At 40.9% G+C, this 254763-nt stretch overlaps 1 protein-coding gene across 1 annotated transcript; it reads left to right on the forward strand.

The window, feature by feature from the left end:
* The first annotated feature begins 36298 nt into the window (after window positions 1-36298).
* MYO10 (myosin X) lies at window positions 36299-243097 on the forward strand. The gene is made up of 41 exons (XM_063451846.1): window positions 36299-36678; window positions 95944-96042; window positions 126547-126705; window positions 147720-147907; window positions 150673-150807; window positions 153289-153413; window positions 154958-154971; window positions 155080-155164; window positions 155973-156076; window positions 158943-159072; window positions 159348-159466; window positions 160346-160492; window positions 161412-161512; window positions 162138-162204; window positions 162572-162664; window positions 163464-163532; window positions 163733-163815; window positions 165007-165115; window positions 165371-165451; window positions 192233-192357; window positions 193401-193515; window positions 196169-196275; window positions 198415-198723; window positions 199133-199172; window positions 200340-201236; window positions 204637-204760; window positions 207406-207649; window positions 215323-215418; window positions 219115-219208; window positions 222534-222589; window positions 224044-224186; window positions 227354-227548; window positions 228090-228247; window positions 228517-228640; window positions 236365-236662; window positions 237010-237217; window positions 238462-238598; window positions 239565-239685; window positions 240211-240663; window positions 240861-241052; window positions 242844-243097. The coding sequence occupies exons 1-41, from the start codon at window positions 36658-36660 to the stop codon at window positions 242952-242954; spliced, it is 6276 nt and encodes a 2091-aa protein (XP_063307916.1). The 5' UTR covers window positions 36299-36657; the 3' UTR covers window positions 242955-243097.
* The last annotated feature ends 11666 nt before the right edge of the window (window positions 243098-254763 follow it).

Raw genomic sequence — 254763 nt, forward strand, 5'->3', positions numbered from 1 at the left:
ATGTGTCTTTCTGGTTTTTTTTTTAGCAAATCATAAAACATTACAAGAATTTTTAAAACCTTTTTTTAATGCTCTGGGGAAATCCATTAATTTTGTAATAGCTTTATGATCAATCATTTATCTATTTCTTTAGGACATGTTATCTGTTTAGGTGAACCTGTAATAACTTTCACTTTCCAGGATACCAACTTAATGTAGTTGTTTTGGTGAGTATAACCAGTCCCTGCAGGCATTTTGCAGTAAACAATGTCTTTTCAGAGAAAATGCAATGTTTACATTACTGCCTGACATTCAGTGTCTTCACCCACTGCACAGAGACACTAAACTTTCCTCATTGAGATGCATTGATTCAATGCATTTCTATGAGGAGATGCTGATTGGTCAAGGCTGTGTTTGACTTGTGCTGGTTCTGCCCTTGATCTGCCTCCTTGACAAGCTCAACCAATCAAATGCTTTCCTATGGGAAAGCATTGTGATTGGCTGTGATCACTACTTCTGATGATGTCAAGGAGCCGGAGGCCAAGGAGGCAGATCAGGGGCAGAACAGCAGACGGTAATAAAGGTAAAATGTTACTATATTTAGGGTGGCAAGAGGGTCAGGGGGTGTTAGACGGTGTTAGACGGTGTTATTAACACTATAGCGTCAGGAATACATGTTTGTATTCCTGGAGATACAGAACCCTCTGCCAGGAGATACTGAAATTTCCTCATACAAATGCATTGATGAGGAGATTCTAAATGGCCAGGGCAGCATTTGGATTTGCCTCTGGCCCACCTCCTTGGCTGGGATTATCAGAATTGACAATCTCAGCCAATCCAGTGCTTTCCTTTTTTAAAACATTGCAATTGTTCATTTACAAATTATATATTTGGAAACTGTTAAAAAATAAAATTACATTTAGAAAATAAAATTAAAATTACATTTAGAAATAACTTATCGTGTAACCTGGTCCCTCCATCTTAGATCTGTGTTAGGCATTGTTATCAGCTCTGCCTTTTTCAATTGACAGTCAACATATGGATGGAACTCAGAGAAGAGGAGAAATAATACAATATTTCTATTTATCCTCTTCATTTGAAGTTTGCCTTGGATTTGCCTTCTCTGAACTGTATTATGATTTAATTTTGAAAACCTTTAAAAGAAAACCAAGCATTTGATGAAAAATGTTAAGCCGGCAATATCATGGCCGCATCAATTTTTTTTTAACCCCTCTCCTCTACATTTGATTGTCCCCCTAATCTCTCAACCATCCTCAAATTCCCTAAGGTCTCTAATATTACCTTTTTGATTGCTTTATTTCTTCTATGGATCTATGTCCTAGGCGCTGCCATCTTTGTGTTCTTGGATGACACATACCGCAGGGCCTTCATTTGCCCTAACTGGCTTGCGCTGTTAAATTCCTCTGCATGCAAGGCAGAGCTTGACCATCAACCTGAAGAGAAACCATGCTTGCAAGCTCCACCGAGGAACTTTAAAAACACCAAATATCTCAAAACTAATAGCCCATGCAGCCCTCTAACATTGCCAGCTGAACTCCACAACACCTCCTGAGGCAATACACCCTGTTCCAAATTATTATGCAAATTCTATTTAAATGTCACCAAGATTAAATATTTTGTTTTTCAGTTTAACTCATGGATGGCATTGTGTCTCAGGGCTCTTTTGATCACTGAAAACAATCTCGGACACCAGTGATAATTATATTGCCAGGTGAGCCCAATTTAAGGAAAAACTACTAAAGGACAGTGTTCCACATTATTAAGCAGAGCACCATTTTCATGCAATATGGGGAAGAAAAAGGATCTCTCTGCTGCCGAAAAGAGTGAAATAGTTCAATGCCTTGGACAATGTATGAAACAGATATTTCACGAAAACTTAAGCGTGATCATCGCACTATTAAGAGATTTGTGGCTGATTCAGAGCACAGATGGGTTTGTGCAGATAAATGCACATTGAGGAAGATTCCTGCCAGATCTATGCATCGGATCAAGAGAGCAGCTGCTAAAATACCATTACATAGCAGCAAACAGATATTTGAAGCTGCTGGTGCCTCTGGAGTCCCATCAAGGTGTAGAGTCCTCCAAAGTCTTGCAACTGTGCATAAACCTTCTATTCGGCCACCACTAACCAATGCTCACAAGCAGAAACTTACTGTGCGTAATAATTTAGAACCGTGCATTGTTATCATTATGAGGTTTGTTCAATAAAATTTGAATTGTACTCTTAATAGTTGATAACATGAGAATTATGCTGACTGTTATTTACATAAATGATTTAGGTAAATGAGAAAAATATAATTTGCATAATAATTTGGAACAGGGTGTAGATGTCATTCTTTCTTGCACCCAACCAGCCTAAACAGAGGCGAAAAAACGGGGTCTACCCCATGCTGATGCTCCCATGGCTGGAGACACTCTTTAGTAGCACTGCGGCACAGAGAGTGGGAGACGACTTTTCCCGTATGACACCTCCCACAACAGCCCACATGTCAGCTATGGGCCGCCGCTCACGGAAAATGCATACAGTGGCAGACAGCAGAGACATCGGGGCCATGTTTCAAAGGCCGACACAGCCCAAACCCGCTCCCGCAGAAGACCCGCACTCCACAACTCACACTCACCCATTCGAGCTACCAGGGCCTGTGATCCCAATGGACGCCCAAGCAGCACAACCACTGCTGCCTGAAGCTCTACCGACTCAACACCAATGACCAGGCATGTCGTGAAAGTCTTTCTGACAGATTTCCCAAACATTTGACAGCGGAACTCGCACCTATCAAAACTGACATGAAAGCCATCACAGAATGAATGCAGGCCTCTGAAAAGGATATTACTGGCATACAGACTCACCTATCCACCATCTATGACTCGGTGCAGCAAGTATGGTCCCACTAAAGAGCTATGTCCACCCAGATAACAGCAATGGAAGAACTTTAACGTTGCCCAAATATAAAAATAAGGGGGCATCCCCGCGGCAATATCAAGGGATGAATTACCACACCGCTTCAGCTAAAAAAATGACTATTGATAAGATATATCTCCTACCTGGCTCCGCTAAGGCGCCGTCTAACATGGCCCGAGACTTCATATTCAGATACCTAATGGTCCAAGACAAAATCCAGGTCATGTCTGCACTTAAAGATAAAATACCTTTGGCCTTCGAGGAAGCTTCCCTAATGTTCTACCAGGAAAGATATCCTCCTCTGGTGTAAATCCTATGGGCCGGTGACAAGCCACTCCGAACAGCAGGCATAACCTACAGGTGGAGGACGAACGGATCCTTGGTTGCGAACCGAAATGGAATGCAACACACGCTTGGATAATGTTTTTAGTTAGGCTAGAGGGGTATACCATGGGGGATCTAGCACAGGTTCTCTTTTATTGGATTGGGAGTTTCTTTTTTTACAACAGGGAACAGCCACTGGCTGTTCTCTGTTTAGTATACATGCCCATATTCACTGCACAGCGAGTAGGGTCAGGAAGAAGATTCTAGCCTTTATTTACTAAAACTAAGTTTTTTTTTTAACCAATTTTAGTCTCTAGCTTTTTAGTAGATAGCTCCCTCTAACTTGTGGGAATCCCACAAGGTACCAATTTAGGGGCTATCGATAAACGGATGCAAGATGCAACTGTAGCATGTATCCAAATTTCATTTTCACAATGAAATTCCAAACCGAAAATAATGAACGAATGAACAAACTGTTCATTTTGCCAGCGCCCTAGTCTACATGACAGGACGTTCGGAAATGGCTGAAGGAGGCAGCGCAAGAAAAAATAGCACAGTCGGTAAAAAAAAGTGGACAAACATTTTTTTAGATTGATAAATGAGAAAAGGAAAGTAAAACAAGGATTAGTTAGATAAAAACAAAAGGAAGGTAGGTATGTAGAAGAGGATAAAGGTCTAGCTGACTGCCTCAATGAATATTTTTGTTCAGTATTTACAGATAAAAATTAAGGAAAGGGGCCTAAGTTAGGAAAAATGATAAATGAGTCATTTGTTACATGTGAGTTTACAGAGGAAGAGGTTCTATTTTCAACTGTCAAAAGTAAAGACAAATAAGTCAATGGGACCTGATGGAATACACCCAAAGTTATTAAAGGAGCTTAGTGGTTTACTGTCACGTATTCATCTGCACAGAAAAATGTGATTAATGGGGGGGGCGGGGCCGGGCCGCCGAGCTGAGCGGCCGCAAGAGAGCTCAGCTCCCGCACAATATGGCCCAATAGACCCATTCCTCGGCTAATTTGGGATGAAAAAACTCACCACCTGAGGCCTGCGACCCACACGAGCTACCGGAGCCGAGGAGAGGCTTGCCGCGAGGGTTTTAGTCCCTCGGAGGAGAGACCCCTGCTACACCAGGCGGGGGCCTACCTGGCAGTGAGTGGAGCGGACGGCCGCCACTCCACTATCCTGCCCAACGGAGCCCGCACGGAACGCCGGCAGACCCTGTCCCGATCCCCCCCCCCTGGACCGGGGGGGTGATCCCGGTCCTAGCCACAAAGCCATACCTGGAAGCTTCGCCCGATCACCGAGCACTGCAGGCCCAGGGCCCAGCCCAAGATGGCGGAGATTGAGAGAGCGGGAGACAGACAGCAGTGTCCACTGCAGCATACAGGCACCTTGTGGCCTGGCACACGCGACACACCGAGCAATGTATACCCTGCAGAGGCACCCAGGACCAGAAACACACTGGGAGCAAGGCGTTGGTAACCCGGCTTGTACTGAAGCAGGCCTGCAACCCAGCAAAATGCCAAGAGACACTCACCCTGAGACGCAATGCAATGCCCCGACGGCTCGAGGCATGAGAAACCAGCGCAACAGGCAGCCACATCGCCGCACAACACAGGAGCCCTGAGCCCACACACACTGGAAGAGGGCCACATTATTGCAGTGTATGGCTCGCCAACCTGGGCAGAAAAGAGCCACCCAGCCATGACCTGCTTACCGAGAAGCACTCCTTAAGATGGCCACTGCACGCAAGCCATGTGCGCTACCTGCCAGCATAAAGGAGCTGATCGAGGAGACCATCTGACCATCAGCACAGCTTACCTTAGAGCTGACCACACGGAGACCGGCAGCAGTGAAAATGAAGAGAACGGGAACAAAACGGAGGAGCAAGTAACCTCTCCTACCTGCACAAGCCTGCCCATAGATGAAGAGAAGGCAGTTAACTCCAGATATTCAGGGCTTGGGACACATTAACTTGCTGCTCCACCATAAGCAATAATTCTGCTAGCCTAGTTTCTCCCTCTACTCGATTTATTGTGGGGGTGCAACCCAGTGGCTATTTTCTTATATTTCTTATATTTTATTCCATCCTGCATCCTATCTAACCGTATAATGCATTCATTGTCATGTTAAGCGACTGACAATAGCACTAAAGCGACTGATAACTGTAGTAAAGCGACTGATAACGGTAGTAAAGCGACTGATCACAGTATTGATGCAACTGATCACAGTACTGATGCGACTGATCACAGTAGTAAAGCGACTGACAATAGTAGTAAAGCGACTGAAAATTGAAAATAAACACTGACCAAGTTTTATTACAATGTAAATCCACTTTTAAAATACGTACTTAAGCTAAAAATAACAAACTCGTGACTTATCCTCTTGTACTTAAAAATATAAAATTGTGCTCTGTTCCTATATACCCCATTGTTACCTATGTTCTGAACCATGCAAGTGAACTGCCGTTGGGGCATCACATGCCTGTATGTTATCTTAAAATGCACTGCAAAAATAAAAAATTAAAACAAAAAACAAAAAAAAACATCTATACAGTTCACAGCTAAAAAAAAAAAAAAAATGTGATTAATGAAATTTACTGTCCTGACAGGAAAAGTTGTGCCGAGCATCAATCAATCCACAGGAGGGTTTGTGCTGAGCAGCAATCATACAAAGAGGGACCTGGTAACTGCCTTTGGGGTCATGCCAAACTAATCTTATTTTTTTGATTGGGTATCTAAAATAATAGATTAGGGTGGTGCCGTAGACATTGCTTACCTAGATTTCAGTAAGGCTGACACTGTTGCACATAGAAGGCTTATCAATAAACTGCAATATTTACTGCAATCTTTACTGCAATTAGCCAGAGACTAATGAAAGTATTTAGAAAATTGGGCAGACTAGATGGGCCGAATGGTTCTTATCTGACGTCACATTCGATGTTTCTATGAGAATACAGAGGAGTGGTGAGTAATTTGGGAAAACGTTCAGCTTACTTAACGCCGTAACAGCTTAAGCCCCCAGGAGCCTGCAACTACTCACCTCCGCCGCGATCCTCTTCGGGAGGACTGCCTACCAGCCCAGGCAGCCCTCCCCTGGCAAAGCTGGCCCCCGGGAGCCATGTGATCGCTCTCAAATACACTACGTATAACGACACACACACACACACACACTTAATTTATTTTAAACATGTTTATTTTTATTTTTTTTATACTTCACACCAGCAGGGGGACTGTCTGACATTTCCACAGCCAGCTATAGGGGGCCATGTGTTCGCAGCGATCACATGGCCCCCTATAGCTGGCTGTGGAAATGTCAGACAGTCGCTGGGGCGTGGCCTGGGCTCGGAACGAGATGGCAGCACAGTGAGTGAGCTCCGACCCGCTGACGTAAAACACAGCCTTTAATCCGACCCCATCAGCACACATGGGACGCAACCGACGAACCGACACCCCCCAGACCCCGAGGGGCTCCCAATCCGGGCACACTCACGGCCCGATGGATGGATTTCTCCAAAACTCGGCCGACATGTGCGAGGAGGCGAGCGGATCCAAGATGGCGCCGACGGAGCCGTCCTCCAGGGAACCTCGTGGCACTACTACACTGGAGCAGATCGGTGAGGAAATCAGATCCATGGCTGCTGCTATGGTCACGAAGGCTGACCTCCTAGTGCACACCACGTCCATCCAGGATGCACTACGGGCTGAAATAGCAGGTGTCCGGGCAGAGGTAAACGCACACGCAGGCCAAATACAAAGCCTAGAGCAATCCCGAGACACACAGGCCACGAGACTGCAGGCGACTGATATGGCCCTAGCACGCCAAGGGGAGCTGTTATTACACATGAGGCGGACAATGGAGGACCTAGACAATAGGGGAAGGAGATGTAATATTAGGGTCCGCGGGGTCCCTGAACCGGAAGGTGAGGAAAACCCTGAAACTACCCTTAACGACCTCTTTCACATGATCCTGGGAGAGGGCGCTCCGCTCACATTCAGATACGAACGAGCGCACAGAGCAATACGTCCCAAGTTAGCGGACGGCACCCCAAGAGACATTATATGCTGCCTCAGCTCCTTTCGGGACAAAGATGCCATCATGCAGGCGGCCAGACCCCACCGTGCCTGGGACTACAAGGGCGCGCAAGTTTCCCTTTTTAATGACCTCTCGCCCATCACCTTAGAGGCCAGGCGAGCACTGAAGCCTATCACAGCAGCCCTGCAGGAACGCAACATCCAATACAAGTGGGGATACCCCTTTGCCCTCCTGGCCCGACACCGGAATGGCTGGGCCTCAATCCGTTGGCCCGAAGAGATCCCGAGATTCCTGGAGGAAATGAACTTGCCGCATATCCCTACCCCTGACTGGGTCCTGGGCCCGCTAGGAGGGAGACCTCAACAACACAGGGCTCATAGGAGACGAGACAGAGAACCACCGCAAGGCCCAGCACAACGCAGGCGCAACAACCCGGAGGCGCCGGAGTAAGAGGTATACACACTACCCTCTGGATCTATCCCCCTGACTCTCACTCCTACCTGGGGACCCTTCACGCGCCTTAACCTTCACGACACCTACCTAGACCGCTTGCACCTTTCTACTGCTGAACCTGGGGACTTATCTGACCTGGCAACGAGGAGGTACCAATTGGGTTTTTTCTTCTCTTTGTGATCCGGGCCCTGAATACCCGTTTGCCTAACGTTAAGTATCAGTCAAGAACTTGGGAGGGGGGATAATGGGGGGCACACACTCTACGACACGGACAACGTCCAGCGGGTTCATTTGTTCACTACGATACAACGAGACACTTGAACTGGTCTCATGGGGAACACAATTACCCTAGGGTATGTCAATGCCCGCACACTGCAACCCACCCTTTTTGTCTGGGACACATACGCTCTCCCTGACTGCAGCCCTGGACTTTCCACTCCACAACATCACCTATTCAGATGCTCAACGTGGACATACGGTACGGGGCAATGCCCCTACATACAGGACACTGGATATACTCGGTCCCGTTTACGTATTTATTTGATACCCCACCTATATGGCCACAGGGCCCGTATGACACTCAGGGACCAGACTACACCCGTAGCCCTACACATTGCCCCTCCATACGTTACAACAGACACTCACCGGATAGGTCACAATACTCCACCACACGTTATTCTCATTTTACCACATAGGGGCGGGGGGGGGGATGGTACACGTCATGCCCCACGCTGGCTAGTGGACAACCAATCTACCACACACAGGGATGGGAGGGTCACGCTCTGCCACCTCCACTGGCATAGGTATGAGTACATGTCGTGGATAACCATACAGGTAATTGAGGCTGAGACGTAGAATGAACACACTCGAGCCATGTTTCGGGGACACATGCTGCCCCCCAGCAACTTAGAAAGGGTTAGTCGAGAAGCATATTGATGTTATTATATCTGTTATCGCTAAGTCTGAGTGCACACCATTGCAATACTCACATCACCCCTTGCATATATGTCTACTAAATGTGGTGCAAATGCTTAACCATTGTTTTCCTTTGCTCAGTTGCCGTGGGAGCTACCCCCGGGTTGGGAGGGGCGGGGGGATGGGCCCCATCTGGGGCAGGTTGGGTGGGCTCTGGCCATGGGTCCCTGGGTTTTCAGGTTACCCTATTTATGCGCAGCTATACTGCCATGTGTGACGTCTCATGTATAGTTCCCGAACCACGCTCTATCATTTCCACTAAAGTAGACAGGAATGCATGCACTAGATAGCTGTATAGAATAATATAGCCGGGAAGTAGATGAGACGCACCCTAACCATGCCTTAGAGGCTCGTGCCACCCCCCAGTCACCTAGAGTGGATTAGCTAGGAATTATGTTGATATCGATCTACGTGTTCTCACCATAGCTATGTGTATATAATTGTACCGATCGCATTATTCCCTGCATATATATATGTTAAATGTGCCGTAAATGCCTAACCATTATTTCCTTTTGTTTAGCTACCGTGAGGGCTCACCCCGGGTCGGGGGAGGCGGGGGGACGGGACCCCTTCCTTTCATGGGTTATTCTGTTACCCTATTTATATGTATTTATGTTTCCATGTTTAGTATTCCATGTATAGATTAAAGCACCAGGCTGTGTGGCCGGCGGAGAGGAGTTGTTTGAAATAACACAGTTACCACACACTTTTGATTCTGGTCCATCACGGACCGAGGTAGGACCACTGACCCCCACTACGAGCCGTGCATAGCTCTGGACGAGGGAGCCTCCCGCTGACTCACCCCCTGGTCTGGTACCTGGGTGATCTCGGGCATCCCCTCTCGTCGCACGGTTACTCCCTCCTACTCTCGGAGGAGGACTGAGGTGAACACCTCTCTTACCCCACCTCTCGGGGTCACCTCTACTTGGGGACTTACTTAACTCCCCCCATTTTTTTAACATACTCACCCTCTACTTTCTATACTCTGTACTTTCACTTTGGCATCTCTGTGTCGCCTTCTCCTTGGCTCTAGGGGCGCATCCCCCGCACTGGGCGGCTCGCTTCACTCGTTGTCTTACCCACCCTGACCTCATTAGACGCAGACGACGTATTTCGCCCCACATCCCTACTCGCATACCGACTCAGAGCACCATTTCCCACGGTCCGAGTTCCCTACATAACCGAGACTTACACACCGTTTAACCTACTACCCCCACAATAGCCTGGCCGCCAGGGACCAGCTTGATAGTGTACGGAGACCTCTGATTAACTGGTATGGGAACTAGGGCAGAAGCCTCCGCGTGCCTTGGCCCAAACAACGACAGGACAAGGGCGTACCTTAGTGCTCCGCTTCGTGTGGTGACCCTCAACTGTCGAGGCCTTAACGTACCTGAACGCCGCACTCACCTACTTCGGGAATTGAGGAAACAACGGATCTCCATAGCAATGCTCCAGGAAACTCACTTCCTTGAAGGATCTGCACCTAAACTTCGAAATCGGCAATACCCCGACAATTTCTTCAACAACCACCCCACGGCCCGTAAAGCAGGAGTTGCCATTATTCTTGCAGCCGACCTAGACTTTCAAGAACTAGACAAAGTAACCGACAAATTGGGGAGGTTTATCTTCCTAAAAGGCACGATAGCAGACAGAATTTACACTCTGGCTTCTATATACGTGCCCAACAGGAATCAAGCGCGTTTTCTACGTAGAACACTGAGCAAACTGAGCGAATTCTCGGAAGGCACGCTGGTTGTGGGGGGCGATCTTAACACCCCACTGGACCCTCAACTGGACACGTCGACGGGACATAGTTCCTTACCGACATCTAGCATTCGTGCGATCCATAAGTCAATGAGTGACTTGGGACTGGTAGACTGTTGGAGGGCACTCAATCCAGATGTCAAGGACTACACCCACTACTCTGCGCTCCACAGTCGCTATGCGCGGATAGATTACATCCTGCTTTAGCAGGAAGGGCTACCACGACTGAGGTCGGCCGAGATAGGCCCCGCCACATGGTCAGACCACGGCCCGGTTACGGTGGAGCTGGACTCCCCGCTATTCAAGCCGGCACGGTGGACCTGGCGTCTGAATGACACCTTACTTCAGGACCCAGCGGTGGAAAATGAGATCAAACAAGCCCTTGACCTTTACTTCCAGGAAAACGACATGACAGATACCTCTCCAATCACACTTTGGGAGGCACACAAGAGTACCATACGTGGCATCCTTATAAAAATAGCTTCCCGTCGACGCAAGGCGACCATGCAGGAAATGACAAATGTATATAAAACCATCTCGAAGCTAGAACTTCAACATAAGCAAACCCCACTAGCCTCGATCCAACAGGACCTGACGGATGCCCGACGCCACCTGAAGGAACTCCTTACAAAACGATACCACCGCTCGCTACAACATTCCAAGAATTTCTTCTATATTCACGCAAACAAAGGCGGCAAATACCTCGCCCGCATCCTGAAAGGAGACACCCCCCGCACACGGATACATAAAATCCGCTTGCAATCCGGAAAACTGTCCCAATTCCCCGAAGACATAGCCAACGAATTCCGACGTTACTATGGCGCCCTCTACAACATCCCGGGCCCTGACAACACAATACTGGGAAACCAACCCTCCACGCTCATTCAAGACTACCTACTCGATAACGTAGACAAACGAGTGTCCCCAGAAGCGGCGGATATACTAGACGTACCAATTAGCGCCGAAGAAATGGCCGCAGCCCTGAAGTCCACCAAAACAGGCAAAGCACCAGGCCCTGACGGATTCTCTGTGGGGTATTACAAGCTCTTCTCCTCAATCCTCCTACCCCGGCTGACTACTGCTGTTAACACCGTTACGGATGGGAGACGCTTTGGAGCGGAATCTCTGGCTGCCACTATCACGGCCCTCCTCAAACCGGGAAAAGACCCAGAGCAATGTGGCAGCTATCGACCCATATCCCTGCTGAATGTGGATACAAAACTGCTTACAAAGATCCTGGCCACTAGACTGCAGCGGGTACTACCGAGCCTGGTCCACGCAGACCAGACGGGATTTATACCAGGGAGGGAGGCACGAGATAGTACGCTGCGCCTATTCTCCATCCAGCACAGGGCTCGGGAGACGCGGGATAAAATCCTACTTCTTTCCACGGACGCCGAAAAGGCTTTCGACCGTGTCAACTGGTCATACATGATGGAAACCCTGCGGGCCTTGGGACTGGGACACAATATGCTAGCGTGGATCTCAGCCATATACGATAAACCACATGCTGCCGTCCGAGTGAATGGGGCCCTAACTCCCAGCTTCGAAATTCGGAACGGGACTAGACAAGGATGCCCTTTGTCACCACTTTTATTTGCACTGACCCTGGAACCACTGCTACATGCGATCCGCCACCACCCGGACATCTCGGGATACACCTGGATGGGGACAGAACATAAGGTGGCCGCATATGCGGATGACCTCCTTTTTTTTATCTCCCACCCACGAGTCACGCTGCCCTGCCTACTCCTGGAGTTCGAAAAATTTGGAAAGATTTCGGGTTTCAAACTTAACCTCTCCAAATGTGAAGTGCTCAACCTCACTTTTCGACCGGAAGAATACGAGGAACTGGGAACTACCTTCCCATTTCGTTGGTGCACGGAGAGGATGAAATATCTTGGTATATGGATCACCACGAACCCCCAGGAGCTTTATCGCCACAATTTTGCCACTATCCTGCGAAGGGTTATCTCAGATTTAGATAAATGGACGTACCCGCACATCACCTGGCACGGAAGAGTCGCAGTGCTAAAAATGAATGTTCTCCTGCGACTTCTCTACTTGTTCCAGACAATACCCCTGACGCCACCGAATAATTTCTTTTCCACCTTAAAATCCGCAATTATCCGGTACGTCTGGAGGGGGGAGAGATCTAGAATACGATGCGACACTCTCTGCCTACCTAGACTTAGAGGTGGCCTGGCACTCCCGGATTTCAAACGCTATCATCAAGCCACCACCCTACAACGAATTCTGGAGTGGCATGTAGCTGACTCCCCGAAGCAATGGGTTACCCTGAACAATGGGGAATCACCTGCCGCACTTAAAGCAGCAGTATGGCAAGGGGGAACAAGCTGTCGCATGGGAGAAGGACTAGAGACTCCGACGACACAAACCTTGAAGGCGTGGGACTCGATGCGCAAAACTACGCACGTATCCCCGATTCCTAGTCCCCTTCTCCCAATTGTTCCCAACCCAAACCTTGCTGGTGGCATCCCAGCCAAGGCCTGGATATTCCTGGAAGAACAAGACTACGTCCCAATTAGAACGGTCCTCCATGGGGGCACTGTTCGGCCCCTCCGCGCATTACTGGCCGATAGACCTGATTCACCAATGGTATCTCTCCGCTATTTACAACTGACACACTATTATAGGTCTCTCCCGCACAAGGAACGCCTTCACAGAGATCTTACGTGGTTTGAAGAACTATGCCACCGGGGAGACACGCTTAACAAGGCGGTATCACTACTCTACCAACACCTGCTGGTAGGAAGCACCACGACGAACACCACGTTCAGGAGACTATGGGAACAACAACTGGAGAACCCGATCTCGCAACCACAGTGGGACACGGCACTCCTCTGGCAGTACAAGAGCTCCTCCAGCTCCCGTTATCAGGAAGTCAACTATAAGTTAATATCCATGTGGTATAGGACACCAGTAACATTACACAGGATATTCCCGACGACATCCCCCACATGCTGGAGATGTCAAGAGGAGAGGGGCACGATCGTGCACATCTGGTGGGACTGCCAACTCATCACTCCATATTGGAACAGTATCAAATCTGAAATCAAAACAATGCTGGGAGACGACACGGAATGGTCCAGGGAACTGGCCCTCCTACATATCACCACTCGGTCTATTTCTGGCTATAAGAAGTCCATCCTACGTCACCTACTGAACGCAGCCAAAGCCCTCATACCTGCGTACTGGAAGCGGACCGAGGTCCCCACGGTTGAGGATTGGTTAAACAGGGTCGGAGACATACAATTGGCGGAAGCACTACAGGCATCCCTTACGGGTAGGGGAACCAGGCACGTGGAACGGTGGCAGCCGTGGTTCGCATACCAAGCTACTAGACGATAGACCTCCAGTAAAAGGGGGAAGACTGTGACCCAAACGACAATTACTACTCCACGCCACTGACTTTATGGGTGGCAAGACACTCACAGCAATAAGGGCAACGCACTGGACTGACAGAATCGACACTGTCCCGACGACCTGATACACACGCACACACCCCACGGGGCTTGAACCACGATACCCACTTAAAAAGTCCCTCACTTTTACCGAGTCTGCGACATCGGCGGGGGCGCGGGCTGCGCTCCGTGGAGCTGGGGAGGGGGCCCACTACGATGGCCACCCTAATTCACCCTATCTCTACCTTTCTACTTTCCTATTGTATGATACATAACCGTACTGAAATAATTGACAACAAAGTAATGTAACAGGAACACTGGATAGCAACATCACTTTGGACACCTTGAGCCGAGAGACACGGGTACTCGCTCAAAGGCTGACCGGCTATAATAACCCGACCAAGAACGTAGACGTGCACACTCATCTACCCATTTAATACTCCCTCTGACACATTTACAACGTCTCATCATTATCTCCGACCTGCCGCCCAGCCTGGTTTTGACACGATGCACAGTGTTGCTTTGTACTCAATAAAGTATATGTGGGTCCAGGTGCTTGACACCCCTCGATTAGCATACTCAGAAACCTAATTAAACCCTACTAGGCTCTTGCCTACAGTTATATGTAAACCTGAACAGTTATATTGTAAGTCAACTCATATAAATGCAATGTTACTTTTGATATAAACAATCTTGAACTACACTTACTCGGCCACACCGAAGTGTAATTATATTTTTTGTGGGCCTGCGAGCCGATCCTTTATGTACTCTTTCTCTTCTCCTATCACAAATAAACAGATTTTCAAAAAAAAAAAAGAAATGTCAGACAGTCCCCCTGCTGGTGGGAAGTATAAAAAAAAAATAAACATGTTTAAAATAAATTAAATGTGTATATATGTATATATAAAATATATATTATATATATATATACACATCTTATATATATGTAACGTCATACGTAGTGTATTTTAATATTAATATAAGTACATTTATTAGTATTAAAATACACTTAGAATGACGTTACATATATGATATATATATCTATATATATTTTATATTTATGTATACACTTATAATTACAATAATAAATAAATAAAATAATAAAATAAATACATAAAATATTTGTAAAAAAAATGTAAATAAATGATCAAAGAGCGATCACATGGCCCCCTATAGCTGGCTGTGGAAATGTCAGACAGTCCCCCTGGTGGAAAGTATAAAATAAAAATAAACATGTTTAAAATAAATTAAATGTGTATATATATATATATATATATATATATATATATATATATATATATACACTCACACACACACACATATACATATATATATACATATATATATATATATATTATATACATATAATATATATATACATCTTATATATATGTAACGTCATACGTAGTGTATTTTAATAATACAAGTACATATATTAGTATTAAAACACACTGACAATGACGTTACATATATGATATATATATATCTTATATATATATGATACATCTATATATTTTATATGTATATATACACTTATAATTACAATAATAAATAAAGTAATAAAATAAATAAAATATTTGTAAACAAATTTAAATAAAATATATGTACCCATGTAATTTCATTCTAACTGTATTTTGTTATTAATATATATATATATATATATATAGGTAACAAAATACACTTAGAATGACATTCTATATCTATCTATAAAATACAAATAACCGCAAATATATATATATATATATACATAAATATATATAATTACATAAATAACTACATAAATGTACACGTAGACTTTAAATACATGTATATGTATATATATTAAAATTCTACGTGTATATTTAAGTAATATTTAACATATTATGTGATTTAATTATTTAAAATTTGATTGACATGCCTGACAACCCAGGCAAAATGTGCAGAGAATTTGAATTGCAAGCACTATATTTAACCCTGTAACTTTCCAAGACACCATAAAACCTGTACATGGAGGGTACCGTTTTACTTGGGAGACTTTGCTGAACACAAATATTAGTGTTTCAAAATGGTAACTTGTAATACAACAATTATATTTTTAGTTAAAGTGATGTTTTTTGCATTTTTCACACACGAACAGCACTTTTACTGATGATATTATTGTTGCAATATGTTTTAATGTTTTAAAACACTTATTTTTGTGTTCAGTGAAGTCTCCCAAGTATAACAGTACCCCCCATATACAGTTTTTAGGGTGTTTTGGAAAGCTAGAGAGTCAAATATAAGGCTTGCATTTCATTTTTTTCACATTGAAATTTGTCAGATTGGTTATGTTGCCTTTGAGACCATATGGTAGCCCAGGAATAAGAATTACCCCCATGATGGCATACCATTTGCAAAAGTAGACAATCCAAGGTATTGCAAATGGGGTATTGTCAGTCATTTTTAATAGCCACTTAGTCACAAACACTGGCCAAATGTTTGTTTTTTGCTTTTTTCACACAAAAACAAATATGAATGCTAACCTTGGCCACTGTTTGTGACTAAGTGGCTACTACAAAAGACTCGACATACCCCACTTGCAATACCTTGGGTAGTCTACTTTTGCAAATGGTATGGCATCATGGGGGTAAATCTTATTCCTGTTCTACCACACGGTCTCAAAGGTAACATACTAATCTGGCAAATTTCAATGTGAAAAAACTGAAAAATTGAATGTGCTGTATTTGACCTTTTTACTTTTCAAAACACCGTAAAACCTGTTAATGGGGGCTACTGTTGTACTCAGACTTTGCTGAATCCAAATATGTGCTTTTTTTGCAGTAAAAGCTAACAGTATTATGACATTTACAGCTAAAATGTGAGGCGGAACAACAAATGTAAAAAATCTTTTTACATTTCTCACAGTTTTTTTTATTTTATTCATAATAAATTATGTTTCATATATAAATATTTGATATGAAATGAAAGCCCTGTTTCTCCTGAACAAACTGATATATAATAAGTGTGGGTGCATATAATATGAAAGAGGTGAATTACAGTTGAACAGACATGTAGCGCAAATTTAAGTTTTTGTTTACATTTTGTTTTGATCAGAACGTGTACTGTTGACTCCGTCCTGAAGGGGTTAAGCTCCTCCTTATGAATAAGTAAGTCAGGCATAGGAAAAATACACAAGACAAAGTAATCCAAGAGTAGAAAAGAGGAAGAAAAGAGGAAGAAATTAGGAAAATCTATTTCGCTTCTGGTAATAATGAACCTCAGTTATTATTTGAAATCTGGGGCTTTCCTCAGTCAGCTGGTTTCAGAAATATTGGCCCCAGCACCCATTCCCCCATGTGTCTCAACTCCCCCTCCTCCCAGCTCTCCATGTATCTCATTCCCCCAAAGTCCCTCCATGTGCGCATCCCCCCACCCCAGTCCCTCCATAAGTCTCATTCTCACAGCCCCCCATGTGTTTCAATCCCCCAGCCCCCAATGTATCATATTTCCTCTCCTCCCTGCACCATGTGTCTTACCCGCCAGTGTTACTTTTTTTTTGAAATTCTTTATTTTTGTTGTGCAAGGTATTACAACAGGCTTACTTAGCCATGATAGCATTCGTAAGCGGCAGCATACAATGATCTAAACATGGCATAGGAATGTACGGCACAAATTTTAAGTTTTGTTAAGATAAAACGTGGACAGTAGATTGACATAACGGTTAACTTATGGGTTTTCCTGTCTGACATGCACTCTTTTTAAAAAGGGGAATACGTCAAGAGTTGTCCGTTGCTAGAGTTAAGGTAGGTAAGTACTAGCTAGGGAGGCTATACACATTAAGCTTCGATATAGTAGTACGGTTTGCGAGCGTGAACATGCAAGGGTTAAATAATAAAAATTAAAATGAGTCGAGACAATATGGCATAAACTTAGCGGGCGTGTACAAGCTAATGCCCGAGTACCCCCTGTCGTTTAGCATAGCGATAAGATAGCTTGGTAACGTTATTATAGGGATACAACTGCTAGTAAAAATTATTCCGTTATTCACGATTCACAAAAGCCTACTCAGTTGAAGCTATCTGCACATGCATAGGCAATTATAGGCAAGAATGAAAATAAAAATAAATCAAGTAGAACTATATACAAAATCAAAAGCTGAACTAGTGCTATAGATCTGTGTGAAGGAAAAGCAATGAAGTGTCATTAGTGGCCTGTAAGGCCTAGCAGTCCCTTGGGAGCTCTCAGGTGGTGGCTACATTCTGTGCAGCGCGGATGGTTCCACCCGGGACGAAGGGCTTGGAGGTAGCCGGGTTCCATCTGTGTGGCTTGTTGGTTGTGTGGTGTCGCTGCATGGCATCCGCCGGTAAGCCCAAGGCAGGGAGGTGGTTTTCCGCCTCCTGTAGGTCCGCTATGAGGTATGTGGCGTCTCCGTGGCACACTTGCAGTTTGTGCGGTGAGCGCCATCTATATTTGATATCCCGTTCGCGGAGCAAGGCAGTAAAAGGCTTCAAAGTAGAGCGCCAGGCCATAGTCCCCTTAGAGAAGTCTGAGTAAAATGTTAATGACTTGTCCTCGAAGCTAAGCGGTGCGGTACCCCTGCTTGCGGCCATTACTGTTTCTTTGTCTTGTCGCTTCTGGAATCTCATTATCAGATCCCTGGTTGCTGCTGGTGGGGCCATTGGTGGTTTAGGGAGCCTAAACACGCCGTCAAGGCCTATTCCTTTGGCCTGTTTTGGCGGCAGAATCGTATTTAATAGGCGCCGCACAAGGTGAGGAAGCTCAGAGTCCGGGACTGAGTCGACTATGCCCCTAACCTTAAGATTCTGGGCGCGTCGTGAGTCCTCCATAGCAGCCATGGCTTGCTCCATTTTCACGTGTTTCTGTTGGAGTAGGTTCACCTCCTGTCGGAGTGCGGCCACTTGCCCAGTATGCGTGTTGGCGGTTTGCTCCGCGGTTTCCATGCGGTCCGTGAGGCCTTTTATGTCCCTCCTCATGCCTGCCACGTCCTCCTGGATATTCTGGCGAAGTTCTGCCAGCAGCTCCCTCATTTCGGCTTTTGTGACCGGGGCCGAGTCAAGCGACGTGGCAGGCTTCGGATCGGGCTTCTCCGATGCTTGTGTCAAGGGCTGATATAGCTCCTCCGGCTCAGAGAGTAATTCGTCTGAGTCCTCGATGCCCTCCATGTAGGCGGCCATGTCAGGTTCGTGTGCGCCATGCGCTCGCCGCCACAGGTCTCCTATGCTGGTGCCCGGTCTGGGTAGGTCGGGCTTGGGCTTCTTACTTTTCCTGCCCATGTCTGCTTCTTACGTGGGTAGTTAGCGTGGCTTTTTGGGGGTGATTTGTTCAATATTTCGGGCCTTTAAAGTTGATTTCTCCGGGAGCTCTTTGAGGATGCGACCTGTCGGTTCAGTAGCTGGCTCCGCCCCCAATCAGTGTTACTTTTGGTGGCACATTTCTATTTAGTTTTAATCATAGTCTTTTGACTAAAAAACTATTTTAGTTTATGTTGTATTTTAGTCATCTGAATTGTTTTAGTTTTAGTCTAGTTTTAGCCTAGTTTTAGTCGAATACATCTCCAAAATTCTAACTGTAAAAGTCAGGTCTCTTATATGGCACTGTAACTTTGCAACAGTGCCAAAAGCCAGGGCCGGTGCTTTCATAAGGCGGCACAGGAGGCTGCCTTAGGGCGCAAAAATCCAAATCTCTGGCACCTGGCCAGAGATTTGGATTTTTCATTATTTCTGGCAGTACACTGTTTTGGAGTCCATTAGGCACTACTTTAGTGAAGGATACAACTGGCAGCTACCCTAAGCCCACAGCAGCTGCCCCTCACAACTCACACACTGCCGGTGTTTTGAAGAGAAGCGCTGCTACTCCTGAGGCACACTATGGAACCCTGAATGCTGCAGGACCTCCCTGAGGCATTGTAACGCCCTGCTGCTATCTGCAAAGCTCCGCCCTCTTGCTCTAAATCTGCCCTCCCTTAACATGACATGTTAGTATGTTTCCAAATGTCATCAGACCGCAAGGGAGTGGGGAACAAGCTTCCACTCTGAAGGCTGGCGGCTACAGGTAGGAGCTGCCACAACACACATACTACATGGTACATACAGTGAGGAGTGCTATAGGGCAGACAGGATTTCTGGGTCTGTAAATGTAAGTGGGTATCTCGGTCTGTGAATCTGATGGTGTATCTGGGTCTGTGAAAGTGAGTGGGTATCTGGGTCTGTGAATGTGAGTGGATTTCTGGGCCTGTGAATGTGAGTGCATATCTGGGTCTGTGAATGTGAGTGGGTTTCTGGGTCCGTGAATTTGAGTGGGTATCTGGGTCTGTGAATGTGAGTGCGTATCTTGGTCTGTGAATTTGAGTGCGTATCTAGGCCTGTGAATGTGAGGGGGTATCTGGGTCTGTGGAAGTGAGTGGGTATCTAGGCCTGTGAATGTGAGTAAGTATCTGGGCCTGTGAAAGTGAGTGGGTTTCTGGGGCTGTGAAAGTGAGTGGGTTTCTGGGTCTGTGAATGTGAGTGGGTATCTGGGTCTGTGAATGTTAATGAGTATCAAGGCCTGTGAAAGTGAGTGGGTATCAAGGCCTGTGAAAGTGAGTGGGTATCAAGGCCTGTGAAAGTGAGTGGGTATCTGGATCTGTGAAAGTGAGTGGGTATCTGGATCTGTGAAAGTGAGTGGGTATCTGGATCTGTGAAAGTGAGTGGGTATCTGGGTGTGAGAAAGTGAGTGGGTATCTGGGTCTGTGAAAGTAGTCGGTACCTGAGCCTGTTATAGTAAGTGGATATCTGAGCCTATGATTTTGAGTAGGTATCTGGGTCTGTGAATGTGAGTGTGTATCTGGGTCTGTGAAAGTGAGTGTGTTGTCTGTGTGTGTCAGAGTATAAATGTCTGACTGAGTGTGCATGTCCTGCATGCATAATTGAGGATTATGTTAGCGTTAGTGTACTTATAATCTTAATTTTAATAATGACAGGAGGCGAGTATTTTGCATTACTCTCTTTACTAAACTCCAGAGCAGTAAAGAAAGTGAAAACATTTAACCAATCAAAATGCAATAGGGAGTATACTATCCCAGTAAATAGGCTCCTTCTCCTCATTCGGCAACATCGGAATGGGGAAGTAGATCAGTAGCTCAGTAAATAAAATCTGTAAAGAAACATCAAACATCGGTGGTTTCCAAAGGGAACGATGAAACTTCTTGACATGAGCGGTAAACGTCTCATAAGAATCATGGTCTTTATGTGATGAACCGTAATCCTAGGGATATGCTGCAGATGCTCCACATTCTTACGAAACTAAACTGAAAGGAGAATATGAGAAGGTTAGGCACCGGTCTTAAAACTGTTTGTAGCAATGACAGTGATCCATCGGAGATCATTGAAATAATATAATTTACGTACTAAGTACTAACCTTACAGTAGTTTAACTGACCGATGATAACAGTGGAGACAATATACCAACATATCGGCTCAGGAAGAGTGAAATCGAAAATAATGGAGAAGAAAGTGTAGACATATAAATACAGTAGTTCCCCTCCTCCCCGGGTGGGAAGGGTGAGAAAATACTCGCCTCCTGTTATTATTCAAATTAAGATTATAAGTACACTAACGCTAGCATAATCTTCAATTTTACCACATGACAGGAGGCTTCCTATTTTGCATTTGTATTTGCTTACCGAGTGGGACCCGAAGGTAGCGTCCATGCCTGCTAGTGATAGGATCCAGCGAACCCATCTAGCTAGGGTGGTCGTCGTGATGGGAACGTGCGGTCTAACATGACACTAGGAGTTGACCAGATCGAATCGGTAATGTAATTTCCACATACCGCCATAGAGTAGAAACGACGCAGAGTTGTGGATCGGTGGGGAAAAAGGGGTAGAACACCGATGTAGAGTTCGTCTTCGTGTGACGTGATACCCGGAACGTTACTCCTTCTGGGGAGACTGAGAACGCATCTATGTCAAACGCCCGAATGTCCGATACCCTACGGAAGGAGACCAGGCAGAGCAAAACCGTGAGTTTTGCTGAGAGTTGTCGGAGAGAGAGCCTGTCGTTAGGTGGCCAGTCTCTCAGGAATCGGAGGACTACTTCGACGTCCCAGAGTCGTGAGTATCTGGGGCCTGGAGGACGTTGTAATTGGATGCCTCTTAGGAGTCGACATACCAGCGGGTCTTTACCTACCGGGATCCCTATTATGGGGACGTGGGCCGCTGAGATAGCCAAACAAATTACGTTAAGTGATCTATACGATCGACCTGATGAGAACAGGTGGGATAGGAAGTTCAAAATGACTGGAATAGAGGCCGCAAATGGATAGAGGTTCCGTTCCATACACCAAGTGGACCAGGAATTCCAAGCAGATAGGTAGCATCTTCTGGTTCATGGAGCCCATGAGTCCCATAGCAGTTCCTTAGCAGCCTGCGATAGTTCGACGACTTGCCAGGCACCCCTGAAAGTGTCCAAGCCACCAGAGTGAGACGATTGTCCAAGATGAGTGGGTGAGGGTTGCATTTCAGATCTGTAAGAATGTATTGATGATGAGGTAGTAGAAGAGGATCGTTGTATGATAGGACTAGGAGGTCCGGGAACCATGGTTGTCCTCTCCATAGCGGAGTGATGAGCACTAGAGAGGTTTGCTGACTTCTCAAGTAGTGTATGGTCCTCGCTATCATGGCAAAGGGAGGGAAGGCGTAGGCTCCCATGTTCGGCCATGGTTGTGTTCTACTGCTTTGCTCTCCGGGTCCAGGAGCCAGCTGAAGTATAGTGTTGTTTGTCTGTTGTTGCGGGTTGCAAACAGATCCAGGTGAAATAGACCTCGACGTTCCGCCATGTGGTCGAAGATTTGTGGATCCAGCTTCCAGTCACTGGTGTTCCACCAGTGGCGTGAGAACCAGTCTGCCGTGAGGTTCGTCTCCCCTGGGAGGTATTCCGCTGTGAGGGAGATATTGCGGGGTAGGCAGAAATCGAAGATCTTTCATTATTTCTGACAGGAGACGGGAGTGGGCTCCGCCCAGGCGGTTGATATAGCGGACTGTGGAGATGTTGTCCATCCTAAGGAGGATGCAGTAGTCCGACTTGTCCTTTGCTAGGCCGCGGATAGCAAATGACCCCGCTAGGAGCTGTTGAGGTTCTGGGAGGTCCAGACGCCTCCTGTCGATGTATTTTCGCTTGTCGCGCTCCATCCCCAGAGGCAGGCGTCTGATTCCAATATCATGTTGGGTGTCTTTCCGAAGATGGCTCGGCCGTTCCATGCTTCCATGCTGTCTACCCACCATCTGAGCTCGTCTCTGACTTCCTCTGTCATTGGGACCGGCTGATCGTATGAGGGGTTTTCCCTGAGGAAGGAAGCTTTGAGGCGCTGCATCGCCCTGTAATGGAGTGGACCGGGGAATATTGCTTGTATGGAAGCAGAGAGAAGTCCCACTATTCGAGCGAGGGCGCGGAGTGGAATGGTGCGGCAACGGATGGCCCTGCGTAATTCCTTGCGGATGGCCGAGATTTTTTATGTCAGCAACCGCAGAGTGCTGGAGGTGGAATCTATCTCGAATCCCAGGAATTATACTGTCTGTGATGGGGAGATAGACGATTTTTGAGTCACTATAAGTTCACTATAAAGCCCAGGGATGACAGGAGACCTGTGGTATGGCGTGTGTGTCATACCAGTCTGGACTTGTCGGAGCAGAACAGCAGGAGGTCGTCCAGGTATATAATGCAGCGAATTCCTTGCGCTTGAAGATGAGCGACCACGGGCTTCAGTAGTTTGGTGAAGCACTATGGCGCCGAGCTGAGGCCGAAGGGGAGGCACGTGAATTGCCAAGGAAGGCCTTGCCAGTGGAACCTTAGGAATTGTCGGCAGGATTGGTGGACGGGTACTGATAGGTATGCGTCCTTGAGGTTTAGTCTTGTGAACCAATCCTTGTCTTGTAATAGGTCCCGTAGAAGATGTATGCCCTCCATCTTGAAGTGTCTGTATGTGACGTATTCGTTGAGACGCCTTAGGTTTATGACGGGGCGGAAGTCTCCCATTTTCTTCTTTATTAAGAAGATGTTGCTGAAGAAACATTGAGGGTCGGAGGTGGGTTCGGTCGCGCCTTTCGAGTACAGGATTTGCAGTTCGTTGTTGATGAGGAAGGTATCTTCTGTTGAGCAGTTGATGGGACGTGGTAGTTCCTTCTGTCGTGGTTGGTCTACGAAGTCGATGATGTAGCCCTGTATCGTCCGTAGGATCCATGCGTCCGTGGAGATGGAGGTCCATTCCTGGAAGAAAAGAGATATGCGACCTGCTGTACACATTGGAAGAGAAAATTGAGTGAAGCGGTTGCTTACCTGTGGAGAAGCGTGCTCTGCCTCGGGTGCGTGGTCCGCGACCTCTGTCTGCGCCTCGAGTGTAAGAGGATGGTCGGTATCCCACCTCTGGGTAGAAAGGTTGGGGTCTTGTAGTGCGGGGGCCTGAGGGCCAGAAGCGGCTGGCAGCACGGCCCCTTTGGCGGCCAGCCCATCCAAAAACACGCCTAGAGGGGTTTTGTCTAAAGAATCTCCGCACTGTGGTCTGAGCCTTGTTTAAAGATGTGAAGACGTTTACATGTCTGCTCATATCTTTGAGGAAAGGATCTCCAAATAGTTTGCCCTGTGCCAAAGGACCTAGTTCTTTGGTGCCCAACTCCACCAACTTTCCGTTGATGCGGAGAAGTGCTGCTTTATGTCGCTCGGATGATAAGGCGACATTGTCATGACCCACAAAGCAGAAGCATCTTTGTGACCACTCCCGTACATCATGAGCCCATTCGCGCACCATAGTGGCGTCGAATTGATCGGCTTTAGCCAGGGCATCGTCGGCCAAATACATTATTCTGGACAGTGGTCCCACTGAATCTAGAAGTTCATCTTGTACCCCTCTAAACCCTTTCTCTACTCCTTTGCATGGGTCACGGCCACCTTGTGACATAAAAGTGATTGAATTCACCTGATTGAATTCTGGTGTTTCCACAACGTGGTCAGGTAGAAAGGGTCGTGGGCATTCTGACCGCAAACGGTTGCGAACTGTCTTGTCCATGGATTTACGTATCAAGAGGTGCATGAACCTAGCTAGGTGGTCGGGTGGTGTCCAGTCGCCTGAGCGTGGATGTCATATTTTTCTCGGGTCGAATAGTTTTTGGCCCAGCGGGTCGAAGATGGTGTCTTCGTCTTCCTGCAGTGGTTCCGCGGTATCTGGTTTTTGGGGTTCTCCCATGAACGTGTTCTGCAGGAAAAAGGATTGGGATCCGGAGTCCGAGCCCCAAGCGTCCTCATTAGAGTCCGACTTGTCCGCTTGCCATTCGTCTAAGATGGCCATGGGTTTAGAGTGAGTCTCTTCTTCCTCAGAAGAATATTTGTGTTGCGGGTTCGGGGCGGTGGCTGTTGAGGGTTTGGTACGTTTAGCGGGGTTTTTGCCTTTGTTTGGGTTTTGATTACCCTTTTCTCCTTTCCAATGGCGTTTGCCAGTGTGGGCTTCTTGGCTCTCATGCGATTCTGGGGCATCAGAATCTGAATCATGGCGGGATAGGTGGGTTTTTGATGGTTTCCTCTTGTCAGAACCAGAGGCCATCTTTCAGAGAGAACTTTCTCCATGGAGGCGGCTATGGCCTCATTTACCATATTTTGGAGATCTGCTGGATTTTGAGAGGTCTCCATAATGCCTGAATATGTGTTTGGCACAGGGTGTAGTTGATAGAGGTCAGTAGGCTGTATTGTAGTCAGTATCTGACTGTATGAATATTGTTATGCAGACCCCAGCAGGGTGCAATAATGTGCAATTGTTGTACCAAGTACAAATAACCCCAGCAGGGTTAGCAGATATATATGGTACCCCAGCTGGGTATTAGTACTGGTAGGATAATTCCGAGGACCCCAGCAGGGTTTTATGAGGTATAATAAAAATGGTTGAATATGAACAAAATAACCCCAGCAGGGTTTGTAAATAAGTGGTACCCCAGCAGTGCATAGGTAGTGGTGTGCAGAATTCAATGTACCCCAACAGGGTCTATGAATTATAATAAAATGCAGTATAAACACCCCAGCAGGGTATATAGTGCAAATGGCACTAGTAGTGTTAAATAGCCCCAGCAGGGCAGAAGAAAAAAACACTTGTTGGGATTTGCAATATTCTGGGCCTCACCCAGGATTATAGAGGTGGCCACAAGGTGACCTCCTTAGCAGCACAGTATAGGGGCAGCACCCCAGTCAGGCACAGGTTAATCACCGTATGTGCCTTTATACAGCTTAGCCAAACTGACCTCTGTAACAGACTTGGATATAAAAGGGTTCTTCTGTGCAGTATATTTTCGGTTTTGCTGTCCTGAGGATAATTTGCGGCACTCGCGGTGTTATCCAAGATGGCGGCCGCAATCTTGCGAGGCACAGGATTTAAGATGGCCGCCGCGTGAGTAGAGCCGCGGCTGAAGCCGGGCCGCGGCAAAATTAGGTGAGAGGGAGCCGTCGAGTGACGGTGAGGCAGGGAAGGGGGAAAGAACCTGCAGATAGACTCGGGATGGCCCGAGGGCGGAAACAAAGTGGGAAATAGTAAAAAATAGTGAAAAGAAGTAGCCGAGACTAGGGAGAACGTTAACCCTAGCAGCCCCAGTAAAACAGAGGTATGCAGTGTAGCAAAGGCACAGAAGGAAATATTGAGAACAATTTACAGAATAAACAGAAATCTCATAAATATATATAGTTAAGATAATAAAATAAACGTTCATATAAGGTATAATCAACCCTTGAGTGTGTCTCCTGCAACCCCTCTTATGTATTCCTTACTTCAGTCACAAAAATATACAGACACACAGTCATAAAAGGCACACAATCAAACAAACACAGTCATACAATCTACACATACAGGTACACAGTCATACAAACACAGACATACATTCATATAGACACAGGCACACAGAGAAATACAGACACAGACATAAAGAAACATAGAGATAGGCATATAGAGACATACATACACAGTGATTCAGAGACATTCATACGCAGACATTCGTAAAGAGACATACAGAAAATGCATACAATGACATACATACAAAAAACCCTGCACACAGATACCATGTAAATGTTCCGGCCATCCACAGTGGTGGATGCTCTGTGTCAGTCGGACATCGCTGGACCAACCAGTAAAGTCTTCAAAAGGAATAAACACAAGCAACACTCCAATAGTAAGGATGGTATATTTATTCATAAGTGAACCACCCCATAGAAAGTGCGACGATTCGGCTCAGCAGAGCCTTAATCATGCAATAATTAATCATGCAATAAGGCTCTGCTGAGACGAAATGTTGCACTTTCTATGGGGTGGATTACCTATCAATAAATATACCATCCTTACTATTGGAGTGTTGCCTGCATTTATTCCTTTTGAATACATACACAGACAGTCATACAGAGTATCAGAAGTAAAGGGTTAAATAAAACTTATTTTTTTCTTTTTTTTTTAAACAGTTAAATTCTGGAACACCTCTCAAATCAATAGTGAGGGAAGAGAGAGCCGGGATACACAACATTGGTTGTGACATTGTATCAGGATCATGGTGACAGCCTGTCACCATGATCACGTGATTCCGATCACAACCGATACGCTGCTGGGGAACTGCCTGTGTTGCTAGGCAGTTCATGCGATCAGATCCGGCGATATAAGTATAACTAGGTGGGGCTTGCACCGGCCCAGATGTTAGGACATGTCATAATGCCCTAACGTTGTTAAAGCCCATGCCATTCAGGAAATAATGACACGTCCTAATAGCGGCATTAGGTTAAGACAGTACCCAGACTAGATGCCCCTCCATGCCAGGCTCCCCTTTCAAAACCAATATTTACTAAAAGACAATAAATGATACTAAAAACAATTAAATTATACATAAAAGCACTTAATGTGCCTTCGTGTTACTTATGCCCAGAGAATGAATCAGAGTTCTGCCATTTCAAAGAGTTTAATGTGTAATGCAAGGAGAGGGTGTAATCTGCTGGAGGTGTAGATTACACCCTCTCCTTGGATGCAACCTTCAGCATGCCAAGAGCTCAAGGGGTCATGCCCTTCTTGGCCATTAGGGATTATGGTCCCCTCCCTCCCGGACTGGCCCACTGGGATACCAGGAAATTTCCCAGTGGGACAGTATACCTTCAGGGTCGGTGCAACCATAAGGCAGCAGACGTTGACCTATGGCGCACGGGCTGGGGGGCTTAATCGCTGGGTGGCCAGCAGGATGAGAGTGCAGAACACAGCCAGTCCTGCCAGTCACACCATGTGGCGTTTCCAAGTGGATCAAGGTAGAGCATCTTCTGTATCATCTACCAGGTCTGACAGGATGCTGCTCGCTGGAAGCAGCAAACAGCTTCCTGTCAGACCGGAGAGAATATACAGATGATCCTCTACCGCATTCCGCCCTGCCACACTACAAGATGGAGTTTGGCAGACACACACAAAGGGGGTGGGATTGGGGCTGGGGGTGATAGGACAGAAGTGCTGGGCGGGGTGGGACAGTGGGGTGGGGGAAAGAATGAGACACAAAGGGAGCAAGAAACACACAGAGACAAACAGGTTGGGGCTAAGAGAAAAAAAAGGGGGCTTGTGGGAGAAAGTTAATAGGGTTTTTCTTGCGATATATACATTTTGCTAGCAATCTTGCTAGCGCAATTTACAAATAGAAGTTGTAATTTATGTGATTCTGAGAGTAAAAGCTATATTTGTACACACATATCAATTACATTTTTTTTATGTATAATACACTCAGAAATTTCATTAATAAATAACATCTATGTAATGAGGACTTAGTGGCCCTGTTTTGTTGTTGGGGGCAGATAGAAGTTGTAATTGATTTGATTCTGACAGTAATACACACACATGCATGTTTATAAATTTGTGTGTTAGTAATATTGATTAAACACGCATGCACACTGGCTAAATGCCATTTTTTGTTTGTTTTGAAGCCACACAGGTGCTTTTTTTTCACGTTGAAGTAATAGTTTTCAATTTTAAGTTATCTTTTTTTTTTTTTTTTTTCCATTGAACACTGGTAATTTATTTGGTTTATATTTTATGCCAATTTTTTTTTTTTTTTAATTCTTTATTTTTGCATGTGTATATAGGTTACAGACAAGCGTGCAGGGCCACGACAGCAACTGCAGGCATAATCATAGCATTTCAATGAGTGGCATGTTGGTACAGCACATTTTTTTTTATTTTTTTTTGCATGAACAACAAGATTACCGGCATATTTTTGTTTAAACGTTAGAGTGATGCTGGGTAGTTTTAAGTTTAGATATAGTACAAGATTGTGTCTGCGGGTTGTAAACAGGCTTGTGTAGCCACCCCAGGAAATACAGGCTAGTAATACATATCAGGCATTTGAAAGGCATCAGCTAACAGCACCATATTTCGTAGAGTCAGCATAGTTTCAAGAGAAAACAAGCAGTATAGGGGTGTGTGGCGGAACCCACCTCACCACTGGACATTGGAGGGGCCTGGCGGCCTGCCTCTTACCCGCTGACTATGGCCCCTGGAAAACTGGTACATTTAAAGATTTATATTTGGGCTTGTTATACTGTATATTGCTGCTACTGGCCCTTTTAACATCATCTATGGACACATTGGGACTTTTGGGACTACTGTCCCTTTAAGACTGTGAAGCATATTCGAGTGTACTGCCTGTAATATTATATATGTATTTATATATGTGTTAAGTTTATCCTGGGTGATTTGTATGCAGCATTCATCTGATTGTTCGGTAGAATCACTCCATTCAGTATATTGAGTGAAACTACCGAACAACCAGACCACCCAGGAATGAGTGTGCCTCCAATTACCGTTTGCAACAATGTTGCAAACGGGTAATTGGCAATCAGTGCAGTGTGGTCTGTGTCCTCTGGGTGGCCGCCATTCGGGAGCCGAACACGTGGCGGCGGCCATCTTAAACTACCGAACAGCGGTGTTTTGCAGTCGAGCGTCTGGAACTAAAATCGGACGCTCGACTAGGCAAACACCGCTGAGACCTCCAGACTTCCAGGATTTCGTGGGGAAACTACCGAACGGCCCGCCGTTCGGTAGAAAGAAACGTACGAACTAGGGGATTCATACGAATCCCCCTTAGTCTCTATAACACAGGCAATTCGTCTGTTTCATTCACTTGTTTGTGACCAACCGCAGGGCCAAAATGCATGGAACTGTTTTCGGATACTTTACCCATGCGGTCGGTCAAAACTTTGCCTGCTCATAACTCCCGAACCCCTGGTCCGATCTGGGTGATTTTTGAGTATGTTGCTCACCCAGATCAGGGCTATCAGGGGATACCTGTTTTAGGGGTGTATCATATGTATTTGGGGTACATCCAGGAATTGGGGAAAAGTGTGTACTGTATCATTGGTTTAACTGTTAATCTAAGGGGAGGAAATGTGTGGGAGGTACATCCCTGTGATTGGTTAATTTCATCCTCCCCCTGGGAGTGTCCTGTATGTACTTGTTTGTAATAAAAGCCAGACTGGGTGTCCCAGTCCAGAGTTCCTGTTTTACCCTCAAAGTGATGTGTCGTCTCATTATTGGGGGAAGGATTTATTGCATGCTGTTCCAGTTGACTGCTAGGAGTACAAGCCTATTCGTATGGTTCCTATTCAATGGTCTACAGCATTCATATGCTTGGGAGAATTTAAAGGTTTCTCGGATTCGGTGATTGTGGTGTCTGCCAGAGTGCTTGGAGTCCTCAGGAAGCACTAGGAGCATCCATTAACGGAGGTACCAAGTCGGGGTGCCAGGTGATCCGTTACATTGGTGGCAAGCGGTGGGATGGCGTCCTGGTGTGAGAGGAACAACACCCTGGAGACACAGGAATTATTATGGAGTGGCATAGAACCAGCGAGTCCCTGGACAGTGCTCCAGGTGGAAGAGGAGTTTAACCGGAGGTTACAGAACCTCTTAGCACCACTGGTAAAGCCAATAGTAGAGGCAACCAGGTTGGACTGCAGTGAGAGCGCACGACAAGAGATGTGGGAAGAAACCCTAGAGGGTGTCCAGCGTTGGCGAGGGGAGCGTCTTCCCAGCAAGGAGCAGCGGTTACAAGGTAGAGTGGCCCTACGGATACCTATGCTGGGAGAACAGGCTCAGGAGGAATGGGTGATGCAACTTGATTCACTGGCATGGAGAGAACTGGGTCTCGAGGACGCATACCAAGCGCTACGTTGGTACGCAGTTCAGCGGGTGCCTGGAATGGCCAAATTTGGCAAACCGGAGGGCGAGGATTATAATGGCCCTGGCTTATTATGGGGGACATTTGCAGAACCAGAATTTGGGAGTGCGGCAGAGTCACGGCTTTGGGACATATTTGACTACAGAGAAGCCGTGCTGGATCTCCCTATGGCCGAGGACCTAAGGCCAGACTTGACTGAACTGGCTGTCCAGGAATGGGAGCTGGAGCAGGATTACCAACACCTGTTCAGCGCCAGTCAGTTACCATATACCCCACAAGTACCACCAGAGCAGTGGGAGATCGAACAGAATTATGCGGACTTATATGATCCAGTGACACCGCCTGTCTCTAACCTGATGGGGCTTCTGGACTGTACACCATTGGGAGCGGTGAGTTTTGTTCCCCCTCCCCAACAACTAAGCCCGCCAGTAGGAGACCTGCATTTAGTACCTCCTACTGCCCAACCAGCCCCAGAAATGGGGGACCTTATCGACTGGTCCTGGGAAGACCCACAGATGGCAGGTGGAGATGGGACCGTGGTCTCTCTGCCGGCCCTACAGGGAGGCTGGGCAGTTGGCCCAGATCCCCAGCGGCAGTGTGTATTACAGGGGGCTGAAGGTGCCATCCTTGCTCCCCAGCGGCAGCCTAACACACCAAGGGGAGACAGTAAGCCCCACACCAGCACAGATGGGACCGTGGTCTCTGTGCCCAAGCTACAGGGAGCTGAAGGAGATGTCCTTGCTCCCCAGCGGCAGTCTACGGTTCAGGGAGAGGGGTTTGTTGTTTCCTCTCCCCAGCGGCAGCACAGCTCACCAAGGGGAGACAGTAAGCCCCTCACCAGCACAGATGGGACCGTGGTCTCTGTGCCCAAGTTACAGGGAGCTGAAGGAGCCGTCCTTGCTCCCCAGCGGCAGTCTACGGTTCAGGGAGAGGAGTTTGTCATTCCCTCTCCCCAGCGGCAGCACAGCTCACCAAGGGGAGACAGTAAGCCCCACAACCATGCAGATGGGACCGTAGTCTCTGCACCTACACCACTGGGGATAGGGACAGTCGGTCCTGGTCCCCAACAGCCAGACAAAATATCGGAAGGGGAGACAGTCGTTTTTCCCCAACAACAGCTGTGTTCAACCAGGGGAGAGGACACCCTGGTTACTTTTTCCTCAAGCCTTGGACCTATAACTGGACACAAGTGGCAGGGGGCCATCTGGACAACTACCCCATGTGAGGACAGCCAGCCGACTATCAGAGCCCCAGACCGACTGGAGGTCTGGAGTCTGGATAGTCTAAATGGGAAAGGGGAGAAATGTGGCGGAACCCACCTCGCCACTGGACATTGGAGGGGCCTGGCGGCCTGCCTCTTACCCGCTGACTATGGCCCCTGGAAAACTGGTACATTTAACAGCATCTATGGACACATTGGGACTTTTGGGACTACTGTCCCTTTAAGACTGTGAAGCATATTCGAGTGTACTGCCTGTAATATTATATATGTATTTATATATGTGTTAAGTTTATCCTGGGTGATTTGTATGCAGCATTCATTGTTCGGTAGAATCACTCCATTCAGTATATTGAGTGAAACTACCGAACAACCAGACCACCCAGGAATGAGTGTGCCTCCAATTACCGTTTGCAACAATGTTGCAAACGGGTAATTGGCATTCAGTGCAGTGTGGTCTGTGTCCTCTGGGTGGCCGCCATTCGGGAGCCGAACACGTGGCGGCGGCCATCTTAAACTACCGAACAGCGGTGTTTTGCCGTCGAGCGTCTGGAACTAAAATCGGACACTCGACTAGGCAAACACCGCTGAGACCTCCAGACTTCCAGGATTTCGTGGGGAAACTACCGAACGGCCCGCCGTTCGGTAGAAAGAAACGTACGAACTAGGGGATTCATACGAATCCCCCTTAGTCTCTATAACACAGGCAATTCGTCTGTTTCATTCACTTGTTTGTGACCGACCGCAGGGCCAAAATGCATGGAACTGTTTTCGGATACTTTACCCATGCGGTCGGTCAAAACTTTGCCTGCTCATAACTCCCGAACCCCTGGTCCGATCTGGGTGATTTTTGAGTATGTTGCTCACCCAGATCAGGGCTATCAGGGGATACCTGTTTTAGGGGTGTATCATATGTATTTGGGGTACATCCAGGAATTGGGGAAAAGTGTGTACTGTATCATTGGTTTAACTGTTAATCTAAGGGGAGGAAATGTGTGGGAGGTACATCCCTGTGATTGGTTAATTTCATCCTCCCCATGGGAGTGTCCTGTATGTACTTGTTTGTAATAAAAGCCAGACTGGGTGTCCCAGTCCAGAGTTCCTGTTTTACCCTCAAAGTGATGTGTCGTCTCATTATTGGGGGAAGGATTTATTGCATGCTGTTCCAGTTGACTGCTAGGAGTACAAGCCTATTCGTATGGTTCCTATTCAATGGTCTACAGCATTCATATGCTTGGGAGAATTTAAAGGTTTCTCGGATTCGGTGATTGTGGTGTCTGCCAGAGTGCTTGGAGTCCTCAGGAAGCACTAGGAGCATCCATTAACGGAGGTACCAAGTCGGGGTGCCAGGTGATCCGTTACAGGGTGTCTAAAGCGTGAAACAGTTAGTTAATAGTTTTGACAAGGATAAACCAAGCTAGGAACGTTTTTAAGGGCTTTTGAAAATATAGGCAGCCTAAATAGTGACCGCTAGAACGAGCCCATAAGATCACCGCGTGGTTGTAAGGTACTGCAGTGTTACATTGCTCCCCTCCCCCCACTCAATTTCGCTAGACAGCAGAAGCACACAATTGAGCTAGCAGAAGCAGTTAAGCAACAGCTGATAAGACTAAAAAGTATGCAGCTCAGCCATGCATCATTGGTAGTGGTGGGGTGGTCTGTCCTGGGCGTCAGCCTTGTGTGTCAGCATAGACAGATGGTAAAAGTTAATTGAAGATAGTCCCCTCTGCCGCCACTACAGGTAGCTGGTGCGTGGGAGTTCCGCTTGTTGTCAGTCGCTAGGCAGGGTGTTTGCTGTGTATCTACCGCCTGTGAAAGTCCCTTCCGTAGTAGGGGTCCAGGCGGATGCCCTTCTGCTTCTCCTCCCGTCAGTAAGTCCCATGGTGCATGAGCGGTTGCAGGCGGCTGATGCGTTGCGGTAGTGCCCGCAGATGGGTGGCTGAGGGTGGTATCTGTGGGTTGTTGGCTGTCCCCTATAGGTTCTGCTGATGCATAGTAGTTGCCCATCAGTGCTCCGGTCTTGGCGCCGTCGCATGCGGCCTCCGCCATCTTGGATGTGGTATCCGGCGGCCTTGCTGCCGTGCCGACACAGCCAGCGGTGGTCAGGCCCCTAGGGTGGGGACCGGGATCACCCCCCCGGTCCATAGGGGGGGGAACGGGGCCAGGTCCCGCCGGATTCGTGTCCCATGAGGGGTGCTGTGTTGCGGGATAGTGGGGCAGCGGCCGTCTGCCCCACTCACCGCCGGAGAAGGCCTCAGGCAGTTCGGCGAGAGTGTCTCCTCCAGGGGACTGTAGCTCGTAGAGCCAGCCTCTCCCTGGATCCAGCCGACCCTCTGTGTTGGGCTTTGTTGCTGTGGGTCTGCAGTTCGGATTTAATCATTATTTTTATCGTTTTTTTTTTTCGTTTTTAGTGCGGTCTTGCAGGAGCTCTGCGTGCCTGCGACCATCCAGCTCGGCGGGCAGGCCCCGCCCCCCTTAAGTTATCTTTTCTACCTCTGTATCTGTACACTATGCTGGTATGACGCATTATTAGTCAGGTATATGACTTTTTTTCCAGGGCTGGTTTTAGTTCCCAGGCCGACCCTGGCAGTAGGTTGGCTGTATTATTACTACTAGACACACAATCACACTAAGACAACTCCTCATACAATCACACTAATCAAACGCTCTCACACAATCACATTCAGCCAGCCCCACACACAAGGTCGAATTAACATAGGGGCTGATGGAGTTGCAGCTCCAGGCCCATGCCCATGGAATAGGCCCATTGGTTTTAAAAAAAAAAAAATATATATATATATATATATATTTTTTTTTTTACTACTCTTCACATGCTCTTGCACAGAACAAAACTTCTGTGGACTGGCTGACAATAACGCTGACTTCATGCACTATGGAAATACGCCTGCTGCTTCAGTCTCTCTAACACTGTGACATGTTCTCTACACTCACTAAATACATGTTTTCTCTGTCCCAGATTGTTTACAAGGAGCTTTTGCCTGATAGTAAGAAGGTAAGGAGAGGAGTGGGCAAGTGAGTGCTAGGGGACAGTCCTTAGAAAGCGTGGAGCGAGTACATCATTAGACGTATTTATGCATTCATGCCAGGATGGCCTTCCAATTTTTTGAGCATACAGGCACTCTTTTTGGGCATGTTTGTCCCTTTGGGTGGTTCCGGTTACGTGGTTCGCGTCACAATGGCCCACCCTTTTACCCCACCCACTGACGTCCTGCTTCATCGGACACTGCTGTTAGGGGGTATGGATTTACTTGAAAGATGAAAGAGAGAGATTTGCACAGAGTATGTGTTTTCTTAATGCTACATCCTGTGAGTTTCCCTCCAGCACCACCTCCACCAGATATGTGACACTTGGAAGGTATAAGTTTTTTAGTGTTTTCTGGATAAGATTCTGTAATTAGGTCCATCATAACTGTCAGCACCAGGCCCAATGGGCTTTTAATCTGGCCCTGCCCCCACACACTATCACACTCAGCCAAGCACCACACATAATCACGCTCAGCCTACCTTTGAACAATCACACACAACCACCACAAAGTTTCACTCAGGTGTACTACTTCACATGGATCGAGAAGGGGAGACAGTGGGCTCCCAGGAACTAGTTACACCACTGATCCGTGCAACGGGCATTATAAAGCATATTTGTTTTTATCCAGTGCCCTGTGTTTGCCACAGAAGTGCTTTAGAACGAGGCTTTGCTATAGTCATATTCTTTTTAGAACCTACACCTGTCCTAGATTAATAATAATTGAAGATACTGACAAACATTATTAAGAGACCGCTGTTGAGTGGGGACCCTTCCTCCAATATCCAGGTTTACCCTTCAAGAAATGAATGTGTGCCTTTGCACCTCTGACACCAACGTGTGCACCTTGAAAGGCAGAAGGCTGGTTCAGAAAAGGCAGGCAGGCAGGCTATGATAGGCAGTGAGCTCCCTCCAGGGGGAGGGATTTTAGGATCCTGGGACTGTAGAGGGGCAGGCTTCCTGCAGCAGGACTCGCTCAGTGTGTGCTCTGCAGTGCAGGACAGTCAGCACAGTTTCGTGTGCTCACCCTGCTACCACTTACAGCGTGAACCACAAGAGCTTGCAATCAACAAAGTGAGGACGAGCCACGGTTTGCCAACTTTATTTCTGTTTTGTTTACACCAGGATATTTTTTGTTTTTGGCAGTCTTCGTATTCCTTCTATTTCTTATGAGCAGGAAAAGCATGTGCCAGCAGTTGTCCCACAACTAACCAGATGTAAGGATACCCTGTAAAACAAAGGCTCTGGGTGGACTTGGAAGAAATGGATTAAGTGCACATCTATATAGTCACTCTTGGCACATGTGTTTGTAGACTAGACTCCTGAACCTGGAATTCTGTAACAATGGATAATTTCTTTACTGAGGTGAGTGAGAGCTATTGTTTTGATTTTGTCTCTGTATAAATATACAGCTTTAGCAGCTAGCTACTGCACATGGACAGTGTATTCCATAATGTATCTGTGTTACCTGATGCCCGAGGCAGATGTTGGGAGAAGTGGAGCCTCGGGGGGGGGGGGGGTTGATAAAATGAAGGAGAGATGTGATCTCTGGATGAATGAAGTGCCATTGGAGACTAAACCTTTGAAGTTTGTTTGATCACTATATGTACATACACTCATTTACTTCAGCCACTCCAACCTAAGATCAATTTACAAATCATTGTAAGGTATAAAACAAGTGGCATTAACAACTGTTGCCCTGGACATTTTCCTGACTTTTAGGGAGTTTCCTATAAAGTTTAGCCTTTGACTTTCCTATTTTGGTTTATTTTCCCCCTGTGAAACAGGAAAATGACAGTCACGGATGACATATAAACCGGTACATTAGAAACAGACACTTGTTGCTTTCGTGTGTCCACAGAATGTTTCCACTTTTAATGTAAATGCCTATTTTTGCTGTCTTCACCTTTCTAGATTGTATGTTGTTTGCCTTAACACTAAAAATAGGTATTTTAGGTAAGTGAATTTCATCCACAGTTCGTATAGCGTTTAAGTCAGTGGGTAAACGTATACAGTACAATAAAACACGAGCCTTGCTATGCTTGAAAACTAGAGGTCTGGTATTTCCTTTGAGCAACTTTTGGGCTTCCTGTGAGGGGCACCTTGATGGATGAAGGCTGTGTGTGAAATTCATTTGGAAACTATAGGCAAAGTTGAGACGTATGCTTAGGGAAGAATTGGCTGATTGGGAAGTCAGCATACTGTAATTTATAACCTCAATGTTTTACTGTGCCTTTCACCTGTACCAACCTGAAAAGGCTGTTTTGTAATTTAATATTAATTCCAAAAATATAGCGTGCAGCTTGGAGGAAATGGAACACAATGGACCAAGAGCTGGCTAAGTTTTGCTAACCAGTCAAGGTTATTCAAAAAAGGGAATTATTGGTTCAACGTGAATTTCGAAAAATTAGGCCTGAATAATAGCCAAATTGGAAACAGACTCTCAAAGGGTTTTTTGCGATAGTGAGAACTGAACGTGAATTTCAACGTTAAGCTCAAGAACAAATTCTCAGCTATACTTCCACAGTTGAGCTATTCTAGCCTTAAATTTGAGATTCAGTTTGAATACTAAATGGTTTCAGTTCACCTATTTTGTGAAAAAAATTCAAAACTCACTTAGAATTCCCAACAATTCACACTTTAGTGAATATAATTTTTTTCTCAAGAAAAAGACACTTGTGAAAAATGTACATTGCAGGGTTGCTCCTACATTTACACAGATACTACATGCTTAATGAGGACATATATTATCACTATCACAGAATATAATAATGCGGTATTGCTAGATAATGGTGGAATGGCCCACTTTTGTATAGATAACATTGCTTTCTACCTCTTTGTTTGAAGTAGGTGGAGATTACAATTAATACGTTTTAAGAGCTTTGCTCATAAACTGTCAGTCAATATATTGGTTAAGAGGTTAATCAAAGAGTGTCTCTTAAACTCAAGCTGGACTTATTTACTCTTGTCTGTCTCAGCATTTGATGTTGGATATCTTTATTATTAACTTCAGTTGAGCAAAACCTGACAGATATACCATTGGAAACTAAACCACTGTAGTCACACCATTGAAGCAAATTATGATTTCAAAGTGGGCGCAAGGGCAAAGTTTCAGAGTGAAAAAAGTTTGAATTGTTTCCCAGGAATTATGCAGGTAGACATTATGAGTCATTGGTCAACTTGTATTTGAGCTCATACTGTTATTTACACCGTGTGGGAAAATAGCAAATTCCAAGTGGATTAATAACTGAAAGCCAAATTAGTCGATGGTAAAATTGCTAAATTTAAGGTAGGGCGAATAAACTGGAAAATTCCATAGAATTTATATGTTCATCAATGTTTTACTAAAGTTAATCTTGCCTCTCCTCCTTGATACACCACTATTAGTTGTGTGGTAAATAACAACAACAAAAATCTCAGACCTAGTGGATTACAGACCTGCAGGGAGTTTACGATCTCCCAGGACTATGCATATCCTTTGTGTACAGGGACAGGATATGGAGAAATACCAGCCAGAGTTTAGAGTGGCAGGCGACAAATACTAGCTGGGAATCAGCACATGCCTCCTTAGTAATGGGTATTAGATTGCTTACATTGCAAGCAAAAAGCAATCAAACAAAAATATACAAAGTCTCTGTGTTCTCTGCAATGTGGGCAGTGCAACCATATGGCATCTATTAAATGTGACTTTGATTTCAGTTAAGCACTTGATTTGGATTCACATTGCTGTATCCAAACCCTTTGCATAATATCCATTTTTTCGCTATGTTGAAAAAGTATCCCATGGTCATGCAAACATTCTTTAGTTAGCAGATTAGAAGATATTCTTGTTCTAAGATCCAAGGGCAATAACCCCCCCTCCCAAGAAGAAAAACGATCAATTTGGCAAAATGATTGTTTTCCAATTTTGTTCCAAAACATTTCTTTCTTGGAATTGTCAGTGGAAACAAAGCAGTAGCTTTGAATGAAGAATTACAGAGACATTGCTTTATTATATTCTGAGCGAAAGTGAATGCACAGAGTTCGTTCACCTACAAAATGCAGTTTTATGGACCTATGACAATCAGAGCAAAATTATGTTGTAGGAATGCCTTTCTGAGCACCAGGAATTGCTAGCTCTTAAAGCTCCAGGCAAGATATAACTTCGTATAACCGGCTAAACATCCTGGTAATCTTTGCCCATAACAGGTAAACTGCTAGAGGGTAAAACAAAAATGTTAAACAGCACCCACCTAGCTGTTCACGGACTACAGATCCTATAACTCTGTTGTTAACATTATAAGTATATTTGTTTTGTACTCTAATTGATTACATATTGGTTGGATACCTTGGTTTTCCTGACACGGACAAGTCACGTTTCTTTCATGGTAGAGCAACTTAACTTAGTAGAGATAGATAACTCATGGATTTAATCTGCAGCCCCCCAAAACTTATAATTTTTGTAAACACATAAGAGCATTAAGCAAGTTATTTATTTTTAAACTTTGTATTTGGATAAAACATAGTTGTTATGGTTGGAGCATTGCTCTCTCGTCATACAAATAAACCTCTCTTACACCCTGCTGCTTGCCATTTCTTAAAGTATAAACTCTAATTTTGTATTACAAATTTGAATACAAAAGGGGGACTAAGAGGAAAGTCTGCTTGTTTGTCCAATGTAGTTACTATGTAGATGTGACTTGGTTGCTAACCTGCCAAGACACAGGGTCAAAGACCTTGAAGTTTGCTTGCCTGGTTCCTACTCTGGTTACTTGTGTGTGCTCAATTTTAACTTTACATGAGTTATGTAGGCTGCTGATGACTTTAGGTGACACAATTAGTCTCTGTGACTCTGTCCTCTCTTGGTTTTCCTTCTATCTCTCCCAACGCTCATTCAGTGTCTCCTTTTCCAAGGATACCTCTTCCCCTCGTCCTGTCTCGGTTGGAGTTCCCCAAGGCTCTGTCCTTCGTCCCCTTCTATTTTCTCTTTATACTGCCTCTCTGGGAAAACGTATTGCCTCTTTTGCATTCCACTACCACTTGTACGCTGATGACACTCAGTTATACCTCTCCTCCCCAGACCTCTCCCCTGCCGTCCTGCAATGTGTCACTGCTTGCCTTTCTTCCATGTCTGACTGGATGTCGTCACGCTTTCTCAAACTTAACCTCTCTAAAACTGAACTCCTTGTCTTTCCTCCTCCTAATACTGATCCTCCTCTCTCGCTCTCCCTTCAAGTCAGTGATATCCATCCCTGCAAGCGCGCTGTCTTGGCGTCATACTTGACTCTGGTCTCACCTTTGAGTCTCACATCCAGTTTGTTGCCAAGTCCTGCAGGTTCCAACTCAAAAGCATAGCCCGCATCCGCCCCTTTCTTACGCAAGATGCTACCAAGGAGCTTGTCCATGCTCTAGTAATTTCCCGCATGGATTACTGTAACCCTCTCCTGATTGGTCTCCCCAAAAGCCGTATTGCCCCGCCACAGTCTGTAATGAATGCTGCAGCTAGACTGATTTACCTCTCTAGTCGGTCCTCTCACACCTCGCCCCTCTGCCAGTCCTTACATTGGCTCCCTGTATCCTATAGGAGTCAATTCAAAGTACTAACCCATACATTTAAAACACTGAACAATTCCAACCCCTCTTATATCTCTTCACTGATCCATAGGCATGCCCCTCCTCGTACCCTCCGCTCTGCCCGTGTCAGGGTACCTGTGGTCTCTACCTCCGAAAGAGGTAGAGACTTAGCTGTTCCTCCATCCAGACGGTCTGATGGCTCCCTTCCCCGCGGTCTATCCGGTCATGCTAGGCCGGCCGCGAGGGAGTGACTGCCTTTTACAGCATCTAGGCAGGAAGTAGTCATCAGGACACTCCCCCGGAACGATCTGTCAGTCAATTGCTGCAGGACCAATCAGGACGCCTCTACGGTGTGGTTACTGCTCTGAACAGGGTATTTAACAGAGCTTCTTTCATTAGCTCATTGCCCTGTCGTGGTTCTAGCTTGTTCTAGTCACTCAGTGCTTGTGTATTCTATTATCCCTTTTGGTTTTGACCCGGCTTGTTTACCTTACTCTGCTTATCTCTGTTACCCTTGATTCGGCTTGTCTCTCGCTTACCTGTCTTCTGTTACCCTCGACCTCGGCTTGTCTTTGACCATTCTATACTGTACTACTTACGTTAGTCCGGCCATTCTAAGGTCCGGTATACGTATCTGGCTACTGTTTGTACTCTGCGTGTTGGATCCCTGTCCCGATCCTGACATTACGACAGGGCCAATGGATCCTGCAAGTACAAACAGTCAGCTGGCTGCTCCTGATCCTAGGTTTGAAGCCATGGATCACAGAATGGATCAGATGGCGCTTGCGCTACAGGCTCTATTAGCTTGTGCCAATAACCCACCAGAGGAGATACGTAATACCCCTGTTTCTCCTGTCGGTTCAGGTCTAGAGGTAGCCACAGTGGGTGCTTCTTCTCACATTACCCCCCCAGTACGCTATGGTGGGGCTCCTGAGAAGTGTCGTGGTTTTTTAAACCAAATTAGTATCCACTTTGAATTGCAACCTCGCTCTTATCCTACAGATAGGGCAAAAGTAGGATTTATTATCACCCTACTCATTGAGAAAGCTCTGAGATGGGCCAACCCACTATGGGAGAACGATAACCCATTAGTTTATAACTATAACGCATTTGTAGCTGCTTTTAGAAGAACATTTGACCCTCCAGGTAGAAAGGTTAATGCAGCCAGATTACTGTTGCGCCTGAGACAGGAGAACCGAACACTGGTGGATTATGCACTAGAGTTCAGGTCTCTGGCGGCAGAAATCAAGTGGAATGAGCAGGCGTATATGGATGTATTTTTGAATGGCCTATCTGATGTAATCCTTGATGAGGTTGCTACCAGAGAACTCCCTGAGAATTTAGAGGATTTAATTTCGTTCATCTCTCGTATAGATGAACGTCTAAGAGAGAGACAGAACACTCGAGAGAGGAACCAGAGACCTTCTTTTAGGTTAGCTCCCGCTTTTCCAAGTCCTGACTCCACGATATCTTTGCTTACTGAACCTATGCAGATAGGGTATACCCGCCTCTCTGAGGAGGAAAGACAGCACAGGAGAAGAGAGGGTTTGTGTATGTATTGTGGAGCCAAGGGTCATTTACTCTCGAACTGTTCTAACCGCCCGGGAAACGCTCGCACCTAAGTCTCTCTAGAGGACAGGCCTTGGGTGTTTCTATTTTGTCCTCTACTCCTAATTATAAAGATCACAGGCTTCTGCTACCAGTTTCCTTAACTTGGGGGAAGGAAGTAGTAAGGGCTATGGCATTGATAGATTCCGGTGCTGCTGAGAATTTTATCGACCAAGCCTTTGCTAGTAAGAACAATTTCCCATCCCAGCTAAGGGAGACACCTTTGGCCGTTGAGGCCATAGATGGTAGACCACTACTAGACCCTGTTATCTTTCGTGAGACCATACCCATTGATTTAAATGTGGGTATCCTACACATGGAGAATTTATCTCTTATGCTCATTTCGTCTCCTTCCGTTCCCATAGTTCTGGGGTACCCATGGTTGAAAAAACATAACCCTATTATCGATTGGGAGTTAGGAGAGATACTCTCGTGGGGCCAGGGCTGCCAGGATCGGTGTTTGTGCAAGGTTTCTCCATTAGCTAATATTAACATACCGGAGAATCCTACTCAGTCCACAGAAAGACAAATACCAGACCTTTACCTAGACTTAAGGGCAGTGTTTGACAAGAAGAATGCCGATTCTTTGCCTCCACACAGGTCATTTGACTGTAAGATTAAGCTTCTACCCGGCACTATGCCTCCGAGGGGCCATGTATATCCTTTGTCTGTTCAGGAAAACTCGGTTCTAGAGGAGTATATTCGGGAGAATTTAGAAAAGGGATTCATCAGGAGGTCTTCTTCTCCGGCCGGGGCTGGGTTCTTTTTCATTAAGAAGAAGGATGGCACGCTGAGACCTTGTATCGATTACCGAGGCTTGAATAAAATAACTGTCAGAAATGCCTATCCTATCCCATTGATTACCGAGTTATTTGATCGTCTTAAGGGCTCCAAAATCTTCACCAAGTTAGATCTCAGAGGGGCTTACAATTTGGTGAGAATCCAGCAAGGTCACGAGTGGATGACGGCATTCAATACCCGGTATGGCCATTACGAATACACTGTTATGCCATTTGGACTATGCAATGCTCCTGCAGTATTTCAAGATTTGATTAATGAGGTACTTAGGGAGTTTCAGCACGATTGTGTTATTGTTTACCTGGACGACATACTAATACACTCTAAGTAGATTGAGACTCACCATAGACAGGTCAGAAAGGTATTACACAAGCTGCTGCAACATGGTCTATATTGCAAATTGGAGAAGTGCAGTTTTGATCAGTCTCAGGTAGACTTTCTTGGATACGTGATTTCTGGGGAAGGTTTTAAAATGGATCCTGTAAAACTCCAATCTATTTTAGACTGGCCCTTGCCCAAAGGACTCAAGGCTATCCAAAGGTTTATTGGTTTTTCCAACTACTATAGGCGCTTCATTAAAGGATACTCCTCTATCATTGCGCCTATTACCAATATGACCAAACAAGGGGCTGATACTAAGTTCTGGTCTAAGGAAGCTCTTGGTGCTTTCAAGACTCTCAAGGAACTTTTTGCCTCGGCTCCCATTCTAGTCCATCCTGATACGACTCTGCCTTTCTTGCTCGAGGTCGATGCCTCTGAGACAGCAGTTGGGGCTGTTCTGTCTCAAAGGTTAGGGGTGGATAAACCGTTACACCCTTGTGGTTTCTTCTCTAAGAAATTTTCTGGGCCTGAGAGCAGATATGACATCGGGGAAAGGGAACTGTTAGCAGTCATTAAAGCCTTAAAGGAGTGGAGACATTTGTTGGAGGGGACCCTACACCCTATTACGATTTTGACGGACCACAAAAACTTGTCCTATATTGGGGAGGCTAAGCGCTTATCCTCTAGACAAGCTCGTTGGTCCTTATTCCTGACTCACTTCAATTATGTACTGACTTACAGACCTGGTTCTAAAAACTCTAAAGCCGATGCATTATCTCGCCAATATGAACCTTCTACTGTACCTGAACCAGTTCTTTCTTCTATAGTTCCGAAATGCAATATCATTGCTAATACGAATCTCAGGATTCATTCTCCATTACTGGCCAAGATCATTAAGTTGCAACATCTAGCACCTAAACAGACTCCTGCGGGCCGTCATTTCGTTCCTCCTGCTCTTCAACTGGAACTTTTACAGTGTTTACATAATAGCAAGATGGCGGGACATCCTGGTATTCGCAAAACTTACGCGTTGATCTCTAAGGACTTCTGGTGGCCTGCTTTACGGAGGGATATTGAGGAGTTCATCGCTGCATGTGAAGTTTGTACTAAAACCAAACAACCCCATACGCTTCCATGTGGATTCCTGCACCCCTTGGAGGTTCCAGAAAAACCATGGTCCTGTTTGGCCATGGACTTTATTGTCGATCTACCTATCTCTAAAAGACAGACTGTTATCCTCACCGTGGTTGACAGGTTTACTAAGATGGCACACTTCATTCCCCTGCCTAAACTCCCGTCTTCTCCCGAATTGGCAGAGATATTCGCTAAGGAGATTTTTCGCCTACATGGGATACCCTCTCAAATTGTATCGGACAGAGGCTCCCAATTTGTTTCCCGCTTTTGGAGGTCCTTCTGCTCTCAACTTGGTATTAAATTAAACTTTTCTTCTGCCTATCATCCTCAGTCTAACGGAGCTGCTGAACGTACCAACCAGAAAATTGAACAATATTTACGATGCTTTGTTTCTGAACACCAGGATGATTGGGTCGGTTTGATTCCTTGGGCGGAGTTTGCACACAACAATCTCGTTTGCGATTCTACTCATTCAAGCCCCTTCTTCATGAATTATGGTTTTCATCCGTCTATTCTTCCTTCGGATTCTCCTTCCCAGGGGGTGCCGTCGGTTGATGTTCATGTTGCCAATTTGAGGAAGTTGTGGGATCAAACTCGACAAATTCTTGTGCACAACTCTATGTTGGTCAAGAAACACGCTGATAAACGTAGAAGGGCGGCTCCGGTCTTTGTTCCAGGTGATAGGGTATGGCTGAGCACGAGGAACATCCGTTTAAAAGTGCCCTCCATGAAGTTCGCTCCTCGTTATATTGGACCCTACAGGGTGCTGACCCGTATCAATCCAGTTGCGTATCGTTTAGCTCTTCCTAATACCTTACGCATTCCGAACTCGTTTCACGTTTCATTGCTGAAACCACTCATATGTAACAGATTTTCCTCCACAATAGCCCCTCCTCGCTCCGTTCAGGTGGAGGGTCAGGAGGAGTATGAGGTTAACTCTATTATTGATTCTCGAATCTCCCGGGGGAGAGTACAATATCTGGTTGATTGGAAGGGATATGGTCCTGAGGAGAGGAGTTGGGTACCTCAGGAGGATGTTCATGCTCCCCGTCTCCGCAGGGCGTATCACTCTCGCTTCCCATCTCGTCCCGGTTCATTCCGCCCGGTGGGCGTATCTGAGAGGGGGGGTACTGTCAGGGTACCTGTGGTCTCTACCTCCGAAAGAGGTAGAGACTTAGCTGTTCCTCCATCCAGACGGTCTGATGGCTCCCTTCCCCGCGGTCTATCCGGTCATGCTAGGCCGGCCGCGAGGGAGTGACTGCCTTTTACAGCATCTAGGCAGGAAGTAGTCATCAGGACACTCCCCCGGAACGATCTGTCAGTCAATTGCTGCAGGACCAATCAGGACGCCTCTACGGTGTGGTTACTGCTCTGAACAGGGTATTTAACAGAGCTTCTTTCATTAGCTCATTGCCCTGTCGTGGTTCTAGCTTGTTCTAGTCACTCAGTGCTTGTGTATTCTATTATCCCTTTTGGTTTTGACCCGGCTTGTTTACCTTACTCTGCTTATCTCTGTTACCCTTGATTCGGCTTGTCTCTCGCTTACCTGTCTTCTGTTACCCTCGACCTCGGCTTGTCTTTGACCATTCTATACTGTACTACTTACGTTAGTCCGGCCATTCTAAGGTCCGGTATACGTATCTGGCTACTGTTTGTACTCTGCGTGTTGGATCCCTGTCCCGATCCTGACAGCCCGTGACCACTTCCTTCGCACCCGTACGGCAAACTCGCGCTTGCAGGACCTCTCGCGGGCGGCTCCTCTCCTATGGAATAGCTTGCCTACTGCCATCAGACTCTCCCCTAGTCTTCAATCATTTAAGAAGGGCCTTAAAACCCATCTCTTCAGGAAAGCTTATGGCCTCCCAGAGTAATCTCTACCTTACATACCTGTCTCTTGCTCTCTCCTATGGGACAGTGCTTTGCTCTCTCCTCCAGCTCTGCTTCACTCCTACTTGATATTTCCTGTCTTAATGTTTCTAATACCCCACCTCCTATAGTCTGTAAGCTCGTTTGAGCAGGGTCCTCTTCAACCTATTGTTCCTGTAAGTTTTCTTGTAATTGTCCTATTTATTGTTACATCCCCCCTCTCAAAATATTGTAAAGCGCTACGGAATCTGTTGACGCTATATAAATGGCAATAATAATAATAATAATAGCTGTCATTTCATTCATTGCTGTATTGTGGCAAGCTTTTTCGCAGTTTTTTAGACGCTCGAGTTTGTTGGATAACCTGTAATTCGAGGCTTAGGATAGGTTAACAGTAACAATGGGCTGCAAGTCAGCTGTAACTCTAGAAATAATATGATATTATCTCACAATGATTGACATTCCTCTCAGACATCCCCCTATACTATACTACAACGTTTTTCATCTAACAGTGAAAAGTGGTGAATTAACATATAAATGGCAACATTATAACCAAACAGAGCAAATGTCCTAATATTTTCAACCTGATTATGTCTAAGTTTTCAAATTTGGTTTAGTGGATAAATGCCCAGATTCAGGGTTTTTCATGGGGGATTGTTTACCTTAAAGGTTCATTTTACTAGGTAACTTGTTGATCTGTAGCAGGGAGACAAGGGGCAGCAGGGATTGTGAGGGGGACATCAGGTAGCAAGGAGACATGGGGCAGCGGAGTGTGTGATGGGAACATGGGACAGCAGGGGATGTGAGGGGGATATAAGGGGCAAAAGTATAAATAATATTATAACGTGCGGCAACACTCTGATTTACTAGATGAAGGCACCCTCCTTATAACTTTGGGCTGGCCAATGAGGAAAATCTCCCCACGGGCCACAGAGCACCCTCTTTGGGCCTGCGCTCAGGTAGCGCTAGCTCTACTGTGGGCGATCTAGGAAATAATTCTATCCACACTGTTGGCTTCGGCCCATGCACAGAGGTGCTGGCACTCGGCCACACTACAAGAAATGACCGACAGGAGAGGAGGGCTGTGCGCTTCCCTCCTGCTGGTCACCTGGACATTTGCACCCACTAGGCCCGTGTGCTCCAAGGTGGCTGCCTGCGCCACCTTATGGTAGCGCTGGCCCTGCTTAGGATAACTCTTGCTCACTAGATTGCTGGGGCTTCAATCCACTCCTCAGCTGGATAATTAGCAAAACACTTTCTTTGTAATAGTTACTGGAACAGTAGTTGCAGTAGTTGCACAGAGTATCTCTGCAGATCAGGAAAACTCTTTGGTACAGGGTGATCCTCCACAGAGTGCCTGTAGTCACCTTTCATTCTGAGAGCACATCTACAGACATGTGCAGCTCAGGCCTAGCTCAGTCCCCAGAGCCCCCTCTTGTTCCCCTTAGCCTCTGCTCCCACCTTCCTCATTGGCTGTATACAGTGTCTATCAGGTTACAGGAATGGAGGGCAAGGTGGTCACAGCACACAAACTGTAGAATTTGTAGCCTGGTTACATATGTATATATTTTTTGCAAAAACTGAGGCTTTTTAAAAAAAAAAAAAGAAGAAGAAACACACCAAATAACTAACTTTCAGTTAGCTATATGAATGTGTCGTTTCACCAAAATGACAATTCCTTTTTGTTATGTTAAGTAATATACATACACTGATCAGCCACAACATTAAAACTACTGACCGGTAAAGTGAAAAACATTCATTATATTGTTACAATGGCACCTGTTAAGGAGAGGGATATATTAGGCAGCAAGTGAACAGTCAGTTCTCGAATTTCATGTGTTGAAAGCAGGAAAAATGGGGAAGCAAAAAGATCTGAGTGACTTTGGCAAGGGCAAATTTGTTATGGCTAGATGACTGGGTAAGAGGATCTCCAAAATGGCAATTCTTGTGGGGCATTCCTGGTATGCAGTTTACCAAAAGTGGTGTAAGGAAGGACAACCAGTGAGCCGGCATCAGGATTATGGGCGCCCAAGGATCATTAATGGAAATGGGGAGCAAAGGCTAGCCCTTCTGATTCGATCACACAGAAGAGCTACTGTAGCTCAAATTGTTGAAAAACTTAATGCTGTTCATGATACAGAACACAGTGTATTGCAGATTGCTTCTTATGGGGCTACGTAGCGGCAGACTGGTCAGCGTTCCTATAATGGCCACTGTCCACTGTCGATAGCACCTTCAATGGGGACGTGAGCATCAGAACTGGACCATGGAGCAATGGAAGAAGGTTTCCTGGTTTAATGAATCATATTTTCTTTTAGACCAGGTGGGGGGCCGGGTGTATGTGCGTCGTCTACCAAGGGAAGAGATGGCAACAGGGTGCACTATGGGAAGAAGGCAGGCCGGTGGATGTTCTGCTGGAAAACCTTGGGTTCTTGCATTCATGTGGTTGTTAGTTTGACACATACCACCTACATAGAAAATGTTGCATGCAAATAGTGTTTCCTGTGTTAGTGTTTAGCAGTGACCTCTTTCAGCAAGATAATGCACCCTGTCACACTGCAGAAATTGTTCAGGAATATATTAAGGAATATGACAAAGGGTTCAAGGTGTTGCCTTTGCCTACAAATTTCCCAGATCTCAATCCAACTGAGCCTCTGTAGGATGTGCTGGAACAACAAATTTGATCCATGGATGCTCAATCTGGCAACTTGCAAGACTTGCTCAATCTGGCAACTGGCAACTTGCAAGTTTTGGCAGCATGAGAGGGAACTACACACTCTTAGGCAGGTGGTTTTAATGTTGTGGCTGATCAGAGTGCATTCAGATATATAAAACTATATCCTTACACTGACAAAACAAAATGCAATTTAAAATTATATGACTCCAAAACAGACTTTAAAAAAAAAAAAAAAAGTTTTTTTTAAAGAGATCTTCAAGTATATCTGTCATCAAACATGTATTCCTGACCCTATAGTGTTAAAACCACCATCAAGCTCCCCTGAGCCCCTCATGCCTCCATAAATATAGCAAAATCTTACTGTATTCAAGCCTGAAGCTGTAGATCTGCGTGCTGTTTGCCTCAGAAAAACAAGCTGTCTGCTGACATCATCAGAAGTGGTGGCCTGATCCAATCAAATCATCAAAGAGATGAATTGAATCAATGAATTTATATGAGGAAAGTTCAGTGTCTGCATGCAGAGGGAGGAAATACCCAAAGTACAGCGCTACGGAATGTGATGGCGCTATATAAATAATAAAATAATAATAATGTTGGGATGCATTTTAGGCAGCCATGACACAGGAAGGATCTCTAACAGTCATCTCTAAGAGTGACCAGTGAAGTTATCACTAGGCTGTAATGTAAACACTGCATTTTATCTGAAAAGTCAGTGTTTACAGCAAAAAGCCTGAAGGTAATGGTTCTACTCACCAGAACAAATTAAATAAGCTGTAGTTCTTCTGGTGACTATAGTGTCCCTTTAAATAAATTGCTAGAGTATTTAAAGGTGACTTTCTGTGTTTTTACAACAGTTCATTCAGAATAGCTACAAAGAGTACAAAAAAGAATGTCCCTTGGTATCATATGTGAACTAGCAGCCTTCTGCTACTCCTAGCATACGATGCTATCTTGAATAGGGAAAAGACAATTTCCAGATAAGGAAAATTGTCTCTTCCCTATGCTAGCTACTTCTCCAGAACATATGGATAATTGCATAGACACTTTGCTCCCAAAACAACTTCAAGTCAAATAAAGTATTTAGCGATATAGCTGCAGCCTCTATGTCCTGTTTGACCTTAAAGTTTGTTAAATTGTTTAATGGTTTAACATCACTGTTTGGTCCACAGACACCATCTTCACTGCGTCCCCTCTCCTGTGCTTGGCTGCCGTACAATATTGGAATTGTTGCTTTGGGATAAGGGATAACTGTGAATAGATGCCTTGTGAAGCAATGTGTCTATAGTGTTTGTTTACTTGTTATTTTGTTATATTTAAAATAAACTATATGTGTGTGTTAATGCGTGTGTAAATGTATTTTACAGTGCGCAAAAATAAGAAAGAAAGGTAGAAATGATTGTGTGACTATTAACAAAGTATCTTTCATACAAAGAGACTCTATGCTAGACAGAGTTTCCATTTAGATAAATGGAATATGCTTACATGTTCAATGTTTACCTATGTAATGTGTTGCTTTGCGGAAAATACATCCTTGCTCGCTATTTGCTCAGTATCTAGGTAGACAGGTGTTTGCAGTCTCAGCGGTTTTATGTGCATTGTAACCAAAGCTCCTGCTCTTTGGAAGTTATAATTCCTTCCATTATACAGCCCTGATCTTTTCTTTTTCAAATGTGTTTTAAGTGCTCTTTTAAGATCAAAAAGCACCTTTTTTTTTAGATGAACCATTATAAAGGCAGAAACCTTTATTTATTTCTTTAACAAGTTAACTTGAAAGGATATAAGGGTACTGCTAATAATTAACTCTAAACAGGTATATTGGGCAGTAAAGCGTTCAGGTCCTATTATATCTGCTAAATGATGACTTGTCGGTGCTTGCTACAATGTGACATCATTAGCAGCTAATGTTTATTAGCCGATTTAAATGTATAAAGCTTTACTGAGCAAACCAGAAATTCAGGATGCAGGCGGTGATGAAAATATTGAGGTAGCAGTAATTTTACTGCAGTTCTTGCTCTGATCCCTTGCATGCAGTTTAGTGATGCCGGGGATCTGGAATATGATGTCACTCCGGCTCTGGCACCACTAAACCGCATGAGGGAGCTGAGCAAGAAAAGCAGGAAGATTAGAGAGTAGCCCAACTGGACTAGCGAAATGATCCACTCCAACTCTCCCAAAGGTAAGGAGGTTGGGTGGACTTAAAATAAAATTAAATTTAAAAAAATCATTTGTGAGTGTAAGAAAATGTGTGTGTGTTTCTGTCAGTGAGTGTGTGTATGTCTGCTAGTGTTGGATCGTCCCTGTTTGAAGGGTCTAAGTTTTTTTTTCTCTTATTCAGTAGGACTTGAGTATTGTATTGTAGACCTTTTAACTTTGTCTCTTGACACCTCTACTAGTTTACTATATCAGTAAGTAAGTTTGCAATAATTCTTCTTCATCATTCTTTAAAACCGGAGAATCTGTCCCCGTACTAAGAAAGCACTGTTAGGATTAATATATTGTTAGGATTAATATATTGCACACCTAAGTGTGCATCACATTGTGTTGTAACGCAAACAAAAGTAGAATTTTTCACCTTTTCACCCTATCTTACCCTGAATGCATTAGTGAAAAAGATTATCATATATACCGTATTTATTCGAGTATAACGCGCATTTTTTTTAACCGATTTTTAATTTAAAATTAAGGGTGCGCGTTATACTCGAATAAATATACCTCCCAGGACCGCCGGGCTCATTACAAGCCCGGCGGTCCTGGGGGGGCGGGCAGCAGGCGTTTACTCACCTCCGTGCAGCTCCTCCAGCTTCCCAGTGTAAATCTCGCGAGACCCGCGGCCAGCTCTGACGCTCTGACGTCGTCAGAGCTGGCCGCGGGTCTCGCGAGATTTACACTGGGAAGCTGGAGGAGCTGTACGGAGGTGAGTAAACACTTGCTGCCCACCCCCCCAGGACCGCCGGGCTTGTAATGAGCCCGGCGGTCGGTATTATCGAGCACCCACTCGAATATTTATTCGAGTATAACAAGCACCCTAATTTTAGATTAAAAATCGGTATAAAATTTTATACCGATTTTTAATCGAAAATTAGGGGTGCGCGTTATACACGTGTGCGCGTTATACTCGAATAAATACGGTAGCTATAAGTAAGCCTAGGTAAAATAAGCAATCACTCAACAAGTCTCTAATGCGTCTACTCTGAACACATATATGTGTGTTTTTTGTTTTTTTTTTGTATTCTTCTCTGGTTGTTTTAGATATAAAAGTGTCTATGTAAAAATAGTCAACCATTATTTTGTTAAATTTGAAGACCCAGTAGAAATGAAAAATCTGAGTTACTTGCATGTTTAAAATGTACCTTTCATGGTACACACAAAATTATTTAATTAAATAGAACATTAAATTCCACCTGTGTGAAGTGCTAGGAAAATTACTAGTAGATGTATAGGGTGGGAGTAAAAACTATTTTAAAGGCACTATAGCCAGTCACCTGAACAACTATGGTTTTATGTAGTTATTCTCGTGTGTATAGTCAGTCCCTGCAGGCCTTTTCATGTAAATACTGCCTGTTCAGAGAAAGGACAGTGTTTATATTGCTGTCTAGGGACACCTCTACTGGCAGTCACTCAGACGGTGCTTCCTGGGTCAGTGCTGCTTAATGTGCAGCACTGATGTTCAGCGTCTTCATGCTTTTGCAAGGAGACGCTGAACGCTCCCCATAGAGATTCATTGAGTCAATGCATCTCTATGAGGAGATACTAATTGGTGCAGCAAGGCGTTTTGCCGTGCATGTGCAATAGCCTCCCAATGCTTTCCTATGGGAAAGCATTGGAGTGGCTGAGATAGTCAATTTTGATGGCCTCAGCCAAGGAGGCGACAAGACCCACGCAGCGCTGGAATAAAGGTAAACCTTTTTAATGGGGCCAACGCCGGCCATGTGTTTTTACATTATCATGTCAGGAATACACGTTTGTATTTCTGACACCATAGTGTACCTTTAAAGTAGTTATTTTCCTCATTTATGAATCTCTTCTTTAGCATAGACCTCTGTTGACTAACAAAGGGCAGGAGATGATGGATGTGTAATAAAGCCAGGATGTGAGCATTGATGAGGATGTTTTTCCAAATCTAATTAAATTGGAATGCATTCTGGACCAGTGGTGAGTGTCAGCTCTGTATTTACATAGGGGCCGATGGAGCTGCAGCTCCTGGCCCATGCCCATTGATTAAAAAAGAAAAAATATATATTCCCCCCCCCCCCCTCCCTACTCTACACATGCTCTTGCTTAAGTATGAAAAATTGAGAGGGATCTAGGGGACAAAACTTGTGTGGACTGGCTGTCAATTAAATTAGTTAAGTTATAGCGGACTTTGCACACTATGCAAATGCTCTTGCTGCTTCAACCTCTCTAGGTCTGTGGCACGTTAGTAGAGGAGGGGACCAGTGAGTGCTAGTGCACAGTCCTTGGGAAGCATAGAGCGAGTGTATCATTAGATGCATTTATGTCAAGCTCAGAGTGCGGTCTGCGCAGTATGCCCTTGGTTGGTCATCCTGCATGATTGGCAGGCAGCCTGACGTGCATTCATGTCATGCTGACCTTCTAATTCTTCGGGCAGACAGGCCCCCTCTTTGTGCATGTTCTGTCCTTTGGGCAGTTCTGGATACGTGATTCGCGTCAGTGGCCCGCCCTTTTACCCTTCCCTTCAACATCCTGCTTCACCAGACACTGCTGTTAGGGGGTATGGGTTTACTTGAATGATGAAAGCGAGAGATTAGCATAGGGTATGCGTTTTCAGATAGCTATATCCTGTGAGTTTCCCTCCAGCACCATCTCCACCAGATAGATGACGCTTGGGAGGTATAACTGTTTTAGTGTTTTCTGTCGATAAGATACTGTACTTAGGTCCATCATAATTTTCAGCACCAGGCGCAATGGGCTCTTAATCTGGCCCTGGTGGGTGTCACAGCAATATAACACCCACAGTGCTGAGAACATGATTCAGAACTAGGGGCAAGTAATATTGATATCTACAATATCTCTATGATATAAGTATAATTTATGTATTTGCCATTTTCAAAGTTTTTTTCTCTCTGTGAGACTCAAATGGCGTTACAAAATTATAAGGCAGACATAAAAGTTAAAGCTTCTGATCAGTAATACATTTTTCTCACCTTTAATATAGACACGTTTGTTTTATCTTCTACCGCTTTAAAACTCTTCTGTAATGAAGTCTTGATGGATTTTAACATGATAAAAAACACCATATTATTATTATTATTATTTTATTATTTATAGAGCGCCAGCAAATTCCGTAGCGCTGTACAATGGGTGGACTAACAGACAGGTAATTGTAACCAGACAAATGGACGCACAGGAACAGAGGGGTTGAAGACCCTGCTCAATGAGCTTACATGCTAGAGGGAGTGGGGTATAGTGACATAACGGGTATAAGTAGGGGTAATGAAATAGGTTAATAGAAAAGTATTCACTAAGAACTTAGTAGGTTATTTTTGACAGTTGCAGGAGAGAAGTCATGGAGTGGAGGGGGGATAAAAATCTGCTAACAGTTTAAATGATATGCTTTCCTGAAGAAGTGTAATTTCAAAGATTTTTTGAAGGAGTGGAGACTGGGTGAAAGTCTAATGGAGAAGGCAAGTGAGTTCCACAGAAAAGGTGCAGCCCTGGAGAAGGCTTGGAGGCGAGCATCAGATGTGGGAGTACGGACAGAGGATAGGCGTAGGTGAGCATCCTGTCAGATGCAATATGGTATCATGGAAGTCTATGATACCTCTCTAAAGTGTATTCTGTCTGTGACAGCAGAACGTTTAGCTATACAGGATGATGTAGATAGCAGTAAAAATTAAAACACAAGTGCTTATTTAATATAGCGAATCAAGAAGAAATTAAAATATACAAGTTAGAAAACAATTGAACTATACATATTGAATAGGTATTTGTTGCAGTAAAAAAAAAAGTGTAATTTCCTTTTAATGACACCTTAGTTATCATGTTACACAATTACTGACAGATGGTGTGCACAGTGAAAAAATACAGTGGATTATGACATCACTAGGAGCTTAGTCAAGCTAAAATCAGTTGGAGGTGACATGCTATTGTGCATGAAGACAATATACTTGTCAATTGTAGCTTTTTGAGCCACTGAGTCATTTTCATCACAATGAAATACACGTGTTATGTTATTATTTCTTTGAATATCCTGGCAGAAGTTTATTATATTTGTCAATTACTATTTAATCTCTTCTAACACAAACTACCATAAATATGATGGCTACATGTACATTATCACTTTGTTTAAATCAATCAAATAATGACTGATATAATTTCATAAAGAGAATTAAAAAGGCCTTGATCGTACTTAACCTGTGAAACTCAGTTATAAAATAGTAGAAAATACTTATAAAGTTTAATTGTCTTTATTGTAATTAAAGAGACACTCTTTAAAGCACCATAACAATTGCAGCTTATTTTAGAGGTCATAGTGCTATTATACTGTGTGTGAAGTCCCTACGGTTTTTACCAAAACACTTTGGCATAAATTGGGGATCCTAATCCTAAACTTGTTACCTCAGCAGCTGCCATAATAAGGCATTTTACTTCATCATAATCCTTTCAAATATATGCATGATTCTGCTGGGAACTCTGGGTTGTAGCACAATGTATCCAATACCTGTAGCACTTCTAAGACTCTTGACTAAAAGACGAAAACGTGATTCTGTTTATCAGAAGGTGCTGCAGCATTTCAATATGGATAAACCCTGCTATACCACAGGCTCTCAGCATATATTTGCATTGCATGAACACAACTTCCATATATTTGGATATATAATAAGGAAGTATAATTTCTCATTGCAGGCTTCAAAATGGTGTGCCAAAAACTAAACCCATAACCCATTTCCCCCAACTGTCCCTATTAAGGAGGGACAGTCACTAATTTGAGTACTTATCCCTCTGTCCCTCCTTTATACCCTAATTTCCCTGTCCCTATTTTCTAGGAGCTCCATGTTGTTTGTGTGTCTGGGTGTGTAACAGAGCTCCACGGCAATAATACTCACAGTAATGTGACTTTAAACTACAGTAGATGTGTTTTATAAAATCAGTCTGTGTAACTGATATATTGTTCTTCCTCTAAATTACATTTTAGTTTTAAAAATTGTGTTTAGTAATTGACCTAAAAGTTCTCCAACCAGTAACACCACTAAAATAAAACTGACCCTCTTTGTCCTTTTGAAATGTTGGGAGGTATGAAGTTAGTAGCAACAATTGCACTATTAATGCGCTACAATAAATATTATTATTATAATTATTATTATTATTAACGCCAATTTATTCTGCAATGCTTTACAATATTATAAACGGGGGGACATTTAACAATAAATGAGACAATCACAAAATGTTACAGGAACAATAGGTGGATGAGGACCCTGCTCAAACAAATTTCCAACTAGAGTATATGTTATGGTGTCCCCTTAACACCAAAATATGCATTGCTGGACTTTTAGGTATATGTACGCAGACGTGGGTGTTTTTACAAAAATAGTAATAATGCTAAATCTTAGCATCAAATGTGGGTGACTTTGTAAAGAGTCAACTACATTTGTAAGCACTGTTTACAAGTTTATTTTTTTTCAAAATAGATCTTACTAGAGGGTATAACTAAATAAATAACTTTTTCCTTTGCAATTTTAAAGTGACTCTTTTGACCTGGAATCTTTATGAAAAGCTCCTTTTGATTGTGTTGGAATTTCTTTGAAATTGCAATACAATGAAAAGATATACATTAAGCAAATAGCAACACATTTGTCACACATAATTGTGAATCTTTGTCAATCTTCAGCAAACTGCAGATTTTCCACCACCATTTCACATCAGATTTGAGAACAGACATCATTATGCATGATACTTGGTAGATGCCTCCGGCACCTTATTATCCATGCGCAAGGTTTTCTGTGGAAGATTCAGTGTTCTGTCTGCATCCTCCACAGACCCATCTTGCATGAGCGAGAATATGATAGTTATGACAGCTCCTGGCAAATAAAGTCTTTAGTAGCCAAAGAAGTATGGTGGAACGAAGATGAGGGTGCAAGGAAGGGACAGTTTAAGGTAATTATATCTCCCTATCTGCTCCACCTTTAGCCACCTCCACCAAGCTGACATATCACCATGTGCAAAGATCCCACATGGGACTGTGCCATGTTAGGACTTGGAAAGTCACAGCTTTAATTAAATTGCAGCAAGCCAGACAGGATTATTTACTAAAGCGAGAATTCAACGTGAATTTCCAATTTAAGATCAACATTTACGAACTGGAAACATTCTCTTAGTCAGCTATGCTTTCTGTTCAGCTCAGGCCTTAAATATGAAATTCACATTAAATTCTCACTTTAGTGAGTAACCCTGAGATCATTTTCTACTTTGCTTAAAAAGATTAAAAAGTCATGAATATAGTTTGTCATATTTTGAATGCATATCTATTGTACATTACTAAGGACATTGTTCTTACTTTTTTTGTATATAGTTTTTAAGCTTTTCAAACTAGATTCAAACTAATTGTGAATATCAACATTCTCTTGTGAGTGTTTATTTACCCCTCACCCACTGCCCCTCACCCTCTGTATTTTTGTAATATAAACCCTGCAGAGCCTAGAAATAGATAAACATCTACAGACAAGGACTTTCCAATTACCTCCAATTACTTTTGAAGGATGATGTCAATTACGTCTCAGTAAGAAAGAAAGAATGGCCATAAGTTGCTTTTATTCTTAAAATGTAATTTAAGTTCAATAGAAAAAATATATATACATTTATAAGACAACAGCCCATCGTGCTTACACTTATGAATAACAATAATATTTGTGTCTACGAAAATTGAATGAGAAATATCTTGAAAAAAGAACAAGTGTTTTTTCTTTGTCTATGATGAATTTTTTTAGGTGAACACGTTTATGACATTAATAAAATTATCTGACTGCCTGTTTAGACAGACTGGTATCACAACTGATTTCTTCTGTTATATCTAGAAGCCCATTATTATGTTTTAAAACGGGAAGTCTGGCTCAGTACATCTTTAGTAAGTAGCTGTACGGAAGTTTCATCCTTCTAATGGATTCAAAACAAACAACCATTTTTTTTTTTTAACAAAATGTGTTTTCCTTTTTTAGAGGATCTGTCATAGTTTATCTAAATGCAGGATCTACCTTAATTTCCTAAATGTGTTTAATAGGGCTGACCAAACCTTAAAAGGGCATTTAAAAACAGAAACATAATGGAAATTAATATAGGTTTATATTATTAATAGGAAACAAGCAGGGCCGGTACAAGGATGGCAAACAAAAATGTACTGCCCCCCCCCAGTGCCCCCCTCACCCCCATATGTTCTGCCCGTCATGTGACATCACAATGCCCCAACCATATGATCTCCATATGGGCCAACGCCAGTTCTGCACACAGTGTCTTTTATCTGAAAAGGCAATGTGTTTACAATGAAAAGCCTGCAGGGACAGGCTGTAGACACCAAAACCACTAAGCTGTAGTGGTTCTGGTGACTATAGTGGCCCCTTAATATGAGGTAAATTAGAGATTAGTGCCACTAATAATATACTGGATTGCCTAGTTACCACCAGATGAGGACAAGAGGATGATGATGGGCTCAGGCTGCAGTCTGGCTCCACTGATCTGGTGTAGAAGAGGCTCTCTGAAGACTTTGTAACAGTGCTCACAAAAATCAACGAACAAAAAGCAGCTCCATTTTTGGGGTGCCTTACACAGCTCAAGGTCTGGGCCCTGAGGACCTGACTCTGAGTATGCCTACAAGGCCCGCCCATAAGTCCACCTACACGGCCCACCCATGAGTTCGCTCACAGTAAGTGGAGTGTATGTGTGTAGAGGATGTGTTATTGTAGAGGATGTAATGTATGTGTGTTCTTATAGAATAGAATAGTGTGTGTTCTTTAAGTATAGAATGTAGTGTATAGGGATAACAATTTGTGTAAGGGATGAAGCGTGTGTATAGGGGATGCAGTGTGTGTTTGTGTGTAAGGAATGCATTGTGTGTTTCTGGGTGTGTAAGTGATGCATTGTGTGAATCTGTGTTTGTATGTGTAAGGAATGCAAGGTGTGTATCTGTGTATGTAATGTAATGCAGTGTGTGTGTGCGTAAGGGATGCATTGTGTGTTTCGGTGTGTCTGTGTGTGAGTAGGGATGCATTGTGTATGTGTGTAGTGTGAAATAGAGTATTTGTGGGGTAGGATAGTTGCTGTGAGGGGAGCAGTTCTTTATTTTATTTTTTTATAGTGCTCTCCCCTCCTGTCAATTAGTGATCTCCCCTCCTGTCCTTCAGGGCTCTTCCTGTCCCTTAGTGCTATCCCCTCCCCTCCTGTCCCTTAGTGCTCTCCCCTCTCATTCTGTCCCTTAGTGCTCTCCCTTTCCCTCCTGTCCCTTAGTGATATCCCCTCCAGTCTATTAGGGCTCTCCCCACCCGTCCCTCAGAGCTCCCCCCTCCTGTCCCTTAGTGCTCTCACCTCCCCTCCTGTCCTTAGGGGTGATGTCACCTGTTCCTTAGTGAGCTCTCCTACCCATCTGTCCCTAAGTGCTCTCTCCTCCCCTTCCCTCTCCCTCAGTGTTCCACTCCCCTCCCTGTCCCTTAGTGGTCTTCCCCCTATTAGTGCTCATCTCCACTCCCCCCTCTTCCCCCTTAGTGGTCCTCTCTCCCCCACCTCCCCTTTGTGGTCCTCTCTCTCCCACCCCCTTTTAGTGGTCCTCCATCTCCCCCAACCCCTTAGTGGTCCTCCCTCACCCCTAGTCTTTGTGTTCCTCCCTCTTCTTTCCCTTCCCCCCACAGTGGTCCTCTCCCCCCTCTCAGTGATCCTCCCTCTCCTCCTCTCCCCCCTTAGTGGTCCTCCCTCTCCTCCTCTCCCCTCCCCCCGCCATTCTTAGTGCTCCTCCCGATCCTCCTCTCCCCCCCTCCTTTGTGGTCCTCCCTCTCCCCCCTTAGTGTTATCCCCTCTCCCTGTTGTGCCTCCTATCTAGCGCTGTAGCGTGGTCAGGCGGTGTTGAATGCGGTACCAAAGCTTCTGTTTCCTAAACCCGGCCGGACTGACAGAAGGTGCTCACTGTACTGCGGTCCGCGCCGCCTGGCCACACTACATTGAGTGACTGTCAGGAAAGAGCGCTGTACTCTTCCCTCCTGTCGGGTTACCCAAATCTGGTGCCCCCCCCCCCCCCCCCCCCCGGGCCGGTGCGTCCTAGACGACTGCCTAAGTCGCCTATAGGATGCGCTAGGCCCTGGAAACAAGGTATCTCTAGTCTATGATATTATTTTTTAGTATCGAGCAACCTTTTGTCTGCCTTGATTGGTTGATTTTAATAAGAGTAGAAATCCAGCTGCAGATACGTAAACTAAAATGTACCTTTTGTCGATTAGGAGAATGCTGTTTTTATAAGTTTAAACATACTGAACATAGACTGAACATAGACCCTATAAAGTACAGGTCCTAACAGGATAGCTAATATTATTATAGTCGTGTATTGGTACAGCATAAGCAAATTCAGCTAGTAAAGAGAAGACAAACTGATTTATGTTGTGCACCTAAAAAATTTCAAGTAAAAAATTGGACAGCTTTGTGTTAATACTTATCATGTATAAGAGATGTTGCATTTCCTTATTCCTTCATCTTAGTAAATGCTATTACAGTAACTTGTCTCATTAGAGCAGCAGGGGATAGTAAAAAGTTTACTTACGTCCGCCATACTTACATGTTTTGGAAGCTTCACCGTCACATGATTCCTTTGATACGCACACGTGTGTGTTCGGGCTTCTAACAGAGATATTCCCTATGTTCTAGAGCAGGGGTCCTCAAACTCCGCCCCCCCCAGATGTTGCTGAACTACAACTCCCATGATTCTTTGAATTACATAGATAGCCAGAGAATCATGGGAGTTGTAGTTCAGCAACATCTGGGGGCCGGAGTTTGAGGAGCTCTGTTCTAGAGTAAGCTAATTTACATGCTTTGCCTGGTATGCAAGTTAAATTAATAAAGAAAGGAAATCAGTTAAAAACAAAAAACAAAATAAACTTTTAATATCACCAATAGCTAACTTTTTAGTTAGTTATTTGGTGTATTAAATGTGAGGAAGTGATAGTTCCTCTTTAAGTTAGCGTGACCTGTAGTTCATCACATTTGTAGAATACTTACATGCCTCCTTTTGGAGGAATACCAAGGCTGAACCAGTAAGTGCATGTTTATTTGTTATTGGAGTTCATTAATTCAACTTGGCTCGAGAGCGGAGGTGCTGAGTCCCAGCTCCTGAGACTATTCAACCTTTTTTGGGGAAATACCCACGAAACTCGGCACATTCAACTCCAGGTCAGCTCTTACCAAACTGGGGACACCCAGGCGAACACCCCGATACCACAAACGAGCATATCGAGAGCCGGGTGCCCCGTTCCAGCCACTGAGGCCTGCTCCGGCTGACGCCGCACGGCATCAACATGCGGCCTACTCACACGGGCAGCGCGGGAGAGCCGGGCGCTCTCCTGTCACCTTTATTCCCGAATGACCTTCCGCAGAGCCCATGTTCCCCCCCCCCCTGGACCGGTGGGGGTCATCCCGGTCCACATCACACGGGGTCACAGGCTCCTACAAGCTCAGGCGACAGCAAGTTACCCGCAATCAGCGATCAAATTGGCGGCCGCCGACCAAGCGCCTGGGCTTTCACTCACCCAGTTACCACTAGTGGAGCCTGCAAACGGGATCCCCCGGGAGGATGGTATAGCAGCAGCCTTTGACCACTTCTGGGCACAACTATGGGCCACGCTGGCACAGACCAAGGCAGCCCAAACAGCCTCCCGACAGCCCAACATCCCCCCTACTCGCAGACCGGCGCTAAAGAGCCCTGGACCATCAAATGGGGAGATGCGAGCAAGGGCTCTACCCCGACTCATGTACCGTAGTCTGCACATGAGATGCAACCTGCCCAGAGCCCGACACAAGCGGAGACCCCACACGCAGGGCCTACGGTTAATCAAGCTACATACACACACCGGGGGAGCCCATGCACGGCATACAGCCAGCAGAGCCAAGATGGACACTCAGCACACTAGCTGCTCACATGCCAGCAAAACCGTTCCAAGACCCCAGAAGGTCTTTGAACCCGTAGCGGGGAAAAAAGCAGAGATGCCAGCCCACAGACCACCACGAGGAGAAGAGAAGCCGTCACACCGCCGACAACACGCACCCGCTATACGAAGTACCCATGGAAGACCGGGAAGCGGAGCCCCACTAGCCCCCTTACCTAACAGCGGTGCTGGTGTCTTGCTGGGCCGAAACTGCGGAGTTGGCTGACATTTTGACCGTGGACTCTGGGACTGCGCCTTACTAGGCTGAGGCTCAAGGCTTATCTACCGCTGCCCGTTTAAACCTGTAGCTACAGCAACCCGCAACTAGTGTAGACCTAGCCTGTTGAAAAGCATAAATAACACTGTTTGTTTATATTGATCTTATTTCGTTTCCTTATGCCAACCCTGGCTTGTATTGCTCAGCTTGTATGTAATTAATAAGGGTAGGATCTACTTAGCTACTCGGTTAAAGCGACTTACCCCAACCAGTAATACGACCTCAAGCTAAATTGTTTTACTTTTTTTTTTTGGGGGGGGGGGGGGGTTTGTTTGTTTTTTTTCTTTTATCTTGCTAAGCCATCATTTCCCCTGCTGGGAATTGGATAAAGAAGGACTCACACAACAGGAACGCACAGGGGACACTGTTTGGTACCTCTGCCGCAATAAACCCTGGCTGGTCCATTCTGCAACTCTTTAAACCGTGCTAGCTGTTTAACACTGAACTCTACTTCTTGGTACTGCTCAAACGCTTATAATCACTGCATATATCATTGATAACTGCATGTTATAATATTAATGCCTTATGAGTTTTTCATTAGCCTACTACTGGCCAACTTCGTGCCAAATAGCCTATATGTCTGACAGCTTACAGGTTGCCATGACCCCCGAGTTCAACCAAGTCATATCAGCAAGTTCTTATTTGTTTGTTTTCCTTGTATTTTTGTTTAGTTTAATCGTAGGTAGCCATGCATGCCCTATTAACGCTCCACGCTCACTCATACTCAGGGGCGGACTGACCGGTCGGGCACTTCGGACATGGTCCGAGGGCCCGGCCGGGAGGGGGGCCCGCCATCAGGGGGCCCGGCCGCCCCTTTAAATGCTGCAGCCGCCTGAGCGCTCTCTTAAGAGCGCTCAGGCGGATGCAGCTTCTCACCTCTCCTCCCCGTAGCGTGGCCGAGCTGCTCTGCGTCCGCGGTGCCGGCCGGAGTTATAGGAAGGTGCACACACACTGAGTGTGCACCTTCCTGTCAGTCCGGCCGGGTACAGGAAACAGAAACTCCTGTTCCGCGCGGAACAGGAGTTTCTATTTCCTGTACCCGGCCGGACTGACAGGAAGGTGCACACTCAGTGTGTGTGCACCTTCCTATCAATCCGGTCGGCACCGCGGACGCAGAGCCTCTCGGCCACGCTACGGGGAGGGGGTAAAAAGAGAGAGGGAGGGAGGGAGGGGAGGAGGGGGGGGGGAGTTAAAAGAGAGAGGGGGAGGGGGGGTTAAAAGAGAGGGGGAGGGGGGGTTAAAAGAGAGGGGGAGGGGGGGTTAAAAGAGAGAGGGAGGGGGGTTAAAAGAGAGAGGGAGGGGGGTTAAAAGAGAGAGGGAGGGGGGGTTAAAAGAGAGAGGGAGGGGGGGTAAAAAGAGAGAGGGAGGGGGGGTAAAAAGAGAGAGGGAGGGGGGGTAAAAAGAGAGAGGGAGGGGGGTAAAAAGAGAGAGGGGGGGGTTGTTAAAAGAGATGGGTTAAAAGAGAGAGGGAGGGGGGTTTAAAAGAGGGAGGGGGTTAAAAGAGGGAGGGGGGGTTAAAAGAGAGAGGAGGGGTTAAAAGAGAGAGGGAGGGGAGGTTAACAGAGAGAGGGGAGGTTAAAAGAGAGAGGGGGGTTAAAAGAGAGAGGGAGGGGGTAAAAAGAGAGAGGGAGGGGGGTAAAAAGAGAGAGGGAGGGGGGTAAAAAGAGAGAGGGAGGGGGGTAAGAAGAGAGAGGGAGGGGGTAAGAAGAGGGAGGGGGGGTAAGAAGAGGGAGGGGGTAAGAAGAGAGAGAGGGGGTAAGAAGGGAGGGGGAGTAAAAGAGGAAGGGGGGAGTAAGAAGAGGGGGAGGGGAGAGTAAGAAGAGGGGGGAGGGGGTAAGAAGAGGGGAGATTAAGAAGAGAGGGGGGGAGTAAAGGGGGTAAGAAGAGGGGAGGGGGGAGTAAGAAGAGGAGGAGGGGGGTAAGAAGAGGGGGGAGGGGGGTAAGAAGAGGGGGGAGTAAGAAGAGGGAGGAGTAAGAAGAGGTGGGAGTAAGAAGAGGGGGAGGGGGAGTAAGAAGATGGGGAGAGTAAGAAGGGGGAGTAAGGAGAGGGGGAGGGGGGAGTAAGAAGAGGGGAGAGTAAGAATGGGGGTAAGAAGAGAGTGGGAGTAAGAAGGGGGTAAGAAGAGGGGGAGGGGGGGTAAGAAGAGGGGGAGGGGGAGTAAGAGGAGGGCAATTGCCCCCTCCCCTGTCCGCAGGCACCGTGCGGGCAGCCGGCTGGGGAGGGTGGAAGAGAGGACCCGGGAGCTCGGCCTGCAGCTCCTCTGGGTCCTTCTTGCGCGAGCACAGATCGTTGCCGCGGTTACCACGGCAACGTTACGGCTCTTGCAAGAGTAAACTCTAGCCCTGGAGCTACGGGCTAGAGTTCACTCTCAACACTGTGACCACCAGGTATTCCTGGTGGTCGCAGTGGTGAGAGTGAACTTTAGCCCCATAAACACACTGCCCCCACACCATACACATTCACACACTGCCCCCCATACACACACACTGCCCCCACACACACCATACACACACACTGCCCCCACACACACCATACACATTTACACACATTGCCCCACACACCCTACACATTCACACACTACACCCCCTCACACACACTGAACCTTTCACACAGACTGCACCCCTTACACATTGCACCACTGCTCCTATACCCTACTACAGCCTCATATCCCAGCAGACCCCAGGTAAGTTGTCAAACTGTTCTTAAACGGTTTGACTACTTACTCTGGGAGGGGGCCCGGCCCTCCTGGCACCATAACGACTACACAGAGTAGTAGTGGTTATTGTGCATGGATTATTTCTTTAAATAATCTACGAGTGCCCCAGTAGCCAGCAAGCCAGCCAACCCACAGGCCAGCCAGCCCACAGGCTGGCCAGTAGACAGCCAGCCAGTCTACAGGCCACCAGTTAGGCTTAAAGCCAGCAACCCCACAGCCTGCCAACCGCAGCCAGCAAGCCACAGCCTGCCAGCCAGCAAGCCACAGCCTGCCAGCCGCAGCCAGCAAGCCCACAGCCTGCCAGCCGCAGCCAGCAAGCCCACAGCCTGCCGGCAGTAGCCAGTAAGCCCACAGCCTGCCAGCAAGCCCACAGCCTGCCAGCCGCAGCCAGTAAGCCACAGCCTTCCAGCAAGCCCACAGCCTGCCAGCCGCAGCCAGCAAGCCCACAGCCTGCCGGCAGTAGCCAGCAAGCCCACAGCCTTCCAGCAAGCCCACAGACTGCCAGCCAGCAACAGTAATTAAGGTAAGAGGAGCCAACTTGGCCTAGGTATCAGCTATGTTGTGTTGCTATATTGTGAATAGGAACCAGAGTGTTGGAGAGACCCCCCTCCAGGCCCCATTAGACTCCATTGTAGTCTCTAATGGGACCTGGAGGAAATTCTTTCTAACACACTCTCTAAAGGACACTGAGATAGCCTCTGCTAGAATGCTCCCCCCCTCCATGGCCCATTAGCCCTCAATTGTAGTCTCTACTGGGGCCTGGAGGCGACTGTTTCCAGCAGGGACACTGAGATGGCCTCTGTTAGAAAGACCCCCTTCCAAGCCTGTTAGACTCCATTGTAGTCTCTAATAGGGCCTGGAGGGGATTCTTTCTAACACACTCTCTAAAGGACACTGAGATAGCCTCTGCTAGAAAGACCCCCCTCCATGGCCCATTAGCCCTCAATTGTAGTCTCTACTGGGGCCTTGAAGGGATTATTGCACTTTTGTTCCTTGTGTCTAAAGATTGTGTAGGGTGTGGCTGGAGGCGGTGCATGGAGGCGGGACATGGGTGGCGCTTGCTGCGGAGTATGGGTGGGGCCTGTAAGGGGGCCCTTGATTTATTTTGCCCGGGGGCCCTGAGGGTTCTCAGTCCGCCCCTGCTCATACTGTAACTACAACACATAGAACAGGCATGGAAAGCATGTAAATCAGCAACTCATGCGGAGTCACAAGTCTGTTATCACACAGGCCTCACCTAAACTACCACAACTTCTATTTTAGCTAAACCTCGGATTTCTCATCCCACAAAAATGACAGTTTGTGACTCCATATTAGTGCCTCATATGCTATAACGTTTACCTGGCACATAAGATTAACTCCAGATAAAATTTAACATGTTCATAGATTCACTTTAACTTACCTGTGTAATCCTTCTTAGATAAGCTGTTGATACTGGTGAAACTATTGTTACTCTTAATAATGTTACCCAAGCATAATCTACATAATCTAACTGACGTAGCTCATTTATCAGTAACTTTATCAAATGCATGTTTAGCGTAGAATATGTAAAACGACTACTAATTTTACAAAGCTTGTAAGCGTACAGTTAATCGATAAGCTTGTTATAAACCTTAACGAACACTCGACATGTACTAGACTAAAACCTAAACGTTGTTCATTTGTTGTGCTCTTCAAACTCTCTAAGCAAAGTTCATCATTACAGTTTATCTCCTTACCTTTAAAAAAAAATTGTGTGCAAGATCTCATGTCTACCCCTATGTTCGAATTGTACCTAACGAGCTAGAGGATTGCCTTTGGGGTACCTCATTAGCAATTGTTATCATTGTGCGCACTTCAAAAATAAAGAATTTAAAAAAAAAAAAAAATTCAACTTGGCTCTAGCTCCTCTCTCAGTGTTGATCACTTCTAGCTTACACACAGATCACAGCTTGTGGTAAGTATGAATGGGTCTGGAGTCATTGAATAGAAGAATAGGCTGCTTTAGTAGTTAATTGTAACCAGCATGGCACATGTTCTCTCATTATAAAATGTGCAAAACGTCCTCTCATTGGAAAAGGTGCTTCACCCAGGAGACGATTTAACCTGATTTTCCCTGAGGATCAACAAGTCTAGTCCCTATTGTAAAAAGGTCGTGGTTTAGCTTTATCATTTGCATTGACACTTAGTAATCCCTTATTAAATGGCCCTTGACCGCCTAGGATGCTTTATACATCAGCACAGGGTAATATGGATGGGGCTTAGCGCTTGGCTTTTTTTTTCATTTTACTTTTTTGTGTTTAATGAAGAAGTAATTGTCACTAACCAAGGCAATATGTTTTTAAAACAAATTTCAGCTGTGTAGAATGACCACCTTTTCTTTCTGGAATTAAAAATAAATGGGGAAATATAATTAGTTAAACTAGTCTTTGTTATATTGTTAACACATTATGTGGCCATTTGAGACTCTGCCAAGACCCCAGTAAGAGTTAAGATTAGATAAACAGCTGTCTATAATTACATAAATGAATTAATAAACAAATAAGGGAAAACACAATTAAACTGGACTCTGTGGTATTGTTAACACATTATGTGGGCATCTGAGAATCTGCAACTACCCCAGTAAACTTGGATAAATGCCTATTAAAGGGAGTCTTGACGTTTAAGAAAAGCTTTTGCACTGTGCTTGTGAGCAGTCAAAAAAGTACCATTCCCTAGTCCTAGTGCAATGCCCTACTGGGGTAAGGAAGGAACCCATAGAGAACATATCTTTGACCGCATCATAATGAGGCAATGTTATGGACTTGACGGCATGCGTCTTAGAAAACACTATACATACAAGGGTATGCATATATCTTTGCTTTCTATAGCTATCAATCTAAACAATGTTATTCCAATACCATAATATAATATAATATTGTGTATTAATTTATTGCATACACTATTTAAAACATTACACAGTTCACATCTGTTGATTAGTAACATCAGCTTGTAGATGATATATTTGATTCAGTAAAAACTAAATCTCAATTATACTCGCTTAGAAAAAGCCATTGTAGTGTTGAAACAGCTTCTCCATCTTGCATTTAGAATTATTCCAAGGACCATTTAGTCCAGTTGGTACAGGTGTCAACAAACTATAATTCAATATACATTCCTGTACTTGTGCTATGTGTAAATATATTTTACTCCCATTTAAGCTGGAGCACAGTTTTTACATGCTAAGCTTTATTGTCTTAAATTATTTGTGGCATGTATATGTGCTGCGTCAATGAGCTACATGACACTGCTATGCCTTTAGTAGTGTGAAACATAAATACATGCTTTTTATGTTGGTTTCATTGTAATGATTTTTCTCACGAAAGAATCTATATTCAGATTCCATTTCTATGTCTGTTCTTGTCTTTAAAAATGAAAGAAAAACCTGCCTGTGAGATTTAACCTGATAACTCTGAAAATTTGCTTGCAGGCATCATAACAAAACATTGAACCTGTTATCTCCATTTCATAGGCTGATGGGAAAATGTAAAAATAATCTGCAGTTTAAGCTTTATCCAGGATTGAGCTAGTATTATAGCTATAAAATGTGATTTAATAACTTTCTTTTTATATTAGCTATAAGACATTTATACTAATTTACTTTTCTCCACAGTATTAGGGTTTCATATTTTTGTTTGCTGTTTTATAATACTGAATTGTTTTAAGATTTTTTTTTTTTTTTATATGGTATAGTAGGATAGAAATGGATGAAGTGGAAAGTGGTTAAATGTATAGTTTTAAAGGGACACTATAGTCACCAGAACAACTACAGCTTATTGAATTTGTTCTGGTGAGTAGAATCATTACCGTCAGGCTTTTTGCTGTAAACACGGTCTTTTCAGAGAAAATGCAGTGTTTACATTACAGCCTAGTGATAACTTCACTGGCCACTCCTCAGATAGATGTTAGAGATCCTTCCTGGGTCATGGCTGCCTAAAATGCATCCAAACATTCAGTGTCTCCTCCCTCTGCATGCAGACACTTAACTTTCCTCATAGAGATTCATTGATTTAATTCATCTCTATGAGGAGATGCTGATTGGCCAGGGCTGTGTTTGAATCATGCTGGCTCTGCCCCTGATCTGCCTCCTTGTCAGTCTCAGCCAATCCTAAGGGAAAGCACTGTGATTGGATCAGGCTACCACTTCTGATGATGTCATTAGACTGTTTTTCTGAGTGTTACAGCATGCAGAGTTACAGCTTCAGGCTTGAATACAGTAAGAGTTTTACTATATTTATGGAGGCATGAGGGGCCCAGGGGGGCTAGATGGTAGTTTTAACACTATAGGGTTAGGAATACATGTTTGTGTTCCTGACCCTATAGTTATCCTTTAAGCAGAGTCCTAAAAGGATGCATTTATTTGGCTTTTAGTTTAGCTTTTCATATTACCTATTGTTAAGGTAGATAAGAAAAGAGTCTAGTTTAGTTTATTGGAACACATAGCCGGAATGCATATTACGCTTTACCATCTGATATTTCATGGATGGCTTCGGAACATAGCTTTGCTTAGAATATTGTGGAGGGTTGGGCCATTTGATGTAAAGCTATGGTCACGCAGATTGTAGAGCTGACTACTAACCAGTTGGTACAGGAAGGCTAGGTCTTAGGCCAGCCAATCTGTATGCTGAGTAAAAAACTGTTGTAATTGACCAAAATGCAGAAAAAAAATCCCCAGCAACATTGAATATGATATGTAATGGACATCCTTTCTCTCCATTTATCAAGAGCGATGGTTGACAGGTCATTGTACATTTGCAGTGTGAGACTTTCAGTCCCCGGGAGAGGTGTAAAAGTGATTTAACATAAGTGATTGAGGTACTGTGCAAACCCCTGTGCATACAATTGTGAAGACCCTCATAAATGAAGTGAAAGACAATGGGTTCTATTTGAACACATTAAACATTATCTCCTAGGATGTTATGATTAAAGACCATGCCAGTTTCCTTGAGCTTTATTTAATCGGTGTGGACACATAAAAATGCAGTTTCTAGTATGTTGCCTGTATCTGTATACTCCAGAGTTCTCCTTTCCATTAAAATCCAAGAGATCTTTAAAACGGTACTGTCATTCCGAACTTACCTTTCCCCAGTCGCTTCCTCTTCTCTCCCTCTCTCTCCCTCTTCTGACGAATGAATGGACAAAATTCCCATCCTTATTTTGGACAATAGCAAATGCCCAAATGTTTAACAGGGCATGCGCAAGAATTTCACAGTGCTATCTAGTGTGGGAAGATGACGTATCCCACAGGGACTTCAGATGGCAGCGCCCAGGACCTAGGTCCAGGCATAAAATAAAGATGAAAAAATAGGTAAATTAGGGGACCTATGGGCATTTGGGGGTGACTAGGGGGGCAATTAGATGTAGTGGAGTAGGGAGGGGGCATAAAAAACAAACCGGATGTGGCCATGGCAGTGAGGCTTTAAGTTTCGGGAAATCTCTGTATGTACCCCGTACATCTTCCACCAGCAGATTAGTTTCTTGTCCTGTTTTGTTGAGCTGGAAACCAGCTGGCCTGTGGAAAGTTGAAGGTATACTTAGATGGAGTTTTTTGGTTGTTCCGTTGGGTAGAGCTCTGAAGCCTGAAGGATTGGATGTAAAAACCCAAGGGCAGAGTACAGAATATTTGATAGAGTCCTAACCTCAACATCTGAGGAAAGGGATTTAGGGGTGATTATTTCTGATGACTTAAAGGTAGGCAGACAATGTAATAGAGCAGCAGGAAATGCTAGACGAATGCTTGGTTGTATAGGGAGAGGTATTAGCAGTAGAACGAGGGAAGTGCTCATGCTATTGTACAGAACACTGGTGAGACCTCACTTGGAGTATTGTACGCAGTACTGGAGACCGTATCTCCAGAAGAATATTGATACTTTATAGAGAGTTCAGAGAAGGGCTACTAAACTGGTTCATGGATTGCAGGATAAAACTTACAAGGAAAGGTTAAAGGATCTTAACATGTATAGCTTGGAGGAAAGACGAGACAGGGGGGATATGATAGAAACATTTAAATACATGAAGGGAATCAACGCAGTAAAGAAGGAGACCATATTTAAAAGAAGAAAAAATACCACAACAAGAGGACATAGTCTTAAATTAGAGGGGCAAAGGTTTAAAAATATTATCAGGAAGTAATACTTTACTGAAAGGGTAGTGGATGCATGGAATAACCTTCCAGCTGAAGTGGTAGAGGTTAAGACAGTAAAGGAGTTTAAGCATGCGTGGTATAGGAATAAGGCTATCCTAACTATAAGATAAGGCCAGGGACTAATGAAAGTATTTAAAAAAAATTGGGCATGCTAGATGGGCCGAATGGCTCTTATCTGCCGTCACATTCTATGTTTCTATGATTGTAGTGCAGATAAACCTCATGCCTTCTATTCTGTTGCTACACTAGTTTACATAAAAAATAAAGAAGCCAGAAAGGACTGGTGTTTATACAGCCATCATGTTGATGCACTAGTTATGACCATCCCCGCATACACCTGTAGCGCACTTAAGTTAATAATGTCATAATTGCTATAAAATATACACTTGTTGTGCAGAATGGCCATATCCTATCAAATTCTTATCGATTAGGACAGTGTTTCTCAACCTTTTGTGGAGAAGTACCCCTGCAGTTCTAAAAATTCCAAGTATAACTGCCTCAAGAAAGTAATTTCTACTGATTTAAATTCCAAATTAAGTATGTGGACATCATAATGGAGAACAAGCCTGATTAAAGTATGTAGAATATGTTTACAATAAATATGATATAAGGTAAATATTATGTATGTAAGGAAAAGTGTATGAGCTATTACACAGAAGTATAAAAATAACAAAATGAAAATATAATACACATATAATAGTTACACCCAGAGGACACTGACAGAAACATACAGATGGCACTGATACATACACACAGAGAACACTGATACACACACATTTACACACACTCACTGACAGACATACTCTCACTAATTTGACACACAATGACAGACACACACACAATTCACTGGCAGACACACACAGTTACACACAGAGGACAGTGATACACACACTTACACACAGAGGCCACTGACACACTCAGTAACAGATACAGGATGCTGACACACATTTACACAGAGAGGGCACTGACACAAACTCATTACACACATAGTAAATATACATGCATACATTTAAACAAAGGAAACTGGCACACATACAAACACACTCACTGGCAAACATGCTCTCACTGATTTGACACACACATTCACTACAAGAAACAATTTACCCCGCACTCAGGTACCACTTGGTAATCCGACAGACACACTTACTGACAGACGCACACCCACTGACAGACACACACATGCACTGATTTGACTTACACTGAGAGACACATTTACTGACAGACACGCACACTCACTGACAGACATACTCACTGACAGACACACGCACTGATTTGACACTCACTGACAGACACATCCAAATTCTCTCACACACACTCACAATTTCTTATTAGTTTTTTATTATTTTTATTTGTACATCCAGCCTCCCTACATTTTGGAGAGCTGGAGTGGATATCCTTTCCCTGGTGTCCAGTGTGGGGCTCGTGACCTGCTCCCTCACACGCTGTTTAATGATGCCGGGGCTGGAGTGATGTGATAGCTCCTTGCATCACCGGAGGGTACACGACTGAGCAGAACTGGAAGACCACTATGATTAGAGCTACCTCCCCCCCCTTCTTTCCTAGCTGGCTGCCTGTTGCGGGACCATGGATTGAGAAACTTGGAGCTGGGAGACCTGTTGCAGTAACAGGAGAAATTTAAACATTTATAATATAATATGGAAGCTCATGACTAGTATTTTTATCACTTATTTACAGAAGAGAAAGCTGTCACCGAATGCCCTACTTGTATCATGATGTGAAACCAGAAGGGCATAATAAATGACTGTAAAATAATAGAACTAAAATAACAGCATAAAAAAAGTAAAATCTCCTGTAATAAATCAATGTCTGTGGCATACTGTAATGCAGCGTAAATGATTAATTTCCACTATTATTAAAAAATGGGCTTCTTTTCACCACTTTACTGCCGATGTAAGAAAAAATTGCTGTTTTTGTTGGATATTCTGCTCCTTGCGTAATCCTCTGATTAAAATGTATTTTCCCTGCTAGTAAAAAGGTGACAAAGTTGCTATTAATTATCCGTTAAGAGACGTTTCAGAAACTTTTTATAGGTTACCCCATTTTGAAATTCTCCAGGCAAAGGAAAGCAGTACTGCTGGGAGGAGTATGAGACATGCAGTCAAACCTGCGCCAATGTGTTTCCTGACTACACAGACGTCCAGTAGTATAGACATTGCTATATTCTTACATTAATAAAGAAAAACAGAGAGTTCTATAAAGAATATATGGCCTTATTTCCTCTTCAAGTCCTAGACTAACACAATCTTTAATTCTGGCAGTTCTGTCTGTCAGAAGATCGTTTATAAGAGCAGCACGGTGTAACAAAAACATTCATTGTCTAGACAATTCTATCGGGAAGCTGGGAATTAACTGTTACAAATCTTTGAAGCACTTTTGGCAGCCCAATACTGATTTGGGAGCAAATTCCTCATGTGTGACTGACTTAGTGCACACTAGCAATAAATCGAGTAAATTCATCTTGGACACTCTAGTGGGAGTTGACTGTAGTGTCAATTTTTAATTACTGTGTGAGCTATGGTCATTCCTGATGTTCAAAAAGATGGTAGCAAATCTCTATATAATCAATACATTACATAAAAAATATATATAAGAATTTGTTTTACATTAGTTTTTGTTTTTAGTTGTGTTTCTCCATTATTTCAAAGAGGAAATTACACATTAGTAACATCCCCTGGATGTTGGGGAAAAAGTAACATCCCCACGACGTACTTGGAAACCAGAGTAATATTAATGTACCTTTCCCGGTTAAATACTTTGTTGTTATTATTATTTGAGGCGATGACTGTTCCGTTTTACATCACCTGATTAAATTCTGGTGTGATGAAAAAGTGAGTATAAAATAAAATTACTTCTAAAGCACTACCTGTTGTTGGTGCTTCCATCTTCAAAAAGTGCGTCAGACATTTGCTCACTGTGGTATCCCCTTAATGATGGTACAAAGGTTCATTCCTTGATACCCTTCAAATAATTTAAATTAAAAAAATCAATATATACAATACATAAACATGTAGCTAAAAATATTGATAACCTTCCACTTTTTTTTAGAAAAAGTTTACATTTATCTCTAAGTAAGAACTGACAAAAGTATTTAGTGTCCACCATTATTTATTTCAAATGTAATAGAACAGAAACTTTGCCTTTGATTTATGACTTCACATATTATTTTAACCAGTAAAACAAATGAGAATGGCATGGACAAAATATTAGTACTCTTAACCTTACATTTTGTAGCACAGCCTTTGGAGACAACAATTACAATTAAGCACTTGAGCAATTAAGATTTTGGCCCACTTTTTTTTTTTTTTTTTTTTTTTTAATTCTTTATTTTTGATGTGCATAGCAGAATTCACAGAGTAATCAAGACATTGCATAGTAAGACATGAGTGAATATTAACAAGATTACATTATGCCTGTCTGAGGTACTGCACAATTTTTTTATAATTATGATAGGAGATAGCAGGGTATGGTGCCTAGCAAGGAGGGATTATAATGAAAGTGAAAATGAATGTGGCACGGTGCATGGAAATGGTGACTAGTAGCTATAAACTTGTTCTATGTACTAGTGGGGGTTGCAGCGGAAGGTAACCTCAGCAGCATACAAGGCATGAGGGGATCAGTCTATTATTGCCACTAGTGGGATTTAATTAGGCTACAGCACACATTGTATGTAATTAAGTTTACAGGCTACAACAAAGCAAAAGTAGTAGCACAAGTGTCGCTGTAGAGGTTGCGTTTAGCTCACTCAGCCGATGCCTTCAGGAGGTGAGGCACAGTCCCTGGGTAATTGGGTGCCAGCAGACTTGAGCAGGTTGCTCCACCGATCCCTAGCTGCATTCTGCGTGCCTCTGGGTGCCGCCGTGGTGCAGGTATAATTGCAGGTGCGAGTGGGGGTGTCCCTCCAGCCCCAGGCTGTTGTATAGGTCGGTATTTCTGTGCCACTCACCCGGTGGCTTTGAGAGTCTGAGTGTCTTCCCCGTGTGGGGGTACCGGAGGGCCTGGTGTTCTGCGTCTGCTTGTGGTGCGTGCGCCTCCGTTTGCGTTGGTGCTGCCTGTGGGTCTGCACCCTCTTGGCCTTCAGCCTGGGAGGGCCCTGGAGATTTCTCCACTCCCCACCAGGTCCCGACCGCGGCTGTAGGTATTGCTGCGACGTGTGACTCTTTTGATAGTGTGGTCTGGGAGCGTGGAGCCGGTCCCCGTCGGACCTTCTTGCAGTGTAGTATCGGTGGGAGGGGAGGGCATGTTTGCGTTGGCGCCCTGCTCGAGCGGGTAGGAGTGCTGGGTGGCTGTGCGGCTGCCGGTTCGTGTGATGGGAGTAGGTGAGCGTTGCTTGCTTTGTGGTAGTGGGTGGCTGTTGTGGAGCACTTTGTTGCAGTATACCCGCTAGCTTCATCCAGAAGGTCTCAAAGTGGTAGTTGATTCGTGTGACAATATCTTGTGGGGAGTCGCTGGGGTGGTCGGCACATGTTGTGTCCGCCATCTTAGAGAGGCCTCCATTCGCTGGCGTTGGCAGTATTCCATCTCTCCTCAAGCTTGGGGTCGCCCCCCTAGGGTGGACCGGGATCACCCCCGCCGGTCCAAGGGGGGGGTAGCAGGGCTGGCTTGTACTATGAGCAGCTTCAGGGTGCCTCCAGGTCTGGGGAGCGGCCGCCTCCCCCGCCCGTTGAACACCAGGCCGCAATGTCAGTTGGGTCTTCAGCGGGCCCCAATCGGGCTGCACAGGATCCCATCGAGTGCCCTCTATCATGGGTGACAGGAGGGTGTCTGGCAATGCCGTGTGTCGCGACTGGGTGAGACGATTTTCGCTTAGTTTGTCAGGATTAAGCAGGAGCTCGTGTAAGACACGTCTCCCCGCCATGATGGTCAGGCCCCGCCCCCCTGGCCCACTTTTTTTTAAACAAACTATTCCAGTTCTTTTAAGTTTGATGGGTGCCTTTTACCAACTGCGACTTTCAGCTCTTTCGACTTAAGAATTGTCTAATGTTTTTTGTTATCCATTCTTGGGTACTCTTTGAGGTCATTATCCTGCTGGAGGAAACCGTGACCTGCAACTGAGACACAGTATTTTTCTGATGTTGGGCAGTATGCTCTTTATTAAAGTGCCTTAATAGTCTTTTGATTTCATCACCCCCTGCACAGATTGCAGACACTCAGCATCCCCAAAATATCACTGAACCTCTTCTATGTTTCACAGTAGGAATGATTTTTTTTTTTTTTCAAGGATATTTTTTCTTCTGTAAACATAGTGCTGTGAATTTTTAAAAGTTCTACTTTTGTTTTGTCTGTCCAAAGAACAATCACTCAGAAGGACTGTGACCTGTCAACATGCATTTCGGCAAACTTCAGTTGGAGTTCAGGGCAAATGAATGGTGCTTTACTTGTTTAAAATGCTATGTTACCAATAATTTCAGCCACACACACATATATATATATCTATATATATATATACACAGTTGCAAGGAAGTACTAAGGTGTAATGCCACTCAAATCAAAGGACCCTGCCATCCAAAACACATGTAGCAATACACATACTTAGGACTTAGCTATAGGTTGGGCTACTGCATATATATATACAGTTGCAAGAAAAAGTATGTGAACCCTTTGGAATGATATGGATTTCTGCACAAATTGGTCATAAAATGTGATCTGATCATCATCTAAGTCACAACAATAGACAATCACAGTCTGCTTAAACTAATAACACGCAAAGAATGAAATGTTGCCATGTTTTTATTGAACACACCATGTAAACATTCACAGTGCAGGTGGAAAAAGTATGTGAACCTCTAGACTAATGACATCACCAAGAGCTAATTGGAGTGAGATGTCAGCCAACTGGAGTTCAATCAATGAGATGAGATTGGAGGTGTTGGTTACAGCTGCCCTGCCCTATAAAAAACACACACCAGTTCTGGGTTTGCTTTTCACAAGAAGCATTGCCTGATGTGAATGATGCCTCGCACAAAAGAGCTCTCAGAAGACCTACGATTTGAATTGTTGACTTGCATAAAGCTGGAAAGGGTTATAACAGTATCTCCAAAAGCCTTGCTGTTCATCAGTCCACGGTAAGACAAATTGTCTATAAATGGAGAAAGTTCAGCACTGCTGCTACTCTCCCTATAAATGGCCATCCTGTAAAGATGACTGCAAGAGCACAGCGCACACTGCTCAATGAGGTGAAGAAGAATCCTAGAGTGGCAGCTAAAGACTTACAAAAGTCACTGGCAAATGCTAACATCCCTGTTAGCGAATCTACAATACGTAAAACAAGAATGGATTTCATGGGATGATTCCACAGAGGAAGCCTCTGCTGTCCAAACAAAACATTGCTGCACGTTTACAGTTTGCACAAGAGCACCTGGATGTTCCACAGCAGTACTGGCAAAATATTCTGTGGACAGATGAAACCAAAGTTGAGTTGTTTGGAAGAAACACACAACACTATGTGTGGCGAAAAAGAGGCACAGCATACCAACATCAAAACCTCTTCCCAACTGTGAAGTATGGTGGTGGGGGTATCATGGTTTTGGGCTGCTTTGTTGCGTCAGGGCCAGGACGGATTGCTATCATCGAAGGAAAAATGAATTCCCAAGTTTATCAAGACATTTTGCAGGAGAACTTAAGGTCATCTGTCTACCAGCTGAAGCTCAACAGAAGATGGATGTTGCAACAGGACAATGACCCAAAGCATAGAAGTAAATCAACAACAGAATGGCTTAAACAGAAGAAAATACGCCTTCTGAAGTGGCCCAGTCAGAGTCCAGACCTCCACCCGATTGAGATGCTGTGGCATGACCTCAAGAAAGCGATTAACACCAGACATCCCAAGAATATTGCTGAACTGAAACAGTTCTGTAAAGAGGAATGGTCAAGAATTACTCCTGACCGTTGTGCACGTCTGATCTGCAACTACAGGAAACGTTTGGTTGAAGTTATTGCTGCCAAAGGAGGTTCAACCAGTTATTAAATCCAAGGGTTCACATACTTTTTCCACCTGCACTGTGAATGTTTACATGGTGTGTTCAATAAAAACACGGCAACATTTCATTCTTTGTGTGTTATTAGTTTAAGCAGACTGTGATTGTCAGTGGTTGTGACTTAGATGATGATCAGATCACATTTTATGACCAATTTGTGCAGAAATCCATGACATTCCAAAGGGTTCACATACTTTTTCTTGCAACTGTATATATATATGCAGTAGCCCAACCTATAGCTAAATATTAAGTATGTGTATTGCTACATGTGTTTTGGATGGAAGGGTCCTTTGATTTGAGTGGCATTACACCTTAGTACTTCCTACCCATTCCCCTTACGTTATTTATCACATGTAGCAAATGCCCTACTTCTAAACACAAAGACAATGTGTTGTGGTGTGGTAAAAGAAAAATGTGATTAATTTTAGGGTACTGAAGTTCAATAGCACACATTATTGACTAGCGTCAGGTATACATGTCTTGAATGTGTAAATGTAATTGCGCATTAGCATGTTGCTGTATGTTTGATGGTATGTCTGTTTGAATATTATTATTTGGTTTCAATATTGCATTGATGTGTGTCTGAAATCAGACTTCTATGCTTTGGCCAACTGTAAATGCACAGTTGTCAAAACTGAAACCCTGCAGTAAAGTTGAATGGTGCCTGGAGGCTCCCATCTTCACTCTTACCTTCAGGTGTTAAACTATTCTCAAAGTGATTTTTTGAGAGAGTATGGCTATCTGGGTAATAACCTTTCCACCATTATGACACACATTTTTCAAAAGTAGGCAACCTAAACACCAAATGGCGTACTTTGACATGCTGTGTCTAACCACTTTATTACAAATGCAGGCCCTATTCACTATACTATACTATACTTTACTTTTATTTGTGTTTTTCCACAAACATGAATTCCATCTTCATCTCCATGTCTCACGAACAGAGGCGGCTCTCTAATTAGGCGGTTTAGGCGGCCGCCTAAGGCCTCGCGCTGGCTGGGGCCTCGCGGCCGCCTAAACCGCCTGTGGGCAGAGTGTGTCAGGTCCTCGGTCAGTGACCGAGGACCTGACACCAGGAGGGGGCCCGGCGGCTTGCCCGGTATGCCGCCGGGTGCGAGGCCCCTCCTGGCTGCCCGGCCAGCCACCGCAGACACTGGTCTGCAGCTCCGCAGTGAGCAGAGCTGCAGACCATGTGTCTCGCGAGAACCGGCCAATCAGAGCGTTGCCGCGGGTTACCACGGCAACGCTCTGATTCACTCGCGAGATTACATGGTCTGCAGCTCAGCGGAGCTGCAGACCGGAAGCAGTGGCCACCGGACCACCAGGGAGCCCACTGGACCACCAGGGAAATTAAGGTAGGTTCAGCCTCACCCTGCCCCCAGCCTCACTACCCCCACACCACCCTCAGCCTCACCCCCCACCACCCTCAGCCCCACTACCCCCCACACCACCCTCAGCCTCACCCCCCCACCTCCCTCAGCCCCACTACCCCCCACACCACCCTCAGCCTCACCCCCCACCACCCTCAGCCCCACTACCCCCACACCACCCTCAGCCTCACCCCCACCTCCCTCAGCCTCACTACCCCCACACCACCCTCAGCCTCACCCCCACCTCCCTCAGCCTCACTACCCCCCACACCCCCCTCAGCCTCACCCCCCACCACCCTCAGCCCCACTACCCCCCACACCACCCTCAGCCTCACCCCCCACCACCCTCAGCCCCACTACCCCCACACCACCCTCAGCCTCACCCCCACCTCCCTCAGCCCCACTACCCCCACACCACCCTCAGCCTCACCCCCCACCACCCTCAGCCCCACTACCCCCACACCACCCTCAGCCTCACCCCCACCTCCCTCAGCCTCACTACCCCCCACAGCCTCACTACGCCCCCCCCTACCCTCAGCCTCAATACCCCTCACACCACCCTCAGCCTCACTACCCCCCACCACCCTCACTACCCCCCCCACCACCCTCAGCATCACCACCCCCCACACCACCCTCAGCCTCACCACCCCCACACCACGCTCAGCATCACCACCCCCCACCCTTAGCCTCACCCCACCACCACCCTCAACATCACCCCCACCACCCTCAACATCACCCCCACCACCCTCTGCCTCACCACCACCCTCAGCCTCACCGCCCCCCCACCCTCAACATCACCCCCACCCCCTCAGCCTCACCACCCCCCTCAGCCTCACCACCCCACCACCCTCAGCATCACCCCCACCACTCTCAGCACCACCCCCAGCATCACCCCCACCACCCTCAGCACCACCCCCAGCATCACCCCCACCACCCTCAGCCTCACCACCACCCTCAGCCTCACCACCCTCATCCTCACCACCACCCCCACCACCCTCACCACCCCCACCACCCTCAGCCTCACCACCCCACCACCCTCAGCCTCACCACCCCACCACCCTCTGCCTCACCATCCCCCACCACCCTCTGCCTCACCATCCCCCACCACCCTCAGCATCTACCCCCTCACCATCTACCCCCCCCTCACCATCTACCCCCCCTCACCATCTACCCCCCTCACCATCTACCCCCCTCACCATCTACCCCCCCTCACCATCTACCCCCCTCACCATCTACCCCCTCACCATCTACCCCCCCTCACCATCTACCCCCCCTCACCATCAACTCCCCCTCCTTCTCACATTACCCCCCCTTCTCACATTACCATCACCCCTCTCACATCACCCCCCACACCATCACCTCCCTGTCACCCTCACCCGCCTCTCCTTCTCACCATCACCCCCCCATACACACAACACACTTCAAGCAGCTACCCCATACACATAGGGTCTCAGACAAAAATATACATTCACACACAAGGATACTCTGTCAGACACTCTCAGGCACATACACTGACACTTTTTTGTTAGTGGGGCCTCATGTTTGAGTTTCGCCTAAGGCCTCATAAAGTCTAGAGCCGCCTCTGCTCACGAATATAACAGTACCCCCATGTACCAGTTTTCACATTTTTGGGGGGAAGTCACAGGACCAAATATATTAGATGCCCATTTCAAAGTTGTAAATTTGACAAAGTTGGGCCTATGTCACCTTTGAGAAAGTTAGTTGTTGTTTTTTTTTTCTCACACTTTGCTAACACTGTAGTATAGTTTAGGCAATTTCTCTCTCATCTCAGATCAAATCAAAGTGAGGAGAAGAGAGTGGCAGAGACAATATCTCAGGCAATGTTACAAATCAATTGTTACTGTGATGATTACGTGCTACAGATCGCTGCTATTTGAAGCAGGGGACTCCCCGAGTTGCTAAACAGGTCCCCCAAGCGTGATCTGCTACAGTGGTGTATCCTGGTTTTGTGCTGCCCTAGGCAGGACAAAACTCAGGCGCCCCCCTCTCGCCCGCGCCACCCCCATCCAACCCTTCCCCCCACCCGCACCCTTCCCCCGCCCCGCCTTCTAAATACACACACACACATTCACTTACAGATACGCATACACTAGCTAACAGAAACACACACTCGCTAACAGAAACACACACACACTTACAGACACACTCACACTCACTAACAGACACACACTCACTAGCAGATACACACACACTCACACTAACAGACACACACACTCACACTAACAGACACACACTAACAGACATACATACACACACTAACAGACATACACACTAACAGACATACATACACACACACACTAACAGACACACACACACTAACAGACATACACAGACACACTAACAGACATTCACACACACACACACACACACTAACAGACATACACAGACACACTAACAGACATACACAGACACACTAACAGACATTCACACACACACACTAACAGACATTCACACACACACACACACACTTACAGACATTCACACACACTAACAGACATACACACACACACTAACAGACACACACACACACACACACTAACAGACACACACACTGACACACACACACTGACATACACAGACACACACACACACACTAACAGACATACACACACTAACAGACAGACACAGACACACTAACAGACAGACACACACACACTAACAGACAGACACACACACACTAACAGACAGACAGACACACACACACACACTAACAGACATACACAGACACACTAACAGACATTCACACACACACACACTAACAGACATACACACACACACACTAACAGACATTCACACACACACACTAACAGACATACACACACACACACACACACTAACAGACATTCACACACACACATACTCACTCACTCACATATTTAACACATTATTTTTTTTTAAATTTACCCCCCCCCCCCAGCCTCCTTACCTTTGGGAATGCTGGGGGGGGTCCTATTTCTCCCTGGTGGTCCAGTGGCTGCTGGGCAGTGCTGGCGGGCGGTCTGCTGGGCAGTGCTGGCGGGCGGCCGGCGAGGGAGCACTTCCTCTGAGCTGTCGGCTCAGCTCCCTCGCGCGCCGCACAGTGAGGCTGGGAGGCGGAGCCTGACTTCCCCCCAAATATTTTTGGGGGGAAGTCACAGGACCAAATATATTAGATGCCCATTTCAAAGTTGTAAATTTGACAAAGTTGGGCCTATGTCACCTTTGAGAAAGTTAGTTGTTGTTTTTTTTTTCTCACACTTTGCTAACACTGTAGTATAGTTTAGGCAATTTCTCTCTCATCTCAGATCAAATCAAAGTGAGGAGAAGAGAGTGGCAGAGACAATATCTCAGGCAATGTTACAAATCAATTGTTACTGTGATGATTACGTGCTACAGATCGCTGCTATTTGAAGCAGGGGACTCCCCGAGTTGCTAAACAGGTCCCCCAAGCGTGATCTGCTACAGTGGTGTATCCTGGTTTTGTGCTGCCCTAGGCAGGACAAAACTCAGGCGCCCCCCTCTCGCCCGCGCCACCCCCATCCAACCCTTCCCCCCACCCGCACCCTTCCCCCGCCCCGCCTTCTAAATACACACACACACATTCACTTACAGATACGCATACACTAGCTAACAGAAACACACACTCGCTAACAGAAACACACACACACTTACAGACACACTCACACTCACTAACAGACACACACTCACTAGCAGATACACACACACTCACACTAACAGACACACACACTCACACTAACAGACACACACTAACAGACATACATACACACACTAACAGACATACACACTAACAGACATACATACACACACACACTAACAGACACACACACACTAACAGACATACACAGACACACTAACAGACATTCACACGCACACACACACACTAACAGACATACACAGACACACTAACAGACATACACAGACACACTAACAGACATTCACACACACACACTAACAGACATTCACACACACACACACACACTTACAGACATTCACACACACACTAACAGACATACACACACACACTAACAGACACACACACACACACACACTAACAGACACACACACTGACATACACACACACTGACATACACAGACACACACACACACACACTAACAGACATACACACACTAACAGACAGACACAGACACACTAACAGACAGACACACACACACTAACAGACAGACACACACACACTAACAGACAGACAGACACACACACACACACTAACAGACATACACAGACACACTAACAGACATTCACACACACACACTAACAGACATACACACACACACACTAACAGACATTCACACACACACACTAACAGACATACACACACACACACACACACACTAACAGACATTCACACACACACATACTCACTCACTCACATATTTAACACATTATTTTTTTTTAAATTTACCCCCCCCCCCCAGCCTCCTTACCTTTGGGAATGCTGGGGGGGGTCCTATTTCTCCCTGGTGGTCCAGTGGCTGCTGGGCAGTGCTGGCGGGCGGTCTGCTGGGCAGTGCTGGCGGGCGGCCGGCGAGGGAGCACTTCCTCTGAGCTGTCGGCTCAGCTCCCTCGCGCGCCGCACAGTGAGGCTGGGAGGCGGAGCCGGAATATGACATCATATTCCGGCTCCCAGCCTCACTCTGCGGCGCACGAGGGAGCTGAGCAGACAGCTCAGAGGAAGTGCTCCCTCGCCGGCTGCCCGCCCACCAGCACTGCCCAGCAGTTCGCCCACCCAGACGGCATGTCAGTTAGCCGTAAGGCTAACAAGGCATTTGCCCTGGGCGTTTGGGGGCGGCTTTTTTTGCCGCCCCCTGGAAAATGCCGCCCAAGGCAAATGCCTTGTTTGCCTCGCGGCTAATACGCCCCTGATCTGCTAAATGGGAAAAGGCGGACTGGCAGGAGAGCTAAATTGTTAGGGTGTGCTAGGCTACCTTAATGCATTTAAGCCCGCCTCCTGGAGGAAGTATAGCACACCATAAAGGTGTTAATAGAGTAAAAGGTTTTACAGATTTTTACCCTCATAGCTCATTAGAATTATCATTTTCGTAATACTGCCATCTCTCTATATAGGAATGACCTTACAGAGAGGCTAATGTTAAAGGGTCACTTCTCTGGGATTTGCACCATTGACTAAAATATTGAAAATGACCTATAACTTGTATAATATTTAGCAAATGACAGTTATCCAGTTCAGACAAAACAAAGAAATAGAAATATTGTTTCATTTCTCCTCTTCTCAGTTTAGTTTTTCTATGTTGACTGTCAGGTGGAAGGTATGGAGCTTATTACAATGATTGACAGGGAGCTAAGGCGTTTGATGCGCGGTTTAAGGATAATGAGTTCTATGTTTAATTTTCTTTTTCACACATCAAATACATATTTGTTGCTCTTTTAGGCCAGAGATGGGCAAAATGTAACTCACTTCTCTAAAGCAATTTATAGCATGCTCTTTCATTGAAGATTTTTATAAAACAGCATCCATTACTATAAAATGTTTCTAAGACATGCATTGCTGGGAAATATGGTATTGAGTTGTCTATTCATCTCAGCACTTATAGACCACATAAACAGAGTGTAAGGGCCCATTATGACTAATTTCAAACAAAAAAGGAAATAAAAGAATCATGGAATATTGAGGTTTTGTTGATTATGCGTAAATAATAAAGTTAGAAAGTTGAAAAAAAAACAAAAACATGTGGAGCCTGAAATCTGAATCCAGGATAATAGAAAGACCCAGTATCAAGTAGTGTCTGAAGTTGAACTTAGTAAAGAAAGGTGGGACAGAGGGTTCATACATGCCACAAGTGTGCTGGATCTTATGTCTGTCTACCAGATGTTGTATCAGGGAACACAACACGTGAATATTGACTTCCAGTACAAAACAATGCCTGTAACATTTTACTATCTTGGCAGCGGACCATGGAGCCTGCTTGTTACATCGAAACTATACCTATGAAAACAGAATGAGCTAAAATGCTGAGGGCAGAAAAGTAATATTAGCAAGTTGGCTCATTATGAAGGGGGAGGGAAGGTTTTGTCTGTCTGGAAACAGTAACTGCTGGTTGTTAAAAATATAACTCTTACTCATTAGGAAGTCTGGGTGGGCATTGTGTGAGGTGAATGGGATTTTAATTTGCCACACGGTCAAGAGTGCTGTGTTGCTGGCGTTTGCATCACAACAATAAGAAGCATAAAATGAATCCTTTATTCTGGGAAGCTTTGGTAGCGCCCCCAAAAGAGTCACAGAATTTAGAACTATACTGAGTGTTTATTCATGCAATATGCAAGATGACAGTGATAAATGAAAAAACCTCCATGAAAACAAAACTCTTCTTCTATCCCTTTCCGTTGTGTGTTTATGTGTATTTGTGTGTGCATATTTCTGTGCTTGCGTGTGTGCATATACGCATGTAATAATGTATCACTTTAAAGAATCTGACACTTAGATACAATACTGGGGTAACAGATTGGTTGCTGTTTGTACTACACTCCCATGTGGTGCTTTGGTTGGAGCAACGGGGTACTCCATCCAATACCACGATAAGTTCATGTCTGTTGTGTTTTATAAAGAAGTGTTGTCATTGCAGTCAAGTATTACTTGGTTTGTACAATTTGAAATTTAGTGGCACTCCAACCATAAGGGTTAGGGAGAACGGCCACAACCTTTCTCTTGAAAGGTTAACTCTATGGGGAAAATGTTTAAAGGTGAGATATAACTAATTGAAGGCTATGCTTATGAAAGAAGTCTGTTTCATACCTGCCTTCCTCTAAAATAACTGGCTTTCGCCTGTCTGCCTCTAGTTGTAAATCTGCTGTTTTTGAAGGATCCAAGACCTGCTAGAATGTATGAGCAGAAAAAGGACATCAATAGACTTGAATGATCTTGTTTTACTGAGTAAGAAAGAAGGGCACAGAGATTAGAAACACACAAAGACCAAGGGGAACTCAAGAAAGTAACAGAATGAGAGATCACATTGGGGAAAAGGCCATGTAGTAAGGGAATAAAGGCACCCATTGTAGCTCAAAGGATAAAATGGGGTAGAATCATAGAGAAATAACAAAATAGAGCTGGCTATCTGAGATTGAGACTTTTTTGCAGGACTTTTCTATGTGTTCAGGACTTGCTAATGCCAGACGGGAGACCCCATGACTGTAATGTAAAATAACTTTATTGATAGGTCTTTGAAAGAAAGTCTGAGTGTTTGAAGTCTGTACATCTGACAGTAATTAGGAAATGGGTTATGATAATTGTGTTTTCTGTCTGATAATCTTTTTAATTTGGTTACAGACCATAACAGGACAGTCTGGAGCATTTTTAAGCCTTCTTAGAGGACTGGCCGTAGCACATTTAGCTTATTATGAAATGAAGGACTTTTTCAGTGGTGGGGTCAACTCACTAATGGGACACCTTGCACATTTGCCAACCCTTTTATGTTTGATGCCCATCATTCCTCTTGTCCTTTATCACTCTCCACTTATAGCCATTACTCTACTTCCATTGATGTCAAAACAACCACTTGTATCATGTACTTAACTTCCTGACAAATCCAATGCAGTGCATTTTTTACAGTAATTACATTTTAGATGTATCACACTCCTCTTGTCTGCAGATCTGTACTGATTCATGTTATCACCAAACAAATGCATCCTTGTTCTGTAAAATGTTGTGACACAGCATGAGTATGAGAGCTTTACTCATCTGACTTCATGAATCTTAGCCTAAGGGTGTCAGATGAAACTTATTGCGAAGTAATAGAGATACTTGTGATGAAATGAGATGGAGTGTGTCAAGAATTTCTCTTACACATGTACACATTCTGATGAAACCTGAATCATTCTCCAGGACAGGACATGTCAAAAAAAGTCAGGCGCCGGCAGTGCTTCTCTATGGAACATCTCCCAGCCTTCACAATTGCTGGAGGGTGATAGGTTACACAATCACTGAAACAAGGAAGAAAATGTGAAGAAAGTGATGAACCATACAATAAACATGCAAATAGTGATTACACATATCAAGACATGATATATAAGAGCATGCTAGCTTTTCTTTATCTTCTAACATATGATCATCAGCTGTCTTGCTAAATACCAAAGAAAAAAAACAAAACTCATTACAGTAGCACTAGGAACAAGTGACCTCTTAACAGCCACTTTGCCAAGTACTTCTGATGATTAGCTGAGATGCACGCTATTGCTGATCAGAAATATGACAGATATTCACCAAGTCATGTGCCATGCATATGTATACACCATCAAGACCATGATTTCTATTTTAACCCATTTACAGCCAATGCCATCACAATATGATCCATAAAAGACTATGCCAGTATGAAATGTTCTGAGTATTTTAGTAGCTGTATAGAGTTCTGCTGTCATTAAATTATTCTAAAAGATCTTTACAGGTTATATGCTTATTATGGTTTGAAGGTTAACAATCGCCTTTGTCAGCGAAGAACAAATTCAAATACTTTTGTTTATATTCATGCATGCAGTTCTAGAAACAGGAGTACTGCTTTCATACAACGTATGAGTCAGTAACTGTCTCTGCTTGCATTCTACAACGGGTAGCCCTTTTCCCTATTTGTTCCTTGGTTTTTGTAATCTTTTAAATAGCAACCTTTACACTCTGGCTGAGCTCTTCGTCTGATTGGCTCCTACTCCAGTTAGTGGGCAATGCTTGAAGAAGGGATTTGTTTGAAATTGTTCCAGCGTGTACATTCACTTTACTTGAGTGAAAGTAGCCACGCAATCCTCTATTGAAATTGCACTGTCATGGTTTGTTTATTTAAGTTCAAACAGACCTGGTTACTCTTATGATTTCAAAAATAAGCACTCTCTTGTAGATTAAATCTTATTTTAGTAAAATAAAAGAGTATATTTAAATGAGTTGTTTTGTTTATACATAGCTTATAAATACTCATCCGATGTAAAAGAGTCCAATGGTGGTCTTAATTTAATTTATATATAAGGTTATTGAACCTTGCTTTTATCCCTTTTATTACTTATATCCATTGCTTTTGTATTGGTAATGTCTGAGGCTGACAGAGGTATTGACCATCATTTGAAGTGAAACTATACTTTAATTAAGGTTTGCAAAAAGCACTGCAGCTTTTTAAGACCAGCTTTTAGATCTGTCAATCAGGCACATGAAATATACATTTTTAAGTGCCTGATGTAAATTTTGTCCAAGCTCAAGGAACAGTGTTTGCACACTGCACACATAACTTGGACTGAGCTCTCTCTCCTTCTTCAGGAGAGAGACCCGAGCTGTGCACTCCGGCTCTGCTGAGAGCTGCATTAACAAGGAACCAAGCTATGTTTAAACTGATAGCAGACTTTTTTGGAAAAGGTCTGTCTGTAGTTACCACTGTCTAGAAGTGTCAGTCCCCCAGCTAATACCAGTGATGGCTTGCAGGGCATTTGCCCTGTCTGTTGAGTGGGGTCCTCCTTAGATCTCAATGCTGTACTCTTGCACATGCCAGAGGAAGATGGCAGTGCTCACGAAGGACAGCTTCAGGTAAGTAAATCTTACCTTTACCTGTCCCTCCCTCCCCCAGGCACCAGACCCCCAGTCGCGATATCATTGTCAAGGGTCTTTGCAAATTCTGCAAAGTTCCCTGGCGGTGACAGTGCCGCTTTAATTGAGTTTATTTCGAGATTTAGAGCTTGCTGTGGATTATGGGAATTGTAGTGCAACCACAACTAGAGGGTGGAACTTGGAAATTACAGATTTTAAACTAGTCTCCAAAACTTAAATTAGCACACTCTTTCAATGAAGAATATGTAGATATATCCTAATAAATTTGTCATTACTGTTACTGATCTTTTTGGTTTGTTTTAATTTAAACTCATTTTACTATGTATAACGGATATGATAAGATATCTATTTGCTAATGTCATTGCAGTACAGGTCTGAGAGTTGTGGATAAATATCAGGATATGCCATATGGACAAAGGGCTACAGAGCCATAAAAAAAATCCTTAACAGATAAGTAAAATGAATCTGTATCGAGTTGCTAATCATGGCTGCACTGTATGGCAAAAGGAGGAGTTTGTCAGTTTCATTTCCTGTGTCAGAGAAAGTACCCTTCTCCATGACACATAAAATGGAGCTGACTTAAACTCCTCCTTGGGTCAAATATGGTCAAATGTAGGAAAAATACATAAGACAAAGTTGTCCCTACTTTATTTCTTATCTAGTTTTCTTTAAAACATAAGATAAAGAAAAGAAACACAGATTCTGAGAGAGAAAGAGACAAGAGATGAGGAAACAATAGGAGAAAGATAAGTTCGGTCAGTGCCGGTTTAACCCCAACTGGGAAATTTCCCCATCATTATACCACTAAACTCCCAGTTAAAATTGTTTACCCCTGCTGCTTCTTATTCCGTGATTTGATACGTAGGCTACTTTTATCTCTGTATACCTCACTCCTTTCTGTACAATGTTCTCGAGTACCTTTCCTCTCAATATTTGTTGATTGTACATATGAAAACTTGATATGAAGAATTGAAAAAAAAATTAATAATTACTCAACAGAACGGACCAGCAGTAAATACATAAAAAAAATCTATACATTCATAATCAGAAAATGAAAGGCTCCAATGATCATAAAACTTTCTGAAAAGCTGAAGTTTAGATTATACCATCTATAGTATAATGTACTGCTCTTTATTTTATTATTCACAGCAGTTTGGAACATTCTTGTGGTTTAGTACATTCCCCTGTGCATGATGCAGAGTGAGCGCACTTGGAAGCCTAATATGGGCCGGAAGAAAATCATTCACATTATTTAATTTCAAATGTTGAACAATTTCACTTGATCACACTCTTTTCAGACAGTCAATGAAGTGACACTTAACTAACAGCAATATAGTATTTATATTCTTTATTTAGACAGTATATGGCATGTAAGACAGCGTTTCTGCTATTCTTCTGTGTTATGTACGTGCCAGCCGGCCTGTGACATACTTCTGATTGTGTGACTTCACCTTTTACCGGTCTTGATGTTTTCATTCAAATCAAGCAATAGTTTTAGAGATCCAGGTTTTTGAAAGTGTGTTATCTAAAGTCACATGTCTGTTGCCCTGGCCTTATCTCTACTTATTCACACCTGTCTCAGTAATCACTGGCCTGTAACAGCTTGCATGGCTGCAATGTTTGTAATGATTAATAGAGCTGTAATGGTATAACAAAGGAATTACAAACCCTACTATAAAAGAAATCCCTTTGTACCCTTTGTAATTTTAATTGGTTGCTGTTTGTGCTTTTTGTATTAAAGCGGTATTAGATAATATGTGAGTATTTATAGGTATTGTTTGCTTGTAACCCTTTCAAGTTAGTTCTTCATATTGTGTGGATTTGCATGTGTGTGCGCGTGTGACCGTACTTGCTCTCAGGTTTTTGTTGTTAAACTGCGTTTTTGTTGTGTTTGTAGTCAGTAGTTTGTATTTACGTTTTGCAAAAAGGTGTGTAAACCTTGTAGGTCACTACATTTGTTTTCAGCCATCTTCGCTAATGATAATGAGTTTTGCTCCCCCCTCAACCCCACAGGAGTATTTTTTGTTACCTGCTGAATTTAATTTGAACAAAGGGATACACAGCTGCCAGCTTCCAGTCCTTCCCCCACAGGCAACAAGTATCAGATATTGAATTGTGACATTGTTAGTTGCACCTGTCATCCGAAGGGTGTAGATAACAAACTCTGCTTAGGTAGGTGTACTAATATAATCAACTACAATACTGCTGTTTGCTGGCACCTGCAATCTTTAAACCCATATTTTAAACAATTGAAACTTGTTTCCAATTATGCTGCTCAGTGTTGGTGACCAGCTGTTGATCACTAAAGTGGCTGCCCCTAACCTTACCACGTATCCACTGTTTACCAAACGCAGTATCAAGTCACCTTAGAAAGACATGTACATGACAATTGCTTGTTTAAAGGGACACTATAGTCACCAGAACAACTAGAGCTTATTGTATTTGTTCCGGTGAGTGTAATCATTCCCTTCAGGCTTTTTGCAGTAAACACGGTCTTTTCAAAGAAAATGCAGTGTTTACATTACAGCCTAGGGATACCTCCACTGGCCACTCCTCAGATGGTTAATTGAGGTACTTACTGGGACAGTACTGCACACTGTGCAGTACTGCCATTCAGTGTCTCCACCCTCTGCATGGAGACACTGAACCTTCCTCATAGAGATGCATTGATTCAATGCATCTCTATGAGGAGATACTGATTGGCCAGGGCTGTGTTTGATTTGTGCTGGCTCTGCCCCTGATATGCCTCCTTGACAAGCTCAGCCAATCCTATGTGGAAGAATTGTGATTGTCTCACAGAGTTACTTCTGGCAGCCAAACAGGCAGATCAGGGGGAGCGGCAGCAGCTGCAGACTTGAATACAAATACGATTTTACTGTATTTAGGAAGGCAGGAGGTGTCAGGGGGTGCTAGATGGTGCTTTTAACACTATAGGGTCAGGAATATATGTTAATAAAAGCTTACAGCAGATATTCACTAGGAACGCTGAAAATAAGCAGTTGTGCTTTTAATTTCTCCTCACTTCACTATTTGGTTATTAAGTTGGTATACATGTTTATTTTATACATCATGCTAGTGAAATCATTAGCAGATTAATAGAACGATACACGTACCTAAAGCATGCTGCTATGCATAGATATAATAGATGTTGACAATTCCACAATGCTTAGATGCACTCCACAATTCTACAACATTTAGTATGCAAGTTAGTTAGAGGCAACTGTCCACATTTGTAATTTCTGCATCTATAGCTTTAGCATACACACAGCAAACAAAAAAACAACAACAACCACGGACTAGATATGCAGTGCTTCCAACTGTCCACTTACAATGGTACCGATTACAGATAAACAAATTGTCAATATGACACCGGATCACAAATCTTCTGTATTCCTTATGATTTATTGTGCCAGCATCCGTCTTAAAGAAACACTACAAACAACATAAAAGCATTTACTCTAGCATTATCACACTGGTTTATAGTGATTTCTCATTAATTTATTCCATGCTCAATAACTATTTCATTATTCCTATATTTGAATAAAATGACAGGATTGAAGAGTTTGTACCTCTTGCAGCTTAATTGTTCTGCTTTACTTGTAACCCTGCCTTATAATATAGAATAATAAAACAATAATAATATAAGTCTTGCACCTCTCCCTGCATATTTTTTTTTTAACTTCAGCTATTTGAAAAACAATGAGTACACAACTGGTCAGACGGTGGGATGTGAACGCATCTTTTGCAAATAGTGTATTTGTTGAATGGTTTGCACCCAGCATCAAATTAAATTATAAACTATATTGGTGAGAACCAAAACTAGATTTAGTGCATAGTGATTTCCTAAAACTGCATATTTCTTTGTAAGGAGAAAACGAATTGTGGCAACAAGGACAGTGTTGCCAGATACATCCATGTTTGTCACATTGACATTCAATGATTAATTAACTTGTATTCATAAACTACAAAGGTGCATTGTTTATTGGAACTTGATTCCAGAATATAGTGGGCAGTGTGTCTCTGTTGCTTCTTGATGTAAAGAACAGGGCAAAAAGGATTACTTTTCAAGTACTAGAGATGGTATAATCTAAACCATCATTGTACAGCTGAAATGGAAGCCTGTTAAAAGCTTCGCAGCTAGGCAGTCTGATAACGCTAGCTTAGAGCAAACACAAGCGTGTCTGTAAGGAAAGCAGTTGGTAGACTGGAAAGGAGTCTGCCAAATTTATTAGGAAAGCAGCTGTCCACTAATAACTGAATTGGCCTGGACCACGAGGCAGCTGCAAGTGTCAGTTTTATCTTTGCAGCTACTGCTCTGTCCTTTACACATTCTTTTATTTTACAATCAAGATCTCTTTGGTTCCAAGGATATGAGTCAGTCTGTGTATACACGTGCATGTTTCAGAGCCTTTTATTATGACTTGTTTAGCTTTCACGTTACATTTTGAACCAAGTGATCTCATTGCATTGATTAGTTTTTCACTGAGTAACAAGTAGATGCATAGTATTAGAAACCGGTAATAAGTTAGAGCGTGACAGGTATGCATCAAGAACCTATTGTGGCATCACTTGCTTAGGCTTATCTGACAGGGAATAAGTTTGTGAAATGGATGTTTCCTGATAGATTAAGATTAATGTACTGCTAGACCAAAAGTGCTAAAGAGAAAAGGTGCAATCAAAAATGGTGGCCTCCAGTGGCCACTGCTAGAGGTGCTTCCTTGGCCAGTGCTGCACAGTGAGACGTTCAGCATCTCTACCCTCTACATGGAGACACAGAACTTTCCTCATAGGGATGCATTGAATCAATGCATCTCTATGAGAAGATGCTAATTGGCTAGGGTGGTGTTTAGCCCTGCACCCGCATCTCTATGCATTAAATGCATCTCTATGGTGAAAGTTTAGTGTCTCCATGCAGAGGGTGGAGACACTGAACTGCCCCAGGAAGCACCTCTAGTAACCATCTGAGGAATGGCCATTGGAGGAAAAGCATTGGATTGGCTGAGATAATCAATTCTGATTATGTCAGCCCAAGAGGCAGATTGGGGTCAGGGCCAGCACCAATAGTCCCATTGAGAGCTAGGGGTAAGGTAAGTGTCAAGAAAGGGAGCGAGGAATACTAGGTTCAGGAATACATACATATAGTGTTCCTTTAAGGTCAAAATAGCAGAACTAGAAAAATTCAGTAATCCTTTCACTTAGATTATACTGAATTCTCACTGCTGATAGCACCAAGAGAGTACTTACCTGCCAACACCCTATGTATTGTTGCTGATCGGTATTGAGGGGAAATAACAGCATTCCATTGCTACAGTTCTAGGAAATGTTTTATGTGATTGATAGGTTTTAAGTTATTTTTAAAGATTAATGGCAATTCTACGATTTGTTTTCTCCCTGCTTGTTTCAATTCTGTAACAATATGAGGATAGACTGAGTGCAAATCTCTATGAAGAAAGCAGAGCATGTTTATAGGATTGTTTTTGTCAGTAGGAGTATGAGATTGTCAATAAATATAGGGAGGCCATTTTGGAATTTGGACACTTTGTTTGCTCAGAGAAACCAAGACTCTGGTTTCCTGAGAACACAAATAGAATAGTATGCTTGCCTGTGATGTAGTAATTATTGCTTGCCTTGTAATGGATACCACATTTTACTAAAGTAATGACCCTTGCTGCATCTGACATGTTTAAATAGTTATTATAGGGTAGTACTGGCAATTGAAAAAAAGAATCAGAGCTTCATATGATGTATTCCCATCATAAAATACCAAACGTGTTGCCAGTCAGCGTGCTTTTTCCAATAGAATGCAACATTTCTTATGGTACATAATGTATTTATTAAAACATATCATATGTAATTGCTTGTATAGTAGATCTGCATCTAACAAAAATGTTTAATAGCAAGATGTATAAGAAAAATACTACTTATTCTATCTTCCTGTGATTATTTTTTCATGTTTTTTTATGGTTTAACAGACATATTGCTCATTTCCTTTTCCCTGTACAGTGGAATGTTGGGAGTTTATACTCTGTGATTGAAGCTTTACTAATACAATACAATTACAAATGGAGATGTGGCACACAGACCCACTCCCATGCCCACATATGTGTTCCACATGGAGGCTTATGTATGAATAGTTGATTTAAAATATATAAATATAATGAAATGCAACATTTTCCCCTAAAATGTGCAGTTCCCTTTTTTTGTTAATAAATCCGATGAGGTTGAGGTTGAGAGAGCATTTAGAGCCATCTTGGCTGAAGGTACCCTGTGCCCCCTTTAATTTCAAATAAAACTTGTTTTTTACTATTAAGAGTGGTTATCCTAAGCATTGTGAACATTCTAAATGTATGCTTGAATTGTGCTTACATACCCATGTAATGTCAAACTGAGCAACTAAACTGTTTCCTTATATCTAATGTTAAACCATAAATTGTTTTTCTGTCTTACAGGGGACACTTGTCTGGTTAAGAGAAAATGGCCAGCACTACCCGAGTTTTGTTCAGTCCTGTGCTGGGGGAGTGGTTGTATTTAAAACATACTACAATGAGGTAAGTGTAATCTGAGAGTGCTATTGTGTGTTAATACATTTTCTAAATATCAAATCACTGAAGTGGTTATGGTGGTTGGAGTAACCATAAGGTGACTGTATTAGAAATCTTCGTTTGAGTGTTTCTTCCTTGCTTTCTGTGTTCTGCTTATATTTTCCTGTGCTGGAATGTCTTTACGCCACATCTGTGCACATCACACAGCCTTGTGACAGGTGGGGGGGGGGGGGGGGAATTCTCTGAGGACACAAGCACATTACTGCACTCACTGAGCCTCCGCTGATGTGTGTTGCAGAGAGATACGTCTGTGTCTCCAAGAAGGGATGCTCCCCTATCGTTTACGTCGATTGCTGTCATTTCTATCTATTTAGATATGTATTAATACATAGGCATTACTAGAATAATGTAAACTCCAGTTAAATATAAATAAAGCCTTTAAAGGCTATAACACAAAGAGAAAATGCACTTACATTTGTACTTTATTTCTTTGTTAGTATAGGTGCAGGTGTCTTTTTTTGCATTCATTTTTTCAAGTTATACCAAAATTGATTTTCCATACATTCGGTAACAATAATGCTTTAGATACTTTTTTAAGTCATCAAACAAGACTGGGAGAGAGCGATCACTAGTGGAACGATTGTATTATATATATTTAAACAAGTATGGTTGTATTATGGTGACATGTCCATTTTTTTTATTACCCTTGTAAAGGCATTCGTTCTAGTTGCAATATGACATTGATGACATTGTTAACCAAAATATTGATCAATATAATATTAATAATAGAGAATATAAAACTGAAACAAAATCTGGCACTTTTTATTCTACTTTTACAATAATTGGTTATTTTATAGACTGACTCCAAAGCTTCATGAAATGATTTTCAAGAATAGAGAACTCTTATCATTTATAAAATGGGAAAAATCTGCAACCCTAAGTTGATTAATTTACTAAACCGTGATTAGGTGCAATTCTTGAAAAATGTACGTCTGTGACTGCAACTCTTTCTCCTCGCGGTTTACCTGTAATGGGTAGAATCAGTTTTAATAAATAAGAAAGTATTATGAGATGACTATGATGTAAATTACTCATTATAATATTTAGATCTAGTTGGTGAAGAAAGATGGTACCATCATGTTTTTATTTTTCATCAAGTTATTGGTGACAACAGGTCAGTTGATTTATTGCCTAGGAAATCTTTTCATAGTCTGCAAGGCAGATAAATTGCTTGATCTGCAAACTTAGAAGAAAAGTCTAAAGAGTTCAGTAGGAAAAAAATACCTATCAACAAGTCTGTCATGTCTCAAATTAGCAGCCTCATGTGTTACTCGCTTTGTAATGAGATAGTAGACTGGGCATGCATTCACATTTCCTGAATGGATAGCAGTTAGTTAAATGCTTTATCGTTGAACTAAAAAAAAGTAATTTTTTTCTGCCGTAGTTGCAATACAGATGTTCTAACTCAAGGGCTATTTAAAGCATGCAACAAAATAGTTTTTCCTGATTTTGGATCACAATGCAATTTTTCATTCTGTAATTTGATGTCAGCCAAGCCTTGCAGATTACTTCCTTCTTTTAACCCCTTAAGGACCAAACTTCTGGAATAAAAGGGAATCATGACATGTCACACATGTCATGTGTCCTTAACGGAATTCCTGCAAATAGTCTAAAAACAGCGAATACAGAGACATACAAAATACTACTGTTTTTTTATGACATCGTGATGAACAACTCCAATGCAATGTTTACATTACATGGTTAAACACACCTCCATACTTCACACTGACAGCAACTAGAGGCGCTTCCTGCTGCAGTAACTGAGTAAAACTCGGTCACTTGACTGCAGGCTGCATCATTAATTAAATGCTTTCCTGTAGGGAAATTTGACGCGTGTATGTTGCTCACCACACATGCGTATTAGGTCCCCAATTTTCTTCGATGAGGAGCATTGGATTGGACATCAGCAGAGGAGGCTATGCCTCCTCCATGACACCAGAGGAAGAGGAAGTAGCGTCAAGGAAGACACAATTCTGGAAATAGCTAACTAAAAAGATTTTTTAAACCCCCCTTTTATGCTTAATGGGGGGGGGGGGGAGTCTATAAACTTCGGGACAGGAGCACTAAAGAAGGTTTGTATTCCCTGCTTTAGGGTTCCTTTAACAAATTACCCACAAGTCTGGTTAACAAAATTTCACCCAGTTTAAGAATAAAAGTTAGACATCAATGATAGTTGTCCAATAGAGATGAATTTGTACATGTTTTACAGCTCTTTTTAAAATTTGTGTTAAGGAAAGCTTTTTCTATTACAAGAATAACAAATTATCTCATCCCTGATTTAATTTTTGAAAAAAAAGCATATTAAAATTTTGAATAAGGTCTAATTTTTGTTTCTCTGCTTACTTAACTATACAAATATTTATTAATGTGTGTATTTAGGTATACACCTTGATATACATGCATGTACAGCATACGTTTTACTTTAACTGTAATGATATCTTGATGGACTATGTAATTCAATGCACTGCGACTCACAGACATAATTCCTGCGGCCCACTTGGATAGATTTCCTTTTGAGAACAAAACCACTGTAAACCTTAAGAATGTTCATACTTCTTATAGCATAACTCGCTACCTATACTTCAAAACATTCTGGCTGTTTTTCAGAACTCTCTGGCAGTACTCCATAACTTTCTGTCAATGCTCCAGAACTCGCTGGTTATTCTCCAGAACTCTCCAGCTATCCTACTAAGTTCCTTGTCTATGCTTCAGAACTCTGGGTTATTTTTTCCGAACTCTGGCTATTCTACCGAATTCTTTGGCTACGCTACAGCTTCAGAGCACCAGAGATTCCTAAAAATAAAAGCTATAGGTTAGTGGGAAATATCATGCTGGCCCATCAAAGTAGAGTGGAGCATTACTATGTGTGTCTTTGCAAACTAGATGATGGGGATAATAATACTAATATTATCTTCTATATAAAATACAGTTACATAATGCCTTCATCTTTTTGAAGACATTTCCCTTTAAGTTCATATTACATCTGGAACCTGAACATAATGCAAATACCCTGAACAGAAGTATGCTTCTTTTTTATTCCCATGAATATTTACCAATAATTCAACGTTCAAAGATGCTGAATAGAATGAATGAATTTCTTATAAGAAAGAATGTCCTGCATTCTGTTGTTTCTTCTTGACCCACTTATTGAGAACATCGGCTCACTACTGTGTAGTATTGTGCATAGTAACAGAAAGTCACAATTCTTTTTGGACAAACTGTGTTATAAATACCATTAAAAAGCAACATATGAGTTTATTTACAGTGGGTATGTCAGCTGTTTGAAGGCATCCTAAAGTCACCCAGACCACTTCATCTCATGAACCATCCCTGGTGTTTTTGTTATCTAAAACATTTCCATTTAGTAGATATTATTGCCATTTATATAGCGCAAAAAAAATCCTGTAGCACTTAACAATATAATAGGAGGGGGAGATTTAACAATAAATGAGACGATTACAAAACTTACGGGAACATTATGAAGAAGAGTACCCTGCTCAAACGAGCTTCCAGTCTGGAGGAGATAGGGTATAAAACACAGCAGGACATATGACAATGCTTAGAATGCAGGGTTAAACACATATAGTGACTATCTTCCAGACAGCTAGTAGAGCTGCTCCCACACTCATAATCGAGTTTCACTCAGTTATCTGACGTCTGATGTCCTCGTGTAATACATGAGGTCATTGAACATTATAAAACACTGATCATAATGAACACTGGATTCAATGTTTCTCAATGAGAAGCTTTTGATTGGATGCACATGCAGCACATGCACTTTTCATCCCTGCTAGATGATGTTGGGTGAGCAACAAATTAATATATATATATATATATATATATTTTTTTTTTTTTCCTTTTCCTTTACATTTATTTTATTAAGCAAATTACATTGTAATCTAGTTAAGACAAGGCAGAGCTTGGGCAAACATTGCACATTAAGAGGATAAATAGAAACTTTTTTTCTTTTCTCCTCTTTTCAGTATGTTTTCTCTATACTGACTGCCAGATGCAAAGTATATGACAAAATATTAAAAATCCTGCAGAGTGAGTGTTTTACTACCTTTATCTCCAGTTTATTCAGTAAAAAAAAGAATTGATTACACACTGTCCGAAGCAGCAGGTATGTATTCACTTTTTGATTTAAAGTTTTATTTAAAATTTTTAACTAATATGATGCTTAATGTAGGAGAAAATGCACAATATATCTTGGATGTACATTATTTCAGTAACTTTATGGACTAGCTGTTGCTTTTTTTTATTAGACACTTGTTTAACATATCAAACAGTCAATGCTTTAAAGAACCACACAAAGTTACTAAAGCATTTTATTATACCGAAATTGTAAAAAACAAACAAAAAAAAAAACCCTCATCATGTTAAGATTTACTATGCTCTGGATGTTGAGCATGTGTTGAAAGCCCGTGTCAATGGAGCCAAAGGCAGATGTTTAATCGCAAGTGTATAGAGATATATACCCCTGTGACAAAACATTACAGCATATGCTTCCCAAGGCTGCCCTTTCACTAGACACTTCTGTTTGTCAAAAACAATGATAGCAGAGGGCTTTGTTTGTATTGTAGTTTCAAGGATAACATTTTAGCTGACTATAAGAAGCTATCATCTGTTTTGTAGAAATCTTTCAGAGTAGGATAAGGTAGGGTTCTTTGTTTAGTAACTGTACTATTTCACAAAACAACGGTGCATATTTTAAAAATTACTCAACACATTATTTAATAGGTTTAATAATTAATATAACCATGCCTGGATTGGATATTGCTAATCTTGTGGCGAATATACATGCAGTAATTGGAGAGCTACAGCCTTAAAGGGAAACTCCAGTGCCAGGAAAGGGTCAGTTTTCCTGGCCCTGGAGGGTCCCTTTCCCTCCCACCCCCCAATCCCCGGTTACTGAAGGGGTGAAAACTCCTTCAGTCACTTACCTGAGGCAGCGACGATGTCCCTCGCCGCTGTCTCCTCCTCCGCGACGCTCCTCCTGTCCATTGTGTCGGCCGGTGGGCGAGACTGATCCCGCTCACCGGCCGAGGAGACCTAATGCGCATTACGTCTCCCCATAGGAAAGCATTGAAAAATCATTTCAATGCTTTCCTATGGGGTTTTGAGCGAAGCTGGAGGTCCTCCTGTGGTTTCCTGTGCTATGGACCAGGAAGTGACCTCTAGTGGCTGTCTAGTAGACAGCCACTAGAGGTGGAGTTAACCCTGCAAGGTAATTATTGCAGTTTATGAAAAACTGCAATAAATACACTTGCAGGGTTAAGAGTAGTGGGAGTTTGCACCCAGACCACTCCAATGAGCAGAAGTGGTCTGGGTGCCTGGAGTGTCCCTTTAAACATTAATTAATGCTTTGAGCAATGCAATCGAAAGAGTCCGACTTTGCAAGGTGGCAAATGGAGCTCATTTAAAATATGTCATCTTCCGTACCTAGTCAAGCAGATCTCCATACGTTAACATTGGTTGTATGCAATATTATTGAAATTGGTTAATTAATAATAAAAAAAAGTTATTGACTCATCAAACCCTACTCTGAATTTTGGCCCAGCCTCTTAATGACATATATGTATTTATTTGCATTATCTTATCACAGAGAGTGAGTAAGCAACTTCTGGCCTTCCAGCTGCTGGGGCCAGGACTGCTGAATTCTGAATTACATTTTAAATTTAACACCTTAAGGACACAGCTTCAGAAATAAAAGGTCGTCATGTGTCCTTAAGGGCTACTAATTAACCAGCTGACTGAGTATCATGGGAAATATAGTATACTATATATAGTAAGAAAACATCTGAGGTGCAAAGATTAGGCATGGCTGACTAACTAGTGGGAAAGAATAGATTGCTTTTCATATTATAATAAATAAATGTGCACGTGGAAACTCATATCCCATAACAATGGTACAATGAGAGTATGAAGGTATTATGACCATTAAATGCAAGTTACATTAAGGTACATATGGTTGATTTATGTAGATGCAGCATGGCCAAACTCAAACCTCCTCATACAGATCAGAAAGTGCCTGCAAAGCCATTTGACCTTTGAACTAGCCCCCAGCTAGTGTAAATCTCATTTTATGTTTAGTTGCATAATGTGCATACAGGACAATACACAATCTTTCTGATAAGAGATACAAAGCATTGTTTGAGGGCCATAAGGCAGGCATTGGCATGTGTGTAGTAACATTTTAAAAGACATAGAAGTGCTGTTGTGCTTTGTCAACTTCTCTCTGCAGAAAGCCGACCCAGAGCTCAATGAACTACACATGTCAAATATAGTCAAGATTCCAACAGAAAAAAAAAGTTACAAGGTCATAGAAGACTGGATCTTTTGTGTGTCTGCTTTGTGTTTTGCGTCTACTGGCTAATGACTGACTTCTGATTTTATGGAATTCTCAGCCCTTGGTTTGCACTCCCAATGATAGGAAACAGGGAATATATTCAGCATTTATGAGGAAACCTTATCATATTCTTGTAGAGTTAAGAATAGATACAGAAATTTAAGGAATGTCAGAAATATTTAAGGACTGCAAAAATAAGTAATTAAGTAAAAGACAATAAAATTAACACATGGAACACATGTTTCTGTTAATCTTCCAGTTCCCCTGTTGATTCTATTTAAATCGTAAATTAATCCACCTTGAGGGATATTCATTCCTACAGGGCTGTAAAAAGATACAAAATAGAAATATCTCTTATTGTCGTGACACATTAGCTTCTAGATGATGCACAAATCCTTTAGTGTGCAGTGCAAAGGAAAGAATAAAACACAGAAGAGGAATGTGCCTCTGGCCCTTGCTGGGTTCAGCTTCTATAGAAAGGTCATGGTATGTGGAGATGCTCAGCCATTTTTACTGAGCACCATGAGGTCGAAACATGATTTTTTTATGTCAGCTGATCTTCAGCAGTAAATAAAGTGCAATTTGAAACATAATGATCTTGGGATTTTTAACATGTGTTTTTTTTTCTTCTTATTGGTAGCATGCTTACGAATCTACAATGTTGTATAAATATTATGTCAACACTTACATAAACACATATTATTGGTTAGAGACTTTATTTTATTTGTCAATTACTGTTGTATTCTGTCTTTTATTTTTCAAAAGTGTTATGGAAGAAATTGGTGATATTTAAATGTTAATAATAATTATATTCAATTTCTGGAATATGAAGATTCTCACACTGTACCATATAATGCATGATGTCAATCAAAAGATTCGATTTGCTATATCATATTGATGGAGCAGATTTAAAAAATTGTCTCTAATCAAAATTATGCTGCTAAAATTGGATTCTCTCCATTCATCTCAATTAAGTTGTTTTGGTGCCTGAAAGTCCTGGGCCATAGGTGACACTCTCATCCTACCATTGTTTCCCATTGATCAAACTGCATGAGAAGGGTATGTACTCCTTAAGGTAATATGGCACAAAGGACCTCTAGGCAACATAATAACTTAATTGAATTAAATTTGTTATGGTGCCCACAGTGTTCCTTTAAAAGATTATGCCAAGCAGCATAACCACTACAGCCCATTTAGCAACAATTTGCCCCCTACCCGGATCCTTTTTAGGCTCAGATGCCCCCTGGTGGTCCAGTGAAATGCTTCTACTGCAGTTGGCATTCATTGGCTGAAAGCATCAACTGCTCCTCTCAGCAAATGGCTGACATTCTGTGTAACAAAACTTGCACAGAATTTACATTAGCCAACCCAGAACAGTAGTTCCAAGCTGGCTGAAAACACATCTATGATACTGCCAGAGGTGGAGTCTCTGCACATACAGACTTCAGGCACCATGACCACTTCAAATCACTGAAGTGATCATAGTACATGGAGTAACCCTTTCATGAATAAACTGGGTTCCAGAGTTCCTGGTTAGCTACAGCTCTCAATTTGCCATGATGGAAGTAGCTGCTTGCAGTGTACCACTGATCCAGGAACACTTGACGGTCTGTAATTGTGTGAGTGGTCAAGGTCGATCTGAATTTCTCGGATGCCCCTGTCAGCTTGTTGCCACTTACATGGGTTTCTAAATAGTCTCTGTCTGCAGCCAACAGTCAAAGTATAAAACACTAATTGCTGCAATTAATTATAATATCAGAAGTGAACGCTTATGGCAACATTGACTCATTCTTCCAATAAGAGCCATTTAGGACGCTGAAGCAGTGACCATTTAAAGTCATGCTGGGTCATACCTTAACGCAAATATTAGGGATTAGATTCCTTCTTCTGAAATCAGTCTTTGGATCCCAGTTTATACATTGTATTAAATGGTTGTGGGTTTTTTTTTCTGGGGAGGGAGGGGGGCGGGATGGGTTAAGTGAAAGTATTAACAGTATCCGATTCTTCCTAAATGGAATCTGCAAATAAAATGCATACACGGAAAGTTGTAAAGATATAAAATATATATATTGTAATTGTGCTCAAACGTACAGTGATACTAAATGTTGATAGTACTAATCTCACAATTTGTCGCAGTAAACACTGGAATTCCATTTTTACAGTTCCTATTTACCCTACATCTGAATGTCTGCCATATCTGCCTTCAACAAGACTATGTACTTGAATTGATTTTTTTTATTGAGTTGAAGATATTTTAAAAAATCAGGTGTTTAGATCGGCACTTCTTGTCTGGCAGCTTTAAAATGCACTGGTTAATTAATACTACCCCTTCCCCCTCCATTTGGTTACAGAGTCTAAAAAGGAATGAAGAACATTGTTCCAGGGGCAACCTTTGGCACTCCAAATGTTATGGACTAAATCTCCCATGATGCCATAGCGAATGCTGAAATGTGTGTTGTTGTTTTTTTGTGCTCAAGAGTTTTCCCTTGAGTCCACATCCATATTACACACCTTAATTACAAAGCAAAACAAATGTATTGAATATAAGTTAGAAGATTACAATGGAAGACTCCGCAACTTCCACTGTTTGTTTATGTTTAATTCCCTGCACAGAATTCCCAGGATAATGGCCATTTCTTACTGATCTGGCATGTTAGCATGAGAAAGGATACACATTCCTATTTGGGTTATCAGTGTTATCATGGTGGGATAGTCAATAGGGATGGCTATGTGCTGGGATGTTTTGTAGATTGATCAGATAAACTTAATGAAATTAATTTAAGAAAGGGATGGGCTTGATTGTACAGAGTGTTTAATATGCCTTTGATTAATTTCTAGTTTAAAAATAAGAATATCTGTTTGTAACTAGAAATAAACAAACAACTGACCTCAAGTGAATCCCCGTGGAGCCATGGGAAGAATCTTTTTAAAGGAACACTAAAGCCTTAGAAATACAAACGATATAGAGTCACTGTCCCTAACTCTCCAAAGGTCCTTGCCATTTGCCGTAAAAAATTTTTTTTTTTTTAAATATCAAAGTTTTACTTGCCTTTTTCCACTGCTGTGGGTCTCTCAGGGCTGTTCAACTCCATGCCTCATACAGGATCATTAGGGACATAATGCACATTCAAGCTTCCCCATAGCAATGTGTTAATGCTTTCTTATGGGGTTTCCACATCACATTACCAAGTTTTACTCAGTCAGTGAAGCAAAAGTGTCTCTAGTGGAGGACTTTCTTTTCCCAAACAGTCTAATTTTATCACGCAAATATTTCACCTGATATGGAACGAGTCATCTAAACTTATTTGAGGGGAATGTGTAGGTCACCCCCATAGAGAAAGCTGTTAAATATTCTTTTAACCCCTTAAGGACCAAACTTCTGGAATAAAAGGGAATCATGACATGTCACACTTAGGGGATAACTAAACTGTTTGCTTTTTGGAACCCTGGCAGCAGAGCTTAGCTCAGGAGAGCTAACAGTAGCTCCCAGGAGGAGCTTCCAGCTCACTACTGAAAGGGAACAGGCAGGGAGCCATGCCCGGAGAACCCCGCAGTTTCTTGCAGTTTTTCTTTAATATATACCTTTTCATTCTACTTGAATGTAAACTATTATGGTTATTGCAAAACCATTTGGGATAATAGAGGAAACTATCTGAAAAGATCCCATGCCACAAATGTCACAGCTTGTAATTAAGAATCAGTTCTTTAAGAAACAGAGAAATACAAATTGTTTCTCAGGAAGATAATAAGTTGCTAACTAGGTTTATGTACACAAAACAAAAACATCTGTGTCTTTTTCTGTGATAAGCAGATGTTGTACATAGGTTTATATTCTCATTCCCTTTTTTGTTGGAGACTAAACTGGAGTATGCTCAGAAGCCCTTGGTATGTTAGAAAACCAAGACTGTGTTTGGATTGTCTGCGGAATTAGTTGTTGATAAAGTGTTATCACAGTACACCAATCAGTCATGAGAATGTTTAGTAGGCCATGAATAATGAGAATCAAAATGCAATTTCTTATGCAAAGAGTTATCAGTCAGATGAGTAACAAACAAGGTGGATGGGGAAATCTACATTTCCCTCAGACCCAAAAGTAATAAATATATTCTTATCAGGTTGGGCTCTGTTATTTAGTAATACAACAGGTGATTACATTTGGTAAGAGGGGTCTGGTTTGGGAAGTGTACAAAAACGCTCCTGTGTTTCTGCAGTTAGAGTACAGCTCCTACATCAGAGCCTCCCCATCATCTAGCTATACCAATACATTGTCTACAAACCATTGAAAATAGCTGCACCAGATTTATTAAAATAACTTACTTTTATTGTATTTTCCCAGTTATATCCCATGGCTGCTTTGTTTGTCCTCCACACAAAGAACATTATGTGCTTCCTTGATATAAATAAGGTATATGTCGTCACAACAGTGACATAGACTGTATTGAAATGTAATTGTAAAAATGCTCCCCAAAAAAGCAACATTTTGTGATTGATTTTTCTAAATAAATAATGCCTAAAGTGCTATTGCATTTGCCAAAGTAGTATAATGGTTTTTCATTATTCCTATCTGTAAATTCGTATTGGAATCTAAAGCAGGGCTTTGCAATTAGTTTCTGAAAGGCCATTTACTTAAAAGTGTTGTATAATATTAGGAATTAACGTAAAATAAGGAAGTAGAGTTTTATTTGCAATTTCGGAATTTCCTGCTCAATTTTTTTTTTTGTATTTGGAAAACGCTAGCTATTACCTAGCATTGTGATAATGTGCCACCTGACTTTTCACAATGTGGTGATTTAAATTATAAATTACCTATTGGGGTGTTCGTATAGCTATAAATCAATCAATCAATCACTAAGTAGAAAGATAACAGGCAAGAGTAGTGCTGCATGGTTACAGTTATTGTTACAACTAATGTTTTGTTTGTTCCATGTTTAATTGCCACAAGGAAGGGCAAACTACCTGTCAATACGTTTTGCCCTCTTTTAGTAAGAAAACTGTACGTCACGTGATGCGAATGCATTGATTCAGCACTTTCCTATTGAAAGCGTGAATGCACGCAGGGCACTCGCCAGATATGTGCATGAGGTCCCCAGTGCTTCTCTATGAGAAGCATTGGATTGGTCTATTGCAAGTGAGATCATACTGTCTCCATGCTATCGCAGGAAATGGGGATATAAGCAGGAAAAAGATAAGTAAAAAGCACAATTTTATTATTTTTAGGTGACAGAGATCGAACAAGGGACAGGGATCTAACAAGGAATAGGGCATCTAACAAAGGGACAGGGACACAAGGTTTGTATTCACAACGCTTTAGTGTTTCTTTAATAAATGCATTTGTACTCCTTCATCTGGGGACACAAATAAAAATGTCCCCAGCGAACGAATCAGTACATATGCGCTGGTGTTGAGCAAAGTATACAATCATCTCAAACTCTCATAAGATATTTTTGGCTCGAGTGAACTAAACACCATAAACTAAAACATCTCTTTTTTAATTATCAGCTTGTGTTGATCATTCAACTACATTTCCATCTTTCACTTTGTATTTCACACCATGAATGTGTCCCCTTGGGAATTTTTTTTTCATCCTTATTTTCCAGATTTTTTACAATATTTCCAGCTAAATTTTATAAACTGACACTATGCACTGCAAGTCATTTACATTGAAGTCTGCTTGCCTTTAAAGCAACACTGTAATTTTAGAACATGATTTTGGCAGGGTTTGTTTGGAAAGAAAACAAAATGGGTTGAAATTCCCTCAAACCAGCTAGTATTTACACAGTTCTATAAATGAAATTTAAATTGATGCCATTTTTGAGCCCAGAATTGACCACGGTAATTAGTTTGGAGCCTGCTATTATAAATTCCCCAACGTAAGGCAATTCTCAGTTGAGTTGTGCTAAGCAATGTGTATGCAGATAATAGAGGGCCAGTACTTGTACAAATACATCCATGGTAAAATTCCTACTGCTCCATGCTACAATTCTGTAGTTATTTAAAGGGTTACTTCAACCACCACCATGACCACTTCAGTGATTGCAAGTGATTGTGGTGGTAGAAGTATGTAAGTGTAGTGTTTCTCCTTAAAACACTGCACTTACTGAGATATTTGTAATTGTGTCCTGGGGGCTAGTTGCAATCCAGCACACGTGACATTGGCAGCTCAGAACTCTTCCGGGCTGTTGGGCTCCCCATGTCAGTTTTGTGCATATTTTGCATGCACACTGGTGACAGCCATGATCATCTTCTTCATTGCAGGTAGACAACCTTACCTGAGCCTCCACTTCACACACAATATACATCACTTTCTCCATCAACCAGACATTTAAATTTTATTCATTCAACCCCCAACCCCCAAACCAAGACTTTTCTTCTCTCTGTATTTCCCCACTCTGATTGAATTAAATTCTATTATCACACCTACCTTTTTTGCCATCTCGGGTGCCTAAAATCCCTGGTTGCATAGTGCAGGAGCAGAGACCTCAATAGTGCTTTACTTATGTGGCCCTATGCCCACACAGTACAGAAATATGTGGTATTTTAGCTCAATATTGTTGTAGAGACCTACCAAGGGCATGTTGTTGTTCGGGATTCAAATTATAATTATAATTCAAACCTGCTTGCTGGCCAGACCCCTGTCCAGGCCCATGCCCACCCAATATCAGACATAACAAGGTTGGTAGCTGTGCTCTTACAAAGCATCAGGAATGAGTTCACTTTAGACCTTTGCACTAACCCAGGACTTATCTTTGTTGTAAATTTTCACTGGGCGAGATAGTATATGGAGAAATAACAATTCTTTCATATCCTTTAACGAACACTATAGGCTCAGGAACACAAACATGTATTCCTGACCCTATAGTGTTATAACCACCATTTAGGTGACTTTCCCTCCTTTAGCCCCCTGAAAAGGTAATACAACTTGGCTTATTTTCAGCTCTGCGCCTTCGATCCGCCTAACTTGATGACATAATTTAACAATGCTTTCCTATTAGGAATGAGGTGGGACGGAAGTGGGGCCAAACGCCGGCTCAGCCAATCAGCACCTCCTCATAGAGCCACATTGCTTGCTGTTCACTGTATTAGGACCTGGGAACACAGTGTTTGAAACGATCAAAAAGACTAAAAACGTCTAAACAGCTGATACATCAAAATCCTTTATCTGTGATCGCTACCAACATTCAAACTATACACCAACATTTTTGACTTACAATTGAACCTCAGATCTCAGTATATTTACATTAACATTGTGAATTAGAACATTATTTAACTTCAAAGGTGTAAATGTGGAGAGTAAGGCAGCTTGGCAGAGCTGCCTATCTAACAGCAGGAGCACAGGCAAAATAGATTAAAGCCAAGGGAAGTAAAGTGGCTGGTACTGTCATCTTGGTAGATATGTCTTTGGCTTGGCTTTATGTGGAAGTCGCTTTGTGCAAATCACAGGGTAAAAGTGAATTGCCGTGCTCATTACTAGGTCAGAATAAACTTGATTCTGTTCCAAATATAGTCATACAGAATTCTTATGAAATAAAGACATACGATTGCACACAGGAAGCAAATTGGGTGTATTTGATTTGTAGAAAAACATAAATAATTTTTTTTTGAAGGGCATGCATGTGGCAAATGTACTGTAGCTAAATGACATCATGAATAGAGGTATTACTGCAAGCATTGCAGGTATGTTAAAGTTTACCTGTGGAAATATCATAATCAGATAGGTACGTATTTCATTTATATTTTCTGTTGGTTAATTTAGCAGCAGATGTATAGCATAAAATATACTTACCTGAAAATCTCTTCACCATTTGCATAGCTGGCAATCCTGCAATTGGAAGTACTTTCCGGGGACATAACCCACATTTAAAAATCTGTCAGCAGGCTCCATAATGAAAAAGGGGAGGGGACTGGACCACAGGCTTCAGCAAAGCTCTGTGCATGTCTGTTTGAGGGGCAGATTGGGCCTTTGGGGTTCAGTAACAGTAAGGCCTGCCCCTTGACGGTTCACTGTGCAACTTGTCCTTTTTCCTGCCGAAATCCATGGGCAGGTTATATTGGCAGGTATGCATTTACTTTAAAACAAAACCTTTTTTTTATAGAGGCTGTGTTTGCGGGAGTAGGTGCTAGGGCTGCATAAACAAAGTGATTTAGAATTTAAATTATAGAGAATCAAGCAAAGAGACTGCAGGGGCATAATCTTTACACCAAACAATACACCAAAGTTATTTTAATGCTCCCTTTAACTGCAAAAATGAATTTAAAATACATTGTAATCCATAAAACCGCTATCCATGTGGCAGTTTTGAAATGCAGCTATTCTAGCCCATACCTTTTAACATTTCAAATTGACGAAAAGGGATGCTTTAATTTTAAGGGTGTGAGTAGTGGTGTATTCAGGGGTAGGGCTGTTCTGAGACATTTTAGATGACTTACTAATAAAAATGTATGCAACTAAAATGTAATTTAGAACAAGAACCTTGTCTTGTAGTTTAGGGACACATTACTGTGAGTATTACTGCTGTGGAGCTCTGTTATACATCGTCTGTCCTCAACAAAACTTAAAGGGACACTCCAGGGAGGGGGCACTGCAGGATTCTGCAGTGCTAGGAAAAGGGGTTTGTTTTCCAGGCACTGGAGAGTCCCTTTAATAGACCACACTGATTATATGTTGCTTTGTTCACATATACACAGCTGATATAATGCATAATGAAAGATTGCTATCAAATTTATTTATTGCACAATTCTCCTTGTTGAAAGGTAGACACAGACTGGCTCATTCATATTACTAGTTTCTAATCTAGCTACTTAAAAAGTATCATGCTGAAGCAATCAGCAAATTGACATTTTCCATCTAGGGTGGAGTGTAGTTATGGTAATTTAGTGATTATGGTTACTCAAGAATTTTCTTGGAGGGGGTTGGGAGTCTTTTTTTTGTCTTGTTTGTTTTCTAGCTCTAGATTAATTTGTTTGTAGTATGGTGTGTTTTTTTTCCAAGTAGCCGTTTGAGATACACTGTCAAAAGAACTAAGCTCTGTTTGTTAAAGGACACACCATGCACGAACATTTGTTTTTGACTTGAATAATTTGGTATAATTATTCAAAATACTGATATTTTGCAGCAGTCTGTATCTTAATAAAGAACCACCGCTTCTCTTATTTTTTTATTATTGTATTTAACAATATAATACTGTTAAGAAATACGTGTTATTACATACAGCTTTAGCAACTATAATCAGCCATTATAGAGACAGCATAGAAAAGGGAGGAGAAACAGAAAGATTGTTTTTCTTTCTCCCCTCTCCAATAAAATATGTGCCTTGTTTGTGCCAGGGCTAGCACGGATTGTGATGTAATTTGCTAAATATTTAATGAACATTTAAACAAAAGTAAATATTGTGGATAACAGTTGATTGAAGTAAATGTTACAAAATTCAAATTATTAAAAGATGTAATTATGGTTTGAAAGACGTGGTACCATGTGGTTACAATGGACACGTAATTTCACATATCTACAGTGAAAGTCTCGAAACCTTTCCACATAGTTTTGCAATAGTTTCCTTTTATTATTTATCATGATTCACACTTTGCTTACATTAGTATGAAACACAATATGTGTTCTTCCAAAGGGATAACCAACAGGTAACTCTCCAGTTGTAACTGAACTACAGCTCCTTTGATGCCCAGCCAATAATGCATATTTTAGGGATAAATTAGGTTGAATGCAGGCTTCAAAACGCTCTTTTTTTATATTCATGCTTACTTGTGCTTGTTTTTTCTTTAAACATCACCAAATGTGTCCATTAAATTGATTTTTATTATTCTGGCCCTATGTGTGTTTGAGTTTAGGCAAGTCTAGAATGAAAGCGCTACGGAACCTGTTGGCGCTATATAAATGGCAATAATAATAATGACATTTCAGGACTTGCATGATAGCAAGGAATTTGCTTCTCCTCTGTCCTGCAATAGTTAAAATGCAGGACAGAAGAACGGTATTCCTTGGCATATTGGGAAATCCCTGCTAAACAAATGGAGATGTGTGTTTGTTTTGGAATAAAAAGAAGCATAGAACATTAATGGTGTGTGTTAAATCCATGACTGGCAGATGTGAAGGAACTAAAGCTGTGTTGCTTGAAAAAATTAAATAAATAAAAGGTGAGTCCCAAGCCTTTTTAAGTCTCCATTTATTTGGCCAGTCTGGCTGAATGCAGCACAGTCAAAAGTGTGTTTGCAGCATGGCTTTGTTCTTGGAAACCTGAATTTAATGAACTCTAGCAGGAGTTGGCAAGCTTCTGCACTCTACATCTTCCATAACACTCCTACAGTGATAATGCTGGCAAAGCATCGGGGGAGATGTAGTCCACAACATCTGCATGCCTCCCATGTGAATCTATTTAGGATGGACAGTCCCTATTTCAGTCCTAAATCCATCTGTCTCTCAATTGTGTATCTTAAAGGAACACTAATATATATGTATTCCTGACACAATAGTGGTAAAATATGTCCCGCCTCTGTGGCTGAGTTAATCATATTTTACGTTCTCAGCTAATCCAATACTTTCCCACTCTGGCCAATCAGCATCTCCTCATAGAGATCTATTGAATCAATGCATGTCAATGGGGAGTGTTTGCATGTCAATGGGGAGTGTTCATCATCTCTATGCAGAATGTGGAGATGCTGAACCCCAGTGCTGCACATTGTGTAGCACTGACCCATGAAGCACCTCTAGTGGCGGTTTGAGTGACTGCCACTGGAGGTGTTACTAGGCAGTAATGGAAAAAACAGTGTTCACATTAAAAGGCCTGCAGAGACAGCAGTATAATCCAGAACAACTACATTAAGTTAGCTATAGTGTCCCTTTAATCTCTCTCTTTTCTAGTAACTCCATATTGTTGGTATGTCAGAGGGTATTACAGAGCTACATAGCAATAGTCCTCATTGTAATGTGTCTTTAAACAATAATAAATGTGTATAGCTATCTATGCTAGTGTTTTTCTTTATTTTATTTTTACATTATACAATGCAAATCATTTACCTTCATTAATCTAATCTGTGTTTTATCTTTATGTTGTCATTTAAACATGTGTAGCCTAATATATAATACTAATCTGATGGATGCATCTCCTTCTCTCATTATGAATGTTATACTTCTGCATGTACTACTACATTTACCATCATCTAATATCCTGCTATCCTGTCAACATACGTGAATGTATCACTGCACAAAAAAGTGTTTAGAAATCAGTCTTTATAAATAAGATACATTGTTCTTGTTTTAAATTACATTTGTGGTCCATAAATTGTTATTAGTAGTAGTCACCTGGCCACAGCCCTTGTCACAACCCTAAAATTAAAGTGTCCCTGTTTGTCAATTTAAAAAATTGGTATGCATCTGGAGTGCCGATTGTTGCTTACCTCTGCAGTACAGGTTCTGAAAGAACCCAGATACATGACCTGCATACTATATCTAAAATGAAAAAAGGGAATATAACTTTACTGCTTAGCAATAATGCATATTTTGTAATTCTATTGAGCATTAAAATTAACCATTTTATTTTCAAGTAAAAACTTTTTTTTAAAAAAAACTTAGTTTCAGTCCATATAATATATATATATATATATATATATATATATATATATATATATATATATTGTCTGGACAAGCACCGAGCGTTATATCAGTTTTTTGAGTGGATTGCAAGATTTGTTACTATATATATATATAAAGCTGAAATCCCCTGCACTCACGCTTTAACCGTTGTCCTGTTATTTCTGACCCTGAGGAAAGTCCCGAATGGGACTGAAACGTTGGTCACTACTTTTTAACTTAATTAAATAAATTTGCATTTTTTAAGACCGGTGAGCAGCCATCCCTTTCTGGATATTATATAATATATATTTATTTATATATATATATATATATATATATATATATATATATATATATATATATATATATATATATAATAGTGTATTTCTTCTGCATTCTGCTTTTTATTTTATACTTTGAGTGCCATGTTAATGAGACGTGCTTTGCTGAATGCATGCAATGTGCAGTACTCACAGTGTTAATAGTTGTGCATTGTTTTCATTAGTGGCCGGTATTTTGTAGACAGAGCCAGACATTGTTGAGTATAAACAGCATTGTGTGCTCAATGTAAGATTTTAAAAATAGTACTTCCCTTCCTAACAGATTAGTTTCTCAATTTTTTTTAATCTTCTATAAGTCTTAGAACACACTTATTAACATCTATGTTTTGTCCGTTTCCTCCTCGCTCCTTCTCGGGTCTTTAATGATTTACCCTTCCCCAAGTAGGGCAAACCTCTTCCATGACGCCAACACGCCAGCTTCGTTCTAGCGTGCCGACATCTGAGCGGTGTAATGTCAGGTCACTCTTCCTATACTCCCTAACTGGCGATTGTAGCGCCAGCTAGGGAATTACCGTACTGACCACAGCCAATGCGCTGTTGTTGCTATAGGTGGAGGGCAGAGATACAGAGATCACTTCTGCTCTCACTGTCTTTCAGTTCCTCAGCATTGAGTGTCTGCCAAGGAATTGAGAGAATTTAAATAGATTCTTCTCCAAAGCTAAACATTTGCTAGCAAAAATGCCAGCAAAATGTATAGGTGGAATTTTAAGCTAAAATTTGTTATATGATGACCGGATCCCTTTAAGATTTTCTACCAAAATGTTGGCTAAACAGGCATGTTATTTTGTGTTTTAAGTGAATTAATATAAAATAATAAATGTTCAAGGACATTAGCAAAGTCTAATTATAATATAAGAATTAGGAAAGTCCCCTTATTTTACTTTCTCCTGAAAGACAAAATACAGTTTGTCTCTCTAACCTTTAATCTTTTCATTTCCTTGCTCTATTATCCCATAATTAGTATAATTAGCATACACACCATAAAACATTATTCGGTTCATTATATGTTATGACATGCAACATATGAAGCAGAAAACAGAGTTATTGAGATTCCACTGTTCACATAGATCACACACAGCATTATTTAATTACCAAAAATATCTGGAGTGAAGTTAGCGACTTATCACTTAAAGGCTGATGACGGTTAAATGAGCTCTTCAAACACAATAACAGCTTGCCACAGTGGTTATGGTGCCATAAGTGCCCTTATTATAAGTAGTAAACGGTTTTGAGTTCTTACCTGTTCAAGCGTTCAAGAACTGTTTCAACTACAAGGTGGGAAGGGGATGCCAGGGCACTCCTGGCATCATAGCTGCTACTGCTTTCTGTAGTGGTTATGGTGCTTGGAGTGTTCCTTTATTAGTATTCAGATGCTACTGGTGTGTGTAAAAATAGATCCTCTCAAATAACATTTCCAAAGTTCCCTCAATGTTTTGTAGAGAATTCAAATATAGGACTGGTTTTAGGTTTTCCTATGTCTCTGTAATGAAAGAGTCATTAGTGATTTTTGATGGTTTTGTTTTTTTTATGTACATGTGCAGCCTAGTTGTCCATGTGTTGCACAGGATGTGTTAGTTGATCCCTAGTTGTCGCTCAGAATAACTGTACAATCCGTTCTTGTCTGACACACCCTTTATAGAAGCCAAACCTCCTGTGATGTAATTATCATGGGTGCTTGGAGATATGACGAAACCTGATTTTGAAGATAGCCATGCTTTAGTACAGGTGGTGCCATCAGAGCTTAGTAAAAATTAAGTGCATATATTTGTATTGTAATTGCTACAGAGTGTATACATCTTTCATTATAGAAAACAATTACAACACTCTTAATTTAGTAGTACTGTAATTTGGGAACTGTATACAATGAATAAGGAAATGGCACATATTAGGCCACAAATAATTGAATAAAAAAATGGTTACATGTGATATTGGTGTAAATTCTGCAGTTCCCTTGCATATCTCCACAAAAAACAAATTCTTTTGTTAGAGGTATACAGAATTTATGAAGATTGGAAGATTGTCAAAAGTGATAGTTCCTAACCTAGAAGCTGTCTCAGAACAAAAGGAAATATAGATTGTAGCACTTGCTGTGACTGTCAAGGTTAGTCACAACTGGTCTTAAAAGCACCATCAGGAGTCAAATTATTCAATGTACTTTAATAAAATGCTGTGACGTTTTCAGTGCAGACAAAAAAAGAGGAGATAAAAGCTGTGTGGCACTTGTTAAGGATGCAATGCTGTTCTGTTCAAAATTGAGTCACTGCTAAAGAGCTTTGCTATAAATCTAGCAGATTGTTTGGCTTTAACCATTATCTAGCTGCAGATTTGAAAGCAATCAGTGCACTCGGAGGTCACTGAGAAAAGATTGAGAAATAACATGAAAGGAAAGTTGTTTTTTCGTCATTCTTTCATTACAGCATGAATGGAATAAAAAGTCTAAAACTTCCAATGGGCAATCATTTTTTATTTTGTAGTGAATCTAAGCCAGCCAGATTCCCTTCATTTAACATAACTGTTGCATGGAATATTTCCTTGCAAGCTAGCATGATCCCTTGTTTTACTGAATGTAAAATGAACACTTGTGTGTATTCAGAATTGTGCATTCAGAATGGCCGCTCACTATGTTCACTGTTAAAGGGACGCTATAGGCATCTATATCACTTCATCTCAATGAAGTGGTGTAGTTGGCATATTTTGCAACTTTTAACCCCTGCAAGTGAAGACATATGTGAGGAAGGCTGAACTTGATGGACGCAAGTCTCTTTTCAGCTATGTAACTATGTAACCAGGGCCGGCTTTAGGGGTGTGCGAGCTGTGCGGGCGCACAGGGCGCCATGGAGCAGGGGGCGCCCTGCGGCCGCACAGCTCACACATGGCCGGGATAGAAAAAAAAATTGCGGCGTGGGCGGGGCTTAGCGTGCGGGGCTTAGCGTGTGCCGAGGGCGGAGCTAAAATGCCGTCTAACTGCTGCAGGGGAAGCAGGAAGGAGTCCCTGCTTCCCCCAACAACCAGAATCTAGGAGCTGCACTGCCTGTCTGCCTCCACAAGGAACAGAGGTAACTATGTGATTGTCTGCTTGTGTGTGTGTGTGTTTGTGTGTCTGTGTGTTTGACTGTCTGCCTGTGTGACTGCGTGTGTGTGACTGTGTGTCTGTGTGTGTGACTGTCTGTGTGTGTCTCTGTCTGTGTGTGTGTGACTGTCTCTGTGTGTGTGACTGTCTGCCTGTGTATGTGTGTGACTGTCTGCCTGTGTGTGGGGGGGACTGTCTGCCTGTGTGTGTGTGACTGTCTGCCTGTGTGTGTGTGTGTGTGACTGTCTGCCTGTGTGTGTGTGTGTGTGTGTGTGACTGTCTGCCTGTGTGTGGCTGTGTGTGTGTGTGTGTGTGTGTGTGACTCTGTGTGTGTGTGTGAGACTGTCTGTGTGTGTGTGTGTGTGACTGTCTGTGTGTGTGTGTGACTGTCTGTGTGTGTGTGTGTGTGTGTGTGTGACTGTCTGTGTGTGTGTGACTGTCTGTGTGTGTGTGTGTGTGTGTGTGTGACTGTCTGCCTGTGTGTGTGTGGCTGTGTGTGTGACTGTCTGTGTGTGTGTGTGTGACTCTGTGTGTGTGTGTGAGACTGTCTGTGTGTGTGTGTGTGTGTGTGTGTGACTGTGTGTGTGACTGTCTGTGTGTGTGTGTGTGTGACTGTCTGTGTGTGTGACTGTCTGCCTGTGTGTGTGTGGGGGACTGTCTGCCTGTGTGTGTGTGACTGTCTGCCTGTGTGTGTGTGTGTGTGTGTGTGTGTGACTGTCTGCCTGTGTGTGTGTGTGTGTGTGTGTGTGTGTGACTGTCTGCCTGTGTGTGGCTGTGTGTGTGACTGTCTGTGTGTGTGTGTGTGACTCTGTGTGTGTGTGTGTGAGACTGTCTGTGTGTGTGTGTGTGTGTGACTGTCTGTGTGTGTGTGTGTGTGACTGTCTGTGTGTGTGTGACTGTCTGTGTCTGTGACTGTCTGCCTGTGTGTGTGTGTGTGTGTGGCTGCCTTTGTGCGTGTGTGTGTGTCACTGTCTGTGTGTGTGACTGTCTGTGTGTGTGTGTGTCTGTTTGCCTGTGTGTGTGTGTGGCTGTCTGCCTGTGTGTGTGTGTGGCTGTCTGTGTGTGACTGGCTGCCTGCCTGTGTGTGTTTGTGTGTGTGTGGCTGTCTGCCTGTGTGTGTGTGTGTGTGTGTGTGACTGACTGGGCAGACTAGATGGGCCGAATGGTTCTTATCTGCCGTCACATTCTATGTCTGTGTGTGTGTGTGTTTGTGTGTGGCTGTCTGTGTGTGACTGCCTGCGTGTGTTTGTGTGTGGGGGAAGGGGGAGGGGGGGAAGGAGGAGGGAACGGGAAGGGGGAGCGCTGTGAAGATTTCTCGCACAGGGCGCCCAAAGGCCTAAGGCCGGCCCTGGATGTAACATTGATGTTCTGCAGGAACTGCAAAGATCTCATTGCAGGATTTAAATGCCTCTAGTGGCCGTGACTCGGACAGACATGTAGGCACTCTTGCAGAAATAGCAGAGTAAAACTTGGCTATTTCAGTCAGATGGTTGCTTTTGGAAAATACTTACTATGGCATTTTGGCTGGTTATACATTATTAGAATTCATTCTTACAGATTGAAAGCCACATACAAAGTTAGAAATGTGTGTTCACAATATATAACCTTAAAATTCCCAACAACGCTTGTCCATTTACTACTACCTCATTCTAAACAAAACCATAAGGGTGAACATTTACAGATAGCATCAAGGGGTGGACAAAGTTAAAAGAGTGAAGTACATTAAAAGGTACTTCAATGTTTACTTAAGCATATGGGCTCTCTGATGTACAAAGTGAAAAAGAGGAGCTTGCAAAATTGCAGGGTCAAAGGGGAAGGAACTTGATCAGGCGTTGGAAAAGCAGGTGTCACATCCATCCCAACCTTGTGGATGCTGAGAGCTTCAACGGAACATATCACACAACTATAATACATGCACTAATCATAGTGGGTTGTTTGTCTTCTGCACACCCACATCATAATGTGTGGCTATATAATCAAAGCATAAAACTCCGCAAATCACTCAAATGTATATTAAAAATTAAGAGATTTTTTTTCTGTTTATTTTTATAATTCCACCTCAATCGTATTTGATAAAGTTTAAACTTGCATAAAATATCAGGCATAAGTTTTACTGGCAGCAGAGCCCATACTCCCAACACCTAATTATACCATAAAACAAAACAATGCCATGAAAATCCATAGTTCTATGTTTTCTTTATTGGTTTCTATCCTGTCTTACTATATGTCATTGATCTTGATATATTTTATATCCAGAAGTGTTTCTTTTTTATGAAACATCAAACTGTCCACCAGTTTCTCGTAGGCATACATAACAGAGCTTGCCATGCAGTGCACGCGAACTGCTCTGTAATCTGCATGGAGATACAATTAATCAGAGAAAAAAGTGGGACACCAGCCTGTTGTGTTTGTCAGCTGTGTAACTCCAGTGACATTTGTATTGTATAGCCACAGTGGTATTCTTTCAATTGCATATAAAGATGGAGTAACTGGAGTCTCATTTAATTGTATTAAATTCAGCACAGTAAAAAATAAATAAAAATTATACATGATTTACATGTATTGAATAAAGGAACTCTTTCTATTAAAGACCGTGAGTGCAGCGATTATTTATGTTTTTTCTTGGATACAAAAGCCCCAAGGTTAGGCACCCGGTACTTTAAATAATATTTTAGCCTGAGTGCAAGGACATTCTGTTTTTTGTTTGTAAAAATATAAATATATATTAACTGCTAGCTAATATGCAGAACCTACTATTAAAGGAACACTACAGTGTTAGGAATATAGAGCTGAGACATGTTTATAATGGGAGAGCTTAAAGTAAAAACAAAAATGTCAAAACTGCTCTAAAGACAAACATTTCTTAAAAAGGAAACCCCATCATACATCCTTAGGATTCACCTTTGACATTAGAAAAAATACCAAATATCTTCCATTAATGAAACAAAGAACCAGGGTAGAATATTTCTGACACAAGGAATTGGTTGATCCTTGCTTTAACCTCCTGTCCGATCAAGGTAATTTTCCCCCGAGGGGTTTAAATGATCTTGAGCCAGTCTTTACCCTAAAAATAAAATCTAAGTTCAAAGGGACGAGTCTTTGATTTATTTATTTTTGCAAGAAATGCCTGAAAAATGTGGTGTTGCAACTAGACCCTTGACCTTCAGAACTTGGCATTAGCCAAACATCTGCTGTTAATATGCCACCTTTACTCTGTAGCTTATCACTCTCCAATGATATGGAATCATTCCCTTAGCCAGAGCTGTGCTCCCTGGTGTAAGAATTTCACCAAGAAACCTTAATCCAGATTGCTTTATACCGTTTAACATCACCAAAGCTCATTTTGTAAACAGTTTTTTTTGTCAATCTTTATTTTATTGAGGCAAGTGATTATGGTGGTACAGAATAAAGAGAGGGAGACATGTAAGGGTCATACAGGTTGTACATATCACGGTAAATTGCAATATCTCCGCAGATTAACGGCCTCATTTTATATTTTATAAACAAGCTTAACTGAAAGAGTGTATAGTAAAGTAAAAAGGTCAAGATGATGGACATTCAGTGTGTTAAACATGGCGTAATAACATATGTTTTTAGCAGTAACAGGCGAGTGATTGTCGTATTATAACATAAATTTTTAAACAAAGACGTATTAAAAGTTACCTGCACATTTTTATCATTTATGGAAAACACGTTTAAACATGTCGATAAGGATCTAAGTAGTATATGTTCCCAGCTTAGTTCAGTAGATTTTCTGCGCTTATTTCTAAACTATAAAAACGTCAAGATGAGTATCTATATTTGTAGATTGTCATACACATTACTTTAACTCGCTAAGCAAACTGTAGTTAAAATAAGAGCAAACAAACAGGTGAGAGCACCCAATGGCCAACAGCTGTGGACTAAACACCCCATTACATACCAGGCTGCACAATGTCACAGCAGATTAGATAGCGCTTCTGAGTGACCAAGGTCACATTACTTGGAGAGGTGGTTGCCATCTGGTCGGGTCTGACTGTAATTCAGGACTTTAACTGTATACTTAAGCAGTGTACCTCTATAAGATTAAAAAAAAAAAAAAAAAACTGAGTGCTTTAGAATTATTTATGGTCATTATAGACCTGCATATTTAGCAGTAGCATATTTAGGGGGCAGCGTTGGTTTAGAATAAGCATTTATGCAGTATGTATAAAATCAATAATGCTCAACTAAGCTAATGTGAAAACAATAACATAACAGTGTTAACTTGCAGTCATCTTTCTTGGCGTTGGGAGGGTTGTCAGAGTCAGGTCCGCGGTATGTTCATCCGACACCGTGTATGTGCTTCAGGAGAAAGTCAGTGAGGTGTCTCAGTATGGTGTCTCCGTTCTTCCCCTGGTTGTTCTGCGCCCGGTGCCAGTCCTCGTGATGGGCTCCCCCGCCTGGTGTGTGTGTGCGGACGCTTGCTGCACTTAACCGGTGGTGGTGCACGTCGTTGCAGACGGTGTGGGTCCATTTATTTGGGAAAGTCTGCTGCTGGCCCAGTGGATTTGTTGCCTCCGGGTGGCCTTCTGGCTGGCTATGTCTGCAGCTCTCGCCCTGGCTTGTGTGGAAGCAATTGCCGGCGTCCGTGGGGCTTGGCGTCGATTCCTGCCGTATGAAGTGCCGGCGTTGACCCCTAATCGCCCCTCTGGGGGCCCGAGGAGGATTCCAGCTCATACTTCTTCTTGTCTTCGGGCGGATCCATGCCGCTGCTTCCCTCCTCGCCCGCCTGAATGCCTGTCCCTGGGTGTGGAGCTTTGTGCAGAGGTGAGCAATAAGTCTGTCGCAGAACTCTGCTATGTTCCCGGGAGGCTGGTATAGTGAGCGCTTCGTCCCAGACTGCCTGGTTGCCGCCATCTTGTTTGGGCCTCGTGGGTCCCGTTTAGTAGTAGCTTGGTCTCGCAAAGGGGTTGTCGTCCCCAAAGCGGGCCGGGATAACCCCCGCCGGTCCAAAGGGGGGGGTAGCAGGGCTGTGCTCTGTCCGCGCTTGTATGCGGGCTGTCGGCCGCCTCCTCCATGCTCCAGACCCCGCTTAGGCCGCGTGGCCGGTATGGACTTTCCCGTGGCGGATTGGTACCGGACTGGTACCATTCTGCTCCTCGTGTGGCACTGGTTCAATACCTGGGTAGCTTGTGTCGTGGATCGTTTTAAATCAGGCAGATTGTGCATTTTAGTGCCCTCTGATACAGGAGCCCTCAGAAGACACGTCCGGCCATCTTGGCTGTCAGGCCCCGCCCCCCTGTAAACAGTTTTTACTATATTTGCATATATGTGTTATTAAACAGTTTTCGTCTCAGCAGATAGTTAAAGGGACACTATAGTCACCTGAACAACTTTAGCTTAATGAAGCAGTTTTGGTACCTATGTAACTATGTAACTATGTAACTATGTAACATGCCCCTGCAGCCTCACTGCTCAATCCTCTGCCATTTAGGAGTTAAATCCCTTTCTTTATGAACCCTAGTCACACCTCCCATGTGACTTGCACAGCCTTCCATAAACACTTCCTGTAAAGAGAGCCCTATTTAGACTTTCTTTATTTCAAGTTCTGTTTAATTTAGATTTTCTTATCCCCTGCAATGTTAATAGCTTGCTAGACCCTGCAAGAGCCTCCTGTATGTGATTAAAGTTCAATTTAGAGATTGAGATACAATTATTTAAGGTAAATTACATCTGTTTGAAAGTGAAACCAGTTTTTTTTTCATGCAGGCTCTGTCAATCATAGCCAGGGGAGGTGTGGCTAGGGCTGCATAAACAGAAACAAAGTAATTTAACTCCTAAATGACAGTGAATTGAGCAGTGAAATTGCAGGGGAATGATCTATACACTAAAACTGCTTTATTTAGCTAAAGTAATTTAGGTGACTATAGTGTTCCTTTAACATAGTGAGCCTGTATATAACATCAGGCTTCATTATGTAGATACAATCATCAGTTGAATCTTCTTCCCATTAGCTAAAAATCATGTAGGATTTTTTGCAAAAAGAATATTATAATGCACACTAATCGAAACCCCAATGTTGGTAGGTAACAGAAGTGCCAACCAACATGTACACCTTATAGCCTTAAAGCCAATGTAATGAAAACCTTTCAAAGCATAATAATGACACCCTTTGGCACTCTGTATTTGGAGTGAATGGTTTTTAGTCTGACTTTCAATCAAACTTGTCATTTGGAGTTCTATGTGATGTTTATCTCTTCAGCATTCTACAACATCGCTGTGGATCTTTGTGAATGGACTGACCTTCAGATATGTTACAATAATGACAATCAAACTGAAATTGCCATAGTGTTATAGGGACATGTTCACATGAAAACCAATAACCAAACCCCAAATCCTAACCCAATAAAGTACAGAAGTAAGAATATTTTTGGCTAAGGGCACAGTCCGCAGCCTTATTTAAAGTTAAACTTAAAGTGCCAGGATATTCAATTGGTTCGTCCAACTGCTGCCCCTTAGCAGCCGGCAGCCCCAACATTTAAACAGTAATTTGGACCAGACATATCTCCTCAAGGAGGAGCTTATTCAATCAGCTCCACTCTGGAATGACACCCCCAGAAGTGAGGCAACAACAAGAACAGAAAAAAGACACACAAGGCAAACCATAAAACCATATAAAATAGAAGTATGAAGGGCGGGGCAGGAGGGACTTTGTGTGGAGCTCAAATCAAGTCTGCTGCCCAGATGCAAGAGGATCCCTTGCTCCCATGTATGCACAAATTATAGCACGCTTAACCCATGTCATCCAATCCCGGTCATTTGTATTCATAAACTAGAGAAGTAAAACTAAAACCGAGGTCCCCCAACCATGTCCAGCAGTCATGAACCTCATTCGAGTGGGTAAATTGAATACTGTATCTGTAGTGTAGTGACCTCCAGCAATAATCTTCACGAACCCTCCAGCTGGTGAAGGTAACTATTTATGATAAATATACATTTTGTGCACATTTATTACCCAGCTTTATTTCAATGTGCACAAGTCTTTCACAAGGATTTAAATGGAAGATGGATCTGGCTGTCCAGTGTCTCAAGCCACATGAATCTATGGCAAAATAAATTAATATATTATATATATATAATATAAGACAGTACATGTTTTATAAATTTATTCTAAATCCCAGCCTAGAATAAACCTGTTCCCAAGTCAGAATTTCTTTACTCCGCTAACAATATTAAACATAAGACCAAGTGTTACGTGGGGGTCTGTTTTTCATCAGTAAAAATAGTCTACACAAAAGAGATTTTCTGTACAGACATATAAGGAGGTCTGCTAGGTAACTTACAGGAAAATTTGGACAAATAACTGTGGAATGTGTGTCAGAGGTCGCATTTATTACTAGATCCGGAATCCACACAATGCAGGCTGTGAATATCAGATCTGCAGTCACAGTGGAACAGATGAGTTAGTTTTACTAATATAGCAGTTACATATACCATAAAAGACATAAAGTGCAGAAGAACGCATACTTTGCTGCTAGTATCTGCATCAGAATGTCCATATGATTTCTCAAATATTTAATGGAATAACTCTTTTCTCATGTGTGTTTCATATACAAATCTAGCAATTCTTGGAAATAATCTTTGCACTATGTGCAACTAAATATTTTGTATATTAAGGGAGGCAATTAATAATGTTCCTAGACTGTTGGAAAATACTCCCGAGTTCTCTGCAGGATGTTGCATTCCACAACTTGTAATGTGAACCTGGGACCTCTCACCCCCATAAGGCCAAGGTTTTGGGATTTAGTATAGGTATACTGGGTATGTATTATCCGGACTTAATATAGTAATACTTGCAATATACAATGCCCCAGATTTAACCTTCTGATTGCTGGACTGGTCTTAGAGAAATTCAGTGTATGTAGTCTTTTATCAGGCCTGCTTTCCATCGTGTTCCAGTGTGTCCAGTTTGTAAATAAATTTTAGGCCCCATGGTAGATCTATCCTGCACGATGGTCTTATTAAAATAAATTGCGACAGGTTATATCACCTGTGGCGACATATGCATGATGGCAAGGAGATTGTCATTTAGCGGTTATCTTTGAGAAGGTAGTAGGCAGGCTAGGAGCTTCCAGGCATAATTAGAATGTTTAAGAGCAGATTTTGGATGATAGTCCTGTGACTGTGGATAGAGGGCCAGCTGGGAATTGGCTGTCAGTGTGGCGTTACATAGAATGTGGGAAAGCAATTAAATATCCACGGCTCACCTCAGAAGTGTATGGGACCCTTGTAGAAGATCTGTACTGCTGTGTCTGGACCCCCAGCCTTTGTTTTTTCATTAATCTGTCATTGTTGTTGTAGTATTTTACGCTAATAGAGTGTCAAAGTCATCCTTGTTGGTAATGGTGGATGTTTTGGATTTGGATAAGGTTGATCAGGTTATAAACGACTGACTGGCTAAATAATAAAAAAGAAAGCACAATAAGGTTATGAATTATGATTCTTTATCTTACTATTAAAGTTATGAATAATGATTTGGTATGCCCTTCTTCTGAAAATATACACCCTGGCCTTTGCCCAATCTTAAAAGAATTTTGTGTGGTGCAAGATAAACAAACCTGTGAAGTGAATGCCATCATTGAATCTGCACATTATCTCCTCCTTCAAGGGAATCTGAAATCTGAGACCACCCTCGAGAAGGCAGTGCTACTTTCAGTACACAAACTTCAGAGTTAGAGACAGGGTCTGACTGCCATGCTGGGAAGGATGAGCTCCTCCACAGTCGATTCAGTTCTCCTAATGTTAAGCATATTTACAACTTTATGACCCACTCAGAGTCTCTGGTTTTTGGGTGGCATCTTCCTCCTGTGCAGAGTACAACCGCAAGGCCTCAGCTCTCCAGATCCCTAGCAAGTCAGGGATTAACCCCGCAACACTGTCCTCTGTCCAGTAGTACTTTCCTACAGCACTGCCATCAAACACTCTCTTATGTATTATTGTATAATGTTTTACTCCCAAAATAATGTATCATCGTAATTCCCTTTTCTCCTATATGGAAACATTGATGAGATGTTTATATATGTTTATAAATTTAGCTAAATTATTGAGATTATATTTAGTTAATAATATATATTTTTTTGTAATTTAGGTATTCACTTATAAACAAAGTACAATTACGCGTCAAAAGGTGACTACTATGCATCCAACAAGTGCCAATGGAGTAGAAGACATGGCAGCCCTGTGTGATCTTCATGAAGGGTCTATAATGTATAATCTCTTCCAGCGATATCAACAGGACAAAATATATGTAAGTTTCATGTAATGTCAGTCTGTTCTTTGTGTTCAGGCATGTATTTATTTTTCAGAGAGTTGGATGTTGGTAATGTGTAGTAACTGCATTAGAGAATTAATTAGAGGCAGGAATGTGAGCGCAAATTAAAAGAAATATAAATGGAGAGGCAACATATAAGCAATGTGAATGGCTAGAATAAAAGGTATAATGATGACTAACAGTATATGTAGCTGGAGTTGATGCAAAGCTGTTAACATGCACTGACCTTAGATTCAAACTAATCTCTCCGCTCTATAAGACTGACAGAACCACTGTGATAATAAGGATTCATCGGAAATAAAGTGAGAGCAAGTTAGTAGATATGTCAAGCTTCACTTCAGTATTGGCCCACAAATGCATGAAACCAGTTTGGTATGATTTGGCAGGTGTTTCGTTTACTTACTATACAAGTGTAAAGGTTCTGTTTGTATAAACATTCTATGTTCCTAACACGTATGCATGAGTGTGCATGATAAGGTCTTATTAGCCCATCGCTATGGATATGTAGATGTTTCTTAAGGGCATGCAAGTCTGGAATACATTTTTAGCATTAGGAAAAAATAAAAATAAAGTAGCTTTGAACTGGATTTCTCCAGTGAAAATGTGTTTATCTAACGATTAAAATAACACAATTGTAAAAATAAATAAAGCTTTGATTGTTTCACAAGCTGCCCAGACTTCCTGATGTAAAGAAGCATTTGGGTTCAGTGCACCTCCAGGGCCAGACGATACATGATAGAGTCCTCTACATAAAAATACCACAGATCGGACATGTGCCGCCCCACTAGTATTTGTCAGATGATAATAATTGATAACAATTGTGATTTTGCTTGCAGGGTACAGGGATGTAGGGTGTCTGGGTGTGCAAGCAAAAAGACAGGTTATGCCCCAGAAATGGTTATGGTTTACCTGGAAGTGGGCAAGAATACCAATGCCATCCCACTTATCTCCTGCTGTGACAAGCGGCGTTTATGGCAAGCACCTAGTTTGCTTATGGAAAATCTTGACATGTGAACCCTGTTCAAACAATTCGGTTTTCAAAGCATTGTTTTTAATAAGTTTGTGTTTTTTATAAGATTAAAATAACATTACTGCATCAGGAGAGGGCAATGCTGATTAAAGTAACATTATAGTTGCAATCATGTCTGGTATCATTGTTTTCCTTTTTTTGTTGCATGTTTTTTGTGAGTTTACAAGCCATTTGTAGAAATACATTTATTCTAATTTCTGTTGCCACTGCACAGTTTGTGTTCACCTTTCCTTACACGGTGTTTGAGGACAAGGTGTCAAATCTAAAGAACAGCACGCAGATCCTACCTCCTACTTGCGGAAGTTATTTAGTGTAAGAAATCCAGTCTTGATGTCACAGTTGATTTGTCTGAAAACACATTCTCCACCGAAACACCGGACAAAGAAAACATTACATTTGTACCTTAAATAGAACCTCAGTCCCTACTGTCACCATGGCTGGTAGGACAATAATTTAATGATTTTTTCATTCAGTACTCATATGGAAAGTGTGGTTTCAAATTCTCTGACATCAGTTCTGGATAACTGTTACACAGTGTTACTCCAAAGCGCTTTAGACAGAAATATATTTTTTCTTAAAAGGATTGATGATGTTATCCCCATTGCTTCTAGGTATTTGTAGAACAGTGTCTGCACTTTCTTTCTTTTTTATTCTTTAGACAAATAAGATTGCACATTGTACAGTACACATTGTGTAACAGCAATTCACATCAAATCTTATTAGTTTGACCTTGTTATTTACTTTCATTTTTTTTTCTTTTGCCTATTTCTACTTGTAATGTTCTGAAACATTTCTGAATTTCCATTATTCCTATTTCATTTTCTTGAGAACAAAAGCGGTATCTTGGACTTGCAAACCAGTGTTTGATATCCAGTGGGAATAATCTGAGTAGAAATGAAAGGAAAACCGCATTGCCATGTATTTACAAAGGAATTTGTTACAATCCTATGCTCTCTGAAAGTTACACAACTGAAATGTGACCAGTTTAGGACTTTAATTGTGTTTTAGATTACTCTTTAACTATTTTTGGTCTGTACTATGTGGTGCAAATCGCCCTATGCCTAGTATCCAGAAGTGATTGCAAAGTGTAGATTTGAGTAGAAATTGGCATTTCTTATAAACTAACTTAGTTACACACTCCTGGCTGTCAGACAGCTGGTCCTTTTACTGCCTGGTTTGGTTAACTCAGTGAAGCTAAACCCAAAAGGGTAGGCAGTTGCTCAGAGCAACATGTTCTCAATGAGTTGCATTGGGAAGTCTGTGATTGGACAGCCACAGAAAGTCTGGACTTGGCTAGAAGGGGAGGAATTGATAATGCTTCAGAAAAGAAATCTGCAGATTTTTGCAAGCTGTTTTTAGATATACCACCAACTAATACCAATTAATAAGATGCATAATTAAATGTTAACATGTTTTCATTGGAGGTATATATAATCGTAGTAGTGAATACAAAAATAACTGGGGTAGTGGACTGTCCCTTTAAAATAACCATTAGACTTCCATATAAAGTATTGTCCCTTTGCATGTGAGTTAGTAATTCCTAATTAGCTTTTTTGCATGATTTCATTTCATTCTTGATTCTACATATGATACTCTGTGCAGCTGTAGACTGGTGTTTAGCACCATTAAAAGGAATCTTGCTCAAAAGACAGTACTAGTGCATTAGGACTGGCTTTTATTTGGTATCAATCCTGAGGTTTCCTGTTCATAATGGATTGCATTCCACACATTTCTATAAAGTGTGGGAAGGTTGGATCAGTTACACAAAGTCTTTCAATGCTGGGGGAGACTAAATCCAACCATAAAACCACTGAACAAAAACTAAAATTACATTTTCATAGATTGTTATCTTTATGGTATTGCATACAAACGGAGATCTAATTTAATAAAAAATTTAAAAGAACACTATTTGTTTTCAGAAAGAATTGCAATACTTACTAACTATAATGTGTTGGCATTACTACTAGAAAATATTAGGATTTATCCATTATACTGCGTTTGTTTGCAGATCAGAGCTTGAAATATAGGCAAACATATTAACGCTTGAAGATTAGTTGTCTTGGAGAATATACTTGCTAATATTGAGAGTTGTGATATCAGGGCAGGACAGAGGGAGCAAAGCAAAAGGACAAACATGCACATTTAGGACTGATACTAGGTCAGGAGTGTCCATGCACAGAATGCTGCTGAATTCTTTTCACATATAAACAAATTAGTTGTATCTTTATTTAAGGTCATTCATTGGCATGTTCTTGTTGCACTTTATGGGGCCATGGGTCCCAAATAGGGTCTGTCCGTCTTGGTGGTATGCAAACATGTTCTGTCCAGGATTTATCTATGTCAGTGACTCTGTCTTGCATACACACAGACAGGGGTTTAGCCGTGACAATCAGCTATTCTGGCCCAATTGCTTGAATTCCATGGAGATACATGTCAGCTGCCTTTGTTCAGAGATTTAAAAAATATATTTACATAGCATCACAATTCAACTGACATCTAACTGCAGTCATGAAAACGCTGTACTACTACATTAATTTCCATATTTTATCATTTAATGATGTTGATTAATTTTTCTATTTAAAGGGACACTGAGCACACACAGTCCACTTTATCTCAATGGAGTGATCTGGGGGAAGTGCTGTGTACCCTTCACTGTGCAAGGGAAAACATTGCATTTTCAGAGAAACTGAAATGTTTACATTGCCGGGTTAAGACAATCTCTATTGGTTGTTTTCACTGAGTTTAACATACTTCCTGCATTTTCACTGAGTTTAACTTTCTGAAACAGTGTTGGATGTCCTCACACTCTGCATGAGGACATCCAGCGTCTTCAAAATCCCCATCGTAAAACATTGACTCAGTGCTGTCCTATGGGAAAGGTCTAATGCGCTTGCGGTGCTTACCTTGCATATGCATATGCTGTGATGTCGCTGGAGGAGGAGATTGATCCAGCATTGGGGTCCCTTTAAAAATGTTAGTCAATAGCGTTTTTGTATTCCTGACACTATAGTATTCCTTTAAGTTATTAAATCAATCATGTGAACTTTCAGATAGTGTACTTCAGAATGTGATCTACTCATAACATCATGGACAAGTTATTCTGTGTCCATTTAGAAGTGCCTAAGAGGACGAATGATTATCCCAATCTAAATGTGTGCCCTAGAAAGAAAAAATTGGTATGTGTATGCAGAGATACATTATTTGTATAGAATACTGATATTCACTGATGTTACACATTGAATTGTAGTTACTCTTCTCAGCAGGACAGAAGGCCATGTGCTATTAGAAGACAATCAATGAAATGACACAATGGGCCACTGTAAAGAGGAATGCATGCATTGTAATTGGCTGATAAAAAAAAACATTGATCAGATGACTTCTGTCTTCCTCAGGCAAGGACATAAAAATCCATGCTCAATTGTATCCCAATATTAAACTAAATTTAATCTGCACAGTCTGGAATATGGAAAATGTGTATGTGACATTGAGTTTTATTTGCATTCAATAAGGAAAGTAATTGAATAACTCTAGTTCACATTTGCATAGAACAAAACCTATTCTCTAGCAATTAACTCCACAAAAGTATTTCCAGGTCATTTGAAAGGAAGAATGTATAGATTTGTCCCTATGGGGTGTCCTAGAGACAACATTTTTTTTTTTTCAGTGAACGTCCCTTCAAAATGCGTTGAACACACCCAATCAATAATTACAGGAAGAACTGAAAAAAAAATCTCCTTATAACAAAATGTACAGAACATTGCACTAATATCGATTGCTTTGAAAATGCAGTTTCTTACTCATGGAAAAGATATATAATGTATGCTGATATGATGCATTTTAGCATGGTAGTGACTGGCTTCTTCAAAGCAGCACTGTCTTCCTCCACCACTGTCACTCCCACTCCCCGTCCCCACCTCCGAAAAATGAGTAAATACTTTTTTCACTGTATTGCAATTTTACTAAAAATTCCATCACAGTCAAGAGATATATAGAGACAAAGCAGGGACTACTTTGTCTCTGTATTTTTCCTACACCTGACTTTCTTAGACTCTGGGCAGAGCTACAGTGTATATCCCGATAGCCAGTTAGCGCTGCAAGGAATTGGCTATGTCTACGGAGGAGACCTCAATGCTGTTGCGAAAGAGTATAGCAGCGATGTTAGCTCCAGGAGCTGAAGAGGACTGGCTTGAAAAGGAAGATGGCCACACCCACGAGGCACCGTTTCAGGCAAGTTAATCTTATCTTTACCACCCTGGACCATGACTCAGCTGCCAATCTTGGAAGCATGGCAGGACCAAGAAAAGCGGCAAACCACCACAAAATGGTTTACTCCCTTACCGGAGAAGGGTGCCAGGGTTCTCCAGTTGCAGTTGAAAAAGAAATGCTGGGTCATATATGTATACTTCTTGATAGTATAGTAGACACATAACACTGTTATTTTTCATTCTTAACCCTTGGTACTGTTAACTATTCGACCATGGGACCCTAGGGAAATGTCTCTTGTTGAAGACTCAAACCAGTAAAAATTAGTGTTCTGAACCCGATATCCAACCCGCTAGTGACAGGCCGTGCTGACAGCCTAAGCACTTTAGAACAGAAGGGACTAATAAATAAACTGCCTTTATTTTACTTCATCTTTGGTCAAACAGCATATTATAATAAACGTCCTCTTTACGATAGGGGCATTATTTGTAGGCACAGTTTCAACCATTTTGAAGACTACAATCTCTAATACAGTTACCGTATATACTCGAGTATGTGTCCTTAAGGGGTTAAAGAGGGAGCAATGCAAACATTCCCTGTTTTGTTTACCGTATATACTCGAGAATAAGTCGACCCGAAAATGTCGAGACCCCTAATTTTACCCCCAAAAACTGGGAAAACGTATTGACTCGAGTATAAGACTAGGGTGGGAAATGCAGCAGCTACTGGTAAATTTCTAAATAAAATTAGATCCCCCCAAAATTATATTAATTGAATATTTATTTACAGTGTGTGTATATAATGAATGCAGTGTGTGTATGAATGCAGTGTGTGTGTGTATGAATGCAGTGTGTGTATATGAGTGAAGTGTGTGTGTGTATGAGTGCAGTGTGTGTGTGTATGAATGCAGTGTGTGTGTGTATGAATGCAGTGTGTGTTTGTGTATGTGATGCAGAGCCTTGGTGGGGGGGTGGGCATTTTTATTATTTTTTTGTCCATAACATTATTATTATTATTTTTATATTTTTTTTATATTATTTTATTATTTTTTTACATTATTATTATTTTAATATTTTTTTATATATATATAATTTTAATTTTAATTTATATTTTTTTCGTCCCCCCTCCCTGCTTAATACATGGCCAGGGAGGGGGGCTCTCACTCCCTGGTGGTCCAGTGGTGTGCACTGTGTAGGAGGGGGCTGCAGAGAGCGTTTACTTACCTTTCCTGCAGCTCCTGTCAGCTCCCTTCTCTCACCTCCGGTCCGGTCAGCTCTCTCTGCAAGTCTCGCGAGAGCCGCGGGGTCAGTGCCGCGCGGAGCTCTGACCCCGCGTCTCTCGCGAGATTTGCAGAGGGAGCTGACCGGACTGGAGGTGAGAGAAGGGAGCTGACAGGAGCTGCAGGAAAGGTAAGTAAACGCTCTCTGCAGCCCCCAACAGCCCCTTGTCGGTATTATGGCAACAGCCACTCACTCGAGTATAAGACGAGTGGGTGTTTTTCAGCACAAAAAATTTGCTGAAAAACTCATCTTATACTCAAGTATATACGGTAAGTTGGTATTGTGCTGCTTTCTTTATCTCCCTTTTATTTTTGGAACTGAGTAACAACGTGGGAGGCTTAAGTGTTATACTCATATAATTATTTATTACTACTCACCAAAGTTATGGTATCTGCCCGGAGAGTGTGTCTTGGATACTTTGTATTAACCTCTTGAAATTTTCCACTCAGCCAACAGTTCTGCTTTGTTTTCATTTTTCTTTGGTATCCAAGCTTGACCTTGTGTGGGTAGATGTGTCCCACTTATATAACGTTTATATGTAATAACACTGCTTTAACTTGGTATCATTTTATAAATGTATTTTATGTACATGTTAAGTTCATGTATGATTCCTTAGTAAACATTCTTGGACAATTCTTTGTACTTATAGGTCAATTGGTTTTTTTTTTACTAAAAGCCTTAATAGTCTGATTTTCCTAAAGGTGCTTTAGTATTGTCCTTGGCACATGCAGATATTAGACAAGTAAAATGTTAATGATTAGCTAACAGTCTAGAGGTCAAAGATCAAGGAGACAGGAAATGGAACACCAATGCAATGAAAAATTGTAGTGAAAAGAGAAATTTCACTGGGCTGCATATTATCAAATTAGATACTTTGGACCCTACCCACATTATACTAGCACTGTTGACTCTACCCATGCCAAACCATGAGCCCAACATATCCAAATCCACAAAAAGAGGAATGGAAATTATGCATACTATCACTGACTATCATTAATTGAGATCATTAGTGTGACAGAATAAATCTATTATTCATATGAGCTGCCACTTCAAAATATTATCAATCAATGTAATGTATTTAGTTGATGCATGAAATGGTTACCTAGTAGAGGTACCATTATAGTCATATGAGATGGACTGTGTCTGGGAAGCAGTAGGTTAAATATTATTAGTGTAGGGAAGATACCCTGAAATGGTATCACTATAGGGTCAGGAACACAAACATGTATTCCTGACCCCATAGTGTTAACACCACCATCTAGCCCCCTGGGCCTCTCAAGCCTCTATAAAGATAGCAAAATCTTACTGTATTCAAGCCAGAAACTGTAGATCTGCATGCTGTTTGCCTCAGAAAAAAACAGCTGTCTGCTGACATCATCAGAAGTGGTGGCCAGATCCAATCACAATGCTTCCCTATAGGATTGGCTGAGACTGACAAAGAGGCAGATCAGGGGCAGAGCCAACATGATTCAAACACAGCCCTGGCCAATCAGCATCTCCTCATAGAGATGAATTAAATCAACGAATCTCTGTGAGGAAAGTTCAGTGTCTGCCCTTTATCACAGGGACTTTTCAGATAAGCTGTCAGAGAAAGCTTGAGATACACCATACCAGTACCATTGTATGGTGTAGGTTCATTAAAGGAGCATTCTCTTAAAGTTTTGTAAATAATTCAGATGCTATTTAGCGGTGGCATTATGTATTTATGTTTGAGCTCAGAGCTTGGATTAATTGACTGGATTCACCAAGATGATCGGACCTGGTTACAAAGAGATCAGAAACACCTGTACTTAAATATATGGCATGCATTTTCAGCCATATTTCTGATTAAATAAATAACCTCTCATAAAAGTGGGATTTCTGCATCCCCTTGTCCTTCCTCAGAAAGTTTATCTTAGAACTTGAGATGAGCAAAAAGCCATCTTGGAAGCCAATTCAAATTAGTAATGTATTTCAATTTTCCTTACCAAAAGCGCTCTTGGGATAAAAATACTAGTATTTCACTAGTACTGTGGTTATTATGGTTTTCTGTTAATTTTCACATTTTTATCTGTTTCTTGGTGTATAGAATTTTTTTTGTTACACATTTTGTATTTGTCTATTTGGCGGTGGCTATTTTTTGTTCATAATAAATATCCCTTTAGTATAAGAGTCACGTTAGCGAATAGACTTACATAGTAGTACTCTGGTTTCATAGATCATCTTGGTAAACCGTGTTTTATGGGTTTTTAATCTAATTTGTTGGTGGGCAATGTAAGATTCCTCTTTTATAATTTGTGTATATAGGTGTGGATTGTGTTAAGGTTGAACGTTTATCATTATTTTAGGTCTAGTGCAGACAAAGAGTGATTTTTTTTTAACCCTTTCACTCACTAAAGCAAGTTACATGCCTACCTGGGATTGCTGGTGTTTTATTGTTTTATGTGTAAAAAATCATTTTAATAACTTATAGAACATTTCAGAACTATTTTATACATTTTAAAGTTGCATCCAGTTAAATACAGCCAAACTATTTGTAAGGGTTATCATGATTTATTCATGTTGAATTGCTATTAACTACTTCACTGCCACTGAATTGACATGGACTTAATTTGTTAAGAGCACCAGTGCAGAAGGGGATAAAGATAAGTTAATTATCATATTGGCTGCAGAGGGGCTTGGTGCTTTGGGTGCTGTGGAGACCTCAGAGTGCATGTATTATAGTGTCCCTTTCGACTGGTATATCTAATTTGTGCTCACATGGGCCTGATTTTTATATAGCCTGATATTCAAAACACATGTCTAGTTAAAATTAAATAAGTGCTTAGAAAGGAAAAAAAAGAACACGTCTTTTAGAATAAATGTTTTTTTCTCTGCTAAAACTAAACAAATATTAAGTAGTCTAATAATACTAACAAAGGCAGCATTCATTGTTTGCCATATATATAAATGTGACATCTAAATTAAACCCTACATAATGTGACTCATATTAACATTTTAACTTGGCAATACCAATGATTTCTAATACATTTTGATATACCTTTTATTTCTCTTTGGCATGCATTACCAAACAAGTTGAGCAAAACTAGAATTGAAAAAAATATAAATACCTGACATACATGAGCTAGAAACCTTTGTTGTACATGGTAGACATCAAGGCTGTGTTTGTAAGGAGTATGGTGATATGCTACCACTAGCAACCGAAGGCAGCTCTACCTAATGTAACATCTGACAGCCATTATCTGTGTCATTCCCTCTGTCATCATTAAAGATTTTCACATTGACTACCTCCGTGGTCTCTAATCTTATCTCCATGGCCGTCATAGAACTTGGCAGGGATCTGATTCCTCTACCCATCAAGATGGTAATAATTTAGACCTTATCTTCACCACCCTTTCTACGAAACTTCGCTAATACGCCTCTTCCTCTCTCTCATCACCACTTTCTAAGCTGCAATCTTATCTGCCCCCAAACCACGCTCACTTGCCACACGTGGGCTCTGCATAAACCAAATATCCTTTGATTTGCAGTAGCTTTTGTTTGACATCCAATCTCTCCTGACACTCATCTCAACTACAACTATATGTCCTCCTATGGCAATTACCAATTACAACTCTAGTACTCTACCCATTGAAGTACACTAGATAAGGTATGCCCAATCACTGCCCACCCTGTCTGTCAAGTTAATAGTAACCTTGGCATATCAAATCCACCTGATACCTCCAAAAATGGTTAAAGTTGCCAGAACATTACTGGAGGAAGTCTAGTAGTACAGATGACTACCTGTACTATGAGTTTATGCTGCGTTCCTACAGCTGTGCCCACTCTTTTGCTAAACAAACATACTAAATCTTCCATATATTCACCTTCTCACATATCCCCAAACGCCTAATGTGCCTAATGACGCTTTGCCCTGCCTCCTCCTCTACACTTCGTATCTTCGCTCCTGTTTGTGAAGAGGAACTTAATATGCTTCTCCTTTTATCCTGTCCTACCACGTGTTCCCTTGATCCCATTCCCTTGCACCCTACTCGAGTGCCCCATAGCAGTTTCTTTAGAAGGGAAGGTAGATATTAATATACAACATTGTATAGCTTACACGATACAACAATGAGTAAGGTGAAGACTATATATAAACTGGGCACAGGGTCTGTGAAGTGAGATCGGTGAGCTACTAAAAGCATGATGCTTACTTGGTTAATTAAATGAATGATAAACAGAAAAAAGCATTTGATAGAATGACGAAAAGGGCCAGTGGCTGCCCTTATCTAGTCCTAATGGTAAGAGTTCGGAGTGAGGTTGAGAAGAGTTCATTTCTTGTATAAACAAAAAGTCTGAGATGAAGAAAGCTTGATGATTAGAATAGATGTAGCTGATGCACATTTCTGCCTCAGCTTATTCTAAAATAAATGCCAGTGTATGTAGGAAGGCAGTGTTAACATGGCAAAAAGACAAGAGTGAGGCGAGGAGATAAATGCCTTTATTATGGTCTGCGAATATGTAACACCAACATAAAATGGGTTGCAGTAATCAAGGTAAGAAATAGATGAAATAGTATCTCTATTAACTTTTTATGTTGTTTGTTTGCAACCATTTTTAAAAGTGATGAATCTGAGCTGTATTTTGAAGTGAAACAGACAGGATTTTGAGTTTGTCACCTTTGAAACCCTTACAATGACAAACTCAACTTTTTTAGCCCCTTATTTTCCCTGGAGGTGGAGGATCAGGTACTGTCATTAATCCAGAGAACCTCGTATTGGGGTAACAAACCTTTTTACTAGTATAAAACTGTTAATATTCCATATTTAGATATATGCATATTACTATGTTACTATGTAGCCTTAATACAAGTGGATAAATCATGTTTGTGCATGTTTTTGTTTTCAAAACTACAATTCTGACAATATGTTGTAATGGCTATGTTAGCTATGAGTTTGCCTTCCTATTTGCGTTATCAAAATATAAATTGACTTTCCATTCTGTGTCAGCCTCTTGATGTCTGGAGTTGGCCTCAACTGAGCTATCAGTCAACTTATATTAAATAAGATGTGAGACAATGGAAGAGGTATTAAGCACTATAAAATTATTTACATTTGTATTCATGCCTCGACTACTTGTTTCAATCAGGAAATATTAGAAGAAGAAAAAAAGGAAAACCCCCAACAATATATAACCTGAATTAGGAACAATTATAATAATTATAATCAAATGACAGATTTGCTTTAAGGCAAACATAAACATGTTTTCACAGTTATTTCAGAATGTATGTGTTTGGCACATATACAATGTACTTTGTTCTTTAACAGTTTTCTTCTTATCTTCTTATCTGAATTAATTACACCAAATGTTTTATGAAAATGTGGTCCCTGGGATCAGATAGGTGCACCTTATTTGAACTTTCCATTCCACTAAAATACTACATCCAAACAGCCTGCAGGCCAATTTCTAATTAATTGCACTGTGTCTGTTGTCAGTAAATCACTTTTGATCACAGGCGTTGTGCACTGTGGGATCAGTCAAACTCAATTTTGATTAGAAATGTTCCAACCCCTTCCTTTCAGTTAACATTTATTGCTTTTTGATTTGAAATAACCTGCCCAGAGTGATGTACTAAACTCTAAAATCCTTTCATGTAAGTCCTATGGAGAAAAAAGAGGTTACATGCAATTTTATGCATTTTAAAACCCATTGTATATAATTGTTTGATTGAGTACTTAGAAATATGCATCTAAGTTGGATTTAAATATGTTATCCTTAAAGACATCATTAGAAATTGAAACATTAAATTCTATTGTCACTTGTATTATTCCATGCGTGCTTTGAAAGAATATGATTCGGGTTGTTATTTTCACGCATCAAAGGGGTAATTTTAATTTTTACTATCTACAAAAGAGATGTTCATATGTAAGCCAGTGCATGTTTTCTGTGGCCAAAGACTACCTTCAAACCCTTTTTGCTTTGACCATAAGACTGTATGAATCTTACAGATCAATTTCTCATTATAAGAAAGTGTTGATAACACACCTTAATTAAATGGTGCCTTTAGGTGTAAGAAAAGTGTAATTAGCAGAAATATAGCACAGTTGTACTAAATGGTGTCCATGATTTTTTTTCATTTATTGACACAGTCACAGGTGTCTTCAAACATTTTTTGTATTTCATCTGATTCTTTAACATGCAGCCCAGATGTATGTACATTCACCAATAAATGACAACATACCAAGCTTTCTGCGAAACATTTTTTAAATGATTGTAAGCACGTTTGCTTATTTTTCAACTACGGTACTGTTCCAATAGGTTGTATGTATTTGTAAATTAAATGCTTGTTTTGTCTACCTATTGTACAATGCTGCGGAATATGTTGGCGCTATATAAATAATTGTAAATCTTTTAGAGGGCACTCTAAGCATCATAACCACTACAGCGTACAGTCCCCTGGTCCTTTGTCTAATTTGTGTAAACAGAATTACTACCCAATATTTAAAATTCCGTTAAAGTCTTCTCAAGCATGACTGTGATTAGTTGTGGAATGCAAACGTATATGTATATGCAGCTCTTGACCTTAAGCTAGGTATCGGGTACCAATGTCTTACCACCTGAATGGTTGCATTCATCCAGATGTTTATCCTGCTGTTCTAAAAATAGGTTGCTCTGAGTCATTCTGGAACATCTGTTTGGGAGCTGATCTCAACCACAGTAAGCTTATTATTCTATCTTAAGCAGCAAAGTTTATAATGATGACTTGTGAGTTCTTAAAAACAAATAAACAGAAAAACTGGACTTGCATCAATAGCAGTCAGCAACTCACACACAGTCCAAGACAGCAGGAGGAATCTAAGGCCTTTCTTGTTGACTTGACAGGTCACAAAACCACTAGGTAAACGTTGGAAACGGTTTCCAGAAATGGTGTGAAAGCTGACCATGTTCAGTCCTTTCTCATTCATCAAAGAAAAGAAAACCTTGTTGCGATTAAAGGACTTTTATAGAATATGGCAATAATAAAATGATGGTGTTGACCAAGACTATGTAGAAAGTTCATATTTTACTTTTCCTTTACTGGGTGATTCTCATTGACTGCAAAATTACTTTATTTCACTTCCCAAAAGTCTAATAGTGCATTTACAAAAATGTAAACCTTGCATTTAAAAAAAAACGTAGACAGAAAGGTCAGATATTGATGTAAAATGTAAAGCCAGAGGAACATAGAGACTGATTTTGTTATTGCAACTAAAGCCTGCAGGTGTCAAATGAAGGCACATATGACATATGACATTGTCAACAACTCATATAAGTCTCTGCCAGTCTATAGTTGTCAGAGAATCACTACACTGTAAGCTCCATAGTTACTACAGCTCATTGTAGTGGTTATGATGCCAAGACTATGTGAGCACTGTCACCTGGTTTGTGTTTTTGAGCAGTTTGAAGAAAAAAACGCATACACAAAAAAAGAAAACCAAGCTCTCTCAGAACCTAAAGTAAACCTTTGCACTACTTCGCATGCCTTGAACGTTGACTACAATTATGAGTCCTGAGGAAGGAAGTACACTTAGCATTATTTGAGTTGCAGCAGAGGAGCCTGGCCATAAATGTTGAAAGAGCCCTGTTTAACAAAATAACATGGGTGGCTGTGATTGACTGAGAGTATCAGCTGGTCACTTTCAGCCTATCGTAGGGCCCATTGCTAGTATGAATTTATTATGCTAAAAGGATGTGTGTAACCTCTGCCTTAGACAAACCTCCAGTAGGAAGACTTTGGATGGCCACATTTTAAACTTCTTGTAAGTATTTTAACATAATGGAGGGAAAGTGTCAGGGCATGCCAGACACTATAACCAATTCAGTAAGGTAAAATGGTTATAGTGCCTACAGTACATTTTAAGTAAGTTGTAACTCAGCAAACACTTTAGTGTGGAAATTAATGCTCCCAATGCCCCAGATTCCTTCCGCACTAGGGAGTATTGGAGCTACAACTAGATATTCATAAAAAAGCAAGGTAATAATCTACAAATATTCAAGCTAGAAACAAATGTTTGTCAATACAGCTTTTCCTAGTATTTTGTAAATTGGTCACCCTAAACCTACTCACCTTAGTTCTCTGCCTATATGTGATACCCGACACATCCCGCCTGTTTTAGTTTTGGTTAGACAGATGTGATTTGTAAATGAATACTTGCTGTTCCCCATCATCTGTGTGTCTCTACAAATGCCATTGCAAGTGACATGATATGGTTCACAAAACCAGCCACCCAAATAGGGGCACTTTGACTGAAGTTGATGCTGAGATCCTTGTATATATGTGTGCATGAATTCTTGGAAACTGCAGAGCACATTAACATCTTTTTTACACAATTCTGTATTGGGAAAGACAAGGCAAACAGTGCAATGGTGTCAGAATGTGACCTTAGTCGTACAGTATAATTTAAGGAGAAAATTGGATGAAGTCCAGTACAAATTAGTAAGAGACAGGAAGAATTACTGATTCCATTTACCACATGCCCTAAAACTCAGTTTAGGAGCTAAAACAAGGGTATTAATTATCTTGTCTCTTGTTTATGATGGATCAGCATTTACATTCCAGAAGTACAGCCTGTTCACTTTCCTGACTTGTGTTTTGTGTGCGTCCTAACAGACAAGAATGAATAGATCCAGCTGCTGTATTAAGCTGTTTACTACCCTATCCATTACAATGAAAACTGCATTTTCTCTTAAACCAGTAAAGTTTTGTATCTGGATGTCCTTAGCAAAATTGCTGATGAGTGTTTATTATTTTTATAAGTTAGCAAGAAGTCTACACACTTCAAGCAGGGGCATAACGAGGGGGAATTCAGTTAAATCCATTGAAAAACCATGGACTTCAACATACCTGTAGGTTTCCATGAAAGCTGTCAGTGTGCAGCTGAGCTTACCTTCCAATGGTCACCCACGCATGCAGAGCTCAGGTGGTTAATCTGCCTGCACATATATAGAACCGGTCTGTATGTGCAGTCTTTTTTTATGTTACTGAAGAGGACTTTGAGTTTACGATCTTGCTTAAAATGGAATTTGAGAGTACTGTCTAGACTGGAAAAGGTGAGCTTGAGGTCTGATTATCAGTAGGATACATAGAAATTCATCTAGAGGAGTTTGGGGAGCAAACGTGTGGTGTAATCACAGTCCCATCTGGACTCACCTAGATGTGATCATTTTATTTAATCTTCTTTCATTTTTTGTCCAATTTTCACCTATGTTTTGTCCTTAAACCATTTTAATTGACGTGTTCACGAGTTAACCAAGAGTAAATAAAAAAAATCCATCATATCTCACCGTCCACCTAAAGGAACATGTTGTAAAACGAACCCATGGAAGAAAAACAAGTGGCGGGTTCTAGCTTTATTCTATGTGAGAAGGAAAGTAGTATTTTAGTTGAAATGTAATTACTGCAACGTGGGCTAACAGGAAACAGATTTCTGGATCTGTTTTTCCATTCAAGAGTTGCTCCTTAGGAAAATACAATTTATCTGAAATTCAAAACAGTGGCCTAGAACATGAAGGATAGCATTACGGCTTGTGCTGTTTACTCTCTTTATACTCAAAGGGATGGAACTAGGAAATATATGCATCATGTGAATATAATAACAAGTCAGAAACATAATAAGCACTAAAGAGCCATACAATGTGTTGGTAAATTAAGTATTATGTGAGGTAACAATAGTGTAGTATAGAGCAGCTTATAGTGAAGGAGTTTGAGCAGAGGGTCTTTCTCCTTCACTCCCTCCCCCCACTTATATGCAGTTTGTCAAATGGTTCAGGCTCAGGTAACTTATGGAAGGCACAAGGCAAACTTATATTTGGGCACTCTACCTGCCGTCAACAGCATGTGACGATGTAAATAAAGTTTGCTGTAAAATAAACTAGTTCAAACTTTATTGTTAAACACATCACAAAACACATTTCACCTAGTCAACATCATCAATTAAATAATTAAAGTGATGTGCTCAGTAACAGAAATGTTAACCTGTATTTCGTGGTCTATTTATTTCACATATGTCCTTGCTACAGCTTTCTGTGTCATGTAGATCTCAAAGACAGGGAGAGTAATACATTGCTATCCCCTTAAATCAAGAATTATTACACAGTGTAACTGGGTGAGTACTGCTGCTGTGGTATAAAACAGATCTGGTATCTGGCAGAATTCTAAGGATCTTTATGAAATACATGAAATGGATGAATACACATTTATTTACATGTATTTGCTAGTGTACTGAATCATATGTGCTATCAGATGCTATATTGTTATCCACCTATTTATTTACAGAGATATGATGGGATCACTGTCACATCAATGGCACACTGGCTATAAATATAAAAGCCTGCTACAACGAAAAATAGTTATTATGATCCTCTATTATTTGCATTTGCCAAATTAAGAGATGAATTATACACAGCAGGGACCAGATTATTTTGTGGAATTTGTCCCCTCTGGATTGTGTGGCCTTTGGTAAGTGCTTATTTGCACGAGGTTAGTCTTCTCTGACTGCTCTTGGAAATGTAGAGATTAAATCGTATTTTATATAAAGATTATAGCTTATGTCTCTATAGCTCTAAAGTAGAGTTACAAAACAACAACTGTGCCAGTCAGTGGGCTTCTGTTTGCTATCCCAGAATGCAATGAGCGCAAACGTTCTTGGTACTTTACGGAGCTGTATACAGTGCACATGCAGGAGGTTTTTGTTCAAATAATATAAGTAGAAACATATAAATATCTGTATTTAATATTTTATGAACTTTCATATCTTCGTAAGTTAATATCAACTTGTTCTTCACAAATGTATGGAATACAAGGTCCCCCTCAGTTGATTACATTGTAGATACTTTCTGCTTTTTGTTGAAGTTCGTATCTGTGTCTCCCACAATTTCTTGAGCTTGTTGAGATCACTATACTACTTATTGAACTAGAATATCTGCTATAAACTATAGTATTAAACAATATACAGATTGCATTTTAAAAATCATTGGGCCATATTTATCAGCCCAAAGCCAAGGCGATTATAGCTTTAAATGCTAAACACTCCATTCTATGGTTTCCATGAGTGATTGATCATTATTTAGCACTATGCCCCAGAATAGCACCTGTTTTTATTAAGGCCCAGCATATCATTTGATGGGTTTTACAATAGTTCTATTTTATGCCAATGCAAATGGTCTGCATCCATCTGTAAATTTATTTTTAATGATACTATATCTTTTCTAAATGCCCAGTCTTATGTTATACCTTTCCCACCAAAATCATATTTCCTCCAATCTTTCTCTTCTTTCCACACTCCATTTTTAGAAATCACAGTTCCCCTTTCACTCAGTTCTCCTTCATGTTAAAGGAGCGGGCAACTGTCTCTATTAACACGTAAGAATTCATAGCATTATTGGCAGCAAATTGGCCCTCCTTCCTAGTAAAACCTTACATTTTCAGGTTTTATAGCCAACCAATAGGGGGCACATTTCCAATGTAAAGTGCCCTATTTGGCATTGTAGAGAAGGTGCCACCTCTCAGTTTGCTATAAAACCTGAAAATTAAAGGTTTTATTGACCTTGAATCCTTCCTCCGATGTCACTGGGGCCACACACGATCAAATCACAGGCTTCTCATAGAAAAGCAAGTACTTGTGTGCACTCGAAGCTGGCGAGGGGAGGGAAGGTTTTTTTAAAGAATGGGAGGCGGAAGGAAGCACAGAATGGGAGGTAGGGTGGGAGGGCAGATCTGTCTTTCCCCTTGAAGGAGCTCTGCCTGCACGGTGAAGATTTTACTGTGTGTCGGCAGCATGCAGTGTACGCTGACAACAGATGTTCTGGGCTGCCAATTTTTCATGTGCTGGAGGTGCAACTTCATTAGAATCACTACATATACTGATTCCTACCACAAGACTATTTCAAATCACTGAAGTAGTTATGGTGATTGGAGTAACGCTTTAAACTATAAGAAAAAACGTTTTTACACAGCAAATACACTTACAGACATACAATGGACATTAGTGTGTAGTCTAAGTAAAAAGTATGAGTATAAGGCAGTTTTGTATAGTTTGGATTCTGTGTCCACATACATTTTATGTAGTGTAAGATATGTTTCCTCACAAAGGAAGTGTTTTGTAAATGTTTGCAAGTCAGCCATTATAAGCAACCAATTGTGTAATAGGTACTCAGAGAAAGACAACAGCTTAGTAACTTTCCCTATGGGTAGTGCCCACTCTGGAGTGTTTCAAATACGTCTTAACTCTCCTCTGTCTTTACAGAGGAAATATATTAGCATATTAGATTAGTCCACACTGCAGACAGCCTAGAACTGAAGCTAAAGGTATGAGAGACACAGCACCCTCACACAACACTTCTTGATCCTACGACATAAGGAGAGAGATCTACTGTGCACTAATTGAAGACTTTTCACTATGTCTATTTTACGATTTTGACGGATCTCACCAAATGAAATTCTGACACAAGAATAGTTAAAAATAATCACATGGTCTGGGATGAAATTCCAAGTCTGAAGTATGAAGCCATGGAAAATGATGTGTTTGTGGTTTGGTCTGAATAAAAACTGTTTCAGAAATAGAAAGAATGAATATTTGAAGTTCCTATTGAGCATTTGCATCAAAGGAAGTAACTCAATGAACTCAGGCAAAGGGATTGAAGGAAACCAAGCAGAAATGGGAATTATTTAGTCTTCCACAGAGTAGGCAAAAGCACAGTGCCTTCACATAATGATGGCAAATGTTATTTCTTGCGTGTGTTTTGTTCCTCCTACTCTGTGATGATGTTGGCACATTCAGACGTTCAATGACTTTTTATATCTCAGTACAGATGCGAAAATGTCAAGCTGCCAGTCTGACATATGTTTCAGCCCAGTCGATGGTCAGGAAATTCCTTTGATGTGCTTTAAGTAACCAAATGTTATTGTAACAGAGGTTCAGGGCTATGCTTTGGAGCACTGCGAGGACTATTTATAAACATTACTTTCAACTCAGCCTGAATATAAGATCTAGTACTTTTTACGTTTTTTAATTCTCAAGCAATTGACCAAACCTAACTCTCGGTACAGCAGGGATGTCCAACCTTGAACCCTCTACTGACCGTATTCCCCCAAATTCTCCACTGTAGGATGGTAGAGAATAAGGGGCCCTTTGATTAAACACTACTTGAATAGCCATGCTTGTGTGATACCTAACTTTCGCCCTTTGTAATGGGAGTGAATAGTCTGAAATTTAAATGGTGGTTTGCCCATAGGCTGGGAAATGGAGTGTTTGTAGTATAGGTGTTATATTCTATCATAAGGGTTTCGAGTGTGTATGCTACCTTTGAATAGACATTTTATTAAAAATACAATGATCATAGAAATTTAAATCACATATTACTTAAAGGACCGCTATAGGCATCCAGACCACTTCAGCTCAATGAAGTGGTCTGGATGCCAGGTTCCCCTAGTTTTAACCCTGCAGCTGAAAACATAGAAGTTTCAGAGAAACTGCTATGTTTACATTGAGGGTTAATCCAGCCTCTAGTGGCTGTCTCCCTGACAGCCACTAGAAGCCGCTTCCGTGATTCTCAGTGTGAAAATCGCATTGAACTCACGCTGGACGTCTATAGGAAAGCATTAAGAGGGAGCCCGGCGCTGGATTAAACAAGTTTGTTTTCCTGGCACTATAGTGTTCCTTTATAGGTACACTATAGGATCAGGAACATAGACATGTATTCCTGACCCTATAGTGTTAAAACCACCATTTATGGATCCCCCCACCCCCTTACCACCTTAGAAAGGATTAATACTTACCTTTTTATCTGCGCCTTTTTACGATCCGTCTTTTTGGCTGACATAAGAATTGGTGATTTCCCTTAGTAAAGCATTCGATTGTCTGAGATCACCAAGGAGGCGCGGTGGGGGCGAGGCCAAATGCCAGCCAGACCAATCTGCATCTCCTCATAGAGATGCATTGAATCAATGCATCTCTATGAGAAAGGTTAAGCATCTCCATGCAGAGCCTGGAGATGCTGAATGACAGTGCTGCACAGTGTGCAGCGCTGCCCCAGGAAGCACCTCTAGTTTCAATCTGAGGAGTGGCCCCTGGAGGTGGCCCTAGACTGTTATGTAAACACTGCCTTTTCTATGCAGGAACTGACTGTACTCAACAGGACAACTACATTGAGGTGTAGTTGTTTTTGTAGCATTGAAATATATGTGCATGAAGTTCAATTGTGTACAGCTATGTGGCATCTTTACGTATTGTAAGTGTGGTTGTGTGTGCATGTACTTTTCCACCAACCTCCCATTTACTCTGCAACCCTGTTTGTCAAGAAACATTTTATGACCATGTGGAATGTTACTAACATACTGAATCTTGACCCTTCTGGTTACGATCACCGTCTTTCATTCGAAAGATAATGTTTTCCACTGTAGCTGTAGATCTGGCTTCACCAGGCTTCAATGGTCAGGCTTCATTTCAGTTGTAATGATCTATTTGTGTGTTTCCTTTCAGACATATATTGGGTCTATTCTTGCCTCTGTTAACCCTTATAAGCTGATCTCTGGACTCTATGACCACAACGCAGTGGAGCTCTACAGTAGGCATCACATGGGAGAAATACCACCTCATATCTTTGCTGTGGCCAACGAGTGTTACCGCTGCCTGTGGAAGCGTCATGACAACCAGTGTGTTCTCATAAGGTAATTAGTTGCTATACTAATAATAAGTAAGTTAAAATATGTCACTGAAATCATTGAGTTTATGAAATAGTTGAGACAGCCCTAATGCAACATTCACTGAAGAAAATTAATATTTTTTTTACTAATTTATCTGAAAATGTATTTTACCCCAGTTTTATGCTCCTGGATCATTAGCCATGCAGAACTTCTCTGGTATTTAGCAAGGGGCATTCTGTGATCATGGTGGAATGCCAGTGGATCAGATATACTAAGTATGCCATAGCAATGTGGAACAAACATAACAGGTATAGTGTGGCAAGAAAGATCAAGTATACCCAGTGTATCATGGCAAGTATGAACAATTATACAATATACAACAGAAAATATACAAAATATATTAATGACAACATCAAATATAAAACACTGTAACAATACATAAATTATAAAACAAAGCTGTGTGATGTAAACGTCAACGCAGAATCTAAGTGTTGGAACACAGATATAATATTATGCCTGTCTAGTGAGATATACAATAAAATCACTGAATGCTTACTTTTATATCTTCACAAACTTATAGATGTCAAATGGAGTATCATAAGCTCCAGTGAATAGTAAAGTAGTTGGTATTTACAATCTTTAATCACTTAAAACATATAAGAACACATACACCATTATAAGTAGCGTAGAAAGGCACAAAAAGGCACAAAAAGAGGTCCTAAAGACCCGACCAGGCAAAATATCGCCTCCTACAGTCAATTCCACAGTTGACTCCAGGTACGGAATTTTGGCGTCTGGAGGAAGACCTCTATCCCAGCTGGTGTGAAATCGTTTGAGCTGGTGTAAAGTTATAAGGAGAGTTCCGACCAGTTTCATGTATACAAATTTTGTCAAGGAGAGCTCAGTTCCTATTTGTATAGTGTCGCCTATAAAATACCCCTCCAATCAGTCCTAATGCACTATCAGACAGTGTGACCTGCTCAGTGACCCAACCACCAAAAATACGGGATCTATGTCGGTGAACTGAAAAGATTGCGCATGTGCACGGAGGTTGCAAAGATACCTGCTAATGTCTGGCAATACAGACTAGAAGGTAGGGAAGGTGTGCATATAGTAAGAAGTTATTGGAAAGTCAAGATCTGTTAAAATGTTTACATTATAAAGCCTGCAGGGACAGTAGACAACTACATTATGCTGTAGTGATTCTGGTGACTATAATGTCCCTTTAAGTTGAAGATGGTACAAACTACAATAATAATACAATTTGCACTAAGGCAAATTAACTATAATGATGGCCGTCAATATACTCCATGCCTGTTGGGATATAGGCCTTCCTCCTGATGCCAGGGATCCAGAGCCGATTGTGGAAACAACTATTGGAGGTGATATCTTTCCGGTTCAGGTCTTCGGGACCTATTTTTGACCCTTTTTACACTACTTTTAGTGGTGTGTGTGTTTGTAAGTGTATAGTATCTTTACCTCTATTTATGTATTTTATGGTTTTACACTGTGTTTGTGTCTTATATGTTTAAAGTGATTAAAGTTTGTGAAGACCAACTACTCTACTGTTCACTGGAGCTTATGGTACTCCATTTGACAACTAGTGATTTTATTGTATGTCTCACTAGATGGGCATCATATTTTACTAGTGTTTAAACACTTACCCTGGATTATATTGTTTTAGATTCTGCACTCACTTTTACACCACAGCAAGTAGGATTGAATATACCGTTTTTACCATGGCAAGAGGAATTAGACATCACTGGTGTACCATGGCACATATGTACTTGTTATAGATGGGATCAGATACAGTATATTTGATATACCACAGCAAGTAGTAAGAGATGTACCTGGAGTACCAGGAATACTGCAGCAAACAGGATCTCATGCACCAGGTTACCATGGAAAGACATATCAAGTATGTCAGCCGTTCCAAAACAAAATACTTTTAAGGGTTCTTGTGGGATAGCATGAGCAGTCACATTAATGCTACTTAAATGAGAACATGTTGCATAATGATTCTAAGGCCAGTTTGTACACCTTAAATTCTCATGAATGAATTACATGATACGTTTGGTTACATTAATGCGAGAGAATGCACATTTCATAATAAAAAGCATATAACACACTCTGCCGAAAGAGGTGTAGGTAACCTGTTGCCTAAAGAGGCATGGCATAGACTGGATTTTTTTTCTTGGCGGATTCGTATTATATTTGCATTTGATGAAACAATCCCATTTTCATTTAAGGATTTATAAGCTGTTTTACAAAAACATCAAAGCAAAAAAGAAATGAAAATCTGCCTGTTTCAATTTACATTATTATCAGCATTGTGTTTGACAAATCAGAGATAGGCTTGTCCTGAGATAACACTACACTGACAGTTTGATATGATATCCCACTATGAAACGTAATCCTGGAATTAAATGCAAATCTAATCTTCTGGATTACGTTTTATTCCTTAGCTGGAAAGTCCAAACCCCTGATATTACAAGCCGTTAGTGCCCCCTAGTGGTCATTAATGCCTTACAGCAAGGAACAGTAATGGCTAACGATGGCTATGTAAAAAAAAATTGCAACTACCTTCAAGAATAAAAGCAGTTGAATTCCTTGGGATATTAATGTGCTCATCATGGATTAAACAGTATTGATAAATTAAGCACATTTTTAGTATTTTCCATGGGAAAGTTTAAACACGCTGTATTGAAGTAGATATCAATATTATACATTTGACATATTATTGTGTGTATTTATTTAGTATCTGTTTTTGTTCTCATTTTTAATCTAAGTGGCGAAAGTGGAGCAGGAAAGACAGAAAGCACAAAACTCATCTTAAAGTTCCTATCTGCAATGAGCCAACATTCCCTCGAAATATCTTCGAAGGAAAGAACAGCGAGTGTGGAACAAGCCATATTGGAGAGCAGGTAGGTTACAGCCTAGAACAGGATTAGGCAACCCTTCAGCCTTCCAGATGTTGTAGACGACATCTCTCCTGATGCTTTGCTGGCATTTTGACTGTAAGAGCATTATGGGAGATGTAGTCTACAAGATCTGGAGTGCCAATGGTTACCTAATTCCTGGCCGTGGATAATAATCATAAATTGCATTATGGTCTTTATTACTGCAAGGTGAGCTTTAATTGAATAAACTGCACACATAGTGTATGACACAAATATTATTGCTAGGTACTTTATTTCTTTTACAACTAGCCTTGAAATTGTCAGAAATCACCAGTCACGTTTTATTTAATATTAAAACTGCAGCAACCAGCAAGGAAACCAAATAAACCTTTCTGCTGATTTCTTTGCTACGGAGCTGTTAAAAGTAAAACTGAATGGTTGGATCAGGCACAGTTCTTATTTCTTTCTACTTTTTTTTCATTTTGTAGTTTATATTTTTATTGTGCAACTGGGCTGATAATGCAACACAATGCATGATAGACAGAGAAGGTTTCAAGTAGCTACCCACGGGGAAAGGTAAATAAAAGACTAAAACCAAGAGTAAGCTTAGTCAGGCCTGAAATAAAGCTAAAGGTCTGCATAAAGGAGAATGTTTCACACAGCTCAGTCACTCACCCCTGTTGATGCCAACCAAATATGGTCAAAATTGATATTGCTGATGTGAAAGTGAAACTTCTACCTTAGCAATAGGCTAGCAGAGTTCCTTGCTGTGGGTCCCACATGGATCCCCCTATTTTGATCGAAATTCTCAACTGAGGACAGAACCTGCAGCTCACTAGCACATTAATTACTATAACATGCTGTGGTAATGGTGCTTAGACTGGCCCCTTTAATAACTAGTTTCTAATGGAGATGCCATAATGCTCCTTTCCCCACATCTTATAACAGTACCCTTATAATAAACAGTATGGTACACGCCACTTTGTGGACTACATTTCCTATGATGAACAAACAGTCAACCCAAATCTAGCCAAGCATAATGGAAATTGAAATCCTTGAAGAAAGGTAACAATAGCCCTAACCATAAAGAAAATGAAACATTAGCCTTGACCCATTCACACCCTGTTAGGATGTCAACATGAATGGTAAGAATTTTTAATTATGTAACTAAATTCAACACTAATAAGCCATTTAACAGATTGACCAATAAAGAATTGTGGAGAATGGTGACAAAAATGGTAATTTAGAACTGCATTGGAATTTTGCTATTTTTGTCTTAAACGTATTGTTGTCAATACTTCAAGTTTAGCAAATAAACGTTTACAATGGATTTGATAAACATAGAGATTTTATTGTTAAATTAGGTACCTGGTGCAATTTTGTACAATTCTTTTTTTTTTTTTTTTTTTAATTCTTTTTATAGAAACTACTACATGATCTTGTCACACATATTTCAAAATCGGATTAGCATGTTACTAAACTAAAACTTTTGTTGCAAAATGGGTTTTCCTAGCATAATACAATGAATGCTAGGTCATTTTTTTTAAAGTTAAGTATAGTGTGGCTGTAAAAGTATGTTTTACATGTTATTAATTGCTTGTTGACATTGTGCACAGACAAATGTGTTTCTGAATGGTGACATATGTTTCATAAGCTTTCCTTAAAGTTCAGAAACCTAATAACATTTACTTCCACTCGAGTTCTCAATAAAATTAATTCTGTACACATAAACACAGACTTACTGCACACATACACATTAGGGTTACCATATCCACCATGTTTTCTTATTCACATGTCATTATTACATATTGATGGGCGGCACAAATACATTTGTAAAGGATGGAAAGCAAGTCATTAATGACTCAAGTAATAATTAAGGAATCTTGCAGCATATCAACCCTATATACTACATGGGAGCACTTTTCAATTTCTGCTGTTTAACACAAAATGTGATATGGATCCATGGAGGATTTGGAAACCCTGATACAAACAGACACAGTTAGAGGTCTATTCTATAAATGCCATATTGTGGTGATTTGAGAATGCACATTTTTTTTTTATTTTGGTTAATACAATATTTAGTTAGTTCATTAGAATCCATTAATTACAAATCTGTCAGATCAGGTTATTCAGACAGGAGTCCCTTCCATCAATGGAACACTCCAGGCACCATAACAACTTAATCTCAATAAAGTTGGTATTGTGCATGATTGTCCTTGGTGCTGTCTTACCTTATGAGGTTTATGAACGATGACATATACTTGTTATGGTGACCGAAGTGTTCTGTTAATGCCCTTGTGCATGCTCCAGACAACGCTAAAAGATAAAGCAGCCTTATCAACAATTCAAGTTTCTTAATAAGATGGGAATGGGAATGAGAATAAGTCACAAGATACTGAGTCTGCAATAATATGAACAGCAAGTATTAACGTTGTTTATTTTAGAAAGTTTTTGCTTGTATTTGCAAAATCTGTGTTAAATGTAATTTTCATTTTATTTTTACAGCCCAATTATGGAAGCCTTTGGGAATGCAAAAACTGTTTACAATAATAACTCAAGTCGATTTGGGAAGTTTATCCAGCTGAATATATGTCAAAAAGGACATATTCAGGGAGGGCGGATTGTAGACTGTATCCTTTTTCCTCTCAAACTCAGCATTTTTGCATAGTGATTTAAAATGAAATACTTTTATTTATGTTATCATGAAGTAAGGTAGATACTACAGTGACACACACGCGGTCACAAACTTAAACTTTCCATTCTACCTTCGGTAAATTAAATTTCAGGGTTGGTTAGCAGATATTTACCTGTGATTAGTGTGGCAATAACACTGCATGTTTCCTAGAAGAAAAACTGGAAGGACGATATAGATCCTACCAAATAATTTCACTAAGATTGTAAAGATTTAAAAACATTTCTGTCTTAAAAGAAAAATATAGTGTCAGGAACACAAACAGATATTCATGAAATAATAGTTCTAAAACTGCTGTTTAGGTGTCAAGCTCTCTTTCCCCCTGTTAAAAATATAATTTTACTAACGTTATTTTCAGTGCTCTGGCGGTTTTGTCACGGCTTGCCCCAAATCTCTGCCAATCCATTGCTATTGCGCATGTGTGAGAAAATGCCACACTGCGCCACTCAGCATCTCCTCATAGAGATGCATTGAATAAATGCATCTCTACTGGAAGCATTCAGTGCCTCTATGCAGAGCGCTATGTAGAGACGCTGAACATCAGTACTGCACACTGTGCAGCACTGACCCAGGTAGCACCTCAAGTAGCCTTCTGAGTGACTTCCACTGGAGGTGTCCCTAGGCAATAATGTTAATACTTCTTTGCACAGCCAGACTGTAGGCACCAGAACAACTTGTTAAGGTGACTATAGAATCCCTTTAAAATATTGTGATGATTGGTGAGTTAGACCCGCAGTGTGATCTTTAAAAGACAGTTATAGGCAACCAGACCATTTCATCTCAAGTAAGTGGTCTAATTGCAGTGCCCTGTCACTTTGATTCTTACAATGTTTACATTGCAGGGCTAAACATTCCTCTAACTGAGAGCTCCTAGAATAGATGCTCAGCTAGCTTTTAGAGTCCAAAAGCTAGCTGATCATTATGGGAAATGTAGTACAGAAACAATTTATGGTATCATGGTTAGCCATCACTGCCGTAGAAGGGGCTCCAACTCCTACAAATGAATCAGGCTTGGTTCTGTGACATTCAATGTGTATGAGAAGCATTAAATTGGAAGAGAGTGGCACTTAAATTGGAGGAGTGCATTAGCATCTCGTTTCCAATGAGAAGCATTTGATTGTTTGAGAAAATGAAGAGGAGCCAGCCTCAGCAAGTCAGCCTCAGCATGACGATATGGGAGTCAGCGTTATGGTAGTCAGCGTTCTTAGTTAGGACTCAGTCTCACCGCTGGAAACAAAGTATGTAAAACTTGTTTTGGCCCAAAAATCGAATTAGGGATGAGAACACTAGGAATACATGTTTGTAGTTAGTAGTGCTCATTTTTTTCATTTGGTGGATGTTTTTCTTAGATGCACATTGAAATCAATTTTTTTTCAATTATTTATATTTTCTCTGAGCACTCATGCTATCTTGAATTTCACTTGCCGTGTGTTAATGAATACTGTGTTGTGAATCCTTAACTTCAGTGATTTTCTAATGAAGATTTATTAGAAAAGGTAGGCTAGAGTTTTTTCCTGCATGGAGGCATCTTTTTCCTGTTTTTTTCTTTTTTATTTGGGACATTTGAGACGGGATATGACTTGGTATTGTATATATTCTTATAGAATCGTGTAGTACGACAGAATCCTGAGGAGAGAAATTACCACATATTCTATGCACTGCTGGAGGGTGCTGTGAAGGAGGAAAGAGGTAAATAAACCATTGCACCTTCTAATCAGACACTTACATGTTGGCAACGCAGGACACAGTGACTATTGTTAGCATGAAAACTCACTTTTGGATTAATACCTAGGATGTCAGTTATGGAAGGATTTTTGAATGTAGGAAATTTCCATTTTTTGTAATAAGTCCAGTTCCAATTATGCTTATTAGGAAAATTACATAAACCTATGAACTGAAGTGTTTTCTTTTGTGATATAATTCACTTAGTTAATGCATCAACTGCAGAAGCTGTTAAAACTTCACGTTTGGAAGTCCAGTTTACGTGCGCAATAATTATTTTATTAAGAACTACGTGATCGGTTTGATGGCTTTGAGTACCATTAAGAAGAAAATTATTATTTAAAATTATATTTTTTATAAAATAATGAAATGAAAATAAATTCTGCTGAAATTTGGCAAATATGTTAAAGGTGCCTTGAGCTTGTACTTAAATGAGCTGTATATTTATTAATTCACATATTAATATCTACATATATATCAATGTGCAGTAAGCAATACCCCTAGAAAAGATCTCAGTCTGTTTATTCTCTCAAGATACTAGGATGTGGAGAAGATTGACATTTTAACTGTGTACACTAGTTTGCCCCCAAGGAGACCTCAACTTTAAAGACTTGCACGGTTCTGCTGAAAAATATCCCTACTAGATCCTCTCTGACTAATATGTAACAGTGATTTGTAAAGGGATACATCACACACACACATATATATATATATATATATATTTTTTTTTTTCCTTTTTTCCTTTTTAAATCTCTCTTTTTAATGTCTTTCACAGAGGCATTTTATTTATTGCAAGCAGAGAAGTACCACTACTTGAATCAGTCTGGATGTATTAAAGATGAGACTATGAGTGACAAGGAGACATTTCAGGAAATTAAAGTAAGATACTTGTGTTATTAATACCATATATATATATATGTAAGGAATAATTGACGACAGGCCGTTGAATTATTAGAAAAATAATGCACACCCGAGGTGGTAATGCGGTCACGACGCGAAGCGGAGTTCTGTCACTCACTGTGGTATTTGTGATGAGGCTGCAAAGTCATTGCAAGAATTAGGACCGCTTACTGCATGCGTTACTCAATGCCTGCATCAAAGTTGGGGTGATCACTGTCTATGTGAGTACCAGCTATTGAAATCACTGGTAAAAAGGAAATCTCTTGCACCTTCACTTTTCCTACTTGAGAAACAGACAGGATAACAGGGGGGAGACATGTCTCCCTGCTTTATTTATATTGAATTACCTGCTTTATTTATATTGAATTACCAGAGAATGATATTTCAAGTGATGCATCATCCTCATTGGTGAAGTGGGAAGTATCCTCCTGCCTCAAATGTTACATCACTTGTTTGATTATATTACACACAGAGCTTGCACTGGGTATTCACCCAATGCCGCTAACTATTGTTCTAGTACTACACCATTAATTCTCTGCTTGCATTACAATGATATACCATTATGGTTGTAAAAATACATGAGCTTACCAGCCTAAGGTAGGTCTTCTGGAATAAATTGTGCATCTGTCACACTGGTTAAAGGACAACATACAAAGAGCAGAGGAGTGTGATTGGATGGCTGAATAAAGGTATCGCTGTTTAGGAGGTTTTCTACTTCTGTGGCTGGAGCCCCTTTTAGCAAAAAGTGAAAGAAATACAATTACACAGAGTAGCTAGTAAAAGCTAAATCTCAATACCATGTTACATCGTAAAATTGTGTTTAAAGGTAAATAGGACAAATCAAAAATATGAGTATTATTGACATTAACAATTATAGTCAAACATGAATGAAAGAATAACATATATTTTTTTGTGAATTAATTCAAATTGTCTTTTCTAGACACTGTAGCAGTTCCGCGAGATTCTGTCGGCCTGGCCGCACAGAAACACAGTGGTCACGCCGACAGAAATAATAAATAATTACCTTGCTCACGGCAAACCGGTTTTGATAAGGATATAGCCTTTGCCCACATTAAAGATGGCACATATGTGCGTGCGATGTCTCGTCATAGACGTGCACGCACGTTTTGGGGTCAGAGGCCACATACAGCCAATTACAGCTTCAAGAGGGTTATTTAAAACCCAAATTGCCTTTTGATCAGTGCCCTGTCGTGGTTTCCATTTGATGGTTATCCAAGAGTGTGTTCCTGATCGTGTTTTTCTGTTTTTTGACTTTGGCTCCATTTTGACTTCCCTGATTTCTGGTATCCTTGACTTTTGGCTTATCCTAACCGTTGTGTCTCATTCTGTGTCCCTGACCTCGGCTAGTATATTGACTATTCTCGGATACGTTAAGTCGGATACGTTAAGGTACGGTTAGACGTTATCCTTAGTGATAGGTTTGATGCTATTTCTGCGTGCTGGATCAACAGTAATCCTGACAGACACTACTTCCAGTTTATCCCTTCTATATATGAACTTCAATTGGTCCGTGTTTAATAATTTGCCTGTTTTAATCTTCTTCAAAATGTACATACTTAAATACATGTTTTACTTTAGAAAATATGTTCGTGTGACATATACAGTAGTTGTAGAGGTTTAGCAGACTTTGTGCAGACAGTGGGAGGACACGTTTTTTGAGATTACACATTTAAACTGTCATCTCTTTGATGTTCCTGTTCTCTTGTTTATTCATTCAGATCCCTGTAAATGTCATTCTATTAATGACGGTTATTTTAGATGTATCTCTTCAAAGAGAACACATAAAAGAAACTCACACAAGGATAAGTACAAACCCCCAGTTAAATTACAGCAAGCTTATTTCTATATTAATGTGTCTGTTGAATCAGCAACCGGAAACCATAATTTTGTTGAATTCGGAAAGCAAAAATGCTTAAACAGTGCTTTCAACTGTTTTGCAATAATGTTTCTTAAGTTGTTTATATTAAGATTGTGTAGCATTTAAGCACTGTACGTTCTGTGCATGCTAAATGCGCTACCTCGGAATGTGAACTATTTGGGAAGTCATTTGGGAACAACAGCAAAAAAGATAAAAAAAAAAAACAGAAGTTGCAAAGTAGGCCATGTAAGAAATGCCTGATGTGGTCAAATTATGAAATCTATGCATGATCAGACGAGATACGGTATTTTTTAAATCTATAAAAAACGTGATATATTTCAGTTGATATTGCTGAACCAGTGCAACTAGATTGAGCTATTGTGTTGTTGTATTACCTGATTGTAGCTGATGAAATATTGTTCTATTTGTAGTAACGCAATGTAATTGTGCATATATCTTACTGGCAAAATGATTTAAATGTTCTATTAAGATTTTAACTCAAACGATAGGTTCTGAAAATGAATCAAATAAATATATTTGCTAAAAAAAAGTAATTCCCCTGGTGCTAGCTGGCTCTGGTGCCACCCCCTTAGTGACACAAATTGAAGGTCTCTCTGGTGCACGTCGCCTAGCCCCTCTCTTGTTGTATTGCTACTGTGGGATTTACACTCACACTTAATCATTTAAATGTCATCCAAAGTTGAATGGAATTGATGGCCTGAACGTATCAACTAACATATTTAGGCCATGAGCACCGGGCGGGGACCCCTGGTTTGTGTCTAACAATTCAAACACAAGTTGACACAGAACCGGGGGAGGCACAGATAGCCTGGTAGCACCATAACCACTTAAATGGACTTTAATGATTAAGTCTCCATTTAAATCAGTTTATAGTGTTATTGTTTAAGTTTCTCTCAGACATTTTTTCAATGTGCATTTATATTACAACTCTCCTTCTTCTTGTAGAATGCTATGAAGGTCATGAAGTTTACCAGTGAGGATGTGCGAGAAATCTTTCGGTTGCTTGCAGGAATTTTGCACCTGGGAAACATTGAATTCATTACTGCTGGTGGAGCACAGGTTTCCTCCAAAACAGGTGAAGGCCTTCCACATGAGCATGAACATTCTATTTGTTAAGTTGGATTTAGATTATAATTAATTTAAATTACTCATAATTTAAAAGTTTTGAAACTGCAGATATCAAGGAAATCTTTGGAACAAGCCATATATCTATTACAATAAGTTATCAGACAAATTAGTTGTCAGGAGGGGTAGTCTCACAGCCTAAATATGATTATATATAAGTTGAAATTACCCTTTAATAAAATATACAGTCTATTTATTTCTGGTAACCTGTTGTTTTCATATTAGCTCTGGGAAGAGCTGCAGAGTTGCTTGGGCTGGACTCAGAGCAACTGACAGAAACATTAACTCACAGGTCAATGATCCTCAGGGGAGAAGAGATCTCTACACCACTCAGCATTGAGCAGGTATGGACTTAATCATAATGGTAGTATCTCAATAGGACATGTTTAATACTTATGCAATCATCATTTGGGAACCACAAGTGGCAGAAGAAATGTGCTTGTTCAAATGTTTAATTAGAAATGGAAGACGTATGTACAGAAAATGCCATAATGATCTTCAATCAAATTACTATTAACTTCAGCCTATTGCACTTAGTGCTGCAATGTAAAACATTACAGTTCCAGAGAACTGCAGTGTTTACATTGCAGCTCTAAGTCTGCCCTCTGTAGCTGTCTATCAGACAGCCAGTAGAGGGCTTCCAGAATCCAAACCAATCTTTGGTCACTTATCTGAAGCTGGACGTCCTCACGGACCTCCAGCATCAGATTTTCCCCACAGGAAAGCATTAAATAATGTTTTCCTACGGGGAGGTCTAATGCGTGCGGCCATTGCCGTGCATGCGCATTAGATCTCCCCCGCCAGCTGTTGTCAGCAGGGGAGGAGCATGGGCAAAGTCTGACCCAGCGCCGAGGGACATCGGTGCTGGATACAGGTAAGAAGCTGAAGGGGTTTTAACCCCTTCATCTACATGGGATGAGGGACTGGATAGAGGGGGCACTTCAGGATCCTGCAGTGCCAGGAAAACGAGTTTGTTTTCCTGGCACTGGAGAGTCCATTTAAATGTAGAAATGTATGCTATAATTTTGTAATAACTTATTTATACAATTTTAAGATTAAATACTTGCTTGTCTGTGTGCTACATTGTGCTTAAGGTAACTCTTTTCATTAAAGCAAGATGTTCCTGATGAGGGGGACCTCTCCACATTGAGATGACAAGCCAAGTGAAAGATAGACTTTATTATTTGTATCCAATCTTGTATGCTTTCTCTGAATCCAAACAGGCAGTGGACAGCAGAGATTCGGTAGCTATGGCACTTTATTCACAATGCTTTGCCTGGGTAATAAAGAAGATCAATAGTCGGATAAGAGGAAAAGATGACTTCAAATCCATTGGAATTTTGGACATCTTTGGTTTTGAAAACTTTGAGGTAATAGGCCTGGGGCATATGTTGACTAAGCTGGTAGTGAGTGCAATGATGGTGAGAAGGTGATAGCGGAAAGCCTGTCAGTTGAGACTGAAAGGATAACAGAGTGCATGGAATATGTTGGGGCTCACTTGGAATTGGAGGTCGCGATGTTGGTATTCGGTATATAGTATTAAAGTATTTAACAAAACACATTCTGGAGAACACAATGGGACATCAGTACAATCTTATGGGAATTATTACATAATGTATAGTACATTATATGCATACATTATTATACATTATTATAACAGAAGGGTCAGCCAAACATACAACCCACCCACCATATGTGTCAAGTCTTGTGCACATTGGCCAGCATTGAGAAAGCAGAGAACTCATGTAAAGGAGTTTTTTATGGTTTATCCTGTATTATGTACTTGAATTTATATAATGAATTTAAAAAAAAAGATAGTATCCAACATATATCATTCTAGCTTTATTGTTAACAAACAAAAAGGAGGATTGCTGTTTTTTAAATAGTAAGATCCGGTTAGTGTGTTAACATTTGATATAAATATTTATATATTCGTACATTTACTCTTCAGTTCATACTGTCATTTTACATTCATTACAAATGTGTTTGACAAACCTAATGTAGAGTGTGTGTCCTAAATGTCTGATTATTGGGATATTTGCACTTTTTATATGTCATTTCAATTCCCATTTAATTACTTCTTAATGATGAGGTATTGCTGCAAATATTGAAATTGTGGGTGTTTTTAATTTCCATTAAATGAAAGTATGTCCCAACATCATAAACCCTAGGCTGATTTTTGGCTTATGTCATTTTGGTTCTTTGAAAATACTACCCAGTATGTAAATGAATGCATGCTAATTACAATTATGATCAACTGTATATGGATTTGTTCCTATGCCGTTGCAGATCAATCGCTTTGAACAGTTCAACATCAACTATGCAAATGAAAAGCTGCAAGAATATTTTAACAAGCACATCTTCTCGTTGGAGCAGCTCGAGTACAGCAGGTAAAGATGAGTGCTGTGTACGATAAAAATGAATCAAAGCAGAGTGCAGTTATCTTCTCTTCTGTTCGCGTAATGTTTCACTACACAGATGGATGCCTCAAATTAGCACTGTTTGTTCTCAAGTATCATAACAGGTTTTTCATGTATATTTTTTGCAGATGGTAAATAACACATTTTTATAACACATGGTCGCTCAGGTATACTCTATACAGAGTTGTTAACTCCAATTTTTTTTTTATTTTTTTTACAACCCTATCCAAATTTGAGATATTCAGATAGATTGTTACTTGAAATACTTCAGATGCCCAGGAGAAATGCTAAACCAGGATGGTGGTGATTGACCAGCATTCCATTTTCATTAATTCTCGACTGTCAGTCTGTCTAAGCTATTCAGCCTAGTGCAGTTTTCTGGACAATGGTCAGAATACTACAATGCTACCACTATTATTGTGTATTGTACAGACTCTAGAGGTAATCGATAATCAATAGACCACTGGTGTCTTCCGCATAAACCCTTTAATGTTCCCACACACCACTGTATCCACGGCTTTTCTAACACGCCATGGCAAGTGCTGTACAAAATGATGAACTGTCATTTTCTGAAATCCATATTTCTTTTTCGTAGAGAAGGGCTTCTCTGGGAAGACATTAATTGGATCGATAATGGAGAATGCTTGGATTTAATAGAAAAGGTAAGCATTGGCAGTGTGTTCTGAAATACAGTTTACAGTTACATTATTATTAATTTAAAGATTGCGTAAATGATACATAATAGTGAAACCAGCAAATTATTTCATCCTTCTCTTGACTGACCTGTTGTAAATGATTATCTAATGCAGCTCTATACTGAACCATTTTCATAATGCAGTATATAATTCCTGACTATCATGAAAAATAGACATGTTGGATTTGCAGTCTTCCTAAAGAAGGGGCAGTTCTATGAATCATTATCAGTGTTTAATAAACCAGCTATAGCCAACATAGTTTCTTTGAATAATGGTCTTGATATTTTTTTACAGTTATTGTGTTAACATTTTGTGATTTACTTGTTTTACTCAGAAACTTGGCCTGTTAGCGCTCATCAATGAAGAATGCTACTTTCCTCGAGCCACTGACAGCACCCTACTGGAGAAGTTACATAATCAACATGCTGTATGTGACTTTCATTTCACTTACTTTCATGTGCTTGTTCAGTGTTTCAATTTCTAAATATAATATAGGCGCCTAGATTAACGTTGTGCTTTGAAAATGTTTAAATGCTAGTATTTTTATCCTTACATTCTGGGGTGCCAGGGCACTAGGTACCATAACCTTTTAGAGTTCTGTATGGATTATGCTGCTTAGATGGTTTCTTCAGCGTATTGAGAAAGTATAGGAAAATCTCAGCACATCTGTACTAGAAAAATATGCCACTGCAGAAGCAATGATATCTGGGGATTTGTTGTAAACAAGGAGCATTAAGAGATATTGTTTATCTTCCTTTTGTTATGTATTATTTAAAGTGCATTTTAAATGTGTTTTATCTATAATGCATATGTAAAAATAGTATAGTATGTCAACTCTAGAACGAACTCCCTAAAAAAATCATAACATTAAAACAAAGTGTAATTTGATGGCAAAGGTCATACAATTAATTAACAGGCAAGTAGAAACAAACAGTGTTATATAAAAATTACTTTTTTATCATTAGTATATTGCTGCTTACACTTTACTATGTTATGGTTTACTGTCTACAGTGGATCAAACAAAACAAAAAAGTAATATAATGTACAAAGATAGCTTAATTTCTGACCTTTTCTCCTAATTCGACATTGACGTATTGCATCATTGCTTGTGATGTGGAACATTACTCTCTAAGTGGTGTGATAGTAAATGAAACATGCAATACATTGTATTACTAATCTATGTATTGTTTTCCGATCCCTATTTTCATCCTGATGTTCTTTTCCAGAACAATTCTTTCTATGTAAAACCAAGGGTTGCTGTCCACAATTTTGGAGTGAAACACTATGCTGGAGAGGTATGTGTGCAATAATTCTAGAATATGATTTTCTTTCTTTGCATTCACCCCTTACTAACCTTTGGGAGCTAAATACATCTGACTCCTTGTAAGAGCATTATCAATTCCCTGATTACCTCACTGCCAATTTCCACTCTTTCTAAATAACATTTTGGAATGTTAATCCACAGTAAATTATATTGTTTGTTTTCATTAAAAAGGTCCTTTATGATGTGAGAGGCACCTTGGAAAAGAACCGAGATACTTTTAGGGATGACATCCTCAACCTTCTGCGTGAAAGCAGGTAAGGGGATATTTTCCTTTTATTTATTTTTTATTTTTTTAATAAACAGTTTTTATGTATGTAGTCTAATTTAGCTGTATGCACTCTTTAATCTAGTGCTATTATATAAATAAATATATTTATTTTACGTCCAAGATCACTCCGAGATCGCTGCACTGGCACCCACCCAATGTAATTTGTCAAAGCTTTTTAGAACCATTTGGCGCTCGTACCCACAGCCCCAGCACCCACTGAGCTATGTAGACATATCCTTTTGAAGACATCTAGGTTCTCCCGCAGGAGAAGACCAGATGCGTTAAGAGTGCCACTGGACCCAGATATGCTGTCAAAAGATTCTAAAATAGTTTGACAAATTACACTGGTAGGGTTTCAAAGCACATCTGCCACCATAACCACTGCAGCAGGTTGCAGTGATTATGATGCTTAGAGTGTTTTTTGAATATTACTAGATGAATCTACAGAACACCACTTCAAGATTTAAATTGCACCCTTGTGTTATATCCCTTTAAAGTCAACTGATTTGTGTGTGTCTCAGTCATGAACTACTCATGCACATTGTCCTGCACACCAACCTCTTACTAATTAATGTCCTGTGCACTTGTTTACCATTTTAAACAACCCAGCAAAAATACCACTTAGCTATCAGATCATGTTTTAGAATGTGGTACTGCACGGGTTGTGATGTTGTCCATGCAATTATTCTCTGTAATACACAGTTCACTTAGGTGCAGTCAAAGGGCTGTAATGTCATTCATGTTTCAGTTCGCCTAAGAGCAGCAACTGACACAATTTTAATAGCAGCAGCTGACTAACACGGCTTGGTGTTTTATGATGTCTCAAGAACCTCCCCCTGGCATTATTTCCCCACAATATTTGGCTCATTTCAATGGGTAGATCGTGTTTTAGATTCTTATACTGCATGAATTATGACATAATCTGTGGATAATTTCCTGATCAGCACCTGAGGACAGCTGAATAATGTGTATATGAATCATCATTATGTATTTTATCTCTCTCTATGATTGAATTAATTACTTTTTTTAAACTTAATTTTAAATAGCTCTTTTAGTTTTAGAAATGCTGATGAGTAGGTCATTGAAGTATCCTAAAATTCCTACAAAGCCTTCTTATCTGGGTACTTCCAACAAAATATCTTATATTCGTTTTTATTTCCAACATATTTCTTTTCAGACTTGATTTTATATATGACTTGTTTGAGAATGTATCAAGTCGGAATAGCCATGATACACTGAAATCTGGAAGCAAGCACAAAAAGCCCACGGTCTGTTTACAGTTTAAGGTCAGTATGGAATATTCACACTCTGCTCTATCCAAAAAGAATATAACAGAAGTGAGTTTTACAAATTCTCTGTTTGTAAAATATCCAAGTACGTTTTCAATTAGTTTTTTGTGTATACTATATGTAGATGAAATTGCAAAACTTTGTGTAACACCACTAATGACCACTAGAGGGTAGTGTTGTAAAAGACGTTACTGTTATGCCATTGATTAAAATATCTGCCTTGCAATTACATGAAAATGTTCTTTCTTGTAGGACTCCCTGCATTCCTTAATGGCAACTTTAAGCACATCAAATCCATTCTTTGTTCGTTGCATAAAGCCAAACATACACAAGGTGAGATAAGGTTCTGCATGATTATCTATAAAATAGCAACTGTGTTTTGTTTTCTGTGCTTTGTGTAATACATGTTGTTTTATGCAGTCCCCATTTGCACTCCAGGTGCTTTCTGTGAAAATTGTTTTATATAATACAGATATCCTTGTTTCTCATTTGCCTGTAACTTGTAGTAACCAGTATCAATTCCTAAAGTCAACTTACTTGAGCCTTTTAAATTACTGCATGACATTATTTCCAAATCTCTCTGTACTGAAAAAAATATATATATAATTATCTATTATAATTATTTCATTTATATTGTATTCTCTTGTGGTTCTACTGTTGCATACTCTTAGGTTTATTGATCTATTTTTTGTTTAAGTTTTAAAAAAAAGATTTAAATTTAAATATACCGGTAATTGCAATCTGATCAGAAATCTCACTTTCCATATTCACTAAACGGAATTTGGACCTAACCTTACCTCCTGGTTAATGTGTTTAGTGCCTTTAAAATAAAAAAAAGGGCAAATGTAGGTTTAAACTTTGCACCAGCATGTTGTTTCACTTTTGGTAATGATGAATCCATTATTTTTCAATGTTTTTGTTAAAGGGACACTATAGTCAGCAGAACAACTACAGCTTAATATAGTTGTTCTGGTGAGTATAATCATTACCTGCAGGCATTTTCATGCAAAAACAGCCTTTTCAAAGAAAGCATGGAGACGCTTTCATAATAGAGATAAATTGATTCCCGCCCCCTTGCCGATTTCGGCCAATCAAATGTTTCCCTCTGGGGAAAAAACAGACAGTAGACATTCTCTCAGACACTCTCAGCCAACGACTGTCATTCAAAAGTCGCACAGAATTGACATTAGCTGACATGGAGTAACTCTATAAAGAGAATCTATATTGTCAGTGGCGTACATACCAGGGTCGCAGGGGTCGCGGCTGCGACCGGGCCCGGCCCACCAGGGGGCCCAGCCGCCCCTGCGACCCGGTATGTACGCACTGGGCCAGCCTCTTCTCCTGGGGGGGCCAGGAGCCGGCCACCTCCGGGTCCCCCGAGGCTGGCCCTGCTTACACTCGGCGGGCAGTGAGGCTGGCCTGTGCGCGAGGGAACATTCTACCCTGAGTGCTTCCTCTTCAGCTCCCTCGCGCACCGCACTGATGCCGCCGCCGGAAGATGACGTCATCTTCCGGCTCCGGTATCAGTACACAGCGCGCGAGGGAGCTGAAGAGGAAGCACTCAGGGGAGAGTGCTCCCTCGCACACCCGCCAGCCTGCCTGCCCGCCCAGTGACCGGCCCCCCAGGATCCCAGCAGCACCACTGGACCCCAGGGAATCCCCTCAGCACTCCAAAAGGTAAGGAGGCTGGGGGGATTAAATAAAAAAAAAAATGTGTTAGTGTGTGTGTGTTACTCTGAGTGTTAGTGTGTGTGTGTGTGTTAGTGTTACTGTGAGTGTTAGTGTTACTGTGAGTGTTAGTGTGTGTGTTAGTGATACTGTGTGTGTTACTGTGAGTGTTAGTGTGTGTGTTACTGTGTGTGTTAGTGTTACTGTGAGTGTTAGTGTGATTGTTAGTGTGAGTGTCAGTGAGTGTGTGTCTGCTAGTGAGTGTCAGTGAGTGTGTTACTGTGTGTGTTTGTGTTAGTGAGTCTGTTTGATGTCTGTTAGTGAGTGTGTGTTTGTCAGTGAGAGTGTATGTTTTGTAAGTGAGTGTGTATGTATGTCTGTCGCTGAGTGTGTCAGTAAATGTGTGTGTCTGTTAGCTAGTGTGTATGCGTCTGTTCGTGAGAGTGTGTGTGTGTCTTCAGCGCTTACCTTTCTCCAGCGTCGGACTCCCTTGGCGCTGGGGATCCCTCCGCCGCTCAGCTCCGAATGCGCATGCACGGCAAGAGCCGTGCGCGCATTCAAACCGCCCATAGGAAAGCATTACTCAATGTTTCCTATGGACGTTCAGTGAGACAGCCGCTAGAGGCTGGATTAACCCTCAGTGAAACATAGCAGTTTCTTTGAAACGGCTATGCTTTTAGCTGCAGGGTTAAAACTAGAGGGACCTGACACCCAGACCACTTCATTGAGCTGATGTGATCTGGGTGTCTGTAGTGGTCCTTTAAGTGTGTGTGCATCTGCATGCACTGGTGTACATACCGCGGTCGCAGGGGTCGCAACCCCTGCGACCAGGTGCCCGCCGCCATTTGTTGCGGCCCCGGCCTGCGCAGAATAAGCGTGCGGGGGGGGGGCCCACGGATCAATTTTCGCACCGGGGCCCCATAGGTCATGTGTACGCCACTGTATAGTGTTATGAATACAAAGCAGTTTTTCTAACATTACAGAGCCCTTTGTCCCTCCCCCACCTCACAATCCTTCCCCCTACCTCAGAATATAAAGGGTTAAATAACCCTTTATTTACTTAGCCAATTCCAGCACCGATTTCCCTTGGCACTGGGACATCATCCGATGGGTGGGATCATGCGCCCTCCCCATAGGAAAGCATTGCCTCAATGCTTTTTTATGGGGATTTTATTGATACTGGATGTCCTCATGCAGAGCGTTGGGCATCAGTTAGGCAACCTAAAGTCCAGTAACCTGCCTTTGAGGCAGTCCTAGTACTGAATATATACATAGCAGTTTCTCAAAAAATGCAATGGTTTACATTGCAGGACTAAGTGGGACAGAGACACAGCACCCATTGAGCTGAAGTGGTCTGGGTGCCTATAGTGCCCCTTTAAGCACAGTATGGTACTCTTAAACCCATTAGGACTGGGCATTCCGCTGGTACTCCGATTTGTAAGAGAGGCATTTACTATCATTGCAATCATGTAGTAAAAGGGTAAACACACATAATTATACACCAACAAACTTGAGTATAGAATAAAGCCAAGGGCAGTCTCCTTGCTAATAGGGCTGTTGTTTAAATTTGTGGGTAGTTTGGGAGAGATGTCTAATCAGAGTGACTTAGGAACAATTTGTTAGTGTCTTAATTGCTCCAGATTTATATGCAGAAATTCAAAGCTTACTCCATTATCTCCATAACCTCAGAGCAAGTCCATTAACATGCATTTAGAAAATGTTAATGGTAATTTATAAAATTGTTTCAATGAGAACATTAGCCAGGTGGCAATGCAGTTAGCATATGTGGTTTATGCCACTTGCACCATAATAGAAATAGCTAAATTGCCAGTATTTGCTTTAGAAATGCTGGGAAGCAGTCAGTACAATGTACATTGATCTGGTCAGGATGTAAAATCACTTCATATTTCAATAATCAATATGTCCGTGTGTCGTTCTGTCTGATGGTTTGCCCTTCTATTTCTTTGTCTGTCTTCCTGTCTGTCTGTCTGTCTTGTATGCATACCCTATATATCTGCCTGTATGCCCTCATGTCTATTTTTCCTCCTCTTTGTCCATTTGTCTGGCTGCCCATCCATCTATCTGTCCTCTTAACTGTCTGTCATCCTGTCTGTGCATCCATTTGGTTGTGTTCTATAAAATGTAAGAAATATGATTCCTGTATACAGCAGCCTGTCTCAGTTTGGTTATTTCCTCTCTCCATACCTTACTGTGTAAATTACCAAATACATCTCTTTTATTCAATAATAACCTTCCCCCTCTTAACATTCCTGTCTCCTTCCGCCCCCTGTGTCTTGACTTTTAATCTCAAAAGCTAAGTAGCACCAGTTCTAAAATCTGACAAAGACATTCTTGACATAGTTTAATTTTGCTGTTTGCATTTTTTCTAAGTCTCGCAGTTATCTAAGGCATGTCACCTCACCACTGCCTCGGTATGTCTGTACTATTCTAGTACTTGATTTGTTCAGTGAATCTTGAGATTTCTTTTTTTTTTTTTTTTTTTAATTCTTTATTTTTGCTGTGCAGGTGGTTACAAGGAATCAACAGACGCCACAACAGCGTATTGCAAGATGTACAATGGTTAAACAGTGGCATGAGAGTCTGCAAATTTTTATATTTTTAACAAGCTTGGCTAAACAGTTGTATCGTTAGCGTGAAGTTAAATAAAATACAGCAAAATAATTGATGCTTAACTCGTCTAAATCGGCATTTGTGCTAGGCATATATGTGAGAAACAAAACAGTGAGCTTTAAATACGCACATTTTTATAAATTTGTGAGTATATCAAGCGTAACTAAACAGTGTTTGTGGTAGAGTAGAGTAGGACAAGAGAGGATAGTCGATGTTCAGCATCTCTAGTTTAGATAAGGTAGTGTGATTGAGGAGTGGAAGCTCGTTTTACAGTGTGGCAGAAATTGGTCTGTGTGTGATGCCTGGACGTATTGTTCTGTACATACCTAAGCTGCAATGTACTAATTAACAAGCGTCTTGGCATTGGACTGTACCTAGTCACTGATGTAGGCGATAGAAACAAAGCTATGAATGAATATAGACATGCTGTTAGGTTATGTTGTGTTGTGACCGTGTCCTGGGTCTATATGGAAGTAGCACCTTTATACCCCAGAGACAGTGTAATCAGTAAAAACATTGGCAAAAACGTGAGAGAGGGGACACAGGGAAAGTCGCGAAATACCACTGGTTGAGGCCAGTTTGGGGTGCCCTGGCGACCTGAATTCTTTTGGCTGTCCGGTCGCTATGTGCCATAGGATCAGCCTACGCCCGTTTGGGTGAGTCCCGACAGCCGCGATGATAGTGTCTTGCTGGGTGGTTCAGAGGTGATGGTGTGCGTGGGCATCGAGCCTGTGGCAGCGCATAGATTCCATGTCGCTTTTCCTTCCGCATGGCTCGCCCCGTGTCTTGATTGCGGACCTTTGCGGCGCTGGGATGGTCTTTCTGTTGCAGTCGTTTGTCGGGCTTCCCGCTCCGCCATCTCACCATTTGTTTCTTGTCCGGCTTGTTCACTTGTCGATGCTTGTTTGGACGGATGCCTGCTTGGAATGCCTGCAGCGGGTCACCATAATGGTGTCGGCGGGTCATCGGTCGGATCCATATGGCCACCGCCCGTGCCGCTTGAAGGTTGGGCATACCCCTGCTGCACTGCAGCTCGTAGAAGGCCGAGCAGAGCCTGTCGAGGGCATCTAGGGAGGAAAGATGTGTGTGGTTGCTTGTGGCCCCCCTCTGTGGACTGTGACGGACGGCCATCTTGGACGCGCTCTGCCTAAATCGTGCTTCTTCCAATTTTGTGTGCCTGAGCCAGAGGGCTGATCAGCTTGCCTGGTCTGTCTGTCCAGTGGGGACCGGGATATCCCCCACCGGTCCAAAGGGGGGGGGGGGGTTGGAGACCTGCTTAGTTGCTTAGGGGATCCGGTGTCGGAGAGAGCGGCCGCCTCTGCCCGGCTCCCGCTTCTGTAGGCCGTGCTTAGTGTCCCACTTTTCTAGCTCCTATGGGCTTCAAAAAGGTCTTGTTTGTTCAGGGGTGCACCCCTGGCGTGGGTGATGCACCCGGGTGGGTCTTTGGGCAATTTAGCCCTCGATTATGCCTTTTTTCCTGCCCGTTAAGCAGGAGCTTGTGTCCCCTGCTTCTGCTCAGTTTGGCGGTCAGGCTCCGCCCCCGAATCTTGAGATTTCTAATGCAATTCCTGACACTTATACCCAGCATATATTAGAAAGAATAATACGTTTATGAAAGAAAATGTCATTGTAAATTGTATTTAGAGCCCCACTGACTGGTTTCACCCTTTCACGACTACATGCTTTTTTGTTAAGTTAAAAAATAATTATATATCTGGGTGCCAAAAAGGCCAAACACGATAGAACTCCACATAGTGCAAATAGACAAATTACTGTTTTACATCTCCTGCATATCTCTAATTGGACTTTGAAAATCCCTCCTTAGGCACAGAAACTCGAGAAATCATGACTGTCCAGCTTTACAATACAAATGGGCACAGGCATCTGTTTCAAACTGTACACTGCATTTCTGCAGTTATCCTTATCAATAGAATCAGTTTTTGTGGGGAAAAACATAGTATGTGTTGTGATTCAGAAGGACCAGTGACCAAAAACCAGCCAGGGACTGTAGTTTTGACCTTGTGATGTTTAAAAGCATAACACTTGAAAGTAGTATGTGTGTGTCTTTGACACCCCCCCCCCCAGCTTCCTGTGTGTTTCTTTGTCCTCCAAGCCCTCTGTGTATCTCGTTCTCCCCCTCCCAGCACCCTTGTATCTCTTTGTCCCTCCAGCCAATCTGTGTCTCTCTGTTTTCCCCAGCCCTCTGTGTGTCTCTTTGTCCCCCTCAGCCCCCTGTGTGTCTCTATGTCCCCCTCAGCCCTCTGTGTGCCTCTTTGTCCCCCTGAGCCCACTGTGTGTCTCTTTGTCCCCCTCAGCCCACTGTGTGTCTCTATGTCCCCCTCATCCCTCTGTGTGTCTCTTTGTCCTCCTGAGCCCTCCGTGTCTCTTTGTCCCCCTCAGCACTCTGTTTGTCTCTTTGTCCCCTCAGCCCTCTGTGTGTCTCTCCAACTCAGGATGGACTACATTGTCCAGCATTGCCCCAAACTCCTCATTAATACACGTCACTAGGTCTTTTTTTTAATGATTTATAGTGAGGGACTTTACCCCTCCTTATTACCCTATAGTGGCACTTTTGAAATTAATTTTTAATATCCTACAAGATGGACACTTCTCTAACTCTGTATTCATACTATTTAGTGGAGTACTTGGCAGATCTCCATGAATACCTTATAGTGGACATTTGTTCCATTTCTTTATTTATTAATATTTTATAGTGGGGGCACTTGTGTAGCTTCCTATTAATATCCTAACGTGAGGCATTTGCCAGTTCTTTATCAATATCCTACAGTGGGGCACTTGACTTCTGGTTTCTCATTATTATTATTATTGCCATTCCGTAGCGCTTAAATCATTAATACCCTATAACGGGATACTTCTCAGCTGATGTGCCCAGCTGTGTCTTTATATACTTACCTATAGGAGACCCTTGTCCTTGTCACTATTGTGCCCTGCAGCCCTCAACTCTCCCCATACATAAGGCTAGTATTTACATTTACCTGTTCTGGGTACTTTCTTATCCCTGCCCCTCCCCTTCTTGCCCCTCCTTAAACAGATACCACACTGGTGGCACTTACCTGTGTCCTCCATTTGGATATCCCTATCCTCGTAGTACATGGTAACCAGGATCATAGTGCCTATTCTTGCTCACAATCCGGGTGCCAGTTCATGTCTCCCTGCCTCTCGGGTCCCAGACGCTCTGCCTGGAGCTCCGTGGGCAGAATGCCTCCGCCCCCTGGCTGAATTGGGCCGAGCATCCGTGAAGTCACAAGTAGCCGACCAAGCATCTCTCCCACTTGGCGGCAGCTGTATGTGTGCCAGACAGAACAGGGGCACTCAGCATACATAGCCCCTGCGGGGGGCTGGCTGGACAGAGGAACTCAAAGCAGCCCAGGCCCCCTGGAGTAACAGGCCTGGTCGCAACTGCGACCCCCTGCGACCGCGGTAGTTTTGCCACTGCTTATAGTGTATATGTATGCCACACTTGTTCCCTACCGTGAAAATGCAGGAGCTTCAATGTTGACTAAGATTCATGAATCTATATGTTAATTTCCAAAGTTATAAAGTATCTTTGTCCATTGACCGGTGCCTGGAATGTTCTTATCTTGTAACATAGTGACGGGTTGACTCTGTGCTGCCGACTTTCAGGGTTCTTATGGAAATTGCTTTTGTTTTTCACGGCAATAAACAGCTTAATAAAAACTTACACTTACAATAAAAAGATCCTGTTTTCCTGCGGATTGTCAGAGCACTTGATAAAATCTCTGCACTGATATTCTGTTATGCCCCTGTGCAGGCTGTATTTTAAACTGCATTAAATGAAATGTTTCAGGAACACTCATGGGACATGACACTCAGGAATGTTCTATTCTGCTTGCGTGAGATCCCTCTTTGCTAATAAAAACATTTATGGTACAAAGACTTTCACAGGACAATAATTTGGTGTATTAGCTTTTACTTCTAAATTGGTTTATTTGTTTTGCCTGCTGTGATATATAAGGAATTTTTATATAAGGATTTTGAAGCAAAGATGGCGATTTGGAGACGTGAAACTTTATATTCTCTTCTTAATTTCGAGGTGGCGTTGAGAGTGTATATATGTATGATGTGTGTGTGTATGTATATATATATAAATATATATATAGTCCAAAATAATAAGGGTGCACTTCAAGGGATTTTTCAATGAAAATATTGGTGCTCTTTATTGCAAACAAGCAAACGTATACAAAGTCCCGATCGACGTTTCGACTCCTCTCTGGGTCTTTCTCAAGATCAACATGTGATTGGTGTAAGTGCAATATATATATATATATATATATAGTAAAATTACAGTGACCACCCAAACCATAGTGATGCTCCTCTGTATACCCGGACCTGGAAGTGCTCAGGCGGGACACGTGATTACTTTGTGACGTGATGACGTGCTACGTGCCTTACACACTCTGTTCGGTTGCTAGGTGACACTACAACAACCTACGGGGGATGGCTCTACTGTGCAGTGACATGTAAGTATGGGTGAATGTAATGTGAATAAAAACGATAAAAGAAATAAAAAAAACAAGAAAAGAACTATGGAGGACAAACTGCATCAAGATATATAATGCCGCCCCGGGACAGGGAACAAACAACCAAGACATGCGTGAAAATGAAGTGAAAACCGTGAAAACTACTAAGTGAACAAATCAAACAAACAGTGTTACCCCCATCAACCTAAGGCAGCAAGATCAAGATGCAGAAATATTCTATAACCTAAACTTAATGCTACTAAGCTAGCAAAACAGGGCAAATGCATTGCAATCCATGCTAAGAATAAACAACAATATGTGGGACATTCCCATACAAATATACAGTAGACATATCATAGGACAGGTGGCTACATTCTAAACCAATGCTACATATATACGACGGTAAACATGTAGATGAAAATAACAGAAATGAATAATGTAAGTACTAGATCCTGATGCCTTATTGTTTGAGTGATCCTCGTTAGGTCCCAGGATCTAGTATTTACATTATTCATTTCGGCTCATTTGACTAGCCTTTATTAATTTTAATTCCTGGTTTGGATGGTATACTTAGCACAGGTCTGCTCTGCCTACCTAGTGCTTATACCCGTATTCTGTACTTCATCTCTCCCACATGTATCTGTTATTCATCTACAAACTGTATTGCCTAAGTCGTTTTGCTTTTTACCAACATATATATGTTGCATTGGTTTAGATGGTCGCCACCTGTCCTATGATATGTCTACTGTATATTTGTATGGGAATGTCCCACATTATTATTGTTGTTTATTCTTAGCATGGATTGCAATGTATTTGCCCTGTTTTGCTAGCTTAGAAGTTTAGATTATAGAATATTTCTCAATCTTCATCTTGCTGTCTTAGGTTAGTGGGGGTTACATTATAAATAGAAAACTTGACAGTTATGCCACCAGTTCTCGTGTTCCCATTGTTTTATATGAAACTTAATACACCTACCATGAATATTCTCCTGAGGCTCCTACTATGACATTTCATTGCAGAGCATTCAAGTTAATATCATATTCTCCAGGAAGACGGTCACACATTGCTAGCCTGGGTAATAGTGAACTTACTCAGCTCACCATTGTTTGTAGATCTAGTTGCGAAATTATTGTCAGAATCTCCACAATTATCGATATGTTGTATTTCTGTTGTTAGGTTTGTTGTGGTGTTTTTAAGCATTGAAGAGGAAATCAATAATAATAGTGAACAGTTTTTCTAAATATCATTCTGCAATACTAATTGCACACAATGCATAATTAGTGTTCCTGTGTGCCTGTGCCACTGTTGAAAACATCATCACATTTAAAGAAATCGTTCCCTAACATGTCATCATTAGCGGAGCGTTCACAGTAAACACGCATTCATTTTAGATTTGGATTTCTGCAATTAACTTGCTATGAGCTATAGAGAGAGTGTTCTTCCTGTGAAGGTTTAAATGACCCTCTCTGTTGGGAAAGAAAGCCAGCCTTCAGATACCCACTTCAGCTGATATCCAGCTGACTAGGTTGCCTTGGCAATGAGCTGGAGAAGATAAGCAATGCTGATCTTAACCCGGAATGATGAAGGCTCCACTTGTGTGTCCACCCCAGCATGCTAGACCTGCAACAGGTTGTCTTTTCTTCCCAGAACTCTCTGTCCCAAGAACGATATTGGTTTTCTAAACCTCAAGGACTCCTTGCTGTTCAAACTATTTGAATACTTGAGAGATACTTGGTAACTACTGCAGGTCATTTTTTTATTTTATTTTATTTTTTTTTTTAAATATGTGCTGATAACAGTTACAAGGCTGTCCTCCAACTCAGGGGAGGAATGAATTAAACAAGCTCAGCCAAGGGTATCACATGCAAGACTTGAAATACCAGCATGTAAAAAAAAAAAAATCTTGCAGTGTGTTTGCTTGCAGTGAGCCTCTCCTGAGCTCCGAGCTGTGATTGCTAGCATGCAGACATTGTAAGAGGAAGCAAGCTGTGCAAGGCAAGTGGGACAAAGGAAAGGTAGGTGGGCTGGCTTCTCCAGACAATTCAGTATGCAGACGACATTATTTGACAGGATTAGTGGAATCTGCAGGAAAAAGGTATTAAAAGGACAAGTACTTCGCTGCTGTTAAAGACAGAAGTCAAGAGTTAATCCCACTGTGCTTTGTTAGTGCTAATGTAGTTATTCACAAGCATACTACAGCAAGCCCAGCCACCACAGATATATCTGAAGACACATAGGTAAAGTACTATGTTTGTTTTTAAGTAATAACCATATTTGTTAGGTTTTGGAAGGCTTTTCATTGCCAGTATCGTTAAATCTGCTTGTCTGTGCAGTACGTACCTTGTATTTACCAATTTGAGAGGTATATGGATCTCTATCACTACTATATTGAATCTACACCTGTCCAAAATTAGATTGCTAGTACTTGAGTCTAGTGTGCTTAGAATTGTTGGTATTTGGGTAATCAGTTTAGTTTTATGCCTGTTGAATGTTGTGGCATTTAATTAACCTTTTGAGTGCAATGCAATGAATTACGCAGACTGCTTGCACTCATAGGGTTAATGTAATTCCCCAAAAGTCTGATTCAATAGTGACTGATGTCACAGAATGCTTAAATTATATTTCTATATGTCAACTTGCTAAGTGACAAATGAAGGTCTCAGAGCTGATATATCTGAGCACTTTATCATGTGGCTGGTTACTGCTAACATGCATGAAAGTGATTAATGGATCCCAACTGTAGCTAACCTTTTACAGATGTTATCATTCAATAGAGCATCTATTATATTCTGATTCCTCCTTATTTCCCATAATCTGAGGTTTTATTCACACCCACCATCCTCACTGCACAAGTACTCCATACAGAGAAAAACAGTGGATAGAATTTGTAGTCGGACGTTTCATTCAAACACACTTTATTCATTATTTTACAGAGTTTGTATAGTTTTGGGAAGATGTGATTTGTTTCTGCAGTTATGAGCCATTTAACAGGACAATCTTTCAAGCAATGTCATAAGTAAACTCTACATGCAGAAATTAGAAAAACAATACGCTGCACAAAATGGGTAGCACCACCAAAAGTAAAAAGTTGCAAGTGTCATCTGCTCAGAGAGTAAAATAAATTTATGGAGGAGGAATGGAGAAAAAATGGAGGTTGGAGTGGAGAACGAAGAGGGAGGAGTTTTTTTAATCTCATTCTGTAGGACAAGTGTTTGATTAGGATTTTAAAATTAAAACAGTGATTTGTGGGGAATGAAAGGAACACACCCACCACCCTAAACAATTTAAACTTAAATAAATTGTTATGGTGGCAATGAGTGTCTGTGTGCCTTGGGCTGGCCTTTTAATTAACACTTTGGGCTCCTCTGAATCGAAATGGAAAAAAAAGGTATTACTTACCCTGTTTCCAGTGCTGAGGCTCATGAACCATCCATCCCCCGCCCCTTTAGCCTTGCAACTGAGAACATTGCCGTTCTACAGGAAAGTCAATGATTTCATTGCAGAATTAACTTGTCTCTAGTGGTACCGCCGCAAAATAGTGGAGTAGGAGTCCACTGCGCTCATGCGCACTAGCCTCACAATGCTTTCATATTTCCTATTGGAAAGCATTGGGTTGGCTGAGATCATTGTCCCCAAGGAGACCAACATTGTAAGGGAGAAAGGGTAAATTCACCTTTTTAATGGGCTTGTCATCTGAATGGGGTGACTAGGGTGCTGTAACATTAGGAATACACATTATAGTGTCCCTTTATGTTTGAAATTCACTTTGAATTCACCTTATTCACATTAGTGAATAACCCCGGTGGTCTTAATATTTGCTCTGATTTTGTATGCCGTGGTGAATTGTGATTGCACTCTATGTAAAAGGGTTTGTGGCTGCCAAACTTATTCTCCAAAAAGTCTTATTCTGGCTTCAAAATAATATTTTTGCTTAGTATATCCCACTATAGGTTTATAAAATCTCTGCAGCATCAAGTGTAGAACATAATTTATATAATGTAGTATGGCTCACATAGCACATATTCTTTATTTGTTTATTGTCATGTCAGTGGTTCCATTCGATTCACAGCCAACCCGTATCATTTAATCGAAACAAGATATTGCAGGATCAGATACTGTTGTTTGAATTCAACAACTAGTTTTAACTTGATTTCACTCCCTTCAGTTGAAGTGTTGATGCTACTAAATATAATAACATAACAGTGGGCTGGCAATTCTAAAGAGATAAATGTGCTTGGACAAAAATGATCCATACTGGTTTCTAAAAGTTCTATTACAGGACTACTGTTATGTAGAAAACCATCAGTTATCTGTAAAAGCGTTGATTCTGTCATATTGCTTTTGGCAATATTTGACTTTAATACATTTTAAATCAAGAATAACCTTGCCGTCAAAAGCATCGCCTCTTGTTGTCAAACTTTTAAGTAGTTTTAAGTAGCTATGGTGCTTATTTAATGAATAATTTAGCAGATACAAATCCCAGCACTGTGAAACACACAGTGTAATTTTATAACATAAATGGAAATGAAAATGTGACCTATCCACATAATCTATAAGCTTTGGCTGTGATGATGTGACCTACTGCTTTGCAACAACAATCACACAGAGGACAAATAGAAAATGCCTGAAAGAGATAGGAAACTATATGTTACAAAATGCAGACACCCTAAAAATTATTTAGAGAATTGAGTGGGACATGGTCCACAGTGCTTACGAGTTTTAAATAAATGTTTAGTATCCATTCATATTCATTGCAAGATTTCATTTGTATTGTTAGTATAACATCCCATGCTTCAAAACTGTTATAATTTGCATCTCTTTAAAGGAAAATTATTAGATTTGAGCGTACCGTTATGGCAGTTATTGTTAGTAAAGATCCTGTTACGTAAAGCTAACAAATAGTGGTTTTATGATATCCCTAAACTGAGCAATACACTGCAGTTCATGTTTCTTATTAATTTAGTGCCTACGCATTCTGCGGTATGTTGCACATACAAGTGAATCATAGTCATCAGAGCTAAAGTATAACACTATTTTGGAAAATGATTAACTCCACATTGCTGTTTCTAGGAAAGCTAACTGTGATAAGAAGAATGGAGAAAAAATTGGTTCGCTCAAGAAAAACAATTTTTTTTTAATATCTGTCAGAACAACCCTTTCACTCCAAGTTTTTGTAAGAAAAAAAGCCAACTAAATTAAACATTTTGTTGAAACCAAAATTACCGGTAATAAATTATCAAATTGATAGTTTTTCAATGATATCTAAAAAACATACATATGTATTATTCTTATTTCGTATTGCATTGCTTTGCAACAACAACAAAAAAAATGTATCCTGTGGATAGATTTCAGAAGTGAGAGACTAATATATGATCAATGTGTAGCAAGCATTACTGTTTACATTGCTGGGTAATTATAAACTGGATTAAAAGTAGATTTGTTGCTTAAGGGGCACTCTGAGTTCCATGCACCGTTAGCATTCTGCATTGATTATGGTGCCAGGACTCCCCTTGTGCTGCATCCATAGTCAACGCATTTTTGGACAGCATGGTTTAGCTCAGGAGAGCTAACATAAGCTACATAGAGGAGCTTCCAGCTTTCTGGCACCGGACACACCCCAGGAAAGTTCTCAAACCATTAGCAAATAGTTTGACTACTTACATTGGGGGCACTGATCATTCCGGGCACAATAACTACATGAGTGTGCTTGCGTGGTTATGGTGTTTGCAATCTTCTGTTAAATATAGGTCATTTATATACAAAAAGTCACCTACAGCTTCATCCCTACAAACAAACAGGAACAATCAAGCACATGGAACATATCTCCACAATGAATATTTCGCACAGTAAATCTGTAAGCTTTATTCAGTAAGCGAAGACAAAGCAGTGGCACTGTGAAATTGATGTCAAAATGCACTGAAAAGGCCTAGAATTGTATATAAAGTGTCGAGTTAGACAATGGCAGATTAGTTTGTTTAATGACAAGTTGTGTTGCAAACAAACGATGATGATAATTTTCTTTTAAGGTCAGTATGAACAAAAAACACATTTTTCATCCTTCATAGATTGACCTACATACAAATACATTTGGATTTCTGTGGTTTGTTTTTGTTTTTCCTTGAATAGCTGTCCCAGATTTTGTAGAAAGAGAAAACAAGATACCTTGCTGAATGCTCACTTAATTGTACCAGACAGTGAATGTAGCCTTTTTTATTCTACAGAAATTGCATTGACAGTAATAACAATGGCAGAGTGCTTTCAGACATTTAAGAAGTCAGGTGTACCTACAGGGCTTGGGACGCAAGAGAAGGAACTATTTTAACTCTTTCAGGAGCATGCCAATGTTATACACTGTTAACTACAACCCCCATAACTCAGAAAGTCTTAATGACCGACATGACTTGTAAGAAACATGCCATGAGTTTAGAGTATAATAAGGAATTGGTATATAGTTTTTTTTTTTTTGCTTAATAGCAAGCAGTGATGACTTAAATCAGGAGTGCCCAAAAGGTAGATCTTCAGAAGTTGTAGAACTACAACTCCCAAGATGCTTTGCATGCCTTTAGAATGCCTCTAGAACGACAAAGCATCATATAGGCTGTAGTTTTAAAACACCTGGTACCTAACTTTTGGACAACATGACTTATATGGTCTAAACTGATTCACAAGCTGTGCTAATACGGTGTGCAATAAACTTCCAAATGATCCCGTTAGAAAATCTTTCTAAATGATTTATCTACAAATATTCCCATAGACTTTAATGGTGGTGTTTGTAGATAAATAGTGATGAAAGTTTTTCTAACAGTATGAATAATTTGGTGAGCTTATTAAATCAAGGTCCAAGTCCACTATATAAGTTTAACTAAAGTTAATTGTTTATTTTTGTACATCTTGTTTTGTCTTTTTTTTCTTTAATATTATTGCAGTGGCAAGCTGGTGAAGGGATTTGAAACAGGAAAGTAAAGCTGTAATGCAGTAAGGAGAACAATGTTACATATTACCCCATCATGTGATCAGAGACATGGACATTGATATTATAATAGAGCAGGTAGTTGCGGGGATAACCCCGTTACTATCTCCAATTTTATTGCATTCTAGAATATACTTTTACCTAAAAAGTGAAATAATAATCATTTCTAGCATATTTGCTGACTGTATTACCCTATTTTTTGTCATGTTCCTTATTGGTAACATGTGCACAATACAACAATTCCCATGTAAGCACTGGTTAGAGCTAGTTAAAGTGTTTGTTTAGGCTTAAAGCGGTGACTTAGAAACACACTGTTCAATATTTACAGTGTGTTCTGTGTTTTTCCATCACTGTCTACTGATCTTCTGAACTCTAATTGTAAAGAAGTGATTGATGGCTACAAGTTATATTTTTTTTTACAGTGTTTTGCTTTTCAATGTCTTTATAAAGATTACTTTAAACAACCTTTTACCATAGGTAGTCACTGTGATAAAAATGTATATTGCAACATCTGTTTACATTTTCTATTTTATTCTTACACATAATCCAAAGTGGATTTCTAGAAAAGGGTTCTTTCACATCCAAATCATTTTGTCCCTTTTTAGTATCCCTCCTTGTTAGGAATGTTGGTGTGCATTCATGGTATGATCATGTTCCTCGATACACAGAAAATGAAAGGGACCCGGCACACACTAAAGGAGCTAGACTAAGAAGCAGTTAAAAACAGGACAGGGGTGCCTTTGTCCCCCCTTTTATTTATTCCACACTAGAACTTTTCCTGCAAGGAATTAGAGATAACTCTGAGCTTCCGCTGTCACAACGACCACTACAAAACTTCAGCGTTTGCCAATAACCTTCTTTTTAGCCTCACAGATCCCTTGACACCCCTCCTGGATGAAATTAAACTTTGTAACAGAGTATCCAACTTCCAGGTCAACCTATCTAAAAGTGAAATCCTACCATTATGCATAGACAACAGAACTAGGGTGACCCTGCAATCCAGACACCCCTTTAAATGGTCTCACACGAGTATCCAATATTTAGGTGTCCGCCTAACTTTATGTACTCAATTACAACCCACTCCTTCAAATGATCTCTGCAGACCTTAAATCCTGGGATAAACCACACTTAAGCTGGTCCTGCAGAATTAACATCCTAAAGATGAACACTCTCCCTAACACCCTATATATCATGCAAGCACTTCCAATTAAGATACCCAAATCTTTCTTTGCTAATATCCAACAGCTGTTCACCAGATTTGTGTGGTCCAATAAACACCTGGGGATAGCATTCCATGTACTGATGTGCCACAAACTGCAAGGCGGACTTGGACTGCCACATGTTGAACTATACTACAACGCTATCATGCTTACCCGAATATACGAATGGTCCTACCCCTTTCATAACAACCAATGGGTGGCCTTAGAAAACAAAATGTTCACTGTGCCTCTTTATACAGTCCCATGGCAAAACAAAGGGCAGAATCTCCTGTCTACCAATTCCTTTGACCACCCAATGATAGCCCTGACACTACAGACCTGGACTCACATCAGAAAATCCCGATTTCATTCCCCCCATCCATCACCACTATACCCACTGACGAATAACCCTCTCTTCCCTCCTGGACGGCACACTCAAGCCTTCAAATACTTCCACACCTCCACATACCTCACCCTGGGGTCTACACTAGAAGCGGGCAAACTCAAACCAATCTCAACCCTAATATCTGATGCTAGACAAGCACAACTTAAGGCTTACCAATACACCCAATTGATACACTACTTACGCTCACAGCCAGAACTGCTAGAGGGCTCTCGACCTCTCACCACGTCAAGCTCAAACACCTATCCGAGTTCTACAAACTACTTCAGAGTGAGCACGAAGACATGCTACCCACATTTACGCAATCCTGGGAGTCAGACAAGACAAGTTCACTTTTAGCTAAAAAAAAAAAAGATAAAAAAGGAAAAGGAAATCCCCAGTTTAGATATTTTTTTCTTACTCGCTGTTTAAATTAACCCCTGACTTAATGTATAAACTCTGCATGTATTGCAGCCAGTGATGCATGACTTTAACATTGTGACTTTCTTTTACATGGCTCCTGTTAGCTCTAGTTTTTGTGGCTTGTAGAATGTAGAATGTGAAACCTAGCAGACAGGCTACATTCTGCACTTTTTTTAAGAGAACAACATTTTAATTATTAAATGCTTAATTCTTCAATTTAAATATGTAATATATATTGTAGCTAAAATGTTTGTACAATTGTTTATATGCCTAGTTTCTGGGACACCGAGCAAGCATTAAAGGATCACTATAGGCTCAGGAACACAAACTTGTATTCCTGACCCTATAGTGATAAACCCACCATTTAGGTGGCTTGCCCCCCCTTAGCCCCCCTATAAAAGTTTAAAACTCACCTTATTTCCAGTGCCGCGCGGGTGCGCCGGCACAGGCCCCGCCCCCTTTGTGACTTCATCAAAATGGATGATTTTTAGCCAATCCAATGCTTTTCCATAGGGAAAGCATTGGATTGGCTAAAATCTGCACGCGGCGGGGCCAAATGTCGTTTTGGCCAATCAGGACCTCCTCATAGAGATGCATTGAATCAGTTGCATTTCTATGAGGAAAATCCAGCATCTCCATGCAGAGTGTGGGGATGCTGAACGGTAGGGCTGCCTACTGTGCAGCCCTGAGCCAGGAAGCCCCTCCAGTGGCCATCTGAAAAGGCAGTGTTTACATGAAAATGCCTGAAGGGAGCTATTATACTCTCCAGAACAACTACATTAAGCTGTAGTTGTTCTGGTGACTATAGTGTCCCTTTAACTGTAAATGTATCCAGAAGCTATTTCTTGTATTTAGCCACAGCAAACCTTTTTTTCTCAAAATTCACAGCCATTTGCTTAGTATTGAAAGCATTATTTGGGTCCCATAGTAAGGAAGCAGCTTGAGAATGTGTAGATTTGTGGAAATGTTTTAGTGTAATCCCATTTCCCAAAATCAAGGGCTGGCTGTTGTCTGAGGTGTTCTCTTTCAGTGGTAAACAAACAGACTCACAATGAGACTGTAGGACTCCCTAATCTGTGTTTCCTCTCTGTAGGTCATCATCTGATGGGGAAAATATTCTAGATTTTAGTGATTTCAGCCTGAAGAGGATTCTTAATTGTCTTATTTATTTAAACATAGAGAGCAGCAATATTTAGCATTGGGCATTTCAATGAGCCCTTAGATAGCTGTTATCACATATTGTATGCGTGTGTCAATCTAGTGGCCTTGCATCTAATCAATTTCATGGACAGTGCAATCCTGGCCTCGCTCATTGTCCTGGAATAGGCTCGTGGAACAGCAGATGTCCTCTAATAGGTTTCCAACTGCCTGTTTATCATGTTAATTTATCTTCCATCTAGGAGCCTGATTGATTTTTTTTTTTTTTTAAATAAAGATGCACATTGATGTTGTTGGTAGAGGGATGATAGATTAGCAACACAATGTAGAAATCCATCTTCAAAAGCATTTCATGGGCTTGACATTAGGCAATATTATTAACACATCATGGAAAGGATTGACGTAGCGTCCCGGTCGAGTTCTATTTGCGAGCAATTGCCTTAGGGTTCTTTGCCAGTCCCACTACTGTCATACAGGGAGCATCAATAGTATGACTTTAATCTCATTTACAAAGGTTCAGACATGTGTCAAATACTAATGTCGTAGAACTCATCTTTGTATTTGGCTAAATAAACCAAGTTTCTTAAGAGCAGCTGATTAGTCAGTTTTTTATGTTTAAAGCAGATTCTATTGCTCCAGTAAATACAACCACGTCAGTTTTTCAGGGCCATGCCTGTCATATGTCACAGTAATATTCACAGGGTTATTTACCAAAGTGAGATTTCAAAGTGAACTTCAAATTTGAGGCTAAAGTGGCCTAACTAGAAGCATAGCTGACTGGGACATTTTTCTAATTATTGTTAATGTTAATTGTTTCATTGCATATTAATTTGATAAATACTGAATAATATTGTGGCAAGACAGTTGCCCTCCAATATCACAAAAGTCAGGACTATTACATTTACATTTTATACTTTGTCAATGCCTGTAATACTTTTTATCTGTATATATTTGAGTGATTGCCTGGTGAAATGCTGCCTGTGATGAATTCTACATGTCATTCTGAAAGGAACATTAAACATGCATTTTCTAGAGCAGAGTATATAAGCATACAACCCCGGACATTGTCATCCCATGAATTGGGGTTCTGATAGTTTGGATTACAGGGTGGGCCTGAATTGGCACTGCCCAAAGGGGTGCATCTGCTTGAATGGGGGCAAATCATCGCAAAGAACTGGCAGATCAGTCAGTCATGAATGCACACAGGGCTGCCTGCCAATCACACTGACCGTTCCCAAACTTGGATGGCAGGACCCTAAAATCCAGACTGTTCCGCCATAATCAGAGGCCTGCATAAGGTTATTTGTAGAAGCAAACACCCCAGATATGTATTTAAAGTATCAGTCAGGCTTAATCTGAATAAAGTTGTTATACACAAAATGTACATTAGACACCAGTTCAAAAATTGTTTAACTTCTAAGACATTTTACAATCTCTACCTAGTCTCTTGGGTACTTATCTGTATCCTTTAATTTCAAATGCACATGCGTGCATACATAGCATGAATAAGCACTTCATATAATTGCACAAAGAAGCTTGCTTAGAATTCTTTGGCAATATCAAAGGAATTAGAAAGGAGTAAATAGCATTTCTACTTGAAAACATACTTGAAAACGAGAGAAATCTCAATGTATCTTTCCTGGTAAAATATTTTATAAAAAGATAATTTCTACAAGATATTTTCAATACTTACCTTAAAATAATGACAATATCTAAAAACCTAATGATTAATTATGCTAAAGATGGTGGGGATCTAGACGCAATCCCCATACCTCCCAACATTTCAAATGGACAAAGAGGGACACTTTGGTTTTAGGGGTGTAAATGGGGGTGTGGCCAGTGGCTGAGATATTCTGTGATAATTTCGGTAAATTAAAACAAAAACAATGTATCTTACTTAAACAGACTTTTTTCTGAACACATTTATTGTAGTTTAACCCCTTAAGGACCAAACTTCTGGAATAAAAGGGAATCATGACATGTCACACGTGTCATGTGTCCTTAAGGGGTTAAAGACATATTACCGATAGTATAATTGTCGTGGGCTCTGTTATACACTCAGACACACTGACAATATGGAGCTCTGAAACAGAGGGATATTAGAATAAAAAAGAAGGACATTAGGATTGAAAAGAGGGACAAATGGATTTGGGCCCAAAACAGGGACTGTTGCTCCTAAATAGGGTCACTTTGGAAGTATTCACCCCTGGAACTCGACTCCACAGTGTGAGTCAGTACATGCCACATCCTGACATGTAGGGCTCGGCCCACTTAAGCATTACTTACTCCACCCCTGAGCCATGAGACAATACATACTGTTAAACATCATAAACCTATAGAAAAACAAATGAGGTTAAAAAAAAACCTTAAAAATATGTAAAAACATGTTTGTTCTGTTATAAAAAAAATAACCTGTTTTGCTATCAGTTACTCTGATGGCTTTATTGTGTTCTTACAACTGGCAGATATCGTGACACGTCTTTAATTACACTATTTTCAGAAAAGCATGTTGTTCAGGTAAGGATTACCTCTTTTAAGGTGAATGAGGGAGCAGCATTGCTACAATGTTAAACTGCTGATATAGTTACGCATAGATTAGGTTATTAATAGTTTGCAAATAAAACACTCCTTACTAAATAACGCAGGTTTTCAATTACATACAAGGCTATAATTATTAATATACATAAAAGGCATGATTTATTTCCTCAAGTCCCTCAGTGAACTCAGAGTACATTGTTAGGTAGCAGGCAGAACATCAGATAAATGGCAGTATAATGGAGTGTTCTTTTGTATCTGTCATTTTAATAATAATGTTCGTTTTATACTTCCATTCATGGTACTTTTGAAGTTGTTGAACTGAATAGAATTTAGATTTTTGAAGCTTTTCATATCTAGTTATTTTAGTATATTTGATATAGTCCTGTTAATATTTTTCAAAGGAGATTACGGTATGTCGCTAAAGCAGAACTGTCACTTTTCTAGAACTTGTAGTTCATCATTCTATCACATCACCCCATTAAATAGTATTGGTGCACTTACAGTGGTACAGTGGAGGTAAGTCGAAAATCTACTTACTTGTACAGCACCTGCATGTTTAGGATCTCATGTCATGATCGTCGCATGCAGCTCTGCATGTGCCAGGTCAGCCAAGAACCATGGATGTAGGAAGTGGGAGATAGGGGGCAGATCCCCTATATAATCTACTGGGTAGAAATAAAAAGTTTAAGATCCTTCTAGTCATCATTGTGCAACTTTTAAAATTGTGTTAGAATAAATTGTGTTATTGTCCCTGTAATGTCAGAATAAAGTAAGTTATAGAAACGCACAAAAATGGTAAGAATGGATGTAAGGGAAGAAAGAGATGGATGAAACATTTTAAACTGTATTATATTTGTGTAACTAAATATTGAATCCTAAAGTAATTTTACCAGCAACCACCTGTACATCCACAGGACAAAGCATAAAACATTTCCTCTCTTGCAGTGAATCCCGTTTAACTGATTCTTCCAAATCTCTAAAATGGGCATCCCACACTTGTAAGTAGCAGTACCCTCCACAATGCTTTTACATTAGGTTGTGTCTTGCTCCATTCATCCATAGCTCCATGGGCAAAGATGCATGGTTTTATCGCATGTGCCATGCAGGTGTGGCATGTTCCAATGAGCTTGGGTACCACCCTTATAGCTACAGGCACCTTTATAGTATTCCTTACATAACACAGGTTTATAGGAAACAAACTGTAAAGTAGCATGCAATGTCATAGCTACTATGCAAATACTGACACATTGCAATTTTGATGGCACTTTGTGAGCCAAGTCAGCCCTGTTAATATATGACTAAAAAACGATAGTCCATTGCAGAGATAGTATCACCGATTTCTAATCCTTCATCTCCTGCCAGATCTAGATTGCTGTTTATGGAGAAACGTTTACAAAGGTTTTCTAATCAACCTGTTTAATTGGTGTACCAACTCTGAAAATATTGCCTAGTCACCAATTGAACTTGGAACCCCAATTATATGGGATTCTGCCAATTACTTTGTAGATTATACAGTATATTTAATTGTTTGTATATTTTTTTATATACAAACATGAGATTGTGGTATATCACCAAATTCTCATTAACATACTAGACTCATTAAATAAACCCCTAAGGCTATCATCACCAGCTAATTTAGGAAATTTAACCTTCAATCATTCCTACATGATGTCATCTTTCAGAGTCTTAGCATAATTTGAAAAGATCCCTGATGGTGGCTTGTCTGCTTGCAGCGAGGTGCCCGCGGAGTGCAGGAAAAGGTGAGTTTTATTTATCTGAACCTGTTCTTCACCATCGTCTTCTGGCTGGGCTGCCAGGAGCCGATGTCAGTGCTGTACTCTCTTGAATGCAAAAATATACATCACTGATATCTATGAAGGACTCCTCGAGACAGCTGAGTGCTTGACAGCATTAGTTCTTCCTTTTTGTCAAGTGTAGGTTAAATACATAAGGCAAAATAGTCCCTACTTTGTCTTATGATATATTTTTAATTCCAACACAATGTTTATAGCATTTAATAAATATTTTAACTGTGTTAACTGCTCACTTTGGAGGGGGTAACAGAGCTGCATTAAATACTGACAAAACTGGCGCAATCTATTTTGGAATAAAATACATATTGTCTTATCCAACATAATCCTCAATTAAATATCAAAACAAATTATAATCTGGCCATTAGATATACTGTAACACTAAAACTGGTGCTATTTTCACACAAAAATAATGTTTAAAATGAATAGTAAAAAAAACAGCAAGTGCTAGTTGCTTGCAATATAGATGTAGTCTAGCACCTCTGTAAATTCTGTAAGTTTAATGTTATCATTTGTCCTGCAATGTGAACCCTGTCCATCATAAAAATATGTTAAAAGAACTAAAATGGCTACCACTGAAATCCATACATACTCTTCACTTATCTTATTCATAACCACTTATCTGCTAAGTTCTCACACTAAACTGAGCAGTGTTCTCTGCTATGCAATTGCTGTCAGTTGTGATTGCTATTGTTAAACATGAAGGACACATCCTAGTGCCTATATTACTAGCAATAATTTACTAGAAAAACACAATATAATATAAAGCTGCTATGAGATATGTATGAACAACAGTCTTTATAAAGTAGCAGAAATGTCTAATAATTTCACTTCAGCTGGTAATGTAATGGCTTTTCAAGGATAGTATTAAAACGTACCATTCAGAATCTAGAGCTTGGCCAGTTTTTTGTCAACATTTTTTGAGCCAGTAACAGGTTTTTCCTATCAGCTTTTCAGTCAGCAAGTACCTTTAATCTAACCAAACAGAATTTCGCAATGCTTTGTGTCATAATATATTTGTTTATCTGCAGGGAGTGGGTTTAACAGATACCAGGGAAATAAAACAACAATGAAACAATTTAATCTCATTATCATATGGCAAGAAATAGCACACTGTTAATCAAACAGAAGATAACTGAAGACAACACCTTATTGTCTAGTAGCAAGTTGCTGGTAGACTAATGAATGAAGAATAGTTTGGAAGGTTGGGGTGGCTTCCTGGTTAAAAGGAACAATCTAGGCATCATAACAACTTCATCTCAGTGAAGTTGTTATGGTGCCTGAAAGTCCTGGGTGCTGTCTTACCAAAAGGGCTAGACCTTTTAAAACCAAATTTGTGTAGATGCCAGGTAGCTTTCTCACACAGTAGTTAGTGATAGGCTGAGAGCATCAGCCTATCACCGGTGCCCAATCTAAGACAACCTTATTAAAGTCATCAAATTGGCTGGGAGAAGAAGGGTTGAGCAGGTGGACGCCATGAATACAATTGTGGGGTTAAACTGCTTGGGACCTTCAGGGACAATAACAACTTTAGTGAGCTGAAGTTGTTGTGATGCCATAGTGTTTCTTTAAAATACCTAATCTCTAAAATACCTCCTCATATGCTCACCTAAAATAACTTTTGATATTATGCCCTTACATCCTTGGTTAGAGGTGTATATTATTACCTTTTGTCTTAATGCACATTGTTCATTTAGATTGCAAGCTCACAATCTGCCTTTTCACAAAAGTGTATTCCTAACACTATCATGTCCCTCTGGCTCTCAATTCCTCGCTGCCCCCTTCCCTCTGTCCCCCACTCCCTTCCCCTATTTCCCAGCACTGTAATGGTTAAAAAAATCCTTACTGTACTTATCTGATACCAGCATCAATGTCCCTGGGCGCTCTGCCTTCTTTGACATCACCCGACCGGAGGGGCTTATGCGCAATGCTTTCCTATGAGGATTTAACTGACGCTGGATGTCGCCTATCAAGCAGGAAGTGCCTGTAGTGGCTGTTTAATTGACAGCCACTAGAGGCAGTCTTAACCCTGCAATGTAATCTTTTCAGTTTCTCAGAAACTGCAATAAATAACACTGTAGGGACAGGAGCACTGCACCCAGACCACTTCAATGAGCTGAAGTGGTCTGGGTCCCTGTAAATGTATATATAGTGCCCCTATAAAAGTGCCTATTGCTGATTTCTATTTTTTTTTTTTTTTTTTTTTTAAAACACTCCAGATATGTCCTCTGCCAGTTCTATATTGTAGTGAAGATAATATTGTAACACATTTTAAATATGATTCATTCCTCTGGTGCTTGGAGGGTTAAGAGACATTGCCGCTTCTCCTTTGGTGTGGATTGAAATGACTATTGAGTTTTAGTCAAAGCGTTTCTCTGGGTCGGAGAGGCCCTGCAAGAGCATCACATAAGTACAATACACTTCCTGATAATGGGAAGGGTTGCCATAGAGACTGTGCACCTTTAAAGCACAAGACTGCTGTTCATTATTGTGCACTTTCTTCATCTGACTGGTAAAGTTCAGTCTACTTGTGGAGCAAGTGAATGGGTGAGACTTAGTGCCAACTTAGTGTACGGAGGTTTGGTTAAGTACATTTTCAAGAACATGTTATTTTCTCATGAACTTTTCGCTGCGTTGTGCTAAATCGTCAGTTCAGGTAAATCTGCTTGTTTAATCGCTTTTCCTCTTTTTTTTTTCTCCTGTTCGGTGGCACCAGTTCTGGATCCATTTCAGCCGAATCTGAGAGCTTGCTTCTATTTCATCCCCATAAAAATATTTTTCTGCTTATTATCATATATTTAAAAATCTAAAACATAATATTTTAATAACGGATATGCCTTTATTTATGTTTGTAATGGTTGTTTCATTTTATTCTTTTCTCCGTTACACAAAATTTTGCAATCTGAACATTTTAGTTGTGTTGTATACACGTGAGTTGTTGGTTTTTTTTTTTTTTTTTTTGCTTGCATTAATTTTTCCACACAACAATAATTAACATATTATGTATCTTTTATTCAGTCTCTGAGTGGCTTTTAATGTTAAAATATGTCCTGATGAAAGCAGTCTTAGCTTAGACATTCAGTTCTATTTATTCTTTCAAACATTGTCTTTTATCACTCAAAGTAAATGCTCTGTGTTTCTACTGATACATGGTATGTCTTAAAGTCTGCTAATTAAGGATTTCTTTTTACTGCAGTAGCCTCATCATGGTATATGTTGGTTTTAATGGTGTTTGTGTTGTATCTTTAATTTTTTTTGTGCAAACAGTGTTCTATTGAACAAAACTCCACGTAAAGATCCTTAAATGTGTTCATATGTACCAAACATACAAACCATAATCCTCTCATTGCTTCCACTTTAATGCATGTCAAAATTGATTTTATTTATGTGAAAAAGTTTTATCCATCATAACAGTAAATTTAAAACAACAATTGTTAAGACTCTATGCTAATTGCAGCAATTACTCTGTATAGTTTCTCCCATTTGTCCATATACAAAATACCTCTAAGTGCCAAAAGACAGAGCAAAGCTTAGCCCAACCCTCAGGCACATTAGATAATACTTTTTTGGTAATGCATAGCAATCCACGTACTACAATACTACAACTCAATAATTTCACGAGCAAAATGGATAAAGTGAGTCTATGCACTCTGACACTCATAGAAGCAAACATCTAAACTGTAAAATACAAAACTAAACAACAGACTTTTTACCATTAAAAAAAAAGTAAAAGAAAAAATACTTTAGCCTGTGTTGAAATGTAAATCGCATTATAGGAAATGTTGATGATAGATCATAATTATTGCAATCTACTGGCTCCTTCCCTGTGCAGATGCCTGACCAGTTTGATCAGACATTGGTTCTCAATCAGTTAAGATACTCAGGAATGCTGGAGACAGTAAGGATACGCAGAGCTGGATTCCCCGTCAGAAGACCTTTCCACGATTTTTATTTGAGGTAAGGATATCATTTTTTATTTTCTTCTTTAAATTCCAGTACCCACTGTAAAATGTATGTCAGGATATTGTAGTGGGCATGGTATTTTCCAACTACAGGTGTATGAGTGCATATAAACTGAAATAAAATGTATTTAAGTGAAATTACATTTATTTTTAGGTATATAGATAACATCCCTTGTAATTTCCTCCGTACAACCTACTGTGTATTAATAAAGAAAAAACACTTCATCAGTCTGAAACTGCTTGACAACCTGTATTCTCCTACACGAAGAAAAGGAAACTTTTTGAGCACTCATCAACATTGGTCTTTATTTTTAATATAGTACATGGCCATCACTGACGTCAGCATCATAGAAGAACTTTTGAGCTGGTTAAACTATTACAACTGGTCAGAGATTATAATTTACAAAAAGAGCAAGAAGGGAAATAGTGCAGTTAAAGGGAAAATTAGCCTGACGTGGGCTGTCTTTTAGCTCTTCCATAGCAAGGTATAATTGTGTAGTCCAGACCCGGTCAACCAATCACTTGCCAGTCACCTTAAAGGAAAACTATATTGTCAGATATACAAGCATGTATTCCAACACTCTAGTGCTGGTGTGGGTCTTTAGGTCCACTGCCACCCTGTCTGTGCAGTGAAAAGGTGAATTTGCTCACATGTATTCCCACACCGTGCTGGTCTTACCTGAAAGCATTGGGAGGCTATTGCATGACAAAACACAGCACTGCGCCAATCAGCATCTTCTCCAAGACGCATTGAATCAATGCATCTCTATAGGGAACGTTCAGCAGCTCCTTGCAGAGCGTGGAGATGCTGAATTCAGTGCTGCTCACTGTGCTGCACTGAACTAGGAAGCACCTGTAGTGGCCGTTTACATTGAAAAGCCTGCAGGAACATGTCATATTAAGCTGTAGTGGGTCTGGTGACTATCGTATCCCTTCAACAGTTTATGTTACAGTGCGTGTAGTTGTCAAGTGCATTTATTGCCCACTATTAACAGGTCAAACATGTATAATCGTCTTATACTTTTTTATTGTAAATAGGTATAAAGTTCTAATGAGGAACCTGACCCTTCCTGATGATTTGAGAGGAAAGTGTCAGATGCTTCTCCATCTGCATGACATGACTGATACTGAATGGCAGCTTGGAAAGTCCAAGGTAATCTTCATCTTCATCTTCACCAGTGGTCAAACTAGTTCTGTACAATAAGATATAAGAATGTGGGTTGTTTATTATGTACCTGAGAGTCAAACAATCCCAGGTTTATCTATGGGGTACATCAAATGGAACATTTATTTACTTACTGCACAAAAAAGATTGTGTATTAACCTGAAGGAATAAAGATGTCCACCATTGGCAAGATAGCCTGTTACTGTGCTATAAGTGTTTGTACAATTTAGTCACCTTATGTAAACCAACCAACATGAAAAAGAACCATCTATCTGGAAGGTGCCTTGAAACACCAAGAAACAGGAAACTTAAGGGTTTATCAGATCTCCAGAAAACTGCTCTCATTGTTTCATGAGAACCAAGTATAACCGATGTGGGGACCACAGCCTTCTGTAACTTAGGGTTTTCACTACAGAGGGTCGGTCAGGCTCAGAAATGTCCATGAGATGAAGTGATCTCAGGGAATTTACAAAAACATTTTTTTTTTCTGTGTAAACTAAACTAAACTTCATTATGAAATGATCACCTTTAGCTTGTCTGCTTACTTTCACAGAGTTTTAGTTAAGCATAACATGTGAAAGCTTAGACCTTCTCAGTCATTAAATTAATATGCATGTTTGTAAACATCATCTATAATATGATTTATTCTAGACATTAATTGTATTAATATATTCTTACATTCATAACCAATGCATGCCATATAGTCACAGAATGATCTAGGTTACCTTCTCTGTGGTTATTGAACACCAACAGGGTTATTGAATTTCAATAAGTAATTTCAAATGTAAAGCCAAAATAGCCAAATCAGACAAATAGCTGACGTGGATCATTTTTCCAGTTTGGCTATTTTGTCCTTAAATTTTTGATTCAGTCTGAATTCAGTTAGAATTCCCAACAATTCTTACTTTTGTGAATAACCATGTAAGCGAAAGTTATAGCAGAATGTCCAGATGCCTGCTATTGCATGTAATGCAGGAATGAAAGAATTGATCTGATCATTCAGATGCTATTATGGATTAATTTTGTATGCCATTAACAATATTTCTGCGTATCTGAATTATTTGAGTTATCAAGGATTGGCATAAATGCTTTTAGTTTTTGGTATGGTCGATGCGCCTAACAGTAGATTTTGCTTGAGGGCATTGAAATGTAATTTATAAACAGTTGTGCTCAAAAGTTTGCATACCCTTGGAGAATTGGTAATATATGTCCGATTTTTAAAGAAAACATGAGTGAGCAGGCAAAACACATTTATTTTATATATTCAACTGTGGGTTATTACAGAATGGCACAATCATAAAACAAAACATACATTTAGGGTCATTGTCATGCTGGAAAGTCCAAGAGCATCCCATGAGCAGCCTTCTTGCAGAAGAATGCAAATTGTCTGCCAGTATTTTCTGATAACATGCTGCATTCATCTTAACATCAATTTCCACAAATTTCCCTGTGCCTCCCCACTTAAGCACACTCATCACACAAACGACCGGTCATGGACGCACAACATTCGAGGAGCTGCCGGGGGACACAAATATAGACGCTACCGCACAACTGACCACACACACATGCCAGATCGCCCAACATATGCACCTCCACACACCTCTAGACACTAACCTGCCTTGCAGCACTGGGGTACTGACCAATAGAGACAGACCTTCGCTATCTATGTTCGTTTTCGTACTCGTTTTAACCTAAGGTGGGGGTTAATTTACTGGGATTTGAGAAGTTACATGCCTCTTTGTGAGACCACTATATAACCTTCCTATTTTATCAGAAAGGAAGCATACTCTTTTCTGGTGATTTTCTACCTTTACCATGACAGACCTTACCTGACAGCAGGAGGGCCTGCAAACTAATTTTACCTAACCTCTCACTCTGTATAGTACAGTACAGCACAATTAAGTTCTTTGTTCAATGTCTGAGAGCTGCGACTGACCTGCCTACACATATAACCGTAGGGAAACCCCACGTTATTCTCCAGTACTGTTTGATTTATGTATGTTTATGTTTTTTTTGTGACTTCTGAACCTGCTTTTGTTTATACGTTCCAAGTTGAATTGACCAAACAGGTGCAATTCAGTTATGTCCCCCATCACGGAACTGCCAAGATATGTACCCAGGTTCCACGCTTGGAATACTCACCCATCCACTGACACACCCTGCATAAGCATGTTCCACTACTTTAACATTATGCAGAAATAGCCGGTTAAGTCTTGCTAGCATGATATGTTTTTCTTATATCAGCTAAAGCGCATAAAGACCCTGGCAGGCTCTCGATATCTGTTAGCAATGTTATGCCTAGCGGTTTCCTTTTTATTTGTAACTCATGCAAACAAGTTGTGCCTCAGATAATTCAGCTGATGACAAAAGCACCTAACCAAGTCAGTCTGTAAACCTGATTCAGGACCTCGTCTGCCTTACCTTATAACAGACGTGTTGGATTAACCATAGTTGAAATTTCTTTATATCATAAAATGTGCAATGTTCTGACATGCCAAACAACTGTCTTTAAATGTTGACTTACGAACCGGCAATAGCTGTTGTGGCATTGCTTGTCTCTTTTTATTTTTCGTGCACGACAAAATAAAGAATTAAAAAAAAAAAAAAAAATCATTGAGATAATATTTTTTGTTGAATATAGGTCTTTCTCAGAGAATCACTGGAGCATAAATTAGAGAAACAACGTGAGGTTGAAGTATACAAGGCAGCATTGATAATACAGTCTCACATTATGGGGTTTGTGGCAAGGTGAGTAAAATCTGTTCATTAAACACATATAACAAAGAGTTAACCATGTCATTTAAAAAAAAAAAAAAAATTTTTTTAAAGGGGTATGTCATTACACATTTTCAAAATCGTGATTATATTACTATTGATTATAGAAATTGGTGTGGTTAAGTTTAAATAGTTTGGTTATTTGATCACTTAAATGGGATGTTACAGGGACACTATAGGCACCAAAACAACTTTAGCTCAATGAAGCAGATAGGGTATAGATCAGCCCCTACAGTATCATTGCTCAGTTTTTTGCCATTACAGTTAAATCGCTTTGTTTATGCAGTCCTAGTCACACTTACCTGCATGTAACTTACAGAGCCTTCCAAAACACTTCCTCTAAAGAGAGATCTAATGTTTAAACTTTATTTATTGCATAGTCTGTTTAATGTAGAATTTTGTATTGCCTGCTCTGTTAATAGCCGCCTAGACTCCGCAGCTTTAGCTTAAAGGACCACTATAGGCACCCAGACCACTTCAGCTTAATGAAGTGGTCTCGGTGCCAGGTCCAGCTAGGATTAACCCTTTCTTCTATAAACATAGCAGTTTCAGTGAAACTACTATGTTTATAATAGGGTTGATCCAGCCTCTAGTGGCTGTCTCATTGACAGCCGCTAGAGGCGCTTCCGCGCTTCTCACTGTGATTTTCACAGTGAGAAGATGCCAGTGTCCATAGGAAAGCATTGAGAATGCTTTCCTATGGACTGGCTGAATGCGCGCGCGGTTCGTGCCGCGCATGCGCATTCAGCCGATGACGACGAGAAGGAGGAGGAGAGGAGGAGGAGAGTCCCCCGCCCGGCGCTGGAAAAAGAGGTAAATTTAACCCCTTCCTCACCCTAGAGCCCGGCGGGAGTAGGACCCTGAGGGTGGGGGCACCCTCAGGGCACTATAGTGCCAGGAAAACGAGTATGTTTTCCTGGCACTATAGTGGTCCCTTAAATTTGCAGAGCAGGAGATAAAAGCTTCTAAAGCAAGTTAACATCTAATTGACAATGAAACCATGCAGGCTTTGTCAGTCACAGCCATGGGAGTTGTGGCTAGGGCTATATGGACAGAAACAAAAATTATTTAACTTTTAAATGACAGATAATTGAACAGTGAAACTACATGGGCATGAACTATACACTTGTTTCATGAAGCTAAAGTTGTTTGATTCTGTAGTATCGCTTTAATATGCAAGTTTTTTAGTCTCAATGGTAAGATTTTGAACTCGCACCACGTTGTAATTCACATCATCATCCTTTGCAGCTGTATATTCATTGCAGGGTAATTTGTAGTATATTTGAAATGTAAAATATTCTAAATTGCAAAGGCGTCACTAGAGCTGCTCCGTTCCTTGCTCTTTTAGACTCTCACCAAGTCTCCGGTCCTTCAAAAAATCTTTGAAAACCCACTTCTAAATAGGCACTTTCTTTTATATTACATTGTCCTTTTATGTCAAGTCAAATACATTTTTATTGCACTAATAATGGTAATAATTGTACTAAGTTGTACCAGCCTTATTTCTTTGAATGATATAGGGAATATGAAATATGTTTCAGGAGTGAGTGCAACTTATTTTAGGTTATTATGTTATATACCGTTATATAGTTTAAAATATCCGACTACCACAGTGTCACACAATACCCAATAAACCTGGCCACTACCACACATCTGTTTACTTTGTATGTCACCAGAAAGTCAATAGTAGCCTGTTCAATAGCTGTTTGCATAATGAGCTAATGCCTTTTCATGTGTATATGAGCCCTAGCCATACATATAGGACAATATGTCACCCGGATAGCTACCCTGCTGTGTGTAATTAATTTCTGTGTAAGCATGGCATATATCAGAGCTCTTTCTTTCTCTCACAGAGCAGTCAAGTCAGTATAAATAAAGATAGTGCTGTGTTAAACATTAGCTTAGCTGGGATCCGGACATTGCAAAGTCCTTGCATTATTCCCGAGGTGAGTGGAAATCAGAGTCCAGCATTTGTGTCGGGATACAGAAGTGACACCTTGACACTTGCTTATTTATTGTTGCATAGCCATGAGATAATGAGATTCATACAGAGGATGGATTGTGCTTTAGCGAGCCAGGCTCATGGATCGTGTTTCATCCTTGTTTCCTCAGAAAGCAGTACAGAAAGGTACTTCACTGTGTGGTGGTTATACAAAAGAACTACCGAGCCTTTCTGTGGAGGACCAAATTTCTACGTCTGAAGCTAGCTGCATTGACCTTCCAGAGACATTTGCGTGGGCAGTTAGCCCGTCGAATATACAGACAACTGCAGGAGCAAAAACAAAGAGAAGAGGAAGAAAGGAGGAAAAGAGAAGAGGAAGAGAGGAGGAAAAGAGAAGAGGAAGAAAGGCTGAGAAAAGAAGAAGAAGATAGAAGAAGAAAGGAAGAGGAAGACAGGATAAAGAGAGAGACTGAAGAAAGGTACGGTGATCATTAAAACAACTGTCTAGACTAAAGGGACAATAGCTTTGGCATTGTGAGTTGCATTCAACATAATAGTCAGCCAGCCTGACTGTTAGTATACATCATTTAATTCAGAAAATTGTATTTTATAGATAAAAAATTGTATGTTACATCTAATTTTAGTTTATCTAGCAGTACCACAATTTATTTATTTTTAACAGCCAGTTTTTTTCAAGTAAAAAAATATATATTCTGAAACAATAAAATAATTGGTTGTTGAGCCCCACTTATAGTTTTCCCTTTTGTAATCTTGAATTGTGAGTGTTCTTATTTCTGTAAAAGTTGTTAATCTATACTGGCTTTCCTACTATCATTGTTTACGTTCTACATCAATTTACACTAACATTTATATGTCTTCCTATTTCAGAGAAAGACAGAGGCAAGAAGCAGAACTTTTAGCTAAGCAGGTGAATACGTTTGTTTTTGTTTGTTTGTTTTTAAATATTATGTTTAGAGTTTTAGATATATTGCGAAGTCTAGGTATTTTATTTTAATGAATCTCTAGTAAATATTTACGTACCTCAATTTGCAAATTGTAAGTGCAACTGTTGGAGTAAATTATTTGCCAAGCACTTTGTTAAGCAAACAGCTTGTTGAATTGTAATGTATATGCAAAATATTTACGGACGTATGAGCTTAAGATAAACACATTCCTTTAACCCCTTAAGGACCAGAATTCTGGAATAAAAGGGAATCATGACATGTCACACATGTCATGTGTCCTTAAGGGGTTAAGAGACATGACCAGGTGCTGTAGCAAGCTGATCCCTTGCATGTGACATCTTCTCTCTACTCCATTCTTGGAAAAAACGTGGCATGCTTAACTTTTTTGTATCTGTGGGTTGAGCAATTTGTAACCATTTGTTCTTGCTTTGCTACCTTTAAGTGTCAGTTCTGCTTCGTGAATTAAAAAATATATATATTATTTAAATCAGATTTTTTTTTAAATCGGATGCTTTATTTATCTTTTTACTTGAACAGGTAGATTCTCAGATATTTTTGAGGATAAATAGGTAGATACTTAAGGTGAATGGCAGTTTTCCAGAAGTTGAAGGGATTCTCTGTGTGTAGGCAGTTTTTAGGTACACATTGTAAATAGGTATATTCTGAGAGTCTCCTTGTGAATCAGACGCTTCATGCAGTCCTAATTTTTTTAACTGGTAGATTCTCATATATCTTTGGCGTATAATCTTTGTTCTTGGTGTATAGTATTGTAGTGGGCAGATTCTCATTGTGTGAGTCAATAAGAACATTCTCAAGATTACGAGCATCTCAGGGTGAAATGGAAGTATTACATAGCAAATAACAGGATTCTGTGCGTATCAGGTGAATGGATGATCAGTGTTAGATTTGTGTGCCTCTTTCATATCACAATTATAAATACTTAGATTATTTTATTGTTTTAATCCAGTGCTACCACTACAGTTTTTCTAGTTTGTAGATTCTCTTCAACCTTCAAAAATGCTTTTTTCCCCTCATCTAATAAATATCCTGTTGATATAAAGATACACGAAACGCAAAGGTTAATATCACATCAGTGTCTCTCTCTAACTCTCTCTTTCTCTGTTTTTCAGGCTGAGGAAGCAAAGAAACAGGAGGAAGTTGTTGCCATGCTAGAAGCCCAAAAGGAGGCTTTAGTAAAACATGATTTAGAGAAACAGAGAGAGAGCAAGCAAGTTGAAGAAATTCTGCGACTAGAAAAGGAAATTGATGACCTACAAAGAATGAAGGAGAAACAGGAATTATCTCTTACAGAAGCATCCTTACAGCGACTGCAGCAACTCCGAGATGATGAGTTAAAACGTCTAGAAGAGGAAGCCTGCAAAGCAGCTCAAGAGTTTCTGGAGTCACTGAACTTTGATGAGATAGATGAATGTGTGAAGAACATTGAAATGTCCCTCTCTGTGAGTGATGTTTTTCCTGATGAACTTTCTGCTATAGGTGACATTACTTTATGCGAAAAACCAACCTTCAACTTCAGTCAGCCATACCCTGAGGAGGAGGTCGATGAAGGCTTTGAAGCTGACGATGAAACATTCAAGGACTCCCCTAATCCTAGTGAGCATGGCCATTCAGACCAAAGAACTAGTGGCATTAGAACCAGTGATGACTCTTCAGAAGAAGATCCTTACATGAATTATACTCTAGGCCCTGAAACTCAAGCTGCGGTCAGTAAAACTATGTTTGGTCAAGATCAGGTAATACCTAAAAACTCAACTGGAGGGGACTCAGCATACTGTGTGCCAGAAGTTGTGTCTGGTGAGCCCCAGCATCCTGGAAGGTTCATTACTCCTGAGGGAGATTATGATTATGACCATGATGACTATGAAGATGGTGCTATAACGTCAGGAAGCAGTGTGGCTTTCTCTAACTCACACAGAAGCCAGTGGTCTCCAGATTATAACTGTTCCATTGGAACATACAACAGCTCTTCGGCCTACAGGTTTAGTTCAGAAGGGGCTCAGTCTTCGGTAAGTTCCTGATTTATTTTTTATTTCCCACTAATTCTAAAGCTGAAACTGGTTTGTTTTTGTTTATCCTTTTCCATTTTGCTGTGTATGTTAAAAAAATAAAAAGTAATACACTAACAAATATTGTATATAAAACCAGTAGCTCTGGCTATATTGTATTACTAAGCAATCAAGGAAAGGTAAAGAACACATACATGTAGAAATTGTAAACTTCCATGCTCCATGTTAAGTTGCTTAACTACCATTGCGATTCTTCAGAGAACAATTCAGCCTAGGTTCGCATTGTGATTGACATCAACTATATTTCAACCGTGCCTAGAAAATTGTCTGGCTAATCATTATATTTTCTCCACGTTTTATTTAATGTGTATCCATGGGGTCATTATCAGTCATATGAGAGCCTTATAAATAAAAGAAAGTCTGTCATTTCCCACACCTTATAGTAATTACAATGTTCTTTTCATATTTGTTATGCAAACAGTCCCAGACAGTCACTAAACCTAAAGTGTATATATATATATATATATATAAAACTAACTATTTTTCCATTGGCTTTGTTACATTAAGATGAAATGGAAAGAATGCTAATGTAACGTATTCTTAGCAATTGTTGCTACTTTGATCTTAGAATAAAGAAATAACTTAAACTTAGGTGCAGCCTGTCATGATGCGCCCCCAACTGTTGGACTGCAGCTTCCATCATCCTCGGACAGTCATAAAATGGCAGATAATTATAGGAGTTGATTGTGTTAGGTTTTCTATTACATTATTTTATTTAACCTGTGATTGAAAGAATGTACACGCAACTTTGCCCTTTGAAAAGAGTGCAACAATCATAATGACTTTTAATTTATCCTGTTATTATTAGCCATCAGCGCCTGACAGCTAATGTTATGGTCACATTCTCACTTAAAATGCACTAGATTGCCTTTTGCATCATCATTATGTACATGTGTGAGAAGATTTGTGGAATGTCCTGTTGACTTTGGAAGCCTCGGAGGCCTTTCATGAGCACCATCCTGTTAAGCAAATCCTGGCAAGCAAAACTAGCAGGAGATGAGCAGAGCAGGTTTCCACTAGCAGCCACTAGTTATTGAGTATATATAGATATAGATATATCTCCTTTGTACCAGTTCTACTTTTCCTGCAGAGATGTCATCATGTCATTTTTGCCCAACCTAATATACATCTAAAAGTTAGCTTTAGTTTCTGCATTTTTTTGTTTTAATTCCTGAAATGTTTTATGCCTGGCAGCCCTAGCACATCCTGGTGCAATGCATGTGTATAGCACTTTAGAAGAAATGCTTACCTAATATCATGGGTCAGTAATGTTGTCCTGGCCATGCTATGCTGCAGTGGTAAGTGCTTTTTATACTTAACGTCTGCTACACATGTGAAATTTCTGAGAAATGACAAGTTTGCTCCAAGAATGAGACAGTCTGTACACAAGTGAGTTTTCTACAACAGCCATCATTAACTTGAAAAGTCAAAAGATTTCTTGAACCATGTATAATATGCTGAAACAAAGAATGGATAAAGTCAACAAAGAGGTTAAAGCAAATCACTCTGGATCTAGTTACATGTTCCTACAAACAATCCTTATCTACAGTGTAAATACTGTATTGAGTAGATCTGTGGGAAGTCTTTTGACTTGTCTGGGATGTGTAGTTGTGCTCAGCGATACTCTGTTGACTTTAGCAGCCTACACTGGAGGAATTGCTATTACCCTTTTACTGCCCTATACCTTTTATTATGCATTTTTCTTGGTGTCTGTCTCTTTCACCCTCTTAAACAACTTGGCTCTTCTTTTTATTGAACTTCCTAGTGTGATAGATGATTAAATATCTTGTTTATAATTATATAAACTAAGTTAAGCATCAAACTAGTTTATTAGGAAGATAACCATATTTACTATTTCATGTGTCTGGAAATATCAGAGTTGACTTAAAGGCACACTATAGTCACTAGAACAACTACAGCTGATTGTATTTGTTCTGGTGAGTATAGTCTGGCCCTGCAGGCAACCCCCCACCTCCCAGTCTGCCTTCTTGGCTGAGATCATCAGAATTGACAATCTCAACCAACTGAATGCTTTCCTATGGGAAAGCATTTTGATAGGCTGAGATCATCATTTCTGAATATGTTAGCCAAGGAAGCGGATTGGATGTGGAGCCAGCGCTGGCAGTCCCGCACAGCGCTCTAAATAAGGTGAGTTATTACTATATTTAAGGGAGACAAGGGAAGCCATGGGTGCTAAATAATTAGTTTAACAATATATGGTTACGGTTTGTGTTCCTGACTCTATAGTGTTCCTTTCATATTGTTGCATCTAATGGTGCTCTGTTGTAATCGCATCTAATCAAATTTGACAGATTACCTGTGTAATATTGATTAACAAGATATTTTGTTACAAAACACAAAAAAAGCATCGTGGAGAAAAATATCCCTGGGATCAATCTCTGGTAATCAAATCAGCTGTATACAAATACTAAAAATGCAAGAAAATGTGCAAAAACACATTATCATAGGTGTATTATGTAATGATACCATTAGAACGCTTAGTTAGACAGGAAGATGGTGGCATACATAGTCTTCCATAGTTGTTATGCAGTCCAAATACTTACCATCAGAAATCTAATCTGTGATGTTGGCACTGTAAATAATGTACTTACTGGTTCTGATAAAGCACAATGTCTTGCAGAAATGTATGATTACACTAATGATTGATCAATCCATGTATAACTGTGTAGGGCCTACAGGATCAAGTAATTGTATTAACAAAGGTATCAAAGAATTAGTTGCAATTTATAAATTGTAAGCTTGTTTTAACATCCCCTCCCCATGCACTCACACCTCTCATGGCACATAAAGTGTTAAAAGCTCTTTATTTACTCACCCGATTCCAGTCACTCCAGAGACAGTCCTACAAAGTAATTATTGCAGTTTGTCTAAAACTGCTAAGTTTTACTTTGCAGGACTAAGTGGGACAGGGACATTGCACCCAGACCACTTTAATGAGCTGAAGTGTTCTCTGTGCCTATAGTGTCCCTTTAATTATAAACAGAATTGGAAATTATAGAGATCTCCGCAAATGAGAGGTCAGATAGTAAACAGCAGCCAATCAGAATGTGACATACAGGAGTTTTTTACACTAAAGACTGAATTGTAGTGAACTGAAAACTGAATAGTAAGATTATGCTAAAATTAATTATTCGGACAAAATCTACAGCTCTGCTGTATATATATATTCACAACTTGGCCTTTTTAGCCTAAATTTAGCCATTTGGTTTTTTATTTCTCCTCCATTTGTTCTTGAGTAAATAATAAAGAGTCAGTTATTTACTAAGGCCCGACATTTATTATTCATTCATTTATTTATATATTTATTAATTTATTGCAGTTTGAAGACAGCGAAGAAGACTTTGATTCCAGGTTTGACACAGATGATGAGCTTTCCTATAGAAGGGATTCTGTCTACAGCTGTGTCAGTCTACCTTATTTTCACAGCTTTTTGCACATGAAAGGTAGGTTGTTGGCACACCACTGTAATACATGTAGTAAGTCTTATTATAATATATAAAAATACCATTATAATACATAAAGTGAGTAGCATACTCTCAGATTTAAAAAGTATTTTTGTGGCACTGGTTCCAGGAGATTGACATTCTATCTGGGTAATATTCAGTCGTTTTATTTATGTATAAAATATCAGAATTATGAGTTCATAGGATCATATATTATTTTATGTAATTGTCAATTCGCACACAAATTATATAGGTGCTTTTCAGAAAAATATTTTAATTGTAAAATGCATAACTAAAGAGATGATAAAACAAATCTTCAAATCTGCCAAGTTACATGTTGGCTATTTAAAGGGATCTTATAGTGCCAGGAAAATAGGCTTCTGGAGTGCTCGCGACCTCCCTCCCTCAGAGCCACTTACCTGAATCCAGCGCCGATGTCCCTCGCCGCTGGGTCAGGCCCGGCACCACGCTCCCCCTGACGTCGGCGGGGGACACCTAATGCGCATGAGCTCCGATGGCCACGCGCAGATTAGACCTTTCCATAGGAAAGCATTATTCAATACTTTCCGATGGGGAAAATCTGACGCTGGAATCCAAGAGTCCATTTGGATTCCAGAAGCCCTCTAGTGGATGTCTGGTAGACAGCCACTGAGGACAGACTTAGAGCTGCAATGTAAACACTGCAGTTCTCTCTAAGTGCAAAAGGGAGACAGCACCCAGACCGCTTCAATGAGCTTAAGTGATCTGGGTGCCTACAGTGTCCCTTTAAGATTGAATGTTGTAATTTCCATCTTCAGAATTCACTACAAGTCACTAATTAATGAATAAAGCTGAAGTGTTTATTGTATAAGCTTTTTGGCCATAATTCTACTCGTTTAGTCCAGAGCAGGCTACTGGTCTATATTTGTGGTTTAGGTAGGAATACTAAAACAACTGGAACATGCGTTAATTTACGATTTATTTTTACATAATCACTTGTGATAGTAATAGTGGTAGGTTTTTGCTGATATAATGGATACATTGGAGATGAAGTCTCCATTGTTGCTTTGTCTCCTGGCTTTACTCTCTTAAAACCTGCTGTGTGGAATATTATAGTAACAGTGAGTCTAGAAAACCATATAGACAAAGCATATGAAAGTGCACTTACAAGGTCTTAAGACAAGACAAGTTACAATACAAAGCATGTCCCTAGAGTATTTCATAAATGTCAGATTTCAGACATGATCGTTTAGACGCCCAAAAAAAGGACAAAAGACCAGCACATCAGTAAGTAGTATATGTTTTGTAATGGATATGTAGAATTAAGAGTGCAAACACAGCATAGTGCAGCTGACGTCAATGTAGCAGGAGGTATCCGTTTGGGCCTTAAACAGAATCATTAGCTCAAGGCTGTCAAACTTGCTTCTCCAGCCTCTGTCAATCAGTGATCTTCCATTTCAATGTTCCATATGTTTCTACAGAATAGCCATTACTGACTTTATATGACTGGCAGCATTAGCTGACACAAAGACAGACACAACAGCATATTCACTGACTTTATATGACTGGCAGCATTAGCTGACACAAAGACAGACACAACAGCATATTCATATTCACGTACAAAGCTCTGGAAAAATTCTTGTATCTTCTACATGGTTCTTTAGATATGGTTTTAAGCGAACAGTTGTAATGTTGTTTATTTTTTTTTTTTTTTTATCAATGACATTTTTATTGAACTTAATAAAAAACTGTTAAAAAAGCAGTTCATAAATAAATAAAAATAAATAAACAAGTTTCAATGATAAAATAGTTAAACACATGTACACTCGAAAATTAGGATATTCCTATTAAAGGGACACTATAGTCACCTGAACAACTTTAGCTTAATGAAGCAGTTGTGGTGTATAGAACATGCCCCTGCAGCCTCACTGCTCAATCCTCTGCCATTTAGGAGTTAAATCCCTTTGTCTATGAACCCTAGTCACACCTCCCTGCATGTGACTTGCACAGCCTTCCATAAACACTTCCTGTAAAGAGAGCCCTATTTAGGTTTTCTTTATTGCAAGTTCTGTTTAATTAAGATTTTCTTATCCACTGCTATGTTAATAGCTTGCTAGACACTGCAAGAGCCTCCTGTATGTGATTAAAGTTCAATTTAGAGATTGAGATACAATTATTTAAGGTAAATTACATCTGTTTGAAAGTGAAACCAGTTTTTTTTTTCATGCAAGCTCTGTCAATCATAGCCAGGGGAGGTGTGGCTAGGGCTGCATAAACAGAAACAAAGTGATTTAACTCCTAAATGACAGTGAATTGAGCAGTGAAATTGCAGGGGAATGATCTATTCACTAAAACTGCTTTATTTAGCTAAAGTAATTTAGGTGACTATAGTGTTCCTTTAATATTAAACCAAAATCTTTGTGAACTATTAGAGTTTAGCAATATAAATAGCACTTTTATGAAATGCAATGTTTTTATTGGCTGAAATTAAATATAATTGCGGTATTACTTATCTTTCACTTGACACAAGATGTCTCAGTCATTCATTTAATGCTTGAACTTTTCTCGGTTTGGACACATAGGTCATGAGACAACAGCTTTATTAAATGTGATGTAATCTGAACAATACAATTTTCCATTAAAATGATACTGTATTTGTCTGCCAGGTGGAGTAATGAACACATGGAAGAAACGTTGGTGTGTCTTAAAGGATGAAACATTCCTGTGGTTCAGATCCAAGCAGGAAGCGTTAAAGCAAGGATGGCTGCACAAAAAAGGAGGTGGATCGTCTACGCTGTCCAGAAGAAATTGGAAAAAACGTTGGTTTGTTCTGCGACAGTCCAAACTGATGTACTTTGAGAACGACAGTGAAGAAAAACAGAAAGGGAACATCGAACTTCGAGATGCTAAGTATGTATTGCAACACTCAGGGCCGGATTAAGAGCCCAGTGGGCCTGGTGCTGACAATTATGATGGGCCTATTTACAGAATCTTATCGACCAAAAACACTAAAACGGTCATACCTCCCAAGCGTCATGTATCTGATGGAGATGGTGTTGGAGGGAAACTCATAGGATGCAGCTATAAGAAAACACATACTCTATGCTAATCTTTCTCTAATTTATGCTTAGATCTTTCAAGTAAATCCATACCCCCTAACAGCAGTGTCCAGTGAAGCAGGAAGGCAATGGGCGGGGTAAAAGGGTGGGCCACTGGTGCGAATCACGTCACCAGACCTGCCAAAAGGGGAGAACATGCCCAAAAAGGGGGCATGTCTGTCCAAAGAATTTGAAGGACAGCCTGGCATGAATGCATGTCAGGCTGCCCGCCAATCCTGCAGGCTGGCCAACTAAGGGCATACTATGCAGGCAGCACTCTGAGCTTGACATAAATGCGTCTAATGATGCGCTCACTCCATGCTTTCTAAGGACTGTCCCCTAGCACTCACTGGTCCACTTGTCGTCTTATCTTCTTACTAGCAGGTTCCTGGTATACAGTCTGAGACAGAGAAAAGATGTATGTAGTGAGTGTAGAAGAAAGGAGGGGACATAACACAGTGTTAGAGAGACCAACGTCTGCATTACCTAAACTAATTTTATTGTCAGCCAGTCCACACAAGTTTTGTTCCCATACATCCCTTTTAAGCTTCCAAACTTAAAGGGACACTATAGTCACCAGAACAACTACAGCTTATTGTATTTGTTCTGGTAAGTAGAATCATTCCATTCAGGCCTTTTGCAGTAAACACTGTCTTTTCAGAGAAAATAACTCCACTGGCCACTCCTTAGATGGCTGCTAGAGGTGCTTCCTGGTGCAGTACTGCCTAGTGTGCAGCACTGCCATTCAGTGTCTCCACCCTCTGCATGCAGACACTGAACTTTCCTCATAGAGATGCATTGATTCAATTTATCTTTATGAGGAGATGCTGATTGGCCAGGGCTATGTTGGACTTGTGCTGGCTCTGCCCCTGATCTGCCTAGTTAGTCTCAGCCAATCCTATGGGCAAGTATTGTAATTTGCTCAGACCACCACTTCTGATGATGTCAGCAGACAGTCAGTTCAGAGGCAGAGTCAGCAGCTGCATACTTGAATACAAGTTATATTTTACTATACTTAGGGAGGCAAGAAAGGACCAGGGTGGTGGTTTTAACATAATAGGGTCAGAAATACATGATTGTGTTCCTGACCCTGTAATGCTCCTTTAAGCAAGAGTATGTGAAGAGTAGTTAGGGTTGCCACCTTTCTTGGGAAAAAATACCAGCCTTAATCATTTGTGACATCAGAAAAAATTCTGTAAAATCACCAACAAACTACTCACAGTTTGATTCTGCTGTATAGATGGATTGCTCCCAATGTCTCCCTGTCTCCCAGTGTCTCAGTCTCGCAAGTCACCCAGTGTCTCAGTGTCCCTATGTATCACAGTGTCAGTGTCCCCATGTCGCCCAGTCCCCTAGTCTCCCAGTGTCTCAGTGTCCCCATTTCTCCCAGTTTCCCAATGTCTCAGTGTGTCCCCATGTCACTAGGATACTGGGGACACAGTGAGACCCGGGGACACTGAGAGACATGGGGACACTGAAAGACCCGGGAACACAGAGACATGGGGACACTGGGAGACATGGGGACACTGAGACATTTAGGGAAACTGGGAGAAATGGGGACACTGAGACACTAGGGACACAGACACTGATACATGGGGACACTGAAACATTTGGGGACACTAAGACACAAGGGACACAGAGACATGGGAACACAGACACTGGGAGACTAGGGGACACTGGCTGGGAGACAGACACTTGGGGACACTGAGAGACATGGGGACACAAACATTTGGGGACACTAAGACACTAGGGACACAGAGACATGGGAACACAGACACTGGGAGACTAGGGGACACTGGCTGGGAGACAGACACTTGGGGACACTGGGAGACATGGGGACAGTTGTGGACATAGACATGGGGACACTGGGACATATAGGGACACATGGGGACACTAGGCACACTGAGAGACATGGGGCACAGACACTGGGAGACTTGGGGACACTGGCTGGGGGACATGGGGACACTGGGAGAAATGGGGACATAGTGTCTCCGTGTCCCAATGTCTCAGTGTCTCCCAATGTCCCTATGTCTCACAGCATCCCCATGTGTCTCAGCATCCCCATGTGTCCCCTAGTGTCTCAGTGTCCCCATGTTTTCCAGTGTCCCCAAGTGTCTCAGTGTTCCAAAGTCTCCCAGTGTCTGTGTCCCCATATGTCCTAGTGTCTTAGTGTCCCCTAGTGTCTGAGTGTCCCTTAGTGTCCCCTAGTGTCTCAGTGTCCCCATGTATCTCAGTGTCCGCATGTGTCCCTACTATCTTTCCCCCCCATCCCTCACTTACTGTAGAGCTGTTGTCTGAACTCTGTACTGTGTTGCTGCTCCCTCATGGATCAGTGAGTAGTAGAGAGAGGCAGGGATATGCTGTAACTTCCTATACCTGCCTTTCTCCACACACAGTGACCCCTACTGGCCGGTGCTGGTATTGCAGAGTAATCTCCATTTATTCTGAGAAAAATACCTGCATTTGTATTGCTGGTATTACTGCAAAACCGGCACGGCCAGACAGCCTCAAATACCGGCTGTGCCAGTAAAATACCAGTCAGGTGGCAAACCTAAGAGTAGTGTGTAAAAAAATTTAATTTTATTTTAAATGGGCCTATTCCATGGGCCTGGGCCTGGAGCTGCAGCTCCATCAGCCCCTATGTTAATCCGGCCCTGGCAACACTGAACTAGAAAACTCCTTCTGACCTGACACCACAGTCATACATACAGTTTCTGGGTGACTAGTGATGGTTAGCTTTCTGTTGGGGTTCCGGAACAGTAATTCAGTCAATGATCTCTCATATGATAGAGCTTAGGCCACTAAAGAGTTGCATGTTCATATTTCTGTTTGGGGATGTGCTCATATGTTGTGAGTGTATCAGCATGCCACAGTGCTATCCCTATGTGCTGTCAGTGTACAGGGATTGAACCTGTATTATCAGCTGTCCGCAGCATACAGCTTGGCATCCTGTTTAAAAAAAAAAATTAAAAAAAAATGAGATTTTATTTCATATATTATCCGAAAAACTAAGGGTCTGAATTCAAATTATGCATTGGGTGAGGATTAACATCCACCAGACTGGCTTTGCAGTATATGACCATTTTAATCTTACCAACTACTGATGGATTAGTAGTTCTACTGCCCATCTCACTCTATCCATAATGTTCCAGATGCCCGAGATTGAGAGGAGATGTGGCATTATGTCCAGTAAGAAATAGGTCCTCTGTACACAGGCCTTTTCTATTCAGTAACGTCTGCATCACAGGCACCCAGTAACATTATTCTCAACCTTACAATCTATAACACAAAGGCACCCTAGATGGAACTGAACTGCAGAGTATACCAATAGTAGCTAAACAGAATGTTCACTATCCCTAATGTGCAGGCCCCTAGCTAGTTCAATTTCCAAGTTTAGCATACATCCAGATTACCGTGTATACTCGAGTATAATACGACCCGAATATAAGCCGAGGCCCCTAACTTATTGACTCGAGTATAAGTCTAGGGTGGGAAATGCAGCAGCTACTGGTAAATTTCTAAATACAATTAGATCCTAAAAAAAATTATATTAATTGAATATTTATTTACAGTGAATGCAGTGTGTGTGTATGAATGCAGTGTGTGTATGAATGCAGTGTGTGTATGAGTGCAGTGTGTGTATGAATGCAGTGTGTGTATGTATGAGTGCAGTGTGTGTGTATGAGTGCAGTGTGTGTGTGAGTGCAGTGTGTGTGTATGAATGCAGTGTGTGTGTATGAGTGCAGTGTGTGTATGAGTGCAGTGTATGTATATGAGTGCAGTGTGCGTGTATGAGTGCAGTGTGCGTGTATGAGTGCAGTGTGTGTGTATGAGTGCAGTGTGTGTGTGTGTGTGATGCAGTGTGAGTGTGTGTGATGCAGTGTGTGTTTGTGTATGTGTTGCAGAGCCTTGGTGGGGGGTGGGCATTTTTATTATTATTATTTTAATATTTTTTTTTGTTATATTATTTTTTATTTTATTATTATTTTTTAAATATTATTATTTTATTTAATTATTATTTATATTTTTTTTCGTCCCCCCTCCCTGCTTGATACATGGCAGGGAGGGGGGCTCTCACTCCCTGGTGGTCCAGTGGCATTGGCAGTTCAGTGGAGGGGGGCTGGCAGAGAGCGTTTACTTACCTCTCCTGCAGCTCCTGTCAGCTCCCTTCTCCTCCGCACCGGTCCGGTCAGCTCCCCTGCCAGCTCACAGTGTAAGTCTCGCGGCCATGCTATGACCCCGCGGCTCTCGCGAGACTTACACTGGGAGCTGACCGGACCGGCGCGGAGGAGGAGGGAGCTGACAGGAGCTGCAGGAGAGGTAAGTAAACGCTCTCTGCCAGCCCCCTCCTACACAGCCCCTTGTCTGTATTATGGCAATGTAAATTGCCATAATACAGACATTGACTCAAGTATAAGTCGAGTTGGGGTTTTTCAGCACAAAAAATGTGCCGAAAAAATCGACTTATACTCAAGTATATACGGTATCTTAGTAATAAGCCTTACTGTCTTGAACATCTTTGATTACTGGAAACTCTGAAGTTTATTCAGGAAATACAGAAGTGTAGTGAATTAAAAACCGAATTGCAACATTTAAGCTAAAATTGCCAAGTCATGAGTATATAGGTTGGAGATTTTTTTTTTAAACCAGCACTATTTGCCTAAATTTGTAATCTAGACTTCAGTTGACCGCAATCTGCCATTTTCACAGGGTTATTTCCTAACATGGCAGGAATTCAACGTGATTTCCAAAATCAGCCATACTGAAAAAATATTTGACCTGGAGAATTTTTCTAATTTGGCCTCAATTTTCATATCCACTTTGAATTCCCAACAAGTCTTACTTTAGTTTGTTCAGACATGTTCAGCTGACTAGTATGATACTGCAGCCACATATTGTTGCAAAGTACAATGCTATTAATTTGAAATATCATGCATTAGGCTAAGAATGTAATCTATACATTTTGCCAGAGAGTGTTCCTTGTAAGTACTGATACTAATACTGATTCCTAATTTTAACAGGCAATTTCATCAACAGATCTTTCTAAATGCGCTATTCTAGTCAGTGTGTAAAAATTGCAATGAAGGAGTAGGAATCTGTGATTACACAAAAGGAGTTGTCATGTGGTGCTTTTGATTATTTTAAACTTGGACAAATATTTTTAGTAACTTAGGATATAGATTTGAGAGCAACATTGGGTATGAGGCTCCAGAAGTCCTGGGGCTTTTTCTAGCAGCTGCCAGAGGTGAATACTTCTGACACTCTCTGTGGTTATTCTCAGTGAATACATATTGTGTTACAATACTTTCAGTTGAAAATTGCAATGGTCTACTGCCATTATTTTTACAACTCGGTTCATGGTTTAAAAATGTCTTATGGGAAGTTTGGTTCCAGTGCAATATATATGTATATGTTTTACACATATAGATCATTTTCGTTTTGTATAAAGATGCAATAATTTAGAGAGGACGACTTACCAAAAAAACCTTTATTATTGACCGCCAATGGTCCAAAACGTGCGAGTTAACATAGTGTATTTTCCATTAGGACAGTAATAAAACCTAGATACTGTTTCTGGCTGATGTGCCGCAGATTTAAAGGGCTGTTAGAGACAATTCTGGATAACAATATTTTTTTATTTTTATCATTTTGAAATTCTTGTCTGGTTTTAAACATATAGTTATGCATCAATAAATTACAAATACATAGGATCGAGTGAAGTCTTCAAAGTTAAAATGCATATTTGATCACAAAATATATAACAGAATTCATGTAAATTACAGTCATTTTATTGAAGAAGTTATTAAACATGAATTGCAGGCTTATAATGATAAAAAAAAGGTACACAAATAAATTATAAAGACATACTTATAAATAATACTGAAAGAAAAGAAGGGGAGCGGTCAAGGATAGGGGTTTAGTGTAACACCCTCGTCCCGTACCTAACCCACAAAAAAGGTCACCTAGACTGGAAAAGGGAATACAATAAATAGTAGAGAACCAAAGGTGTCACTTGAATAGAAAGTGACCACAAGGTTACATTTCCAATCCACTCCACTAAGATCCTAAAGGAGAAAATAATAATAAATAACAAAATAACTTTATTAGCAACTCTAAAAAGTACTAGGACAAATGAAACAGTGTAGCCTGATAGGAGGGGGAACAGCCCTGAGTGAAATGCTCAATAATAGATAGTCAATAATAAGCATACCACACTAGTTCCAAACGGGGATGGATTGGCAGTACGAGAACTAACTGAAGAGGTAGCAATCTCCCCCTTTATGTGTTTAAGCCCTCATGGAAGTATATACAGCACTGGTTACGACAGAGCCTTCCAGAAGCAAAAACTAAAACATAAAAGGAATAGTGAGAGATATGCTAAATGGTGAGAACAAAGCACACAGGAAAAATATATATAAAAAGAAGGGTATATACAGAGAGATAAGTAATAGGGATACAACCAATTAAATCCACCCTAGATGGATGTTTGTTAAACATACACACACATACACTCTATCTCTATCCATATATCTATCTGTTTCTATCTATATCTATCTATTTATCTCTTTCTATTTATATATCTCTTTCTATCTATCTATCTATCTATCTATCTATCTATTTCTCTCACTCTCCCACTCACTCATTCTCTCACTCACTCTCTCACTCCCTCTCTCTCACTCTCTCACTCACTAACTCTCACTCACTAACACTCATGTGAAAACATACAAGTGTCATGAATAAGAAAAACATTGGGAAAGGATAAAACCCCCTCTGATGTTCTAATTGTTATTGTTTCAAGCGCAATTCTAGGTTTTTTGCTGCCCCAAACATACATTGTTTGAGACAATTATATGATGTGAACAGCTTTTTATGCGCTAACATTTGATAACTTGATGTATTGACTGGTATTGTTAAACATATTTAAATATTAAGGAAAATTTGTATTACATCACATCGTACCATGTGATGAATTTTTATCACATCTCGCCATCCTAAAAAAATAATTATTTTATTATTTTTTGCACCTATGCTTGTGATATGGAATATATTATATAAAGTATTCTGTTAGGAGTGAGATAGCCCAGGTTTATGCGATATGGACCAGGCTGTATTTGTATGGCCAGAGCTCCTAAAATAATGTATTATCAGGACTGGCTGAGTAATCTTGGTCACTGCTATTGCAATTGCAGATCTTTCTTGGAGATTTGCAGGAAATGGACGTCATAAAAATGTCTTTTTAAAATGTATTTAGAATATTTCTGACAAATAACAGCCATCTTCAGATTTAAGTGAACTTTTAATCATATCATACTGTCTGTAAATCACTACAATGGACCATAAGACAACTATTGAATTAGTTAAGTAAATAATATGTTTGCATTTTCTTATTATGTAATTTTTCTGTGCCTGGTTCTGTGGGTGCAATGTTAGAAACATGATAACTTACATATGGTAGTAATAAAATGTATAATTTTCTGGTTTTAGGGAGATTGTTGATAATACTGGCAAAGAGAACGGGATTGACATAGTAATGGAAGGTCGAACCTATCATTTAATTGCTGAGTCTCCTGAGGATGCAAGGTATGATAAACGTGTCGAACGATTATCTATTGAACTAACTCTGACCAATGCTACAATGAAAACAGCAGAATTCAAGTTCTGGTGGATGGCATGGTTTGCTGATGGTTGTAATTATGGAACTAAGGAAATTTTACGATTGCACAGCCCTGAATTCTTTTCTCCATATGCCTCTAATTTCTAGATTTATAATATTGAAATAAGCTCCCACCAAACAACATAGGCATACACAGCATGGTACATTAGAGAAAACTGCCTTCTAAACTTTTTTTAGAAATGCCAATTAAAAAAAAAAAAAAAAAAAAGTGCATACGTGGCTTTCTCATACGACATATAAACAAACTAGCCTAATCCCATGCAAAAGGGCACATAGCGAGTTAAATATCTCGCTATGTGCACCTGTGCACACCCGCCACACTCATTGCGTATCTCCTTGAGAATCACTGATCATACACAGTCATAAACCTACTACAGTTTAGTTCCTAGTTCCCTAGAAGGAGACAGAATACACAGAAATGTACAAACAGAGCATAGATAAACAGAGTTCCCTGCGACTCATATAATAAAATATGGAACCTGTAAGTGCAATTATAGTCACAAGAACAACTGCAGCGTATTTGTTCTGGTGAGTATAATCATTCCCTTCAGGCTTTTTGCACAAACACAGTGTTTTCAGAGGTACAAAGGCTGTGTTTACATTGCAGCCAAGGGATACCTACACTGGCCACTCTTAGGATGGCTACTAGGGGTCCTTCCTGGGCAGTGCAGCACTGCCATTTATTGTCTCCACTCTATGCATGCAGACACTGAAATGTCCTCATAGAGATGCATTGATTCATTCATTTATCTCTGTAAGGAGATGCTGATTGGCCAGGGCTGTGTTTGGCTTGTGCTGACTCTGCCCCTGATCTGCCTCCTTTAAAATCTTAGCCAATCCAATGCTTTCCTGTGGGAAAGTAGTGTGATCGGCTTAGATCAGCACGTCTGATGATGTCAGCCAAGCATGTTTGTGTTCTTGACCCTATAGTGTTCCTTTAACTACAATGTTGCAGTGATGGCTAATCTTAACATTGCATATGTATGGAAACTATAGTTCATAAGATGTTCGTCTATGCTGGCTGACAGTTATAGCAAATGTATTTCAAAACATCCAGAGGTAGGCAACCTTTTGCACACCAGATGTTTTGGAATACATCTCTGATGCTTTGACAGCAATGACTGTAAGAGCATTTGGAGTGTCGAAGCTTGCCTTGGGTGTTGACTTTAACCATCACAGCAATATTATAGTGGTTAAATAGGGCTATGGAATATGGGTTTTGGTTGACAAACCCTCAAAATCCTACGTATAAACCCCAAATATGGGTGGGGTAAGAAAACGCATAAACATTATTTTCTGCTTCCCTATTTCTTTTTGTTACATTATTTAGTGCCCATTTCTCTTGATTTCTAGTTTTCTTGGTACTCTCTTATATTTTTATACCCCGATTGTATTTTATTTGTTTGGGTTTTTTGGCATTTTTTTCCTCCCCATTATCCTTTGGTTCCTTTTTGTGAATGTTTCCATTGTCTTCTAGTTTGTTTTTTTCCACCCCCTTTTTGTATTCTCTACCATTATTTGTTTTTCTCATATATGCTCTTAAATTATGTTCTTAAATGTTCATCTCCCTTATTATATCCTCCTCTCTAAGATAAAGTATCAATTGCGTTGATTTTGTATGTTAGCATATATCAACTCCCACATAGACCAGCTGTGTTTTTTTAACTTTTTAATTTTAACAGAAGATCTGAGATATATTACTCCTTTATTCCAGGATTTGTAATTCTCAGAAACAGTATTACGTATTTAAAACCATTTTAATAGTGGAGTATGTTTTCAGTGTAACAGTGCCATCTAGAGGATTAAAAACCCATATGTTACATAGTTTTTGTCACAGTGTGCTGTCAAACTAAAATGCACTTATCATGCTTGTTTGATTATTAAATGTATAATACATCAGTGTGTGAAATATATATTTTTTTTACAAAATGATGCGGAAAAAAAAATAAATGTTCAGTTAACTGCATTGCATTTTTTTTATTGCCAGTATTACAAAAAATACTTTGTAATAAGGCACAGTCATGGCATTTATCCATTTATAATTTACATCAAGTGCAAGACATGTCCATGTCTATGCTGCAGCACTTAACCACATGCAACAATCCAATAAATTAAATGTTTTTTGGGGGATATTTTGGTTACTGTGTAGTTTTAAACTTTGTCTTTCATAATGACTTTCAATTTTGTGTGCAAAATACCTAGAAATGAGCTGATACACCGCTATTTTATTAGAAAATAAACATCAAGAAATTAGGGAGTGGTTGTTTTGTTTGAAGATCGATTTCAACAAAATTTTAAATGATGTCAACAAAGAATAACAAGCCTTATTCTATGTGACCTGTAACTAACTTTTTCAAAATACTGGAGATGGTAATAATTTGTGATGATATTGTCTGTAAACACTAGAAGGGAGTCTCCCTCACGTCCACATCTTATTCAACTGATACATCCGGCCCCACTGGTTATGTTGAGTATCATCATACTTACTATCCATTAGATAGGAAGAATATTTACATTTAAAAAACAAATATGGTTCTGGTTATTAGCTTATTAATTGATAACAAGGGATATTTTTCCTTTTTTGTTCTTTATTTTTCTTACTTAGGTTCCTGATCTGTGTTATTATTTGTCTCCACATTCCCTAGGGCTTTAGTCTATGTCACATTTATTATTTTGTCTATCCCTCACAGACCATTATGGATCTTGCTTTCTTTCAACCTGGTAGCCAATTAAGGTTTGGTGGTGTATTTTACATAGTGATACGTCATCTCTGACATCACTTGCTTCACTTTTCACCCTCCAGTTAGCTCACTGTTTGTGTTTATAACTGCTGTTCTGCACCTAGCACTTTGTCCTGAGAAAAGTCCGGTTGGACTGAAACGTTGATGTATGATTTGTGCTGAATAAAAGTATCTACACTTTCTTCAGACTCCATAGTATACTCGTCTTCATTCATAAACATATATATTATTTTTTTTAAATATATATTATAGTATATAAAAATCACTGTTTAGTATAAATACTTCAATGAAAGCATACATGCATTTAATTATACATGTTTTCATATGTATATATCAGGGCTCTTATACCCTCTATAAGTATGCCACAGACCCAATATTATTTTTATGCAGAGTTCACAGCTGTTAACATTTTATCTTGATAAACTGTACATATATAGATGTATGTGTCGTAATATAATGGATCGTACAAAACATGTACATAAATTCATCAGCTATTTATCTGAGGTCAATTGATGTGAGTAGTAATTTATTTGATGTTTGATGTTCTAGAAGCCCCTGATTGCCAACTAAATTACAATTTATCTTTATAATTAAATTGGCATGACAAGTGTATTATCAGTTTGATATTGCTGTCTTTCTAAGTAAGAAAGCCTGGAGCTGTTTAAAATAAATTAAACTGGATTCCTAGAAATTAGGTGGTTGTATAATATTTATCATTAACAGCGAAATGTAAACAAAAATAGTAGGATGTACTATAAAGCTGATGCATCTTGCAAAACCTGTCCCATACTGATCACTGTAGAGGGATGTCCTAGTTAATCAGCTCATGAATTAATATATTGCATTTTGTTCTATCAACAGCCAATGGTTTAGTGTGATGAGCCAAGTTCATTCATCCACAGATCAGGAGATTCGGGAGATGCACGATGAGCAAGCGAATCCACAAAATGCTGTGGTAAGTGGAAATCCTTTCATGGCCCCTCTGTGATTGTATTACTGTATAAGTATTATAATCCTGCTAAGCCTTTTGGTGTTGCAGAAGATGTATCTGTTAACAAACACAAATGGTATCAACATTTTTTATTTACTTTGCAATGGTATTTTACAAATTCTGGAATTTACGTTAACATCAATATATCTGCAAATAGTTTTAAAGATGTATTACTCTGAAATAATAGCTTAACACAGTGGTTCCCAACCCAGTCCTCAAGTACACCCTACCAGTCCAGAATTTAGGGATTACGAAGTTGTGTCTAAGGTTACATAGTTACATAGCTGAAAAGAGACTTACGTCCATCAAGTTCAGCCTTCCTCACATTTGTTTTTTGCTGTTGATCCAAAAGAAGGCAAACAACCCAGTTTGAAGCACAATTTTGCAACAAGCAAGGGAAAAAAATCCTTCTTGACCCCAAAATGGCAGTCAGATTTATCCTTGGATCAAGCAGTTATTATCCTACATTGAAAGATTATATCCTTGAATATTCTGTTTTTGCAAGTATGCATCTAGTAGCTGTTTGAACATCTGTATGGAGTCTGATAAATCCACTTCTTCAGGCAGAGAATTCCACATCCTGATTGTTCTTACAGTAAAAAAACCTTTCCTTTGCCTTAGACGAAATCGTCTTTCTTCCAGTCTAAATGCGTGTCCTATGTAAAGTCCGGTTTGTGAATAGATTTCCACACAATGGTTTGCATTGGCCCCGAATATATTTGTATAATGTTATCATATCCCCTCTCAGGCAACGTTTTTCTAAACTAAATTCCATTCTCCATTCCTTTTATTAATTTTGTAGCCCGCCTCTGCACTTTTTCTAGTGCCATAATATCCTTCTTTAGAACAGGTGTCCAAAATGGCACAGCATATTCAATATGTGGTCTTACCAGTGATTTATAAAGAGGCAAAATGATATTCTCGTCCCGAGAATGAATGCCCTTTTTCATGCATGACAATACCTTACTGGCCTTGGCCACTGCTGATTGACATTGCACATTGTTGCATAGTTTGTTGCCTATAACAATTCCCAAGTCCTTTTCGTGTGTTGTTATTCCTAATTCGCTTCCATTAAGGGTATACGTTGCTTGTGTATTCTTTACGCCGAAGTGCATAACTTTGCATTTTCCAACATTAAATTTCATCTGCCATTTGAGTGCCCAGTCCCCCAGTCTATCTAAATCCCTCTGCAGCAAAGTAATATCTTGCTCACATTGTATTATTTTACAAAGTTTTGTGTCATCTGCAAACACTGAAACATGACTTTCAATGCTGTCTTCAAGATCATTTATACACATGTTAAATAGAAGGGGTCCCAGAACAGACCCCTGAGGGACACCACTTGCCACCTCTGTCCAGCTTGAAAATGTACCACTAATGACAACTCTTTGTACTCTGTTTTTAAGCCAATGTTCTACCAAGAACAAGCATTTTCATCTAGACCGATTTCCTTGAGTTTGAACACTAATCTATTGTGTGGAACTGTATCAAATGCCTTGGCAAAATCCAAATAGATCACATCCACTGCAACACCCTGATCTATACTTCTACTTACTTCTTCGTAGATATTATTTAGGGGAAGAAAAAAAAACACTTTAGACACAACAGGGTAATCCCTAAATCCTGGACTGGTAGGTGGTACTTGAGAACTGGGTTGGAATCCCTGGCTTAACAGAGTATATTAGGATAAAGAAAAGACTGTAACTCTGTACAGCAAGCATGTCAAACTCAAAGTCTGGCACGGGCCGCATAAACAAGGTATAGGTTTATGTGGGCCGCAAAAAAATTTTTTTTTTTAATAATTTTCATAGAAACGTAGGTTTATTTTGAAAAGTGGTTTACTCTACTAAACCACAGCACCCTCCTCAACTAAATCCCTATCCAACCCTCTACTAAATCACAGCCCCCCCCCATATACTAAATACCAGTCCTCCCCCTCTACTAAATCCCAGCACCCCTCTAGCCAACAAGCAGACTCCACTCACATTGCCGCTGCCAGTATGTGACTCCGGAGTTCGGCCTCTGGTATACCCCAAATGGCGCCGTCCGCACCCTGTGCCAAATCTGATCCTCCTGCTACTTCTTGAAACCATGTGAAGGTGGAGCACGTCGATGTCACGTCGGAATTTGACGTGGCGTTGCGTGCCTCTATGCACCTCCAGGTACTCCACTGTCCAGTCGCAGCCAATGCAACACTAACCAACACACACACACACACACTGACAGACACACTCACTGACACACACACTCACTGACAGACACACACACTCACAGACAGACACACTTACTGACAGTCACACACACACAGACAGACACTCACAGACAGACACACAGACACTCACTGACAGACACACAGACACTCACTGACAGACATACACACTCACTGACAGACACACACTCACTCACTGACACACACTCACTGACAGATAGCCAGACACACTGACAGACACACACACACACACACATTTACACATTCTTGCAAACACATCATTTTCTTTATTGCTCCCTAACTTTGGGAGCCGATGTGGGGCCTGGGTCCAGTGGGGATCTTTTATCCACTCCTCACTAGTCCCTCTGGCGCAGTTTAGTGATGCCGGGTGCCGGAATGTGACGTCATATTCCGGCGCCCGGCTTCTCTACAGACAGCATTTGCGAGGGAGCAGAGAGGAGCAGGAAGGCTGAGCTCCCTCGCTGACCCTCCTCCCGAGTAAGTTTTACCAGAGTAGGCACCTGCAATGTGGGGAAAGCAGGTGCCTACTCTGCTTTAACACCAAGCATGTACTTGCGGCCCACCGGACCGCAAAGATGCCCATTGTGGGCCACGAGTTGGATATTTGTCACAGAAGGATAAGGTCACAAAAAAGCAATGGGGACATGGGGACTGCAGACACTATAACAACTTCAATAAGTTGTTGTACGACTCTTTCAGTACATAATATACTGTGGTAAACTCTGCTATAAATTATTGTAATGGATTTTATATGTCTATATTTATATTTTTATATAATAAATATCTAAAATGACAAAACTTCCAAGACAATCCTTATTTTATATTGTATTCTCAATTATTTATATATTTTAAATAGAGGATTTCTTACTAACTATATAAAATTATGGCTAAGATATCTGTATGGTTAGCCCTGCTAAGTTCTATGCTTTAAGACGTTATAGTGGTAAATAAGGGAACCAGCCGTGGTTACAGATGACGTTGTTAAAGTGCCTACTGTGCCCCTTTAATATATTATTATCGGCTTTCTACTATATAACGGCGCATTGTCTTCTAATACAGGGCACTTTGGATGTTGGAATGATTGACTCAGTGTGTGCCTCTGATAACCCTGATAGGTAAGTTTTGAAAATATTGTTATATTATTGTAATAAACTAATGTGTACTTTCTGCTATTTTTGATATAAGTTCAAGTGAGCACATGCATGAACACGTAACATTGAGAGTCCATAAACGTTTCATTCTCCTGTGCAGCTCTTATTTTATTTAAGGGGGAGAGGGTAAACTGCGTTGTTTGGAGGTAAGCTTCTGTACTTTCCACAGGTACATTTCACTAATGAATGAAAGTGTTTAATATGGTTTAATATTATATCCATTGCCTAGCTTTACCAAGCATAGCTAGGGAGCAGGTTGAATTTATCATATACAATGATAAACGGTGCATCTCAGGCTATCACTGTATGTAATTTATGCCAATGTCTCCCTCAATGCATGCTAATTGCCATTTGATGCTAGTTTCTACTTTAATGCTTTTTAAGGAGACCAACTTTAAGCACAATGACTAGTTCTGTAGTAATTTTCACTGACACAGCTACGTAGAAATATCACCAAAAAGCCTTCAGAAATCAAACGCAAAGGAGAAATGGTACTAACAATCAGATAATCTTACTGAAGACCTCTGGTGGCTAAGTCTGAAAATGCGTAAAGTAACTGGAAAACTGCTGATGTGAATCCTTAGGTAGATTCAGATTTCAAGTTGAAGTACATCATTGCAGTAATTCTCCAATACCCTATACATTTTAAGTATAAATATATCATACAGGATCTAGCGCACTGACTCACTAAACAGCAATTTCAAGTCTCACAGAATGTAATAGTTTTTATAAAAACACCTCACCTAGGCAAAAAATAATAAGAGTTTAGTTACAGTATATGTTCATACATTGCATAAGCCTGCCACAGTGCCTATGTATCCATTTTGGCAGGTCCTACTCTAGTCTGCTCTTATGAGATTAATCTACTTAATTAGGAAATACTTCCTCCTGGGACTCTCTGCGGGTCAAGGTTAAGTAGGGCCCTGGAATAGGGAACCTGTGACAGGGAGGAGTGCAAAACCCGGGAGTTGGCCTGGACTCCTAAATATATATATATATATTTACACAAACGTCCAAGGATGGTCAGCACTCAAAGGACTTGCTTTCTGCTAAAATGTAGCTTTTATTGCACTGTCTGTCAATGTTTCAGTTTAAAAACAGAAAACCAGAAAGTTTTAATAGGAAGTCCTTTGAGTGATGACCATCCTTGTTCCTTTTTGAGAATCCAGCATGTAATTCTTGAAAACGAAACTCAGTGAAAGGAAAGTGATATATGTTTAAAATGTTTAATCATCATCAGATCGTTTTCTTTTAATCACACCAAAGCTTTACAGTAAATAATAGCAGCGTGTGATATTTCCATTTATGTTATGATTGGTGACCAGTACAGACAGTGTCTGGGCTGGAGGGTGTTGTGCAAACATTAGCCATGTTGTTGCTAAAATGTAAATATTTTTCCATTCTCTTTTTCCATTCAGACCAAATTCATTTGTAATTATCACTGCAAATCGTGTCCTTCACTGTAATTCTGATACGCCAGAAGAGATGCATCACTGGATCACTTTATTGCAAAGGTCAAAGGGTGACACAAGGGTTGAAGGGCAGGAGTTCATAGTACGAGGTAAGGGCTAAGCATTTTATCATAAAGTTTTACAATTGTTTTTTATGGGGTCAGGAATATAAACATGTATATCGGGGGGCAGGGCCGGACCGCCATGCCGAACGGACGCACAATGGAGTAGCTCCTGAGATACTCTCCAGTTTTGGCAATTTAAAAACTACCTACATACTCATCCAAAGGCTGGTAGCTGTGACCCAGTGCATGAAGCCACCCTGGTCCCGAGGAGAGGCTTGCTGGGAAGTTTTAGTCCCTCAGAGGGGCGATCCCCGTCATCCACATGGGGACCGCTCGGGAGGTGAGTGGGGTGGACGGCCGCTGCCCGGCTATCCTGCCCGCCAGCGGCAAGGCAGAAGCACGAGGCTAGGCGGATCCGGCCCTGTTTCCCCCCCTCTGGACCGGCGGGGGTGACCCCGGTCCCCACCCCGCGGCCCATCAGAGTGCAGCAACAACGGCACTCAAAGCACCAGCAGAGCGGACACAGTGCAAAGAGAAAACTTCTAAAATGGCAGAGACGGCACGACAAGCCACCCACGATCAAAGGCCGAATGGCGCACCCACCTCTCCTGACTTCACACGGGCGGATTGCCGATGCAGGCTGCAAAGGAACAAGCAAGTACAAGCCGTGACCCCACAAGCCAGGCTATGGCGGAGCTGCGCTAAACCGATCGAGCCCAAAGCCATAAAACATGGAGTGGGACACTGGCCTTACCTACCACACCGCCCAGATCATCACATGGGGGCAGAAACAGAAGGATCTGCAACAACAGCCGACTGGTCTGCCGCCGAAGACAGGCACCCGACTGGATCACAGGTCAACCATAAAGGGCCATACCGCCATACTACTTTGCCACTTAACGGGACTAGAATTACCATAACAGTCTCCAGACCTTTTGTCCCTCTTCAAAATTAAAACTCCTTCACGACCAAAGAAAGGACTCTAAATGTGCATCCACGGAACGTCACCTTGCTGGCATGGAGTCCAATTGGGGGTGGAAAAGCTGCAGGGCAATCTCAAATGCTGATGCTCCCTCTGTTTTATTGCCTTTGCCCTCCAGCTACTACATATCTAGATTAAGTTTAGCACAACATTCAATTACATATTCTATGCCTAGTCAGACAAGAAGTATGTTTAACTATACCGCTATAGTATCAAAGCATGATAGTATTAATCGACTAATAACAGTATTAAAGCGACTAACTGAAATCTAGCCTGACCATTTACTATAACCAAACTGTACCAACATGTTTATACAGCTCTCATAATATGCATGCATAACCTGTAACATCTATAGACTAGCACAGGGGTAGGCAACCTTTTAGCAGTACTGTGCCGATATAGGATTGTGATGTCCCGTAGCGTGCCGGTCCTAATTTTTTAAATTGGGGTGTGTATGCTGCCGTATTCTGCTTGTGTTATTTATACAGTAATTGCTTTGTATCGTTGTATTTGTGCGTATATGAGCTATTATATTGTATATGTTCAGGAGTAGTTTGTGGTATCGTGTATGATACATATGAGTGTGGGCGGTGTATGGGGGCTGCTTGTGGAATTGTGTGTGTGGATGGATATGCCACATTGTGTGTTTGGTAGTGTGTGTGTATGTGTGGGGGCTGCTTGTGGTATTGCATGTGAGAGGCTGCATGTGGGGTTGTGTGCATGTATGTGGATTGTTAGCAGGTTACATTTGTGCAGATTGTATGTATGTTTGTTTGTGGGCTGTTCGTATTATTTGTATGAGGGGAGGGTTATTGTGTATTTCTGTGTACATCTAGCAGTGTGGGTTGCTTCCATGGGTTCCAGTGGGGACCAGGCTGGCCAGGTACAGGTGAAGGGCAGGAGCTGCAATATCCGCTGTGGGCTGCTCTTCCACAGTGTGGATTATTATTCACAAGTGCTGAGAGGAAGTGATCTGAGATCACTTACTCTATGTGCTGCAATGCATAAATTGAGGATTGACCTTCACCGCCTTTTCATATTAGCAGATATCTGAAGTTTCACTGGGACTCCTGATAGGCCAAAGCCTGTTTTGCTGTAGCAGCCTTGAGTGCCGTGTAAAGACACCTTGAGTGCCGTGCATGGCACTAGTGCCGTAGGTTGCCTACCCCTGGACTAGCATAAACATTGACCAAGCCTTATTACAGTACATACCCATTTTTAAAAGCCTAACTCAAGCTGCATAAGATATAAAAAAATTGTGCTGTTAATCTTTTGTCCCGCATGTTGCGCGAGGAAAATGCCTGAGGACTGCTTTCGGGGCACCTCATGCCTGCCTGTAATATCTATGTGCACTACAAAAATAAAGAATTAAAAAAAAAAAAAAAAAAAAGAAAGAAACATGTATATCTGACCTTATAGTGTTAAAACCACCAGGCTTTCCCCCCTTAAAAGTTAATAAAAAGGTACCTTATGTCCAGCACCTCGCAGGTCTGCAGGCAGCGGCCCAACCCCCGATCCACCTCCTTGCTGACATCATCAGAATTTTTTATTTTTAGCCAATCCAATGCTTTCCCTTAGGCAAGGAGGGGGGTAGGGTCAAAACGCTGGCTTGGCCAATCAGCACCTCCTCATAGAGATACATTGATTCAATTCATCTCTATGAGGAAAATTTGGTGTTTACATGCAGAGCATGGAGATGCTGAACGGCATTGATGCGCACTGTGCAGCACTGCCCCAGGAACCATTTTTGGTGGCCATCTGAGGAGTGTCCACTGGAGTTGTCCATAGGGGGCAGTGTAAACACTGCCTTTTCATTGTTTATAATTATTGAAGCTATTTGTGATTGAAGTGCACACTCTCACAGAAAACTATGAAGCTTTAAATGGGTCTGTGCACATTAGTTATTATTGGTCAGCTAGGAGGAAGCACAGTTTCTTCCTGTGATATCATGCCATGGGCTAAGGTTGACTTAGAGCTGCTGTGTGTTTGCAAATCACTACAAGTACACAACTGCTATATTTTACTTTTTAAATCTGAAAATCCAAATGTGCATTTTACAATTGCCAATTAATCCGAGCAAATATATTTGTTACTCAAAACGATTGCTGTCATAGCACAGATACCTAAAAATTCACTTTGAGATCTGTTTGCTATAGTTTTCTACATTTGTTGAAAACGTATTATTCAAACGTGTAAGCAATACGTTATTTTGACCTTTTTATTTCAATAGGGTGGTTACAGAAAGAAGTTAAAAATAGCCCTAAAATTCCTTCGTTGAAACTGAAGAAACGATGGTTTGTCCTTACCCACAATTCTTTGGACTACTACAAGAATTCAGAGAAAAGTGCTATGAAACTGGGCACCTTGGTGCTGAACAGCCTGTGCTCTGTGGTACAGCCTGAAGAGAAAATATTTAAGGAAACAGGTAAGTTGTTTTATCAAAGATTCACTTTATGTGCCATATGAACTCTCTCTGCTGCACAGGTTTAAATGTTATCACATTTGAATTATATGCAAAGCTATTCAATGTGGGCCTAAGTTGGACCCTAAAGAGTGCAGCATGCCGAATAAATCATTATGTTATTATCTATTGTTATTATCATGACATAAATCAGATATTTACTCATCCATAACAGCACCATGAATTCAGTTTTGTTTTACTATATGGCCATATCTGTGCCACTTTAAGTGCACTTACCTTGTCTGATGTTCTTGCTGATAAATGTAGCTTTTAAAGCTGTTGTGTAATCCAGTAATTCTGCTTTCTGCATCATGTAGAACCATTATTCCTGCAGTCTTTCTTCCCATGATAGACCCACCATGAGAACAGGCAACTTTATGATTATCTTCTACGTATCTCTCTATTTGTATTCCAATAACAGCAAAATATATGCTAATAGTAATGAACCACCACTTTATCTTTTCATGGTTTGTGTATTATGGTATAGTTGCCACTGTTGTTGCAGGATACTGGAACGTGATAGTGTACGGTCGCAAACACTGTTACCGCTTGTATACCAAACTATTAAATGAAGCCACAAGGTGGTCTAGTGCCATTCAGAATGTGATAGACACAAAGGCTCCAATTGACACGCCAACTCAACAACTAATTCAGGATATAAAGGTAAGATTTCTTCAATTTAAAAAAAGATCTGAGAAATAGTGATCAGTATAAATATTGTTTTATATAATTTTCTGTCAGTAATGCGTTATTGTATATGGTTACATATTTCCAGGCGTGATATCTTTGGTGAGCTAATTAGTGAAGACAATTGTGCTGCTGTTTTTCATACTACATGTAAGATGCAAGACAATGACAAGTGCCTTATTAGTACCTCTCCACACCAGAAATACAACAATAAGATTTATTGATATATTGGTGTCTTTTTATAGGAAAACTGTCTGAACACTGAAGTTGTGGAGCAGATTTACAGGCGAAATCCAATTCTTCGCTACACTCATCACCCTTTGCACTCTCCTTTGCTACCACTTCCCTATGGAGACATCAACTTAAACTGTAAGTGGTTATTTCATGAGTGCCAATAAATAGTGCCAAGGTTGATTTTCTGCATACACATCATCGGATTGGATGGGAGATGCAGAATGTGTTGCAAAGTCAGAGAGGTTAACTGGGCAGTGAATTGAAATGAAAGCCTTCCCCTGCTTCTCTCTCTGATTATTCTTAAGCATTATCATCAGGAAGATCATACATAGGCCTCAATTTAATACAGTTGGATAAGCTTTTTTTAGTCAATATTTTTGATTCACTTTTAAAATGATTTAATTATATAAAAAAAATATTTTGTATCATTTTGAGGTTTTTTTCTACATTGATATTTTTTATTATCAAAATAGATTTTTTTTTTATATTTTTTTTTTTTTTGTGTAATATTTTTTTATTAGGTTTTTCAATAATTTACACATTTTCAGAACATATTTGAACAATTTGAAACAGTTTTCTCAAATTTGCATAAAATCGGTTCAGAATACATGTACACATTCCTTACAAGACTTAGTTACACAAGAGGGTATATCGCATACACTGTAGTAGCTAACAGCTACCGGGTTTTAAGTCTGTGATCAACAGAAAGTCAAATCGTTCTCCTATAACTTTGTGCGAACTGTATGATATACTCTAACAGTGTTCTGTTATCAATTATGAAATGAACTAGTAAATAACAGTGGGGTGTTGGGGGGGGGGAGGGAGGGGGGTAAGAGAAGAAGGACCAGAGTATCAGGGGTTGTTGGTCAAGTTTCCATCAGGGACACGTATTCCAGTCGAGACTCCTAGTGAGTTACACCTTTGGATGCCTGTCTCCAGGCGTCCCATTTCTCCCATGCGTCCTGCCAGAACTGTTTCCCTTTCTTCATCTGCCGTGCGGCAATTTCATAGGATTTGGTGATTTCCACCATATCTAAGCACTTGTCAAGATCTGGGGTGTTTGCATTTAGCCACATTTTACTTATGGATGTGAGAGCTGTAATAATGATATGGTAAAGGAGATATAGGTCTGTTTTTTGTAGGTCTTGAGGTAGTGCTAATAATAGGAATGTTTCCGGGGAAAACTGTATATTATAACTTATGGATTTCCTAATAATACTTGAGATGCCTTCCCAGAAGGGTTGTAATTTTGGACACGTCCACCATATGTGGAGCATCGTACCGGGTTCTTTAAAACACCTCCAGCAGTTCCCGGACTTTCTTTTATCATATTTGTGTAGCGTTTGTGGAACTATGTACCAACGATAGAGTACTTTCCTACTCGTCTCTACATGTGATGTGTTAAGTGTGAGATGTTTATGGGCCTGTATAATTTTTAACCAGGTTTCATTTGATATATTCACGTGTAAGTCACGTTCCCAGGCTCGCACAAAGGGTAAAGTTTTAGGTAGTGTTTGAATTCTGGTTAGCTTATATAAAATAGAGAATAGCTTTTGTGGTTGCTGGTTAGCTACGCAAATTTTCTCTAGTGGTGGCAGGGGAGTTCCCTGTTTGTGCGTTTTGCCCTCCATGGTCTGTTTCCGCACCCATGAGTGCAGTTGTAAATATGTAAAATATGCTCTTTTAGGTAGACTAAATGTTTCAGAGAGCGATTCGTAGGGTAGTAGGCGGCCTTCTGGCATGATCTGGGATAGACACTTAATTCTGTGGTTTTGCCACAGGCCACTGTCAAATCCAGGGATAAGTTCCTGGAGTGCTTGTATTTGCAGTGCTGGGGAAATATATGATACCGGGTAGTGTTTTAGTACATATTTATCCCATACTGTGAGAGTAGCTGAGGTCGTGGGACAGACATGAATGGCTTTTGGTCTTTGATGTTTGGGGATCCAAGCCAGGGTTTGCAATGCCAATCCACCGGTGTTTACCCTTTCAATCTGGTGCCATGGTGGCATCGTGATGTGGTGGAATGTTCCTATGAGGGTACTCATGAGGGCTGCTGTGTAGTAACCTAATATTTCTGGAGCTCCCATCCCCCCTTCTTTAAAGGGCTTATACATGGTGGTGGCTGCCACTCTGGATCGCTTACCTCCCCAAATATAACTATTAAGCAAGCGTTGGGTTTCAGTGAAAAAACCCTTTGGTAAGCAAATTTGGAGTGTCCTGAATAGGTATTGTAATTTGGGCAATATCATCATTTTTATTGCCGCTATTCTGCCTGTCCATGAAACATATTTACCTTTCCACCCCTGTAGTTGTTGTTTGATATTACTGAGTAGCGGAAGATAATTTGCTTTATACAGTTTTTTAGTCGTTGGCGTAAGGTGAAGTCCTAGGAACGTTAAGTGGTCCCGTCTCCAGTCATAGGAGTAACTATTTTGTAGATTAGTGAGTTGGGTTGTCGTGAGGTTAATGCCCATGGCTTGCGTCTTACTAACATTGAGCTTATAGTAAGAGCATTGTCCGAACTTTGTTAGCATGTGTTGAAGAGAAGGCAGGGACTCCCCGGGGTTCGATATGGTAAGCATCACATCATCGGCAAACAGTGTGATTTTGTGCTCCTTCCCCCCTATTGTTATCCCCTTTATGTCTGGTGAGTCTCTTATACGTTGTGCTAATGGTTCTAGTGCCAATATGTACAGAAGTGGGGAAAGTGGGCAACCCTGTCTTGACCCATTGGAGATCTGGAAGGATTTAGAAGTGAACCCACCGTTGGCTATTTTCGCTGTGGGGCTGTCATACAAAGCAGATATCAGTGTTATTAGACTCTCCGGGAAGGCAAACTTCCTCAGCGCGGCCGTCAAGTATCCCCAGTGTAGCCTGTCAAACGCTTTTTCCGCGTCTAGTGACAATGCCACACTGGGTTCTCCCGATATTTGAATGTTGTGGAGGATGTTAATCAGTTTCCTAGTCCCATCTGAACCCAGCCGGCCCCGTACGAACCCCACTTGATCATCCCCAACTAGTTTGGGTATAAGTGTACCTAATCTATTGGCATAGATCTTGGCCAGTATTTTTAAATCTGTATTTAAGAGCGAGATGGGTCTTAAATTTTGGCATTTGTGGGGTGGTTTCCCAGGTTTAGGGAGAGTGGTTATATGAGCTAACAACATTTCTTGCGGTATTTTGCCTGTTTGGATGATTTCGTTGTAGAGTGTTTCTAAAAAGGGGGTTATGACATGAGAGAAGGTTTTGTAATAGGCGTTGGTAAAGCCATCTGGGCCTGGGGATTTCCCCTTCGGGAGGGTCTCAATAACTCCGGCTATTTCGGTCTGAGTAATGGGTTTCTCTAAGAAGGACCGGTCTATCTGTGAGAGTTGTGGTATATTTGCGCTTGCTAAAAAGGTGTCAATGTCCGAGGGGAGCGGTTGATATGTGTGACCATCTTTTTTGAGGTTATATAATTTATCATAGTAGTCTGCTAACATATCGTTTATGTCTTGGGGGTTATATACCCTATTTCCTATTGGGTTGATGAGAAACGGTATTTTTGAATTCAGTCTTTTCTGCCGCATGAGGGTTGCAGGAGCCTTTCCTGCCCTATTCCCCTGTGTGTATGTGCGGAGTCTTAGTCTGTGGGATATAGTTGCTGACGTGTGGACTTGAATATCATTTAACTGTTTTTTAATTTGGTCTATGCTCTGCTGAGTGCACGTTGATGGGTTTGTTATTTGTGTGTACGTTTCTTCCCTGAGGCGTCTCATGAGTGTTAAGTAGTGTGTTTTCGCCTGTTTATGTAAAAAGGATGCTTGGCTGATCAGAAGACCTCGAATAAAGGCTTTATGCGTCAGCCACGGTGTGGCTATGGAAGCCTCAGGAGTGTAGTTTATATCGAAGAACATTTCAAGTTCCTCAGTAAGTTTAGTGACAAATTCAGGATCGTGTAGGAGAGCTTCATTTAAGCGCCACGGCGAGGTTACCCGGGACTGGAATTGGTCTGGTAGGGACACCATTACCGGTGCATGGTCCGACCAAACTATGTTACCTATTTCACTGCCTAATGCGGTCGGCAATAAATCTCCTGAGACAAATATAAAATCTATTCTAGAATATGTTTTGTGTACCGAGGAGTAAAAGGTGAACTCCCGGTCGTTCGGGTGTTGCGTTCTCCACACGTCATATAGGTTGTGTTCCATAAGAATTTTTACTAACGTCGCGGCCTGTTTGCTCAATGTTTTGCACCTTGAGGAGTCAGCTGTTTGCGTGGTATCCAGTCTAGGTTGTAAGATGTGATTTAAATCTCCGCACAGAATTGTGGAGGAGGGGTATGTCTGGGGAATTTTATGTAATACTTTCTGGAGAAAATTTCTGTGGTCTGAGTTAGGGCTGTATATCCCCACCAACGTGTATAAAGCATTATTAATTTTACAATGTACAATTAAAAAACGGCCTTGCGTGTCTTTTTTAAGATGTAAGAGTTCAAATGTGATAGAGGTATGAATGAGTAACGATACTCCTCTTGACTTGGATGAATTAGTGGAGTGATATTGTATAGGGTATTCTTTGTTCGCAAATGCAGGAACTCTGTTATGTACAAAGTGTGTTTCCTGCACACACAGTATATCTGATTTAGTGCGTTTTGCGTCTTCTAGAAGGAGCCTCCTTTTGTGTGGTGTGTTTATCCCTCGGGCATTAATAGACATTATTTTCAACATTTGTAGTTAGGTACAGAGCATTGCGGTATGGATAGTATGGTATCTAACTGTTTTTCTCCTTCATACTGGTGGTGGAGCCTTTGCAATATTTTCCTCGGCAGACACGTGAGGCAGGGCCTTAGCCCAGTTAATATTAGCCCTGTGAACATAAGGAAATAGTGGTCCTGGGTTTGTTTCAGATGTGACCCTGGTAGATTGTGTGTCTGATCCCTGGAGATGTGGGGAGGGGGATGTGAACTGGGGAGGGAATTTATAACTATATACAGAGTGTCTCTTGTAGAGACAAAATGTGGGTGTACCACATCTGGGGGATGAAAGAGAGAACTCTCTACCATAACGTGGCTATTGGGCACCTATTGTACCATATCGGGGTGTATCCACCATAATATATACCCTTGTTATATAGTGTCTCATTTGACATTTAACACCAGTGTGGAGAGGGCTCATATAGTCCTCAGAGATTCATATGTCTTGTCAAGAAACCCAAATTAACCTTTTGCCTCCGCTGCTGGGTGGCGACTCGTGTTCGGCTCAGTTTGGGCGTACCTTGTTATAAACAATTTGTCATGCAGTTTCCCCATCCTCACATTAACATATATGCAAGTAACTTTACTCATTTGAGGTCCAAGTACTACTCCTATCACTAACATCCTCCCCCCTCCATTTAGCTCTCTACATAACATTCCTACCATATAATATAATCCATTCAACTAGGGGCCTGGGTCACAGGTCCCCTTTACCTTGTGGACATATAGAACCCGTAGGGCATGAGCAGTGAGCATTGTCATTTTGTAGAGCAAAGTTCAAAGTCCCGTTCATGGTGCGGGTGACTTGCCCGGTAAGCTTTGCTTTCTTCTCCGAATGAGAGTGATGTTCCAGGTGTCCGGTTGCCCAAAACAGAGGTTGTGGAGGCGATCTCGAGTAGCTGAACTCAGGGTATATCTCCTCGGCTAATAGTCCAGACCGGACCCCCCCGCGAGGTGTCACTGCTCTGCGCACGCTTCGTCACAGTGATGGCGGGAAGACCCGATCCGGAGTCTCGCAGCCACATAAGGAAGACCAGGTAACAAGGGGAAAAAAAAACAAACTTAACTCCACATCGAGTCTCCGTGCATATGGGTCTCTCTTATACTCGTATTTGAAGCTGGTGAATGTCATAATGTTCTTTTATTTCGTTGCTTCTCAGTGTCCATGCTCAGAAGGGAATGAATGGTCTTAGACCAGTAGTCGTCCGGTTTAGAGCTTGTCATGAGGTTTTTCCCAGTCCCGTTTCAGCGTGCCGGCTTGGTTTGTGGTAGTGGGCATCGGCTCCACCGGCAGGGCCCAGGCCAGCAGTTTCGTCACTCCTTCCGCAGGGTTGTTTAACACCGTCGTGGCGCCATCTTTTGTGACTATTAATTTAGTGGGGAATCCCCAGCGGTATCGAATGCCCTGCGACCGCAGCGTGTTAGTTACTTGGGAGAATTCCCTCCTTTTCTTTAAAGTGGCAGCCGACAAGTCTGCATAAATTTTGACTGTGGGGTATTCCGTTGGGGGTTTTGCTCGCATTCTGCTATTCTTTAATATGTGTTCCTTGATATGGAAATAATGAGCTCGGAGTAATATATCTCTAGGCACGGTTTGTGGAAGGTGCCGGGGTTTTGGTATGCGGTGTACCCTGTCCACTAGCAGCATGTCTGCCGGTATCTCTGGGGCATGAGCGTGCAACAGGTTTCTCACATAGGCTTGTAGGTCGTCATTTGCGATATTTTCTGGTACTCCGCGCAGACGAAGATTGTTTCGCCGTGAACGATCCTCCATGTCCGCTAGCTTGTCTTCCAGTCTGCTGATTTCTGTGGCCATCCGTTCCACATTTGTGGCCAGGTCATTGTGGGCCGTAGCGAATTCGTCGCATTTATCCTCCATGTGCGACGTCCGCTTACCCAGCTCTTGTAGGTCCTTACGTAGGGAGTCCGCCGTGTGCTGCCATGTGGTGACGAGCTTGTTAGAGAGAAGTTCCAAGGCCGCATTTAAGTCGGCTTTTGTGATTTGTGATGCGTCTTGCGTTTTCGCTCTAGTAGTAGCTTGTGCGGTATCATCCATTTCGGAGATCCCAGGCTCCATTGAGGCCTGCTCCGCCGGAGACGCCGGAGATGATTTCTGGTTAAAAAAGTTTAGCTTGTCCGGTTTCGCCGAGCTCCTCTTGTTCTTGGACTGAGACATTGTTAGAAAATAGTGGTGGATGCTATTTGTGTGGTTAGGATTGCATTAGATTAGGTGCCCTGATGCCGGAGCAAGGTTTCAAGCGGCCATCTTGCTCCGCGGTTAGCCACGCCCCCCTTTTTTTTTTTTTTTTATATTTTAATATTAAAAAATTATTTTTTGAACCCGAGCGATTAGCAGAAATGCCTTGCTCACCTTCCAATTGCTTGGGCATACCTGCCCCTTTTCTGGGTGGGTCCATCTTTTTTGGTGGTACCAATGATGTCACTAAAAAGAAAGCCCAGGCAGCACTCCAGGATACTGATGGTGTGAGTTTATTCATGGGAATACCAACCCACTAAAGATGCGACATCAGCTCACAAGAGGAACTTGTGTGCAGAGGCTCTTTGTTTCTAGTGATTCACGTCACTTGCCGCTTCCTTTTACTCCGCCCATCGACATCTTGCTTCACAGGATGCCAATGCTAAAGGATATGGGTTTGATTGCAAGATGAAAGCGAGATTTTAGCATAGCATAGGGCATCTGTATTCTAATAGCTGCATCCTGTGAGTTTCCTCCAGTACCACCTCCACCAGATACATGATACTTGGGAGGTACGACTGTCTATTGTTTTCCGTCAATATTATTCTGTAGTTGGGTCAATTGTAATTGTCAGCACCAGGCCCAATGGGCTCTTAATCTGTCCCTGCTGGAACCCTCAGTCTTTTACTGTATGTAGCTACACAAAAAGGAGAGATTAGAGATCCATGCTTTTGGATTCTTCTTGCATGTACCTACCTCTGAACAGACAACCAGGATCCTTTTAATTCTTTCTTTAAGCTTTGTCAATCATAAACTATGCAGGTCATTTTAAATACAAAGTTGTGCAAAGCATGTTTTGTTAAGTTTTTACTGTTGTGCAGTGTAAATATGTTGGTATAGTAATAACCTTTTATATGTTTGTAGTGCTGAAAGATAAAGGATATACAACATTACAAGATGAAGCAATCAAGATTTTCAATTCTCTGCAACAACTCGAGTCTCTCTCTGATCCTGTGCCAATCATTCAGGGCATACTACAGACTGGTCATGATTTACGCCCTCTGAGAGATGAGCTTTATTGCCAGCTCATTAAGCAGACTAACAAGGCTCACAATCCTGGCAGCACGGGCAACCTGTATCACTGGCAGATACTTACTTGCTTGAGCTGCACCTTCCCACCCAGTCGAAGCATCCTGAAATATCTGAAATTTCATCTTAAAAGGTGAGAAAATACTGACTATACTGACTACAAGATCTACACGTCAATTTTCAGTAGAATGTACACGTGTGCCAAATTCTTTCTTATAATAATAATAAATTAAAGAATAAAAATATTTTTTCTTTTACAAGTCTAGCTCATTGTTTAAATCAAAATATTATTTATTGCATTTATTTAATGATAAGGTTGTTTTCCTGATATATTGACATTTACTTATTACTTGGACATATGTCCTGGAGTGCCAAACAATTCACAATACAAATACCGCACTAGAACATGTCTTTATACTTACATCATGAATCAGCAACTTGCTTTGTCTGGTCTGTAAATGTAGTTTTTCTGCTACACAGAATACGGGAGAAATATCAAGGCTCAGAAATGGAAAAGTACGCAGTGTTCATCTATGAGTCATTAAAGAAAACCAAGTGCAGGGAGTTTGTGCCATGTCGGGATGAAATTGAAGCTTTAATTCAGAGACAGGAAATTACAACCACTGTGTACTGTCATGGCGGAGGAGCTTGCAAGATTACAATCAACTCCCACACAACTGCTGGAGAGGTGAGCTAGAGGAATATGATGTGATTATCAGCAGGGATAACTAACCTCTGCAACTTCACCTATTATTTGTTCCGTATTCAAAATCACTGGAGATAAGGCGAGGGTTCCTAAAATTGTTACGAATGGAAAAGTAGGTCAACGTTCTACATGTGGAGAAAGCAGTCGAAATGTTCTATTGGTTTGTGCCACATTTTCCTCTCACTAATTATATGTATGCAGAAATATGTTTGCCAGGTTACTAGATAGAGAGAGGGAGAAAGCACTAGAATTCGATAGTTAAGAAGTGTCTCACTTGACAATTTCAAATACAAGAAATAAGGAGCTTGTAGTAAAATGTTAGATGTTATGCATTTGACATTTGCAAATGAGCAGTTTTACATTAACTAAAATATCTGTTTTACCATAATAACCACTGCATGTCACTGGGTGGTCAGATTACCTTGAATCACTGGCACCATTTCCTGGTTTAATTTTGAACAGTTTAAATAAAAAGAGGGTTTTCCCTAAGACCAGGCACTTCCCCCATTAACACTCCTGCATTTTCATTGTATTGTGTCCAATCTGAATGACTTTGATTGGCTGAGAGTGCTAAGGTTATGTTAGGCCAGCATTCTCAGCCATTCAGTTGGATGAAGCGCAGACTAATATTGTGGAAGTCTTATCTCCTGTTTATCAATGCAGCCAAGATAGGGGAGGTCCTTCAGAGCTGGAAGGAGCCTCAATTTATATCAAACGTTTGGTTTTCCTTTCCTTATGCCCTTAATGTCCTTAATAATTCTGCTCCCTCCTTCTTGCAACTTGCTTTTATTTATATTTCTTATCTTTTCTTCTTTGTGCTGAAATACATTATCTTGTAGCAGCCATTTTGTTCCCCCTAATTTCACTGATGGATTGTGGCAAACTTTTATTGCCAGCTGAGACAGAACATGGTTTAAACTCCGCCCACTGTCATGTTTATTCAGGTAAACATAAAGAAAATGAATCTATTTTTTCCTTATGTATTTTATAAAAACTGGACTACTCAGTGTATTGAGTTTGAGCCTCTTTGAATGGGACAATATAAAACTGGAAGATTGCGCCATGGGACTTTAGGCAGCATAAACAAGTACACCTGCTCATAGCCTTTAACTAATACAATGCAAGTGGCTGTAAATGATCATTATAAAAGTACACAGTAGTAGTAGTAAAAAAGTTTTTTTGCTCACAGTACACATTCTAATTCATGTTTGTTATTTTGTGTGTAGGTGGTGGAGAAACTGATTCGAGGACTGGCCATGGAAGACAGCAGAAATATGTTTGCTCTTTTTGAATACAATGAGGTGACAGATAAAGCCATTGAAAGCAGAACCATTGTGGCTGATATACTGGCTAAATTTGAAAAGTAAGGTTACCCTAATACATAATTAGTTCTTTATGTATGTGCACTTTGTGTCCCACCCAGAATTACCTAATTAGACTTGATCACCTTTTCTCAATGCTAAATACAGTACAATTTAAAAACTTGCAATTCTGTAAAATTTGATATCAAAGTAGCAAAGTTGGGTGGAAAAAGCTTGCTTTCCCATGCCTGCAATTATTGCATCATACAACAGCACCGTATTTCTTTTCAGGAGATAATATAAAGGAAAGGACAGTATACCATTTACTTTTCCATTAATTTGAAAAAAAACAGCAACTGTAATTAGTGATATACTGTATACAAATTCTGTTGAACCACCATGTGCTTATATATATATTTGTGATATGTCTCGAACGATTTCTTTATGTGTAGCTTCTTTTCGTGTGATGTAATCCCACAAAGAGAAATTCTTCATCTTGGGAGATGGTTCCCTTCCTTGTCCATTGTACACCCGATCAATCATTCCTGTTTGAATCTTCTTGGCCCTTCTCTCACCTAGTTTGTGTGCTTGTTGCATCAACCTCCCAAGGATATTTCTGCTGCTGTTTGTCTATTTTTTGTCTCTTATCTTCTTGCATAGTGTCTCTACCCAGTCAGAACATGCAGTAAAATGAGCAAAGATAGTAATGTTTGCCATGCCAGTGGAATGGTATGGCTTTTGCAGGGGCACTCCAGGCTGGTGATGACCTCCAACTAACAGAATAACAGAAAAATGTAGCTCTTTATAGATATCAGAAAGATATAGCGATCAGTAATCATCTATAGTAGTTCTATTATTCCTGAAACTCAGACTCCAGTGATAGTTCTTGATTTTGTTATAAATTACTTGGTTATTAAAGGACATGTATAGTATACTGTTTAAATTATCCTATTTGCCACACTGTGTATATACAGTTAAGGTAATCTTGTCTTATCATATAGAATAATGTGTTTCTACCTTTTCTACAGGCTTGCTGTGAGCAGAGACGCTGGAGATAAGCCCTGGAAATTCTACTTCAAACTCTACTGCTTCCTGGACACAGACCATGTGCCAAAGGACAGTGTGGAATATGTGTTCATGTTTGAGCAGGTAAGGACAATACGTGGGAATGGCTTAGCAACGTTTCTAGTGTTTACCTACAGCCTGGAGAGTGTCATTAATTATTAACCCATTCATTGTCAAAATGAAGCACTGGTCAGTCATCCATAATTGAAAGGGATAGGTGACGGCTTTTGTAACTACATGCCATTTTATTTTAAACAGTGAGATCTTGAAGTGAAGCATCCCATTTACATATCATTTTTTTTTTTTAAATCAAATTTGCTTCTCCAGTTGGCACAACTCTACCCTTCTTTAGCCTAACTACTGCAGATATTTAAAATTTCTAATAAAGCACCTATTGTTGCAGTCAGAAATACCCCTGTTAATATCTGGAGTTAAGTGTAAGTAAACAAGCAAAACATAGATCTATTAGATGCTTTGCACATATAAATGTATGTCATTTTTTGTTTGCCTAATTCATACAGTCATAGAATCTCTTTGAATTCCCAATAAAGAAAGTGTATACCACCGGTTTGTGCAATGTTTTCCTTATCGGTATATATGTTCCATTAGGCACATCAAGCAGTTATCCGTGGTCAGTATCCTGCACTCGAAGAATCTCTGCAGTTCTTGGCAGCTTTGAGGTTACAGTATTCACAAGGAGACTACAGTCTACACTCCATTGTACCAGAGATGGAAGAGTTTTATCCCATGCAGAAACTGAAAGCTCGAATTTCTCAGTCCACCAAATCATTTACACCCTCTGAACGAACAGAAAGAAAGAGGTCTAGTTTCTTAGAAGGGACATTGAGGAGAAGCTTTAGAAGTGGCTCCATCAGCAAGCAGAAAATGGAAGAGGAGCAGATGCAGGATATGTGGGTAAAGGAAGAGGTTCTCTCAACGAGAGCCAACATTATTGACAAGTGGAAAAAGTTACAGGGTATAAGTCCAGAACAGTGTATCTCCAAGTACATGGTTTTGATAAAGGAATGGCCTGGCTATGGATCAACACTATTTGATGTTGAGGTGAGAATTTAAAACTATTGTTTAAAAATATTTAAAATTATTGCTTAATTGTCACACCCCCCAAATAACCCAGTGTTGATTGAAATCTTCCAAACTCAACAACTTTTATTGTTAAAGAAAATTGTAACAAATCGTGGTTGACTGCTATTTAGATAGTAAAAATACATTGTTTTTACATTTTCTTTTATGTTCTTTAGTGTAAAGAAGGTGGATTTCCACAGGAGCTGTGGTTAGGAGTCAGTGTTGAAGCGGTTTCTGTGTACAAGAGAGGAGAAGGACGACCTCTAGAAGTGTTTCACTATGAGCAGATTTTGTCTTTTGGGGCTCCATCTTCAAATACCTACAAGATAGTAGTAGATGAGCGAGAGCTTTTATTTGAAACAAGCGCGGTAAGTCAGATAATGATTGTAAAGCCTCATTATATTGGTATTGACATTGACTGTTCTTTAATTTACCAGTCTTATTCCCACTAATACTAGAAGTACTGTACATAGAAGGTAGAAATCAATGAAATTATGAATTCCTGTCCAATCCCTTCTGCACTTATCACTAACGCAGGGCTTGACAAATCTCAGGTGCTAGGTCGCCATGACGATTAGTAATTTGCCCTAGCGTCTGTCTATTTGTCAGCCGTTCCGCATTGGCCACCTTAGGGCACGCCCCCTCTCCCCAGATTGGAAGCTGTGAGGAATGGAGGCGGGAAGCGAGGAAGCTGTAATCTTCCTGCTCTTCTAGTTCTGCTCCCGGGGTGCTAGGATATGATGTTGCTTCAGTCCCGGCATTATTAAACAGCGCAGGAGAGAGCAGAGCAATAAGAGCATGAAGATTACAGGAGGCACACTAGACCGCAGGCAGAGAATTCACTCCAGTTCTCCCAAAGGTTGGTGTAAATTGAATTAAAACAAATAATATTGTGTGAGTGTGTGAGACGATGCGTCTGTCAGTGAGTGTCTGACTATCCATCAATCAGTGTCTGTCTGTCTGTGAGTGTATCTCTGTCAGTGTGTGTGTCTGTCACCGAGTATATATGCGTCTGTCTATCAGAGAGTGTGTGTGTGTCTGTCTGTCATTGGGGGTGTGTGTCTGTCTGTGAATGTGAGTGTCTGTAGGTGAGTGTGCCTGTTTAGGGAATTGGCCCCACCATCCGATTACATGGAAAAGGTGTTTTACTCAACTTTTTCCTTGCCGGTCTCACTGTGAGTGGCCCCACTTCCACTACTGAGATAATCAGTCTTGATGATCTAGGCCAGGGGTAGGCAACCTTCGGCTCTACAGATGTTTTGGACTACATCTCCCATAATGCTTTTACATCCATATTGCTGGCAAAGCATCAAGGGAGATGTAGTCCACAACATCTGTAGAGCCGAAGGTTGCATACCCCTGATCTAGGCCAATCCAATGCTTTTCCATAGAAAGCATTTGGAAGCTATGGCATACGTGCATAAAAATGCTGCGCCAATCAGTATCTCCTCATGGAGATGCAACTAATCAATGTATTCCAATTGGGAACTATCAGCCTCTACACGCCTCTACACTCTGCAGCACTGGACTAGCAAGCACCTCTAGTGGCCGTCTGAGTGACTGCCACTAGAGGTGTTAACAGACAGCAAAGTAAACACTGCCTTTTATCTGAAAAGCCTACAGGCACAGGCTATAGACACGAGAACCACTTCATTAAGCTTTAGTAGTCCTAGTAACTATAGTGTCCCTTTAAGAATTTTTTGGCGTTGTTAGTTAAAAAAAAACATGGGAATGTCTGGGTTACAAAATGAATGTATTGTAATTAATGTCTACAAGGCAGTTGAACAAAATGCATTTATTAGTTTTTTTTCTAAAAGTGAGCTGAAGTGGTTTTGTTGCTTTAACTGACAATTTATCTTAAAGTTTAAAAAAAAAAAAAAACCTTAACAATAGGGAAAACTGAAAAAAAGGGGTAAAAAAGTGTTGAAGATGACCAGGATACACCACCAGTTCTATTGTAGTGCTCTACAGCTCGCCTCCCTACTGTGCACTACAGTCCCTTTCACTTCTCCCCTTTGTACCAGAGCGCCACTACTTTTACTGTCTGAATCATAACCTCCTCATATCTGCTCCTTGCACTGCGTTCCTCAACCATGGATACACTTCCTGTAACACTAGTGTTTTAATTTTCTTTTCTGTTGCTTTTTCTCTTATGAAAGGTGGTTGACATTGCTAAACTAATGAAGGCCTACATCAGCATGATTGTGAAAAAGCGGTACAGTACTACACGCTCAGAGAGCAGCCATGGAAGCCAAGCAAGCTCCCGGTGAACACAGGATCTGTGACCCACATATCCTCTTTTATATACAGGAGATGCGCTCCTTACAAACATCAGGGCACCCAGACCTTAACTTCTTGGCCTTGGCAAATTCAACAACCAGGGAGTTCCAGTGCCTAACATATTTTACCTGCCAGCGCCATTGTCCAAGCTTTAATACTTCACATTGCCTTACAATGTCTAACCCACTGCCTTCCGTGCAGTGTGTAGTGCCTACAGACTGCATTTGCAAATCGACCTCTTCACTGGAGATAGGACATGCTGGTTTTCTCAAGAAAAAAAAGAAAAAAGACGAAAAAAGTATTGGTTTGTGGAAAGCTGCAGGCAGCCTTCCGGACGACTGGTTTATTAGGAGAACACATGCATTGAGGTTCAGTGTCTCTGTTTTTGTGTTACAGTTTGTCAAGTGTAAATCCTAATTTTATTACCATGTTTTAAAATATGGAACAGTGATGTGCAAAGATGTTTATGCAATACATTTTTCTCAAAAGTGGGTGCTTTGGACTGTGTTTCGAATAGTGCCAGTCCCAGTTTATACAGCCTTGTATGCCATGATTCATTTAAGCAGTATGCAATCTTGTCTACTGTATTTAGCCCTTTCAGGAACACAAGGGTATTAGAAGGTGTGCTCTCCTCAAGAATGCAAAGGGTTACATTAAGAACATCACGTACCGTTTTTGAACTGAATAGGGCAAGCTGTATCTCTTCTAGTCCTTGTCAGACTGGATTTCCCATCATCCCTAGCTGTGTGGTTGGTTGCTTTATGATGGGAATGATAGTGCAATGGCTGCAGCTTTTTTTAGCCCTGTTTTAGAAAATAAACAGTATTTAAAATCTGCCTTAGTATGAAGATACAAGCAATATTCTCATAGCACTTGGATTAGAAATATTTCCTCTACTTGATATACCGTTTGCCACAAAGCTGTTGTCAAAAAGTAATTGTAAATAGGCAAATAAAAGCAAGCGGTTTATTTTTATATGAGAAGTTTGAATATGAAGAGAAAATATTGAATTAACAGATTAACATCAGCATTCTCTTCTTATTTCAGTGAAACTGTTTAACAATTGAAAATATTTGCTTATTGTAAAATAAATATTTGTTAATAAAGTATTGTATTTAACTTGATTTAGTAGGACATTTTTTATTGTGTGTATGTGTTCTCTGTTGGTATTACACTTGGTATTTGTGTGTGTACTCTGTTCAAAAGCTCTAGTAATCCTTAAAGGACGGAGGCAATTGTACAAGTTCTGATCAAAACAAACCCTAGAATTTGACTATATGTCTGTTCAACCATAATTAACCTCTTTCCTATTAAGTGTGTCCACACTTATTATATATACTTTTGTTCAGGAAAAACAGGGCTTTCACTTTACACCACATATTTGTATATGAAACATAATTTTATATGTCTAAAATCTAAAAAGGTGTGAGAAATTAAGAATTTAAAGAGGGGGTACTTTTTTTTCCCTATGACTGTATACATTAAATAAATTCACTTGTTTAAAAACCTACAACAGTGTTTCCTTCCTGGAATACTACACCCTGGGTTTCAAATACGTTATTGCCACCCTGCATTTGGCAATATATGTACAAATTTGGAGCCAGTCTCTGAAGGGCTACAGGTAAAGGTGAGCATGTGCATGGGCCAGCAAGGGGATGAAGGCAGTGGGTAAGAGGAAATGTTTTTTTTTTTTTTTTTTTAAACACCAATATGCACAGAGAGAAGGGAGAGGGAGCACAAACTGGGAAGGAAGAACCTTGCTCCCCTTGTAAATTAAATTAGAGGGGCAAAGGTTTAAAAATAATATCAGGAAGTATTACTTTACTGAGAGGGTAGTGGATGCATGTATTAGCCCTCCAGCTGAAGTGGTAGAGGTTAACACAGTGAAGGAGTTTAAGCGTGCATGGGATAGGCATAAGGCTATCCTAACTATAAGATAAGGCTAGGGACTAATGAAAGTATTTAGAAAATTGGGCAGACTAGATGGGCCAAATGGTTCTTATCTGCCATCACATTCTATGTTTCTTGTAGGCACTTTGCCTGCAGCACAAAGATTTTGATGTCTGTGTGCATTACGCGCTGACAACAGACGTAATTTATGCACACATTTTACATTAGACAGCCTGGGTTAATTAAGTTTGTTTGACCATTTATCTATTACCAATATGTATGAATGTGTTCCAGTCCAGGCAATACCTATTATCATTAAAGGGAAACTCCAGTGCCAGAAAAACAATCAGTTTTCCTGGCACTGCAGGTCCCCCTCTCCCTCCCACCACCCAATCCCCGGTTGCAGAAGGGGTGAAAATCCCTTCAGTAACTTACCAGAGGCAGTGACGATGTCCCACGTCGCTGCTTCTTCCCCCGCCGCCGCTCCTCCCTGTAATTGCGTCAGCCGGTGGGCGAGACTGATCCCGCCCACCAGCCGGGGAGACCTAATGCCGCGCATGCGCATTAGCGCTCCCCATAGGAAAGCATTGCTTTTCAATGCTTTCCTATGGGGAAATGAGCGACGCTGGAGGTCCTCACACAGCATGAGGACGTCCAGCGACACTCTAGCACGGGTTTTCTGTGCTGTGGACAAGGAAGTGCCCTCTAGTGGCTGTCTACTAGACAGCCACTAGAAGTGGAGTTAACCCTGCAATGTAATTTTGCAGTTTATAAAAAACTGCAATAATTACAGTTGCAGGGTTAAGAGTAGTGGGAGTTGGCACCCAGACCACTCCAATGGGCAGAAGTGGTCTGGGTGCCTGGAGTGTCCCTTTAATGCATAGCCTGTAGTATCAGAAAATTGCACAATACATGTTTTAAAAGATGTCATGGAACCATAATACCATCAACAAAATGTATCAACACTGATTATATTAATGTAAAGGACCCAGTAAGGCAAGCATGTCAAACTCAAAGGCTAACATGAGCCAAACAAACAACATTTACATTTATGTGGGCCGCAACAAAAATACCAAAACTTCAGTTTTCATAGAAAGGTTTATTTTGAAAAGTACAGTATAAAAAAAGTCGCCTAACTGATACTGGACATCCTTATGCTCGTAGGGCTTCAAAGTAAACAAAGAGCAAATTTATTTTAAGGAGACGTGCATTTGCATATACCTAATGTTTCAGTCCAACTACCTTGACATATTAAGAAATGTTTGTTAATTGGACTGAAGTGGTGAATGTATGCTGTTGCACAGCTGTAAAATAACAAATGACAATTTAAAGGAAAATACCTTCTCTGAGAACGATTTAAAAGACTTTCTCACAAAGCTTAACCTTCCAAAATTTAAATTAAACTCTGATAAATTACTAAATTTGAATAAACCTATTAAAGCAGAGGAAATAAAGAAAACAATTGCCAAGCTAAGTAATGGGAAAGCACTTGGTCACGATGGATTTTCTGCGTACTTTTACAAGTGACAAATTATTGAGTCAATAATAACCCCTCTACTATTAAAAACCTTTCCAGATATAACAACCTCCAATAGGTTTTCCTCTAGAATGCTGGAAGCCACAATTTCCCCAATCCCAAAACCCGGGAAAGATCCACACTACATACCCAACTACCATCCAATTTCCCTCATCAATCTTGATATAAAAATATTTTCAAAAATCCTAGCAGATAGATTGTCCCAGATAATTTCAGATCTAATTCATTTAGACCAATCTGGTTTTATAAAGGGAAGATCAGCTAGTGATAATATTCGCAAAATTCTGAATATGAATAGAAGTCGGCAAAAAATCTATTTCTACAGTTTTTATAGCTGTCAATGCCGAAAAGGCATTCGACCGAGTAAATTGGAAATTTTTATTAGCTACACTTTCTGCATTTGGGATTGAGGGATCTTTTAAGGATCTAACAATGTCTTTATATTCTTCTCCTATAGCAAAAATCTATGGTAATGGTTTAGATTCTGCATGATTTTCTAGTAAAAACGGAACCCGTCAGGGATGCCCATTGGCCCCCCTTCTTTATATTCTTTATATTGAACCATTGGCAGTATATATAAGGCAGCAGCATAACATAACTGGGGTGAACTTAGGAACTCAGGAACAAAAAATAACAATGTTCGCTGATGATATAATTCTGACATTAACAAACCCAGAATCTTCCATACCATTTACACTTCGCGGTATAGAAGAATACAGTAGATTTTCTAACTATAAGAACAATATGCCAAAAACTCAAGCTCTGCATAATAATCTACCAAGCACATTAATAAATAACCTGAATAATAACTGTAAATTTAAATGGTCCAATTCCCTACGTTATCTGGGAATAAATATAAACTTTAACATTGAAGAATGGACCACTGATAATTAAACACAACACAATTCTAAAATGGTCTAAATTACAAATATCTTGGCTTGGAAGAATAAATATTATCAGAGCATATTTACTTCCAAAATTAGAATATCTACTTCACACCATCCCGCTTAGAGTCCCAAGGAAAATACTTAAATCGTTTCATGGTCTATTTGTATCTTATGTTTGGGGCAATAAAAAAAAAACCAAGGATTGCTCTTAAAGTTATGTCAGCTAGATTAGCAGAAGGAGGTTTATCATTTCCAAATACATTTTATATCCATGACACAGGTATATTTTCACACTATTTAGAATGGGGAAATAAAAACTCAAAGCAGAAAGCTTGATATATACGGTATTTTTCGCTCCATAAGACGCACTTTTTTTCCCCTCAAAAGTGAGGGGAAATGTCTGTGCGTCTTATGGAGCGAATATGAAGCTTTACTTACCTGTCTTGTAGCGTTGGCCGGCAGCACAGGGCGCATCGCGGTACTGGAACTTCAATTTCATGTTCCGGTTTCCGGCGGGACTGAAAGGAAGTGCGCACTCAGCTCAGTGTGCACACTTCCTTTCAGTCCCGCCGGAAACCGGAACCTGAAATTTAAGTTCCAGTACCGCGGTGCGCCCTGTGCTGCCGAGAAACGCTACAAGACAGGTAAGTAATTATGGGACAAGGAGAGGAGAATATGGGAGAGAAGAGAAGACTATGGGGAGGGGAGGGGGGATGAAGACTATGGGGAGGGGAGGGGGGATGAAGACTATAGGGAGGGGGGATGGATGAAGACTATGGGGAGGGGGGTCGGATGAAGACTATGGGGAGGGGGGTGGAGGAAGACTATGGGGAGGGGGGGTGAAGACTATGGGGAGGGGGGGTGAAGACTATGGGGAGGGGGGGTTGAAGACTATGGGGAGAGGGGGTTGAAGACTATGGGGAGGGGGGGAAGAAGACTATGGGAGGGGGGGAGAAGACTATGGGAGGGGGGGACACTATGGGACAGGGGAGAAAAAAAATATTCTGAACAAACTGTCCCATAGTAAGAAACACTATGGGACAGTTTGTTTAGAATATATTATTTTCTGGGTTTCTTCCTCTAAAAACTAGGTGCGTCTTATGGTGAGGTGCGTCTTATGGAGCGAAAAATACGGTATATGAAAAGAGCCTATGTAATACCTTTGACCCTTTCAATCTTTTCTGGATTGATAAAATACTTTTTTTAAAACCTACCTATTGACAATGTAATTATCTCCCATACTTTCCAATCTATAATACCAATAAAGAAACCCTTTTTTGCTCCAAACCAAATTTCCTCAAATGCCCATCTGGAGATTCTAAAATTCTTCATTCAAGATCTTAATTTATCTGGTTGGTTACTTAGAGTTAGGTTAAAAATTCAGGACCTATACGATTTTTCGGTAAATTGTTGCTTTCCAAGTATTAAAGAAAAAATTGGACTTGTGAATAAAGAATATTTTACCTATCTAAGAATAAAAAACTTTCTTTATAAGGCAACTATAATTAAAGATTCACCTTTTGATAAGATCCTTTTTGGAGAGGTTAAAAATAAATCTTCAGCAGTTAGAAGATCTTTGGAGGTATTAAATCAAGAGGTAAAATATAATCCGATCTCTAGGTGGGAAACCGACCTAAATAAATATTTTTCATCCCAAGATTGGTTAAAAGCATTTGAAGCTTTAAGAAAATCGGTCCATTGTATAAACATACAGGAAACATACCCTTAACTTATCCATAGATGGTATATGGTCCCTATGAAAATATGTAAATTTCAAGCCAACTCCTCAAATATCTGCTGGCGCTGTAATAGTGAACATGGTTCATTTAAACATGTGTGGTGGGAATGTATAGGTTTGGACATTCTTAAATTGGAAATATCTAAACTCTTTATTGATTTAAAAGTAAATATTACGTTATCTCCAGAAAGATTTTTATTCCATCTAGACTTCCCAAAAATGCATAAATTCTCTCAATATTTGACTATACATATCTTGATGGCTGTTAAACTATGTATTGCTAGAAAATTTAAATAGCATATATCTCCCTCTATAATAGAGATCAAAACTCAGATTCAATATCAACGTCTAATGGAAAAGGCAGTGTATTTTAAGGATAATAACATCAGCTTTTACAATAAGATTTGGGGGAAATGGTTTGATTATTATAAAGAATAAACTATTTAAGCCTTATGTAATGTAACAACCCTAGCATTGATGCTTCTGTAACATCAACATGGATAATAATACTCCGAAAGTGACTATAGTTATAATGAATACTTTAAAGAAGCAATATCGACTCTGTCCTTTTCCCAGATCCCGATGGCCGACCCGATACCTTGTTTTCTTTGTTGTATGTCTCTTTATGTAGTTTCGTGTATATTGTAATGTAATATTTATATTTTGTGTTTATCTTATGACACAACTATTTTTCTCTAATACTTGTTTAATTTGCAAAATTATAATACAAAATATATTTAAAAAAAAATAAAAAAATGACATTATCCTGTTGGTTTTGAAGTCTTATGAGTGTGTTCTTCACTTTGGCTGAGATCATCAAACTTGATGATCTCAGCCATTCCAATGCTTTCCCATAAGAAACGCTACGCGGCCAATGAGCAACTCCATAGGGAGCTTTCAGTGCCTCCATGCAGACCCAATCGAATACACTGCCCCCTCTACCATTCTAATTTACTGCCTCATATAGTACACTGCCCCCAAATCCGATACACTGCCCCCTCCCTCCACTCTAAACACTGTCCTGTGCCCCAATCTAATACACTGCCCCCCTCACTCCAATCTAATTGAATACACTGCCCTCTCTCTCCTGAATTTAATACACTGTCCCCCTCCCCCAACTTAACACACTGCCCTCCCTCCAATTTAACACACTTCTGGCTCTGTTTTTGTGCTGGAGATGATAATTCTCTCTGGAATGCAGGCCCCTACAATGATAAGTCATCAGTGCATCCAGCATTGCCAGGAATATTGGCAAAATATGTTTTCAGATCAAGGGGCTCTCTGCCATATTAATGTTAGTTCACTGTCTTTAGACATTGTGTGCGAAATTCTAATAGGTAAGTAGATTTGTACCAGGTTTAACCCCTACCTATAAGGGTGGGAACCTTGGGCTCAGATGAGTAGCCTGCTTCATGGTGAGATCATGGACGTGAAATATCAGGCATCTATCCTAGTCCTAGTCCCCAGATATGCCATAAATCTGAAAGCTCCCCTCAACCATATGTCAACAAGACCGATTAAAATTGGTTGAAATTGCTCTCTGCAATGTCTGCTACACAGGTAGAAAGATTTCAGCCGCTTGTGATAACACTATTTTCAGAATAGGGGTAAACATTTCTATTTGGCTTTATTGGCTGATGTGATGTGCAGATGACATGTTAGTATAGATAAAATATGTAGTTAAAGGTAGGTGTATATGTAGATATCTTTGTTAAAAACAGACCTGCACACACCAAACAAGCAATAAGACTTATTTTTCCCACAGAAAGCTCACATTTGTAGTGCTGTTACTACTGCCAGGAATTCTGGGTGGGCATATGCTAATGAGTTAATGAGTTTGTCAAAGTATCACCTTTTTGTACTCTATTGGTCTGTGGTCTAATCTGTCTCTATCTATCTATCTCTTTCTTTATTGTGTATAGAGTATTTTGTTTGAATTCATAATTTTAATACTAATGACTAACACACTATAGTCACCAAAACAACTTTAGCTTAATGAAGCAATTTTAGCGTATAGATCATGCCCCTGCAGTCTCACTGCTAAATTCTCTGCCATTAAGGCGTTAAATCACTTTTGTTTCTCTTTATGCTGAACTAGCCACACCTCACCTGGCTGTGACTCACACAGCCTGCATGAAAAAAATGGTTTCATTTTCAATCACATGGAACTTACTTTAAACATTTTTATATCCTGATCTGAAAATTGAACTTTAATTACATACAGGAGGCTCCTGCAGGGTCGAGAAAGTTAGTAACAAAGCATGAGATAAGAAATTCTAAATTAAACAAAATTTGCCATAAAGGAACTGTAAACATTAGAAGGCTCTTTACAGGAAGTGTTTAGGAAGGCTGTGCAGGTCACATGCAGGTAGGTGTGGCTAGGGCTGTATAAACAAAGTTATTTAACTCCTAAATGGCAGAGAATTGGGCAGTGATACTGCAGGGATATGATCTGTACACCAAAACAGCTTAAGTAAGCTAAAGTTGTGTTGGTGCCTATAGTGTCCCTTTAAGTGTACCTCCTTGCTCGGTGTACTGCTGTAGTAGTGTGTTTACAGAAAATACTGTGTTTACATTGCTCCCTAGCAACAACTATAGTGACAGTGACTCAGATGGCCACTATAGATGCCTCCTGGGTCAGTGCTGCACAACTGCATGGAGGCGCTGACAGATCCCTATAGAGATGCATTGATTCAATGCATCTCTATGAGAAGATGCTGATTGGCTCAGAGCGGCGTTTTGCTGCTCATGCGCAAAAGCCTCTCAATGCTTTCCTGTGGGAAAACATTGGATTGGCTAAGATGGTCACTTCTGAATATTTCAGCCAAAGAGGCAGATAGGGTGCGGGGCCAGCACCAGTGGACCGGCGTAGCAAAGACATAAAGGTGAGTTTTCTACTTATTTAAGAGTGGCAAAGGGTCAAGAATATATATTTGTATTTCTGACCTTATAATGTTCCTTTAAATATCCCAGAATACAACAGGGAAAAAAAGCAGAGCCAATTTTCTGTGAATTTACTGTGCCCGAATGTTGCTGGGACTATCTTGTTTCGGTTATTTTAATCTCTGTAACAAAAACTACCTCTCTAAAACCATGTATTTTTTGTTAAATTTGAGACAAGTTTTGCAGTAATATTTTTTATGCTTTTTTCACACGCATTTCATTTTGCCTATGAATTTTGACAGCCTTTTTTGCTACTCCAGCAAAAACAAAAACAAAATAAATGTGTTCTTGTAAAATCCTTCATGCTCAGGAATTACATTTTTCCTATGAATTTTGACAGCCTTTACTGCTACTCCAGCAAAACCAAAAACAAAATAAATGTGTTCTTGTAAAATCCTTCATGCTCAACAATACCTTAAAAGGACACTATAGTCATCAAAATAACGTGAGCTTAATGAGGCAGTTTTGGTGTATAAAACATGCCCCTGCTGTCTCACTGCTCAATTCTGTGACATTCAGAAGTTAAATTGCTTTGTTTATGCAGCCCCAGTCACACCTCCCTGCATGTGACTTACACTGCCTTCCTAAACACTTCCTGTTAAGTGTCATCTAATGTTCACACTTCCTTTATTACAAATTTTGTTTAAATTTAGAATTTCTTATCTCCTGCTCAGTTAATAGCTTGCTAGACCCTATAGGAGCACCTGTGTGTGATTCAGAGTAGGAGATACACACTATTGAAGTAAATTACATCTGATTGAAAATATGTAGGGGTAGAGGCAGAAGCAGCAATGCACTAATGGGAGCTGTTTGTTTGTACCAGCCCTGCATATATTAGAGTAATGTCTCATTCCCTTCTTTCTTAATCTTCTTGTTCATTGCTAAAATCATCCTTTCCCCTTATTAATTTTGTTGTAACACAATCAATTCCTGTAAATAATCACAAGCAGTCAATAAATACCCCAGTCAATACAGCTTAATATTTAAAGTACGGTAGTTTGCAAGGGAGTTCTCTTCTTAGGAATGTATGTATTTCAGGGAGGTATTTTGGGGAGCACATTTGGCTTATAACCCATACCGTGTATATTTTGTGAAAAATCTGTTTTGTTTAGGTTATATGAGTCGGTCATATTTGTAGTCGGGGCAATATAGCCATATACAGAAATCTAGCATATAATAACCATAACATCAATGAGTTGGAACCAGTCGGTTGTGGTGTGCCGGAACCGACAAAGCAGTAGGCCTGTAATAAAAGTGGGCAAAAATAAAATACCATAAGACGTAATACGGTAACCAACTTCTTTCTTTATTTAGATAAGTCACAGAAAGCTTGTCTTAATTCTTTAACAGGATTAAGTATGCAGAGTGTGTAAGCTGAGGATTTCCAGCGTCCCATAGTCTTGATAATGTGCGGGGGTATGTGATTAGCAGATGCTGTAGATGCTGCCCCGATTCGGAAAGAATGACCTGAGAAATGATTGGGGTTTAGGCCGAGCCTAGTCAATAGTAGACGTACATAAAGCATAAACTTTGTTGTAGTCAGAATGTTACCATGCAGTTCGAGCAAAGGTTGTAAAGGTTGTTTGTGGAGTGAAAGAAGATAAGCGTCAAAAACTTGTACAGGGCACCATTTATTATGCGTAGGATACAAGGGGATTGTAATAGTATGACCTATGGTGCTGTTTTTTGTCGTGAATTCGTTGGGTCGTAGGAACCCATAAAAAGCTAAATATATAGCTGTCTTTATTACGGTATTAGTTATGGGCTCGAAAGGAGAAGAATCTAATAAATCATAGGCGTGCGCAGCCTATTGTATAAGGGTGTGCACCCTAAAGCACAAACACACACGCCGCGTATATATATATATATATATATATTCATACACACATATAATGCTGTGTGTGTGTGAGGGTGCTGTGTGTAGGCGCTGTGTGTGTGTGCGGGCGCTGTGTGTGAGGGTGCTGTATGTGTGTGCAGGCGCTGTGTGTCTGCAGGGGCTGTGTGTGTGTAAGGGCATGTGTGTGTAAGGGTGATGTACGTGTGTGTAAGGGTGCTGTTTGTGTGTAGGTGATGTTAGTGTGTGTGTGTGTATGTAAGGGTGCTGTGTGTGCGTGTATGTGTAAGGGTGCTGTTAGTATGTGTGTGCTGTGTGTGTGTGAGGGTGCTGTGTGTGGAAGGGTGATGTATGTATGTGTGTGTGAAGGTGCTGTTAGTGTGTGTGCTGTGTTTGTGTAAGGGTGCTGTTAGTGTGTGCTGTGTATGTGTATATGTAAGGGTGCTGTGTGTGTGTGTGGGTGCTGTGTGTGTGAGGGTACTGTTAGTGTGAGGGTGCTGTTAGTGTGTATATTTAAGGGTGCTGTTAGTGTGTGCTGTGTGTGTGTATGTGTAAGTGTGCTGTTATTGTGTGAGGGTGCTGTTAGAGTGTGCTGTGTGTGTAAGGGTGATGTATGTGTTTGTGTGTAATGTGTGGGGGTCCGTTTAGTTAATAGGGGGGACCATGCTGCTGCCATCCCTGGTGGTCCAGTGGTGAGTGAACTCTAGCCTGCGGGGCTAGAGTTCACTCTCGCGAGATCTGAGCGTTGCCGCGGCAATGCTCAGATCTACCGAGAGGAACCCAGTGGAGCTGCTGGCTAAATCTCCCCGGGTCCTCTCCTGCCTCCATCCATGCTGCAGTGGGTCTGTGAGGGAGATCTTTGATGTCCCCACCGGCCCACGGAGGGAGGCACATAGTGCGGGCTGCAGGGATTAGGGTGTGCCCAGGCACAGGTGCTGAAGCGCAAGGGAGAAGAGAACTTGTACGAGAA

Source organism: Pelobates fuscus, chromosome 4 (genome assembly GCF_036172605.1).
Source record: "Pelobates fuscus isolate aPelFus1 chromosome 4, aPelFus1.pri, whole genome shotgun sequence".
Taxonomy (NCBI): domain Eukaryota; kingdom Metazoa; phylum Chordata; class Amphibia; order Anura; family Pelobatidae; genus Pelobates; species Pelobates fuscus.

Excerpts from the sequence above, each read along its gene's own strand:
- MYO10 (XM_063451846.1), top strand. The coding sequence starts at position 36,658 with ATGGATAATTTCTTTACTGAG. Across the intron at positions 162,665-163,463 it reads AGTTACATAATCAACATGCT|AACAATTCTTTCTATGTAAA; the intron begins GTATGTGACTTT and ends GTTCTTTTCCAG. Across the intron at positions 207,650-215,322 it reads ATCGAACTTCGAGATGCTAA|GGAGATTGTTGATAATACTG; the intron begins GTATGTATTGCA and ends TTCTGGTTTTAG.